Source organism: Drosophila novamexicana, unplaced genomic scaffold (genome assembly GCF_003285875.2).
Source record: "Drosophila novamexicana strain 15010-1031.04,08,12 unplaced genomic scaffold, DnovRS2.1 tig00001209-arrow-arrow-pilon, whole genome shotgun sequence".
Classification (NCBI taxonomy): Eukaryota; Metazoa; Arthropoda; class Insecta; order Diptera; family Drosophilidae; genus Drosophila; species Drosophila novamexicana.
Window position 1 is genome coordinate 671,414 of NW_020824843.1, and position 277,558 is coordinate 948,971.

The following is a 277,558-nucleotide window of genomic DNA, read 5'->3' on the forward strand; positions in this document are numbered from 1 at the left end:
TAGCGGCAACTAGTTCATTGCTCAACACTGCTTAATTGTTTTCTCTTTAGGTCCACTTTCTCATAGTCGACATCTACTTGTAGTTCACACAAGGCACATCCTTGAACATCAATCAATCTAATGATCTTTGTATGATCTTAACGTTTTGAGGCGTTTTGATTGTGTACTTTTGTTTATGCCGCTTCATAATCAATATCGAATTTGTTGGGTAATCGCTAAAGGGTGGGAGGGTTTCTCTTTGTGCTGTTGTTGTTGCATATGTTGTTAGCCCTTTTGATCCTGCGCTGTCATGTTGAAAGGATCGCAGCTGCCTAATGATTGCGCATCTTTAGCGTGTTAGAAATCACACTCTTATAGCTGTTGCTCGTGTTGCCCCTCATATCATTAATCAATGTAAGGCCTACAAATTGTTTACAAAAGTGGCTACATTGTTCGGCTGTCCAAAAGATCACCATATAGCAATAGTTATATAGCCCAAGTCTGGGCGCTGCTCCTTTTGTGACGTCTTTGGAGCCGCCACATAAAATCAATCAAATTAACTATAAATTTTAAGTTGGCTTTCGCATTTTGTGTTCGATATGAAGAGTATGCGAAATAATTTATGTTTAAGATGCCATAAATATTCATTAGGCCAACCCGCTCCCAACACTAAAAATTGCGTACATAGTTTTATGACCCACCCAGCTGGCTGTGTTAATGAGTCGCGGCTGCTCTTCAACTTCAGGTTCAGTGCAGCTAGCTGTGCTGAGCTAACGCTGGGCTCTTCAACTACCACATTCTATCTTTATCATTTAGCTCTGGGTCTTAAGTCTTGGTTCTGGTACACGGTAGCGTAGAAACATGTCTGTAAAATCGCCAATAATGACAAACATAAAACAAGTTAATACATTGAAACTTCCGATTCTTATGCAAATGCTTGGCTCGATCGTTTTGTAACAGGTTTTCACCTTTTTTTTTGTTTTGTTTTTGCTTTTCGTATTCATATGGCTTATAATTAAGAATTTGAGTATATGCTACGCCAACAAAAGGGCTATGCCTTCAAACTTATAAGTTATCTGATTTGGGCATATATCATTATTAGCTGCACAGCAGCCGCAACACATTTCCATGACAATGCGCCACAAAGTATCCCATGTTCCGCGCTGAGAACAAGCAACTAAATATCATTGTTTTTTCCATTCTCGCCAGTTTCCTTTCGCCTTTGTTTTTTATTAAATATTTATAAATGGGCTTTACGCCTTTGAAAAAAATTGTTATTTAATTGGTTGTCAATTCAGCTGGGAGGTAACTCGAAATGATGTGCAGAGTTCATGCTGAGATTTTCTAAACAAGTAACAGCTTGTCTATTAGAAGATTGCCTTTAAGATATACACACACATTAAGAGGTAGCACTTTAGCAATCATTTGTTTCATTTTTTATGTTGACAAATCTTGAAAAGAATTTTTGTTTTATTTGATATTTAAATGCGCGATTTGGTAATAAATTATGTTCAGCCTTAGGTTAAATAGAATCGTATAAGCACACATACAAGAGTTCAAAATACCGTTTATTCGAATTTTATTATATTTTGTAATGTTTTTTTCTAAATTCTTTTTTAAATTTTTTTTTAATGCTGATAGTTTTGTACTCTTTGAATTATATAATTATCTTTTATATTCATAAATTTTGTTTATTTGTGTGTTAATTCTTTATAAAAACAAAAATCAATACTATGATGGGTTTTATAGCAATTATTTTTGGCAAACTACCACAAGCTTTGACCCGAGCAAAATTTACATAAGTTGCCAATATGTTTATTTCCATAAACGAAATACAACTCCAAGAATTCCCCAAGGCAAATATATATTGGATATAGTTTCTTATTTTTTTGCCAGCTGCAGGCGACAAACAAGTAGCCAAAGCAGCCAAAAAAAAATCTTTTATATACATAGATATATGTATGAATATGTGTGTAAGTATGCCGCGTACGTTGTATAAAGATGGTAAAGTCATAAAACTGTTGAATTGCACGTAAATCTCCAGGGCTTTTGGATACTACTACAGTGGCCATAGGCAGTGCGGCACTCGAGCCCCGGAGCAAGAGCCTGGGACATGTTGTGGCACGTCGTCGCCGTTGCCGTCGTCATCGCCCGTCGTTGTTCAGCATTTCTATTCTGTGTGTGGAGATTTATTTTTATGCAACGCGTCTGCAGTTGCCTCGCTCAGCATTGCGCAAGTGGCAGCAAAAGCGAAAAACAAAAAACGAGCTAAACAAAAACTGAAGCCAACTTCGTGTAAAGAGCAGAAAAATCATATAATCGTCAAAAGTCACAGGAAACATATGCAAATGCTGGAAGCTCACTGGACGCGCCACAGCCAGTGGATATATATCTGACGGGTCCAGGGACTGTTACCCCGGTCCGGCTTGGACTGGGGTCTGCTCTGGTCTTTTGTTATGAGCTGCTTTCGTTCTCGGCATGCAACAATAGCCACACGTTTGTGCAAAGGTAACAGAGGTAGCGATTTATACGTACTATATAGATGCTCTTTCAAAAGGGGCATAACGAGTGGCTTATGAAGCTGGTCACCTAGTTTGATATGGCACAAATTTTGCGAGATTTTGCGCAGAAAATGTTTTACAGAATGGTTATATGTTAAACTTGATATGCTTGCCAAATTTAGCTATCAATTCTGATTAGGTTTATATCATATTTTTTAAGCAATTTGACTTGTGTTGAAATGAAAGCTGGTTTGTTTAAATTTATTATAGACACAGTTTGTCTTATTAAAAATTAAAAGAGTATTCTCTCTTCATTGGGTTTCTATCACATAATTCATATAATTAAACACCTAATCGCTATGCACACACAAAAGCTTTCAAATAAAATATAAGATAATCATCTCAGTTAGATCAAATTTATGTGAGCTACAATTGAAATCCGAATTCAAAAATTGCCAACTGCTGCAACAAAGTGTTGCAAATGCATAAATTGCCTTGCAACACTGCATACTTAATGCGTATGTGGTAACAAAACTGGCAGATACTTAAGTTTGATAGAGTATAAAATCTGCGGCAAGCTGGCTGAGTCTCATGTTGTTGTTGTTCCTGTTGTTGTTGCTGCATTCATTCATATTCGTACAAATTTTGCGAGCTTGACAAAGCTGAACAATGATGTACTTCATGTAAATTTCACTCGCCGGCTGACTGAATCTCTATACCCGACCGCGCTTCCTCCCGCACTCGGCTGACGAGCTGGGGTCGTTGATATGAAAAACCTAAAAGGTTGCATATGTAAAATGGATTGGCAGCGTGTGTATTGGTGTGTGTTTACATAACTTTATTGATGGCAACAATAAATGCTGCCAGCGGCGTTGCCGCAAGTGTGGGGCAACAGGGCTGCAGCAACAGCAACAGCAGCAGCAGATGAACTTAGCTCCGTAAAACATGGATTGCATATTTGTATAAATTTAAGTTTTAGATACGCGACTGGCGGCGACGACGGCGGCAACAGCAGATGTTGCATAATACAATTGAATTTGTTAAAAACAAAAGAGGCAGCAAGCAAAAACATCAAGCTGTGGGAAATATGCGCACGCGAGCACCAGCAACAACAGCAACAAAACAACAAATTGCATTTCAGAATTTTTCATTATCAGTTTTTGTTTTTTTAAAAAACGGCCGCCATTTTCCCAGGCAAAAAAATCGGTGCTGCCTTTAAAGTTTGTTTCAATATAAGAAAACGTTAAAATAGCATTTTAACGAGGTCTTCAGATTGGTCTAGAGCCCACGGATTGCACTCGGACGGTAAAAGGGAAAAAAGGGTAGGTAAAAGTTCAGACTTAAGGGGACATAACAATGTGTCTGATTGAATATAATATACATATAAACCTGCCGAGTTGTTGAAGTTTTAAAAATAAATAAAAATATTAAAATTGACTAGTTTGACTAGCAAGCGAGAGGTCGCCGGCTCAACTCTTCTAGTAAAAAAAGTTCCCACTTTAAATCGGTTAGATTACATTCCATATAGAATCTAATTTAAAAAGAATAAAAAAAAAAAAATACTACAAACAATCTCAAGATAAAGACTTTTTCAACATCTCTTTCATTGCAGTCCCTTAAGACTCCACCAATACTCATGACTGCAACATATTTTCATATTTGTCGATTAACCCGCGCTGTCAGCCTGGTCAGTGGTCAATTTCAATATATGCATATGTTAATAGCCAGAACCATGGATTGCGGCTACAACAACTTCCCTTTGAGCTATGTGCAGCAGTGCGCCCAGAGCTGCTGTCGCAGCTCCCACAGCAACTTACACATGACCGACCTAAAACGAGTGACCAACGAGCCAGGCAAACAACAACAGCAACAGCCAATACGAACACCAGCGGCCTTTTGTTGTTCTTCTTGTTGTTGATTTTTGTGCGCCCCGTTTAGAATGTCACTTGATTTTTGATTGATTGTTGTGGGAAAAATTGCAAAAATATTTTTGCATAAATTCACAGTGTAGCACAGCAAATATCTGCAGATAGTTGTTGCATGTTGCACGGGGCATGGCTGCCGCTGTTGTATGTGTGCTAACATTGTTTATGTTTTTATTAAAACATGAGCGCCGTCGAGGCGGAAACATTTCATATGCCATTTGTGGCATACGGTAAGCCGAAAAAAAATTAGTTTGCCTCTCGCCGCCGAATATTAAAATGTGCATTATTTAGTGGCCAGCAATGGGCAGCAGCAACATTGTAAACAGCAGCAGCAATTCGACAAAAAAAATTATATAGACATCGTAAAACTTGGCCATGGCTAAAAGAAAGCATAACTCTCCAGACGCCCAGACTAGCCAAGAGAGAGACAGCGTCGCTTAACGAGCCAAGAAACTTGCACTCGCTGAGCATTAAAAAATCAAATTATAATAAAATTGCAGATTAACTGTTGACTGTTGGCCAGCAGACGAAGAAACACGAGGAGGCGGACGGAAGGAGTTGGAGTAGCGGCAGATCTGCACACTCGTTAAGCAGCCAACGCAGAGACCGTCCCTACCTTACCCTTCGTTTCTTACCAAGACGAACGAATCAGCTACTAACAACTGCAACTGGAGATGCTCAGCAGCAGCAGCTGCTGCTGATGCTGATGCTAGTTGTTGCTGCTGCTGCTGCTGCTGTGCCGCCTGCCAAGATTAAGTCATCATCAACATTTTGCAGTTGTCAACTGCGCTGTGAGGCGGCTACTTAAACAGCACTTTGTGTGCGGCCTTCTGTTCGAAGCTGCAGAACACAACAAGGACTTAGGGTTGCACTAAACGTTGACTCTTAACTCAATCTCAAAGATCATGATGTTGCTGCGTTTATTTTTTTCCCCCTAATAAATTGAACCTAATATGAGTGTTTCTTAACGCAAGCCAGTGCTTGAGCAGCTTTCGAGTGCAACCCAGTTACAGTTAAGGAATGTTAGGGATTGCGACAGTTGTAGTTATGGCATTTACAAATTTTACAAAAATCTATGAACAAATAATAAATATAAAAAATGTAAAACGATATCATGATATTGTAGGAAAATTGAAAACAAATACTGAGAAACAGCTGACGTAGGAACATTGTTTTTTTTTTTAAGGATAACTCTCGTGGAGAATTTTCAATAACAATTGAGATAAAAAAAAAATTTCATAAATTGTGTTTTGATTAAAGCACAAAAATCCAGAACTTTCACCCGATTATAAAATTGAAAAATATTTTAAAAATAAATAATGCGTTACAAAAATCCCATCAACTATAAGAAACTAATTTTTAAACTGCAGAAAGGTATTTTTTGTCGAAAAAAAAATAATATATATATATATATGCCTTATTATAGATAGATAAATATTAAAAAATTCTTCTAAATTGTGGTAGTTCATGTTTTAAATTCAAAAGATATATTATTAAATAAATTAAATAAATAAATAAATATATTTGTTCGGATTTTCTTCCGCTCTATAGCAGATCAAATCACAGTTTATTTCTATAAGTTCCTCAGGCATCCCTCGCCTGACGCCTCATAGAGACATTCCCTGGTGTGAGGGCCATTAACGAATCCAACTAAAATTTATATGTCTGCGACATTGTAAGGCGCTTATAAGTAGTATGCATACTTAGTTGACAATTTGTGGAGTCAGGTCTAGAGAACAGCTAACACTGAGCTGTCCCGAATGGAAAGCTGACTAGCTGACTAGCTGGCTAGCTGACTGGACCAGCTTGAGGCTTATCTAAGTGCCCAAGGCACGACAAAAGAAGACATCGTTGGTGCTGCTGCTGCTGTTGATGATGACACATGCAACATGTCACACACTCTCTCACCCCCCTCTCTCTCGCATATCTGTGACTCTCATTTCAACTCGCAGTTCCAAGTGTTTATTGCATTGACACTCGAGGGAATGGCAACGGGCATCTCGGGTCTTTGGCTACGGCACACTTTCAAATCATAAATTTTAAGTTTGTCACTTGTGTGCTGATAGCAGAGGCTGTAAAACAAAGCGAGTTGTGCGATCTGCAGCCCTCGTCATACCAATACCATCTCCTGAGCCATCTGTAACCCTTTTGTGAACTAAAATGCAAATGAATGATGCGCCATGAAAATTATAATTGGAGCAGCAGCGGCAGCATCAGCAGCTCCAAAGGCCGGCAACGAAAATATACAAAATATATTTTTTAATTTTTAATGGTGTCAACGCTTATCATCAACCAAAACGAAACCAAAAAAAAAAAAAAATAAAATAAATCCAGCAACAAAAAGCAACTCCAGCAATGCAAATGCCGCTAAGTGCCGAACAAAACGCTTTTTTATTTATTTTGTATTTTTGGGAGATGAAGTCATTAAGCAGGCGAACTTGGAACGGAAATCGTTATCAGCACTTTGCCTTCGATTTCGATTTCGTACATTTTTTATAAATTTTTATATTTTTGTATACACAAAAAGTTTCGATTTTATTTTCCTCCCCCTCCCCCCTAATATTTGTTGCTGCAACACTTGCCACTGCGTTGCAGTAATTACAGCATCAGCGCCTCTAAAAAAACTTGACATTTTGAACTAGACGCCGCTTGCGCAACTCAAGAGCCAAGAAAAAGCAGCTACTCAATAAAAATGTTTCTTATCTCTCGTAAAAGCAAAAGAAAACAACATCATTCCTGTAGCAGTTGTCGGCGGGAAACACATTGCCTATAAAATTTTTTTGGTTACAATTCTTTAGAGACTTGTGCTACATATATTTTCCCCAATTCAATTTGAAGTCTGAGATTTTTCTGTCTTGTCTTTTTTCTGTTTTTTTTTTTTTTTTTATTACAATTTGCCATTTGTTAATGTCGTAAGCAGTTGCAATAATTATTTTTGGCTTTTATTTTCTTGCCTATAGATTTATAGCTTTAAATCGTTTCGCTTTTTATTGTGGTCAAATTTTTTAACACCGCGCCTAATGATTTCTGCGGTTTTATAAATTGGAACTCTAAAGAGAAAATACTTTTTTTTTGTGAACTAACATACTTGGAACAAAAACAGAAATTTGTTCATATTAATGTGGATTATTGCGGTTGAGGCTAATGAAAAGAAGTCGCTATTAATGTATTTGCCATTAGATTAAATGAGAAGTGCCCCAAAAGTCCGTCGAGTCAAGAAAGGTTTTGAAAATATAAAAAAATATATATAAATCTAATATGTAGTTGTATATAGTAGTGGCACATAATTGACTAAAAAAATATATAAAATATTAGTTTTGCTTAGTTTTGCCAGAAAATAGGCATTATAAGTTGTTTTCAAACAAGAACCGCTCCTAAAACTGATTCCGGATAAGCAGCGCCTTTCAACTTAAAAGCCAACTATCAACCATCAATAATAATCACATTTGTTAGGATTTTAACCAAATTTGGCTAAATGCGCATTTGGCCGAAGCATTTAACAACACATCAAACAAATTTGAACTTTATTACAAGTTATTATTATATTCGTTTTTAAGTTTTCTTTTGGCAACGAACAAAGCCGCAAATCCGCCGCTCCGGCCACATTAAGATGGGACACACCCATATATAACAATCGACTGCTATTTGATTTGGCTACCGAGAGGCAAATAACATAATTTTTAATAAAGCTTTGATTTTAACCGACTCAAGGCAAAAAAAAAGTAGAAAGAGAAAAAACTTAAATAAAACTTTCTAAAGCCTAGTTAGAAATGAAAGGTTACAAGATTTAAGGGTTTTCACGAAGACAGCATGCAAAAAAAAGGTAGGGAAGAGGGAAGAAAACTGTAGCTAAACACTTGTCGCCAGCTGGGAAAATTAGAAAACTTTAACAAGTTTTTCGTTTTTTCATGTTGTCAGAAAGTTGTCGTTGCCATCGTTGTCGTTGTATCTGTGTAGCTCTTTTCTTTTGTGATATTTTTGTGAGCAGCTTAAAGGCAAATTTTAATTAAACTATTCATGCGTCTGCTTTTTTGGGAGGCGCGGCGAGGGCGTGGTTTTCTGGCGAGGATGGAGCCAAGAACGAAGCCTGGTAGCTGCTACGAAGGCAGCAGGCACCAGGCAGCAGTTGCTAGACATAAACACAGACACTTTTCAAGTGCGTACTTTCTAATTTTCACTTGCAGCACGCAGCTCAGCAAACAAACAAACAAACAACAAAATGCCTTTCTTGCGGCCCCAGACAATAACAAAAAAAGCAAAAAACAACAGCAACAATAACAATGACTGACTTTTGCCAGTCTGTTGCACCGTGTCTCCTGCCTGTCTGTCTAACTGTTTCGAGTGGTGGGTGTCTTGACTACAACGGTTGTGTGTCTGAGCTGCTGCTTAGCGCTCGTAAATGTCGACAAGGCTGTTGTTGCTGTTGTTGTTTTTGTCATTGCTCTTGATTGTTGTTGTTGGCGGTTGCTTGTTGTCTGCTGATTTTAATGCCAAGGCTTAGGTTGAGAGCTTGTGGAGAGAAGGTTGTTGTCAGCCACTTGCTCAGATATGAATTACATATGGCCAAGAGCAAAAGTTTGAAGAGGTTTTGTCTTAAATAGGTCTGTTGCATAGACTAGACGAAAGCCAACTGCTAGTAAGGGTTATTATTTCGGTATATTAGAATAATCAGTGCAATATTAGACTAGAAGAAATTTTGCTGGATATGAGCCAGCGATCTAGTGCACACAGGCCCATGCATTCACGTTTGCCAAGCAAATCTATATAGTATAACAATATATTTATATGATCTAAGTCAAATAATTTCTGACTTTGTCTCTATGTTAATAGCTCCATTAAAAAACTCCCAAAATTACACAACATTCCAGCCCGTCAACACATGGCATTCCATTAAATTACTTAACATTCCGTAGCACTAACCAAAAGCAACAGGTTCACAAAAAAACAAGGGAGGACCCGACAAAAACTCTAAAAAAAAAGCATAAAGAAAAAAGGCGGAAAACTAAAGTAAAAATCCCGACAAATGTGTACAAAAATTATGTGACTGCAGACAAAAGTTCAAAGACTGAAGAAAAGCAAGAGCATGCGAAATTGGAGCATTGTCTGGGTAATACGCAAAAAAGGGGGTGACTGTTGTTTTTGTTGTTGTAGTTTTTATGGCAATCTGCGAGCTTTAGTTCAACGTGCGGTTATGTGCCATGGCAATTAAAAGTCACAAAGCAGTCATAAACATGCCGATGCCCCCCCTAACGCCACGCTAACCCAAGAAACATGCTTAGTTACGAGCTGTTGATAATAAAGGGCGGCAACAAAGGCAGGCAGGGGAATGAAGGTAGCCGGTGTAGCAAAGTTATTTGTTTGTTTGCGGCAGCCTCTGTTTTATGACTTAATTAGGAAGAACAACAGCAAAGTTTGCGCCGCTCTTGTCCAAATCAGCGTGAACCATAACGGTATAGACTTGTGGGGGGATGTGGAGGATCGACTGACTGCAGATAACCTGGCAAACACCTTTTGCGTCCGATCGGCTGGTAATTATGCACGCGACACATATTGCAAGCACACTTGGCCGACAGAGATGCCGACAGAGTGGCTAGGTGTAAAGCAGCCATCTGCAGAGTGGGGCCCTGCCCTGGCGGGCGGTATAGGCTCGACTCGACTTGTCTCATTATCATTACAATAATCACTTGGCGGCAACGCGGCGGCGTCTCTTGATTGCGATCGGCGCAACGCACACAGCAACAATAACAGACAGCTGAACAACATCATTATCAGCAACGATAAGCATCATCAGCGTCATCAACGTCATCCTCATCATCATCATCATCATTGTCATCATCGTCATCGTGTGCAAAAATATGAGCCTCTTCCCTGCTTGTGGCCACGCCCTTTGACGCATGCGCAATGGCCAAGCCAAGCCCCAGTGTGTGTGAGTGTGTGTGCTATGGTGTGGTGTTGTAATTGATCGTGTAGTTCAGATTGTAAATCTAAAGTGTGTGCGTGTGTGTGGACGGTGTGGATGTGTGTGCCTGAAGAATGCGCCCGCCCAATAAGGAATATGCTAATTTTACAGTTTTAGAGCTTAATGTGAGCAGAAAGGGCGGTGAGAAATAATATGAACTATGAGTACTACTACTATAGTAGTACGACTCACAAGTCGTATTTTCTTTGTAAACTCTATTATAGACAGATTCTATAAGGTTTACAAATGCGGCTTAGCAAATATATGTGCATTATCAAAAAAGAATATAAAATATAGCAAATTTCGACTACCGATTTCTTATAATTCTGAACTGACTTTCAAGTATTGCTTATGCTAAGGCTTTAAAAGTATGGCCATAGATGTACTCACCCAGGCATAATATTTGCTGCCATAGAAGCAACTTCTCTGCGATTCTCAAAAGATTATTCAATAACTTATTTTTAAGTTATTTTTATAATCCTGTATCACTGAGCTTGCTTTCATTTATGCAAAGTCCCTCAATGTGTAAGCTTTAGTGTATTGCATTCCGGAGGGAAATATTACAAAAAGGCGACGTTATGACGAAGAAATGCACACTACATTCAATACACTCACGATTTAAGAACGCGGAAACTGTTGCGGCATTACTATCACGATCACTTCACTTCACTTCACTTTAAAAAAAATATATAAAAAAAATGCAAAAAAAAAAAAAACAAATTAAAAAACAAATTACTTGCACCAAATCTAAAAAGAAAGAAATATAAATTACAAATATTGATCATAATGTGAGAATATAAATACTTGAACATATATTAATCAAACTCATATGAATACTATAGTAAATTTAGAATTTCCATAAAAAAAAGGGCTGTAAAACTCTGGGTGGTTGTGGGTTCAATCACTTGATGAATAAATATATGGCATTGGTGCTAAAATTTTAAATTGATTATGGTGTGGAGGATCTGAGCACTAAGCAGTGAGTGCATATCATAAAATATATAAAAAAGTAATAGTTGCTAGACAGAATCACACACACTCACATACAACACTTGATGTGAAAGCTTAACGACAAGTCATTAGGCAGGCTACCCAATACACATGTTCCTGTCCATGTTGAGGCCATATTCTTCTATATAGATATCCAATGTAGTTGACTCTAGAACACAACCAGGTCCAAGAACCGGCGCAATGCCAATGACTTCTTGCCCACAGATTGTGTAAGTGGACGGTGGCGGGGGATTGCGGGTCGTGGCACTGCAGGAAACAGGAGACAGGGGAGTCACAAAAAGCACGTTGAATGCAATAAAACTTTCATAACTCTGCAGCTAATGGAGTTCGAAATGCTGCCTCATAAAATATTTGTTGTTGCTGCTGCTGCTGCTCCTGCTGTTGTTGTTGTAGTTGTTGTACTGGTATAATTGCTAGGACTGGGTTACGTTTTGGGTTTGGTACCGGCAGCCAGCCAAAGGCATTGGCAACGGAAGCGCCAACTTGGACCGCAGCCTCGGACCGGGCCTACGCCGTTAAAATGAAGAAATTGTCATAAAAAAAACATAACTGCATAGTTGTTGTTTCTACTCATCTTATGCTTGTTGCAGACGCTTTCTATACCCTGTAGTAATTAAAATGTGTACATGAAAGAAGGGTATCTTATAGTTAAGGTATACTACAGCTGAATAAGGAAGCCATGACTTTATCCAATCTTTAATGCACAATCAGATAGAATAGCTTTATTGATCCATGCGCCCGAGATATTACTTCGATTTCTATTGTCTTTATATATAATTATATGTCTTTATCGATATCTATTTCTATATGTATATACATCAGCGTGTAAATTTAAGATATAAAATTGATGTTTTTTCTAGCCTATTAATTCATTATATAAGCTATTTTTTCAATACCAATGTCTAAAGGAGCTGCAGTCTAGGGTATCTGCCTTATCTACTAGAGCATTTTAGCTTGTTTAATGTCATTTTGCACAGTTAAAAGTGCATCAAGGCCAGGTAGTGTATCTGCTATAGTGTATATAACTGCTGTTGCCTGAGCTGCGGGCTTGGCAATTTGTACGGTTTTTATGCGCATTTGTTGGGCCATTTTAATTGAAATCACAGACAGAGCAACGCGAGAGCAAGAGTTATAAATAACGAAGCGAACAATTTTCAGCGGTAATTATTTTTTTCGGGTGCATCTTTTGGCCAAGTTATTGAACAGGCTGCCAATACGTTGGCCAACTTAATCACCGCCCGGTACTTCAACAAATACCAAAAAGAAAAACAAAAGAAAAAAGCGTAACAACTACTTAGGAATATGCCCCAGCTGGCAGCGACTTAAGAGACTTGGCTTGGTTTTTGTTTTTGTTGCCGCTACCTTTTTCTGTTCCTGTTGCTTTAGTTGTTGCTGTTGACGTTGTTTTTGTAGGCGTCAACCTGCTCTTTAAGCCGCATTATTTATGCGGCTGTGCAGCGATAACGCGCTTGCAAGAAAAACGCCACGACTTCGCAACTCCAAAGAACTGGCAGCAACCTGTGGACGGTCATCCACAGACTTGAGACTGCAACCTGCACTACTTTTAAGGGCTCACTTGCTGCAAGTCCAAGTCCAAGGCAGCATCGGCAGCAGCCAAGGCGAAACAAAAATATGAGATATTTCTTATCAGCTGGTATGCATCTGTGCACCTCAAGCGATTCTCCCTGCTGCAGCTCCTGCTCATCCTACTCCTACTCCAACTTCGGCTCCTGCCTCCATATTCAACTCCTTCTGCTGCTGCTGCCGCCTGCATTCGCTTTCAAAACATTTTCATTTGTTGCTGAAAAGAAGCTGCTGCAGATTTATTGTCTTTGTTTTTTAGTCCGTTGCACATTCTCGTCCTTCTGCTGCAACAAACCCTTCTATGCCCCTGCACCCTCTCTAGACTATAATAATAATCATAATATCAGTCGTAAGTACATTTGTTGCCGCCGCAGTTGCTGCATACTGCTGCCTGCTGCACTAAATACCAGGGAATTGGCTTATTGTAGTGGCCATAGTTGCTTGGACCTGCTTCTCGTGCCCGCAACCCGGGACTGTATTCGCATATGGCCGCAAGCGACTTTTAGTTGTTTTCCATCGCTGCACTGATTTTTCTTTATATATATTTATTTTTTATTTTTGCCCGGTTTCGATTTCTTTACTTAGAAGTGGGCAATGAATGTCTGTCCGTTTGTCTATCTCAATATGTTGCCTGCTTGCATAGAATATGACAGCACAGTGAGGCAAGTAATAGCTTACTGTATGAAAATATTAAAAAATCTATTTTTGGATCTTAGAGTTTCCCAAAATCAAGGTTTTTTTTTTGTATAAATTGATGGGGGGCAGGTAAAAAAGTATTATTTATAAATTTAATTTAATTTATATTATAAAAATATTTACGGTAAAAGAGCACAGGTTTAAAATTTAAAAAAACAGTGTTTTATTTATTGTATACTATATTACAATAATAATAAAAAATTATTTATTTGAAAGCATTTATATTTCTTTTCCGTTCTGAACTTTTTACGAAACACATTTTTTCTTAACACAATAAATCGAATGTTTATATAATGTGAAGAAGTTTTACAAATTTAGTTCTCTGAGAAAAGAAATTCCCATCCGAAGACCATTTGTAAACAATTTTTCTTATTTATAAGACCTCATTAAGATAATTGAGGGAGTATAGGTACAACAATCACAAGCTCTTGCCCCACTGTGCCATGTTTGTGTCTCGTATAGCTGCTGAATTTTTATATGCTTCCAAGGTTACATCCCAGTTACACAAATCCATAACAAAACTAGTGCAATATTTGTATAATACGCACACGTATTTGTACATAGTACAAGATTACGAGAGCGACACACAGAAGACTAGGCAGTAGTCACGAGTCCCCCAAGTCCAGCCCTCTCGGTTTCTCGGCTCACCGAGTCACCGAATCCAAAACTGCAACAGAGCCTCATTTAAATGCTTATCACTGAAATCTGGATGAACAAAAGCGGCTGCTGCTGCCGCTGCGGTTGCTGCTAACCAAACTACTCACTCAACTGTGAGGATGCTCCAACTGCTGAGCCATTCCGCAAATATGCTGCAAACATAGAGACGTAGAGAAGTTGGTTCCAAAAGAGCGGGGTGGCAACACAGTTTGGATAGAAGAAAAATGAGAAACCACTGAGATAAAGTGGCAGAGATTTGCAACATTCAAAAGCTGCTGCTGCTGCTGCTGTTGCTGCTGCCTAGAAATGCCAGCAATGCAACTGGCTCGCTTGTATTTGCAAATTTTGGATTATTCATAGTTGTGATGAAGAACAAGAGCAAGAACAAGAACAAGACAACAACTATTGCAACGTATTTGCTTACCATAAGTAGAGTGTGCTAGCTGCCGCTGCTGTTGCCACATTTCTTACGCAGTTGTTGTTGTTGTTGTTATTGCTGCTGCTGCTGCTGCTATGGCCCTTATGCAGGCAGCAAGCAGTTTCCTTGAAATTGGCAAAACTAACTATGAAATGGTCTACCATCTTTCTCCATTCTTCTGGCCATCTTCTTATCTAACATCTGCGCTTACATTGGGGCCCACAGTGCGCATATATTTAACTCGCGCTGCGTGTGTTTTAATACCCCCTCCCTACTTGGGGTAACCCTTCTCACCATATCATATTGCCTGCCCACTGATTGGTGTGTGTCCGTCTGTCTATCTGTCTGTTTGTCTGTCTGTGTGTTTGTGTGTTTTTGTGTGTGATGCATCATTTTGGCCTAATCAGGCCGCAAATCGTTGGCATTAAAGCCTGGCCGTGAGCTATGTTAGCTTTTGTAATGCTGGCTGCCCACTTGTGGCCAATTCCATGATATTTACTTGTGCATATTTGCATTGGTTTTCATTTGCTCGCACAGTGCACTATTTCAAAATCGCTCCCGGGGGCATTACACAGATGATGTACACAATATATATACATACTTAAATATACATTTACATATACATGCATTATATATATGCAAACACTTATGTGCGCTTATCACTAATTCGATTACTTGAATTTAAACGGCTCTTTGTCTACTTAACTTTGTATGTAACTAATTAAGTGCAGTTGTGAATATTTTAATATACAAATTTCACATGAATACTGTTATTTGCTAGGCTTTAAACATCCCTAACTATTGTCAAAGCTATGCATATTTAATGCAATTTTTTTTTTCATTTTTTATTTAACTTTTTTTTTTTAATTGATAAGGACGAAGTTCTTTTGCTAACACAAATGTCATTAGTTGCCCTTAGGTAAGGCACGGGGGGAATAGAATTTGCCTTGCGCTTACAATTCGCAACAGAATTTTGCTACGAAAGAGAAACAAGTCTTTGGAAACCCAAGACTCGATAGCAAAGGCTGCTGATCAACTTTGTACATAAGTTGAATATAACATTTTGCTCATTGTTAAATAAAACTTTCGTTAAAAAATTAAATTTTTAACGAAATTTGTTTTATTATAAAAACTGACTGTTGAACTTTCACTTGTTTCTTATTCATTATTCATGCCACAGCGAAAGTCCAAGAATATTCCAATACACAATGTTTCACTTGTCAAAAAAATGCTTTATAAATAGACGACAACAAATACAAGGTTGGTAGCTGAACTAATCAAACAGAAAGGCAACAGATGCCCAAACAACACTCGAGTCGAGACGAGACGACTTGACTAGACTTTACTTAGCGTCAAGTATTAATACGCTTTCATTAAAAAATTGAATGCTCGATTAGTCAGACAGTGAGGCCCAAGTCAAAATGCGCACCTTTGACACGTGTGACCCACACAAAGAGAACGAAAAGAAAAAAACACAAGCGGACGTGTGCCGTCAAGTGTGGAAAATTCGCCTTTTGACAAATGTGGGCTTTAGAAAAATAAATAAAAAGAAGAAAACAAGCCTCCAGTTACAAATGAACATTTGTAAGATTTCTGTTTGCTCAATGGACAATTCAATCCACGATGCGTAAAAGCCAAAAGATGAAAATATATATATATAAATAAATAGAGATATGTTTATAAAAGCGGGAAAGAAAGTCTGTTGTGCCTTTGAGCTATATATATATATGTGAATATGTGTGTGTTTGTATTTGTAGTTCTTGTTGTTGTATCGATGCATGTTAGAAATTTATAACCGCAAGCGTTGCTCTTTAATTATAAATGACATAGAATTCATTTCGAGTGTCTCAATTTTGACATTATTAATGTTTGCCATGCCACCCAATATGCAAGGCAGCATGCAGAGTGTTGTGGATGGGGAGTGGGAGGGGAAGATGGAGGCACTTGCAGGGTTTATATACGGCTTTCGGCTTGAAGCCGGTTTTGCCTGCCACACGCTCTGCCCATACAAATCACAGTTTTGGCCATATGCAACGCGCCTGATGTACGATTTTGGCTTAATCTTTGTGGAGCATGTGCGTCGCAAGTGTGTGTAAATGTGTGTGTGTGCGTATGTGTGTGTGTGTGTGTGTGTGTGCGTATGTGTGTGTGTGGCACGTTCAAGATTTGCAGTTAAAGATACGAGTGCGCCACGCACCGCACAAGTGCACAAGGGAGTCGCGCAGCTTGCCACAAAAAATGCAAAATGAAAAAAGTCACTACAAAAAATCAAATCAAGTTTAGCCTAGTCAGGGTACGAGAAGCCCCGTCCGGCGCGTTACTAAAAACCATAAACCGTTTCAATATTGAACAAGCAGCGGGACAGCAACAGCCAAAAGATACATCGAATCGCTTCGCATCGTGGAGAATCGCATCGCATTTCATAGCACCGTGCAAAGCCGCATGGCCAACTAACTGGAACACAGCAGGATGACAATTCCATTGAGCCGCAGCCACAAACGACACAGAGCACAGCACAGTGGAGTAGGAGTCAGTGGCAGAGGCTGCAAGGGAGGTGAGCTAGCGCAGTGTGGGGTAAGGGGTGTGCTGGAGCAAGCAGCACTCTGTATCGACGGCGACATTGAGTTAACGTCAACAGTGTAACAAAGGCAAAAAAGAAATATAAAAACCCGAACCACTTTCGAGATTGAGAAACGTTTAAATGGTTACGAGTTGAGGATACCCAGTGCTAAAAGGCTAAGCCACATTCTACATTTTAAAAAGAATACAAATTGTATTTGTTTTAATTAAAAAAAACTATCTACACACTCTTTTGTGTATAACGCGCAGACTCTTGCGCCCTGTGGGCTACTTTGGCAAACTTTAGGGCGCCTAAATAACAATCCATAGTTCAATCCATCCAAATCCCAAAAATACTGAATAAATTGTTATTAAACTACATTTTTAAGGATAATCAACTTGTATAGTCCCCATTGGTACTAGTCTTAAATAGAGTATAGGCACATACAAAAAATCCCTGCGCTCGTTGGGAGTCTGAAAAAAAAAAAACAAATATACAGCTTGCCCTGCTTGGGTTAAAAATCGCTTTACAGTGCCTTTACTCTTTGCATATTTATGTGCCTGCAGTCGTAGCTAAATTTATGTCTTAGAAGTGCAAAATATATAACACAAAACACGCGGCTTAAAGGCCAGCAAGAAAAAAAAGGTCCCCTCAAATAAAAAAAAAAAATACAAAAAAGTAAACTTGGCTATGAATGGAGCATTTAGTCGCAACGACAAATGGCCAAGTTTGCATAGAAGGAAATTAAGACTTCCCCCGAATGAAGCAGAACACACGCACACACGTTCGCAAGTCGTAGTCTTTAGGCACCTATACAATATGTGTGTGCTGTGCGTGTGTGCGTGCTGTGGGCCGCAAAACCGTTTGATCATAGCCGGCGACCCAACGCCACACACACTCGCGGCTATTCTCAGTGCACGGAGAGTACCCGAAAGCAGTTGGACAAGTAATTTTTCTCAAGTAATTGATACTCTGCCGCGTCGAGAGACGCGTCGCATCCCATCGACTTGCTCTAGCTGTCCAGTCAGTCAGTCAGTCAGTCAGCGAGTGAGTCAGTAACAGCCAGCTGTCTGTTTGTCTGTCTTTGCGTCCGGAGTGTCCGTTACCGCCTGACAGTCTGCTGTTGCATATTAATGACTTTCTTTAATGCCTTTTCCTCATTTATTTTACACACGGACACTTTTTCAACGCCTGCCTGTGGGCATAACTACTAGACTGTGAACTTCGGAACTTACCTGGGGATATTAGGGACAGATCTAGGAATAAAGTATTTTTGGAATGTGAAAAAAGTATAGATAAGTGGTTGTCCCTCGGAACTTATCGCTATTTTATAAGAATATATCAAAGAATATTTGAAATACCTTTTTTTTTAAACTCTTTCATAAAATATCTAGAAATTTTTCACAGATTAAGTTCTGTTCAAAATAATTTTTACATTGTTAATAATAATGATAATAATAACACATAGGTCTTAATTAATCTCATATTGATCCAAAAGAACTACTTAAAAAATTATGAAAGTTAAATATGCTGAACTCAAAATGGATTAAAGATAGTGTACAAAGTATTCGTTGTCTTTTTAGTGCTCATGCTTATACATGATTTTGTTGTTTTACTTATTTTTAAGCAATGCCGTGTCGGCAATTTGCCGTTTGGCTTTTGAAATGGTTGTACCACGGGCCGGCCACCCAGGCCCGAACCCAGATCCACTCTACCCTGTCACAATTCTCTGCCCCAGAGAATCTTCTCAGATTCTCGAATGCAGGCAATTGCACTTAAACTTTACGCAACCGCCGCACGGTTACAGCAAATTGAGTTAGTATAATTAAATATGACATTGGCAAGCGTATATCCGGCAGTGTGTGGGTTGCCGGTTGCAAGTTGCCGGTCTCCTGCTCTGACAATTGAAATGAAGTGTTGACGCCCTCCGTAAGTGTGTGTGCGTGTGCTTGTGTGTGGAGTCGAGACAGTCTCGCGCACTGAGGCGACAAATGCTCTCGAATCATATGCATATCATGTCAGTGCTCCGCACGTAATGAGCGGGTGCCCAGTTCCAGATCCATCACATATACCGCTCATAAACGCTTGACTACCGACACAGCCAGTTTTCAATTAATGCATCCATCCAGTCAGTCACTCAGTTAGTCAACCAGCCAGCCTCTCAGTCAGCCGCTGCTGCAGCTGCAGCTGCATAGTATATGCAAATCAAAAGTGTGGCATATTCAACATCTACAACCATATAGGCTTGCTGCATTGTGGGATTCCAAATTCATGCGTAACTAAATCAAAATTCAACAATAATACCAACACCAAGAGCAGCAAGCGCTGGCAAATGCATGAGGCAATGCTTATGAAATTGGCGTACAATTTGCGTGTGGCATATACGGCAAGGCTCATTATAGAGAAAAACATAAGGGTCACTCAATAAGCATGATTATAAAATATTAAGAAAACTAGTTATAAAAAAATTTATAATATTTGGATTGAATTAAACTTACAATTAATTGTGACGGCTTTGAAAATAATTATTTGTCGCATGAATCTCGAAATTGTCACACATTTTTCACAGCTTTGTGTAATTTAGGCATACGGAAACCAATGATAAAAAATCAGCTTCTTAACTCGAAGTATTTTTGAATTCAATTTAATAAATTTACTAGCAATTAAAGCATTACAAGCACAATGATAATTAAATCAATTGTATATACAATTTCCAATCCAGCAGTCACAAGCTGCCCGAAGCAAAGCTCAACAAGCTGCGCCACGATAAGCAATAATTCTACTGAATACCCCTATGCCCCGTGGCAAGGCGCCCAATTGCACGCACAGCAATGGCAACAACAAAAACAACGGCAGGAGGAACGACAACGACAACAAGCGAGCAAGAGCAGCAGCACAGCAGCAGCATCATCATGAGTAAAAGCAATACCCTTACAATTTGCACGCATTTTTCAGGGAGAATTTCGCCGCAGTTGCCGCTAATGCAGCGCCTTGCATATGCTTCATCGCAGCAAAGCGCCAAAAAGGGAGTGTCAACGCCATAGCAACATCAGCAGCAGCAGCACCGACGATGGAGTGCATCGAGAAAAGAGAATGAAGAATGGAAAACAGAGAATGGAGCGATGCGAGGATGCTGAGTGGTGCTGTGGATAGTATGGAACATAGGGGCAACAACGATGATGACGCCGGCGGCGGCTGTGAAAAGTTTTGCTCGCCGGGGCGACAGCTGTGAAATATGCCGTCAGGCATTTGAATTTCGCATAATGCACGCCTCCCGCCTGCCAAGTGGCCAGTGCACAGTGGTTCAAAATGTCTTTAACATTGTAAGCGATGCAATCGGGCAAAAATAAAGAATTTTTAAGTCATATTTTAGTTCAAGCAATTTTCTACTGTCGGGAATTAATAGAAAATAAGCCTATGAAAAAGATAAATTAAATGGAAAAATATATAGGAGTATATAGTGGATAATATCGGGAGCATAGAAGAGTTAAGCTGTATGTTTAAATATTTTCAAAAAGAAAAAGGAATTTGTTAATCGGACCGCAGTTAACAATTGGCGTGAGTGACTTATGAGGTAACCTATAACATTGGAAACGAAATCTTAGAGATCTCTTCAAACTCATTGATATGTTTACAGAATCGTTTGAACTCGAATCATTCTTCACATCAATCAAGTTTTTTTTTAGAAACATGTTATATTAATTACATCATAAACAACTCAATTGGCTAAAGTTTTTCTATCAGCTTTTGACCACTGTGCAGGGCTGTTGTCGCCGCCAACGACGCTGTTGCCTGATTTGTATGCAATCATATTTTTTGGCTGCCAAGAGTCTGGGCTATGGCCTGACGCTGTGCCGCTCGACTTGATGATACTGTTGGATTACATTTAGGATTGTTTATGTTGTCATCTCCTCCGCAATTGTTGGGGCTGCGCGAACATGCGCGCTACAATTGTGCATGATATACGATGGCGACAACGGCAAACGGCGACAATGATAATGATGATGATGATAATGCTGTTGTTGTTGCTCTTGCTGTTGCTGTTGTTGTTTAGGCTGTTGCAGTTACTGCCCACATGCAGCACGGGGCAATAGGAAGCCGCTGCATTTGGAAAATGGACCAATTTGCTGGCAACTGTGCAACTGGCTACCGTCTCCAGCAGCCACATTCACGTAGGCGCTATTGCTACTGCTGCTGCTGCAGTTCCAGTTGCAGTTGATCATCAGAGTTGCAATTGCAGTGGCTGCTGTTGCCAATTGTTATTCATAAATGCAATTCAATTTGAAAATTGCTTAAATTTAACTCAGTTTTCGTCACCTTCGCACAGCGTCAACTTCATAAAGTTGCAAAAGTATCTCAACGCAGCGGCCCACAATTAACATTTTCCACGTCACTTTGGCTGCGCTTTCAATTTCCATTCACAATATGCCGCGCAGTAGGTCCTTACACACACGCTGCAAATAGCTGCAGGCCGGAAGCAAAAACAAAAAAAATGTCATTCATATTTTATATTGGATTTTTTTCTGGTTCGACAAATCCAATAAAAATTTGAATAGCAGCTGGTTGCAAGCGAAATTAACTAGTTTATGTTATTATGAACCTATGATACCCTATAATTGGCAGATGCTATAAAGAAGCAATTGTTAAGAAACAATAAGTTTATACTTAAAATAGATGAAAGTTTCTTTCCTTTTATTAAGAGTTCTATGTAAACAAGGAATAGGAGAACACATCTATGCTAACAAATATGCTAACGAAAATCATGAGACCCTTTCTCAAACAAAAAAAAAAAAAAAAACAATTTAATGGAAGTAGCAGTAGGGCAGGAACAATTTGCAAATTTTCTTTTGAAGCGTAAAAATAACAGTTTGCATTTTTATTTAAATTTAATGCGTTAGTTTTTGTGTTCAAATTAACGGAAACAGTTGCCCAGCCATTGGTCAATGCCCAACAGCAGCAGCAGCCATTTTCAGCATCTTTTTTTTGTTTTTGCATACAATTTATTTAAACGTATTCGCAACTCTATTTGTAGCCTTATCTGTAAATGTATCTGCAACTGCAACTGTATCTGTATCTGGCCAATTACAGCTCAGCGCATTTGGACAATCTGCATAAACGCACAAAACGACAACAGCAAAAAAAAAAAAAAGGAAAAATGTAAAGGAAAAAATTATTTTTCAATTTCACGCTTCAAATCATTTACTAATTAGATTTGCATATAATTTTTTGGCAAGCCCGTATGTAAGCGAAAGAGAGACTCGCACCCGCACCGAGAAAAAGTTTCAAACTACACGCACTCGCTGACTTGGCAAAAATGTATATGTTGACCAGGCCAAGTTGCAGTACGTAGTCAAATTATGTTGAAAGTTTTAACAAAAATGAAATGTTTGCAATATTCCAGTGCCGTTAGTTGGCCTTTTCCTATATGAAGACTTGAAGGCACAATCCAAACACAACATTTAACCGTAGTAATTATTCAACAATTTAGCAGAGCTCATCATAATTTACATTCGGATTTGACCAAAGTTAAAAGCCAAACAATAGCTAACCAGGGATGAAAAACTTGAAATATGCAACTTAAAGAAATAAGCTGATTATGAGATGGTAAAATAAATTAGATAAAAAGATAAAAATGCCTTTGTAGATGTAAAATATGTTGAACCTGTACAAGAAAATATAAATATTGAATACGTATTACCCAGCCACATTTATAAAGGCGTCTTGCTAAACTCCTATTCAGCCCTGGCCTAATGAGGGCTTGTGGTCTGAATATTAGGAACAGCAGTCTTCCTTTGATTAAGTTCCAAAGCAAATGCATTAGGGGCACTCCTAATTAATATACGATTTAGCTATAGAAAGCTAAAAGAGTTCACTATACCCCTTTCAAATTAAACATTTACAAAAAAAACCTAACCAATCTGCCATATCATGCCCAAGACCAAATGTCTTCATTTGCAGGCTCGAACCCTTAACTATGTTCTCAACATGTCGACTACTCAATCAACAATTAAAATTACATTTACCAATAAAATATATATGTATATATAGCTATGTCTCTCCAACCCTGGCCTTTAAACTGACTAACCAACATTTTGAGCCAATTTAATCAAAACCAAATGACAGACGGCGCAAGAAAGAAAGGCAGGAAAAAACAGATAAAGCGACCGCAAAGCAAAGTGACGAAGAGCACAGTTGGAGGGTAGGATTGGGGTATATATATATATATATATATATATATAAATCCTGTCCCATTGGAGACCCAGGACTGAAGACAAGTCAGTTGGCAATTCCACTGGTCACATTTGCATATTGAAGAATCTTGACAAGCTACGTACTGCTGCTCCTTTTGGGCAACTGGCAAGACAATGATGCGGCTGTGACTCTGATATCAACCAGGTTGCCAACTGGCAAACAGGCAACTGGCAACCAGGCAACTGGCAGCGACTGAAAGAAATTCATTTGGCTTTTTGTCTAAGCAATCGATCTTTCAATCAATGCCGAGAGCTAAAAGCGTGCAATCCAAACTGCAGGCATCGATGCTGACTGGTTCGCATGCAAATTGCCGCCAGCCGCCTGTTGAATGCATCAAAATGCAATCAAAATTAAAGAAAAAAGAAACCCCCAAAGTTGCATGATTCATGGCGGTTGGCTGTGGGTCGTTGCATGTGTGTACGTGTGTGTGGGCTGCCCGTCATTATTTTAATTAATATGACAAAAGAAAATCCAACAAATGCAAATGTGAACTCAATTAGTTTTGGGCAGTTGGCTGAAAGAAATGTCAGTCTGGAAAAGCGACAGAAAGCTGACATTTAAGCAATTTCAAACGTTTTGCAGCTAACAAATTGAACAACGGCAGCGACTGAAATCACAACAAAAATATCAGCATTGACCTTTTGACATATGACTCGCCAGCGAGCGAGTGCGCTGCCTCCCTTTAACCATTTTTCGCTGACTTCTTAACTTTGTCGTCGTCGTCGTCGTGCCTGGCACTCTCATATAGGACACAGTCAAGAGTCACAGACACAAACACACACCCACAGCGAGAGACATTTTACAAATGTTTTCAATTGAATTGCTCTGATTTTGGCCAAGTTGCAGCAGCAGCTTTGGGCCGCTGGCAGCGCCGTTAAAGCCAACGCCGCCAGCGGCAGCCGAAAATGTCGTGATGATGGCAAATTGTAAATAGCTTAAATGGTCTAAATGGTTTAAATGATTTCAATAGCTCTACTCGCTAGTGGAGGCGGCTCGTTTGCTACGGCTACGGCTACGGCTACGAATGCTGCTGTTGCTGTTGCTATTGCTGCATCTCCTTGCTCCCAGTGGCAGGCAACGTGGCCAACAGCAACAACAGCAACAACAGCAACAGCAACAACGTCGACAACAACGAGAAGCTGCTCTGTTGGCTCGTTTTCAATGGTAACAGTTATCACACAAACTAATGACATGAAATTAGGTATTGGCTTTGGCTCTGACTGTCTGCCTGCCAGGCCAGCTTCATGGAGCGCCTTTTGGCTGACTCTGCTCTGCCAGTTGAAACAAAGCACAAAAGGTAACACAGCAAACAACAATAACAACAACCAAGCAAAATAGCTATGATATTTGTTGCTGTGATATTTGCCATGGCTACCTTTGAAGTTAAAGTTGAATTTGGGAAATACACTTGAAAAAAAGACATTTACTTGGTCATATTAAATAATTTAAATTGTTTTACAAAAGAAAACAACAAATTTAACATTTAACAATTAGTTTCAATTTCGTTAAACTTGAAATCCATTTAAAATAATTTTAAGCTGTAGCTAAGTCTCTAATAATTTGGATTTTCTATCAGATTTAAGTGCTTAGTTCAAATATTTATTCAGTAAATAATTGCATAATGAATATATTAATTATTTATTGAATTCCTCATTAAACTTTCGAGCACTGTATTTTTGTCCAATATTCATAAGGCCCACAACACCATCCTGCCACAATCCCCGCCTAGCCCAACCCCAAAACAATTGCTACAAAAAACCTTTAAAAACCGTTACAATATAAACAACAACAACAACAAACTGTGGCTACCAAAACGTTTTTTTGTGTTACAACTATTGCAATAATAATTTCTCTTTGCGGCCACATTAAAATATTCCTCTTGCTTTATTGATTTGAGCTACCAAAATTATCAGCAAACAAAAGGCAAAAAGTAAGTGTGGTCCAATTGGAAGTGCTCGACTAGAAGATACCCTGTACACAGCGAGGATTCGATTATTCAAACTATATATATATACATATGGAAAATTCATTAATAATTAATACATGTATACATGTATATATACCGAAGACCAAAACAAAGACCTTTATTTAACAATTTAGGGTGGAACTGGGAGAAGGTATCTAAGATTTAAATTTTCTAAATCTGTGGAAATTAGAAATCACATACCAAAATTTGGTGTCACATCTTATAAGCTAAGAGATGAGCTTAATAACATTATTTCGATATAGATTTGTGTCGAATTAATGACAATGGAACATGTTTTCTATAATATCTGATCTAGAATAGATGTACTTTTGATATATAATATACTTAACACATTGGCATTCAAATATATTCCCTTTTTAATCATTTACACTAGGTCCAGGGTATTAAAAACGAAAAAAAAAGGCGAGCGCAGGCCGAGTTCATGATCTTCGACAAATAAAACAAATAAAACTAATAAAAAAAAAAAAAGAATAATAAAAAAAATCTCAGACTTTGTGTGCGCCATTGTTCAAAGATTTTCCGGAGAAATTTTTATAGCACAAACAAATTTTCACAATTTCCACGGCAGGCAGTCGGACGAGCGGGCGGGCGGGCGTGCGGCAATTCAAATTTGGACTGGCATTGAATTATAGCGGCTCATTAGGGCCCTCTTACTTCAATCACGTCGAGAAACAGTGAGCAGCAACAACCAGCTTAAAAACATTTAACAATTGGCCATAAAAGGCCAGCAAGAGAACCTGAGCGAGAACCGCAACGAAATAATTTAGATCACGAATTTGTTGTCGTATGCAAATTTATCAAATGTCTTTGGGTAATTCAATAATGTCAAAACAAGGCAACGAAATCAATTATTTAATCGGCATTCTAATGGTTTTAGCTTGATAACTAAAACTTTATCTGCATTAATTACAAAAAAAAAAAAAAGAATAATATCAATAATGTTAGATAAGCATTTACGAGGAAAATACAAAAATCCGAAATGCACTCGGGGTGGTCGTTAAATATATATATATACATAGGAGAATTGGAGACAGCATTTAGCTGTCTGCGCTTTTGGTAATCCAAGACGGCATTTAACCAATTTAATATTATTATCTATGATCTTGTAAAGCAACAGCGTGTCAGCCGCAAAAGCCCCGAACCCCCATCACACTGCCACAACCCCTGTTCCTGGATCTGTCTCTGTTGTCTCTCTGTTTAAGTCCACAGTCTGATTCTCAATGTTGCTGACTGTAATCAGAGAACACAGCTCGAACCAGCTAACAGGGAACTGGGAACAGGGCCCAAACAACTGCAGCCAGTTGAACAGAAATGAAAATGAGTGAAATATTTTTGTGCTTTGGCTTTGTGCAGTGTGTTCTAATTGGCGCTTGTAGCTGCTTGTTGCCTGAGCTAAAAATCTGTGCTTTAAATCTACAGCGTTCTTATCTTACCAGAAATGAGCATTGGACATTGAGCAAAGAGCATTCCATGGCTGTCAGCACAATGCCGACGACATTGATGCATGTTTATGTAACAGCAAATTGATTTTTAGCTCGACACACAACAACAACTGCGAAGAACAGTTATTTGCTGTTATTGTCTGTTGAAGTTCAAATACCCTAACAAAATATTCATCATATGCTAGATGCATGTTTTGGGTAAAAAATTGTTCATGTTTTCCAATAGTTCTTATGGCAGATATAAAGGAGGCAACAAGTCGGATTTGTACATAGTGCTGTTTTTATCCCAGATAGTTTTTGGGATTAACGATAAGTTTTACAAATAATATGATTTGAAAACTAACTGTTACTGTTATTATTGAAGCGAAGTTTATGCACTAAGCTACTCGATGGATCAGGCCCATTTTTCACTGATTTGATTTGCCAAATGTTCCCTTTATTAATTACACTGTATTGTGGTTTATCTAGAAAATCTGACCAATATGTTGTGCATGTACATGCTGTTATGCGTTTGCGTATTTACTTTATGGTTAAATTGCTTTCTGGCCGCCTGCTGGTGGTTTCTACTTTTAAATTGGGTCAACTTCGTAGTACGTGTACTGTTATCAATTCGTCGGAAAATTAAATCAGAAAATCGTTCCTTTTTTTTAATGCTTGGTATGCTGTGCATGTGCGTTTTGCTTTGCGGTTTTTGCGTTTGTGTTTTCATCTAAAACTTTAATTGATTTTTAACCCGACCTTGCCCACAGAGTTGCTGCTCTCTGTGGACGCTGTATGTTGGATGCACTGGCATTTGCCAAAATGCAGCCACATGCAATCAGCATTCAAGCCCTGGCCGCAATGCTGAATTATTCATTATAAATTGTTGATGTTGGTAATTTATAATATTTGCAAAAGTATTTTTTGATTTTAAGTTAACAATTTTTGCGTGCGAACGAATAACGGTGATTTTTCGTTATATATTTATATAAATATATTGGGGAATTTAGAAACAAAATATTTTTAGGTAAATAAAAAATAAACAATTTTGGCAATTGTGTCGACTGATGTAAAAAATATTATAGCATCACATATATTTTTAACAGCCCAGCGAGATATTTATAACATGCTGAAGATAAAATACTCTATGAAGTTGTAATTTATTTTATATAAAAACTATTTCAAAATATAAAAAATAGACACAATTCTGTCGTAAACGAAATGCAATTTAGCAAAAATCCCAATTAAACTACACTTATCGCTGTCATCTTTGAGAATTGCATAGAGAGGCGGCACAGTTTGAGCTCTTGCCAGAAAAGCCTAAGCCAAGCCCCAAATTCGTGACACTCAATCAGCCCCAAAAGTGGAGGCCCTTAGCTAAACAGACGGCTCCAAACTTTTGAGGTGCACCACAGCACTTACGTCACTGACCACACACAGAGACACACAGATGCACACACTCATGCACCCATTACCTGTGCCCACCCATTTGCATTTCGAGGCACTTGCAAATATGTCTAACAGGGAATTTAAATTGAAGCAAAAATGAGTGCAAATATTTAAACATGTAATCGACCCCCTTCCTACCCAAAATGCCCACAAAACTAAGTTGAGTTCAATTAAAAGGATTTTCGATTTTACAAAGTGCGTTTTGTCAGGTAACAGCGGGTGATCTGAGGAAGCTGAAGTGAACTGCAGCCTGGGTAAATAGCTGTAGTAGGCATGTTAAATGTTTTTTGTACATGACAACTGACAAAAGTAGAAAAGATGCAATTTCGTACAGGCCAGCAGCCAGCAGCTGTGTATAAGAGCAGGTATTTTCAAATATAGCAAAAAAAAAGTTGATGAGCAAAAACAAAAATGAAGAAAAACCACAATAAAGCCGACAAAAACAACAACAACAGCAAGAAGACACTTAAATATTGTGTTGTCCAAAAACTGAAAAGTTGCATTGCGAAAAATTTACAATTTTCAAAAATTGATTAGAAGCTTAAGCAACACACAACGCATTCAATTGTATGGGTGTAGGGTGTCTAAATTGTAGGGTCCTTCAGAGGGTCCATTTTTGGTGGTAAGCTGCAGTCAGCTATTGGCAGCTGACAGTAGCCGGAAGGCTGGCTTTACAACAATGACGAAAGAGAGGGAGACGAAGAGAAGAAGAGCAAGAGATGTGAAGATGTCGATGGGTAAGTCGAGTCGAATCGAGTACATGTTGATGCTCTCAAGGATATGCGGGAACGATGGCTGTCGGCATCATGTCCTGTATGTTCTCTGCTGTGTAAACGTGTTGCGGACAGGCTCTGGCTTAAGTTTGCAAGGATATTTCTGTTTGTATGGCAAGTTTTCTGGTTCTCTGTGCGTATGTGTGTGTGCGTTTGTGTGTTGTTTGTACCGCAGCTTTGTTGCTCAATATCGACTCAGCGCACACAGCACACATTCGCAAACTGGGTCAACTATAGTTTTGTTTTTTCTTTAAACAGCCCCCACTCCTGCGGCAGGTAGCAGCACACGTAGTGCCAACTATCTGAGAATGACGCCAAATTACCAATGCAAAATATCCTGGTAGCATTTACCGAGCGCAAATAAAAAAATAAATAGTAAAAACAAAAGCAACAAAACACAGAAAGAAAATGAAAATTTAAACAACACTGTAAAAGAAAATTTGCTGCCATTGGGAATTTTCTATTTAGGCAGGCAACAGATGCTGTTACTGCTGTGTTGCCAACATATCTTAAAACTTGGCTCACATTGTCACACAGTAGAGTAAGCAGTTGGTCAGGTCATCACTACACAGTTGCACAGGTGTTGGCGGCTTTGAGTATGATGAAGTGGATTGCAATGGCTCAGCAGAGAGCTCTGGGCACAGCATGTTAAATAAAAGAAAAAGAAAAAGGCCAAAGCTAAGCTGGGCTGATATGAGTAGCAGCAACGAGTCTCTTTAACTGTGTGATGTGTAGGCCATATAAATACAAACAAATATAAATTTAGATTGTACCAAAAACAGGGAAATATAAAAGAAGATTAGGTTGATATTTCATCATCTGGGATGGGAAGTCGCCAGTTCAGATTCAATTTTTATACTTACTTGATCAGCATAAAAGCTCACCAATTTTTACTAGAGCGCACACAAAAGTTGAGTTCCCCCCACAGAATGTTAATTTATATTTATTCACTTGTTTAATTTAAATTTGAAGAATTTTTAGTTTTATTTTGCGCATGCACATTCTCAGCTTAATTAGACCAAATTAAAAGTGTACAATGCAACAGCAATGACAATGAGCTCAAACAAGTACCCACAAAAACTAAAAAACTAAAACAGAAAAAAAAATAAATAATAGCTAAAGGGAAGACAACCGAATGACTTAATCGAATTTGCGAGACTTTGTTGCACTCGCTCCAGACGTTTGCCATAAAAATGCAAATGAAACATTGAAGCAGCGCCAGCCAAGAGCATTAAGAACTCGGGACCGAACCAACTCCCAGACAGTCCAGCGAGGTGATGAAGTGCAAGAGTTACGCCATATCACGATGTTGGCTGTTTGGTTAATGCCATGGCTAATCCGCGCCCGTTACGTTAATTCCCAACAATTTTGTTAACAAACGAACATCAAAGGAAATAAAATGTGCAATAAATTTAATTTGCACGGCGTTTCGAGCCAAATAAAAATCACACCTTCTGAAGGGTATGAATGAGTTTTTAGCTCCGCAAAAAGGGAATACAGCAGCAACAGACGCCAACCCCGTGCTCAATAAGTGGAATGAAAAGGAAAAACTCAACTGGTTACTTTTTTATCGTTCGCTTTTATCGCCAAAAGTTGCCAAACAGACAAAACTAAAAAAAAATTGGTATACAAAGTAGTTTCAGTTTTTAAAACGACAGGCAAATACTCTAGGCTTTTTTAGTAAAGAAAATATAAATTCAATTTCATATTAGATTTTGTCATATTCAAGAAACGTAGTCCATAAGCAATGGAGGCCAAACAGGGACCTTATCATGAAGCCTGATTACGGACCTGACCTGTGACTGTGACTTAGCAGGGACCTGACTATGGAGCCAGTGCAGGGATTAAGTATCGCAGTGTCATCTTTGAAATCTACACATTTACGGGAGCTCTTGAGTCTGAGAAATACTTCTGATTAACAGGGTATACAGAGAAGAGATAAAAAAAACTTAATGTCAGTAACAAGCAAGTGGAGTTCGCTGTGTGTGGTTTAACCTGGAGTAAGAGAGCGAAAAGACCACGTGAACTTGCGAGTGACTGCAAAGCGAACTCAACACTTGATCAAAATGCCACAAAGCGATTTGCATATTTTAATTAAATTCGCGCTTTGGCCGGAACCCGGGCAACACAGGAGAAAAGCGCAACAAAGAGCGTCAGCATGAGAGAGAGAAACCGACACCAGTTAGTCAGAGGGGTCGGTTGCAAGGAGGAAGGGAACGCAAAAAGCCGTCTGTTGCTGTCTTTGCTATTTTTTAAAATATGTAAAAAAGCGCGCAACACATGTGACCACAAGCGTATTAAATTTTGTGCGCACTTCAAACAAACGAAAAAGGCAAAAACAAAAACAAAAAAAAAACACAAAATGAAAAGAGTAAAAGTAGAAAAGTTCGAGAGGAAAACTTGGCTGGCTAAGTGGGCTGGCTTAAAAAGAGAGCGCAGAGCAGGGAGCGGCGCTAACCCGGGATTTGTGTCGGCCAAAGGTAGCCCAACTAACGAGTCGCAAAATGACTGTGACTGAAAAGGTCGTCCCGCCACCACTGCACTGAGCGAAATTGTGTCAAGGGCCAAAAGGGATTCGAGAGCGAAACTGAGACTAAGACTGAGTGTGAAATAGAGAAACGAAAACCTGATGAGCGTTGTGGGAATATGTGGCGTATACGCAATACGCTATTGAATATTTAGCAGCTGAAGCGAAAAAGAGGAAGCGAACAGGGAAAGAATAATTGAGCGCACAAGTTAAAGATTGATATTACGCTTGACAATAACTTTCAACTTTAATATTTATGTAATAGCTGTTCATTCTAGAGACAAATATTAAATTTTGTAATCGACCCTGATATTTAGATTTTGGCTTAACTTTTTGCAGTGTAGCGCATCGCTGGCCAAGCATAACGTTCATATTGCTGGCTAGCTGGGACCTGCCTTGACTGAGGTTGCCGCCTGCAACATGGCCAAAGCGCAGTGCAGCATAAAGTGTTAAATTGGATTAATCCACAAGATTTACGCTGCGGGTGATATCAACATGGTAACATGGCAACCGGCTACCACAGCAGCGTAGGAAGTTTAACGTGAGCTGCAACATGTTGCTGTTGTTGCAACGGCAGCAACACTTGAGCAGCAGCAGCAGCAATTTTATTAAAACCGGACGCATAGCGCAGCAACACCGGAAATACGGCCACACAAATACACATACACACAGAATGAGTAAGTGTGTCAAGCTGTGCTGTTGTTGTAAGTCTTATTGTTGTTGTTGCTGTTGCTGCTGCTGCTGCTGCTGCACGTCAACGACCATGCAAATTTCAATGCGAATTTGGGATTAACGACGGCCGCAACTCAACAGCCTGGACCAGCCGCACTGTGAGCTAGTTGTAGAACAACAGCAACAACAACTGCAATTACAACAACAAGGCGGCGGTAATAATGCCTTGACAGGCAGCAGCGGCAGCAGCAGCAGCAACAACAGCAACAACGACAACAACAACTCGGCAAACGCGTTGATTATCCCAATCAGCAACACTTTACCAGCGTAAATCTATTTAATTTGCCATTGGGCTCCATTTCAATGCTCGCTCTAACCATGCCCCTGCCCCTGTATGTGCCACTCTTGCCCGTACTTGCAACTACAAATCAGCTGTTTGCAGCTCTTGTTAAATGTAATTGAACCTGTTCTTTGAGTTTTGTTTTGTAATTTATTATTGGCGCATGAGTTCTGGAACCGAAAGAAAAATAGCTACGGCTACAGATCGTAGCTCATGATGTGAGCTGGCCTGGCCATGATGGCATGCGAGGATCGCGTCAAGATCGTGCCTGACGCGTAATTGATTATTACGAACAACAACTGCAGCGCAGTTACAGCAACTGCAACAGCAACAGCAACAACAACAGCCTGCAACATGCCAGCATAATGATGTATTAGTTAAAGTTGGCCAACCGGTTCGCATTTCGGCCATGAAAAACGGTTTAGAATTAGGCGGTTGTGATTACATGGCCAAGTGCGTTGAAATTGAAAAGAAGTGAGCAACTTGTGCGCCGCTCCGCTTGATGCGATACCAAAAACTGAACTGGTCGGCACTTTGTGGCAAACGTGCGGTGGAATGTGGCAAGCTGTGTCCCGTGAAATGGGCTCTAAACGGAAATCAGTGCAACCAACATTGGAATGCGACGTAAGTATGCGCATATAGTATTAAAATAGTGTTGGATAATTGAATGAACTTTAATAATTTGAAAATAATAGAGCATGTTTAAGGGAATTCAACAGCGAAAATGTATTAAATTATAGAAATAAATAATTCTCAAGTTGAAAGGAATTCGAAAACGTTTAAGCTTTGTCCGTTGGGAATGCATTCATTTAAATGTGGACAAATATGGAGTTAAATCAATGAAATAAGTGCAATGTAGTTAAGTTAAGTGCAATTGATCTGAATTGAAGTTCTCAGGAAATAAATAATTAATTAGGAGGAAACTTCTGAGTAGAAGTGCTAGTCTGCCCAGCTCAAATCAGGGCTTAATCAGCAAGCTTACAGCTCTTACTGCTCCCAAATACAAAGCTTGTAAGACTCTCTTAAAACTACTATTATTAAAATAAAATATCGAAATCAAACAATTTTATTATAATCAATTCAACCAAGTAAAGACCTGTGTCTCGCAAAGAATCCTTTTATGGATTTAAAGTATTTAAAAATATGAAAATACATAGCCAGATAAAAACACAACAATATCATGTGACACATCTAGGTGTTGTCAATTGAACGGAACCTAATCAAAATTTCGTTATTATTCATTTTTCAATGCCTTTGCATAACAATTGTGTTGATATTTTTCGACATATTTCACACACATCGCCTGGCAATTGCAATGACAACAATTGACTGCAGCTGAGGCACTTTTTACTAACACCCAACCCAACCCCATTGAACCTCACGGCTATGCAGGGCGCTGTCAGCGCGGCCCATAACTCATAAAAAAAAGAAGGCAACAAATATCGCAACAACCAGAGAAAACTCCAATTTTAATTGCCCGACATTAAACGATCGACGTCGACGGCGGCGGCGGCGTTGAGCAAAGTCAGAAATCGTATAGATACGTGTATGGCTAGAAATCCAATAGCTACAGATACAGCAACAGCAACAGTTCTAGCCATAGCAATAGCAATAGCAATAGCAATAGGAATAGGAATACCATTACCATTACCATTACCAATACCAATACAAATGGGATTCGCAGCGCCATAAAATATGCGCACGTTTTGGTTTTGTTAGCCGTTTGTTTGCATATGCGAAACCAATGGAACGAACAGACGAATGGGGCATATGGTCTGGTCTGGTATGGATCGGGTTCTGTTCTGTTCTGTTCTGGTCCGTGCTTTGCTGTGCTCTGTCCTGTCCTGGTCTGGCCAGACAGCATTTAGCGTACGATTTGGCGGCGCGAAAAAGATAAACTCATAAATTATGGCATTGAATGTCACTTCGACGACGGCAACGTCTGCGACGGCGGCAGCAGCAGTTGCCACCGACAATGGGCAAAGGCAGGCGACGGCGGTGATTGCAACTGCGACAGCGACTGCGACTGCAACTGCAAACTGCAAACTGCGGCACCGGCATTGGCGATAATGAAGCCCATTTTAAAGTCACTACCATTGAATGCGATTTGATTTACAATCCCATTTCGATTATAATCGATGATGATGTGTGTGCGCGCTTCGGCCATGCCATGAACTTGCATATAAATACCAATCTGTGTCCCCGACGACGTCTTGGCCCAGGCAAATGCTAAGCAGTCGCAGAGCCGGGCCAAAGTCTCTAGCGGTTTTCCAAGGAAATCGAAACGCTGCCAAAGCCAAAACTGTAGCTCAAGCTCTGCCCACAGGCCATTCAGCGAGTGCCGCGCGCGTTTTACCTGTTGCTGCAATTGAACTTGAATACGAGTCCGGCTTTTTGGGTTTAGTTAAACCGACAACTTGTCAGACAAAACGATACGAAACGTAACGAAACGAATCGCCGATTCCAACTCCTTGAACAGCATCGATGGTGGCAATTGTTTTGATGTCTGTTGATAACTGCAACAGCGGGGGCATATATATACACCGATTTCACCAGGGATTGAAGCTGAGACCAGACCCAAAATTAAAAAAAATCAATAAAAATAACAATGGCCTTTATATATACTTTAGACTTTGTCACGTGTTATGGCCGCGCAGCTTGAAACAATTTTTATCGCTTTTTAATTGTAGCTGAAAACCACATAAAGAAAAAATAAAATAAAAAACCAACCCAACTCTTCAGTCGAGTTCAAGTTCAGCCCACGCAGCGCTTAAATTTATTACAACTTAATTGTTAATGTTTTTCTTCTTGTTCTGTTTCTTAACGCCTTGCGTAGAATTGTATGCGATATGTCTTAATTTAAGCGCAACGCCCCACAAATAAAGCTGAAACAAAGCCAACGAATAGTCTCAATCTGGCAACAAGCGCCTCCCAACCGGATGTGCTTGAATTTTAGATCATCTTGTAGAGATAGCAAAGATAAATTTTCTGCAGTTTTAAGGCTACATGAATGCTTAAATAATTCATATTCATTTTCGGTCCAAGAATCAGTTATTTTACAATAAACAACTACTATCTATCACAACAAGGAAGTTGAGAGTTCTCGACTAAAAGATACCCTAAATCCAGCGCCGAACTACTGTCACACTACAGTCGTTCTTTATTTGACCAGATTATTAAAGCTACGTTGATTTATATGGCTTCTGATTTTCATGTATTATCTATTTTACGCCCGCAAAACAGAAAGCTTTACCAAACGGGCTGTCAGACAGAGAGTCGAGTGAAATTGAGTCGAGGCCATTGAAATGTGGACCACCGAAAATGTTTGGTGCGCATTTCCCATGTTGTCAACTTAGCATGTGCATGTTCATGTATTTGGAAAGGCAGAGCTGCTCACATATATAAAGATATGTATTGCACCTACAGTAGAAGCTCGCTTGCAAGGACAACCCAGTTCAGGTTAAATAGTTACACCCAAAAAAATGTCGCAAGTGTAAGCAAATAATTTGGCAACTGAAAACAATGTATTGACTAAAACAGTTGTTCATTCAATAAAGTTGTCCCTAAGAAGAGTCTTCACTGTATTCAAAATTTGTGGCGTCGTCGCCCACTTGGCTGAGCGCAGTTAAGAGCCCAGCCATAAATGGCCTAAAATATGGCACATTGCACTCGCATCCATAATTTCATGAACGATTTTTGGATACGCAACCAACTGGCTAACGAGCAGCGCTGCCAAGGCCAGAGCCAGAGACTCACCCGATTCTCTCCCTCCCTCCCCCTCACAGTCACTGCAGCAGGACAAAGTGCAGTGATAAATCAAATTGTCACTTTTGTATATTTTGCAGCAGCTGAAGACAGCTACCACCAAGTGGGGAGCCCGTGCAATTCGTGCAACCCAACGCATGCAAAGAGACAGGCTTTTAATATTTCGGTATGCCAGTTGCAAGCTGCCATATTGCAGGCTGCCACAATCTGTAACGGTGAATGTATGACGCTTGTGGTGCAGCAGCAGGCTCCATAATTATTATAATTTTGATTATTGCATGTGGAAGATGACATTATTAACAGCATTAATGCAGTGCAACAGGCAAAACAGCGGACAGCCGCAGAAAGGCCGGGGCAGGTAAAAAAAAGGTGGGCACACATAACAAAACAAGGCTGCAGTCGAAAGGTCTCGGCTGTGCGGTGCTCTGTTCCCAGCTTAAAAACAGCTAGGAGCAGTTGGAGCTTCTGCTGCTGGAGTTGGAAAAAAAAGTAAAGCGATGCTGTTCCCAGTTGAACACAGCAAAAAACAGTTCGAATCGGACTGCCTATAGTGTGAACGTGTAATAGTGAAGAGACTCTGTGCTCAGTGTACTTATCATAGCTGTATAGGGATAGTTAAACGGACAAAGCACAAAACCAATATAGTCTGATTTTCATTGGGAAGAGTGTTACAATTATTGTAAACAAAAATTGCAGCAAACACCCAAAATTGACAAAGAGCCAACTGGGGTGAAGTTCCAATAAGAAAATTAGCAGCAGGTTGTCATGCGTGCACTGCAAGAAAGTGAGGTAATGTTGATGGCAATCAATTCCAATTGTGGAATATATACATATGCATGCTCTATAATTTCGAATTGTACATACATACATATGTACCCACGACTACGTACACAATCGTTAGTTTACCACAAATGCAAAAGACATTAAACACGCCGTTTGTGTTATGGCGTCTGTCTGGGCCGCCAATAGGGCTTCGGGCAAACCAACAACAACAACATGTTGAATGCTTGTATTTAATGTAAAACAATAATTGATTAATACAGAACTTTTACAGAACTAAACATTATTCTTAAATATATTTAACGCCAAAATGTTGCTTTAACAATGCATGTATGCAAATATTCACACACACGCATATAGACATACATACATACATACCCAATTGGAAATGCTGGCTTTGGCGCTAACCGCACACGTAATTTAGCACACACACCCTAAAATACACATATTATATAATTACACACACACTAAACGTTCTTTGATTAGCTAATTACACACTTTATATTGTCCACTAATTACCACTTACGTTATTAAACATTTATTAATTTTTATAGCACAGCGAAAACCCGACGCGCAAATTCGTGAGCTGCATTTCACTACGTAGTTGCTGCTGTAGTATCGCTGTTAGGTGCAATGTTAGTGGGGGTATTGGTATCGATTGCGAAAAACATAAATCGATAACTTCATAAGAAAAAAGTGCTGATCGTTGTTTTTCAAAATTTCTTATTGTAAGCACACAAGTTTTCGGATCAAGACCTTATTCCAAATATACATAACATAATTAACACACTTTGTATGTATTGTAGAACGGTGTGTAGCGTGCGTTTCTCGACTAGAGCATTCTTTTTGCATTGCCATTAGGTGCACACGAATTGCTTTAAGAATGCCAAAATGTTCTAGTCGAGAGCTTACTCCGCTAATTCAGACTGCTGCCAGCAGCATTGACCACTTGCGCCTCTTCGTCCTCAAGCAATTGTCGGGCAGAATCCATACGAGCCACACACACTGAACGCTTTGGGGTCTTTGGGGCCGATAGCTCGTACCAGCTGCGACTCTTGAGGCGTTCCATCATGGTCTGATGCTTTTCCGGGCAATAGCGCTCGAAGATTATGTAGTGTGGATCCTTGATGGGCGGCTCATCAAACATATGCTGGCAGCTCCAAAGAATACTAACTTTGGCACGGAGCGCAAAGTCTACGCGATTGTTAGCTAACAAACGCATGGCCTCCATGTTGTTAACCTCAGTTAGTGGAATGGGGTCGCCGTTTTGGGTACTGCAGACACTGCCTTCGGGATCGGCAAATATCGCCTGAATGTATTTGAGTATATGCCAGATATGATGCTGATCTTTTTTCCACTCTTTCAAGAGGGGCGCCAGATCAAGACTGTGCGACACCGGGCAAATGTGTGGATGGAAGATGTCCTTCTGAAAGATGACCGTGGGCAAACTGGATTCCTCGGGAAACTGATCTGGCAGCAATATGGAAAAGCGGAACACGCTCTCCGCATACAAGCCGCTGTGTATGAAGATCACACCGAACCAAAGCAAGCCGCTGGAATAGCTGGGTATCGCATAGATGCCCTTTAACTGCTTCTGCTCGATCATTTGGTACTCGGCTAGCACCTTGTAGCCTTGGTTGATCAGAGCCAGCGTCTTGTTATTGGTCGGTATGGTCTCCAGACACATGGCAACTAAAAGAATACCCTTTCAATATATTATAATTTAATAGTTGCATTGAACTCACCAAAGCTTGGCGCAATTTTGAACAAATTTGGTGGAATTTTGACGGAGTGTGCTGGTGTGTTGTGTTGTGTTGTGTTGTGTTGCTTGTGTTTGTGTGTATTGATTTGAAAGTTTAAAAAACTTGTGTGACAAGTATTTCATAAATAGTATTTCCATTTGCAGACAAGCCGAAGCAACAGTTGAAAAATAAACATTTTGGCAAGTATCGAATAAGTTAACGAAGAAGTATCGCTAGTAATTGATTCCACATAAGTATCGAACGGATCAGTGACAGGCGACAAGATACTCAATGGCTATTGTGTGGCTGGATATCTAAAGATACTATTTTATAAAATTGCTCATGAAATATTAAACAAATTTATGCATTAAAAATGCTTCAGCAATTTAAAGTTCCTTTCTTCTCTTAACCAAGTTTGCTTGCAGCTTCGTTAAGTCAACCAGCCGTTATCGATACCTACGGCCACCTTTGCCAATTGGAACGACGGTCTGATTTGCTGTTTATTAAATTTCTCTTTTAAAGCATTTTAATTGAATATTATGTACAGTGTACTGTGTACTAAACAACATTGTAGCCACTTACATTTATGCGCCATGTCAACTTAGTACATACAAGCAGAGAAACGGGAATTGCCCACTGGGACAGCGCAAAAACTATGTTCAGCCGCAGCCACAGAGCAGCAGCAGCATTCGTAAAGAGTCGCGCGGACACTTGGAGGGCACGGGCGATGTGAGTGGACCAATGTCCAGCAGCGCTCGCGACTGGTACCTCTTGTGCATGTTAGTATGTATATCGTTATGTAGGTATGTACTCTCATACTCAGCGGTATATTCAATCATGTCAAGTGTAATAATTTTGCGAATACTCGCAGCAGATACAAACAAGCAACACACACGCAGGCAGCGCAGCGCAGCGCAGAGCATAGACAACGTCGCATGTGTTTGTGGATTTTGATTTATGGATGTTATGCTCTGATGTACGGTTCTTTCACGCACTGGCAACATAATGTGGCATTATAATGTCGCATGTCACACACACACACGCGAGAAGATAGTGTGTATGCGTGTTTGATTAAATCCTCTACCCATCGAACATGGTAAGAACAAGGGTATATTGTAGAAGCCATCCACGATTTACGGTTTATATATATTCCTGATCAGCAGCAACAGCTGAGCCAATCTAGACATGCTGCTCTGTAGGATTGGATCAATCCCAGCGAGCTACATTTTGAATGTGGGATCTACAAGTTTATTTCAAACAGCTCCCTGAATGTTTCTTCGCAATCGATAAATATCGATCATTCAACTATGCCTTTGAGTTTATTAGAGCGAGAGACATTAAATTTTGGTATGTAGTTTATTGGCATAAAGTTCCACAATATTTGATGAATATTTTCGAAATTTTCACTATATCATTTTACTATAATTTTAAGCATAAATTTAAATACCATCTTGAAGCCATGAAAGTAAACAGTAAACAATAGCAGGAGGGTATTTGCTAGTCGGTGCCACTCGCCTAGAGAACTCTACTGGCTTGTTATGAATTTATTGTGTGACGGAAGTTGGGGACCCACTTGAAGTCGCTCTTCAACTTTATAAATATTTGCATGCCAATGGCCCCAGCAGATACTGCTAATTGGCAGCGCGAAACCTACAGACGGCATTTCATATCTTTTGGCACTTTCAACTTAAGGGCAAACATATCATAAACACTCTGACAGGCACGCTGAGGCTCGCTTTGATAAGTAGCCAACCTGTGGTGAATGTGCCGCAGATAAGAGAAGCAAAAGATGATGAACGGAAATGCAATATTGGATATCGGGTTGGCATGAAATTCGGAGGAAAAACAAAAAAAAAAAAAAAACTGCAACTCATTAAAAACGTATGTATGATATGATATGATACGTTATGATTTTTGACTGTAGCTCAGACTTTCTTTCCAGCTTTGTTAACGCCAGTTGTCAGAGGCATGACATGGGTGCAACACCCAGGCGCAGAAAGGGTCATGGCGATTGGCAATCCGCTGGGATTTGTGGGGCTACACCTCATTTTCACCTACCCACATTTTTTGTTGGGCGATGCTGCCACTAACCCATGTCAAAATGTTTGGCTTGTTTTATAGCGCTAAGGGCAATTGCTAATATGGTTGGCACACACAAACGCACGGACACACGCACACACACATACTACACCGTTAACTGCTGGCCAGCACCTGTAGGGAATTGCTTGTCACCTGGAACACCGCCACGCCAAACGAATCGCAACATTCAATTTCTGTTTTATTTTATTATTACTTTCTGGCTGCTCTGTGGCTGTTCGTCTTCCTTTAAGCGAAGTCTTTTATGCGGGCAGCAATTTTCGTGCAGCCTTTTTAGCTGCCTTATTATAGCCTTGCAAAAGGTATTATAACTGTGTTATCAAATGTGTAACGCATTGAAACAGACATCTCCGACCCCGGTGTACATGTCCATGTTCGTCGGTCTGTTTATATTCAAAGGCGTCTCATCGTTAATATTGGACCGCTATAAAAATAGCTGCCATAAGAACGATTGGTCGAACATTAATATCTTAGATGACAAATTTGTTTGTTTTTAAAGTATTAGTTATTTTCTATATGCTACTAAATCTAAGTTAACTCTTATCAATATAGGAAAGATAGGTCGAGAAATAGGTTTTTATACGGACAATTTTGTTGTTGTCCAAGATATCTTTAGTAATTAAAAGTATCACAAAATTTTCTCACACAAGGCACAAGGGTATTAAATATTCGGATAGCTATAGAGAGCCGCCCTTTTTGCCTTTTTTTTTTTGTATGTTACTTTTTCTTATCAGCTTTCTTCATTTATGCTACGTTGCATTTTGGGTCGTTCTGAGCGCGACTTGGGTTCTTTCTGTTCGGTACGGTTCGACAGTTGTAATACGGTGGCATATAACACTTAAGTGCTTGTTGTTGTTTTATAAGATAAACTTTTGCGAGGCCCACATGCCTGTCCAACAGCAACAACAAAATAAGCAACAAAGAAGCAGAAGAATAATAACGTGATGCCAATTTAATTTACTGCCACTTTCATTAACCAAAAAGACGGCAGAGAGAAACAGAAAAATGCCACAACTGTGGCATGTTTTTTTTTATCTGCCCTCAGAAAGTTTTCAAGTTGAACTTAGGGCTTGGAGTTTGACGTGTTATAAGTTGAATGTGTGTGTGGGTTTTCAGCTCAAGCGTGGAATTGGCAAATACAGATGGATGTGTGAAAAAATGAAATGAAATTAAAAATAATTAAAAGTAAATGTAAGAGGTTTAAATTGAACTTCAGGTATTTGGAATTCCGTTAAAAGTTCTATGTAATTATAAACACCATTTAATTTTCTCTATTAAAGCCGACCACTAGAAGAATTTATTACCATTTCGAATCCTTGACAAGGCAGGAGAATAAGTATATTTTGTTTTGTAAGCAAAGTGATAGCGATTTTTCATACATTTTTTTCCCCTACTTCAGAGTCTTAATTTGAATTAGAAAAAGGGCTAAAATGTTCAAGGACTTGATGAAAATCTGAAGCAACAATTAATTCGTCTTATGTTGCAAGTGTATCTAGTACAACACTTAAGTATATCAAATATATATACCTTTTAGATTTATTTCTAACTTGTGCCATTTTCTATTTCAGATTCAGTTACTTAAGGAATTTGTTTTTAAGCACGTCCAATTAAACTTTCAAGTATATCCCACAAACGAGAACTAGGCAAAAATGATAAATATGCTTGAATGCAGAATCCAGCATTTCAATTAATAAACTTTAAATATTATATAAAATGCCATTGCTGAGTATCGCTTTAGTTATATACATTTGCACACATTATTTATGTAAATTCAAGTCCACATCTTTTGCATTTTGTCCGAAATATTTGCCACATACTTTCAGGCAGTCAACAAAAATGCCAGCGACAATTACTAAAGATTAAGAACCAGAAAAATGTAATTTTGTCGTTTATTGATTTATGTGAAATTTGTGTAAAGGATTCGCATTGTGTGTGGCATATTCAAATTCGATGATATGCAAACGTGGCAAACGGACTCTTTCACTTGCTTGAACGGCAAGTACGGGTATTATTATTATGCCGAGTTATTTGGTTAGGAGTGGAGTAGGACAACAGCAACAACAAATACTAATATTTGCATAATCGCTGGTAGAGAAACGGCAAAGCAATTATTTCTTTAAAAATAAATTGCATGCACAATTGGTAGCAATAGCAAAAAGCCATGGCCAGGAGTGGACCACCAAAGCAAATGCTCAGGCTTTCTGGCTTTGGCTTTGGCTTTGGCTCAAACAGCATCAGGCAGTTATAATAGTAGCCACAGTTGCCGTCTTCTCAGGTACACAGAGCCAGCGACGAATTTGGTCAAAACGGCTTTCGAGTGCCATGGAGGGAGCAGGGTTTGAAGGGGGCGTGGCATCTCCTCAACAGCGGCTCAGCTCAGTTCAGCTCGTTTTGCGATTTGTGTGTACGCCTCATTCGTTTATTTGCATATCGATTTGGAGTTTTTAGACTGGCAGAACGCGCTTGGTGGTGGTGCCTTGGTTTGGTTTTTGGATATTTGCAGCAGCTACTGGCTCTGCTGTCTTCCTGCTGGCCAAAAGTATTTGCATCCAACGGATACACTTGGCTTCATTTTATTTGCAGCACAAACAATTGCATAATTGCTATGCGGCCCATAGAATTTGAATTTATTGGTCAAGCATTTAGCCTATGGCCAGCAAAGCAAAGCAAACAGTTAACAAAACGCAAATATAAAACTCATAAATTTCAATTTGCAACAATTTCACACCAACATTTGTTCTCTTTCTTTCTTTTGTTTTTGCTGCTATCTGCAAGTTTTGTTGCGATAAAATTCAATTATTATTATTTTTCCTTATTTTTTTGATTTTCCACATTTTTTCGTAGCACACTTATCGTCGCCTCATCGGGGATGAAAAACCCACTCAATGGTGACAAAATGCTTGAGCTGCTGAACTGATATGCTCGATAAGCACGTGCCATTAGCTTATGATGTTCTAAGGAGCTAAACGTGGGCCGGCGGCAGCTTGTGAGGCACCACTTTGAACAATTTTAATTTGCCGCTCGAACAAGACTTGGCCCAAAGTTTTTATTTCAGCCCAGTCACGTAACCATAACTCGCCAGTTGCTTCAACTGACCCGTTTGTTGTTGCAAGCAAATTGAAAAGTTTATGTGGCCAAGTGTCTAGAACAGTTTCTTCGGCCAAAAAAAGGGTCGGATCCGGCAATGCGAATAGTCTGGGCTTTATTTATAAAATATGATATATATATAGATATAATTAAAGCGAAGGTTATTTGTTAAATACTTTGTGAATATTCTACTTAAAATTTGTTATTAAATTTTCATTAAAATCATTCATAATTAAAATAACCTGTTTTAAAAATCAAAGCTATTAGAAAAGGATTCTGTGATTTCAAACCTTTGAAATTTGTATTGAATTAATTTAAGAACATTTTAATATAATGTTAATTGAATGGTTTTATTTAAAATTTTTGTAATTATATTACTATAAACTACTTTTTTCTCGAAAATATGAAGAATAATTGCTATAATTCGTTACTAAAATTCACTGAAAATCTTTAATTAATTAAAAAATATATCTTTTTGAAATTAAAGTTGCATTTGTCATTATTGTCCGATCTATGACATTTATGTATACAAATTTTTCTTTATTACCCATCTTACAGGGTATTAAATAGCACACATATTGTCAGCTTTAAAATCGTTTTCAAAGAGCCTCGGGAAATAATTAAAATTTTGCAAAATGCTCTTGGTTTTCCATTAGGCTTTTCATGGCTGTTTCTTTTTTTTTTGAACTACTTTAAAATGCTCGCCGCTCATACGTTGCCCTGACGTCTGGCGAGTCCTATAAGTCACTCATTATGTCCGCTTTGGGTCTCGGTTTATCATGTTCGTGGTTGACATTCGGCGCGGACGTAAATGAAGCAATTTTCTTGACATGCAAAACGTGCAACAGTTGCACAGAGTAGACTGCAACGAATTGGAGCAACACTGCAGCACAGCAACTGTTGCTGCAGTTAATTTTCGTATATATTTAATTCAACTTAAATTATTGTTAAACGAACTGCCATGACGGCGGCCCGAGCCCAGTTAAAACCTTGCCGCGCTTTGATGTGCACTCCATTAGCCGGGCCTCGAGTCAAGTCGAGAGCTGAGCCCAGCTCAGCGACGTCAAAGGTAAAGTCAGAGGCATCATGGAACTGTTTTTATTTTTCCCCCTGTTTTTTTTTCCATCCATTTGCAAGGCAAATCAAAGGCTTAATGAATTCATTTCAATTAAATAAAAAAAAAGAAGCAAAGCCAAATCAAATCCCCAACAACAGCAGCAGCCGTGATAGACGAATGCCAAAGACCCGCCAGACAGTTAGCCTTTAGCATTAATAAATAGCTTACTGCCGTTTAGATTAGCTCGGCTTGCCAACTCGCTGGGGGAGCTCATATGAGCCGAAGACTTGGCATTTGAATTGAAGAAATAAGCCAGCAGCTTCTACTAATTGATAGTGATCTAGAACAGATACCGAATGCAATACGAGCTGACAACTGAGAATGAGAAACAGAATCCAAATGAGACTTTTGGTATGCAAGAACTATTTCGAAGTTGTTGTTGTTGTGTTGTTGATGTTCTTTAGTTTTTGCCTGACAAAATCATGATAAAAGCTTTTAAAATTCTACATTTTTGTAATTTTCTCAGGCCTAGAATGAAAAGTCAGGTAACTCCATACACTTTTGCCTCTCTTATAATACAATTTTCTTACGGTTTATATATGTACACCCAGTAAAAGAAATAATCTTTTAAGTTTTGGCACATCTGACAGCTCTATGACAGTTTTTGAAAATTCGAGTAGCTATTAGGCAGCATTGTTCTATGCTGCCTTCAGTGCTGCCAATTGCAGCTTAATCCTATCTAAAAAAGCTGAATAGCTCTCTAAGCACAAATTGGCAGCACTTTTTATTAAGATGCAAAAATTTAGATAAATCTGTGAAAACTTCACTTTTTCTAGCTTATAAACTCTAAAAATATATAAGTTTAACTAGAAAATAGCTTAAATATTATAGCCTCTGTCCACGGAACACATTTCACACACATTTCAGAAAATGTCTCATTTTTGACCTGTGCATTTCACCATAAGAAAACATATTTCACACATCTTTCAAAAAATGAACATTTTTCAGAAATGTGTAAATTCGCCCCGAACATTTCATGTTTTTTGCGATGATTAATCGAGATTTCTATCGATGTTGTGAAAAATGGTAAATTATCGTAAACATAAACAGCTGATATATCAACGAAGGCAAGCGGCAACTTTAAATAAGAAATTAAAAATTATAAAATTCCCACAGTTTTTTAAAATTTAAACATAGCGAAATCTCGAAAAGAGTACCTAAAATGGAGCCCTTACTTCGAGAAAAACCTTACCTTAATATATTGATGGGACGGACACCTTGAAGAATGCTTGCTAGCTTTTTGGCGCGTGTGGTTCGCCTGTTGTTTTATAGGGCGCAATGGGTCCTGATTTGCTCTGAATTAGCAGAACTAATTAGAGTTGGTTTCGAAAGTACTTCAATGTTTTGTAGCGAAAAAATCTCACCTTTATTAGAACCAATTTCTTGATATTTAAATTGCAGTATTTGTATATATTGTATATTTGATTTGCTTTCAAGTTTATCAGAAGTTGACGCCCTTAAAGTCAAGAGGTGAAACAGAGGCTACATTATTTAGTGCTATATAAATTGAATTCAGCCCTTTTAGAGCGTCATAATTTTTAGCAGTAATCATGCTGCTCCCAGTGAATTTCTTAGCGTAGCTACTTTATGCCTTCCGTTGGGTCAATCACCCCACTTTTTGGGCACCAACTTATATATTGCTCCCCTTTATTTTTGAAGCAGACAGCCGGATAGCCGATAAGCCTTAAGCTGCTTAATCGATGACCAAAGAGTTGTCAAAAAATAATTCACAAGGCGGCTTCAAAGGTAAATACGAAGACAGCTTGGCGTATACGTAATGTTATCAGCTGTGCAAATCTACCCTGTGGGATTTCTTTTTTTTTTTGTTGTTTATTCTCCTTTTTTTTACAATTTTAAATGCATCAACGGAACCGGCGTCGACCTGTGCCAGCACACAGCGCAAAATCAGCGTCGGGCCCTTTACACGAGAAATATTTTAGCGGTCGATGCAAAAATGGTAGCAACTCGCAGCGTTCCCTTATCAGAGGCTGACGTATGCAGTCCAAAAAAAAAAAAAAAGGGGGTACTAAAGTAAAATAAAGAAAGAACACAGTCAGTGGAGATAACGCCACAATGAAGACAGCAGAACGCGCCGCAGTTGAAAAATCGCAGTGGATGCCACAGCAACGCGAAGACGCATCAAGATAAATGACCGTGCGCCCTGCTTTAGTTATTGTTGTTGTTTTTCTTGCTGTATTTCTTATTGACTGCTTGATGCGGCTGCTTGTTCGGCAACCAAAATCAAAGTTATAATAATGCATAAGTAATTGGCAGCAGCGGCAATCGAACAAAGCCATCCGCAGCAGCAGCTGAAGAGGCAGCAGCAGCTCGTGCCATGGGGCCAGGCTGTGGCCAGCTTTTGACAACAGTTAATCAAAGCCAAAAACGATTGACCACGTAAACCATCCCAGCATCATCTCTCCATGAAGCTATCGCCTCTCTTTAGGCAGTTATTTATTAACTGAAAATCATATTATCGGCATATCGCTTACGGCTTTGACTGGTTGCTGCAGCTTTTTAAGCTCCCTAAACTTCAAAGAGTGTGCAGTAGCGCGTTTTAAGTTTAATTGTGCTTCAAGAATACCCTACACTTGAGCCAACTAGCTCAGTCAAACTGAAACACGTTGGACAATAATTGTTATATGTGTTAAAAAAGATTCTTTTTAAAGACGCTTCCCTTTGGGTTAAGGGCTCAGCACGCAGCGAGTATGAAGAGCGATCGATGGATCGAAACTTCTGAAAACGAAATACTAAATAGTTTTTTTATCTTTTGTTTATTTTTTGCTAATTGTTGCTATTGTTATTGCTATATAAGAAAATTCATATTTGAAACAAGAGCAAAAGAGCACACATTTAATTGCTGTACTCAAACAAAAACATGCTGGATAATTCCTTCTAAAATCTGTATATTTATATTATAATGCTAATGATATTTTTGTACTTTGCTAGTCCAATGCCAAAGCGTATCAAATGAACCCAACTAGCCGCACCTACTATGTCAACTTTGGCGTCCTTCCGCCAGCATTTACTGACTCTTTTTAAGTTCAGCAGTAAAAACGGCAGCACAATGGCCTGGACTGGCCTGGCCTGGCCTGGCCTGCCCTGGCCGAGACCGAAACCTTAAGATGCAGCATAGGGCTGGATAAACAATGCCGCGGCATGTTAAGACAAATGCCTGAGCTGAACAGGCGGCCAGTGCCAGTGCCCGGTTCCATTGTGAACTAGATTTTCCAAAGCAAGCAAAAAAACAACAACAGAAACAACAACAACAACAAAATCACAAAAAATTGAAATCAGGAAGTGTATTATATAATTTTATAGATACTAAACTCAACTTTGACACAAATCGACTGAGTGCGGTCTGTAAACATGACATTTGCTGTACACGAGCATCTCGAGCCAAGCACCAGATGGAGCTGCAACACGGCTGTGCCACTATGTGGCCAAGAGTCGCCTCGTTTAGGCCAACAGCAGCCGGCAGCGGCAGCAGCAGCAGCAGCAGCAGCTTCTTTAGACGCTCTGCACTGGCGATGCTTATCGCAAAACGTTCAATTATTTTATTTGGTGCAGATGTGGCCGGCGATAAAAGTGCCTGATAGCAAACGGCAAAGCGGCTGCAGCAACAATGCAACGGGCCAAGTTAATGCTGTGCTTGGGAGCACAATACAAATACGGCCAAGAGTGCCAGCAGTGTTTGCCCTACTCGCTGAGCCGCTGCTGCTGCTGCTGCTGCTGCAACTCTGGCTTCTACTTTGTATATGAGATTCAATTAAAATCAGCAACAACAACAACAACAAAAACGGGTACAGCGCCTGACGATGGGGGCAAACAAAAACAAAAAAAAAAACACAGAACCAAATAATTGACACAAGAAAGCCAAGCCGCAAATTTGCCGGTCAGCAGCCTCCCAACAAGAGTGGCAACAAAATAAACAAAAAACAAAGCCCGAACAGCAGCAACAACAAAAAAATTAAAATTAATGTCATGCTATAAATGTTTAGTGCTGATGACCAGGCTCATAAAGTACCAAACGCGGCTTTGTGCAGCGGGACGTGCGATTAACTAAAAAAAAAAAGAAGCTCTAAAATAATGCCGTTAAGTACGACTGTAGTACACATAATATATATTGTAACTATGGCTTACAGTGGGTGGAGCATGGCAGAGCATAGGAACGAGAAAAAATCAAATGATTACCCGGCGTTGTTCGCGCTAAATGCAGAATATTGTAAACACAGTGCGATCAAAATTTATATGTATGAGCGCGTCGATCACGTTATTTAGAAGAGCTTGAGAGATTTTAAAAATAGGTCTATATAGTGCCCCCGCATTACGAGTTTGACCCGTGTCCAGTCAATCGATTAAAATCAATGCCGAAATCCTGTTTTTTTTAACAAATCTTTTAGGTTTTAATGGTTGGAGTCACCAAATTTGACATATAGCTTCTTAAAGCTTATATACTGATCAAATCCTTCCCCCCTTCTACCACGAGTTGGATTTGATGTTGTCTGAAGAATATTCAGGGCGTCGCCCAGTCGGGCACTCCCGACTATAACAAATAAAATAAAAAAATATTAAAATTATAAATTGATGCTGCAGTTGAACCATGCCGCAACCAACAAGTGAATTATAATTTAAATTACATTATTTTAATAAAATAAAAAATAAGGTAAATAAGAGTTTATTAACAACTTCAAATTTTAAAATACCTCAAATGGAAATCAATTGTCACACTGTAATTCAAACCGCAGAACGTACAAGCTACATATACATACGGCACAGTGGGCACTAAAAGTTACTGTAGGACAATTAAAGCAAGCCAATGGCCAAAACCAAAATTCAACTGGCAGCGGAAATTGTGGGCAATGCACGCCCTACCTCTGCACACCACCCCCCACCCTCGCGAAATTTGTTTGATATTGTGTGTTGTTTTTGCAATTAAAATTATTGTATTTTTCTGAGTGCGGCAGGGACGGGGGAAGAGTGGCCTATTGATCGAGCGGCCGGCCGACTGAAAGTTCGCAGCGCCATTTTGTTTGGGCAAACGGAAACGGAAAGTGTGCCATTATGCGAGTGAGCAAGCGGATGTGGAGTCAATGCAGCTGCAGCCGGAGCCGGAGCAGCAAATGCATCTGCTGTTTGATTTAGTTATCTGCCATTGGCACTGCTGCTCGACCGCACTTTGTGGCAAGAACTTTCTAGAGAGTGCGTTGTCGAGCTGAAAGTTGATGTCTTTTCTGGTTGCTGCCACAATAAAACAGTCTAATGCCAAAGACCACAGAAAGTTATAAGCTACAATGCTTTTTCGACTATATTATACATATTTTTTATTTTTGCAAATTTTCTTCTTTTTTTTTTTGTCAAAAGTTGGAAAGCGTAACGCCCGCAACGTTTCGGCAAATCAAATCAAAATCGCAATCAAATGCAAATTGGTATTAGATTAGTTTGTTTGTCGACGCTCAAAAGGTGCAGCACTGTCAGGTGGCATCCACTTCAAATTAGACAGCGAGACGACCAGGCGCAAAAGGGAGACAGTCAGCCAGAGATTTATTTCGCTCCCGGGCTTTACGCATCTGTTGTGAAAGCTGTGACAGATTTTTACCCCAAACTGAAACTGAATTATATTTGCGCTCGTCTTGCAGCGGTTAAAATGAAGATGAAAAGCATTTTGCACTAAATCGAAATGCTAATGCCCTGCAGGGAAAAACTGCTAAGCTTAAATAAAATGTATATAAAGTTGCCTTTTGAATGTTAAATTTAATTTATATAAAGTTGCCTTTAGAACTGTTGGCAAATTTATTTAAATATATTTGTGTTAATATTAACGAAGAGCCGACTCAGCTATTTTCTAGCTAAATTTGGCCATTTTCAGGGGTCTTCTGCAGGAAACATTTGAAATTCTATGCTGATAAAGCTACTTTTTTGGAATTTTAATGAAAAGTGCTGCCAATTTGTGCGTAGAAAGCTAATTCAGCTATTTTATAATATTTTGGATTTTTGAATTCAACTAGTTTTTGTAGCATTGACACTTGGCAACACGAACTAAGAGATAAATAAAAATTTATATTATATTTAATCCCTGAATAGAATATAATTCTAAATAAAAAAAAAACTTTTATACACACAATTTCGATTTTCCTGAATTCACTGAAGACATAAAGCGCTTCTTTATCTCAGATTCAAAAACTGCCTGACAAAAAATTTGACAGCTAAATGCATGAGCAAATACGTACAATTCTATGGCTTCCCTTAATCTCTCAGATTGTATGACAAATTAATAATATCCAGATGTTAGGGTATTAAATGGAGCACTGCTGTTCATAATAAAGTGAGGGAATACGCGACAGCAGCTGTCGCGCTTTTCAAATAGCTAACAAATGCCAAAAGGTACGACCGAGCCAACAACCATGTCACTGGCAAGTCTCGCAAGTCCAGGCAGCCCGTCAGTCAGTCAGTAAGTTAGTCAGCCAGCCAGTAAGTGATTTGCTCTGCCAGTCGCTGGAGTCATTCACTGCCAGAGCACACATAAATTGAATTTGATGAAATTAGTTTGTATGCGGCGAAGTGGTGAGCACTGAGCGATGTTTTATGTTGTCTTAAATTGTTTAGTGAATGGAAACGCTATGCTGTGGTAAGGTATGTGGCATCGGTGCGGCGCATGCTCAATTGAAAAACACTCACATTGTTGACAATGCAATCAATTTATTGACTCAAATGTATCACTCAAATGGTCATCAATGTATAATAACTATGCTTTAATGTTATAGCCCATAAGACCTCTTAGCTGAACCCCATAAGAAAAGCGTTCTCGATTAACTGTGTTTAGCCCCTGATCTTCATGATCATCAATAATATATACGTTATCTCTTAGCTGAACCCCATAAGAAATGCATTGTTCATTGGTTAATAATAAATTAATTCATTAAATAAATAATAATAATAATTATAATAATAATAATAATAATAATAATAATAATAATAATAATAATAATAATAATAATAATAGTAATAATAATTATTATTATAATTAAAATAATAATAACAATAATAATTATATGATTAACAAAAACATATATTTAACAAGTAAGAGGTTCTAGTCGGGAGCTCCCGACTAGGGGATACCCAGAACCCTCTTATTCCAACACCAAATAAATTAATAAAAAAAAGTTTCCTTGGCAGGGCTCGAATTTGCAACTGACCGCATTACTTACTGTCGACTCTACTCAACAGCCACACCAGCAAAAAAAAAATAATAATACTTTCCCCGGTAGGGCTCGAACTCGCTACAGACAGCACCACTTGCTATGCCTCTACTCAGCAGCCACACCAACAATACCGTACTTATGATAAAAAAGGAAAAAAATGATGAAATTACCATGGTATTAGAATGCGAAGCAGACGCGCATGAATGTGTGTGTGTACATGTATACAGAAATTCTTAAAGCTGTTGCCCCATTCAATTGCGCAGTTGCATATAACTTTGGTTTTTCTTAACCGATCTTTATGAAATTTTCTACAGTATATCTTATTGTACCATAGAATATTTGTGTATTCTGAAAAAATCAATTGCATTTAAATTGTGGTTTAAATTGGTTGGCAATAAAAGTTGGGTTATTAACTTGATTTATAGCTCTGGGGTGTTAGCGGGGAGGTGGCGATAGGTATGAAATGAAAGATACTTGAAATACCTATAATATTCTAGAAGCAACATATCATGTTTGGTGGCTCAAGCTCTTATTATTTACCCAATTTGCTAAAAAAAACAGGATGTCGATATCCATTTTTATCGATTGCTTGGAAACGGAGTAAGTTAACGATTATCGGAAACAAACTCTGCGCGGGAACTAGGAACATCTACATCTAAAATTTCAAGTCTCTAGCTCTTATAGGTTCTGAGATCCTTTGGCTCATACATACGGACGGACGGACGGACAGACAGACGGACATGGCTAGATCGACTCGGCTATTGATGCTGATCAAGAATATATATATTTTATGGGGTCGGAGATGCTTCCTTCTGCCTGTTACATACATTTGGATTTTGCACAAATACAATATACCCGTATACCCATTTTTAGTGGGTTCAGGGTATAAAAATATATTGATTTTAAAGAGCTTTACAATTCATACTTATTGTTCGATGCTTCGAAATTCAAAGCTTTGCTTTTGTGGCCACAGAGTTGACTCCTTTTAGGCACGCCCCTAGTTCTTGGCTTGCACATTTTAGCCACATTTGTGCAAAGTGTGCAGCCTGCCAGTCGCCAGTTGCCAGATGCCAACTTTGCCTGTGCTTTGCTTTTTACTTGGCTGCACAAAAAAAGTCTATGCTCTGCTCTCTACTGTCATTGACAAAATCAAAACAATATGTTTGTTATTTTTGAGCAGAGCCAACGAACCGTATGCGAATCTATTCCCCTCCCTACCCCACTCCCACCCCTGTCACATCCTAGTCTCGTTATGCAATATGCTTAAACACTCTTCTGTGTTTGCCTTTGCCAAGCACAATTCCAGCTTTGGATCGACAACTTTTAAACAATTCAGTTCTTTTTTCTTGGTTTATTTTATGTTTTTGCTACCATTGTGTTTTGGTTTGACATGAACTTAATTGATTTCAGAGAAGTACAATTTTGGGGCACATAATTTAACTATTTTTATATAGAGAATTGTTTGCCAAACAGGCACTAATTGTTGCACGTTCTGTGGCCATGTCAGTGTCATAAAAATTCAACACATAAACAACAACAAATGCTACTCAAATTTATTGCTAAACCTTGACAATTTTTTGTATTTTTTTTTTTTTGCTAACATTTGCACATTTGACAGGCGGTCATCAGGTTAAGAGTTTTTGCATTTCTGCATAGTTTTTGCTTATTGTGACGTTCAACCTACAACTTTTGGTAAAACATTTTGACATATCCACACTGCCAGTTGGCTTAAACAAAGTTAAATAATTGTTTAAGCTGCACCAGAGCATTGTTTACAAGCTTCTGAAATGTTAAACAACACGAGCTTAGTTAATGTAGACAAAGAAATGTACCCAAAATAGTTTTGAGTTGCAGGTAAATAAAAGATATTGATGGTCTAGAGCATGGAAGTATTATTGTATGAATTAAATATTTGGTATCTTCTTTATTTAAATAATTGATAAAAACGAGAATGTAGGGATATCTTCGGCACGCCAAAGATTTAATTCCCTTCAAGAAATTTCCTTTTTGCAGATATGAAAGAATAGTGCAGCTCGAAAATGCTAAATTTGTTGATAATATCTTTGAAAACAGAATATTCTGCCTAATAAGATCCTACTATTTCATCCCTGCTTCCTATGGCAGCTATATGATATAATAGTCCAATGTTGCTAAGATTTTGCATATATATGAGGATCATAATGTAACTAATAAATCCCGAATTTGGTTAAATTATCTTAATATAACAAAAGGTTTTCATATCAGAACCTACTTTCGACAAATTGTTCCTATGGCAGCTATATAATATAGTTGTACGATCAAGCCGGTCTATGCAAAGTTTCAAGACAATAGCCTTTAAGCTGAAAGACTAGTTCGCATAGAATAAAAAAAATATGTAGTTGTATATATTGTGAAAATTGGAATAATATTCATTATACCTAATCAAGAAATAAGCATATTTACAAAAGAAATTTTAAAATAATTGATAATTATATTAGTAATAATAATAGAAAAAGAACAGATTTATACATTAAAAAAGCAGGCTATAATAAATGGATTAATGGACAAATATGCATATTTTCAATATAATCAATTAATTACATTTATTCAAAATAATTTTGACTACACGGTAGAAATAGTTGCTCCACAAGTATTTACCAGCTAATTGATGCAGCAAATATAACCATATCCTATATATATATATATATAATCTGATATCGAAAATTATTTACAAACATAGTTTAGTACAGCCTGCAGCTACTTCTTACCTTATTTACTGTGAGTGCTGCTGACCCACTCTACTCACATAACTATTTGACCTCAACCTGGTCGTGTAAATTGCTTCTCTACATGTTCTTCCTTCCATTTTTTTTTTTTTTTTTGATTTGACAACTACGATGCTTTTATTGGGCAGCACACACAAAATTAATGCAGCCTGATGTGCGCTGGCAAATTATGTACACTTCATTTCAAGCAGGATGCGAAGCTAGCAAAAAAAAAACACATATATTTCACACGCCAAGCGTAGAAAACGGCAAAAGGAAAAAGCAGTTCGTTCTTGTAGTTCTTATACGGGGCGCGACTGGGGTCAGTTTATTGTTTACCTAAAGCTGTGGACGTGCAAATAGCTGCTGGGTCTGAGTGAGTGTTTTTGTGTGGGGGGAGTGGTTGGTTTGGTGACTAGTAAACTCGACAAATTCGACACAAATGCGAAAATGCGACAAGATTTATGCTAAAGTAATAAATATAAATGTGGTTTTGAGTAGAAAATAGAATTATAGCAATATATGTCGAAATACACACACAAAGGTGCGTATACGTAATGTGGCATAGTGTGAGGCTGTGGCTACTGCTCCTGTTACTGCTGCTGCAGTAAATCATTGTGGCTGGCCTGGCAATTTATTGTAACGCTTCGCATTTGGCCCCGCCCACCATTTTGGCCATATGTTACAGGAGCGTAAATATTAAAATAACTTAAAGAACTGGCAAATACTTTGGCCGGACCTTGCGACTAGCCACGTGGACATTGAGGCGCCGCAATAAATCAAATACACAGACTCACACGCACGCACACAACGAGAGCAACAGAGCGTATACGTAATCTATTTTAAAAATCGGCAAAATTGAACAACAGCTAACAGCATGCAAAATATATGCTTTATATATACATAGACGGTAAGATATTTTCTTTTTTTCAATATATTTCAATCCAAGTGAGTGCGAAAGAGAGAGAGTGGGTAGCCCGCCCACTTCATTTGGACAATCGAGCGGGCAAACGACTGACTGCCCAAAAATATGCAAAATTTGCAGCTTTTACCCGAATTTATGGTTATTTGTGTTGCACTCTTAATGCTATTGAACTTGCACTTAACAAATGGCATCGAGTCTAGCTCAGCTGCCGCACACCAAACCCCCCGCCCCCACTCACACACACACCGCCCTTTTTCGCTCTATGCGAACTCCATTTAGTCGATGAAATAAACGTTTGGCGTTTCCTTTCACCTCCAGCCCTGGCACTCCAGCAATCCCTTTTCTATTTTTGCTTTTTTTCTATATTTCGTTTTTTTTTTTTTCTTGGCTATCTTTCAAAACATTTTGGAGTTACATTTTGTGTACTGCATTTCAATATGCGTTTTTGATATGCGTTCTCAAATTGAAAATACCAAAGCCAACAATGCAGCAAAGTGAAGCGAGCTGCATTTACAGTTCATGCTGCAGTAACATCTTGAAGTTTAGGGATCTACAAAGGAAAGATACTTAAATGTAGCTTTTAATGCTGATATGTTGATAAGGCAAGGCAGCAGCTAAAACTTGAATCGATTAGTGGGAAAAAAGACTCAACACAGACAAGAGTTCAGTAATATGTTTGTAATCAGATTAAGTTGACTTACTTTAATGCAAGGTAAAGATACAAAGCATTTTCATTTTATTATTCTAATCAATTGTTGACTATCATATCATATAATCAATATGAGGTATAGCCCTGTTCCTTGGTATGTACACACATTTATAAGTCCTCAAAATGTCATATAGATCGGACTATATACACCGAAGTTAATAGGGATATACATGGTGTAAAGCAATAGAAAGAACAAGTGCAACCAAAACATAAAGTTTGCGCGTGTGTGTGTGCCTATGTGTGCTGCGTTTAGAGTATCAACTAGTCGGGCACTAACAACTAGAGTTTCATGTTTATTTACATTTCTCAACTTTGTTTATTCTGCTGTTTTTTAAGGCACAGTCAATTAGACAAAGTTTTTGTATTTGCTTAAAAGTCAATTAATTGCCCACACACAAACTCTTTAAAAATACAAAAGCTTCTATAATTTTAACGCCCCAATGATCAGGGCGGCTAATTAAAACTCATATGCACCAGCTAACTGACAATAATTAGCACACAAGCGCGTGCAAACAAACACACAATTAAAACTGCACAAATATGCAAAAATGTGCCTGTCAGCTCAACTTGAGGAAAGGTCTGACATTTAACTCGCTATCTGTCTACCTCTCTCTTTAACACGAGCTCTCTCTCTCTCTCTCTCTGTTTGTCTCTTTATCTTTCTCAAAATTCTCGACTGTGATATACCTTCACCAACAAAGTAGAAAGTGCTTGACCGGAAAACGTTCTCCCGGAAGCAAAATTTGTCTAATACTTATTTTATTTAATTTATTATTTTAACCCCCTTTAATACAAAAATTCTACTCTATCTCTGAAAACAACTTTAATTTTAGTTTCATAGTCTAAAAACCTACATGCCGAATTATATTCGACGGACATGTGTCTTTAATCTTTAAAAATCTTCGAGATAAGCCCAAAAAAAAACGAAACTGGAAATCATTTTTTATCGATTTGGTTAAAACAAAAAAATTAGTAAAGTATAGAATCGGCATAGGGTCTAATTGTTTCCTGTATATATGCTTCTAAACGTATAAACGTTGCTTTGGCAAAATTTAATTATTTTTTAATATTCCACGAACAGGAATTTTAAATACGATATGTAAAGCTTTTACTTACGTTTAAGCCAAAACAAAGTGCATTATGAAAATAAAGAATGTCTAACTCTTTGTAAACTCTCCTTTGAAAGCGGCTTTGGTAAGGGTATGCAAAACTAAAAACATTATAATGTCAGCGGGAGGGAGAGGCTGACTGCCACGCACGACTGTGGCATAGGCTAAACGCTAGTGTAAATACACACATACACACACAGATAAACACACAAGCATACCACCTACGCACAGCAAATAGAGTAAAACCATAATTGTTGTGCTTGTACCAACTCGACTTGCCTCATTTTTGTTGGACTGGGTCTCGTTTTGTGTTGCACTCAGCTGCCGTTGAGGGGGTTATAAAATATGAATAATGTCAGTCGAGTGGGGGTTGGGCTTCGGTGTGCTCGTAATTTGATGTGCGTATTTGCTAAGCCCATTTAATGTAGCTGCGCCCCACTACCCCCAACCTCTTTGCCTGTCACACAACTTGCACTAATTTCGTTTAATTCCCTGCCAGTGGGTGGCATTTGGTTTGCTTTTCCGGCATTTGTTGGGTTCATTCTGGTTGCTCATCAGCAGATTTTGTGGTAGTTTCGTAGTTGGTTCTTTGAACATGTCGGGGGGTATTATTTTTAATGAAATGATGCGCGGACTCGTAACTGCAAATTGGCCTCAGTGCCAGCGACAGTTGTCTATAAAGTGGAAATGTGACTCCGCTACTTTTCCACTCAATTATTAGACAAAGTTATTTGCATTTTAGCTAGCCTGTTGGCAGTCAAATGTTTCGTCAGGCCACGCGGGCGTAATTAAACACTAAAACGATGAATTTTAAGTATGAGTTTGCCTGTTTGTGGCTGATAAAAAGATTTGCCAAACGGGCGTAGCTCATCAAAATGTAATTGCACCTTTATAACCCAAGTAGACAGAATGTAAGGCTAAGTCACAGCCCATACTGTAATATCACCCTATAAACCACGGCTATATGGTGCCACACGTCAAGTGCCGGCTTATCTCACGGCATTTAAATAGAGTATTTTCATGTTTTTTTTTCAGCATTTTTAGGATACACACAAATGTAAACGTATGCCAAAATGACATTTTTAAATAAAGCTATCATTTGTAAATAAAATATAATTGAAAACAAACTCTTTTCACATGGAAAATTTGATGTGAACAAATTTTCGATTAACTATTGCCGCTTAATCTACCTATTATAGTTTCAACTATAATTGAATTAATTATTATTCGTGTGCATAAAAACCTTTGAATAAATATGAATTTAAGTAAACTCAATGGCATCGACCTACAATAAAAAAAACGTTGCATATAAACTGGCAAATTGTTCAACCTTAATTACTTAATGACTTAAAAATGAGCTTATTGAAGGTCCTGTCAGTTTAATTTGTATGAGTTCCGTTCTGCTTGAATAACCACATCCCATCTGCAGCCCATCTACATTCCCAGCTCCCGAACAGTGTCTCTTGCAAGTAAACGCACAGCAGCTGGCACAAGTGCATGTTCTGAACAGAATTTAATTTTTAATTTACATGCTCTTCGGCCCTCGTGTATATGGATTGAGAATAGCGCAATTAAATTTATACGACATGTGAATACCCTGGCAGTTAATATAAAATAAAGTTAAGCGATGTGAAAAAATTCCCTTAAGCAATTCATTTGTTTGCATTACATTTGCACAAATACTTGCATCTATTTATATTATTTTGGAATCCGTTTTGTGTATATTTACTTTTGTAATCTGAAAAATATATTATTTTTAAGTATTATATTTTTTCCTTATTTTGTTTTTTATTATGAAAAACATATATTGAAAAATAGGTCTTATTATGCATTTATTATTTGTTACTTATTTGTATCTTAATTATTTCATAATAAATTGTTTTTTTATGACTTATTTTTATAATTTTTTTCTATTATATAAAATGCTTTTTACTGAACAGATTTTATATCGGAGAACCTTTTTCATGCCGGTTTCCATTGCATACAAATAAATATGTACGATAACAACAAAAGGATTTAAATATGCGAGCCGAAATACTGTAGTATGCAATACATATACATGCATATAAATATATATACATACATAAATATATACGCATACGTATATGTGTATTGTAATGAAATCCCTTTAAATGTTTATGAAAAATTCATGACGCGTGCAAATGGCGCGAAAACAAGTTATCTGCATGTATGCGTGCCCTCGTCTGCGTGTGTGTGTGTGTGTGTTTATGTGGGCAACATTGGCCAGCCGCTAGCAGCTTATGCAACCGGCCGACGTTGCCACCCAGTTGGCTGGGTGCAAATGACGGCGCCAAGCTTGCCAGACACGCAGCATTGCATGCAAAATGTGTTATGAAAAGAATGCAGCCAATGTATTGTTCTGCTGTTGTTGTTGTTGTTGTTGTGTGTACACGTGCAACAGCGGGCTGTGCTGCATAAATGAGCAAGGAGCATGGAGCTTGCCACGCTTTACACGTGATCACAAAAATGAATCCATTTGTTTGTTTGTTAACTCATTTTCCTTCAATTATGCCACAAACAAAAAGCATCCAAATTTGCGAATAAAAACGTTTTGGCAGCCCTGTCCAAAATGGCGTAAAGTCAAAAACGTGTTGCACACTTAACTGAGAGAGCGTGCTAAAGCGGAATCTGAGAGCGGCCGTAAGTGAGGGAAAAGTGAGAAAGCGATAGAGGGACTGACAGAGAAAGGGGGAGCGCTTATAAAACTTTTGACCGCTTCAATACTAATGAGCCTGTCAAGTGTTTTGCATAAAAAAGCTTCAAAAGTGCCTTTTTGGGGAGCGCGCGAGCGTTTTTTATGTTAATGGACAAGGCGCACGCAAGCACAACACATGCACGCACACGCACACACACAGACGCACACACATGCAGAACACGCACACCAGTAAATGAAACTAGGCGGCGTTTGTAGTGCAAGTCAATTTTTCGATAATTTGAAAAGTTTATTTAATACAAAACGTGATTCAATTACAAAGCTGACCAAAAAATACACACGCACTGCGTGGCGGGGGTGTGTGAGTGTGCGTATGCGTGAGTGTGTGCGACAGAGGCCAGCCAGCTGGCTGCCCTTTTGACAGGGCTATGTAACATAATGACTGTTGTCCTCCTGCTTTGTTGTTGTTGCTGTTCACTATCAAAAACCCAGAAACTAGTTTTTTGCTTGTAAAGCGCAGCGTGTGCGCCAATTTCGTAGTTATTCTTGTTGTCGTCGTTGTTGTTGCTTTTGTTTGTTAGTGTTGTTCGTGCCGCTCAATGGCGCTTTGTTAATGTAACGGAAATGTAACAGCAGCAGCAGCAGCAGAGACAGAAGTGTGTGAGAGAGAGAGAGTGTGTGTGTGTGTGTGTGTGTGTGTGTGTGTGTGTGTGTGTGTGTGGGGCAGCAGCAATCAACGGATGTGGTGCACACTCTGATTGTGGTCATCGCCATCTTCTATTGACAGCTCACTTTTTTTCGGGCTAACCAACCACAACACTAGGCCAAAATAGAATAAAATAAAAAAAACTTGTTACACGCTTTGTTAGTGGACCTTTTTGTTATTGTGTTATTGAAAAGTAATGTTTAAATTTAATTATTTTAAGAGAGAATTATTCCATCAAGTGAGAATGCACAAAAAAGGGAAAAGTTATATTTTTAAATTTCAAGTAGGAACAACGCTATTTAATGCGTTTTTTTTTTCATTTTTATTTTTTCATGTTTCATTAAATATTTTTAGCTTTATCTAAGCCTCACTCAAAAGCACGTTAAGAATATATTTAAAAAATGTTTATTCTACAATTGGAAACGGGAGGAAACACTTCAAGTGGTTGCAATAACATTTATTCCTTTTTTTATCCAGCTTTTTAGTTTTCTTGAACATTTTCAGAGCACATATACACGGACTGGAACTAACTTAATTTTATGGGAGATATATTCAAAGTTTGATTTATTTACTCCACATGGTTGGGTTTTTCATTTAATAAGTTAGAAATAATTGAATAGATTTTACATTTAAAACAATAAATAAAACTGGGAATAAAATGATGTTAATAAAAATCTTCGATTTACTAGAGTTGCAAAGAAAGCTATTATAGTAAGCACTCGCTTGGGGAGTGAAATCCTTTGTATGTGTCTTAACAGTTAATTCAGGTGTTGACTAACTTGAGATTCGTGTGGCAGCCTGTTGGCTGCTGAGTTTTGTCAACTTGCCGCATAACCAATGAATTTTTATGCAAATTGCAATCGCCTTGCAGCTGACAACGTGCCACTTTCAACTTTTTGCGGCATCTTTCACCAGAAGAAAAGGCAAGGACCAGCCCCAAAGGCGTTGGCCATAAATCTTTGAGCAGCATTCGCAGCTAGCTCCACTTGCTAGAGTGTGCGAGAGGCAGGGGCCCAGAGTTGAGAGTTGTTTACCTTGTTAGCTTTTTGAGTGCTGCGGGGAGCACTCGTTCAGGGGGTGGTTTGGTTTGTTGAAAAATACTTGGCAATCAGTCGGCATTTGCATAATTTGACAATTGTTTTCAAATTGCAATAACAATTTTAGCTTAATTGTTTTGCACACTCCAGCAAATATTCGCACTGCTTTAATTTCCATTCATTTTATTAGTGCGCCAAAGTTGCTCCTTTTGTTTTTTATTTCTGTTCTTTTTTTTTTTTTTGGTTCGGGGGATGTGCCACACACAGAAAACTTTTTCAATTCAATTGTAATATAAATATTTTACAAATAATTGCTGTCATTTCCACAAATAAAAAAGCGAAAAAATAAAAATCCGGTAAAAAGTTTCTATTTTATATGGCTTTTTTTTAATGGCCACAATTTGCTGCGTTTAGTGGGCGTTTAAGGGGGCGTGGGGAGGCGCTAGATGAACCGCAGCTGCTGCTCAATTAAAATGCATGACTATTGTCAAGGCAAATTACTAAGGGTAGTGGCGACCCAAGTGTTATGGGGGGCAGAGGGGGCAGGCCACTAAAGTGACAACGTCAGAACAATTGAAACTCAGTTTGGGGTTGCTGCTGCACTGTGGTGTGGGTTGTGGGTTGTGGGGTGTGGGGGATGTGCTGCTGTGATTGAGATTGAGCCCTATATGTAAGTTTATACAAAACTTCGGGGCTTTAAGTTATCCACTCAGCAAAAGAACTTTGCATAAGCAACAGCTGCGCATCCAAATTCATAGCGAGGCAGTTGCAACTGTCAGAAAGTTTTTTGGGGTAAGCCACGCAACGAGAGCTGAGGGTTGGGCTATACTAAAATAATATGGCATACATATATATATATAGCATATACATATGGGGCACATATATATGGAAGGCAGTTGGCAAATCAAAGCCAAATCAGGGGCTTACTCTTAGGGAAATAATATGAATATATTATGTGTACAATTTTTAATATAATTTTACATAGAAACATATCGAGGACTCTCTTTTGTTAATGTAAATTCGTATTAAAACTCAAGAATTTGAATTTTTATTCAATTAACTTTTCTCAATTCTGTTTTATTGAATAAAACAATTTGTAGAGCTCAATAGAATAAAAGATAAGGCTCAAGCTCATTAAAGACATATGTAATAGGGACTTTCAATTGGAACTCTAGAGCTGAATTCCTTTTGTATATTTGCATCAGCAGCAGTGCTGCCCTAGCAGATTTGTTCTGGCTATATTTGGCCATTTTTAGCTGTCATCAGCTATTTTTTGGCATTTCAAAAACAGCAGCACTGTTCAAAGGTATCTGATGCTCTCCCGCAACTGCAAGAGCCGCTTGGCAGCTCCTATCGAGTGCGCCCAAAGTTATGCTACAGCAAGCTGCAGCAAGCAAGAACAACAAACTTCAATGACTTGGCAAAATAATTTGCAATTAAAATGTAAGCACAAATGCAGTTTGCATATGAACAAAAATCAAAGTCATGCGACGTTTTTGGCCATTGCCATAAGCCGTCAATTTGCATAACCACATGGCAGAGTTAACTGGCGCCGTAGGGCGTAATGGCAGGCGGCAAGTTGGACGAGGGGCTGCCGGAGACGACTGCAAGTAATTAAAATGCTGCAAAATTATGCATTAAATGCACAAAACTTGGCAACATCCGATGGCTAAACAATGGCCCAAAACAGCTGCCAACGCGATGCACCTGAGCAAGGCCAACGGCAATTGCAGCAGCAACAACAACAACAACAATCGACTGCCAGGAAGACAGCGTCGAGTGCTTGGCCGGGCTTGGCTAACCAAGCCAACGAGCAACTTCCTGTTTTACAGTTTTAAGCTGCCGGTACACACACAAACACACACACACATACACACACGCTCACTCATGTGTTCGCATATGCATGCTTATGCATATGCATGTCAGAGATGAACCTCATGAAGTATCGTGACAGCTGCAAAAGGAAAGTCATGCATAATCTAGACATATTTGTTGCAATATTTCTCATACACTTTCTCATAAATACATCACATACACAAAATAAAGTAATTACCCAGATCATTTTAAAAATTTGTAACAAAATCTGTAGATTTGCGAAAATGAAAATCGCATAGAAGGGCTAAGAGAGGGCGAGTTAATTTTTTTAAAGTGTATATAAAATATTATTTTAGTTCTATTTAAAGTCTAATATCTTATTTAAGCTTTTTAAGCATTAAGCATTTAGTACTTGCGTTTAATTCCCAAAATATAGATTGTGTAGCGCAGAGTACACGAAGTTTACTCAAATATTTTATATTATATTATATTTAAGCTTTCTATAGATTAGGTAATGACTGGCAAGTACCAACAAGTTTCACGTATAGCGCCGACGGCCCACTAAAAACGAAATTTACAGATCAAGCCACCGTGAAGATAAGCCATACATTTGAAATTTTAATTATGTGTTTAATTTAGATAAAATTAAACAGTATTTTCGCGTAAGCGCGTGTTGGTAGTTTGACAAAATCACGCACACATCTCTGGTAAGTAGGCGCACACACACACACTCGCACACACACACACGTAGATTGCATAAATTTTGCGCAATGCGCTTCGTGCTGCCAACTCGGAACTGTAAAGCATTTTGGTAAATGTTACGAAAATTGTTGCCAGGAGCCAGCAAAATGGGCAAACGATGCCACAAAATAAGGTTTTTGGGTTAAACGGCAAGTTTTTGTTGACATTCAAATTTGCATAGTCAAATTTTGGGCCAGTGCGAACGCCTGCTGTCATATTTGATGTGTTCATACCGAATGCGGAAGTGCTTGCCGGTTAACACACACACACAGACCCACACACACAGACCCACACGTATGTGACTGCCTGGGTGTGTGTGTGTTAACTGCTTTTAAATTTGTTTTAATTACAGCGCAATTGCACATTGTTGCAGCTCGGAACGTTGGCGCTCGCGCGACTTATAAAATATTCAGCATATTTTTAAGTACTCGGGCGCGAAAAAGGCGCTGATCCTAAAAGTATGCAACGGATATTGTTGCACGCCAGCGAATGGCAAAAGAATAATAAAAATAAAAATATACACTAAAAAGGAACAACACAAAATGGCACAAAGTCGCTTTTGGTCACTTTGCACAAATATCCAAAGAAAATTGCAAAATGCCTTTGTACATTTTTAGCTTCACCACCCGCAGATTTCACCCGCCAAACCGCAACATAAACAGCTGTTTCCGCTAAGTGTACCTGCCGGAAATGACAATGGCCTGTGTGTAGTTGCTTCCTTTCGCAGCTCCTTGATGGCAATGGCATGCAGACAGCGCACAACTGGACTACAGTGTACACTGGACAACTTGAGCAGCAGTTTGGCGGCATCGTCAAGGCAACGACAACAACAACAACAACAATGCTGTCGAGTAGAAGGACATTGGCATTTCTTTTTTGCTGGCGCTGTGCAAAGTGGTGTCAAATGTCAAAGACAGGCGCCAGAATTGCCAAGCAGCTTTTCGCACAATTTTTAACTTAAAAATCAACATGCTGGCTACAAATTGTTAAATGCTTTAGTAATCCAGATATATATAAGGGTTTATACTAACTGATGCGTGCTCAATCAAAGGTCTAAGAAGGTAAAATATTTAACAATATTTGGATCGATTGTGATTACCGCTTACCACAATTGGAGATTGAATTGTTTTAAGGCTCGCATTCGATTCATTAAATTATTATATCATTAATATTAATATATATATAATATTAAGTGTTTTAGACCTTCTCTTAAAGGTGAGCAAAAGGTAATCAAAAGTTGTATGAAAAGCTCAAGAGCTGGCGTGGTTTAGGTGCCTGGTAGTTAAACTAGCAACAGTGAGGTCGCTGGTTCAAACGGCTCGTATGTGTTTTTTATGTGTTTATTCAAATTGTTATTATTCACAAACACACCCCACTTTAATAAGTTAAAAATTTAACAAAAATACACTTAAAAAAGTTATAATTTTGTTTTTGTTTTGATGTTTTTCTGCTAAATATTTTTAGCTAAATATAGTGGCAAAAAAAGCGACTTTGTATCTTTCAGAATGCGAATGCTACGAATTACACTTAAATTTTCGATAGCCCAGGAGTTTCCACAACGGGAAAGAAGTTAAGAAAAAATTGAAATAATTTATGTGTATACAAGATAGAAATAAGTCTATGATTAGGCATATGCACGAAGCACATATTACTTGCCCGTGCCTGGGGCAGCACCCGTTTATTTTACAATATTCCAAATCGCGAAGCTGGTATTGGATACCACATTAACCCATACGGTCAGCGGTCTATTATGACGAAGCCCAACCGGGCTATATAGTGCTTATCAATAGATTGATTATGGGTTCCAGTTGAGACTGAGACTCAACAAATTGCGGATCGCATTGCGTGCAGTGCTTAATGTGAGTCGAACGAAACGTTTATTTTTATAATTCACACCTCAACAAAACAACAGCGGCAACAAGTTGCCCCAGTTCCGTGCCACGCGGAGTGCGCCCTAAGAGCTTACCGCCCAAAAGCCGGGCCGGGTCTAATTATAACAACGACATAGAGCACAAATGTTTCGATATGTAAATAAACACGAAACAATATCGAAATCGTGTTGCCACAACAAACGATATTCAACAAAAAATAAATAACAAAATGATATTTAACGAAATTCACGCCTTTAACGGTTTCGAAACTTAACGAAAACTCGGGCAACAACAACTTTCGTTCTCATTTTCGAAAATAGCATTTGAATATTGAAGGAATTAGTTTGAAGACCGTGTCAGTCGTTGCCCAAACGCGACGCGATGCGACGCGCACCACACTAAATGCCGTCCGAGCGAACCGAACGATCCAAACTATATAAAAATAAATCGCATCTAAGAACAAAAACAAAACAACCGACAAAAAAAAACACACAAAACCCAAAAAAATTAAGCAGCAATCGGTGCCAAAAATTTCAAAATTAGAGTGGAATATCGTAAAGTGTGGTTGTGTACAGCTTGTTGTCGTGTAAATAACAGACAAATCTTTATGCAAATATAGAAAAGATATATGAAAAAATAAAATAGACCAAAAACCAAAACAAACATGTCCACAATCAGCGCTAGGCGCAAGAGTAGCGGCCAGTTAGAGGTTATGCAAAAAGCTGGCTGGAAGATCGATGAGAATGAGAAAGGTAAAGCGAAAGCATAAAATGTCAACAAACAATTCTCTCTCTCTTATTCTCTCTCGCATAGCCTGCTATATAGACATAGAGGAGGATGATGATGAGGCAAATGAAAAACTGGATGAATCGCAGCGCGTTTACTCCAGATGGTCCGAACTGCCCAATCTGGTGCTGGAGGATATTTTTGCCTATCTAACGCCCAAGGAACGCTACTATGCCAGTCTGGTAAGTAGGCTCCATTTCAGTCGAATAGCCAACTCAAGGTACGCTCTCCAGGTTTGCCGGCAATGGTATAGCGCCTTCTATTTGCCCACCGTTTGGAACAATTTTGTGGTCGATGATCGCACTTTGACGCGCCCCAAGTACAATTATTACTCCGGTTGGCAATATTGTTTGGATCATATGCGTACACAGAACTGCCTGGCGCGCATCGGTAGACACCTGAGAGGCATCGAGTTTCGACCCTGGCATAGCTTCAATAACATCTATCAGTTTATGACGATGTTATCTTGGAGCATGGATAAGGTAAACGAACAGGAATATATAAATGAATATGGAAATTTTAATCCCTGATCTTTGATAATACATGAATGATATATAGACGGATGAGGCTTGCTATAGTAAGCCTCATGTATCCGAGCATTATTCATGAATAATTTATACTTATACATATATAAAATGAAGTATTTTATACTTAAATTAAGAACAAACGACCTTAAAATTCATCCGGGTTGTACTTGCATTTCTGATAATTCCCAAAATACTTAACTTAAAATCATTTTGGAATATTTTTATACATTCGGCATTATGTTAGCGGCGTTTTTGGACATACTTATGCGTTTACCGTCTTTATATAATCCTTTACTTACTTATATAAAGAATGAGATGGACTTGAATAAAGTTTCTATAAGCTATAAATAACTGAAATTCTTTTAAAAAAAACGTCTCATTTAAACTTTTTATTTGTACAGGGTCAGGAACAGAATCCACAACCCGAATTGGTGGGCATGGGTCGTCGCATACGCTCCTTGGTCTATCATTTTCCCTGCAATATGTCGCAACCCAATGATCCCGAAGGCATCAAGCTCTTTGGCACCGGCGGCCAGCTGTTGAAGGGTCTTAAGGAGCTGCTGCTGCGTCTAACCGATCTGCACACGCTGAAGCTGGTTGATTTTGTGCTGGAACGCTTCGAGGCGAATCACTTGCTGGATGAAGTCGTTTGCAGTTGCTGCACAAAGATGCGCATCCTTAATCTGGTGAATGTGACCACAATGCATTGTCCCATTATGCATGTGGGTCTGTTTCTCAATTTGCGGGTGAGCTGTTGTCCATGGAAAACATAAACGCAACTAACCACAAGAGGTCAACAGGTGCTCACAATTTCGCCACAAAACATAGATGATGATGTGTTATCCCTATTGGCGGACACCAAGCTGCGTCATTTGCATTTGCTGCAAAACCGATATACGCCCAACCATCTGAGCATCAGCGCCTGCGGCGTCAAGGCCTGGCGCAGTCTGAAGGCCACCAATCCGCGGCTGAAAGTTCATCTGCGCGTTGAGAATCTGGTGGATGGGGATGTGGTGCTACAGCCGGAGGCACCAGTGCACAGCATCACCTATTGGGCACCACAGGCGCGCATACGAACCGATCTGCTGCTGCGCATGGTGGATCACTACAAGAACACATTGGCCGTCTACGGTCATGAGCTGTTGCCGCGATTCAGTAGCCCAAAACCATTTCACAATCGCATTGACAGTCTGTTGTTGCTGATGTGTCGTCAATGCATCTATCTGAACACGCTGGTATATATAACTCAATCATCCTATATATATATTATAATGGGGATTTCTAGTTCAATTTGCTGAATAAGTTCACTCGTTCATTTTCTGGCCGTGAACTAAATCGGTCATTAAGTTCACTCGTTCAGCTATTCAGTCGGTCATGAACGATGTTCTGCTCAGCTATTCAGTCGGTCATGAACTATTCGCTTAGTTCAGTTATGCAGTCAAATCAAAAATGAAATTAAAATCCCGCTATCTTTTATGTTTATTAAGAACTGAAAAAAAAAGTTGCATACAACGTTCATGATCGACTGAACGAGTAAAAGAATGTATCTTTCATGACCGACTGAACGAGTACAGAATACATCGTTCATGAACGACGAAATAGCTGAACGAGTGAACTAAATGACCGATTTAGTTCACTAACCACTGAATAAGTTCAGAAGTTCATATTAATGACCCGTTCAATCGAACTTGGTCTGACACAACTCTAATATACTTATATGCTATCTAGGCATTGCCCGGAATTGCCAGGTCAAAATTCAATTTTCCACCTATTGCCCGTCCGTGTGGATTTTGCGCATGGTCTGAAACCCGACTTAAATGAACTTTCAAAAAGATACTTTAAAACAAAAAGATCTTAAAACATAACCCATAAAATAATTGAAACACCTTACAAAATAAATTGTTCACAGGTATGTGTGAATGTGCTTCAATCTCTTGTAAAATCCAATACTGGATTGAAAATTTGACAGTTGCAGTTTCTACATACATTTTAGGGAAATTTTCAATGCCATCGGAATATCTAGTCCAAGTCTAGAGAATAGGCCAAAACTGATTTAAAACTTAATCAAAAATACTTTGGCATAGCCAGGTAATAACTGCTAGAAATTGTTTATAACTTATCAACTATTACTCTCTAGGTCATACGCGAAAAAGTGTCCACTTCAACTTTGCTCCTGCTGGCACGTACCGCAAAGAATCTACAGCAGCTGCACGTGCGACGCTTTGCTGTCATCTTGAGATGCGACTGGCCCCGTCATCCGGAGTGGAGCGATGAGTTTCATTTGTGGCTGAAGCGCAACTCGCGCTCCTATGAGGCGGTCGAACGTGAAATCTCCCAGATATTGGGCTATAACTGGAATTTACTCAGCGATCGCGAATTCAAGCAGCTGACGCTGAATGTTAAGGCGGGCGCGTAAAAACACGCCCACTTTATATTAAAAAAAAAAAACGAAAGAAAAAACTGCGACTTGTGATAAAAGGTGTAGAGCTTTATTAGTTGATGAAAAAAATAAACCAAATATTTATTGAAGAAATTATTTCGGTTTTTTTCTTGTGGGGAAAAACATTCTTTAGATTAGTCGCTAATTTTTGGAGAAATTTTTAACTCACATTTTTATTTGCCAACCAGTTCAGATGGGTATAAAAGCGTGATTTTAACTATGAGCGCTGCTCAGTTTGTATACATAACTCGACGGATTATGAAGGTCTTGGCTTTTTTTTTGGTGTTTTTGGGACTTCTTATGACTGCACTGGAGACTGCGCCGGCGCCACATTTCAGCGTGGGTCTGCCCCTGCCCATAGCTGTGTCTACGCCGTATTATGGATATTCGTCGCCGTATTACTATCCTCATCATCATCATCATCATCACCATCATGAATACTATTCGTCGCCCTACAGCAGCTATCATCATTATTCGCCCTATGTTGATGCATACCCTGAAGTCTATTGGTAAATCGCTTCAGTTTAGAAAATACTGTCAAACTAGTCAAAATAAAATTGAAAAGCGGTTTTAATTTATTTTAAGAAAAGACATAATTTGCGTTTTATTTGCGTCGACCGGTGGCTGTCTATTTGTGTGAGTGATTGTTTAAAGAATTAGGAAACGTTCAAAGCGTGCATACTGCAGTAAAATAAATAAAAGATATTCAATTTATGTTCCATAAAATATAACATAACAAATCCAACAAATTTGTAGTAATTTAGCTTCAATTTATCTGCCATTTTTAAATAAAACACAGGCAGATCAAATTTCCCCGATGCAGATGCATGCACTCTAAAAGCTCGTGAAGCCACAAGACTCAGAAGGTTTTTCAAAATACGCTAATAAAACTTTATCTCAGCCTAAGCTAAATGTGCTTAGTAACTTGGCTGAGCTTTAGGCAGGCTAAGCTTTAGACAGTCACAGCTTTTTTACAATCTTTAGTACAGCAGTTACCAGAAATGCAAAAAAGCTCACTTTAGCAAAAGCTCACGCCTATTTTTGACGCAACGACCTTGAAGAGGCGGCAACAACTAAAACAACAAGAACAACAAGCGGCAAATCAATGCAGCCGCTTGCAGTGCATCCACGCAATACTCAATGTCAATGTCGCAAAAGCTTTTAGCGCGGCAGTTGCATACTTTCAGGCGGCATATTACGTATACGCCACCAAGCCAATAACTAAATAGATATTTAAAAATAAATTAAATTAAAAATATATATTTATATATATATATCTTTATACATTCGCAAGCAATAAGCGATCTGAGCAATTGTTTTGTGTGCTCGCGAGCATTTTGTTAAACAAAAATAAAAAGAACCTTTTGGGCGACCAGAGCAAACTGTTGCTGTTTGTTTGCTGACGGGGGCCCAGTTTTATGGTTGACAGTGAAGGCGCCGCATGCCAAATTTTGATCATGACCGCGTAAAAAAGAAATACTGCTGTATATCTCTACATATATATACTATATATATATGAGGTGCCAATAAAAAAAAAAAACAAAAAACCAAACAAACAATCAAAATACGTCTGCTTTAATTAATTGAAAGAAAATATTGTGTAACTCGCCCGCCTTGAAATGAATAAAACCATACTGCACTGGAGCTATTTAAATTTCAAAGATGTGCCCATGGACTTGTTTCTGTATGAGGATCTCGAAGAGGTCTATTTAAAAGAGAACTACATATCCGTAATACCCAAATGGCTGCTCAATATTACCACACTCAAGTTTATACACCTAGCTGGCAATAATCTCAGTGAGTTGCCAGCGGATATTTATATGCTGGAGAATCTCGAGTTTTTGGATGTGTCCAACAATGAGCTCACAGAGCTGCCCAAGACATTGGGTCTGCTGCTGCGCCTACAGCAGCTGAATGTGAGTGGCAATCAGCTGACCGAGCTACCTGTGGGTAAGAAGCCGCCCACTCAGCTTCCACATTGCCATTGTACTCATTTCTATGTACTCTTCCTGCAGAGCTGAATACCTTGCGCAATTTGGAGCATCTGAATATTGCCAAAAATCAATTTCGCCGCCTGCCCCTGCAGCTCAGCGAATGCGTGCGCCTCAACGAGCTGAACGTGAGCGACAACGAGGCGCTGCTGCATCTGCCCGAGCGAATTGCCAATCTACCCATGCTGCAGTCGCTAGCTGCCGATCGTGAGTGTTTCCCAAAAAAAAACAAAAAAAAACAGTCTCTTTGGACTCTTCTCTCACTCTTGCAGGCTGCGCTCTTGTTTATCTGCCGGCTGCGCTCTCCAAGTTCATGAACCAGGTGCGCATCTTTCACAACACCTGCGTCAACTATATACCCATGATCTATGAACGTTTCTATCAGAATTTCTTTGATAATAGACAAAAAGTGACGCCCATGTGAGTAGAGAAAATGAACGAGAAAACGGACTATCATAATCGTGGCAAGTATTTCTTCTGCAGTTCCATCTCCAAGAAGGGTCTCTTCTGGGTGCGTGAACTGGAGTCCCAGAAGCGCCTGCTGCTGCCCGTGGGCACACGCAATGTCTTTCGCGTGCCCTCGCCCGAGAATCGGGTCACGCTCTACGATGATTGTTTGCATGCGCTGCAAACGCTGAATCGCCACCTGCCCGTCTATGAAAATGCTGCACTGCATCGCCTCCTGCCCGAGCCCTATATGAGTGCACACATCAACACTGGACCCATTGCTCGCTGCACGACTACCAACTGCTCGAGATGCCTCTATACAACCTACTACTTTATGGTCGTCAAGCGGTAAGTCTATGGGGCAGCCATTGTTTTTGCGCTTTGCTAAAAGAAACCGGTTTGGTTTTTAGAGATGTCGCGACTACGACCCAATAGAATTGCAAGAACTACAGTAACACCCGCTTAGATTAAATTTAATATCGAGTTGTGTTGCTTATGTGAGCTTAAGAGTGAGCGCTCAAAATCATTAATATTCCTTTCTATTGCTACACTTTTTATTTCCATTACAACCTCAATTTTCTTACATTTTCCGTCTTCTTATTATTTTTCGTCTGACATACTTTTATTCATATATATATTCATAGTAGGATCATAGGATCTTCTAATGAGAACATGCATGTGCATAATACGATCCACATATTATTTTTATTCCCATTAGATAATTTTTACATATTATAATTAGATCTGTTTGTTCTGACTGACTGACTGACTGACTGAAATTGACTAACTGACTGACTGTCTGATTGGCCCAAAACGTAAGAGCTAGGAAGCTGAAATTTTCACTGTGGTCACATTATGTGATGAAGGTGTACGTTAAGACGGGGTTTCGAGAAATTCCACCCGCAAGTATGGAAAAATCGCAAAAAACGTTTGTATGGAACTTTTTTGTTTACCATCCGATCGGCCTCAAACTTAACTACAAAGATTTTGTTAAAATTCAATTCCAAAGTTCTAGATAAAAAATCATTTGAGACGTGTTTCAGATTTTTCGGGGGAAAGTGCATTTTAACACGATCTACATAATACGATCTAAATATTAATGTAAGATAATTTTTATAGCAATATTAGATCATTGTTATATTATTTCTATCCAAAACTATTATATTAAGAAAACTTGTGGATATTGTAAACCCAATATTATTTATATCCAAAACTATTATATTAAGAAAACTTGTGGATATATTCCTAGTCATGACTTGAACGAACATGTTGTAAGGAGAACAGTATGCCCAATGAATTATCACTTACCCGCCGATCCCTTTGCTTTGTCTTCAAACAGATTTCTTCTTTATATTTGCAGACGCGGCAGTGCCTCCAAGCAGCTTTTCACTTGTAACTTCTGTACACATAACTGCGCATTACAATGGCTTTCCAGCAATGCGAAAAAATATTATCAGCTAGACTGGAAAGTTTCCGATGATGACGACGATGATGATGATGTTGTTGGTAATCATGATGATAATAATGGTGATACTGATTAGGATGTAGAGTTAACTTGTGCCGCGATGTTTGTACAAAAAATTAGCATTGATTAATTAGACGTTAGTTTTATAATTGTTATTTAAATGCTTAAGCTTGTTAAAGCGGTCATTTAAGTGTCCCAATAACCAACGGCAGCCGGCGCCTTGATATATGGTAGGGTATACAAAAATATAATTATTAAATCCACAGGCTCAGCTTAGACAAAGCTTTGCGTCAGGCCACGTTCATGGACATGCACATAATCATCCAGCAGACAGTGAGCAGCTGTGGGATATGCTTGGCGGCAATCAACGCCATGTTTTCCCATTCTATAAGCATCCAGATAGGGCGTAGCCAGAGATCTATGGGGTCTAAGCAGGGTATAGTGTAGCAATTAGTTACTAGTCGTAGTGTAACCCTTCTGTTCAATGACTCACCGTAACAGTCTGTGCAGCAGCTGAGCGTAGAGTCCATTGTGCTCATGCACCTGACCATTCTCGCATATCGCACGCTTCAGGCAGGCTTTGCCATCTTGGCCACGTTGATTCATGTACTCCTCCGCAAACTCATACAGCAACTGCTGCGGCTCATCCACTTGCTGCTGCTGCTCCATATTAGCTTGTGCCTGCTCTTGTTGATCGTTCGATAGTTTTAGTGGTCCTTTAAGATCACGTCCATTCCACAGGTTCCACCAATATATGGGCTTAGTTGGCTCCGAGAATTGATAGTGGTAATTCATTAGCCAGACCAGCTGGCGCCAGGCATTCTTCTCCTGGAAGTCCACAGGAAATGCGGTGCCAGTTACCATCTGTAAGGTTTTCAGATCAAGGTCAAAAAGGGTTTTTTTTGGGAATGCAGCCTTACCTTGATAACGCCACCATCCTGATAGATCAGAAAACGCTTCTGTCTGCGGTGTTGACGCCAGGCAGTCAGATTTGCGCCCATTGCATGCACTGCTTCCAGCGCCAGAAACAGCAATGTGATCAGCGTACTGTAAAGGAAGTAAAACACATATTAGGTACATATTATTACAGTGGTCACTCGCAAAAACGAACGTTCTTTTATTCGCTTTAAGTTCTAAGCACTTGTTAAAATTCGTAAACTCTAAAGTCTTTTTAAATAAGACAAATAAAATTTTGAATTATTTTAAAATAAGGCTGCCTTTTCAAATTTTTAGCAACTAATGTTTTTTTTTTATTATCCTATAGCTTTATTCAACGCACATTGACTTCATTTTATCCGCTTGTTGTCTTCGTCGCTCGAGCGTTAAATCGTTTATGTTTTATCTGTAGCTCGGAACGCTTTCGATTGCATCGGCTTGAAGACCCGTTCTAATGACAATCCCGTGTGTGTGGTGTGAGAAAAGTTCACGTGCTTTCCTACTTTTACATATGCCGCTTCAATTAACACGTCTGCATTGACTGTTTCCACTTTGTTTGCCTACATGGAAATGTATTGAATGTTTTCGATAAGCCAAATAGGCGCACCTGCACGTCACTAATTAACTCAATGGTGTAGAATGCCCTTCAATCTATTCCAAATGACTTTTGATACCCAGAACCTTTTTGATAAAGGGTAAAGAGGATTTAATATTGTGCAAATGCAAAATTCTATGTTACAGACTGACCCTACATATGCTCAATAAAGATCACGAGCTAAGTCGATTTAAGTTTGAGCTTTTAAATGTAATAGATTATAATTGCAAATCTGAATTTTTTAAATATTAGAGCTCGCCCTGAAATAAACTAAGAGTTCATTTAGTTTTATTCCACAACATTCCGCACGTTCAGCCGGCCTCATGCAACTTACGACGTATAGCCAAAGTAGGGCAAGTGGCCGGGAAGGGGAACCACAAATGGGAATCCTTGACTACCAGCCCGTTGGGGCAACCAGTTGCTGCTGGCGCTGCTGCTGCCATGGCAAGCATCGGCATTGCCATAGAGCTGTTTGTTCCATTTATCGAACTGCAAAAAAAAATGTCGAAACAGTTCCGTAGCTCAAAATCGACTGCCACAAATTTTTAATTTTGCAACAAATTCGGCTAGCAAAATTTGGCAAAACAAATTCTAAATTTAGGTGTTAAAATTTAAGATAAACATAAATTTACCGTTAAAATGCTGCGATTGCCGGGAATGCCGCTGCTGCCAGGTGCGCAGTTCTATGACGTGAGTAGTCCAAAACAGGTTTACCAATGTTTGTTCCCTGCTGAGCTCCCGCATCTACCTCTTCCCATAGTACAGCAAGCGGCGTCATCCGCGGCGTCAAACATTAATGCACTATCAGGGCATACATATGCTCTCGGATCACCGTGAGCCGGAGCTGGTCGAGCCCAACGGACCGCTGGTGGATCTCAATTGTCCGCCAGGGCATGCCGAGCTGAATGCACCGTGGGCGCCCAAGATGACGACCAAGCTGCCACCTTGGCTGGCCTACGACAAGCAGGTGCTCTGCTTCAATGCGTACTTTAAGGAGCCGTTGACCGAGGTATATCATGCGCCCTATCAGGTGCGTAAGGTGAAAATCTACTTCTATCTGGAGGATGGCACCATGCAAATCACGGAACCCAAAGTGGAGAATTCGGGCATACCGCAAGGCTGTCTTGTGCATCGACAGCGCATACCCAAAGCGCCACCCAACGAACGCGAGTTTCTATCCATTTTCGATCTCAATGTGGACACCAATGTACAGATCTTTGATCGGAACTATCACATCAGTGGCTGCGACATTTTCACCAGGCAGTTTCTCAGTCGCGCCGGCATAGCGGTGCCCATGGCGCTAATGGAGCCCAAGTAACTATCGAATTTGTTAAATCCTTGCAGAGGGGGTTTCCCATTGTTATACCTATGAACCTATTGAGTCGAGTTGATTTTGTCCTGTCCGTCTGTTCAAATTCAACCGTATCGGAGCTGCCATAGGAATGATTGCTCAACAATGTATCAAGATTTCTATGATCCCTATATAAAAACCAAATCTTACCTACATCAGACCACTATATCACATAGCTCTCTAGGGAGAATCGATGGAAAAACGAGTTTTTGTGTGCCGAAATATGCTGTTTTTCAGTAAATCCGCCAAACTCAGCAATAACGAGCCTTACAATTTTCCCCACACAACTGCAAAGCTGGTTTCCCATGTCTACAAGGGTATTTAATCCTCGGCGTGCCGAAGCTTTTTTTCCATTATTTAATGTTAAGCAGAGGTCAACTTAGCTGTCTGGTTCTGCCTTTTCAGTGATCCCACTACAGAGCTGCGCAAACGTTCCGCCGTGAAGCCAACGCCTCGACCGGAGACGAGCGCCTTGCCCAAACGGCATGCATTTGCACAATTTCTGGAGTTTGATCGGCACGTGCTCAAATTTCAGGGCTACTGGAACGATCGTTCAGATTTTGGTGATGTACGTCGGCTGGACATATGTTATTATCTGGCCGATGATACCATGGATATTAAGGAGAAGTTTCCACGCAATTCGGGCCGCGAGGGAACCAGCACATTTCTCAAACGCGCCAAGCTCCCGAAGGATTTCACGGGTCTGGCGCTGCCGGGTCAGCAAACCGCTGTCACCTTGTTGAATGTGCTAGGCACCAATATGCGTGATGTACGCTACGTGACAGATCCCTTAAATACTGGCCAGAAGCAGATTGCATATTACACAGACGAGGACTTGAAAATTGGCGCCGTGTTGAAGGTCTTTGGACGCCATGTGGTGCTGACCAGCTGTGATCAGTTCACGCAGCACTATTACAGAGAAAAGGTGTGTGTGAAGATTAGGGAACTCAATTTTATTTATAGTTTTTACATGTTTACCATTTATTTTCTGTCACCAGTATGGGATTCAGGACTTTACACCACAACCCGTGCCGGATCGCAGCGATGAGCGCGCCTCTAATCCATCTCAGGCACGCCGTTTGCCGCCCTACAATGGCTGGGGCAGCTATGAGGACTCGGAGGGCAATTGCATTACAGTGGAGCCCAAGGCACCGCAGGCGGATTTCAAGAAGCTCATGAAATATGATGGCTGCATTCTGCGCTTTGGTGCCAAGCTGATGTCCAGCATACGGGAGAACTGCGAGCGCAGCTTTGTGATAAGTTATTATCTAGCGGATGATACCATCCAAATCTATGAGATACCACGACGCAATTCGGGCTTTATGGGCGGCGAGTTCCTGAAGCGTGCACGCGTGCCGCTGCCTGGCCAGGAGAAGTTCAGCTCAGCCAGACCGGAATACTATCGCGCCAACGACTTCTACATAGGGGCCAGATTGAGCTTCAAGGATCACAACTTTCACATCATTTCAGCCGATGAGTTTACGCTGCTCTACATGGAACAGCATGCCAGTGAGGTGGGTTGAAGATGTTCTTCTGCTTTGCCTTCAGCTGTACAGCCAGTCTTTCTCTTTGCAGTTTCCTGTGGCGGACATACGCTCAATTATGCAGAAGATTCGAGAGGCAGTTCGTCCGCAGTACAAACAGTTTGTACTGCGCTGCCAGCCGAATGCAGATCTGCGCGATGGCACCACCATTAGCTTTGAAACGTTGAAATCCACGCTACTCGCTTTTCTCTCAAAGGAAGCACTGCTCAACCATGAGATTGTCACGGTTTGTCGGTTTTTCTCCGCAGAGCAAATGCCGCCACCCAGCTGCGATAGGAATCATGTGCGCGCCGCCGCACAGCTCGAGCTGAAGCGCGCGCTGTGGAACAATGTGGATGAAATTGTTGAGCATTTTAGTCACATCAATCCAACAGGCAAGCCGTTCATTACAGAGGCACAAGTTAGATCCACGCTGCGCGGCTGTCGGTTGCCTTTTAGTCTGGAGCTGGTGGAGGATATACTGCAGGTACTGAAGCACAATGAACAGGGCGAAATTGAGATGCGCGATGTGCTAGGCTTCTTCGATATGAGCGGCGATCAGGTGCCCGACATAGCACCAATTAACATTGCCTTCGAGTTGTGTCCAAAACTGCCCTTTCTTCACAAGGGTCGCCTGTTGGACTTTAATTGGTTTCTGCATTATCTGGGACTGGAGGAAGAGCTGGTGCGTGACAATCATTGATATTCCAAGTCGGTTTAAATTCGACGGTTTTAGTGCAAGAAACTTCAACAAACCGCAAAATTATAATCATTCTGTCATTTCTAGGTTTGTTGTAGAATGTTGCACTAAATTCTATCTTATAATAAACAAAAAGTTAAAAGTCTTCGGAGTGTCGAATATAAATTACCCTTGCATGCATGTAATAGTTGTGCGTTATAATTCTTATACAAAAACTCTACATTTGTTTGTATTAAAAAAGTTAGACAGACAGACGGACTGGCAAAGCTATATCAACTCCTGATTTATTAATTTATATATTTACTTTATGCGATAGTCTTTTCATGATAAAAATTATTATTACTTGCTGCAAAGGTACAAAAAGTTAAAACATAAATTTTGTCCTATTTAACTAGGTGTCTATATAGAACTAAATTCAGGCACAAAATCCGCTTAGATGCGCGTACAATTAAAACTTTGTGTCTGAAATTCTACTATCGTTGGTTTTATAAAAATTTCCATGTTGTGTATATACAAAGAAAATATCGTGACAAATGCATTTTGAAAATCTTTTAGGAATGCGCGAAACTGTGTGCTTATAAACTAAGTTGTAAACGTTGTTGCTTATAAAAACACAAACACAACACATATATACGACTGTGTTTGTTGTTTTACAGTTTGGACTCTGTGAGCCAATTGAACGATTGTGGCTTTCGATCTGAAGAGGGACTGATTGCCACGTTTATAATAGTGGGCCTATCCGTTAACTGATTGGCCGCCTTCACTGCCGCCTGCAACTGTTTGATCTCGGTGCAGAAATGGCCCTGCATGCCAAACATTTTCATCATCTCCTCGTAGCGCACCTGAACGCCCAATGCTGACGGCGGTGTGCTATAAGTAAAGAAGCAAAGAGCACGATAAGATTAGCTACTAGTTATAGGCCGAGATAAGATGCGAATCTTACATTTGTGTTAAATCGCCCTCGCTGCGTATGGCGTCGAAGGTGTCCTTATCAAAACCGCCGTAGATGCCATTGTTGTTCACAATAACAATGGTAATGGGCAGCTTATAGCGCACCATTGTCTCGATTTCCATGCCCGAGAAGCCAAAGGCGCTGTCACCCTCCACGCAGAGCACACGCTTGCCGGGCGCAAAGTCACGGCAGTAAAGAGCAGCTGCCACGGCAAAGCCGGGACCGACGCCCATGGTTCCAAAGGTGCCGGCATCAAGACGATGACGCGGCTGCTCATTGAGCAGCATGGAACGACCAATGTCCATCGTATTGGCGCCCTCACTAACAATAATAGTATCACGTGGCAGTAATTCACGCAGATGATGGAAGACTGTATAATAGTTCAGCGGCGTCGCTGTATTCAATGACATCTGCTGCACTGTATCACGGTTCTGTTTGCATTTGACCACCAGCTGTTTCCACCAGTCTTGCTCGTAGCCAAAGCGAAAGTTTACGGCGTTCATTTGCTCAAACAACTGCTCCGCAAAGGGGCGTATGTCCGACTGTATGGCCACTGATGCGACAACCGAATTATGTAGCTCCTCGGGACAAATGTCCACCTGTATAAATTTCACATCCTTATCGTAACGAGGCGGGCGTCCAAAATGTAATATCCAGTTGAGGCGAGCTCCCAACAACAGCACGACGTCAGCTTTTTGCAGGGCCAGTGTACGTGCCGAGGAAACGCACTGAGCAGCCGTATCAGAGACGACACCCTTGCCCATGGGCGTGGGCAGGAACGGCAGATTTGTGTTTTCAATAAAATGACGCAGTGTATTCTCCGCATGAGCATATGCTGCGCCCTTGCCAATAATCACGAGCGGACGCTTGGCCTGGCGCAGCAACTGAGCAGCCCGAATAACATCATCATGGGGCGGATAGGCTAATGGAGCAATGGGGTGAGGCACAGATTTGTAAATGCTCGACTCTATCGCCTTCGATTGCAGAATATTGCCAGGGAAATCCAGATAGGCCACACCAGGACGTCCATAGGTGGTATAGCGCACAGCCTTCTCAACATGCAGCGGAATCAGTGCAGCAGTTGGTGGACGTGCTGCATATTTGCAGTAAGGACGCGACAGTTCTACCTGTGGACACTCTTGGAAGCCGCCAATGCCCTCATGATCCTGATTCGTGGCACCACCAATCACAATCAGTGGCCAACAGTTGACTTGAGCATTAGCCATGCCACCTGAAAGTAGCAAAACAATTTAATACATAGCAAAACTGGAAGGTATTTCTCTTAAATTACCCGTCACGTGCAGCAAACCGGGTCCAGACACAACCAGACAGACGCCAGGCTTCCCCGTCAGATAGCCAATGGCTTGAGCTGCATAGCAGGCGGCCTGCTCATTGCGCATACCAATGTACTTCAAGCCAGCGGCCTGAAAGGCCATCGATAGCTCAATAACTGGTATTCCAATAATGCCGAACACATATTCCACGCCCTGCAAATTAAGACAAACATATTTGCAATGTTAATTAGTAAAACCTATAAAAGTATACCAGACTATTTAAAACAGAGTAATGCTATTTTCGTCCGATGTTAATAAGATTTGACTCATGTGTGTGTTATAAGATAACTTGGAAGGAAACAAAGTTTTTCATACATGATCTTTTGTTTAAACAGATCGTTCTAACACTACCTTATGAAATAATGGACCGATGTTAATAAGGAGCAAAGTGAAACTTATAATTGTCGAGTTTGATCAAGATATCTTGGAAAACACAAAAGTTTTTCCAACAAGAAATGACCTTTCAACCGATTTATAGGAACAAACATGGCAATATCTACTCGGCCCATTAAAAATATATGTGCTTTTTGGTGTCGCAGATGGTTCTTGCGACGTGATACACGTTGTTCAAGAATTTTGTAATACTCTCTGCAAAGGGTTTAAAGTTCAATTGAAAAAATTATAATGTTAAAATTTCCTTAAGACTTTATTCAAGTTCTTATTGATTTAATCAGCTGTTAAACTCGTGTGATTTACTGCTTTAATGCGATGGGGACATGTGTTAAACCTTTGGAATATTGGGGGGCTGTCGCTCGTATCTAGATCCGCTCGTATCTATATCGCCATATAGAGCCACCGGCTAGCAACAACAACACGCACACTACACACAAAATCATACACAAAAGCAGGCAATAACATTGCTTGGCCACTTTTTGAGTGCTTTTTGAACTTTGCACAACAGAAAGTTGGAAAGATAAGCAGTGCGGCCCTGGTGCCGTTAAATCTACAGTTGAACGTACGTCGCATTCTTTTCCCCTCACGGCTAGTATGCAAAAAGTGCATATCATAAGAGACAATAGGAAAAGATGGTGGGGCAGACAATGGCCACCGATTAGCTTACCTGTTGCTTCAAAGATTCCGCAATTATTTGCACAGCTTCGACTTCGGCCATTTTGACGTTGTGTATAGTACTAAATGTATAAAGTAATGTGCGCTGTCGCGTTTATACTGCGCTTATAAATAAATAAAGTTAACTTACTAAAGCAGAGTTGCCTTGCGCGTTTGCACACACATATGCACTAACAGAAGCGTGAATGTAGTGACAAGCACTTAACAGTTTGCTGAACTGTTAAGAACAGCTGCTAGACATCTTATAAAATAAATGTTATACTCAAAATTGATCTGTAACGAAGCAAGGGTGAATCGGTTTGATAGTGGGCACATTATAAATCGATAGGTGCGCGGCGATAATTTTTTTTAAATGCAAGTAAATGATAAAAAAAATAAGTAATGGGTAGAGCTATACCGATATTAAGGTAGATATAAAATAACAACTATTCATATTGTAAGACAACATGATTGGCAGTAAGAAATATTAAACAAAATGTTCAACATATCACTCCTAATTATGATCGATCATATTACTTAAAAAACTGGTGTAATTTGTGCACATTTTGAGTAGCAATTAATTTATATTTTAGTAGTTGCGGTTGCAATTTCGAGAAGCCTCTCAATATTTGTAAACAATTTTTGCGTAACGTTTTTGAGATTATATATTTTTAGAAAGCTTTGTTGACATGGTTGCTTCATAGGCTCACGGCCGTGAAGTTAATTTATTAAAACTGAATTATAAACAAAAACAACAACAAAAAACGAGGTTTGCAGTTCTGCATTTTGATTAACATTTAACTAATTGTTGTGTCAACTTGGGGTTTTTTGCTTGAATGCGCAAAAATTAACGTTTGCAGAGACCGCAAGCAGTTCGAGTGCTTCCCCCCAAAAGAAAACAAAAACTAAGGCCGTTGACAAATTTGACTTCTTATGTCTATGTAAAAAGACAGGTTTTGAATAGACAACAAGGTTTTTAACTGAAGCGGGAAGAAAGATCTTGAACAGTAGAGGAAACTCTAGAAGAAACCAATAGACGTTTGGAATTTAAATACTTATTATCATAGTACGGAGCTAAGTCCCTTACATTTATTCAAATCGTAATCGAGTAAAATAGGGCACATAATAAAAACAATATCTTTTACAAAAATAAATACACAGCATTAACTTTAATAGGACTCGTTATTAATGTACCCTCTATATAGGTACATTAACATATATACAAACGTACGTACGTCATAATTATATGGCATTAGTACTACAACATCACAGCCAATTGCCAAGGCACAAACTACAACTTTGTATTGACAACATCCTCATTTGGCTCGGTGGTCTGCACCTCATTCCATTTTTGTATCTTCCCCGACCCGAAGATCCAGAAAAATATGGCAGGCAAAATGTAGGCCGCTGCGCCAATCACAAATACCCAGAACCACTCATCGATTGTGTTCTATAGAAGAAGAAGAAATAAAAACGCAGTTCATTAGAAAACAATTGAGTGGGAGTAGCTGCTTTGGACGCACCTTTTCATGGGTAAATGCGGCCACAATCAATGGCGAGAAGATGCCTGGTGTAGTGCCCAGGCAATTGATGATGCCGTACATGGTTCCCGCAAAGTTTGGTGCCAAATCCTGTGAGTTGGCCAAGTTTGTGGAAGTCGCAGCACCATTGAAGCCCAGCGATATGGTCATTATAGCCACACAGACGTAAGGATCGCGTCCGCAGAAGGCCAAAACTATGAGCATAACGCCTGGCAAGATGTGTGCTGTAAACAAATAAAAACAAATAATTTAGTTATTTAAGCAAAGAAAAATAATACTTTTGAGCGAATACTTACAGGGTATGCAGAAAAACTTGCGGGTGAACGTAATAGTCCACCAGCCCTTGCGTCGAATCCAATCCGCAACGGAACCAAAGCCAAAGGCAGCCAATAGACGTGCAATGTGTGGCAAACTGGACAGGAAACCCGCAGAGGACAGATTGAACCCGAGCACTTCGCTTAAGAACTTGGGCGTGGCCGTAATCAGGAAGAACAGACCCCACATGCTGCCGTAATGCAACAGAGTCAGCGCCCAGAATGGCATGGAGAATATCAGCTGTTTGTATGGCGGCCATTTCTGAAAGAGGGATAATAAATAAATATTCTATGTATTCCCATAAATACACTTGAAACTTACCGCCTTTTTGGCTAGTGTGCCGCCCAGACTGTTTTCAATGTATTCCCGCTCCTTGATGCTGATGGTGCTATGCTGCGCCGGCGTATCGCTGACCAGATAGAACCACAGGCCCACTACAATAACCACAAAGATGGCAACTGCATAGAAGGCCCAGACCCAGCCTAGACTCTCAATGATGAGGCCGCACAGTGGCCAAGTGATGACGGTACCGAATGTGCCACCCATCAGCGAGGCGACAAACTTGCCCTTCTCGTCCGGCGGCGACCATTTTGACACCAAATTGTGACAGCAGGGATAGACGACACCAGAAACGAGTCCAATTAGGAAACGTACTGCAAATACGGCATATTTATCCCAGGCAGCGGCCACCGGTGTCAATGCAGTCAGTAGAGCGCCCAAAAGACAACTATAGCCGGCCACATTGCGGCCACCGAGCATCTCGGCGAGCGTGCCACCTGGCAGTGAGGTGATCATATAACCATAGAAATAGCCGCCCAACAGCAAGGCCTGATCCTGTTGCGACCAATCGTATCGGTGGCCATACTGTGATTCAAAAGGATAATTAGTTCGGTTATATATAAACGCATGGCACAGGCTGTGTCCCGTACTCACATCTGGCTGTTCCACAAGTGTGCCATTCTCATCTCGGTCCTGTACCATAGCAATTATATTGATGGACAGATTGACGCGCATCATATAATTGATGAGGCACATCATGAACAACATTATGGCCACATTCACGCGCTTCGGCACATAAACTGCAAGCGACGAACAAAATATTGTTTATTAATTGAGAGTAATTGTTTATTTGCTATTTCTTTTTGTTTTCTATTTATTTATAAACTTCTAGTTCGGCTAGCGTTTGCCTTGCACATTAGAGCAATTAGCGTTAAATCTTAGATATGTCAACTTGAGCTTCATTTGAAGCCGGGGCCCGTCAGGTGTCTAATTAACGGCGCATGCGTAACTCGCAATATTTAACCTTTCAATTTTTCGGGGATTTCAGATTTTTGGCTGACGAACAGCATAACGTGAAATTTATTTATGTGCCATTTTGGCATCATTATTCGTTCCGTTTTATTTTCTTTATTATTATATTTTATTTGTTGCTGAAATGCTGAAATGTAAACAGTGTGTGTGTGTGTGTGTGTGTGTGTGTACTTACAGCAGGGCATAACAGCCATTTTGGCAGGTTGTTGTTGTTGTTGTTGTGCCACACGTCAATGTCAACTGAAAGACGATAACAGGAAACAGTTAAAGACTTTATTATGCATTACGCCTGGGGAATTTGCACTCAAGTTGTTTTAAGTTTGAATAAGTGCATAAATCAAAATTAAGCAAGAATGCGGAGGTGATTTTTTCCTTCATTTTTTTGGCAACGCTTTTTGTGTCATCTCAGCTCGCGTATCGCATATTCAGGTTTTAAAACTGGGAAATCTTCAATTGCTCAACTGAACAATTTGAATAAACTTAATTTCTTGGTATTGGCTTGTTAATTTATAATGAAAATAATGGCATGTATTTATAGCCAAATATTTCTTACTCAACGAGCAGTAAGGAAAATTTCCCTATACTATTATTATTAGTTATTTTATATTAAAATAGTTTTACACAATTTAGAACAATTTTGAATTAAAATAATTACATTTATAGGGTATTCACACTAGCTTTGCTTAGGTCACAAAGCGCCGGTTGATAAGTTTAACGAGTTCAGGAACGTGAATGCTCAACTTGAGTGGCAATAGGCTAATTTATATTAATAACTCTAGCTTTAACTATTTAAATAAGTGCTTCACGATTGAATGATCGACGAAGCGCGTCTGTTGCAAAACCCAGATATCATAATTTAAAATTATAATCAGTTTGATTGCGAACATAAGGAATAATATTTCCCTGCTTTTATGAGATAAAGGGAAATAACTTGTCGGTCGAGAACAATGTTATATGTTTGTCTAGTACTTTGGGTTTTAGTGCTCCATTTGGCAAACACGTGTCATTTAAATGCAATAATCATATTTATTTCCGACAATAAAGAGAGATATATGACTGTTATTATTTGACAAACAGTTTAAGCACGTCTCAGTTACCAATTTGACCACGCACGTGAGCAGCATTTAAGCCAAATTGAGTTATGAACATGACAAATAGCAATACGAATAACTAGTCATGCACTTTTTTATTTAAAGTGTTTTTGATTTAATTCTTGATTTTAAAAATAGCCGCCTATCATTGCCTGCCATTGTGGTCAGCCTTTTGATAAGGTAATTGTTCCCCAACACGCCACGCAAATTTTCAAATTGTTTAGATCAGCCAGTATTGTGCATTTGTGCAACAACAGCTTCAACTAAAAGTTACAAAAAAAAATCTGTTTTGGAGGAATTGAATTTGTAACTGCAACACTTGACGAGTGTGTTATATATATATATATACATATAATATTGCCCTTGGCACGTCGAATTCGTATATTGGATTCGATTTGGACAGCTGTTTGAAAGCCATTCACAATATTGCACATGCAGTTTTGCCAATGGCATGTAGCCTCGTCTAAATTGCGTCTACATATTAACGCGACAGGGTTAAGTAAGGCAGTTAGCCAGATACTTCTAGTACTAACACACACACATACTAGTAAAGTGAGCATGTGTTGGTAAGCGGGGATATTTTTGAATAGCAACTGTTCAAAATTTCACACATTTCGGCTGTTGTGTGACTAAGGGAAAATGTACCAAAAATGTTTACAAGCTAAACTTTTTCCTATCTTCTTTCTGTTGTTATATTTGGCACACTCCACTAGAAGTTTAAGAATCGAAGACAAAATTCTGCTGAACTAAACGCAACTTAATGTGCAGTCACATCAAAAACACATTACTGCTCAAGTGGCTAGGACTTTAAATAAATAAATATTTGAAATCTCAGCTAACCAAAAGAAAATTTACAAGTAACTGAATTGGTAATCGTCTGTAGATTGCAGCTGGCCATTAAATCATTTAAATTGTATTATAAAAGCCTTGTGGAAATAGCATATCATATTGGCTATTGCCACAGCTCAAGTTCCAAGAACAATACACATATGCATGGGCCTCTAAGTAGGCCCATAAATAAGTCTTTGTGTTTGCTGTGATAAGCAATCGTCTTGGTTTTGCCAAAGTTCTCAATGAACGGAAGAAATCCAAAACAAATAGAATAAAACTACAATATAAAAATACAACAAATACAACAGTTTTGTAGCCGAATAAAACAACAACAACAAAAATCGAAAGTTTGAGCAACCAGGCGCATAAAATATATAGCTCTATAATACTGGGTTATCATGTTATTGCAGTACGCAAACAAAAAACGAATAGCTCATTAAAATTATTGCGTGTAGCCACTAGGCTCTATGTCATTTTCTAGGTGTACGAATTCGACCGGTAGTTAAATATATGCATTTGAGGCGTATCTAAGTACATTTTACATATATAACTTCTCCATAGACACTCAAAAGACGTGATGTGCATTAGCATATGGCGTAATTTTATGCAAAAAATTAAAAATAAAATAAAAACCGAACCAAGAGGTCTAAGACCAAAAATAGATATCGCATTCAAAATACGCCATTTAAGATATCCCATGGGCCAGCGAAGTCGGATGACGGGTTCATATTAATTGGATTAAAGAATGCAAATAAACACAGTCAGTAAATAAACTTCGAGTCTGAAATTTATTGTATAACAACTGAAGAGCTTTAACAAAGTGCACATAAATTATATGTATAATAAATAAGCTTAAGCACGATTGCCTAATTAGCCCACTTAAGGCCTGGCTCCGTCTTGATTATCTTGTTGATACCCTAAAAGCTTATTTTAAAGGAAGATACAATTTTGAGCACTGCGAATAATATTATTGTATTATTATCTTTGAATATATTTGTTTATTTTTTGCACATCTATGTTCAAGTTTATCGAGAAAGTTGTTGCAAGGAACTTATTCGAAGGAAGTATATGTAAGGTTTTTCTTTTCAATATCAGCCAGTCATGGCACAATAAGAGACCTTCGTATGATTAAAAATACCCAAACTAATTTCCTTTCTCTTCACGCCAATTGTAAAATAACTTGTAGTAATTCACAGCTGGAACAAGTCAATTAACTTTTGATTAAAAGTCTGTTGCACGGTTCTCTGACTCAGATTTACAAATATCTTATCTGCAATCCATAAGCTACTTTAGCAACTTGGCGAATTTCTCACAACTGCGGGTAGAACCCGTCGTTACAGCCATATGTGCGATATCTAAATATAATGCACAGATTCAAAAAATGTACGGAAATAACCATGTAGCAAAGCAAAGATGCAAATAGACTGCGACTGCATAGTATCTTTGGCTTGAGAGTGCTGCTAATTAATTTGCCGTGTGCGGCTCTAATCAGGAGCGTGGCGCTTTATCAGCGCCAGGCTCTAAAAAATCAACTCAACAATTTATGACGTTATATGGCGAGGGCAAGGAAAAAATCGTAATTGTAAAATATACGATAAGACCTGGTCGTTTGATAAAGTAAGTGCCACTCATTATAGTTAGGTTAATCGTTAATTAGTTGTTAAATAAACACAACAACAAAAATGAATTTTTTAGACTTATTGTTGGACTCTGTCTGCAATCCTTGCTATTTATGAGGCTATACTGATTTGATTTATTGTTCGAGAAAAAGCTTATGGGGGGCTGCGATATCACGATATCGGTGTATGATCTAGGCCATAAAGCCCATCCATAGTGCACAATTAAACCGTTAGCTGTCGACACCCATGCACATAACGAATTATACATAAGCATAAGCGTATTATATACCCTATATTACATATTATATACCCATAGCACGCGTGCTTGAAGCATTTACATAAGACATGAGCACACAATTGACATGGTTTGGTAGTTTGTATCTCTCTCGATGTATTTGTTGTTATTGTTGTTGATTTGGCTTTTGAAAAACGTTTAAACAGTTCGGCTTTTTGTCAGTTTGCATGGCAATCGGACTGTTTTGTTTGTTTTGTATTCCTTTTTATTTATTTATTTTTTTTTTTTTAATTCTGCAAACTAATTCAATGGCAATGAACCGTGTCTCACATAAAATTGAAATATGTAATGCGCTTTACCAGTTGGCATTAGTAATTCTTGTTGTATTTTTTGTATTTTGCATTTTTTAGTTTTATTTGGATGTTACGTATTGTTGCTTGGTTCTCAGTAACCGAAACGAAATCAACCTGGGCATTGCACTAATTCCCATGGAATCACATTTTTGCACGTTATAATTAACTTTCGAATATAAGTCGAGAAAAAAATAACAACAACTTATTTGCACAAGCCACAATTACATGGTATACAAAAAAATGCGAAATATACTATAAACTAAGTAGTCAAAATAATTATTCATATAATTAGCAGCTTGATTTATGAAAAATCAATGCGAAAATTAGCAAGTTACATAGTAATTCAATAGATTAACACAAGCAAATCAAAAGACCTCAAAAAATTGATGGAAAAAACATCTAGAAATATCGTTAAACTTTGAATATTGCATAACATTTAAGTCGAAAATTTTGTTAGAAAGTCCGATTGAAAATCCCATAGAAGATCGATTGCGGGTCATCAGATTTTATACGAATTATTAATACGAATATTAAGAAACAGCTTCCGAAAGTCAGCATTTAAATAAACTAGCTTTCAGAATTCAATTTTAATTAAATGAATTATTTAAAATAATATCAGGCATTTTTTGAGACTCATTAAAAAAAGCGTGCCCAGAGACTAAACCAGTTGCCATATCAAATGCGAATTCATAACTGAAATGCATATTTTAACCCAAATAAAAATAAAATGATAGCGCCACACGCAGCTTGTAAACAAGAGAAATACATATATCAAATCGGCACGTGTTGGCCTCAGCTGATTTTGATGGAGGATGCTAAACTCCAAAAATTTGATATCTTTGATAACTTGCACTTGTCCCTTTGCATTTCACAATTGATCAGGCACTTCGTTCCGATACACCGCATAATTATATACACTTTATAACGTTTCGCTTGGCACACTTTGCCATATAAATTATTCGCATGCAAGAAATTTTTCCATGACAGTTCGAGGAGACTGCGATAAAGTTTGTTTATTTATTTTTATGTATTTTTATTGTTTATTCGGAGCCTTGCTCTTTGCTTGTCAATTTATAAGTTAACCATTACGAAATGGTTAAGACTTATAATGCAATAGCATAATAAGCACACGCACTTGTACACTCACATTTGGGTACGCGGTGAGCGCCCGATGTGCCACTGGCTATGTGGGGGGAGTGGAAGTTGGCGGGATTGGGCACTGTTGCTACAGCTGAGAACGCCGCGGAACGAATGAAGCTAAATCGCCAGCTGCCAATGGCATATATACTTTAGTTAAGTTATGTACCGTCAGACGCGCGGCGACGACGTTTTTAAGCAAAACCTCGGCCGGCGACAGCGAAGCGCAAAAACAAACGGTTAAAAATTGTTTAAATTGTTGTTGACTGTTGGCGGTTTCGAGATTGACGCTTCGCTCGCAGCTTTTTTCTCTCGCTCTTTCTCTCTCTCTCTCTCTCTCTCTCACTCACTCTCTCTTGTTTTGATAGCGCGCCACAAAAGAAATCGCATGCGATTATTACACTAGGAGAAATTCTTGAATCAAAACAAAAATGTTCAAATTCGTGCCAATCACGGGCTAAAATAAATATTTAAAAAATTATTCCATTCTTGCCAGTCCTTGTCAATGATTAACCAGCACGAGCACACGTGCTTGAATTATTTATTATTATATATTATGTTATATATATTAAATTATGCTTATAAAACGCGATAAAACGGGAATACCTAAAAAATAAGCAGAGAGTAGCAGCTTTACTAGCATATACATATACAGTATCAAGTAGAATATTTTAAGCTGTGTATAATGTCAAAAATATTCAAATATTCAAGCATGGCACATAGTATTTTTATTAATTAGATAATCTCTAAATTGATTGTAGCTGCAGCTTATTATATGGTCCTTATCTCTATTTTAACTCGTTTCGTTCAGCAACAAATTTATAACCTTTTTAAACATTTTTTATATACACACTATAAAAAGCTCCGTTTATAAGTAAAAAAATTTTGTTAATTAACATTCTCGATAAAATGGCAGGCAAGTGTTAAATGCTATATTAACTTGCTTACATTATATACATGTTTGTTGCTTTCTTTTATATTTACAATATCTTGAAATTTTGGTTACTCATCCGCTGATCTTCTCTTTTAATATAAGTCCATAAATTTACATAAAAAGGGATTACATTTATATTTATTTTTATGGATTTACAAAATGGCTTTCGAGTCGATTACTCCCCGTTACACTGAGCGAAAAATTGAGAGAATCAAATATTCGGTCCCTTGATATTGCAGATTTACAAAAAGGCATCGTCATGCAAGTGCCCACTTGCCTAAACTTCAAGTACTCGCACATGTCGGCTTCCTTACTAACACTTTGCTTGCCCATACCTTGCCATTTAACATGTAATCATGCTGTGAATAAAATGCCGAGATGCACAATAAATGCTCGTGACTCCCACTAAGTGGCAGCTTCTCTGAGAGCGCGAATTTGTTGTTAGATAATTAGTTTTATTGATGCATTTAGCTGCCTGTTGATAAGCTGTGATGATTAGTGATAACAGTTGTTAATTTGCTAAGCATTCGAGCTATCATTGTTATCTGAAATGTTGTGGGTAACAAACATATGTTTTTTTCTGTTATTATTTTGTCACCCTACTCATCTCGCATAATTGATTAAAACAAATTATATATTGTAGTTTGTTGCTCAACATTTTCTTGTTTTATTTGTTATATGATATAACTGAATTTTAAGAACGTAGTCGCACATATTAACAAAGATTTAACAGTTTACATTTGAATGAAATAATTTTGCACTACTTAGCTAAGGCGTTTAACTTAATTGCGTGGTATATAATGAATAAAGGTGCATTTATGAAATTATTTGTAATTCATCATCAATATGCCATTCAAGACATGTTCACAAAAAGCATGCGCTGTGCACACACTCTACCCACGAGTTTGCTGTACTCGATAATCACATCGCGATCGCCAACAACGCCAGTAAGCTGTCAAAAAAGAAAGAAGTCAATAAATTTCAAGTATTTGTAATAAGCCACATATATTTACTTGTACGAAACTATTGTAACTGACGCAGGTTTTGGCGTCAAGGAGCAGCATTACGTCATTTAAATGCTGATTCAAAAACTCATTCACATCCTTTGCTGTGGCATCCGGATTCAGGCGCTGATACTTTTCCACATCTAGTTTGGAGCGTACGGCTGTGGCATAATATTACGATAACAATAATTATGTACAAAAAGTTATGAAGTGTTTGTAAGCTACCATCGGTTAGGGGCACCCAAACATAAGTCTCAGGGCACAATAAATAAGACGCAGACAATTTTCCCTTATAGCGCATTTTAGGACAAGAGTGTATGTAAAATCCCATATAGTAATACTTCAAAGCGGGTACACGCTCGGCAATTGTCTGCACCAAATCAATTTCCCTAAAAGCAAGCAAAAATGTTAACAACAAATACCTATACAGTGCACTCAAATCGAACCTTAAAGAACCATATGTGCCCAGCGATAAAAAGCTATAGTCAGGATCGTAAAAAAAGTATACTGAACTAACTGAACCAGGTAGTATATCAATGACGCCTACAGCAATCAATTTGCCATCCAGCCAGTATTGATGATGAAATGAGCCATATCCCATGTCCGGAGCATCTTCGGTTGTTTGGTGCTGAAAGCAATGGTAGCAATAAGATTAGAATTCCCTTATATAATCTTTAAAAAATTGTGTTTTTTTATTATTCAACATTTATGTTTGTTCAATTAGCAACCTTCATCGGTGACTGTTGCAGATGATCCTTGTATGCTATCAGATTTTTGGGCGGATCATGGTGTATGACAATCTGATACTTCTTATACAGCTCAAAGCTTTGCGGTAATGTACGCCTGAATTCATCGCTATTGACGTTCACCAAACGCAGCTATAATAAGATTTATAGAAAAAGAAAGAAAATCATTTATAATTACCTTTAGGGGTGATTTAACCAAAAACCGCTGCATACTAGCTAATGTTAGGCGTGCGGGGTTATCATTGTGTATGACTAATTGATATTTGCGATACAATGCGTGTACTGCATCAGTACAAGTGCGCTGTGTATCTGAGGCAGCGACCAAAACGATCTGCAACAAATAGCACAAATACGATGTGTGTACATAAAGGGACTCAAGGGCACACGCCAAAGGTAACACAAAACAATCTACATATTATATACATTTTAAAAGGTTAAACACTAGCTACGTGCTGCAAACGGTTTCAAATTTTTTTTTTGGACATAAAAACACGTGCTTCAAGTCAATACAGACAGCATGACAAGGTAGTATGCAGCTCAAGATAAGCTAAGCTTTAGATTTAGTAAAAACATCTTTTAGCAACATTTAGAAGTCTTCATAGTGCGTCCGCCGAAAACTGTTGAAATTTTAAACGGATTTGACCATTTCAAAAAGCTAATTCAGGTATTTTCAGTTCTTATTAGATTCAGCTACTTTTTTGAGTTGGCAACTGACCACATTACAAACAGTTAGTGTACATTTTATTTACAATCACTTATCTCGAGCTGTTTACGAACTTTGAATTAAAAAAATGGTCTCGGTGCACATTTAGCAATTATTTGTATAGACCTAAAAACACACCTTTAAATGATGTTTGTCAGTTTCACAGGGTGCTGCCAGAAAATCTTTCAAGCTCTTCTCCTGTTTCAACGTTTTGGTGTGTGGTGGCTGTTCAAGCGGGGCGCCCAGTTTGGCTTGCCTGCGCTCCAGGCGCATTTGCTTAGCCTTCTTACGTGGCGGATTCAAGTTGGAGGTTAGTGCTATGAAATTAAATAAATTAATAGGTAATGCAAGGCTTAATAAAAAAAGATCAATGGACTCACTTTTACATTTGTTGGATACCAACAGCGACGCTGCTGGATCTCCTTTGCCTGCCGTTACGTCCAGCCCTGGAGCAGGGCACGCGCTTTTCATTTCTGCTGCTAAGTTCTCAACTTGTTCTACATTAATTACAGAGGGCTTCTTATCAGGCAGCTGTGGCTGAGGGTCGCTTGCATTGACCCCAACGCCGACGTCAGCGTCATCGGCGGTTTTTGATTCACCCGCTGTCGGTTGCTGCTGCTCGCTTGGCTCACGTTTGCCATCGCGTAAAAATTTATTCATACGCCGCAAAATGCGTTTATTGGACTTGGTTAGTTTAAACTCCAGAGCGTCGCACTTAATCGTATAGCATGGGCAGCATGTAATGTCGTTTTGCGGCTTATAGCAGTAATTACCGCAGCGCCGCCAGCCTCTATCGATCAGCTCTTGGTAATCGTCGCAGGTCAAGCGATATGCATGCATACCTGTATGACACACACACACATACATGCAAGTAAATATGCGAGTGGTGAATACATTGTACTTTAGTTCTGCTTAGGGATGTTGTAAATGGTGTTCTTACCGTGCGATTTGCTACAGTCCGTGCCCGTGCAGTATCCACATTTGCTCGTCTGTTCCCCATAGTACTGCACAATGCTGACACTCATAATTGCGTTAACTATTCTGCTTACACACACGCACTCCTTATGCACATTATTTTTATTTGAGTACTAGAACCTTAACATTTACTTAAATGTGTGAACAAACTGCAGCACTGCAATTCAGCTATCCGATTATTCTGTTGTGAAATATTCCTTCTATAGAAATGTTATGTAGCATGCTATCGATATATCGATGTTATGAATTAGTGCTGGAAAGTGCAAATCCATTAAGGTTCAACGGTTAGTGATCAGCTGAGACTGAGCTGGTTCTGAATTGTTTGGGCTCAGTTGTTATTATGTTACTTAACTAATTTTGCTTATATACTAGAGAAAATAAATTGCTAAAAATATTCCTACTGAAATGTGACACTCACCTACGTAAAATTTAAACAATTGAGCAATGAGCTCATTTAGAAAAAAAGAACAAATGAGCTTGTTCCAACGGAAAATCCACTTAGTCAACACTATTACTAAATCATTACACACAGTATCATATTTCGACTGCCGAATTTGAGTATTGTTTAATTACAATATTTAAAGTAAAATGCATTAGTAAGCTATGAGATAAATCTGCTGCAAGGTGTATAAAAGCTGTAAGTTAAAAACTTCTCTTCACAAGTTATAGTGTAACAGCTAAAGAGATATATCAAGTGCAGTAATTCAAAACTTCTATTGCGTAGTTGTCAAGTGAAAGTTGTTATACGCTTAGTTTCAAAGGTTTAAACTCTGCCAAACATAGAAATTAGAAAAGCACTCATTAGCAAAAAGAAACCTTTGTATGATTTTAGGTCTGATTGTAAAAATTAAATAATTTGATGTGAATTGCCAATATTATTTATTATCATTCTCATCATAAGTAGAGTATTTGCACTATTAATGCCATTTGTAACTTTTTAGCAGCGCAATGATTGGAGCCGCAACATCTGAGCTTGATAGTCGCTCCCCCAAGCCGAATGCCAACTTTGAGCACAACCTCAAGCTGGCCCAGGCCGGCTCAAAAGATGAGCTCAATGGAAAAGTAACAACAGCACAAGCAACCGAAACCACGACCGCACCTATTCCCGCCGACTTGCAGCCCGCCTATCACAAATTGTACGCCGATTGCCAGGAACATGCCGCCTACTTTGCCAAGGATCATACCGAATATGGTCAACGCTTGCATGCCGCACAAATTGCCTGGCAGGATTTTATAGTGCTGGCCAATCGGCTGGTGCTGCAAATCGAAGCTTTTGCCCACGAATATGACTTTGACGAATGCACACCGGGCAACGGGTATCGCAGTTTTATTTACGTGACCAATGCGTGCATCACACATGGACGCAGCATTTGCCAGCAGCTGCTGGCCACACGCGCCACGCTCTTCTTTCGCAAGAAGTTCTACATGAAGGAGGTAGAGGCATGCTCTCAGTTGCTCTGCTCACTGTGCACCTGTCTGCAGTACCTTTTAATACTGCGGCAGTGGTCGGTGAATACGGGCGATCTACTTGCTAGTGGGCAGCATACGGCCGAACAGCTCTTCGAACTGGGCGACACCATTAATCAGTATTGTTTCTATGGACGCTGCTTGGGCTTTCAGTATGGTGACTCAATACGCGGTGTACTACGATTTCTTGGAATTGGCATGGCCAGTTACTCCGAAACGTATTACTCGCAAACGGACAATGGCAGCAGCACCTTGCTAAAGACCACACGCAGCCTCTGGTCTAGCGGCAAATATCTTATGAATCCGGAGCTGCGCGCGAGACGTATTGTAAACATTTCGCAAAATGCAAAAATCGATTTCTGCAAGTCATTCTGGTTTTTAGCCGAATCGGAGCTAATGCACAAGCTACCCAGCATTGTGGGTACTTCCATCAAAGTAAATCGCATAATTGAGCTGCCCGCCGAGCCAATGCGCTTACCGGCACGTACGACACAAACAAAAAACGTAGCAAACGAAACAGAGTTGCAGTTTGTAGATATACCTGTGCCCAGTGCACATCTTGGACCCGGGCTGCCAGTTTCAGTGCGCTTGCTCAGCGCTAAGCGACGTGCTGGTATGATCGGTGAGGGACGCTATCGAGGCTGGCGGCGACCAGCAGCAGCTTCTAAATCGATACTATTTCACTGCCATGGTGGCGGCTTTGTGGCGCAATCATCAAAGTCACACGAGCTATACCTACGCGATTGGGCCGTGGCACTGGATGTGCCTATACTTTCGGTGGACTACAGCCTGGCACCGGAGGCACCATTTCCGCGTGCACTGCAGGAAGTCTACTATGCTTACTGCTGGCTGTTGAACAACGCACAGCTCTTGGGCACTACCGCAGAGCGTGTAATATGCGCTGGTGATTCCGCGGGCGCGAATCTCTCCATTGGATTGGCACTCAAGTGCATTGAGCAGAACGTTCGGGTGCCAGATGGACTGTTTCTGGCCTATTGCCCAACATTGGTTAGTTTTGTGCCTAGTCCAGCGCGGCTTCTGTGCCTAATGGATCCACTGCTGCCCTTTGGTTTTATGATGCGCTGCCTGCGCGCCTACGCAGCGCCTTCCAATGAAATGTTGGAGGAGAATGCCAAGCATGTGGAACAGCTTGAGCAGATACGAAACGCACAGGCTCCTATTGCGGAGGCGGAGAAGCTAACCCATAGCATCAGCTCCAGTCGACGTACCTCGACGGCCAAGAGCCCGCTAACACCGCTGGAGCCGCTCAATCGTTCGGATGAAGATGAGGAGACCAGCGATACTTTTGCCAGCGCTTCGTATCACAGTCAAACGGTGGAACGTACTGACTTACCCAGCAGTGATAACAGCGACAATAGCTCCTGCGTGTCATTCGAGGACGACTCGCAGCCCATTGAACATTATCCGATTGAGATATCTGCGGAGATACCCAAAGACGCCGAATCAGCCGCCTACATTGATAGTTTTCTGGATAAATATCTTATTGATACCGCCACGATGGAAGCCACGGAGGAGAACACAAATACCGCTGTACAATTACCACTAACGAATGGACACGCCAAAAGCAGCTCTGAGGAAAACATTCTTGTTGAGGCGGGTCGTGAGATAATTGTGGATACTCTGCCTGGTCGCTTGCAAGAGGCTGTCAATAATATAATAAATCGATGCACGCAATCCTATGAGATACACGGCACAGGCACAGCTGGTCAGCAAGATGTGCGCAACTTGGATGCTTTAATTGCGCGAAGCCCCAGCGAAGAGTTTGCTTTCGATGTCCCCAAAGATCCTTTTCTATCGCCCTACTGGGCCAGCGATGAGTGGCTTTCGCAATTACCAGAGACCAGAATACTTGTAAGTTGGACATTCAACCATAGATTAAATAATATTAACTTGTTTTACGTCCTGTAGACGCTGAACATGGACCCTTGCCTAGATGACTGTGTTATGCTTGCCAAAAAGCTGAAGCGACTGGGTCGCCAAGTACACTTGCAGATACTTGAGGGTTTGCCACATGGTTTTTTAAATTTTACGATGGTACGCAAAAAACTACTTTAATGTGATCAAGCAAGCTAATTAGTTGATTACTTTTTAGTTGTCCAATGAGGCAATGGAAGGATCAAAACAGTGTATCAAATCGCTACAGGCATTGCTTCAGGCAAGTATAGATAACAACGACAATGGCACCGCATACAATGAGACCACCAGTCCCAGTGCATGCTCTGTTTCATCGGCAGCGCCTTAATAACAATATATACTTATCCTTATATACATATACTATATATTTATATTCCATATATTAATATTTATACACGGTTTGTTATATGCAACATAGACATGTTGTTTGTGTGGCACAATTCTTGCTTTTTTGTTCTCAAATGTTTTTATACACTTTTATATTATGAATACGAACACATTTAGATTAGCTTTATATGTTTTGTAATGGCAGCTATACAAAAAGAATATATAGGATAAAGCTTCTACATTAACTCAGCCAATTGTTCAAGTATTGAGAGCGTGTAAGCACGCTCTAAAATATTTATAAAGTAAGATACATCACAAAATGTACTCCCAAAACTCATGCAAAGTCTCGAATATGTGCCTGTTATTAACGAGTACTTATATGTAATTTATAGCGATATTTATCTATGTATTTAACTTGACCTTTCGATATTATGGAGGCTTAAAAAGTTCTATTGAAGCTAATTTAATTTGCGAATAATCGGCATTTGACAAACCAGATTAAAACGTGCAACCTTTGATTTGTATGACCGAACACAGCAGGTCGATTGCTTTAGTTTTAACCATAGGCCAACTCTCTCTTTATATTAACTATACCCAGTGTTATGTTATTAAATGGTTTTTGCCATTAAACGAGAAACAAGTTTTTCATTTTGTATTACTTTATTGGCCAAAGAAATGCTGCACTGTAAAATCTTAACAATTAGTATGTCGTATGTAAGGGAATTATGCGGTATATGTGAAGTATGAATATGTTTTAGGTACGTCGCGAAATGATTTTATGTTTCGTTATCTTCGATCTTTGGCGCCAGATAGTAGCGTATGTGACCCAGATCCTTGATGGCATATTCAACCACAAGCGGCACATCAGCGCACATGGACAGCTGCACCTGGGTAGACAGCGGCGTAGCCTTGGTAAATGCGTTCAAGTATCGACAGGCGAAAGTGAGCGTGACCGGCTCTTGCATATCAATAGTGACAGCCTCCTCCTCTTTGTCGACCGAGCCAGTTTGTGCCAACTTAATGTTCGCAGTGCCCACATCACCACTGGCAGAGAATTTTACACCTTCTTTCGTGCAGCAAATGACAACGGATTCACTGAACTGGGCTAAATCACGGCAGATGCGTGCAAATTCCATAGCCGGCATGCGTACCACACACGAATATTCCGTTTCCGGAATGCCCAAGTGCTCCTGATCGAGATTCATCAGTTTCATCTCGTAGTCGGAGACCTTTTCCTGATTGGCCGACTCGAACATGATTGTGACTGTGTCCGCATTATCCTGAGCCTTCATAGTCACATTATCTTCGTTGTTGGCGCACTTCAATATCTTTGCCATGCTGCCCAGATTCATGCCCATGGACAGATTACGATCACAGCGGAACTTATCAAAACCATCAGATCTCAGCGTCAGTGAAACCAGCGATACATGGGAGTTGTCCATTGCCTGAAGCTGAAAATACAAAATACAATCGTTTAGAAATATTAAAAACTTGAGCTAAGCTTCCTTTTCCTTACCTGTATGCCCGAATCACTGCAGTCGAAGGTGCCTTCATTAAGCAAATCCTTGATGGCGTCAAGGATTTTCTTCAGTGTTGTTGCTTGTCCCAAACGTGCCTCAAACATGATTGCTGTTTAATTTAAATTGTTCTTGTGCAATGCAATTCTCGTAAATTTGATCAGCGCGTTAGTGCGTTGGTGACTGTAATGAATTCCTAGCCGCGGCAAAACTAGCGTTTTGGCGCGAATAACAGCTGTCAATTAGCCTAGTCATGGCGTTGCCCAACTGCATAAATGTGTATTGAATAAAAGTTGCGATTGCAGCCCTGTGGCGTATTAAAATTTAATTTTTTCCAATACAAAAATGGTTTACAAATAGGTATTTTGACATCAATTTATTTAATTATATTAATAAATATTGGCTTCGATTGTTTCGTCTTTAGTTTTGATTTTACCATATGCCGCAAGCTATTTATTCCAAGGCCTATAAATACACGTTTATTAAAAATTATAATATAATTATTATGTAGGTATGTTATTATGTTTATTACCATGCACGGTCTGCAACGCTGGTGTTCCCATTGGGTCTAAGCGCATAAAATAGTCCTCTAGAGCCTTATGCTGACGCATTGCAGCCACACAAGCGGCAGGTGTGAGCGAAGAAAGATTAAAGTCCTGGTATGGACGGCGGCGCAGCAATTCGACCACTAACTGCAAATGACCAGCATAGGTAGCCAGTGTTAAGGCGTTCTGCCCAAAATAATTGATGGCGTAAATATTAGCTCCAATGTCTAGCAACACCCGTGCACACTCAAACTTGCCAAGATAGCAGGCTTTGAGTAGCGCCGTATTACCGTATTTGTCCAGCTCTTCTATGTTGTATTTATGATTACGTGCCAGCGTGCATATAATGCGTAATGACATAACGTCATCCTCGCCAACACAATCAAGTGCTGAAACAGATAACAATATTTAAAAAAATATATATTCAAAATATAAATGACATTTACCATTCATTCGCCCAATTACATTCATTGTTTCAAACCGAAAATTATTTACAATAACGGCACTTTTTCAGGGCCTGCACTTTTATAGGCAGCCCTGCACTTTTGCATATATCGATACTACGCACGTTGCTCAGCACTGTTTTTCGAAATGTCAATGTCATAAGTGGAAAGAAGCAGCACATCCGCTTTCTTTTTCGACTGAATAGTTGTCGCTTAAACAGGGCAAAATGGTGCGTCTATATATAAATCGTGAAATATCCAGTTAATCAAACGCTAAAAGTAGCGAATTAACGCTAAAAACCCAAATGCATGCCATACTGTGCGTTGTGAAAACAAAATAGTGCATATTTGTGATATATATATGGCTAAATTATTTTGCAATTTTGAGCGGAAATGCAATTTCGGCTTTTGTTGTTTACGCCTTCGTATTCCGGTGCCAATGATTTGACTTATAATAAATCATTTTTTTTTGCAGTCGCTCGTCATCCCAGAGAAGTTCCAACACATTCTTCGTATCATGAATACGAACATCGATGGCAAGCGCAAAGTTGGCATTGCCATGACTGCCATCAAGGGTGTGGGTCGTCGCTATTCCAACATTGTGCTGAAGAAGGCCGATGTGGATCTGACCAAGCGTGCTGGTGAATGCACCGAGGAGGAGGTAAATACATATTATATACATACTGTTTTTTTACGCGATTAATCTAATTTTTTGCATTTGTTGAATTGGACAGGTTGATAAGGTTGTCACCATCATCTCAAACCCGCTGCAGTACAAAGTGCCCAACTGGTTCCTTAACAGACAGAAGGATATCATCGATGGCAAATACTCGCAGCTGACATCATCCAATTTGGATTCAAAGCTCCGTGACGATTTGGAGCGCTTGAAGAAGATCCGCTCCCACCGTGGTCTGCGTCACTACTGGGGTCTCCGTGTCCGTGGCCAGCACACCAAAACTACAGGTCGCCGTGGTCGTACCGTCGGTGTGTCCAAGAAGAAGTAAGCCTAGCGGCTGCTACAACGCGTTTCCTGTATTCAGGATGAAGCTGTTATTGCTTACGATACTTCTTTAACAACCCAAAAAAGAAAAAACAAAGGAAATAGAAAACAACATAAAAATTCGTATGCAAACATGTTTGAGTGTATGGTGAATTTGTGATAGGCTAACCTGAACAGCTTAACTGGTTAAAAAGTGTATTCCGTACGTTGTAGAGTTCGAAAAACCATAAACCTATACGGCTGCGAAACTAGTTTTATATTGGTGAGATGTTAATAAGGACAACGCCTACAAACGCTGTTCCTACACTTAGCATTATAATTCAAAAGAGTTAAGTAAATTTTTAACAAAATTAAAATGTCAACGTCGACGGTTACAGGACAGTCTCAAACGAGCCAAGGAACATGCATGAAGCTGCGGCTACTGATTCGCAAGAACATAAGTGTTTTATTGGCTCATCCACTAGGAACTGCTATTGCCATTTTAGCTCCTATATTGCTGTTTTTGTATACACAGTTTGATCAAATATTTCATAGCAAGAGTGCAACTCAAGTTCACGCAATCAGACATCCGGCTATCGATATATATGTACCAAATGTAACGTATGTATTTAAGCATAATAATTGTCTCGGTCGTCCTTGATTCTTTCTTAGTTCCATTTTTTATTCACCGATCAACGAGATTCTTGGGAGGGTTGTAGGCGATGTGGCCACGAATTTGGGAACGAAAAATGTGCAGGCATTCTTAGACGCATCTGAATTGGAAGCAGCGCTCATAAAGCAAAATGGCTTTGTGGGCATTGAATTCGACGATTATTTTAGCACCATAATGGAAATACCATCTACGGTCAAAGTTGCAATACGGTTTCCATGGCATTTGCGCACAAGGATTGGATGGAAATGGCCTAAGCGTCAGTACAGGCCACTAATTGAAAGGATGAGCAAAAGCTTATATGATTTGGAAGGTTTTTTGATTATCCAATCGAAGCTAAGCGATGCATTAATTAAGAACAGAAACCGAAGCGCTCATGTTCCTCAAGTCCATATGCAGCCGTTTCCCGATAGGATGCACAAGAATTTCGAATATTTGCTTGACCCTTATTCTACTCTCGTAATGACCTTTGCGTTCTTATTTATGGCACCCTCCCTGATTATTGGGCATGTAAGTAACAAAACAAAAGTATAAGCTGCAAAGCTTATACAATTGTTAATAGGAACTATAACTATGGAACAGTATTTACTGTGGCCTTAGATGGCACCAACAGATTGATGCACTTCGTGTTAACGATCATAACGCACAAAGTCCTTTGAAAATCTGCAAGGATATGTCCGAGTTATTACTGTTTTTCTATTATATTATTCGTATTACAAAATCGGCCATAACTTGGCTATTTCAAGGATTATCGAGATATCCCTTGGCCAACAGATAGTCATTGTCTAGCTCATTCAGAACTGAAGGCATTCAAATTGTGTTTGCTGTTTCTGAGATACCCAGGTTTTTGTATTCTTGATTTTTAGAGGACCGCATTACATGTAGACCACGGTCCATGCAGGGATATCCTGAATTAAAGTTTTCACCAGCCCTAGCGTATGCAGTAGAAATAAATAAGAGCTAATTATGTGCACAGCACAAAAGTAAACAGTATATTTTATTGAACTAGTTTATAAATTTAGGAATATGCCCTTAATTAGAATTTCTGAATTTCTTTTGCTCACCGAGCCGCGTACTAAAGGTACAATCGTCATTGTGTTCATCCGTTTGAGCCAAAAATCATATATATTCATATATATAGATATATGGCTTTATTCTAGCCTATTTTACAGCAAATCGTTTCGGAGAAACAGAGACATTTGAGGGAGATAATGCGATTGATGGGGCTCACCGTTGGCTTAAATTGGCTGTCGTGGTTTATAGTCGCCTGTTTATTTATAAGCATACCGCTGATGGTTTTCCTGATACTGATGAACTGGTGTTTGTGTCCCGGATCCAACTTTATGGTGCTGCTGACTATATTTTTTATTTATCTACTGACATTAGTCTGTTTTATCTTCGTAATCACCGCCTTTGTGACCAGCACCGTATTGACCATGAGCTCCATATGTGTTTTGCACTGTGTTAGTTTCATGCCATATTTAATGTTGGGTAGTCAGCCGCGACAGGCACAGGCTATATTTATCTGCTTGTTTATGAACAGCGCAATGCCTTTAATATTAGTGCAGATCCTTGGCTATGAAATTCGTGGCTTGGGTGTCCAATGGAACAATTTATTCACAACCAGTCATCCCGATGATATAATGAGCATTGGATACATATTGCTGATAATGTTGGGCACCAACATATTGCGTATCATTTTCTGCTTGTATGTGGATCAGCTAAATCCGGGTGAATACGGTGTGGCCAAGAAATGGTATTTTCCATTTAAGCGCAAGTTTTGGTGTCCTTGGGAGCGACCGGGGAGAGCATTTGTGGATGAAGAGCGAGCAATTAGCCATGTGAAACGACAAGAAACCGATGCATTTGAGGAGATTTATCACAATAGGCCGGTTATTATGGAGGCACAGCATTTATGTAAGTCCTACGGCGACATTGAGGCAGTGCGCGATGTAAGTCTTAAATTCCATGAGGATGAGATAACCGTGCTGCTCGGACACAATGGCGCCGGCAAAACTACAACATTTATGATGCTTGCGGGTATTACACTCCCGACCTCTGGCAGAGTTCTTGTTAATGGTAACAACATGGCCACGGCCACCCAAAAAGCTCGCCAGTCCTTAAGCTTTTGTCCGCAATACAATATACTATTCGATGAGCTGAGCGCATACTGGCACATTGTATTCTATAGCCGACTAAAGGGGTTCGAGCGTTCGGAAGCCGAAGCGGAGGCGGAAAGATATCTGGAAATAATGGATCTAATGGACAAATCGACAATAAAAGTAGAATACCTTAGTACTGGCATGAGACGCAAATTGTCGGTGTGCTGTGCCCTCTGCGCCAACACTAAGGTTAGTGTAACCTGTCTTCGGCACGCCGAATGGCTTACGGTTATGCAGGTATGCGAGGATAACAACAACAAAAATGTTGTATAGAAGAACATAATATTCGACCGATCCTTCCTACGATCTTGGTAATACTGACTCGGCTGCTTATACTTATCAGGCATATGTTAGAGATTTCTCCTTCTTCACATTTTATGACATTTCGAGCTTCAATTACCTGATCCACAATCTGATTTTGCTTTTAGGTGGTACTTTGCGATGAACCAACCGCTTGCCTGGATCCATCCGCGCGTCGTGAAGTTTGGAATCTGTTGCGTATGGAGAAAACTGGACGCTGCATAGTTATGAATACGCATTTTATGGAAGCCGCGGAAGTATTGGGTGATCGTATAGCGATCATGTGTGACGGCGAGTTGTACGGTTACGGGACAGCGGAATTTATTGTAAATAATCTTGGCCCAGGATATCGTCTAGTAAGATTCATATATTCAATGCAACTATCTCAATACACCTCATGTACATACATATAGGTCTGTGTGACTCTAGAGGACTGCGATGAGCCCGAGGTCACAAATTTTCTTCGGAATCATATCAATGCTGTGGAGCTGGAGAGTGTTACTGACACAGAACTAACCTACCGTCTGCCCGTTGAAAGTGTACATAAATTTACTAACCTCTTTAGGGCAATGGAGAGTAAGCTGGCAAAATTGAAAATTTCCAGTTTTGGAGTCAGTGCACCAACACTGGGTGAGACTTTTATGAAGATTGGCAATGCAAAAATTGGAAGTGCGCGAACGTTGGAGTCCATGAAATTGACAAACGGTAAGCGAAATTTAAATTAAATAGTATGGTAACGATGGTTAGATGTAAACAAAATGTTATATCTCTGGTACTGTTAATGTGGCACTGTTAGAGTTAATGCGCCTTCCTTACTGTTAACGTGCATCTGCTACCGTTCATGTCCATCTATTACTCTTTATGTACTCCTGGAATAAATTATTAATCTAAATATTGTTGTTTTTTATAGGAATTTAGAGTACCAATATTTTGTTTATTTATTTACTATTTAAAATATTTTAATACAATTTATCTGAGATAGGAATTTAATAGATTTACTACATATTTTCCTTCATACACTTAATCGCAATATAGCTTGGGTGTCACACCCCATCGAGAACCAGGAGTTAAGTGCATCGAAGAGACGGTTAAACGACTGGCATGGTATGATGATAAAGAAGGTTCTATTCACATGGAATCATCCGCTGCTGTTTTCCTTTATTATATTGCTGCCGTTGTTTGGATTACTGATGCTCGCTCTGTTTGATATAATTTACAGTACAGATATCCCACATGTGGTTAATCCTACTAAATTATCGGCGTATCCGGACCCATTGGTCGTACACGAATGGCTAGTCACCGGCATCCAAGATGGATCTGAAATATTTTATGATAACAGCAAAATGATCGCAGATGAATATGAGAGAATAGCCATGGAAGCAGGTGCCACAGTACATTCACTAACGCAAATTAGCGTTGGCAACTACTTATTGAACCATCTTGATTTGAACAAGGAAGGGTTCACGGAAACCTATGTGGCAGCCACCACATATCGCGATGGCTCTGTTACGGCCTGGTTTAATCGGCGCTTAGAGCACGGAGCGCCACTCTCACTCGGTCTAATCTACAATGCGATCGCACGTGTCCTGGGTAAACTGGACATAGTTATAACCAATAAGCCACGTCCCGACTCGAAATCAAACGTCTATAAGCCCGACAAGGAGCTCAGTTCAAGGAGGCGTACTACTTTTATGCTAATGTATCTGAGTTTTGTCCTTTCAACGTTTATCCTGTTGCCCGTCTTAGAGAAAGCGACACAGATGAAAGAGCAACAGTTCATTAACGGCATCGGCTTTTGGACTTATTGGCTGTCCCATCTGATTTGGGACTTTTTATTATTTATATTGATAATAATTTCCATACTATTGTCACTTTATAGACTACCAGGTCAAGTGCTGTACATGCTGGCGATCCTTCTATTTTTCTTTGGCCTGTCCGCACTGACATTCACCTATCTGTTTACATATTTTTTCAATGAAGCCGGCAGCGGAATGTCCTATATGCTGATCATTAACTGCTGTATCGGTAATAAAAACAACAAGCTATATACCAAATACCTATAAGAACATATGTTACTAATTTTATTTTTCAAAATAATTTGTATAGATAAAAAGTTAAGTAGTAAATAGTCTACTCGGGCGTTTCCGACTATGAAACACGCGAAGTCTAGCTTACCTTAAAACGCTTCCCATTGCGTAAATGTATTCTTGAATATCTTCGGTATTTACTGTCCGATTAAACAACATTTTTGGATCACATTTCTGTGAATTCCAAAGGCTTGGCTCTAGTTGAGTTTTATTTTTTTGCATTTTTAGAAAGTTGATAACCTTTATACAAAGTTTGGTGTACATCTTATTTTAGAATTATACACATTATAAAATACAGATTGGTTAAGAGTTGCTTAAATACACAAATATGAGCTAGGTTAATTTTTGGTTAACTTTTCTTAATTTTAGTTTTTTTGGCTGTCTTTACAAACTCGCACCAGCATAAGGAGAGCTTGGTATATTTACATTATGTACTTATGGTCCTGCCTTTATATGTCATGTACACTGCCACCCTAAAGGTACTCAGACGCGGCAGATCGGAAAATTGCGAATTAATGGAAGTGGGTTATGTTTGTAACTTAAACCACACTTGCTGCGGTAAAATCATTTAATTTCTTAGATACTTATAAGAAGTACTATTATTGCAATCTTGATATTTTCAGAAGAGAAAAAGGTCGTGATTTACCCTTACATCATTGTATTGATAGTTACTGCAATATTATTTTTTATGCTCCTCCTGCTGGCATCCAAAATTCGTCCTTTGAGATATGCGATCAAGTTTGGTTTGGATGCGATTCACTCGAGTTATTAACTATTTAACATATTTTACTCTGTTTCGCAGGCGACATCCCAAGGGTTGTACGACACGGGACGATGCTGATGATGTAAAAAATGCGAGCAATGAAGTCGATGACGTTCTTAACGATAAAAATAAACTAAAGGCTCACAGTTTAGTGTGTAGCCGTGCCACAAAAAAATATCGTCGCCTGGTGGCAGTCAATTGCGTGTCCCTTAAGATCAGTCCGTCAGTTTGTGTTTTGAATCTATGCTGAGAAGTTATATTGATTGGTTTCCCGCAGATATGAATGCTTCGGTTTGCTGGGACTGAACGGTGCAGGCAAGACGAGCACCATAGACATGATTGTGGGAAATCATATGATATCCCAGGGCGAAATCTACGTTAAGGAATTCAGTGTTAAGAGTCAGATAAAACAATGTTTCCAGCATATCGGCTTCTGTCCGCAAAACAATACGATGCTCAGCTATATGACCGGTCGACAGATGTTGCGATTTACCTGCCTGACCAGTGGCATGAAGAAAAAGTTTATTAAAGTGACCATCGGCCATCTGGCCGCGAGTTTTGTGCTGAGTAAACATCTCGATCAAAAGACCAAGCACTACAGCGCCGGTACCAAAAGGAAGCTCAACATCGCCATGGCCGTGCTGGCCCGCACCCTTGTTTGCCTGGATGAGCCGACCACGGGCGTGGATATTATCGCCAAGCAGGAAATCTGGCTGGTACTGAGTGATATGCGCGAATTGGGCAGATCTCTGTTTCTTACCTCACACAACATGCAGGAATGCGAGGCGCTCTGCTCCTGCCTTGCCATCCTGGTCAATGGCACCCTGCGCTGCTATGGTTCGGTGCAGCAACTGAAGAATCGCTATAACAAGGGCGTCTCAATCAAAATCCAATTGGCCACCAACGAGGAACTGGCACAACGCAGGTAAGCCGCCTGTTGAATAATAATCAATAATAACATACACTACCAATCCAATTACGTGTTTAGTTTTATATCCGATTGGACAGACAGTGGCAGTCAACGGATTCAGAGATCATCGGTGACTAAAGAATTTGGTAGGTTGCTTCTATGTTGCAGGCACTCATCTCTAAACTATATAAATAAACAAATAAACATCCGCATTATTTCAGAAACCGATGTGGACCGATTACCAACGCCGGCTGAAGAATCTGGTAAGTTAAAGATTTGCTTATATATCTACTTACAATATGATATGCAATTAATATAAAGAGGTAAAAAATAAGTGCGTCCTAGACTGGCACAAAGGTGCTTGACTAGGTGATAGTTTTAAGCCCGGATGCCTTAAAGTATTTATGTTCGACCTGAGTCAATCCAGCACTGTCCGCCTGTCCGAGAGGAAGCTAGGGACATGATATTTTAAATATATATTTCTTTTTAGCATCATTTTTTTTTATTTCTTTTCAAAGAATCGATAAGAATGTATTTTAAAATTTGGTTTCTTAAGCATAAAAACGGAATGCCCCAAATTTAGTATGTAGGCTTTTGAATATTATACATAGTTTCACTTTAATGGATACAAACAAATTTTTGGAAAGTGGATGAAAACTATTAAAAAATAAAGATTTTATCCTTGGAATAAATATACATTTTATATTTAAACTTGTCTCTGAGACGCGCAAACTTGGCAGACTCCAATAAAATACTTATTTATTTCAAATGCTTCATTTAGAGTCAAATTCGAGAGGCCCATCTATGTCGGTCAGCATAAGTGATGAGGATCCCAATACCAAAGGTACACAGGCTAAATTAAAAAAAAGGAAAAGAATAGAAACCAAGATAATATCGCCGCCAAAAGAAGCGAATTCGCCCAGTCACGAATCGCCAAAAAGGACGACAACCATTCCACGAGTAACAATTACGTCGGCATCAGGAAAATCGTCCACGTCGTCTAGGCGAATAGAATCATGGAGATTGGGCTCACAGGTCTATAATTATAGCGATGCCGAAGAATATTATGGATTAATCAAAAATGTGGAGGAAAAGTTTAAAGAGGATTTTCCCGACAGCTATGTATTGTAGGTATTTTTGTATGTGTTTGTATAGCATAAAAGAAAAATTGTATCCCTCGGCAACTACAGAGAAAAATACGTTTATCGTGGCATGGTGACTATTGTAATACCCGACAACGAACTGAAATATTCCAATATATTTACGTATATGGAACAGCACCGAGTCTTACTGCAAATAAAACACTTTGCAATCAGCCAGACCTCGCTTGAGGATATTTTTATGGAGTTTGCGCATCAAGAGGAAGCTGAATAATACATATATTTGTATGTACAGATCGATGGTGCAAGACAAAACTAAATTATCCAATGATCCGCATTGTGCATTTGTAAGAACAAAAAATAATATTGTTTAACTCGTTGCCCGCTTCACACGTACATGAGCGCAAGTTCTCAGAAGATTGCCAAACTTACATTCATGTACGTTTGATGGTGAATAATGATAAACAATCAGTGACAAAAATAAAAAAAAGAAAAAACAAAAAAAAAAAACGCAAAAAATTCAGAGAGTTAAAAACCCAAGTCACTTATTACCAAATGACTGTGAGCTATCTAAGTTGGTTGACTTGCTATTGGACATGGATTTCTATAGGCATTAATAGAGTAGACGTGTAAAAAAATGACTTGGACTTTGGCCTCTGATTTCGTGTTCTTGTGGTTTCTTCTTTCACTTAATAAATATGTATGTCAACAGAGTTTTTCGGCACTTTGAACTTGTGGTACGAAAAAACTTTCCACACACATATTCACACTACCTCTGCATGTTTGTATGTAAATCGAGGCAAGCTCAATTAGAAGTCAATTGATAGATATTTTGTTGTTGTTTATAGACAAAACAATTCATTTGTTAACCTTTGCGCGCTGCAATTTCGAACAATTTGTGCTTGGAGACGGAACTTTGCACCCGATATGACGTTAGAACTCGTCAGATATACAAAGCAAATCAAATAAATGGAATCCATGTGTCCATTCATTTTTTTTTTCAGACAAATCATAGAGAAAAACCTCGCGCAACCTTGCTGATTGCGTAAAATTAGCTTATCAGCTTTTAGTATAGGTATATATATGAATATTGTACATAGTGATACTTGATTTTGTATTAGTTTTAAACACTTGACCGGTTTCCAATAGTTAAATTTACTTTCAAAATGCAACAATTATTTAATGGTCAGCAAATGTTGCTATACATATAAGTACAATACAATAAAAATACAGTATTTCTCTTGAGTACTTAAATTAAATATTGTTCATTGATTTGCTACGTTTCAGCATGCACATACACGGGACAATTGTATATATGTACATATGCATTCAGGTTTGTGTATCAATATTTTGCCAGCAATGCGCAATTTGGCAAACTTTGCTGTAATATTACCATAAATTTGTAACGTTATATAATACAATTTGAATTTGATGAAAACAACACATTGCTCTTATATGACTTATATAAAACTAAAACAGACTAACTAAATTGTTGATGATCCCTTACATTAGAGACTCTTGGCTGTCAGTCTCTAATGCAATACCATATAGTTATTGTCTAATCCATGAGTCTATTATAATTTATGGCATTTGTAAAGCGATTAACTTCACTGAATATCAGCTAGGTATGCCGACGAGGTATATAGACATATATTTAACACATCCTAGTTAACAATTATTATATAGTTTTAAGCACTTGCAAAATGGAAGACGTTGTGTGGGCGCCTTTAGCAGTTGTTATAGTTAGAGTTATAGTTGTATGCAGGTATACAAATAGGTCACATTGTTATATGCACGTTTTAGGTACGACAACTGCGAAAACAGCTGCATGGTTTAAAGATTTTTGGTAAGTAAAGCCCACAGTTAATGATATTTTACACTATGTCATTTAACAATATAAATAAATTAGATTTCACCTATTATATAGCTACAGCTGCCTGCGTTAATTTCGTTAGCGATTCATCTTGGTCCGCCTGCATCTGTTTCTCTAACTGTTGTCGTCTCCAGCGTCGGGAGAGCACCGGCGCGAATAAATCATAATCCAACTGCTTGTGATACTTATCTAAATATATCTGAGAGTTGTTCGCAAAGTTGAAGTGCGCCAGTGTCAGACTGGCACAGTAGCCGACGCCTAACGTAATCAAGAAGCCGAGCACACAGTACCACAGGTAGGATAAACGATATAGCCAAAAGTAATCCGCCTGCTGCACCAGCGCCTGCGCCACATGAGTAACATTCGCCGACTCACAGCCGGTGGTATTGAGAGGTAGCGGTGTTGTTGCCGGCTTTGGACCGCCAAAGCCAATCCAGAAGGAAAAGATCAGGCCAAGCGTAAAGCCCAACAGGACCCCGCGCTGATTAGAGCGCATAGTGCAAACCCCAAGCGTAAAGATGCCCAGCAACGGGCCACCTACAACGCCAAAGATAGTCAAAGAGGCCTGCAGCACGCCGCCCAGTGAGCCAGCGACGAAAGCCAACAGTATACAGAATAATCCATAAATGCAGGCAACAATTTTGGTGGGTAGCGTTGACTTGGAGTCTAATAACGTGCGCTTGAAAATCGCCTTGTACAATGGCTTGAGGTAGTCCTCCAGTGTAACAGCCGAGAGCGATGTGACTGCCGAGGATATGGTCGATAGACTAGCGGAGAAAAGGCCCGAAACAAACAGACCACACAGTCCCGGATACTGGCCTGCAGCAAGAGCAATATATTATAATTGTTTCATGGTTAAACAAATTAGATTTCCTTACCCATGGTATCCACAGCAAATAGTGGCATTAGCTGATCTGGTGCTTTTATTCGTCCACTGAGCTTGGGATCGCAATCACGATAATAATAAAATATGGCCAAGCCGCTGAAGATAGTGCTAAAGCTAAGCATGCCCAGGATGGGCAGATTCCACCAAAGTGCTGATTGTGCGCTCCTTAAATTGTGCACGCTTAGCAGACGCTGCACCTGTGTCTGATTAACGCCATACAGCGACAGATATGTGACCATTCCGCCAATTAACAATGACCACCAGGTGTGACGCACGGTAGGATCTGCCGAAAATTCAAAAAACTGCACACGTCCACGCTCCTTCGCCACATCCCAGATGGCACCTAGGCCACCAGCCTTGCTGGCTGAAACTCCAATGACAGCAAAAATGGCGGCAAACATGAGAAACGACTGAAAGACATCCGTGATGAGCACAGCCTTGAGGCCACCCAGTGTTGAGTAAAAGGTGCAGACGAGACCTAGGACAAGTATAGCGGTAACTCTCGGTATGCCGGCGACAGCCTCCAGCGCCAAGGCGGGCGCATAGAGCGCAATGCCCATGTAGAGCACCATTTGCAGGGTGAAGGCAATCGAGGCAGCCAGGCGTGTCGCATGACCAAATCGACGCTCCAGATACTCATAGACGCTGGTTATGCGCATTCGATAAAAAACCGGGAGAAAAATGTAAGCGGCGATCGGTGTGCTCAATATATATGATATGTTTATAGCTCCGAATAGTGTTCCAAATTGATACGATTCACTGGAGACGCCCATCAGTGTAATGGCTGACATAAAACTAGCCATCAGGCTGAAGGACACCGGAAATGTAGTCATGCTCTGATCGGCCATCAGATACTCCTGTGTGGTCTTCTGTTTGCCGCCAGTATACCGATAGTATATACCAATCAGTGCCGAGATTGTCAAAATGACCCCCAACACCAGTGTATCCCACTGATCAAAAGTTCCAAGTGCCATTTTGTTGGTGTTATTCAATTATTTCAATTTAATTGATTTTTCACAGTGAGTACACTTCTCACTTTTTTTTTGTAACAGCGTATTGACCTTTTTACTGTCAATGGCTCTTGCAAATAAAATATGTAAAATTCACAAACATATGTACATACACATATGCATAACAAAAATAACACGCGATTATAAACAAATAACCAAACGCAACGCGGACCATCCGCAGTTACAACCGCAAAGCTCAGCCGTTGAATAACAACTAATTCACTATAACTTGACAGCGTTGCCACCTGTTGGCACAGTTGACAGCTTGTATGCTTAGGCAAGGTATGCTGGTCATATCTATTCCTAGCAAAATGGCAAACTTTTGTTAAATAAATAAAAAATTTCACAAGTTTGATATTTTATATTTTTACTTATATACAATTAATACTGTTATGAGGCATATGAAAAATTATGTTTTCACTGCCGTGAGCAACAAACAAGCAATATGCCTCCTTAAATTTTAAGAAAAAATTAAAAGAAGCTCAATCACTTCCATGAAATAACCGTGGCCGACTGATAGTTAAAGCAATTTGTTGCTACTTTTACATAATAGAACATGTAAACTTTTTAAAATCCCAAAACAGCAAATCTTATTCAGATGTGTGATAGGACTACAAATATAAGCAAATAGTTCTATTATTTTTTTCACAATTGTCTTATTACTACATATATCTTTACATATGTTATATGCACTTCTATTTGTTGACCAGAAATTAAGCCAATTTCAGTTAAGAATTAGGATTTTAATTGGTGGCCGCAAGTGCCCTGGTGACGCCGTTTGTCGCGACGTTTGCATTCATCGCTGCAGTATGAGGCGTTGAAGCAGCAATCAAATTCGGCTTCCTCTAGGCAATGTTGACACCATCTCTTGCGTTTCACTGCTTTCAACTCCTCCTTCATAATCTCGAGCTCAGCCTTGTTTCTTGTCAGTTCTTCATTCAAAAACAAAACTTCTTGCACCAATTCACGATATCCGGCAAAAGGTCCTGCCGTGTCCACGTGCGCTGTAATCTGTTGCAATAGCTCTGGTCTAGAAGTCATGGAGCATCGACGAGACGGTTGCAAGCGCTTAGGAGTTGCTGACGTTGCAGTGGCCGCAATTTTGCGCTTCTTAGCGGATGCTGGTGTGGTAGCACGTGGTCGTTTAACGGAGGCGTTTACTTCAGCCGCCTCCATGCAATGGGGTAGCGCACGGTTTATGAGATCTTCAGCATCACGAGGATCAGCATAAAAGTTAAACAAATACATTGGCTGATGTAGTAACATCATATGACACCTGAGTTCACGTAGTGCAGCGTTGAAGGTCCGCGAATTTTTCCCCTTGGTGCTAAGTTGCGAAATGTCCGTATCTATAGGTAGAATATCACGCGCCGAGACGAGTGCACGAGAGTGCGATCCACCGAAAAAGCGCACATCGTATATGTTGCTTTTTCTAGTCATCACGCGTATAACCTGGTCAGAAATTAGACGTACAAATTAAACATATAATTGGTTTTTAGCTATTCGTGCTCACCTTGGCCGGCCAGTGAGGAGAGCCATATTGTTTGGCATAAACCAGCTCGTGCCGCTGTGTACAGGGCTTGGCAAACCAAAATGTGCAGCTATTTGCCTCGTTGGAATGCCGATAGCAATCCGAGCACCGACGGATTTCACGAATATCGTGCGTGATGTCACGCAGCAGCCACTTGGTGGCATTGTATTCCTCGCACTTGGTGCCAAAAAATATGCCAATATTGTGCTGCAAGTCAAGCAGGTCGATGAGGAATTCGGACAAGTGCTTGTACTTCTTAATCTCAATGCTGTGGGAAATGTCAGAGATGCCAAGTGTGTCGTTTTTAAAAAGAGCGCTCCTGACAAGTGCCGAATCGCGTTCGGTCCAATGCTTGGCCATGTACTTGCGTACATCCTTTTTTAACCAGCTGTGATACGTTTGCCACGAGTAGTCTAGCAGACAGTTCAGTTCCTCGATGGATACGTGCGGTGGATTTAATAGATCGGAAAGCTTAAGCAGGCGGCAGGGTGTACACAGTTCCAGTTCGTTGTTGGCCTCGGGCGCCTCCTCGCTTTTGATAAGTGTGTTGCGACGCTTGCGCTGACGCGCTGGCTGCTCACTAACAAAGAAGACATCATCAGAACTGTCTTCATGTTTGAGCGGATCTTTGTTGCTGATGTTGCTGTTGTAATCAAGTTCATACGATGCATCCGGTGCCACTGGTATAGTCGATGCCGGCGTCGCTGTGCCCTGCTGGGCTTCATCTTCCTCATCGCACGATTCCTCCATATCTGATTCGTTGAGCGGAAAACGATATGCTTGACCCTTGTCCGAGGGCACCGAATAGTTTGGCCGATGCGGATTTTTACGCTGGCAGGTCGCATGAAAGCTTCGCACACAGGAGAGACATTTCTTGAGCGGCTCCGTGCCCGGCAAGTGACACTCGAAGCAATAAGGATCAGTTTTTAGAGAATTTTGTAGCTCGCCTATTTTCTGAGCGAAACACAGCGAGATTCGTTTGCCCTTGGCACGCGCAGCTTTACCCTTTGGCACTAAAATACCCATCCTGATGGCATCTTCCACCGCTTGAGAGGCCTCATCTAATTACGTAGTTTCCGCATAAAACATAAACAATGAAACACAAACACAAGCGTATTTCAAAATACAAGCACTTTGTACGTACCGTCAGACATGAACGATAGCAAACATCGTTCCAAAATTTTATTGGACATGTATGCACCATTTTTAAGTTTGTGCATCCAATTTGGCAGAACACCGGGTGGAATACTGCTAACCATCTTCTTGACTTTGTCAATAAAGTTATTGTTTGCAAGAAATATGGCCTAGTAATTGTTTTTACCAAATAAAGTGTACAGCGCTGCCAGATAGTCGCAAATTAGATGCAATCTGGCAACACTGATAATATGGCCACACTGCTGGCAACATTTGTTACTGTCATGTTATACTTTACCAATAGATAACAAATGAAATTCAATTGAGTCATTTGGTTTTCCATTTGTTTAAAAATGTATGGTACGTTACAACGTCAAAATTGGTTGTAAAACTTTAAAATGTAAAAAGTAAAAGTCTGGCAGCACTGCGTGTCAACTGACCAGATGCGTTAGTGTGGGTAAGTTTAACAATAACAGCACCTGCAACGGCAACGGAAGCAATAAAAGCCCATGGCTATTGTCGAAACGTCTAAAAATAATAGCATTAATCTTATTTCGCTAATTAAATAAGAACTCACTGGTAAGCACTTAGAATTGCATATTCCGCCTTTGTCTCCTTTGGATGCACTGCCGCGGAATATGGCTACCACTGGATATGGTGAACTCATCATCGTCACCAGCGCTAGCTTACCCTGACTCTGACGTACTTAGTTGTCTAACCAGTGTTATTCATTGCTAATTAGTGAGAGCAGCGCAAAATGACTGCGTCGACATCATTGATTGCCGATCTGTGCATATATCTATTAACCTGGAATGTTGGTACGCACTCGCCCAGAGACCTGCCGCTGGCATCGCTTTTGGCGCTGAACGGCACCACCAACTGTCCGGACAATCAGCTACCCGACATTTATGTGATTGGCATGCAGGAGGTGAGCACAAAACAGGTGCTCAACATCTTTCAGGACGATCCCTGGATATTAAAATTTGCCAGCGCACTTAGCGCACACGAATATGTGAAGGTGCACTCAAAGCAGCTGCAGGGCATACTCATTACAATGTTTGCACAGCACAAGCACATTCCGCACATGAAGGACATTGAGACGGAAGAGACGCGGACTGGCCTGGGTGGCCTGTGGGGGAATAAGGGCGCCGTCAGCATACGACTAAGTCTATACGGCACGGGCGCAGTTTTCGTTTGCTCGCACTTGGCGGCACACGACAAAAAACTAAATGAGCGTATCGAGGATTATCACCAAATAGTGGACAATCACAAGTACCACGTGAGCGGCTATCGACGCATCTTTGATCATGATTTTGTATTCTGGCTTGGCGATCTGAACTTCCGATTGGCAGGCGAAATGTCTGCCTGGGATGTTCGCAGTGCCGTGGAGCATGGACGCTACGAAGAGCTGCTGAAGTTAGACGAGCTGGTCTTGATGCGCGAGACGGGCAATGCTTTCAGTTTGTTGGAGGAGCAACTGCCCACATTTGCACCCACCTTCAAGTTCATCGAGGGCAGCAACGAGTACGACATCAAGCGGCGCCCGGCTTGGTGTGACCGTATACTGCATCGCGTGCAGGCAAACAGTTATCCAGCCATTACGCTGAGTGCCCAACAATTGTCTTATCAGTCCAACATGGAATATACGCTCTCTGACCACAAGCCCGTTTCGGCGACCTTTAGCTATAAAATCGAGGCAAACAATTTGACCTACACCGACGAGGAGCTGCACGAGATGACGCATGGCGCAGCCAGCACAGTATCAAATGTTAGTGTGCTTGGTTTTATCACTATTATAGTCTTTAATGCTGTGCTTCAATTTTGATTTGCTTCTTTTCGCTTCTTTTGTAGCCATTTAATGCCGAACTAGAAAGTTTCCAGTGATAAATGAAACCAAGTGTTCCCGTCAAAAGCAAGCAAACCATCTCATTTCATACATATCTGACTCAGACTTCAAATTGAAAACTTATGTAAGCAAATACTCGAAATATAACACAGGAATATGAGTACAATTAATTAATACTTAAACATATTTTATAAAAGAGTCTCAGATAGCAAGTGTTACGCTAACCACTCAATGAATAACTCCATAGTGTAATTATATACATACATCAATTTATACAATCATTGTATTTCAATATATGTAAACATACATATTATAGCGACTGCTTAATGTGTCACATATCACATTTAAGTTGAATCAATAGAGACTTCCTTTTAAGCTGAGCAAAGACATCGAGCGTGAAGGATAAATTGTTAAAGTTCAAAAGTTGTTTATTAAATAAAGCAGTATCTATTTTTCTATAAAATTTAACAAATTGTAATCAATCTCTTAGCATAAAAACTTTCAGGAATGTTAATGAATACTATCCATAAATATTTAGTAGCTATCAGTAACGTGCGAAACGAAAGCCCATTGCATTAAAGTGCAAATGTTTGCATGATCTAATATCCTATAGTTAATGAATATAATTTTTTTAAATTAAAAATAAACGGGGGTAATATGAGGTCATATACTTGATATTGAATAATGTATATATATATATATATATATATATAATATATTATCTGTGTATGTAAAACAACTCTCCCGATATTATAAGTTGCCGGTTCACTTCAGGGCAAAGCCAGCAGGGGCTTATCACTTATAATTTTAAATTGATTTATTAAAATAATTAAACATTGTATTAATAAAGAGCATTTTAACAAGACAGAGACTATATTACAGTATCTAGGGATCTACTCTTAACGCCCCAACAGCAACCCAGCTATCTTCAAAAAACAAGTCCGTTATTTTACTTCACATTTACTAATTAACGTTTTTTAGATAGATTGTAAATAAAAAATAACAAAAAAATTCTCGAATAGTATACAGTATATGATTTTATAACATGAGTAAAACGCGCAGCTATACTATGAGCCATTTCTATTGTGGATTCCAAAATTTCGCACGCACCTTATCGGTTATCTTAGCAACAAGTGTTTAAGGTGGCTTTGAGCGATGCGTCGGCACATATCAGTTATGACTATCGACTGTTGAAAGCAAACAGCAGACAAGGGGCAATATTTGATAGAAGGCTGATGAAACCAGTTGCTTTTGGTGATTTTTTTAAAATATTTTTGTTGTTGCTTTTTTTTTGCTTTGCAAGTTTAAACAAAAAGCTGGTGTCAATTGGTGGGCGCCTGGTAGCGATGTTCTCGTAACAGAAAGCGGTAGAAATTTAATGGCTTTACAGTTGCCGCCGATTAACTGTTTGGGGGGGTTTTTCGTTCTTTCATTTCACTGATTGTATTAGATAGTTATTTGCTGTGGAACTTTGGAATATGAAGGATAGTTTAACGAGTTGGCATATCTGATTTGTATTGAACACGTGCCGTACCAACACAATTATGGCTAATACTTGTTTAGAAAATTGTGCAATTAGTTGTTTTAACATCTAGTATAAGCGCAATAATTTGATATTTTAGTTTAGTTTTTGTCGATAACAGCACAAGGTAAAAAGCCCCCTCGCCGTAAATTGATGAACTAATATATAAATCATTTAATAATAGTAATACAAAGATAACAAATTGTCAACAGCAAGTGCTATTTAAAAAGGGGTCCGTTAGATGCAGAAAACACTCGCTGAGTTAAAAAGGGAACAGCTTTTGAATTGTACGTTTCCATAAATCATTCAATTCGCAATGTTTACACATCAGCGGGAATCCATATCCATGGTAGCGTTAGACCGATCGGTGATTTACCCGAACTGGTATACACGCCAAAAAAGTATTTACATAAAATATTGTTTACCTTACGTATTATACGAAGGCAAAATTTGGATCATGCGCAACCCACGAGACTAGCACGCATAAACGTGAGAACTTATCTCGGAGTTTTCGCCATATCGCGAGAAGAGTCGCGAACAGAAATCGAAAGCTCTCCAGCAATGAGATTGTGAGGTCGTGTGTGTGTGTGTGGGATATGTGCAAATATTGTTGTTTATAAACAAACTGGTTTATTCGAGGAGGAAATCATTGCCAGCTGTTTGTGAAAATACGTACGCCTGGCAACCAATGAAAGGCAATATGTTTAAAGTTAAAAAGTTGAAACAACAAAATTGCTGAATTGCAAAGACTCTCTCTGCGCACAAATCCACATAAGAATATTAAACTTTTACGATGTCGATCGAACTATATAGCATGTATTTGTATATAGAGTATAGGTTAGATGTTTGTAATCGCGTTGTTATAATTTATGAGCGTCGCTGAAATTTAACGGTCAATATCAATGATTGCTTAACACCGATAAGAATATATTTAAAAAAAACCCATATACATTTAAAAATACCCAAAAAAAAGTTAAGTTTTTCACCCGAACCGAGCCGGTTCAAGTCCGCAATGGCAATTTAGTTTTTAATATGAACTTGGCCTTTTTTCCCATAAATTGATTTGCTTAAATTTGAGAATCATTTGTGGGATACTCAGCCCAAAAGTATAAATAACTCTTTTTAACACTCATATTTAAAGAAAACTCTGACCGACTTCTCTGGGCCAACAGCTGATGGCACTATACATGGCCCTCTGCTTATCAGAGCCAAACGCGATTGCGAATCGAGTGAATCGCGGCAGAGAATTAGGATTGTCACCCCAATTAGCTGGCATCTGGCTATCGCACTCCGAAATAGCAAAAATAAAAAGCCCCGCCGTCGCAGCCGGACGTCTGGGCTCGTATAAAAGCCGACTCCCAGGGGCGATAACGTTCACAGCACAGCCAACGAGCGGCCAGACAACAGCACATCCGAGCGCAAAGCAGCGTCGGGCAAAAAAAAAAAAAAACTAAACAAAAAGCACCGCGACTAAGGCACGCGTCTGAGGGAGTCCCCCCAGAGAGTCGATACGTCAGACGTTAAAAATTTGGCAGCAACAACAATTGGATACACACACACACACGCACACACACAGGGGCATAGACAACTAGATGAAGCAACAAGCAGTCAAATCTATTAAGAGCCCATCAACCAAGATATACGGCATAGTGACTAAATCGTAACAAAAACTCGTCGATCGGTGGTTTTTTTTGTATCGCGATTTTGACAGTGGAAAGATTCTGATTCACACACACACAAAAGCACACCATGGGCGTGAGAGTAATTGAGGCAGATTCGGCGAGCGATTCGTTTGACGATGAGGAATGCTCGGCATGTCAAACAAGCCACAAAAACAAAACAAGTAATGCGAAGCGCAGCACAACGGAGCCAAGCAATGTGCATTATGGCAGCAAGGATCTGGTTGGCAATTGCAAGGAGTATCGCATCGAGAATAATTCTCGCGATCTGCGCATCATTGGTAATGGGAATCGTGTGCGCATCGTCAACAACACGGGTAGTCTGCAGATCATTGGCAACTCGACCAGGCTAAAGATACAGCAGAACAGCGGCCACATCAAGTACACGGGCAACGATGGGCGAATTTATCTGGGCTGCGACTCCAAGCAGCAGAATGTCGACTATATCGGCTGCAATGGACTGCTCAAGGTGGTCAAATCGCTGCAGCTGCAGGGCAGCAAGCGTAGCCGGGCACAGCAGCTGCCAAAGGGTCCAGCTGCGACAAACAAGGCTAATTCTTGTCCAGGCATCGAAATTGACAACAATCTGACCATTGTCAATGGCATTGCCGGCAATATTGTGATTAAGAATGCGATAAATGTGAGCATATGAGCTCTTTTTCTTAGCTCTTTATCTCGAGTCCAAAGTTTAAGTTATTAACTTGCTTGCTAGACTTACATATGGCCAGTTTTGAATGGTTCCTATTGTTATATATATATATAAGATAGTCATTAGCATTAGCTAAACTTTCTGACTGCTCAACATGATTGTCATCCAGGCACTGAAAAGTATTAACCATCAACTAATAATCACAATATCGTCCATCATATATATTCTAATTATGTATTTATAATAGAATTTTACATGTATATATAGTAAGAAATCCGCAATTAACAAAATGTGGATTCGAAAGCTGATCATTCCGTGAATGAACTCTGCATTTGAATATTAAAAATTGCATCATTTTAAACATACCCTTTGAAAATATTGATTTGTGACTTATCAGAGGTTAAAAAACCCCCGTCTAGTATGAAAAAAAAACACAGGGCTACCAATCGTCCGGGTAAATAACCACATGTTGCTTTCGCATTACATATAAGTAGAAATCACAATGACCCAACTCTTGTGGGTTTACACTCAATTTTCTTAGAACTGAAGCCTTATTCACGTTCATAAGAGTTGCACAATGTCAGATTGTTGTTGGCCACTGACATGACCCATTTTTGTTAGTATATTCAAAATAAAAGTACCCCGTATACAATAAGTTTCGACCGATGTGCCTGCCTGCCTGCTGATTAAACAAGCCATAACGTTCGTTTTTCACTAATTGCGCCCTTGTACGTTTGTTTAAAGTTTCAAAAAACGTTCAAGAGTCGCATTTAAATTTTTCGGGGGTTTTATATTACTGTGCAGGTACATAAATAAAACAACAACAACAGATGATATATTGCTCGACACTTTTGTGTTATAATCAATTGACTGATAAGAATAATGTTCAGTGTTTGTGGCTTGAAATCTGATACAGCCTGCAAGCACATCAAATTTAATTAAATGAAAGTACATATATAAGTCAAGAAAGAACAGTTTTCAATTTTCGGCTGATTGTTTCTGTAGGAACTAGCCATTAAACTCCGTTCCTGATAAGATTTTGCTCATATGTTGGGAGCATAATGGCGGGGGACACTGTGAAACAAATCCGCTTCAGATCAAAGCTTTTTCGGTAAAAATGCTTCTCTCCGTCATCAGACTGATCGAACAAGGAGGTCGAGGAAGCCCCAGTCACAATAGAGTGTTGCGGGCGCATTGCCGCCCACTTTTTTTGTAAGACTCCCTGTACATTATAATAATACTAGTGAAGCGCGTATTAGATGAATTGGATAAGATAAGAGCCCAAAAACAACTTATGGGCTGGTTTGCATAGAAACAGATAGACCTAAATACATATGAAAATGTCTAGGCTATTGTTGCCGATAAAAAACCTTCATATATGTATGTATATATTCCATGTGGTAAAATATGTCTCATTGTGTAGTATGCATGTATATACTTATAAACTGAACATACATATAAATTATGGTGCAAAAACAAATTTGCCTATTTGTGTATAATTATGTGTGACCACGTGCACTTACCTTATTATGTTTTACTTATTGTCCCATTAAAGTCAAACTTATAACAAGTATATAAGGTTGGGCAAAAGTCATTAAATTCGGATTACTAAAGCACACTTTATTCGCAAAACCACAGTTTACCGGTTCTATTAACATTCCTTTTTCGTCAACATTGTTTACATTTAGCACTGTGAATTGCAAAATTTGCGTGGTGGAGCGGAAACTATCGTTGTCGTTACGTTTGTGTTTGATGTACTCTTTTATGCGTTTCGTTGCTCATTTTGCGCTATGCTATGCGCTCTGTTAATTGTAAGTGTGTCATGTTATGCTTACGTTCGGCAAGTACGTTTGACGCTTAGCTCGCTAAAATACAAACATTTTGCGACATTTAAAAAACAAAGTCATGTTTGGGCCCGCACAAACGACAACAAATCGTATGAACGATTTTGAGGTGGCATCGCCGCCCGATGACTCCGTCTCCGCGCTCGAGTTCAGTCCAAGCACATTGCAAGTGCAAAAAAATTTCCTCATTGCCGGCAGCTGGGACAACAGCGTGCGCTGTTGGGAGGTGGAACAAAATGGAGCCACAGTGCCAAAATCTATGAAAACAATGGGTGGACCAGTGCTCGATGTGTGCTGGTCCGATGACGGAACCAAAGTGTTTATGGCTTCCTGTGACAAACAGGTCAAGCTTTGGGATCTCGCCTCCGATCAGGTAATGCAAGTTGCTGCCCACGACGGACCAGTCAAGACTTGCCACATGGTAAAAGGACCAAATTATACGTGCCTAATGACCGGCTCCTGGGACAAAACGCTCAAGGTATATACCAAATATGTGGACATATAATACATATTTATAAAAATTGCTTGATATTCATAGTTTTGGGACACGCGCACACCCAATCCCATGATGGCCATTAATCTGCCTGAACGCTGCTATTGTGCAGATGTTGACTATCCCATGGCCGTGGTGGGCACTGCGGGTCGTGGCCTGATCATTTACTCGCTGGAAAACAGTCCCACCGAGTACAAGCGACAGGAGAGTCCGCTCAAATACCAGCATCGCACGATATCTATATTTAAGGACAAGAAGAAGACGCCCACAGGCTATGCGCTGGGCAGCATAGAGGGACGCGTGGCCATACAGTACGTGAACCCAGTAAATCCCAAGGATAACTTTACATTCAAATGCCACCGCTCGACGGGTACCTCGGGCTTCCAAGATATCTACGCTGTAAACGACATTGCATTCCATCCCGTGCATGGAACTTTGGTCACAGTGGGATCGGATGGCACATTCAGTTTCTGGGACAAAGATGCACGAACCAAGCTCAAATCCAGTGAAGCCATGGATCAATCTATTACGAAATGTGGCTTCAATGCCAATGGGCAAATATTCGCATACGCTGTCGGGTACGACTGGTCCAAGGGACATGAATACTTTAATCCGGCCAAAAAACCACAGATTTTCCTGCGCTCCTGCTATGACGAACTAAAGCCGCGCGTCAACTGATCGGAAACGTGCTTTAGTTTTAGTCACGACATGTTCTGCGAGTAATATCAATCATTAATTTGTAGCGTATCATTAAATATCGAAGCGCATTCGCATTTGCATTTTTATTGTACTAAAACACTTAATTTAATGATGCTTCTTATCCTCGTGACCGTGTTCGCTGTCATGACCGTGTCCATGTCCACCCTGGCCCTTGCCAATACCGAGCGCATACTCCACCGCGATGGTGGCCAGAAATGCACAAAATCCGACGCCGAGGCCACGGAACATAAATGTGGTCAGGCGAGAGCGGTGAGTGCCGAATGCCTTCTTTTCATAGCGCCAGGCCTCGTTCCTACATCAGCCAAAGTTTCCATTGTTTTAATAGGAAGAGGTAAAAAATTTAAGCTCGACCACTTACCTCAGCCATGGATCATTCAAGCCTTGTCGGGCAAGCGCCTCTTTCACTTGAAGCAGTTGCGGTACATTCTCCACCTTATAAATTGATGGATGCGGCACCGTATAGGGTTCTCCGTGATGTCCACCCATTATTTATTTTCTGAAATGTGTGTGTAAAGTGGTTTTAATAATGCGAATTGGCGATTTAACAGATGTTAACCTAACGCTGAAAATTACATAAGTGAGTTTGCGTTTTGAACGCTTTATGCCAGCTTAGATTGGGCAAATACAAAAGAATATACTTAATAAGCACTAGTTGTTTAAATTAATTAAAAGCTTCACGCAAATAATCAAAAAAGAGCAAGGAATTAACTAATTTGTTGAAATACACACTTTTGTTGCCACAATAACAGCAAAATGAACACAATGTGAGAAATATGTTAAATGTTATCGATAATAATGACTTAAAATACACTAAAAATGACAAATGCATATCAGTTTGCTTACTTGTAAAACGTGGCAACGCCTTACATTCAATCTTTCGCGCCTAACAAAAATCAGATCAAGCTAACAATGGATTTATCCATGCAGTACACAAAAAACCAGACCACCCACTTTTATTTTTGACATATTTATTGATACTTTAAGTTTATTTTGCAATCAGTAGAACATTTGTAATTTTTAAACGTGCTTAAGTGAAAATATACATATTTTATATCTTTTTTTTTAACTTTTTTTTTTCCATTTAATTCTCTAGTTATACAATAAGTAATAGTAATATACATGTATATGTTTTAGGATTTATGTTAATAGCGTTTTTCTTGCTCCTCACACTTTTACAGATTAACTGTGATTGCTACAATTAGAAAGGAAACGATTTAAAGCAAAAGATGAAAAATATTATAACAAAATACTGTTCTTACGCTTTGTCATTTGCATTGTATGTATTGTAATAGCTAGGTATAAAAACGCATGACGTGCATGCTAATTAATTATTTAAAATACAATACATATATATTCATATAGTTGTTTCGCATATTCATAAACATTTCTCACAAACCTAAAACAGCAAAGTCATTATTTTGCTAATAGAACAAAATTCGTTTCCATTGTGTTTTATAGTATTTTTTCAGCGCTTGGAAATGCATAAGCTTGAACAATATATTAATATTTCAATTAATTAATCATTAAACTTGTATCTACGTTTGGAAGAAACATTTTCAAACACATTTCACAATTTCGATTTTCACATTGAGAAGGCTCTAAACAGCACTTATCGTATGGTGTTTAAAAAAGTTGGCATTATATATCCATAATATTTTGTTTTTCTTTTTTTTTTGTTTTATCTGGTTAATTTTGTTAGTTTTTACTTTTGTATTATTTTTCTTTTTGTTAAGCTGAATCACATTTCGAATTTCTAAATATTAGTTTCATAATTTAACACATGTTGCTACAACAATTTAGGTATTTTTTGAAATCAAATTGTACTTTTAACTTATTCTCCGTTCCCGACCGCGCACTGTGCGTGAGCTTCTTCGCTGGTAGATTTAAATGGGGCAACAGCTGCAGCAGTTGCAGCCAAAGCAGCTAGCTAGATGCTCTCTTCGCCCAATATCTCGTTGAGCAGGCGATTGAGACTGTCCAGGCCAGTGAGAAAGCCACCGTCGGGTCCATGGTGCACGGGCGCGGCGGCTGAAGGTGTTGGCAGCATGCTGCCATTGCGTGGCACAAACGCTGTGTGGGCAAAATCAATGAGACGCACATCTACAAAGCAGGCCGAATCGTCTGTGGGCGGTGCCGACATGTCCAGTGACTTGGAGCCATGCATTAGCGCAGAATTGCGAGTTGCAGCTGTGTTCGCCTTTGGCTCGCTGCTGGTATTGTTATCGCTGCCCTCAGCACTGGCCCGGCGCTCCAGGGAATCAAGCAGAATTCCGCCGAGCAGTGAGTTGGATATATTCTCACAACTGCACTGCACCCGCGACTTTGAAGGTGAGGAAACAGCAGAAACGGGCGTGGATGTTATGGTTGACTTTTTGGCCTCCCTGGGATCATCGTGAGCCGCATAGTGCTCGTCGTCGTCCTTGCAGCGCAGACGCTTGACGGCGCCCTTTACCGACTTCAGCGACGAGGCGCTGGAGGAGTTTGGTGATACCAGGGACTTGATGGTGGCGTTTGAGTTGCTAGCTGTGTGGGGCGGCGAGGTGGGCTCCATGCTGCCAGCTGCAGCGGACGCATCGAAGGACTGCTGTGACTTGTAGCGCTTGAACATTGCCTCTGTGGGTCCAATAATGCTGCTCTCGTAGTCCGAGCTGCCATCATCGGAGCTGTTGTTACCTGTGGATGAGTAAGATTAAATGGATGAGATTTCATGGATTCACACTAGAGGACTTACAAGTCTGGCGGCCGCTGGCTACAGCCTTGATTTGCTCTGATAGGCCCGAGAAGTCGTCGCTGCTATTGCTGCTGTAGTTCATCCAGGAGTCACCGGAATGTGGCGATGAGGTTGTCACACTGGGCAGCGCTGGCTCAGGATCCAGGAATACTGTCTCTTCGGAAATTGGAATGAATGCAGGTGTGGCGTTGCCATTGGCACTGCCCTTCCCACCAGTCGCTGTTTTGGCGGGCAGCACACCGCAGGTGCGCGGTGGCGGCATGGCGGACAAATGCTTATGCTGTGCCTTGTTATTTACGTTATCCTCCTCCTCATCTTCCTCCTCGTCAGTGGTGGTCGTGGAGCTTGTGGCAGTCTGCTTGACGCCACGAGCCGCCGCCTCCGCAAAGCCACGTTTGTGCAGATGACGACGCGTGGCCAGATTCAGGCGCGAGTTAGAGTCATTGGAGGCATCCGCATCATAATTGCAGCCATCGGCGCCTGTGCTGCTATTGGTGGCCGAAGCGTTGCCGCTATCAACAGCTGCCACCAATTGCAAATCCTCGTCAGTATCGTGCGGCTCCAGCTCGTCGCCCGCCTCGTGACCTGCCTCATCGTCCTCGATGTCATCTTCGTCTATGCTGTTTTCTGGATGATAATCAAAGGCGCCTGACGGCTGCAGGGTGGCTGACTTGGGAGCCTCCAGCCAATCATCTAAATCCATGGAGGGCGGATGGGCCATAGGATTTTCCTCATAGCCCTCGTACACGATCAGCAGGGAGCTGTCAAAGGAATAAACAATGTTAAGAAATTTCTCTCAATTAAAGACAATATCATGTGCTTACCAGGAATAGAATCTATAACTGGACTGCTTCTCGATGACGCGACGCAGCTGCATCAGTCGCTGCAGTATCTTGCGTATGACGCGAATGCGCAGACGATAGCCATTGTAGAAGAAGTCATGCAAGGCGGTCTTGAAGCCCGCCTCGTTAAGCTCACGTCCCCAGTATTTGTCCCGTTTGGCGTACTGTTCCAGATCGGCCTGGTAGGTCTGCATGCCACACAGCCGCACGCCAAGCGAACCTGAAGTGCTGGCCGCACACTTGGCCATCTGTTTGGAGCGCTTCTCTGCGGAAGCATCGTCGCCATGCTGCCGGGTGCCCATCTTTAGATCCAGAATGCAGGGATTGCGAAACTGCGATGTGATATTCTCGAGCATCAAAAAATCTGTGAATCGAAATCGAAGCCAGAAGATTAGGTAAAATGTTGCAAAACCTATAAGATCAATATATATGTATATATGTCTTGATTGGGTTTTCTGTCCAGGTCCCGAGCCAGGGCACAGGATACTAACATTGCTTATTGGAGTTGTCAAGTTGCGAAATGCTCTTGATAACATCGGCCGCATTTCCGTTCTTATGCACCTTCATTCTGCAAATAATCCAGGCGAGATGTGTGGGATTAATATGGTATCAAGCGAGACAAGTGTACAATGCTGCGACCCCATTTAGATGGCACAAATGAGTGACCTAAAACAAAATAAGCTGGAAGTTTTCGTTTTCTTTTGTTTCTTTTTTTCGTTTTGTTTTTTATACAGCATGTTTTGTTCCATTGAAAACGCAAGAGCGTCATCTAGCGCAGAGTAGGCAGACTGAAGAACTAACCAGAGCTTAGTTCCACGATTTTTGAATACATCACAGGCTGTTTTTTGCTCAAATCAATTTATCAGTTGCAAACACATGTATCCCGTTTTCAATGAAACCAAACGTTGCGCAGTTTCCAATTGGATAGTCAAAAAAAAAAGAACAAAATTCGCATACACATACTATGGTTGTAAGATTTGCATACCCAATACCCGTAACAATGTCTGACAGGGGCGAGTGCGTGTTTGTTTTTTGTATGCATTGCACAATCTAAAACAAAAATAAAATTCATTTCCATTTGCTTGGCTGAATAACGCTTCAGTCATGTGTTATATTTATATATATATATATATATGTATATATATACATATATAACTATACATATATACTATATACATATATAACATATTTAACTATGTATATATATAAAGGTATATATGTATATATATATGTAAGTCAGTTGAGGCAGTATAGGTGTAAGGTGCAGGCTGTGGGGCTGTCCTATGACGGACATGAGTTTCGGAATGGTTCTACATACCTGAGTACTTCGTCGCGCTTGCGCTTCGAGGCGCTCATCTTGCGTACGGGCACCGCGGCGGCATCGTCCCGGAAGCTGGGCGAATAGCGCTTGTCCAGCTTAACGCCGCCCATGGTAGTCGCTTGCATAACGCCTGGAAATAGAATGGGACCGGCATACGATAAGTCTAAGTTTTTGTGCCTGTTTCGATGTGCGTTTTAACTCTATAAATGTTTTTTATGTATGTATGTAATTTTGTATCGTAACGATACAACAACAAACTTGGGGTTAAGTTCTTGTGGTTAGGATTACGCAATGGGTAAATGGGACCTGACTTATAACAAATAAGTTAGGCATTGGACACATATATAAGTGATACATCATGATTGATACGCAGCACAGACAAATGATTCTATGAATAGACCCCCGAGAGATCAATTGAAAAAGAAAATACAGATGATACATCTTAAACACTTTTGAAAAAATGTATATGTACTCCTTATAGACCGACTCATCCCCAATTAACTGCATGCATAGGCAAATTCGGATGGACTTGGAACAGTTAACATAAAGCGGCATGATAAACATTGAGATTTATGGCTTATGATTATAAGACCTAAACTAGTTGTGAGCAGGGTGCAATTTTCAGACTTAGTCAATCGATAGAAAAACATGTGCATAAATCCGAAAAACACTAGAAAGTTTCAAATGTTTTTTATGTCTTTTTTTAAAATCTTTTTTGTTACTAGTGTCCTACGCTTAGCTTAAAACCATAAAAGTATACAACTACTTATATAAGGAACTGAATATCTTAGATTTAGTTTGGGGAAATTAAGTATCGCAATTGTATTTGCATAAAATATGTGATAAAATATAGTATAGTATAGTATAGTAAAGTATAGTATGTGTGTTTATTCATACAAACCCGTAGATTTGCCATTGTCATAATTGGCTTGCTTGCATTTCTAATCGGCTTTCGTACTGTGAGAGTCTCGGAGACGTTCAGTTCCAGAGACAGACAGAGCAGAGCAGAGCTGAGCTGAGCTGAGAGAAGAGCAGAGCAGAGCGGATTTGATCCGATCCGATCCGATCAGATCCGATTAGATCGGCAAAGGCCTAGGGACGACGACGACGATGACACATGACTTTAGCACAACAACAACAACGTTCTCGTCGTACTCGTTTTGAGGAGGGGGCAGCACGATGTGCGTTCTGAACAAACACATAGAATAAAACACGATTTTTCGTTTTTGCGAGAAATTGGATAAAAAATTGCATTGATTTTTGTTTTTTTTTTTTACTGTTTTTTTTTTGTTTTGTTTTGTTAAGATTTTTAGTTTACGCTTTCATTCTCGAGTTTTGTTTTCGGTTTCGTTTCGAGGCTGCTCTCCGCATTGGTTCATTGATTGGTTCAGCGGCAGATCACGATCACGAGGTCTGTCAGTCGGCACTTCGAACCTTTGGATAATACGAGCATAGAGCGTAGATATGTAGTGGCAACGGGCACGCCCCTAGCTCCAGGCTATACCACCTGGTGCAAGGACGTGCATTATTTAAAGTTTTTTTTTTTGGTTTTTGTTTTTTTTTTTTTTAATTTAATTAATTTAGTTTATTCTTTATTTTTGTTTCTTATAAGTTGTATAATTTTTGCAGGTTTCAACAAAAATTGTACAACCTTTATAGTTGGGTGCATTGTCAAAGGTTTTCAGATTTGTACTTTGCATAATACATATACAAAAATATATGTATATATACTGGTAAAAATCTGTTTGCTACAGGTTTTTGTTTTGTTTTTATTTTTTTTGTGTATTTGCGACTTACCCTTTGCTGTCACATGGCTACTAACTAAAAGTTCTTATGTGATAAAATGGTACTGTGTGTGCGGGTTGGCCAGGCGCTTGGACTACTTCCAGGCGTCGAGTCAGACAATAATTGGGCATGGCAGCTATAATATTTTTATTTCGCTTTTCGTATTACAAATATTTAAAGCTATAATTTACCTATAGATTACGTTATGGTTCAGTCAATTTGTTGTTTAATTTTTTTCGTCACTTTTTTCTTTTCTTTTATTTTTTTTTTTAGTTTTTCTTTTTTTGTGCTCTGTTTTTATTTGTTTTCATTCAATTTCAATACTTACAATCTACGGATATCACATATAAGAATACTTAAAATAAAAATGATATTCAAATGCGGTTTTGACTTTAACTAAGGACAATACAGAAGAGCGCATAAAATTTTGTTGTTTGAACAAATGCGAGTTAGTACAAAACAAAAGTTGAATACAGCATCGGCGATTTGGAAACTCAAGACATATATGGCAATATCATATCATTTTTTTTATTCTTCTTTTTTTATTTTTATTGAATTTTGTTTTTTTTTTTTTAATGTATGATAGAACGAGCAGTTAATTCGAAATGAAATATATATAGCTTATGAAGCGCTTCGATAGAATCGATAATCGTTGTGGGTGGTTAATAAGAGGAATATAGTCGGTATCTTACCTTTGTACTTGGGCACAAACTTCTGTACGTCCTGCGGAATGTTCTGATAGAAGTCCAATTCGCGCAAATTCAGCGGCTTGATCACCGTCGATTGGTTGAGCAACAACAGGCGCGTGTGTCCTCCCACCTGTAATTATAAATGATACGGCATGTATAGTAATGTTGCATTGCCAACACATAAGAGCCACATCTAAACTATTGATTGACTTATTACCGCAAGCTAGTAGGCTAGACGGCTCCGCTAGAAAGCTACATATTCTCAAAACTCTACACGAAACTAGTTAAAGTGCTCTAGTCGACCATGAGATACCCTGTACTTTTTGAACACACACACGAAGCTTGTGTACTTGTGCTTCTTCTTTCCTTAGTCACACACTTAAAGAAAAGTTCTGTCAGTTCAGTCTGATCTATATAGCATATAAAAGTGTTTGTCCACCAAAACGCAAGGCTCTAGATTTGATAATCTTCGAGCTGTGTTCTTTATATCGATTTTTATTGGTATGAAAACGAACTTGTTCTTCGTATGTTATAGCAGAGAATATATATATTTCACGTTTGGAGTCTCTGCCTTTTGTTTTTCCAAAAATTTCAAGAGAACATCTTAGGACAAGTTAGTCGCGTGGTCAATTCCACCATATCTTATCAGCCGCCCTACGTCATGCGACGATTTGATAAGCAACAGTTGTTTTGTATTCGACAATTGTTTTGTAATCGCACCTAGATTGTTGTCCTTAATCTTTACGAACTTGGATTTGTCAGCACAGCAGCACTAGGCTCAGTGAAAGTAGCAAGCATATCGGATGGGATATCAGCTTATCAAATGGACGGCAGGTTCAAGTAAACACCAGCTGATAAGTATGCCTAAGAGGCACAGATAAATTGATGGGATGTGGAAAGTGGTACCAAATGTGTTTCAAAGAAACCTACTTATTGTTCGAATGAGCACTCTGTGCTTAACATATTTTGAGTAGTATTCAAAAATCGGATTATACTAGTTACAAGATGACATAAATTTAAAAGTTAAGGCTGAAATAAAATATTGCAATTATTGTTTTATATTTTACTAGCACCAATGGCAATTGATTGAATGTTTTATTCGATATCAGCGCTCCCAGAGAATCAGTTGGTTCGGTGTCATCAATGCGATGCAATCAATTCATTACAAATTGAAGAATGGATTGGGAAAAACGACAAAGTATCCAGAGGCTTTTGTCGTTAGACATTCGGCGGCCATAAGAATTGTTTTCAGTAAGAAGGCGAAGAAATCAGTTGATTCCCAAACTGATAATATCCGATTCGGTCCAAATGTTGCCCGGGGTTCTGTAGCTTCTAACGCATCGCAAGGCAACAAACACAAAAAGAAACGAACATCTAAGAAAAGACGTTCCAAGAGTATTAGGGGCCAATCGACAACCACCCCCCATGCCCACGGGTCTGTGAAAGCTGGGTCGCCTAGGAGTTCGAATGTGCATAATAGGAAAAGCAGAGCTAAGTCCATCCATCGCAAAGTTGAAATGAAGACTACTCGCAATGGTTATATAACAAAAATGAAGCCTGAATTATCGAGTGGAACAAACAAAATCTGTGATTCGCCACACGATGGTCGACTCATAATCAAAGAGAATCTACGCTTACAAGTGGATGTTCTCTTCAATTTGTTATTTTCGAGCACATCTAAATTCCTAACCGATTTCCATGCCAAGCGCAACTCTACGGATCTCAACATGGGCCCCTGGAAGACCAACAAGGACGGATTGCAGATGCGTACTGTTAATGTGACCGTTGCGTTGCAGGCGAGCGTTGGACCCAAGACGTCAAAAGTCACCGAAAGCCAAACCATACGCTCGTGCAGCGCTCCCGGCGAACTGTATTCTATAGACATTGAGACTGTCAACGAGGGCATACCCTACGCCGACGTCTTCAATATTGTCACACACTATTGTCTGATACGGTCGAAAAACAACAGCACCGACATGCTGGTCTTCGCCAATGTCAATTTCATCAAATCCACCTGGGCGGTGATAAAGGCCTTCATTGTAAAGCACTCATATGAGGGCTTGTCAGACTTCTTTCAACATTTGCACGAGGAGTTGCTATTAGAAGCGGCCAAGCGGGAAAAGAAATGATTTACTGTATATGTTACATAGTCAGGTAACTTGCTGGCATTACAGTATGATTATTTCCGAATATGCTGTCCCCGAGCTAGTATTTGACTTATATTCTTCATGTATACTAGACTTGACTCATGCTGATTCCAAGGAGCTCTCAATTTGTAATTAAATAGATTTATAAAGCAATTTGTAATCAAATTGATTTAAAAAATCGATGTTTTTTATTCGAACTACTAACCTGATTGGAAAGCGGATGAAGTGCCACCTCATCCTCGTTGTCCACGAGATCCTTGCTTAGCTGTGTGGACTTTGGCTTGCCGACGCAACTATCGGCCGTTGATTGCGAGGTGTTTGGCTCAGAGCATTGCCGTAACCAAGACGAATGTACCTTAAGCGCAGCACCAGTGCCTGGATGAGAATCAGTCTGCTGCAGCTGCTGCTGTTGCTGCTGCTGCTGTTGTGATTTGGAGGGCGTGTTGCAGGTGCTGTTGTTGTTATTGCCGCCGCTGCTTACCGATAGTTGCTGTAGGTTAGCGGTTACCAGGCTGCTGCTGCTGCTTCTGGGCCCAGCCACATGTTGTTGCTGCTGCTGCTGCTGCTGTAGGAAGCTGGAGCCGCTGGCGAATTGCAGCTGCGATTGCAGTAGGCTTAGGCTAGTTGAGATTTGTGCAACCAGCTGATGTTGTTGTTGTTGTTGCTGCTGCTGCTGCTGGTGCTGCTGCTGTTGCTGTTGTTGTTGCTGCTGGTGTCCATGGATGCGTTGGTGCTGCTGCTGTTGTTGTTGTTGTATATTTGGAACATGCTGCTGATATGACGACAAGTCAGAATCTCCCATGCCCCAATCCCCCAAGAAATATACCATTCCCTGCCGCGCGAAACAGTTTAACGAGTTGCAGTTTTTGTTGCTGCTGCTTTTCTATTTTCCGCAACTTGCTGTTGCTGCTGCTGCTATTGTTTTTGTTTTGTTGTTGTTGTTGTTGTTGTATCTGTAACGAGAAACAAGAATTGCATTACAATTGGGTTAAGCATGTGAAAAACCCCAAGCGTTAAACGATCGATATACTCGCGACCGGACCGGACCCGACCCGACCGGAACCGGTTCGCAAATGCACGCAACACACACTGCACGCGATTCTTGAAGTGCATTTTACACAGATGTCGACCGGGTTCAATGTCACTTCCTCAACGGAACACGGAATACTAGCAATATATACGTATATATTCCGGTTTCAATGTGTGCCTTAACAATTATTACATAAATTGATGATCATGCTAAGCATTTAATCAGCGATCTTCAAGGCATAGATAATAATCTACAGAGGTCAGAGTTTAAGACTCGGCCTATACTAAATTCCTTAGCTTAATGATTAATCTAAAGGGATCTTTAAAGGGCAACTAAAAATAGCAAGCATTCTAAAAATAGGTGCAATATATTGTTGCTGTTCTCAGAGTGTCGCAGAAGAGTAAGTAAGCAGGTTACCGGTTCGAATCCTATTCAAGAGTATGACATCGACTAATATCTTAACCGACTCAGAGCACAACTATGTCCCAGGCACAATCCTATATACATGCACGATTCAAGAAATGCACAGCTGATTCCCAACGCAATAGACCTGTGCTATAAGCCTGCACATCAGTCGCGCTATGCGATCAGGCGATTAACTTTGTCTGTTCAGCTGCCTAGCGTAACAGAATAGTCAGTGTTGCATATGGAAAACTCATCTGAAGCGTAGTCCCACTTTCTACATAGATGATCCACTCGGCTGACAATCTGCGCCACAATCAAATCGAACTGTGAACCATAGAACGACTTAATGAAGCGTATGGTTAATTGAATTCAATTGAGAAGAGCGAGACGCGAATTGTGGGCTGTGATTGCTGTTGTGGTCAATCAGGCGTGTGCCACGTGAGTGTGTGAATTAAATGCGAGGATCGGCTGAGTCGATCCGATCGGTCATTGATACTGTTAGCTGGGCACACGGGGCAGCAGCTATCAATTGGGCAATTGTTAATTGAGTTATCGTTTGTGCAAATTGCAATCAACTTGCGAAAATCGCACCATCTAAAAATTGCGCATTCGTCTGGGCAGCAGACGACAACACACCCCCTCATTGACCCGCCCCTCATTAAGCTACGAGTTAACACAAAACTGTAGACGTCATAAAAAGATAGCATATTGGCATTCTGGTTAATGCATATTTGCCTGCTATAACTACACTTAAGCTTCTGTATCTGTATCTGTATGTGCATCTGTAACTGTATCTTTTGCTAAGCTTGTATCTAGCAAATATGTGCATATGGCTAATTGCGTTAGACGGCGGCAACTAAATGCCAGGCGGCGCGACTTTTAATCTGCTTTATCTGGAACTGGAAAAACTATAGTTTGCCAGCATTTGTTTGTATTTGTTTTAAGACATCAAATAAGGAAGCCATTTGGCCTAACTGAATAACTGAATGTCATATGAAACTTGTTCCATATGTGATTCATTCTATAAAATTATTGAATATATGTTTCGACGCTGTCTGTATTGCAAAATTGAAGTCTAAGCAAACATTTCGAATATAGGGGAATTCACCTGAGCGTCAAGGGCACAAGTGTATAATGAACAATGGCTGCTGTTCAGGGGGGGATTTTCGTCTCGCTCAGTACGTAATCGCCGTGTCATTAACTTGGAAGCAGTCAACGATCGGTCAATGTTCGCGTATCTGGCAACTGATCCAAAAAGACGTTTTCAGCTGAATGCGACGCATCGCATTGCTTATCTTTTTCAGTGGCCAAATCAGTATGATATGCGTAGTATACTCATTTGTTTTTAAAAATACGGCTATTATAAATAGCGTAGTGAATGCGTCAATTCAAACTGTCAATTGCCGAGCGAATGCGGCAGGCAAAACAATTGATGGAACACGGAACACATTCGAGGCTAATCGATACAAGGGGCGAGTGTAGAGGCCTATTAAAGCATTTGATCAGTGTATTCATTTAATCGAATAATTAAAAGACAGAGAGAAAGTGCCAATTGCGACGCAGACTAAGCAAGACGGAGAGAGATAGCGCGCCAGCTGAGTCAGCCAATAGTCTACACTCAAACGCGGGGCTATCCTTATCAAAAACAGAACGGAACAGAACTGAGCGAACCACTCGCCTGTTTGCTCCACTCACCAAAACTGGGCCACAAGCAAATTTGGATTCACACAACTCTTGATGGCAACCAAAATGAAAGTAAACAAAAGCCCCAAATTTCCCATGCTCCACATGGGTCTGTGTGAGTGTGTGTGTATGTGTGTATATATATGCATTGTATGTACGTATCTGTATATTTATACGTGTAGATGGCCCAAAAGTGGGTCAAAGCTTGCCAGATATCAGGGCAGTAGCAACTGAAACAGCTGTCAATAGCTGGGCCTATGAATTGTTAGACATTACAAAGTGAACATTAAAACAAAACATTGCCATCAAAATATTGTTAATAATAATAAACTCGTATTATTAAAACAAAACACAAAAGCAAAAGACGTAAAACGCACAATCACACAATCAGCTTGGAAACAATTGATATATGCATATATATAGCAGCTATATATAAAATATATGTACATATATATTACAGTGAAATCGGTTCCAGCATTTTTATTTGCGAAATGTCCGCCTTAAAAATGTATGTTTAACAAAAACAAGAATATATGTGTGTATGTTAATTATTAGTTCTCATGAAACCGGATATTTGAACATCTATTTGAACATCGTTGCCTGAGCATCGCACTAACAACCGGCAGGTCGCCGGTTCAAATACAGTATTTTACACGAAGAGGCGAATATTTAAGCTGAGGTTGACGAGAATAACATTAACAATTTCGGAACCAGTTGCGTTTTCAACATTATTTAATTGAACCGGGTGACGACGGGTAATTTCTTCTAGACGGCGATTAAAGAGTTAAGATTCTATATTTTCCATAGTTTTAAAGCGTGTTGCTTTCATGCACAGACACGTATTTCTGTAGCTTAAGAATGCTCGCTTATCTTTATAGTGTTTTGTATTAATGAAGGTGCAAATTTCATACAAATTGAAAACACCTTGTCGCATATATAAATATTTCCTATAAACTACACTTCTGTGGCAGACTTAAAGCATTTTTTGACATTTAGGCCGTTCAATTTCGGTGACGAAAACAACAATAAAAATACAAAATGCGCAAATATTTATTGAATTTATTTAGCACTTCACGAAATTCAAATCAAAGGCCAAAGTTTGCTCTCAAAAATGCGAATCATCGAAGAGTTCATTTATTGTTAATGCCCAGAAGTGAATATGTAAAATGTAAAATGTATATGTATATGTGTGTGTACCTATATGCATGCACATGCATGTAAATCAACGCCTAATTTGTTTGCTTTGCAAGCCCAAAGTGCATATAAATAGGAAAATTTTGAAATTGGAACGCGTGTAAAATCAAAGCAGCGAAAAAAGGCCTGCCGTAGCCCGCAACAGCGCGAGTGTGTGTGAGAGAGAGTGTCTTAGCGCACGAGTGTGTGTGTGAAGCTGCTGATAACAAAAGGTGTCAGGCGAGAGGGAATATTGAGACGCAGCAAATGTGAATCGGCAATTAAGAAAGAGCGCTTAGAAACAACAAGGCACAGAAAGTGGGAGGTAGTAAAATGCCCAAGGCAAACGGTACAGACAAAAGGAAGAATACAAGAAATACATTTGGAGAGCATACAAAGTAACTTCCCAGTGGGAGATCCCCCATGGCTGACTGTATGTTTTCCAGATGTTCTGATGAATTGCCATATCTTATCATATAATTAAATTTGAAGCAGAAAAACAGCAAATAACTCTCACTGCAAATTACGTTTGCTGTTGGGCGCATGTCTTTAAATACTTAACTGTATAGGGTATAAATTAGTACCCACATATGTATGTATGTATTATGTATATGTGTTGCGCTTATTGTTGGGCCTATATTACTGTGTCTGAATACTTAACTGTATATGGTATATACATATGTACATATTTTAACATATGTGACTATTTGCGGCGCATTTAAATGTAGGAAAAGAAAGCCATATCTGGCAATGGAGCGAATGCGATAAAACAATGAGTGCAATACAATGAGTGCACATACAAGAAACTGTAATAAGTATGCGGATTAAAAAATTAAATAGCGATCATTAGTCATGCATTTGGGTGTCTGGCCAGATCAAAAACGGATTTGTCTGATGATCGCATAATCACATTTTTATTTGTTTTTGAAGTGGGAATTCGCTGATATTCGCATAATTAACATGGATTGTTATTTTTTTGGCAGCTGCAGCCGCAAGCGACATAAAACTGAAACGAGTTTTAGCTCGACAAAATGTGTTAATAATTTATGCACACCAACACACTCAAACACAAGGCAGACACACGCTCGCTTGATTATAGATTTCTCATATCAAAACAAAAAGCAGCTGTGGGACAGCAAGTATACGTGGAACTGGCCACAGAAAACAAAAATAATAAAGCAACAACAGTCGATGCCGATGACGATGTCGATGACTATGACGACAAAAGCAGCAGTTGAAGAGCAGATAAAAACACGTACTCATAGCAACAACAATACAAAAAAAAAATAACCCTATTCAAAACAAAAGATCAAGACAAATAGCGAAGCAGCAGCAGCATAAGCAACAACGGCGACCATAAAAAGAAACAAATAAGAAAAAAACGCCTCTTGAACTGACTGCTTCGCGTCGCTGCTGCTCTCACACTCTTTCTCTCTATCTCTCTCGCTCCGTCTCCCACACTCACTCTCTTCTGTCAACTCGTCACTCTTTTGGCTGCTCTTGCATTGCGTGGCCGTTGCTGCCCATTTTTTTCCATCACCACCGCCTGCTCTTTACTTGGCTATTTTTACAGCACACATCAAAAAATTAAATAAAGTTTACTAATACCACTGCATGCAATCGCACACAGCCAAACGCACACAAATACACTTGCAAAGGGCACGCAACCGAAAAAATTTCTAAACGTTTCTGCTGTAGTAAAACAGAATAATTTACCTTTTGGATACACTATGCTTGCAGCTGCCGTTTTTCAAATATGTGCAATTAATTTTTGATTCAGTTTTTATTCATTTGCACGGGCACACAAAATTTCCTGATTCAATTTTCCACATCGAATTTATATGTGAAAATTTCTGTGTTGTACAAAGCACACATACACACACACACACATACGTGCATATATAAATATACTCGCTCAGGCACAGAGACTGGGTGGGGGAGACCAGCACAGTTACACTTTGGCTTCTGCTTTGCACTTATGTTTGCATGTACATATACACATATGTATATATGTAGTACATATACAATTTTAGCTTCTCAATTAAATTTGATTTTCTCACACGCGCTATTTAGGCTTATTTTGCGCGACTTGCACTTTATCACAATTTACCAGTTCCAAGCGTTGGACACGTCCGTTCCGAGCGAGTTGAGAGACTTAACTGAATGCAAAATATATTTCAGATGCCTTAGCAAGCAGCTAGTGCTAGCAGCGTCGCTCCGACTAAAGCCAACGACCCAACCATTACACGAGAGTGCGAGTGTGACAACCATACAACACCGCAACACTTGTTCGTTCGCCTCGGTCACAGCTGTGCGAGCGAGCAGCAGCACATATAGCGTGGCCTGCGCTCTCAGATACTTTTTTGACAGCTGCGCGCTCAGTTCCCAGATACTTTTTCTGCAACGCTCTTTGCCTGTTTTAAGAGCGTTAGCCAATGCAAATGCAGTCCTTGCCTGATGATTGGGACTGGTAGGTACCATATATGTATCCGTGTTTTAGCCATTTTTAACTAAATCTGTGTAGCTGTGTATCTTTTTTACAGACAATTACCCCAAAGCACCCATTTTCTCGACGCAAAAGTAACTGCAGTTTAAGATTTACTAACTGAAGCAAATTGAACTGTTATCAAAAGAGAAAAACTTCAGTCTAGTCAATAAAACAAGTTAATAGCACTTCTTGAAACCTTATCAGAAGTCATATATTGGGTCAAGTACTATTGTTTCAACAACTGCAGCAAATAGAATATAACTTTCCGAATAGAAATTCCATACACAACACTTAATTATATCAATTCTTGGAAATTCCCTAGGGCTTACGAATATATTTGCTGTAAAAATCTTTTGCAAATTGTTTTTTCCTCTTCAATTGTTTGTCGCATAAAAAATTCAATAACAAATATTTGCTTACGGAAGCGTACGGAGCCACCAGCCACCTCCACCTCCACCTCTACACGCCTCTGACGCTTCCGCGTCGAATATCTCAATGGTATTGCACGTAACTAATTAAATTCGCGATCAAAACAAGATCGTAGACAATATGGAAAATACAAAACAGCTGTTTGTTAAGTGGCCTGCCGCCTCTTATCGTTCACATCTTATCAGCTCCGTACGTTCCACACAAACCCTATCCGCGAGTTGGACAAATGTCTTATCAGTTATTCCATAACTGTTTTCACTTTGACGAACAGCTAATACCTAAATATAGCTCCAGAATTAATGGGCTATCTTACGGCCGACGTTGAGTGATTTACGATATTATCGATAGCCCATCCACAGAAAGCTTTTCATCATTGCCAGTGAAAATCTCCATCAAATTAAGCTAAAATTACGTGTGGACCGCTTTCAACCTATAAAGTGAAGCTCGTTCGTAAATGTCATTCCCTAAAAGACAGCCCCATTAAAATTCTCTCGTCTTTTTATAGGCATCGTGAATAGGCTTTCTATCTGAATTGCTTTGTACTAAACTAGAGTTACAAATGCCGTACTTGTAGATACAATTGCAATGGCACGGAAAGTGTTCGACCTGGCCGGTGATATCGCCAGAAAATAATAACAAAATAACGTGAGCAGCCGTCGGGCAACTGAAGCACATTCTCTGACATCTACAAAACGTTTTTTACACGATATACATATATTTTGGCACGTTCCGGATATATAATTAAAAGGGGCAAACAATTTTATCCTGTCGTTAAATGTCAACGGCTATGAAAAAATGCTTAAATAGTGACGCAACAATCTGATATATTTACATCAGACAGAAATAGGCGGGATATACGGACTCGAGACAATGGAGCGTGGGCCGCTGATAAAGTGCGAGAGTCGATATGACGCATACGCTTAAATAGAGCAGGCAGACCTTTAACACTCGAAACAGGAGCGCTGATAAGGGCGTGTAGCAAATATAACCATGCATAACAGGTCTGCAATTCATATCTTCGATGCAATACATGATATATGGTATACCTATCTATATATCTATGCGGCCGACTGATTGATAATTACTTTGGGAATTTCCAGCCTCAAGCGTGGAAAAACGCTGGCACGCAACTTTTCTGCTTGCCTTCCGATAATTTCCAAAGAACTTTGTGAAAATTCGTTTGAAAAATGTTTCCCTGTATCAAAGATTATGTGGGCAAAGTTTAGGGCTTAAATTCATTTGTAGGGGCTCACATAGCGTAAGTTTCCACTGCACATTTAACATTAAAGCTGGGTCACACAAGGCACCATTGTGTCTGTGTGTGCCCCACTGCACCATAATTTATTTTAGCTGGCGTTGCTTTTGACCCTGGACAACAGGCACTAGGCAGCCAAGTGGGCGCCGCTTGAATGGCTCGGTTCCATTGTTGCCTGAATTTGCATCCTTGACATTGACTTTGACTTTCAATGGAGGCTGTTGTCGCTGCAAGTGCCGTAAAATAAAAGAGCCTTTCACGAGCAACATGAGGCTGCAAATTGAGCACACAAAAGCGTCCTTAGTGATGGCAAGCAGTCGTGTCCTGTTTGTCCTGTTTACCAGCATATCGGAACGCAAGACAATTGTTAATAGACAGATAGTTAATATTCCTCATATGATAATTATAAATAATAACAGTTTTCTTGGCGTGTTGGGCATCATCGCAAATGTTAATGAATTAAACTGGGTTTCTGCTATATATAAAATCACATACCAATTGTTAATTAAGCCTTTAGGCCTTACAGTCTATGAGTTTTACAAGTATACTTTCACGTGAGTCACTTGTGCTAATAAAATTGTAGCGCATGTTTTTACAACGCTTGTTGATTAGTTTACCTATTCTACACAGTATTTATTTGTGTTTATTCGCAAACTGTTTTGAGTTTGTCAGTCAAAAGTTGTGTACATTCATATAGATACGTATATATATAGAATTTTCACTTATAACAGCATGTTCATTTTTACAGTGGCCGCTCGCTAATTAGGACTTCCAGTAATTTAGAACGTTCAGAAATAAAAATCGTTTGTAAAATGCATTGGACTACTCCTTGCTGACCACAACATTAAACTTTTCACTCATTTAGGTATATTTACGCATGTACACCTATGTTTATCTTCTTTTCGATATCTCTGCTCATATATATCTAATATCGATAAATATCCATTTTTATATACGCTTTTTTAGGCATAGAATTTAAGGGCAAGCTATGCCAAAGCTTGTGTGTAGGTGTTTGTACAGTTTACACAGATTAATCATATAATTACTTTTTAAATATTCACACACAAATTAAAAACAAAACAAATTTCAGGAAAATCGGACTGTAAAAACCAAAACTACATTGATATACCAGACTGCATTTTCCATCAGCCACTCGCGGCAAAAGCTCTCGAAGATCATACAGAATTGATCATTTTTCATATGTGGACACTTCCTTCATAGTGGCCGACAACTGTATTTAGTATTTCCCAATGTGTACGGCAGTTTCGCTGTCGCAGCCGACGCTTATTCGTCATCGTCGATCTTCAGCGGGCCAATTTTGATGACAGCCGACAAAAAAGTTAAGGCAAAACTGTCACTCAAATTGGTGGCAAGGGATAAATGGGGCTGGGGGGACGTGTCAATCAATTAAATGACTTGATTTGAGCAATTTTCAAAACAGATTATATAGCCCAACGGCGACAAACTTATGCAAATATTGACAGCCATAAGGGCTGCTCCTAATAAATATCAATGGCTGGGCGTTGGTTAATGAAACCTGAGAAACCGCATGGGCAACACGTGATGGATGAAGGGGTTGGCCATCAGAAGTACAACCGCACCCACCTCCATTCTATAGCTCTCGTGTGCATCTCAATGCCATGTGGCAAGGACATGGTCGAGCAGGCTCGCAAGGCTATGCAGCAGGACTAGCTACGTTCGTTCTCTCTCTTCCCTCTTTGTCCCTCCTTCTCTATCTATCTGTGGCATTGAGTTGACATTAGCAAATTGAAGCCCCATTATTGTTGCACAAATCATATGCGTGCTGAAGAGCAATTGTTTTGTTTGCCACAGCTGATGATTTTAATTTATATATGTACTCGAATTTTAATTTCCATTTCCACTTGACAGTCAGTTCCACATAGTGGCTATCTGTCTGTTTGTCCCTCGGTCTGTTTGGGAATTCGGCGTAAGACATTTCATTGAAAACACGCGCTCGCCGCCCGCTTAATTGAAAACAGCCGCCGAAACCGACAGGCAACAGTCGATAGTCGACAGTCGACAGACGGCAATTGAAATTTGCAATAACAATAAAGACTTACCTATTCGTTTAGCCCATAGTGTGACTCACAATGCCCGTAAATTGAGTGAATAACATTCATCAGCTGCTTTCATTTGGCTCACTTATTGTGATAAATCAAAGCAACTGATTTCTTATGATCGGCGAGACGGATTTAATAACACTGCTTCTAAGTAGCTTAGCTGCCTGAAACTGGGACACTTTGAAGCTATACTAGAGAGCTTTTTATACACAATAAGTTTCTCGATAATTCTCTCAAATTTGATGAACGAATGTGGGATCCCTTATAATAAACATTTTGTATTTATTATATATATTATATATATAATAAGCTGAGGCTTGAAATTTTGAACGTAGAACCTCCTAATACCCGTGCAGTGCGAGGTTGTTGCCGATAATTAACAGCTTGACCTGTTTCCAAGCAATAGAAACACATCAATAGCTGATCTTTTTTCTAAAACAGTATATACAGATCTTTCTTTTTATTTATTTTGTTGATTGGTATATTATAAATTATATATTACATATTATATGTAACAGGCTGATGCGTGCTAATGCCTTTGTTCCTTACCTCATGATTGCTCAACTTTGAGCACTGACGAATCTCAAGAAATTCCTTGGCAGCGGTTTTCATAAATAATTGAAATGATATACTTTTGATTAAAAGCAGCATTTTATATACTGCATTGGGTAAAAAGCCGTTGACAACTAAACATACAAAGACTCATGATGTGGTATAGTATTCGCCCAGACGATTCTTACAAATGTTACGTTTTCTCGAAACAATTCTCTGCCGCAAGACAACAGTGTCCCTGACATTGAATGTTTCAAAAAGGTGGTCAAGAAAAAGAAAAAACGAAAAACAAATAAATAAATAAACGAAACGAAAAGCATTTTCAATAGCATTTTCTGATTGAGAATTGCAAAAATCTTTGCAATTTTCTTTGGGCTTATGCGGAGCATTTACCTCGCAGCTAAGCTAGCTGCACTAACACTATTATCTCGGCGGGACGTCACTTCTTGGCCGGAACAATGGCCACGAGCTGAATCCGTGTACAGCCATGCCAGCACTTGGATGCCGGCGTATTCGCTTCCGCCTTGGGATTGGGTATCGGGCATTCACAAGCGCCGGCACGAGGCACCTCACAATGAAATTTTTTTTGAGGGAATGTGTTTAATGAAAATGAAAAAAAAAAAAAAAATAACAAAAATAAATAACAACATTGCCAATGGCCGGCAAACCCCCCCTCAACAGATTTCGATTTGAATTCGGCGAACCCATAAAAGAGCTCAGCCAGCGAGCACTGACCATGCCAAACGACCCAACTTTATTAGCAGCTGTTGCCAACTAAGTTGCCACAAATCTGTGGGCGGACTCTGGCAAAAATGTTGGAGTTATGCCAACAATTTTCATGCCGTACATGCGCTCGGCAAGGGCAATACTTGAGCGAATATGATGAATGCGAAACAGGCCCCTCAAAAACTGTTTAGAATTGACCCGAGCCAATTATGGAGTGATCTGTAATTGTTTGCTTTTCCTGTATCTAAGGCGACTCCAGCCTAAATTTCGCGGCAGCCAGGCCCATAAAAGTAGGCAATAGCAAATTATATTTCAGTTTACGAGTTGAATCTGGGACTACGCGATTATATTACACCAAAATAGTCACACTTGACATCATTCCTTAATTATTTTTAGTACGGCCTTGACCAGTGCTGGCTGTACCGACTCATCGGTATTGAGGAATGCCATGTATATTAAATAATAAAAGCAAGCAAGTGGGATTACGTTCCCAAATCCTGCAGATGTGGAGATCAGCGTGTGCAGAGTGCAGGGCATTCACACAGAACAGATTGTGAAGCTTTTGGATGCCCTTCACAGAAACTGAAACTTATTTTTATGTTCAATATCTGAAGGTAATTTCGAAGTGTGCAAGGACCTCTGTGATAGCCTGTTGGGATGCGCATGTCATCCTTTTGATTAATGGCTAAATAAAAATAGCTAATGTCAATAGCAGATGCACGGCTTGCGGTAGACAATTTCTTTTTTATCCATTTATTTTATGTAATTCCTTTTTTTGTAATTTATTTGACAATCGGAAGCGAAATTGCGACGCAATAGTATGTATGTACTCATGTATATTTTCATTTGCAAAACCTGTGCGACGCGACGCATCTAAAAATAATACCTGCAAATCGGCAGCCAGACTATAATTATAAGAATTATATAAATATTTGAATACCGTTTGTAAATTTGTGTGTACTTAACTATACATACATACTTATGTGCTCGGGCATATGTAGATCAAGTTTAAATTAATGCCAACGATAAGAAAAATAAATAAATACAAGACACCGAAGGCAAGGCTGCAGACGCGCCAGTTCGACTGCAAAATGCGCTACACCGAAACTAAGCTTTATAAGTGAATAAACCAAATAAACATATATTTGAGAATTCAATTTCCAACTAAATAATTGCTTTCAACTTGACAGAGCATCGTTAGCCAAGCAGACTTAATAACTCATATCCCCACCTTCCGTAGGGCATACAAAGCACGTATAGTCCCACAAAAGCAAAAGCAATGTGCGAATCATAGTGTGAATTGCAAATTCGTGATGTTGCATATAAGCTAAAAGGAAAATTTGTTGACGTGTCTGCAAAAACTAATACATGAAACAATAGTGCTCGACTAGCAGATACCCTGAACCCAGCTGAGCTGCCTTTACAAACATTCTAGCTTCCTTCTATATACACATTCATAAAAATGCGCACATGGGAAATGCGTTCTACTTAGTATATTGTAGCTTGTGTATATTTTACGAGATCTAACTTTAATATATTCAAAATTTAAAATCCTTAGCTCTTATAGTTTCCATGATCGAAGCCACCTAGTGCCTGCACAAAACAATCATAGCCTTTAAGCCAATGGATGCAGGGTATAAAAAAAAAATAAATTTGACTAATACAACTGCTTACAGATAAGTACTCGCATTATCGTTTACGTTTCTTTTCTATAGCGAGACTGCCGACTGCAAAACATTGTATATTGTATTTTGTTTTTCTTTTCAATTACGTCAATGGCAACAACGTAGAAAGCTTTTCAGAGAAAGGCATGACAACAAAATGTAGACCAGAACCTACATCAAAAGATCCCAGACTATACGCACCATACGTAATCGGCAACATCGCGAGCATCATCAGCAAAATGATCTATTGCAAACCGTTCCTAACTGAACTGAACTGAACTGATCTGAACTGTGAAGAGCGGCGCATCATTCGCTTTCGGTTTCTTCCGGCAGGGCAAGAGGCGAACGTTTGCCTCTGCTTCTTCGGTCGGTTTAATGGCATAAACAAAAAGCTGCTTAGTCAGCTGCAATGAGAACTTGTTATTTGTTTTTACAAAAATTTTAAACATATACGCAACCAAAAATATAAGCAAATGATGAATGTAAATGGACCCATCATAGGCAGACTAATGTTAGCAGGGTTTTTTTTTTTTTTGATAAACAATGCTTAAATATTGCTTTAATTAAATTAAAGCACAAATGATATGCCGTAAAATGTTCTTCGAAAACATCTCGATTATCTCGTAATGTGCACCCTCAATAAATGAGCAAAATTTTCCCCTTAAATAAATGCAGTAACTTCCACGCGCGACAGCTTACAGCTGTTATCATATATCATTTAATAATTTTCCTGAAAATTTTAAGAATTTAATACCGATAAAGCAGCAAGGCAATTCGGATGATTATTCATGCTTGGAACATGCACACAATTGGCACGAATATAGATATAGGTATATATAAAATATTTAAATTGCTCAAATGTGCATATAATTTAAATGCACATTTTTAGCATTTAATTATTATAATTAAGCTGCTCATATCAAAGGAATTTCCAAATGAAATCATGTAGAAATATGCATACATATTTCTCTAAATATATGTTTGCGATTATATACACACATTTGTTCTGGCCTGTCAAATCAATTAAAGGTGATATAATTTGGCAAGTGCGGCAAAACTTAAAATTACCGCGACTCATTATTTATTCAATTAGATTTCGAGCACATTTGCTAGCTTATTTATAAGCATTTCAAATATATTGTATATGAATTATATCGAATCATTCGCACAATTTTTGGCACCCAGGTCTCTTATAAAGTTCAAGGACGCCCGAAAATTCCATTATGTGTATTCATTCAAGGAAATGATTTTATTAACATCTTATAAGCCGCCTGGCTGCAAGAGATTGGAACGAAAAAGATACTATAAACCAAAATTAACGCAGTTTACAAACTCTTTGCCATACCATCCCAATCCCAACACACCCTAATAGAACTGCCTAGATAACTAACTATGCAAATGATGTCATGCGAAGTTCTAGTCAGGCATTTCCTAAACTTTTGCATTATTGATTTTTGACGGCACTTGACATGAGAATTATATACATATGCTGTAATTATAATATAATTAATTCAATAAACCGGCCGTTCTTTTGGCTAATAGTCCTTAACTACGCACGCTTAGCTTAAGTAAATCCCAGTCACGCACCCAAATCCCAGATTGTCTGCCTATTCAACTCATGGATACGAAATAAAGACAAGTCAGTCGATGGCGAAAAAAATGTCGTCATAAATAATATGAAATTGATGGGATTTACGGTTGTCGGCATTTCACAGACCATGTTATGGATTCGCAAAAACTTTGTTGGCAATTAATAATAATTTTCAAATTGAACAATAATATTGACACAAGTAAGCCGGCATATATGCACTTGACTTTAACGTCCGATAATTATTTATAGACCCCAACTAATTAAGAAACGTGTGTCCGACTTACGTAGCTCGTTGATATCCCTCAAATCGCACCTGGAAGCAAACAGAGTAAATATTATTTAGTTTTTAGGCCAAATTTCGAGCAGCTCATTAGAAATTACACGAAATTAACGAATTGCGTTGTAAACTATGCTGCAATGTTGCTGGGTAAATGTGCTCGACCACAAACCGCTGCGCATTAAGTGACGCACTGTATCCCCAAATGGCTACACCTAACAAAAAAAAAGAAGAAGAAAAGTAAGAAAAACAAGACCGACAGGGAGATATTCTGTAGCCATACACAAACAGTCCGAAAGCATAAGTACCACACCAAGAAAATTATAGTCTCTGATAACTTCGGCGCTGATCGTCAGATAGTTATCAATTTTTCAGGTCTTTAAAAAAGCATTCAAATATATGTATGTACCAAAAACTGGGACTATCCTGCAATGCCTTTTCATACAGACAAACAGAGAGTTGCGTCGCCGGTTACATTCACTTGCACAGCTTCAAACTACTCATTTTGCCCCGGTCTATGTGTACGGGGTATAAAATACACCAAAGTCAACAAAAACAACAATGTATACTCTAGTCGACCCACAAATGCTCAATTTGGAGCATTTGTACTGCGTCTTTACTTTTTGCTTTCCCAGCAAACTACGAGCAACAGCCCATTGAAAGGGATCACATTACGAACTGGCAAACGCAGTTAATTTGAAAGTTTGAATATGACAGCAGACACTTGAAGTAAAACTTGAGATATATGAATAATAGAGCAATACAAGAAACAAGAAACTCAACTCCAATATTAACCCATATCATTATATCATATCATATATTTTTTTAGCAGATAGATTATATTGCCAGACCGACCAGTGCGATTCCTCATAATTGCCATGGACAGTTGGATAGCTCAACTGTCGAATTGTAATACCCCGAATAAACATAGAAATGTCTAATTGTAATACCCAGAATATTATGAGCTTTAACGCTAACCGGTTGGACACGTGTGTCTGGGGAATCGATGAACGATGGGACCGGACCTTGACTTCACTAGTGCTTCTCCCCCCGGATGATTTATGTTTAGTCAGGTATTTTCCCGACTGCTTTTGTTTTTTCTTATGTTGTAATAATTTGCAATAACAGAGAAAATAATAGAAAAGCGGCTTAGATGGTTACGTAAATATGTATTAAAAAGACACTAAGGTAAACAACAGTTTGGCTACAATGTAGTTATTTAATTTTATTTGCAATTAAAACAATTCTTTTAATTTTTATTTATTTTCTTTCCTTTTTTTTTTTTTGTTTAGTAATAGTCAATGCCCAACAATGAAAACCAAGCCGAAAATTGTAGTCTAAATAAATTCCAGTTTGATATTCGAAACGCCACTGGTTTATATTAGTCGCAATGAATACATCAGAGACACACATATGTACATGCAGACAGATGTACGGGTATGCCATAGCCATTCATTTATGTAATATAATTATTTAAAGCATCGTGGCTGTCTGCTCGGTTTGTTTACTGTTGCCTAAACCTAAGAACTTATGCATAAAACCGGCCATTTTTATTTATTATTATACAATTGAACGCCGTGTACGAAATTCGAATACTACGAACAAAGCTACGATGACAGACAACTAGGATTGCAATGGGTGTGTGTGTATCTGTAAGTGTGTGTGTGTGTGGTTGTATGCTAAGTATAATTTATATATACGAATACATATGCTATGGTGAAGTATAAAAATATATATATATATATATTTGTATATCAAGATGTTTGTATAGTTCTGTAAATCTATATGCCTGTTTAGGATTTACATGCCGAGCAGGCACTCGGAATTGCCGGTTATGTCGGCAAACTGCGCTGGCTACGCCTGCGTCACAAAGTACATCTCGCCCGAGGAGCCAACGACCACAGCATGCGTATCACCCGGCCCAGCTGTGCCGCTAAGCGCATTGGGGGCAGCCGCTATCATGCTGGACATGTCAGTGCCATTGCTGACAATGCTGACGGCGCCGCTGAATGCGGCATTTGAGCTGGTGACAATTGTTTGTGTTTCACTGCCATTGCTGCTGGCATGGTCCGTGTTCTCTACATGCTGCTGCAGATTGTCGATGTTATCGTAAAGTGTGGAGCATTCGCCGCACTTGTACAACGGGTCAACGCATTCCGGGTGCTTACGCTCCACGTGCCAGCGCAGATTGGCCGCATTGGAGAAGTTCTTGCGGCAATTGGACACACCACAACAATAGGCGCGCTGCTGATGCGTCTGCCTGTGCCTATAGAGTATCGCTTTCGATTTGAATGTGCGATTGCATATGTTGCACAATGGGGTACTCGTTTCAGCATCGTGCGTCTTCATGTGCATGCGCAGCATGCCCGGCCCCTTGAAACTCTTCAGGCAGATCTCGCACTGCGGCTGCTTCTTGCAATTGGCCCTTATCCAGTTGGTGTGCGAATGCATGTGATTCTGCAAGCCCTTGAACTGCCGAAACTCGGTACTGCACAGATGGCAAATGTAACGCCCAGAGCCCAGCGGCGATGTGTGTTGCCTGATAAATTCCGTGACCAGATTGGCATCTATCTCGTAATTATCATCGGCGCCCGCTGCTGCAATCACCGAGGCGGTCTGCACCAACTGTCGCGAATTGGATGCGGCTAGTTTGCTGCTTATAGTGGGTGGACTGTGCTGGTGGTTGCAGGGTGTCTCCACCAGTTGATTGCTATGCGTTTGCGCGTTGCCACGACGTGCGCGCTTCGCTGAACTGGGCGTGGGACTGGGCGTATTGCTGACGTGCAACGTGGGCGCGACCAAAGTATCCTGGCCAAACTCCACCACAGCATTTTCAAGTGATATGCTATGAATGTCCACGGACTGCTGTTGTTGTTGCTGGTGTTGCTCCTGCAACTCTTGCTGCTGCTGTGCCTCGACATCGATAAAGGCCTGATCAATATCGCTGGCACTGACATCGCCATCGGTCGGCTCCATAATGGCATAGTGCAGCTCATCATCCACATCACCGCCAAGGCCGTGATCCTGATCATCGGTTATGTACTCGCAATCATCGACATGCGTCATGGCATCCCCATCTACATCTCCTTCCCCATCGTCAAGCATATCTTCATCTAGTTGTATTTCCTCAATGATGAAATTGTCATCGTCGTCATCCTCGTGCTTGACGCCATCCTCGTGATGCAGCAGCTGCTCGTCAAAGTATTCGTCGGTCTCCTGCTCTTGTGTGTCGCTGTGCGTGAGCTCCTCGTCAAGTAGAACTTGATGCTGTTGTTCCTTTAGAAAATCCTGCTGCTGGTCATCGTCCAGCACAATCGTCTCGAACGTGTGATCCTTGCCATCCAATTGCTCATAGACCTCTTCTAGCTCCTCATCATCCATTTCGGCATCGTCCAAAAGCTGCACATCTGCATCTGTTAGGGAAGCCCCACTACTTGTTGTGCACATGTCCGTTGTGGTCGTCGTTGTGATCGCCGGCGCCATGCTACGCTGCGGCACCAACTGCACCAGTTGGAGGGTCTGTGTGCCGTTCGGCTGCTGGACAATTTGCAGCGTTTGGCCATTGGGCGCCTGCAGCAACTGTGGCAGGAATTGTGCCTGTGCTGAGGCCGTGGCGTTCGTTGTCGTCGTTTGCGCGCCGATAATCTGCGCCAGCTGCGGCGTCACAATTTGCGTCGTTATGAACTGGCCGTTCGGCAAGAGGATTTGCTGTGCCGTCGTTGTTGGCATAAGTTGCGCAGGCGCCGGCTGCAGCGTGGGTAACTGAATCTGTTGTATCTGCTGTTGTTGCTGCTGGGTAACTAATTGTGGAGGCGGCGGCGGTGGCGCAGGCTCAGGCAACAACTGTACCACATCTTGCTGTTTCTTCGACTGCCGTGAAGTTCCTTTTCGCAGCAGCGGCTTCAATTTGTTTTTGGGCTATTTGATAATTACAAAAAAGTCGATAAATGTAAATTGGCTAAGGAATTGCGCGGGGATTTGTACCTTCTGTTGTTGTTGTTGTTGTTGTTGTTGTTGTTGTTGATGCTGCTGCTGTGGTTGCTGCACCAGGAATATAGACGACTGTTGCTGTTGTTGCTGCTGCTGTTGTTGTTGCTGTTGCAGCTGCTGCTGCTGCTGCAAAATTTGTTGTTCAAGTTTCTGTTGCTGCTCCTCAAGCTGCTGCTGCTGCTTGAGCTGCTTTTGTAACAGCTTTTGCTGTTTACGCTCTTGCGGCGTCAGCGACTCATCCATCACCATGCGTACCGTCAGGCTTTTAATATATTCACGTAGTTCCTTGTCGCTGCGCTCGACGAGCGACTTAAATGCATGATTTCGACTGACCGCATGGACACATTGCACGCAGATTTTATCTGGCCAGCCCTCGGTAGGCTCGACGCGCACGCTGGTGCAATCCATAAGCATTTCGGGTACTTTTTCGCTAAAAAGTGGACGCATTTCCTTGCGCTCCGAAATGCATAAGCGACAGATTTTGTCCAATTCAAGCACCTTCTTGCGGTCCATCATGACGTTAGCTTGACAGTACACTTTAAGTGCAGTTTTCTTCTACAACACATTGAGATATGTTAAACTTGTTGCTTGCTTCTATGATAATCCTAGCCAAAGGCAAAAATGTATGAGAACTTTTTGATAAGCGTTATTTGAAATTTGGCGCTTAAGAAACTCTGGCAGCGCTGGAGCTTGGTCAACGCTCTGGCAACTCACCGCTAGCGGTGCAAGCAGGATGGCTATACAGCCGACACGACACGACGACGACGACAACTAGTTATACACAATTTAGCATCCTGGTATTGGTGCGAGCGAAAAATCATATTTTAACTACTTTCGCAGCTAGCGACACAAATGTTTTTTATATTTGTAAACTTTATATTTACACCAATTATTCGATTAGTTTCTCATACTTTTTGCACTTTGGGTCAAGATTTTTAAGAGCACAATCCAGCGTTTGACTTACCCAAGCAGTATTTATGTAATTTAAGTGGCCTCCCTTCGTCTTTGCACTGCATTCGATATTAATTATTTTTAAATATGGCCGCGTCACACAATTCCCGAGCGAAAAACCCAATTATTTCACATTTTAAGCACTGAGCGCGAGTTTGTTTTGAAATGATGCGAAACAAAAACAAATGCGGCACCAGTTGGTTATTCTGGCAAGTAAATGAAATAACTAGACTTCTACCAGTGCCAAATTAATAAAAATTCAATGAATGAAATTTCCGTGCAAACGCAATGGTGCTGTTTCTGCTTTTGTCTTCTTCTGTCGACTGCAGAATGCGCGAGGCAGCTGAAACGACGTGAAACGACGATTACCCACACATTCGTGTCACACATATATAGCTCTCTTTTTTTGTTTCGCCCCGTCGTCTGCTTGTGTGAGTGAGATATGCGTATGTGGCGTGGCCATGGCCCGGGGCTGCCAACTCGACCAGACAAAAATACACCAAAATTCGGGCAGAAAACAAACAACAAATACTTATACACATGCAAACGCTTTGTGTTAGCAGAATAAAACGTTTTGTGCGATTAAGATAATTTGCTAACAGATTGACAATAACAATTTGTTATTATTTGAAGAACTTAATTACTTACCTAAATGTGTTTAAATAGTGGCAGCCCGCGGATTTCACATTTCACAACACGCACGAAAACTTTCAAAACTGCGCTGTGCCTTGCGCTTTTTGCGACTTTTTGTCGTCCGGACTTGCTTTTTTTTTTATAGCTTGGCACATTTAAAAATATGCAAATAATTTTCACCAAACACTAACTTGATTTTACACACCCACGTAACAGCTGCGCCGGGTACGAATACTTTAAGGACTGTCATGCCATGATGGAAGCTTTTGGTAAGGTGCTGTTAAAACGGGCGTCATTTCAGCTGTGCGAAAAGGTGACGTCACAAGTGCAGTGTTTTAACATTTAGCATAATCGATAAGAGTATGTTAATAACAGGGTAGCTGTTTATTAATCAGCTGTTAGATAGCGGTTAACGAAAATCTTGCAAAACAAGGAAATATAAAAAGTATTGTTTAAATTCAGAGAACTGTTACTTTAATTCTTGAAATTTCATGTTGGGAACAAATGTAAAAGTTGCTTACTTCTAGGCGGAGCTTGCGAGCTTGTTGCTAGTGTTGGCAAGCTCGTATTTTTGCCTCTCCTTGGTCTTTTTGTTGTAGACGCGGACAATGCCATACACTAGGGTAACTAGGAGTATACCAAACAACAGGCAACTGATCACAAACCAGGGATAGAAAGAGGAGCTGCCCCCCTGCTGCTCTTCCGCCTCCCATTCCCTAAACTCCATGGAGCCATTTGCACTCATTCTGGCTGGCGCAGCAGCCATGTCCTGGAACAGTGACGCCTTGGCCAGATTATCGGATTCGGGCGCCTCAAATGCCGGCTCGGTGCTGTCGATACGAACAAACGTTAACCGGACTCCCGCAATTGGTTGCTTATAGCGCATCAGGCCATGGCCATAGTATTCGTAGATATCGGCATTAAGCTCACGATGCTGATCAACCCACTGGCCAATTATATCCACCTTCACCTCGCTGCGGGCATCCATTGTGCGTCCGTAGTAGGACTGCTCCTGCACATCCAGGCCGCCCACACCGTTTGCATCCAGCTCCAGTACAGAACCGCGATGCTCCATCAGCAGCGGCAGCTGCTCGAGTTTCTCGTGCTCATAAATACTGCTTGTGTTGACCCGAATCTTCTCCACAAACGCATAGCTAAGGCTGCCATAGATGGGTTTACGCTGTGCACTGGGATTCTTAAGCATTCCGCTGCCCAAACGCATTTTATAGCTGTTGGTCACATTGCGCCATGGCAGATACGTGATGTTGCGCAGCTGGTACATCAAAGGCTGCAGCTCCACCAGCACATTTATGTTATCCTCAATGCCATACTGCAATATGAGCAAAAGTTAAATAAGGCAGAATTCTGTGTATAGTGTTGCCAATTCAGCTATTTGCTAGCTACATTTGGCTATTTTCAGAAGTCGTTGAAATTGTTTAAATCTTTAACTGATTTAGCTATTTTTCAACTCTCTTTAGCTATTTTTAACATTGACTTTACCGACTATTTGGGATCGGCAATTGGCAACATTGGTGCTCTAGTCGGAAATGCCCGACTAGCAGATACCCAGTTGGAAGCTGTATGCGCAGCTACTTACAAAGTTGTCCTCGAATATCATGACGACGCATGTAAAGAGGTTGTCCATCACATTGTTGACCAGATCCGTGTGCCTGAAGTGACACAGCTCAGTCTTTTCCCGCTCCACATTGGTCGCCTTGGCTATGTAGCTGAGGCGCTCCTTGGGATTCAGTTCAGCTGCATAATTCTGCAGCATGATCTTGTATGGTACCCAGGCTAGCATTGTGCTGGCATTTCCATTGCATATGTCACGCTGGGCACCACGTCCATTCAGCTCACCGTTGTGCAGTTTGAAGAAGTGATGATTGCTGCGTTTTATTGTTGTCGAGCCGTGATCCGCGCACATGGTGTCAACGAGGCTTTCCTACGGATTAATCAAAACGCAAAATACTTGATTTGCCACTCACATAAATAATTTTCTTATCTGTGCTGTGCACATTATCTTGCCATAGACACTTTTCCCGTTTCCTCGCTTTCTTTATCTCACCTAATTGAATTAGGAATATAAAGGAATATAATTGAATTAGGAACATAATCTATAATGCCCATATATATACAAATTGTCTATGAATCAAGGGCCTTGAAATAGTCATTTAAGGATTTTTGCGACAGTCAACACGTTTTCATTGATTGTCCAAACGAAATCGACTTAAGCTCAGCTGATTGATGGAATGTCATATAAGGCAGCGAACTTTAAAGACCATGTGGATAGCTTAAAATGGGAAAATTTTTAAATATGTTGTAAATGTATCTTTAGTTGATTGACATTGCTTTGAATATGAATGTTCTCAGACCGAAATGTTATCGTGGTGGTATTTGAAACACCCGAAAAAAACACAAAAGCTAGAAAAGAACTTAGCAAAGAACTACAATTCCTATTTGAACCTACCTTCTCCTTGAGCGTCAACGTTGTGGCTGTTATATGACAATTGGTATCCTTGTCGCTATCAATGACCACATGACGACCTATGTCAGTCAAGAGCAACGGTTCCGTTTCTATGCAGAAATCCGCACGTTCCTGAAACGCCCGGCAATATGTGGAAAGGAGCAAGATCCACGTTACAAGCGCTACAAATGTGAGCATGTGCATGGTTTAACTTTGAGTGGACGAATTCTTAAGTATTCCGCCGTTGATACGCGCGTCGTCGATGACAAATCGTAACTGAAATTCGCAATTGCAAGTAGTAAGTTATTTTGGTGATCGCCGTCGTTCAATCAGAAGCATTCAACTTGACCGCGAAAACCCGATAAATACCGAACACAGCCATATAACCATATTTATCTGTGGCTGAAGGATAAACTTGAGCGATTCAATTGTGGACATACGAGCAAATCTCATAGCCAAACAGGTGAATTGATTAACATTGACCAAAAGCGCCTGGCCTGCGCGTCATTTCACAATTCGAATCCGAGATAAGATAAAAACTAAGCACCAAAAAGCTACTCAACCACCTCGTTCTGATTAGCGGACGCCTATATCGTTATGTTTCCAAACATTTTGTTTACAACAATAAATAAGTACAGTTCATTTTAGGGAACGGGCACAGATACATTGTATGTTTATGTGAATGTTACAATAGACAAAGGCATAACATTTTTAAGTGCGATATATGTAAAAAACAAATCAATTGGGAATTAAAAATTGTCCTGTATTATTGGTTAGTATCTAAAAGCCATCAGATGACCGAAATCTACAATTCATATTGGAGTGAAATATTGTTTTTTGAATTTGTTTTAGGCACTTGCGTCAGCATTTTCGAAAAATAAATGTGTAAATCAAAATCATCAATTCTCAAGTACAGCATATAACAATGTGTTCTTATGTGAACGAACTTATGCTACTAGCACTTGTTACATTATATTAATTATTTATTTATAGAAAAGTATATAATTTTAATAAACTCTGTACACTTAGAAATTGTTGAACAATTTTCTTGTTTCATTTTTTTCTTACATTTGCTTATTGCTCTTCAACAGATATTTTTTTTTTGTGTTTTGGGGCTTTTTTAACATTGTAATTATTTGTACAAACTTTAACATAAAATAAAATTTAATAAACAGCTAACGAAACTAAGCGATTGTATAGCTTATGCTGAATAAGGGGGACAAATCCGATCTCGACATGCTGAAAATAAGTAGTTCATTTGTGAGAATATAAAGAAACGTGCTAAGAATTCGAGCCAAGGCAGCGAAAAATAGTTGGTTCTAGTCGACTGGGCTTTTCTGGACTGTTCTGTACGGGGCGTTTTATTCTGGGGATAAAGATAAGACAATTTAAATGCATGCTGGGTTAAAGGAATGTGAATAACATTTACCATCGCTACTGGCATCGCCTTCGAAGTCGATTTCATCGACATTGGATATAATTTCAAGATCGTCGTCATCGTCATCATCACCGTCATCCATATCGCTATCATTATCATCATCACTGGAGGAATCAAGATCGATAAAGTTGCGATTGCGGTGGCTGCGTAACGGGAAACCCAGAAAATTTGGACCTATGGCAAATACTATGGCAAGTAGAGCATAAATTTGATGATAGAAGATCTACGCCTGGGCACTTACCGTTATCAGAACCGGTATCCGAACCCGTCTCGGAGCCCTCCTCATTGGATTCGGGCAATTCCTCATCATCTTCCTGCAAGCATAGACATAATATTAAATTCAATATCATCCATCTGCCGCATGAGCGTTCTGAGATCGATTGGCGCACCGCCGGCACCGCCCAGTGTACGTGCTCGCCGTCGCACACCAACAATTGAGCTGTTGGGCGCATGCTGGCGAGCCAGATTTGAATTGGCATGTGACGGTAGCCTTAGCCGGCTTGGACGACGAGCGCGTGCCTCGTCGTCGTCGGCACCACCAACACCAATGCCAACTGCGTCAGCGTCAGCATCAAGCAAAGCTAAGTTTGGCGCTGGCGTATGGGGGCGTGCCACCGCCTCTTCGACGATGCGAATCAGCGCAGAGTCACCGTTTGGTGCATTGGCGGGCGGTGGCGGTTCCTCGGACGCGGACGCGCCGCCTCTAACGACACCCTCATCGACGGCCAGGTCCTTAACCGCACGCACCTCTTCCGACCGCTCGCTCTTTTTAACGCCCACGGCATAGATCTTCACATAAGTCTCCTGCTTCGAATCATAGCCGCTGTGATCCTCCACAACAGCAATTAAGCTGCCATTTGCACTAACGCTCAGATCGTTAATGTTACGCTTCACATCGATGGTCGCAATGCTAGAATAGTCGTACGCATCCAGAACATTAAAGCTAGTATCATAGGTGGTTGTCTCCATGTCATGGTCTCTATCAGCGCCTAAACTAGCGCCATATATAACATGCATTGGTGAGAACGTGCAATTGCGCTGATCCAGCACCGGCACCGTCTGTAGCAGATGAAACGTGCGCAGATCCCACACCTCCGTGTTGGCTATAATCTGCAAAATAAGACGATTTAAGAACTGAGAAAGTTATAGGTAGAAGGCAACGCTTACCTCTAAGCAATTGGGGTGAAACACGCCCGAAATGCATTGATTAAACTTGTCGAACTTGTGAATTTCCTTGCCGGAGCGCACATCCCAGAGCACGCCATCTGCAAGCATTGAAATAGAAGAGACTGTATACTACTTCGGCTGCTGGACTCACCTGAGAGTAGCAACTCGTCGGTGCGGCAGAGGGTAGCGCGATTCTTAGTGTACTGATTTGGTATGGTGGGCGTAAACGTGGATACCTTGGAGCCCGTATTGATGTCATACAGCACCGCGCACTGTAGAGGCGAAATAAAATTGGTTAGCATTTAATTAGATTAGCAGCAACAACTAATTCAAACGAACATCGGTGTGTGTGCCCAGTAAACGATCCTGCGTGGTTTGGCTAAATTCACAGTAGCCGACCTCAGGTAGACGCAGTTTGGAGCGGAACTCGTTGTCGGTGATGGACCACAAAATGGTGGTGCGTAGGCGCCAGAGACTAGTGGTCAGCACCAGACCACCGGCGCGATTCGCCTGAATCGCATCCACGCCGTAAGTGTGGCATATGGAGGAGAATTGCTCGACGCCATCATTCATGTTGAACACCTTGCTCTCGCCTTGGTGCGTGCCAACGATCAGGTAATTTCCCACAACGTCACAGCATGTGAACTCCAGATCATCATAGTCGGCGGAGCGCATGGTGCGCCAGGGCGCAAAATGTGTGTGCACGTGACGGCGATCGAAGCGTGCGGTATTAAAGCCAGCTTGGGTGCGAAAATGCCTGGAGGTAAGATTATAATTGGAACTGACCAGACGACTGGGCCGTGGATCGGGGCATTTGTGCGGCTCGTATAGATCAAACTGCGGACAGGTGGTAACCGGATTGTTGCACAGCGAATGCTGATTGGTTAGATACTCTGTTACAATGCTGTTGAGTGTTACGCGTTTTGGATGCAGCGCTGGCGAGATAGTGAGTTCATCTGGCAGGCCCACAGCGGTCGACTCTACGTTGGCCAAACTTATCTGCTTTTGCAGCGAGCGTGTGACCGAGGATGTGGCACGCTCCGTCTTGCGTAGCTTAATGGGTGTCTGTGCACTGAGGTAGCTAAAGTTGGGCACGCCCATGGTAGTAGACGCTGCGCCCGCCATTGATGAGGAGGTGCCAATGCTGGAGCTGCAGTGTGGTGACATATCCTCCGAAAGACTGCGATTCTGGTCGCCACTGGACATAATAGCCGCATGGACATCCTGCATGCGACTACGCAAACGACTGCGTGAAATTGAACTCAAGCCGGCGAGACCTTTGTAGTCGAAGGGCGACTGATGGAAACTGCGGGTCGTTGTCGTCTGCAGGGGCAGACCAACCTCACGCTGTAACATCTGAGCCGTTTGGCTCAGACCCTTGCTCTCCAGATGCTCAAAGATGAGCTGATACAGCTGCTGTTCGTTGTATTGAATTCGCGTCTGGGCAATAACGTTCGCCTTGTGCATGTTAGTCAGCGATGGATCTAGCGGATTGTTGAGCGGCTTTGTCTTGCCCGAGATGCGCTCGAGCAGTTCCAGTGCATACTTTTGGAAAATCACATGTTCGGCTCGCTTCTCTTGCAGTATGGGATCACGCATCAACGCCTGCAACTGTCCGCTGGCAAATAGCGGAAGTTTGCCCACAATTTGACGAACACGATCGGAGCGTGCCAGGCCAGCCAAGGCGCGGCAGGCCATTCCGCGTATGCAGTCGGCATCCGTGATGGGTCCCTTCGTTTGCATAAGCGACAACAACACCACAATACCATTGTTCGAGCACACGGACTCCCACACCTTCTCGATCAGTTCCTCGGCATATTTCTGGTTCGCCTTGTTTTTTCGTGACGAGTTGGCAAACTTCATCAGACTGCTGCTCCCGCTATCCTTGCGTATTATGGGCGAGCACACACAGTGGCAGAGCACGGCCAGCGCGGATTTTAAGACCTCAGCGTCGGCTGTGATCTCGCCGGCCGCTGCGCCTAGCACCGAACAGAACCCGGACGTTGTCGTCTTATCTGGCATTTGAAGGCGTTCGCAGAGCACCAAATATACGCGTGGTATCACACAGCATACGCTTAGTACGTCCAGGGCCGAGCGCACCGTCTCCGAACGGCCACTGTTCACCCAGTCGTAGCTAAAGGCAATGATGCGCAACAGCAAAGTAATGCCGCCCAGCTTCATTAGCTGATCCACGGGCTCCCAATGGCCACGCACCGATGTGTGCTCCTGCAGCGTACGCAACTGTTCGTGCAGCTGATCGAATGTCAGTTTGGCGGCCACTGTTGGCTGCTGACTGAAGTAGTGGGTCGAGGAGGACGATGATGTTGCATAGTGCTGGCAGAGAAAATTGTTGTACTTGTAGAAGAAATGCGCCTCCATATAGCGTTTCATTGCTATGCAAACATGTCGCACCATCTGACGCGAAGCGCACTCCACATCCTCGTTAATATCCGAGCCGTTATCGCTGTCATTGTGACTGGGATCCAAAATTTTCAACACCGATATCTGTTGAAAACCAAAAACAAATTATTATCTTTAAACTTTGGCAGCCAAAAAAACGGTTTACTTACAACATTGTAGAGCTTGCGCAGGCCATCCTGCGAGTCAAACTCATCCAGTATGGCCTTAAACTGAAAGCTTAGGCTGAAGAACATGGTGGCATGGCATTTGGAGGAATCATGACAGCGCCCGAGTATCCACAGTGCATAGCGCACCAGATTTGATATCAATGGACGCGGCATGCTGCATATCCGCTCCATGGCATCCTCACAGTAAGCCAAATAGTAGATGGCTATGGAGACGCCTGTTGTGGCCAGACTGGGCCGTGGCACATTCAACAGCAGCTGCAAAAATAAACAAATTGAAAAGTGCAACTATTAAGATATTCAATTTGGCTTACCTCCAGGCCGCCGCGCGATATGAACTCCAATGCGAACTTCTTGTGGCAGAGAAGCGAGGCTAGATATTTGAGGACCTCGTACGCCAAGCAAGTGTCGCGCCTGTCTAGCTCTTCGAGATGACCAAAGATCAGTGCCATAACATTATTACCAAATGCCATGGCCAGAAACTCTTGGTACTCGCCGAGACTGGTTAGAAAGCGCAAAATCAGCATCTGACTGGTGTCCGCTGTTGGCGGATGCAGTGGTATATACATGCGCTTGTAATACCGCGACAGTGGAAACGCATCGCGGCTATTCTCAAACAAAATAGACATATTGGAGGCACTCCCGCTGGCGCCGTTATGCTGCGGCGACTGCGGCGCTGAGGCAGCGCCACAGGCCATCCAGCTAAGCATGCCTGGCGAGAAACTGCTGTCCGCCGAGTTATTGAGTGAGGAGCTTGGCTCTGTTATTGTTGTGTTTTTACTCATGCGACTGCAGGCAAGCAACAGGTGCAGGCGGTTAATCATCTTGGGCACCAAGCGCATATTCTGTTCCCGGCAAGTTATCGCAATATCGCTCACCTCCATCGCAGCGGCCAGCAGCCCGGTGGCATAGCTTTGCAGCGGCTCAATGCTGTCCTCCGCCCAGTTGTAGAGACGATTAATGATACCATCCTCCTCAGCTGTCTGAAAAACTGCCGTCGTCTCAAGACCTGGCATTACCACTAATATTAAACGGCAGGCAATTATATTCAACTCCAGTGAGCTGCGACTTATGTTCTGGCGACTAAAATAGTTATCCCGCAGATAATCGTTGAGCAGCTGAAAATATGATAAGTAAATTTTAGATGCACCGAAACCAATTGCTTATAATTACTAGAATGTAGTTTATATATAAAAACAATCTTGTCCAGACTGGCTGGTGGCCAACGGACAGCTTACACCATAAGAATTACTGAAACTTTTTTTTTGGGTACAGGGTGAGCAGTAATGCGGGGTTTTGGTAATTACAACAGCCTCGTTGCTGTCATATGAACGATGTTTTCGGTACGAATCTCCGTAATGACAAAATATATGTTTCTGCCCCGGGCGACGCCGGGCAATTTTTTCAAGTAATTCATAAAGTTTACATAGTTTTCTGTGTGCCATACCTTGCCCATGAACTGATCCTTGCGAAAGAGCAACTTCAGCAGTAGACCATATTGGCAACTGGGATCGGTGCGATAGGGATGTCTTAAGTCCAAAGGATCTGGATCCTTGCGCATATATGAATCCTTCTCACGCTCAAATATTTCAGCTAGACTGCAATTATCATATATATATAATTATATATACAAGTTTAGCTAAAAGTATAGCTTGGGCTCACCTTCTCAGTGTGGGCACTGGATCGTAGCCGTTTTGTGTTTGTTCTTGCTCCCATTTGTCAATTATTTGGGTAAGCTCTTTTTTTGTGGCCGACCGTCTGTCCGCGGCAGGATCATCGTCAGCATTAGCATTGCCAGCATCATCCGCAACGCTGTCATCTTCGGCGGCAGCCGCGCCCTCGCCCTCACCCTCACCATCAGGTTCAGGCTCAGCGTCAGCCTCAGCTTCAACTTCAACTTCTGCACCAGCCTCCAGTGAATTTCCCACGTTTTGTGCTTCAGCTTCCTCTTCCGCTTGTATAGCTTGATCCAATGCATCCACCGAACTCTCGTCACTTTGGTAGGCAGCCGCAAATACAACATTATCCAAGGCTGCATCATTTAATGCTGCACCACTGGGCATTTCAGCATCGTCTTCCTCCTGCGCCGCGGCATTCGCATTGTTATTCGGATTCGACATTCTTAGAGCGGCCCACGAGGCGAGCGTTCGACACTAGCTCGTTGCGGTGCGCGCCAATTTCTTGATTTCAGCTGATAACACACGTTGCAACTCCGATTACTGCTTATTTATATATATATATATATAAATATATATTTATTTAGTACGATTGAGTTTATTAATATGCAAATCCGCTGCCGCTTAACCACGCGCTTCTCTTTTTTGCCAATGAATTAGTGTGACCGTGTGCCTTAGAGAGGAGCGATATATGAGTCTTTTTACATGAATCGCAGAAAAATCGAAGTTGAGTCACATATGTGAAATGTTGCAGTCAGCTTCCACTGTCTTAAAATCTCGCCAATATATAATTAAACAAAAATAAATAGCATATGATAGCATATTGTTTGAAAGTAATTGCCATTGTATAAATTTAATTTTATGTCTTTGAAGAAGCCATTGGCACAAGTTAGGAACTACTTATTGAGCAAGTGAATTAAACCATCCCATTGACTGGGTGGCAACGCTGTCGGAAATCGCCGCTTATCGTTAACGTTATTGATGCGTCGCGTCATTGTTTTGTTTTGGCACCTCATCAACTCACCTTATTGATATTTAAAAAATTATGGGTTTTCTATTTATACTCAGTTGGATATCATTAGCTATACAGATCACCTTCATGACACTCTCTATAGGTATGTTATCAGAATCTGATTACGTGCACCCTAACACACGCCTATTTCCAGTCGCCGGACTTTACTATCTGGCTGAATTGGCGGAGGAGTACACAACGCCAGCACGACGTTTTATTCTATTTATGATAAGTTTCACAATTATCGTATATATAATGCTTATTTTCTTTGAGGACTTTTCGTGGACCATGATGTCGTGTGGTCTAGCGGCACAGGCTTTTCATTTCAGTATAATGACTAATTTCCCATTCATCCAATTGCTTTCGGTGTCTTTTATTGGCTCGTTGGCGATGCTGGTGATTAATCATGTGCTCGCATTTCAGTATTTTACCAGCGTCTATGTTCCTTTTACACAGGTAAGCGTCTAGAGATCTAGCAGCAACTTGTACTTTTAAGCAAACGACTATTTTTTTTTAAAGGTACTCGCCTATTTTACTGTCTGCTTGTGGATGGTTCCCTTTGCACTCTTCGTCTCACTCAGCGCCAACGACAATGTGCTGCCCACAACGATTAGCACCAATGAGCGACGTTTGGGCAGCAGTAATCCCGATGTGGTCAGCAACTACTTTTCGCGCAACAAGAAGCTTGGATTGCTCTCGTTTTTTAACTATATTAAGGAGACGTTGCTGCCGGGTCGCAGCAAGAAATCATTTTAGGCAGACACCAAAGATCTTGAGAATCGATTGGCATAGTTCCTTGTAAAGGAACTCAAGATCCTTTAGTTATTTATTTTGTAATATACCCCTTTAACAAAGTGTAGAAGTATTAATATGAACATGTGAATTGCATTATGCAAACTGCTATTCCAAATGAGATCTATCTGGTCTGCACCTTGACAGTGCCATCTGCCATGCCAAAGTAACATTTGTTTGCCATGTCCACAAACAGACCAGTCTCCAAGACACCTGGTATCATGGATATTGCCAGATTTACCTCGTGCCAATTGTATTCGCGTTTGGCAACAAATCTCCAGTCCAGCAGAAAGTTGCCATTGTCGGTGACAATTGGGCCGGCCTTTTTCAAGGCAATGCGCAGCTGCGCCTCGCCCCCGAAGAGCTCCTCGATTTTCAGCTTGATTGGGACATAGGCCATGGGGGCGACCTCAATAGGTATTCCTTTGCACCATTGCTCGCCTAGGCGCAGAGATTTCTTAGTGTAGTCCGCAATGATTATTACACTCTTCGCGCACGAGGCAACAATCTTTTCCTGCATGAGGCAACCTCCGCCGCCTTTAATAAGCACCATACCGCTGTCGACCTCGTCGGCGCCATCAATATATACGTCGATCCGGCAGTTGCGATCCAAATCGCCCAATGTTAGATTATGATCAAGTATCAGCTTACGCGCCTGAAACGATGATGGCACACAAATCATGTCGGAGAGGGCGCCCTCTTTCCACACGCGTTCCGCAATGCGATCCATGACAAATACTATGGTCGAACCGCTGCCAATGCCCACCACTTTGGTCTCTTCGGTCACCCACTGGTCAACGGCAGCGCGTGCCGCTAGCTTCTTGGCTGCATCCAGAGCAATATTAGAGTCCATATTGGAGCAGAATGTGCGTCGTAAGGCTGTTGCTTGCAAATCGATGCCCGATCTTTTTGCAATTGAGATGAAATGTGGTAAGTGCGGTTGCAGTAAACCTCGGCACAGTAACAAGGGCTTCAACATGTGCTTTAACAACTTCAATGTGACCCGGCTTCAGTTTGACAAGTAAGTTCTCACTGCAATGACACTAGCTGAAAATTATTTTTCAATACAAGTCTTTTGTTTTACAGTCTGCAGCAATTTGCCTTAATTCTGGCTACTTTCAGCAAATGTTTTTAGAGCATAATCTAAGTGCTGCTAAGCTTTTATCGATTATTTCTGAAGTAAAATATCGTATGAAATCATCGCGGCAACGCAGCATTGCCATTACTTTTCAATGGTTGATGCATTTTTTAAAGCAAGGGATAGGGGAAATTTTGATTTAATAAAATGCTAATTGTGTTGATTTGCATTTATTTATCAAATTATATGTGATCGATTAATACAATTAGGAAAAATAACATTTTCCGATTAAGTTTGTGGCTGCATGAGCTTCTGCAACAAATTGAATGTAACAATCTTCGGCGCAAAGAAGCCACCGAAACCTTTATTTCCCTTATGATAGATGCCAAGGCCAGCAATTGGCATTGCTGGATTGGTCACAACGTCCTGTATATCGATAAAGGGTACGGTGCTCTGTGCGGCATCCATGTCCATGCTGCTGCTTATAAATTCCATAAATTGATTATTTTTCGATAATGGTACAGATTTAACTGTTGTTTTGGTCGGCTTATTAGGGTTCTTCAGTAGGAGCTTCTGGCGTGGTTTATCCGCATTGTTGCCCAGCCAAAAGCTGTTTACCTCCGGATTCAGTAGACGTCCTGTGGTAAAGTTGAAAAGGCTAAAGCGCACCTCCAAATTGAGATGCTTGTCGATGACACGAAAACGGGCGCCCGTAACCACAAGGGAGTCATTTTTCGCGGTTATCTCATCCAAATCCAGCGAACGGCTCCCAAAGGTGAGCTCATGATAGTCAAAGCCGTTCCGTATGTCCACGTGGTTGACATCAAAAGACTCCAGTGGTATCCAATCCAGTAAGGACTGATTAATTAAACCACCTGGCAACAGTTCGCCTTGCTGCAACTGCAAATGGAAGATACGTTGATCCTTTATAAATCGCGCTCCAGTGACAATCTTATTCTGGTGAAAATCGGAGAGTGTATCGCGCAAGCTAAAGAAGCGATCGGACTGCGGTCCCGGCTCGTCACACAGACAGAAACAATAGTCACAACGCCAGACGAGATAAAACGGCCAGGACTTCACCCGATTAGAGCCGCGTGAGCACACCAAGTTCTGGATGCCGTCTTCATCAATGTTCAGCAAGCGACCATTGTCATAGTGTATAAACTCGTAGCGACGCGAACTGTTTTCGTAGGATTGGCAAACGTCACAGTCGGAGTCAATGAAGCGACAGCTGTGCACGCGTCCGGCACATTTTGGCTGATCATTACAGAATTTGTCTTTCTGGCAACCGGTGACGCGCACGTCCTGGTAATCCTCGCAGGATTGGAAGCAATTCGACTCAGTATTAAGGTTTATCTCATTCTCTACGTAGCCCTGCATTAAGCGTGTGATCTCGTCGTATGTCTTGCCTAGCACATGCTCTCGCGGCTTGGGATCACAGCGCCAATAGATGCGTCCAGTGTACGTCAACACCTGCCGTAGAACCTGCTGAGAGTGCTGCATGCGTTGCTGGTATTTGCTACGCATTAGCAACATCTCCTGGGTAAAATTACCCAATCCAAAGTCACTTAAGACCATCCATGAGAATTCCAGCATGATGTAGCCCTTAATCTCAATTAGCACTGCCTTCGTGTACATATCATATGCGAATTGCTGTGGTGATCGATTTGAGGCGCATAATTGCTCCACGTCTGATTCATAGCTGGACACCAGCTTAGCGAACAGCGATTGGGTGGCATTATTTTCGGCTTCACCGTAAATGTAAGTATGCAGCATCTCCAGTAAGTAGCCAATAGAGCTGGGTCCCGGTTCAACCGTCCACTCGGCAAAGTTACGCAATGTATAGGGATTCACATTCTCCTTGTATTTATCATAGTCAATCATATCCCGATAGCGTTGTAGAATGCTTCTGGTTATATCGCCCACATAGGTCATCTTGTGGGTTAGCTCAGACTCGGCGTGAAATTCACGTTTCAGCGTCTCAATTGTCATGGTAAAATATTCCGCCTGTTTTTCCTCGAAATTACTTATCTGATTGTTGACCTGTTCAATGGAGCTCATTATTTGACGTTGATTTTCATTCATTAGCGGTATATCATTGCTGCTGCCCAAGGGCAGATATTCTATAAGATCCCAGGCCTTAAGTAGGATGCTCGGCACCTCGTCGATTAGTTTGATTATGTCAATTACATTAGAGCTGGCCACTCTCTTGACAGACATCATCTCAAATAGTAAAATCAAAAACAGCATCCCTATGCTAAAATGGAGTCGCATTTCGATGTTGATTTCTAAGTGCTGAAAATTATATCATTAAAGTTTTCTGCCTAGTAAGCGCGCTTTGTTCTGTATGGACATACATACATGTCAGTGTATAAAATTACTTGAATTTCAGCCACTAAAAATATGTTTATTTTATTTTTGTTTATTCACAAAGTGCCGCCTCAACGCTTACGTCCGATCTGTTCGCTGGACTATCTGGCTTTGATACTGAGCAAATTGCAATGCAAACTTTAAATTATATGTATGTATATTGGAAATAGGCTTTTGTTCCTACTTATGTTTGGATGTGTTGTGTATAGAGAGAGATAGAGAGAGAGAGAGAGAGAGAGAGAGAGAGAGAGAGAGAGAGAGAGAGAGAGAGAGAGAGAGAGAGAGAGAGAGAGAGAGAGAGAGAGAGAGAGAGAGAGAGAGAGAGAGAGAGAGAGAGAGAGAGACTTACATGCACACAACACACACACACTCACACACACACACACACATATGTGTGTATATAGGTAGCGTCACAAATTAGAGCTGGTAATTCGAAAGAGGATCGTTGAGATGGGAACAGCCTTGTCGATGGTGTAGGTACAGTGAGTAAAGATTTTGGGAATGTTTAAAGTAACAATTTGCTCGACTTTAAGTTTTGAGGTCCGCTGTCGAATCTCAATAGTGGAAAAAACTATTTTACTAATATTATTATCGATAATAATAATAAAATAATCGATAATAACAATAAGTAATACATATTTATATACGTGCGTCAAATTAGCGGCGGTGACTTAGCGTCGAATTTTGGTACTTGTTATCGGAAAACTATCGGTCACTTTCAAATGCATTTATTTATGTTTTTAAGCACGAAACCAAATAAATTTAAATGCAGAATTGCAAAAAATTAAATTATTTACTATCTACATTCATTTATTTTTGAATTTTAATTTTTAATATGGGTAAACAAAGGGGTTGAAAAGTTAGGTTTTCGCCATTCTTTAAATATCTTACTTCAGGGATAATGGCCCCGAAAACCGCATATACACGATTGAAGTCTATAGTTTCAGCTATCCAATAGTGAAAAAATTATAAAAATCGATCAGCACGTTTTTAAGATATTTGTACTACAGTGCAGCAACCTCGTTGCTAGCCCCATACAAAATGACCGTAAAAAATCACCCTTGCACTTGAACCCTAATAACTTTTCTCAGGGATAATGGCCCTCAATGCACGTTATACCAACTTGAAGATACATGTTTAAGGAAGCTTTACGCATTAATTCTACGCAAATCGATCAGCCAGTTTTTTAGAAAAATGGCAAAATGTAAGCACACCTCATGTTGTTCATTCAAAATGCCTATCGAGCTACTAGCTCCAACGGGAACCGAACCACTGCTCGGAATCAGTGTTGAACAATGTTATAAAGTATTGGGCGGGAACAAATTAATTCAAAATACTTGTATATGACAGAGAAATGCAGTAATATATAAAATAATTGTCATTTTACAATAAAACATTATCTTTGGTAAAATAGACTGCTGCAAAAGACGACACCTATGCATTTAAGTATTAATGCACGTATAATAACGAAAAGGTGGCAATATTTCAACCTATATTATTCTATTTCTCCGATAATGGCCCCAAATGCACGGTAGTTTAACATATAGATCGCGAATTATCAATCATTTTGCTTTTTACATCAAGAAAATCGTCCAGCCAGTTTTAGAGAAATTCGCATTTTTCTAGTTTTTTCTAGCCAGCTAGTTTTTTTTGCATAACAGAGGGTATAATAAGAAAAATAGAAAAATGCGAATTTCTCTAAAACTGGCTGGACGATTTTCTTGATGTAAAAGGCAAAATGATTGATAATTCGCGATCTATATGTTAAACTACCGTGCATTTGGGGCCATTATCGGAGAAATAGAATAATATAGGTTGAAATATTGCCACCTTTTCGTTATTATACGTGCATTAATACTTAAATGCATAGGTGTCGTCTTTTGCAGCAGTCTATTTTACCAAAGATAATGTTTTATTGTAAAATGACAATTATTTTATATATTACTGCATTTCTCTGTCATATACAAGTATTTTGAATTAATTTGTTCCCGCCCAATACTTTATAACATTGTTCAACACTGATTCCGAGCAGTGGTTCGGTTCCCGTTGGAGCTAGTAGCTCGATAGGCATTTTGAATGAACAACATGAGGTGTGCTTACATTTTGCCATTTTTCTAAAAAACTGGCTGATCGATTTGCGTAGAATTAATGCGTAAAGCTTCCTTAAACATGTATCTTCAAGTTGGTATAACGTGCATTGAGGGCCATTATCCCTGAGAAAAGTTATTAGGGTTCAAGTGCAAGGGTGATTTTTTACGGTCATTTTGTATGGGGCTAGCAACGAGGTTGCTGCACTGTAGTACAAATATCTTAAAAACGTGCTGATCGATTTTTATAATTTTTTCACTATTGGATAGCTGAAACTATAGACTTCAATCGTGTATATGCGGTTTTCGGGGCCATTATCCCTGAAGTAAGATATTTAAAGAATGGCGAAAACCTAACTTTTCAACCCCTTTGTTTACCCATATTAAAAATTAAAATTCAAAAATAAATGAATGTAGATAGTAAATAATTTAATTTTTGGCAATTCTGCATTTAAATTTATTTGGTTTCGTGCTTAAAAACATAAATAAATGCATTTGAAAGTGACCGATAGTTTTCCGATAACAAGTACCAAAATTCGACGCTAAGTCACCGCCGCTAATTTGACGCACGTTATTTATATTTATAATGCCAATGTGTTTGTTGCGGGGTTCTCTGTCGTTCCTACAAGGCAGCGCGCAAAAACAACAACAACACTATGTAGATTGTTGCAAAAAAAAGTACAAAGTTACGTACACGACGCGTTAGCATCAAAAACTATGGCGTCATATTTCATAGGATTTTATTTCTTGTGATGTTTAGAATATATTACTATCTTTATTAGATTTAGATAATTTATTAATAGAGTCTTTTAAAATAATGAATTTATTTAAATAGGTATAAATTTACTGTACGCAACGATCGCACACAAAAAGCCTTAGTATGTGACGTCCCATGCGCAACATAATGTTGCAATATTTTTATACCCTGAACCCATTAAAAATGGGTATAAGGGTATATTGTATTTGTGCAAAATCCAAATGTATGTTACAGGTAGAAGGAAGCATCTCCGACCCCATAAAGTATATATATTCTTGACCAATAGTCGAGTCGATCTAGCCATGTCCGTCTGTCTGTCCGTCCGTCCGTCAGTATGTATGAACGCAAGGATCTCTGAACCTATAAGAGCTAGAGACTTGAAATTTTAGATGTAGATGCTCCTAGTTCCCGCGCAGATCGAGTTTGTTTTCCGATAATCGATAACTTACTCCGTTTCCAAGCAATCGATGAAAATCGATATCGATATACTGTTTTTTGGGCAATTTTGGTAAATAATAGGAGCTAGAGTCACCAAACTTGACATATAGCTTCTAAAATATAATATATATATGCATTTGATGTTGGAAGAAGAGGGTTCAGGGCATCCCCTAGTCAGGAGCTCCCGACTAGAACCGCTTACTTGTTTCATTGTCGAGTCGTTTGTTTTGGTTATGGTTGTTGTTGGTTCTTATGGAAAATATTCAGAAGTTGTCTTTGATTTTTTGGGCAACGGCAGTAGTAGCTGCTGGATGTTGTGCTTGAGTGAAGTATTTTGAAAAAGAGCTTTTGATCCAAAACCTTCAATGTCTGATTATTACTCAATGGAAAAAGGCTTATGTTCATACCATTATTATATATTTATTAATCAATGAATTTAAGTCTTGAGGTATGCTGTAGAATTTCAATAGTGGAAAAAAACTCAAAACAACAAAAATAATAATCGATAATAATTTTATATACGAATATATATATTTATATATATTTATATATACGCTTAAATAAGCTCACTAAATCAACAAATGGGAGTTGTCGAAAATGCGCCAAAGTACACAAAGGTACAAAATAATAGTTCTGGATGCAATCGGAACAATGGAGCGCATACACTTTGCACAACAACAATAACAACAACATGAATACACAATACAAAAGTCGTTCAAAGTTAAACGTTCGCCTTGATAATGATAAGAAATGGTTGCAAAACCATTAAAAGCATTCCCATTTTGGCTTAGATGAGTGCGAGAGGGCGAAGCTTCAGCGCTGACCAATGAAATAAAATGAGGGGAATCCCTCTTGAATGGCCGACCGCATCTGGCTGCAGCTGTTGGAATATTCCGTCTTAGACGTAACTGCTTGGATTATTTCAGTATAGCATTTGAAGAAATTTAATACTTTTAGTGCACAAAGCGAAAACTGTTGAATGGAATTGCGATAAAGCTGAAAAGCAAAGCACAATCACAAAGGTGATTGCAGTTTTTCCCTTTCAAAATGGAACACAAACTGAATGCCATGCCAAATGCAAAGAGACTAGCAAAAAACAGAATCGTAAGAGGTAAGCCAAATGCCAAAAGATTTCTGTTAATGGATTTCACATTTAAAGAAATGAATTCCAAATGCAGTACAGAATTAAAAAATTGTTGTATTTCGCATGCTTGTATAACAATTATGAACATACGACAGACTGTGTATCATTACAAAATTAGGGAAAACCAAAAAAATATTCATTATATGATTATCACGTGCAGGTTTTTAAGGTGTCGAACATATGTACACGACTGTCGTTTACCAGAAGCAATTGTAAATTTAAGATGTAGTTAAGTTATGTTCGAAAAAAATTGATTCCTAAAACTGGCTGTAGACGAAATAAGTCTGAGAACGTCTGGACTAGTGCATAAAACGGTAAGTTATCTTAATTTTGGCATATTAATGTAACATTTAATAGAAAACACTTCGTTTGTGACTTGCCCTAAGCATAAATACGTTTACTTAGCGTAGCTAAATGGTATCGTATAAATGGTCACCTAATGAGTCTGTTATGACGGCTTGACGAATCTTGTGTTTAAGGTTATGGTATCCTTTTGCAAGGGTATAACAACAGTGCCAATGCAAACGTCAATTAACTGAAACAAAAGTCCTGTACACACACACACACACACACACATGCACGCAGACGTGCACACATACGTGGGCAGCATAAAAACCGGCAAATGTAAATTGTTAATTAAAGGAATGCATTGTTTAATGTGCCCCTTGTGGGCCACACTCCAACACCTGCATCCGTATGCTCTTTCACCCGCCACCCAGCAACCAGCTCCAGTTCCCAACGCCCGCTCAATTACACGCACAAACTTTGCACAAAAACTTGCAAAGGGCAGCAATTGCAAATGGAGCCGCGACCCAGTTGTGTTGCCATCCGTTGGCGTTTTCCCATTATAGCGCCTAAATAGGAAAGCGCCATTGGGTGAGAGGGAAAATATGATTGCAGGCACGGCTCGGTTTTCATTCTTTCTTCTTTTTTTTTTGTGCGCGCCATCGAATCAGAGTTATGATGGCATCTCCATGGTCCTGCTGATGATGACAATGTCAGCTTGGTGGCTTGGCTTGACTTGGGTTGGCTTGCCTCTGCAATGAACGACTTTTTCGATGGGAATAATTTATAATTTGATTAGCACATCGCTGACTGCACACGGCAAAGAGCAGAGCAGCCGAGCACCGGGGCGCAAATGGAGGCGTTCAAAAGTAAAACGGAAGTGCATCTGAGCGCATTGAGGCTACCAAACAGGCATCGTCCATTCTAAGCCTTATCACATCTACCTATTGAACATGCAAATGCTGGTAAGGGGAATCACACTCCGTTAACCTCCTGCCAACATAGACAATGACAAATGATGATGAAGTGGCGCCCAACCCGCTCTAAATAAAAGGTTTGAGACATGGACACTGTGTCTGGCACTCGCCTAAAGTTAAGCTTTAGCATTCAATTAATATTACAAGTGGCGTTTTTATTGGCACCACAAAAAACAAAGGCCTTTGTGCTGTAGGGCCATGATAATCAATTTGTATTTGTGTTGTTATCTCTGTGTGTGTGTCTGAGTGTGTGGGAGGATCAGAACAACAAACAAAGTGAATTTGCAAGATGCACGATGAAAATAAAAACATAAAACAAAAAAACTTGCCTATTTTCGGCCGGTCGAAGATAAAATACCCTTGTGAAATGGAAATGAAGAAGCTGGAAATTGCATCGATGAAGATATCTTCAAAAACAAACCGATTCTTCCTTTAATACATTATGATGTAGAAGTAGATCTTGTTAAGATTTTGTTTTTATGTGCAGTAGAGTTTAACTATGTTAGGTTTGTTTAAGATACCATAATAAACCAAAATGTTCTTCATACAAGAACATCATTCCTATGCCAGATACACGATATAGTGATCCGATCCAAATTGCAATCGGCAGGCACTTATGTAGAGTTTCATGATAAGCATGAATAAATATACCTAATGGAGTCGGAAATATTTCCTCCTATGCCATATTTCATGACCAATTCATAATATCCTCTACAAGGGTATAAAAAGAAAGGCAAACACAGCTAGAAAAGTAAGGCTCACACACTTAAAGGATTCGCCGCACAAGAAACGCCCCCATTGAAATTTCTCATTCATTCATTAAACAATAAACAGAAAACTCTGCTAAGGGCGTGGCATCTTTGGGGCTGAATAAAATAGATTAATGACCGTAAACAAAGCTGACAAAATCAATTTATTATACTGCAGACAGTTGACCGCATAAAATAAATATTTTGTGCAGACATTTGGAGGCATTCAAGCAATGCGAAAAGTTAATATTCAAATTACACTTATTCATGCATATTTCAGTTAATTTAACAGGCAGCATTTTGAAGTGAGTGCTTTTTCGCCCAACTAACACTTAAAAGTGCTGCCTGTTGCCTAACTGAAAAACAATTTGTTGCAACTATCTATGGTAAAATCAACATCATGCCCAGGGGCGTGCAGCGATATCGATAGGTTTTGGATTTCATATTCCGATTTAGCCGTTTCACCTCCAAGCGTTCCTGTACAAATTCCTGTGCATAAAGCTCACGCATGCGTTCCTGTCGCGTTTTAGTGATCAGCGCCTGAGCCGTCTTAAGCTCGAACCCGATGGGTTTCAGGAGGTTGTGGACAACGGAACTGCCGCTGGCGACCGTCGTAAAATCCCGCTTGGCAATCAATGTGAGGCTGTGTGGCATGATTCGGGCATATATATATGGCATGCTAATGGTATTTGATTATTGATTACTTACAAATTAGTTGCCATTTCTAGAAATCAAATATACCACAAGAAACACTAGAAAAGTGCACAAAAACGAATGCACAATAATTAACAAGGAAAGAAACAATAAAAAAAAATAAAGTTTAAGTAATTAGAAACTTAAAAATCTAAGTTACATTTTAAACTACATTTTCATTTACATTTTCAACTATTTTCTGGCTTTATTTGGCCATTTTCAACATGTAGTTAAAGTGCTCGTCTGTTTTATCATCTGATTTGTCGTTAATGTCAAGCCATGCCAATAATCATGACGTTAATTAACTGAATGAAATTGTCCTTTGATTGGGCAACGAGATGGCTTGGGACGTGGAGAACGACACGAGTGTTTGAGGCCGGAAGGATGCCATTGAACATGTGAGTAGAATAAGCACTTAGCCGTGTTTGTTAGCTCCATTGAAGTTCAGCAAAATGTGGCAGTAGGCAAATGAACCACAAGCAAACAGACAGATGAGGATTGGCCTATATCCGATCCGGTTACAAACGCTTCATTTCAATCAATTACGGGTGCGATTTTTAAGCACAAGCACACAAATCCCAATAAAGTTTATTAGATACGTAGTTCAATTCGAGTGGGTAAACGTCGAATGATGACAGCCACTTGTAATTATCCAATGCCCTTAAGAAACAATTCGGACTTTTCATTAGTCTATTAGAGCATAGATATGTAACTAAGGGACTCGCAATCGCAGCTCCCAGCTAAACAGCTTCTTTCAGCTTTTATTTTACCCTGAACACAGTGAAAATGGCTAAATAGGGTATAACATTTTTTGCGAATGTGTGTAACAGACAGACAAAGTATCTCTGGCCACATAAAATGTATTTATTCTCGATCAGGACGACGATTGAGTAAATCTAGCCAGATTTTTGTGAACGCGTAAAATTTGAAATTTATGCCCCATACCATTAGCCGGATTTTATTATTATTTTTTTCAATATTTCTGCTCGTTTTCATTATATGGATAAATATTGAATTTGACATATGGTTTTTTCGGCATAGCTCGATAAATAGAGGAGTTAGATATACCAAATTTGGCATGTAAGTACTCGTATATGTCGTATATCTAGAGATTAAAATATTTCATATTTTTGCGTTTTAGATTATACAAACTATTGTGATCCAAAAAAATTACATGAAGGGCTTAGAGTATGTGCTAGTCGGGCACTGCAGACTAAAGCAAGGCTTCTTGTTTCTTGGGCAGCGTTGAAGTCAACTTAAAATTGGCAAACAACGAAAAGCCAACACAAATCGTTGTTCAGCAATTGCAGCACACAAGAGCTCAGGTGCGTCGAAAGGAGCGAGCGAAGGGGGCGACACTCAGGTGTGTAATTGCAATTCGAATTGGTCAAGTGTAACAATGTAAAGACGCCAATGCAGTGGAGACACTGACAGCACACACACATCCAATACACCCAACACACTCGCTTCGCTTGCCACCTACACACACGTACACACACACACACATATATATATATAAGCAGAGCGCCGACGATGTTGGAATCAATTGGATCCATGAACTTATGCAGCCAACAACTGGAACTTTGTTGCCGGCCGACCGGTCGACATGGCGGTGGAGGATGAAGAAAATCAAATTGCAAATTGCACTGAAGTGTCACGTGCATGGACACATTTTTGGGGCCGTTGCCAGGAACCGATGCCCCGCTGTGTAATGTCGTGACATTTGGGCGCGCTTTTGCCCTTTCACATGAAGTTGGGTTATTGCAATCGCCGCCAAGGCAATCAATGCCACAGACATGAACTCCCAAAGTGCATGTGTTATACTAGTGCAAAGCTCACTCACTTACACACACACATACACAGTAAGGACAAAACACATGCACCTGCGTCATGCTGCACTTTTCGCTGCTTCTTTCCGGACGGCTAACCATTCATTATGTTGACCACGCTGTCACATTTGCTACGTGACATTTTGCTAACTGCCCTAAAAAATGGGAGACAGAGTCAAAGCATTGTCAGCTAGAAAAGCAAGCCGAATTCCCACCCATTCCAGTCTCAGAGAGCACAAATAATATAACGTTGTGGTGCTTGCGGCACTCTAGAGTTTTAACTAAAAACGATCGCTGTATCAAGTCTTATATCTATTTCAACTATTAGGAAAGGTGGAATAAAACGCTGCTAAAATGGATTGGCAATGGTGAAATGAAAACCTTCAAGGTATATTACAAAAAAATCATTTGAAAAATGGTTTAAATCAAGAGAACTTTTACTTATTTTTATGATAATTATATTAAGAAGATTGGCATGAAACGCTTCGCTTAGATGCATTATTGAGAATAGTGAAATGAAAATCGGCATGTTTAAAAAATGCGTTGGAAGGAAAGCTTCAATTACAAAACGTGGAATAGAACTCATTACCAAGAGATATCTGCTTGGAACAGTGGAAATAGTTAAGTATTGAGTGTGGATTTCAGCATAGATATCGATTTATCAATAAATTATCCATAAGTGATGTTTTGCCGTTACTTATTACTCATCTTTAGATACTCCGTTTTATGGGTAATCACCGTCAATGTGCGTTTTGGAAACGTGAGCTTGACTCGAATTGGCTTTGCTTTTGGCATTGTCGGGCGCTAATCGTCATCAACCGATGGACCGACAGACTGCAGAGTTGTTGCAGTACTTGATTGGGAAATTAGTGAGTGGCAGCAGTTGGCTACCATTTGCTGGTGTGGGCGTCTCGGCATATCCATGTGATATATGTTAGTATTCTTGTGGCAGATTCGGTCAATCGCATTGCCATTACAATATACAAAGTTATGGCAATGATACTCTGGAGGAATTCCGAGCATTTTAACTGCATTGCAGTGCAGTTCAAGTTGCCTTTTGAGCTGTTGAGGATTTGTATCGAGATTGCTGCACAGTCAGCTTCAAATTACAAGCAAATAAAGGGCCCGGCTACATGGAGACCCAACCACCCACCACCTCCCGCAATGCCCGGCCAGAGTTGAGTTATGAACGTGCTGGGAACAGGAAGCGCAACGAATCAAAGCCAGAGGCAACAAACCCAACACCAGTGGCTAGCACACAGTACAGGGTAGAGAAGGTAAAGTAAATGTGCAAACATTTATTTATGTGGCAGCCATGGAGCACTTTAAGGCACTTCGATTGCCCCGATTTGCCCAGCTGCTAGGAGCAGCAGCAGTTGCAGCTGCGGGGATTCCCCCGTTTCGCAACCCAAACAAATGCTGTTCGAGTGGATGCTGGACAATGCTTACAAATGACACTAGGCTAGCGTCTAGTGCTGCTGCCAGTTTGAATATGCGTCTGTCTGCCTGTCTGTCCATCTGTTCTGTCAGGTAGTTTTGCCAATTCAAATTTCAAATTTGTCGGGAATTTGCAATTGCATTCTTGCCCATACTCTTAAGCCAACCCCTGGCTATAGCCAGCGTGTGGCCTATGTGGCGTATCCTGTGCGCACCTCATCTTCTCCTCCCTTTAGCGGTTTGCATTCCACAGCAATCGAAAATGGAATTAAATGTTTTGCAAACACTTGAACGCGTTTGCCTTGTCCGGGAGCTAACCCAACAACCAGCAGCAGCGTTTTCACAGGATATAAATTAAATTTTATTGCCAACTTTGGTCCGTTTGCGCTGTAAATTGTGATGGATTCCCTCCATTCGGCTTGTTCTGTATTTCCAACGCGGCACCATAAAGGCACATACATATTTATTAGTGTGCAAACTGATGAATAGCAATTACCTGTAAAGTGTGGGCAGTATTGTGCATCGCCGTACTGCAGTTGAATTTAATTGTAATGTGGGCAAGGCTACAAAATTAAGGAACAAATTAAAAATAAGTCACATTAACTGCGGCCGTAGATGTAATCTTCAATGTATTTTTCTATATTTATCTATTCATATATATTCTAGATCAATAAATAATTTTTAAATATTATTCTTTACTCCCAATAATCAAACACAAAAAAAGCAATTGCTGCTGGAGTTGAATCATCAACTTCTCGCTTGATAGTCCGACGCCCAGAAACCGAAGTCCCCAAGCTTATGACGTCACATTTGCAAAGTCCTCATATATATCAACAGAAGCACTTACCAGCGCAAATATCATGATTCTTGAAACATTGACTTCCAGTTTTAATGAGCTCTTGAGAGTTTTTCATTTCTCGCGTTGCTTTAATTAACAAAAAATGTTTCATTACCAAAAAAGAGAAGGGCACAAAATGAGAAACCTTCGTCCAAAGAAGACATATGAGCCAGAGACGTGGCACATTTGAACTGGCTGCTGTCTGCTGCCAAGGAACACAAGAGCAAATAAAAAGTCGCCACTAAGTAGTGTTTTCTTTTTGCAAATGTTGTCCATTTCTCCCTGTCTCGCGTCCGTTTTCTGGCACTGGCCCAGGCCCTGGCTATGGTGCTGGGGTGAAGGGTAAAGGGAAAGGAGTTGTTGCACTTGGCGTTAAAAAAGCGGAAAATCGCAGCACATTTTTGCCTTTTAATTAAGCCCTCCATTTTTTATGTGCCTTTCGAAAGCGACACGGCGTGATTTCATGCGAGAAGTGTGAGAATAGTTTATTTTTCACCAGAGCCCAAAGCATTGCCCAGATTGCAAAATGGCAAAATAACGTGCGTGCAAAGGCCAGAGTAATGCAACAGTTAATGCAGGTCCTGCTGGCCAAATGAGACTGTGAAGGGTATGCCGAAAGGTTTAAATGGAATGTAATGCTGAGCTAAGGGCATACTTGAAGGGCTGAGAGAACGCCATGACTACTAAATAGGTTTAATCACACATATATACAATTTACTTGTGATGAATTTTTTGTTTAAATTTCATCTCGAACTAAGAACTTTTTGTGTGTCTCTATCAAGACTGTGTTAATCTACATTTGAACCAATTAACTTCATTAAATTACATTTGCCCTAAATAAATTTATTACAAGAATATGTGCCCCTTAAGCAGATTCAATTAGAACATGCTTACATCCTTTATATTAATTTGTTAATCTTAAAAATTATGAAAAAATAAATATTTAAGCCTCTGTATATTATGGAAATTAATTTAAGACTCTCGATTTAATCGTTAGTAAAATATGAGAATTGAGAAGAGAAAAGAGACGATTGAAGTCAAATTATAAATTTAGTATAATAAGTATATACAATTACAAGAACCTTCTATTTGTATACATATCGTATATACTATACACTTATTGGGGGAAGGTTCAAGAACTATAAATAGAGCTGTTTGTGGTATGCTGCATTCAGTTAACATCGGTGTGCACAGGTGAACGGACGCGTGTGTATATTATAGAGATATCTGTTAGTTAATTTGGATGCTTGACACGATCATTAAGCGCGCACGTAGCGAGCTTGACAAATTGATAAACTGAGCGAACAGTTTGATAGTGGCTGCAGGTGAGCATTTATGGAATTCAATTTTTGGATTTGCTTTTAAACTGGTTTTAGGAACTCAATTACACGATACTGCAACGTTACGGGACTGTAGTTGACGAGCTTAAATCCATACACCTTATAAAAGTCGACCAACCAGCCCTGTAAATCTGCGTCAGATTTGGTTAGCTCCTTGCGCAGCGTCAATAGAAACTCACCCAACACAACGCGTCGATGTGTTGGTGCAATTTGCTCTGGTATCTGTGATTTCTGCAGTACCTCTTTAATTTGCTGCAACATCTGCTGCTGCTCACCATAGGTGGCAAAGTCACGCATATCACGCAATCCGATAAAAACAATGTCCGCATAGACATAGTTGCGTCCATCTTCGCACTGCCGCTGCACGGAAATGGGCGCTACTTGGCACAGATGATGGCTCTCAAACCGCACCAGATTCGTATATTGCATCTTCCGTTGGCTATGTGTAAGCCCGTAAATGGCGCAGGCGCCCTGATCTGTGCAACAGCTGCGTATGCGGCTCCAGTTCGCTTGATGCACCGCCTCGATCATTATGGTGGCCGCCTGTCTAGCGCCCACCAAAAATTCGTACTCATCAAACTCACGGCCGAGCAGACGCCGCAATTTCCACATGCAATAGCGCGAACGCAGACCGCTGAGCCAAAGCATCAGCGCCGTTTTCCAACCTTGTTGACGCTGACCCAGGTAACTTAGTGCTCGATTTTGGGGCAGTGAGCGTACCGAATATTTAATGTAAAAGCAACATTTTGTTCGATTTGGAAAGAAATAATGCGCCGAAAGGGAGCGCACTGGCTTAAACATTTTATTTACAGAAAAAATATTAAATAATTATAAAGGCCGAAATGTGACAGAAAACAAATAAAAAATTTGACTCACATCCCTCAATGTTACCTTGTTAAACCATGTTTATCCACACAGAGCGGAGAAAATAAAGAACTTCGTCCTTTCAGCGTCTAGAACCAGTCATAAAAGCACCTTAACACTGATAATACTTGAATCCAGTATTTCAAGTATGACTCTTTAAGTACGAATAACCTTGTATGCAGTTTTTTCTGTTCTGTTTTCAATCGAGCTCATTGTAGGAACGAAAGAGTTTAAATAATGACTTAAAAAGGAACAACGAGAAAAAAGGGTTATCTTCGGCACGATGAAGATTTAATACCTTTGCCAACCATTTCATAACGCTCAGAATGCTTTGCCCGTACTTAAGAACCTCATTTTCGACCGATCGTTTCTATGGCAGCTTTATGATATAGTGATCTGATTCAGCCGGTTCTGACATATGTACTGCGTGCAACAGAAATAGGGACTTCTGCAAAGTTTCATGACGATAGCTTAAAACTGAGAGACCAGTTCGCATAGAAACAGTCAGACGAACAGACACCCATGGTTATATCGACTCGGCTGTTAATACTGATCAAGAATATATATAATTTATGGGGTTACAGATGTTTCCTTCTATGCGTTCCACATTTCGAGGCAAAATTATAATACCCTCCGCAAGGATATAAAAATGATCACCAAAACTTTAATGATTATTATTTGCATCTGAAAATAAAACTAATTAGCCTTAAATTAAGCCCGATAAGTGCAATGAAAATAGTTACATATGTGGCCAAATCGTTTTTGTAATTAGAAACGAAAAGCTTAGGCTTAGTTGGCATATTAGCGATGATCTCCTTTCTGGCCTAATCTAGATCTCTCGGAGTTTTTAGGGTAAGGATCACAAAATGTGATGTGAAGATTGCTGAGGTTTTTCAAGAAGGAGTTAATCCAAAAATTTTTTCAATTTGTGAGACGAGTGCTAAGGTATTTCTTCCCTTCCAAAGTTAAAGGCTTAGGGGCTCCTCTTTTTTTCATTAACACAGCATGCGACGGTTGACATACTACTTGGTAAGCCTCTTGCTAGCCACTGGAGTGCTATCTAGCTATAATGCCTATCGATTACCCACGGCTCTCAAGCCCCAACACTATGATCTCCGTATACTGACCCATTTGACTGGGCCTGACGATCTGCGATTCGAGGGTCGCGTAAAATCGATTTTCAAATACTGCAAGAGACAAGGAATATTACGCTGCATGCCAAGAATTTGACTATAGATGCAGCAAACATTAGTTTGGCATCGCTAAACGGCAGCAATTACAGCATCTCAAACATTGAGGTAAATGAAAAGTGTGAATTTTACATAATGCATCTCGCTGAGAAACTACAGCTCAATGAGCACTACCGGCTGATCATGCCCTTCAAGAGTATGTTGAATGCAAATGATATGGGCTACTACTGGAGCTCCTTTAATGATTCAGTGACGAAGCAAACACAGTGAGTTTGCAGCTTTATAAACAAATGACTGGCGTCTAATGTTTTGCTTTTGCTTACAGTTACTTGGCAGCAACACAATTCTCACCAACTTATGCCCGGACTGCATTTCCGTGCTTCGATGAGTCGCATTTGAGGGCAACGTTCAGGGTTACACTGGGCTATCATAAAAATTACACAGGACTAAGCAATACACCAGTGAGCAAATGTGTAGTACAGTAAGTTTTTGTTATTAGTTGATTCCAGAAGGTGTTTGTTTAGGTAAACCACTTCTTATTCTAGTGACACGCTTAAAGACTATGTCTCGTGCGAACATGAACCTCTTTTAAGTACGTCCACCTACCTGGTGGCCTATGCCGTGCACAATTTAACTAGCGTACCAGCCCGGCCAAGTGACACTGCTCATAAAGTCACCTTTCGCAGCTGGATGCAACCGAAGGTCGTTGAGGAAAGCAGCTTCGGGGTGGAATTCGCACCAAAAGCGCTGAGTTATTTGGAGAGACTTTTGGAGTATACGTTTCCATTGCATAAGGTTGATCAGCTGGCAATGCCAACACACAAATTCAGTGCCATGGAGAACTGGGGTCTGATCACGTTCAAGCAGAGCCATTTTGTGCACAACGATGAGGTGGAAATGCAGCAGACAAAAGAGAATAAGGCAAGCACAATGGCACATGAATATGCACACCAATGGTTTGGTAATTTGGTAGCCATTAAATGGCGGAACGATCTTTGGCTTAAGGAGGGACCTTCCACATACCTCGGCTACTTGACTCTGAAAGCTCTGATGCCTGAATGGGGCAGTTTTGAGCGCAGAATTGCAAATGATTTGGCCCTATTCTTTTATCAGGACATGTTTAACGACACAATTGCAATTTCACGCATTGTGAACGATTCGAAAAGTATTTTGGAACAGTTCACTCCGTATGTTTACAAAAAAGGATCCCTGACGATGAGCATGCTGCACATGTTGCTAGGCAACGATGTTTTTTTTACAGGCATACGCAACTATGTGGTTCGGCATGCTTATGACAGTGTTGCTCAGTCTGATCTCTGGCAGGCGATGCAGGAGGCTGCGGCTGTCAAGGGCACCTCGGCTGCTGCCATATCTCTGTCCACTGTCATGGACTCTTGGACACTGCAAAAGGGTTATCCGCTTGTGAGCGTGATTAGGAACTATACAGCAGGTTTTGTCCGGGTTAATCAAACCCGATTTATGCTAGCAACTGTTGATGAAGATAAAAAAGACGAGAGTTGCTGGTGGATTCCGCTCACGTTTGTGAACCAACTGCATGGAGATTTTGAGCAAACACAACCACAGTTTTGGCTGGAATGTCCCGGTGCTGAGAAAACCGTACAGTTACAGTGTTGAATCCACAAGTGAACTCCATCTACCGTGTCAACTATGATGAGCGCAATTGGCGCATGATCATCGACACCCTAAATTCCTACGAACACTTTGGCGATATTCATGTACTTAATCGAGCACAGCTGGTGGATGATCTTTTGGCACTGGCGTCGACAAAGCGTCAGAGTTATGAGCTGGCATTCAGACTGCTGGAGTATCTGCCGCGGGAGCGCGAACTTTTGCCCTGGAACACAGCCTTTGAAGTGCTTAACAAGCTTGGTGCCCTGCTGCGCGACGAGATGGCGATCAAATTTAGGGTGAGCTATTTAAGGAATCATAAGGACTTAGAGTCCTGCACCGGATCAACTAAAACGCATTTTAAATAATCGAAGATAATCGTCGATTTACGGTTAACTTGATCGAGTATCCCACTTTGATGGAAATTAATTAACCGATGCAGGGCTCTAATTTAAATATATGAAATCTGGTTTTTACTAGCCTTTCCATTGCAGCTCTTCATGAGAAAGCTTGTTGCACCACTTTATGGCCGCTGTCCCCAAATAAACTCAGTGGAGCTAAGAACCAAGTCGAGTCCATCTATTGCTCTATATCGTTTGGCGTATAATCAGGCCTGCCGCTACGGCGTGGACGACTGCGTCAGTCAGGCCGTGCGATATACCGAAGGAACTGAGTACGGCACGGAGGTGCCTGTTAATTATAGAGATATTATGTATTGTACGAGCATTGAACAGGGCAACGAGATGCTGTTTCATTTTCTGAGGGAACGCTTTCAAAACTTGACTGCTGTTGCAACAAAGGACGCCTGGGCAACAGAACTTGGCTGCAGTCCTGATTTTAGCCAGTTGCAATCGTTTTTGGACTATTTACTGCGGGCAACGGATAAATCCACATATAGGTATTATATACAAGCCGTTACTTCAGCACTGCGCCGTCAACATGTGGCACCGGAGACCACAGACCATATTCTGAAGCATGCCAAAATACTCAAGTAGGTGCTTATTCAGCTTGATAAGGAACTAGTTTAATTTTTAACTCTATATTGCAGTAACAAATTCAGCAGCAAGGAAATTAAAATGTTGCTCTTAACAATAATTGGCAATTCGTACACCGAACTTGAGGAGCATCAGTTGAGGCAACAATTGAAGGGCCAAAGTAAATTCGAGGAGCATCTACAGGAAGCGTTCAATATGCGTGAAATAAATCGCAATTGGCTAACGCAACGTGCCGAATATTTTGTTAGAGCTTTAAGCAAATATATTTAAGACTCATACAATAGTAGCTGTGTGGCAGCTAATTGTAGCTGCTCTGATTCTGCGAACGATAAAACTAGCTTAACTCGAATTCTCAACAACTTTTTCTTATGTCAAATTCAAGTGTGCTGACACGCTGCTGCTCAACATCTAAACATCTTTGGTATTAATTAAGCCAACAGTGATGAAATCTTGGAATTGAAATTGAAAGGAATGAAGACGATGCAGGCATGCAGCGCCACCTTTTACTTGCCGCCAACGCCAACGATAACCGCCCAGCTTTACTGGCATTCGGGGCATCCTGCTGTTTGTCCTGTCAGAAACTTGCCTTGCCGTGTCTTTGACTTGTAAATTGCTTGACACGGGGTACGACACACGCACACACATCTACACACATACACCCACACACACGATTTGCTTTGTTTGGCATGCGACTTCGCTTGGCATTTGACGTTTACACGAAGATGACAAAATGTTTCGCTGTGTGCCCTGGGCATGACATAGGCAGATGATGTGGCCTGTCCTCTGCCTGCATGGGGCAGGCAGCAGGTTGAAACAGGCAACTGACAGCATATTAGTTGTCCCTGCCTTGTTTTGTAAATCCTCTTTTATATCCTTATATCCAGGCAATTAGTTGAATTAGTCGAAACGTATTCAATTGCTTAGATATATAAAAACATGGATAAGCAACTGAATGTAAGTATTTCGGGTGATATGCATATATCGAATATATTGTATATATATGAATGATATCCTAGCTGGGAATTATAACTGCTTGCGTTCAAATTTGAATTAAAATTTAAAATGGCTTACAACTTAATTTAGCATTTAATTTAAATTGCATTAACCAGTTACCATAAAAACTGTTGACCTTAGAAATTCGCCATTGATTATACGGCCAATTCTTTTAATCAGAAATATTATTCTTAATATAAGAAAATAATTGTCCCAACAAATTTGTTTTTAGGAACATGATATCAGTGACATCGGTAAAAGGGTTTTTCTAAAAGTTAGGATGTTTTGGCGTTCCAGACGTTATGTTACAGACGGTATTCCAGGTATATTTCAGCGAAGCAAGAACGTCTTCGTCACAAAGAAAACTATAACCTCATATATATTTTCACAAATATATCTTTTCAGTTATTCAAACGTTAAATATATTCATACAGTATATGCATATTGCCCGGTAGCCCTTTACAACGTACCCTTAAAACGGATCTATCACCATTTTTTTGCTTCATCAATTATAGTGTGCTAATGAAAAGTGGCCCAATCAGAAAATTAACGTTATTAATGTTATTAAAAAAAATGCATATTAAATTAATTAAATGTGTGATGTCAGGATGTATTCGTACTTGCGCGGATGTGTGTGTGCGAGAGTAAATGATTTTAACAAAAAGTGACAAGCGAAATTATGAATGCTTCATATTTTCCATCGCAACTTTTACTTATTTATTTATTATAAATTAATTGAACGACAACACGTGAATGTGACACTTTAATATTATTTGCGTGTCAAATTATCAGTTTGTAAACAGAAAGCCACCGACAGGTATTCCAATTTATATAAATATTGTACTCTCTGAATTCGCAATTTGAATCTGCGGTGGGCCGCAGCATACAAATTAATATAAATATGAACATACTGAGAATATTGTTATTGTACAAAATTATCGACAATTGAAAATGATTTAACATGAGATAATATTGTTGATAAGGGATTAATCTGTTGAATTATTCTTCAGAAACAGATGTGATGAATAATTAGTATTTATAGTATCAGAAGAAAAAGGCCGCTGTCGCCCACGACAAATGAATAATGATGAAATGGGGCCGAATAAAAGCAAAGCTAAAAACTGAATATTGATGCTAATTTTCCAAAGCCTCCTCTTGGTGCTCACTTTCTACTCAACAGGAGTTTCTGTACTCACTTCAGCTTCGTAGCTCTTTGGACTGTTTGTAGATCCCCAAACAGAACCTCAGGACAAATTTTTATAAATATATAAATATGTTCATATAAGTATATATTTTTGTATATGTAAAAATGTTATAGAGTACTTCTTTAGCATTTTTACCCATGTGCCTCAAATGGTTATTCATCAAGTGCATTAACATAAATCAATCTCAATTCAGATTCCCGAGGGTTGGCGCTTTTCCAGTTCCTGCTGCTGTTGCAGTTTCTGATTCAGTTTTGAATGATAATTAATATGCATAGAGTCTCGTCTGCCAAGATAAGGATCAAATTATGTAATAAGGCATTTAAATTGAATTTTATTGTGGGTCGACGGTCATTAGCATATTGCTTGCTGATTTGCTGGCCATTAGAAAATTGCCTCATTAGCTCTAATTGATTATGAAATGTTTGGCTCGTATCGCTCGATTATTTGTTGTAGTTCATTGTAATTCAATTGGGACGACCTGATGCATGAGTTGTCGCTTCACCTGCAAGCGCCCGCTTTGGCCAAAAAGCGCGTTCATTCCAATTATGGCCACACCTGGCGACGCAGCTCTGGAGCCAAAGCAGTGGATTTAACATTTGTTGTAAATTTTTCAGCATGTTTGCTGGCTGAGCGCCCATTTAGTTGCATGTTTATGTTTCTTATTCTTCTTCTACTACTGTGCCATTTGGTGTACGCCGTAAATTAAATGGGGCAAAGGAAAAACGAAACAAGAAAATGTTGCTTGTTTTAATAGCACCAAGAAAATAAATTCATTAAAAAAGTTTTTGCGAGCATTGCAACAATGCGAATATTAAATGCAAATATAAACACATCTATGTATATACAACTCATCTGTATACATATGCACACGTATATATGGAATATCGATTTATAGTTTCATTTATTTTGACTTCTCTTCTCATTTTATTTTTTTTTTCTGTGCCTTTATCAACGTCATTAGAAACAAAACTTTACTCTGCATTTATTGCTTCCTTCCCAGTTTTGTTTGAATTTTGCAGGACATGCAACTGTTACTGTGCTCCTTTGGTCCTTTGTGCTGCTGCCGCCAGGCAGACGTATTCACAGAAACTTGCCACAAAAGCTGCAGCAACAGCAACAGCAACGAATCCAAAAACTTGCATCTGGTCGGAGTTGCGACCAAGCAGCAAGAGTCCTAAAGGTAGATGCAGCAACTTCTTCTCTTTCTTCTTTTTCTTAGATGGTAAACTTGCAAATTTAGATTACAAGCACAATTGCCACACATGTTTGCACAAATGCTGGCAAGATTGTTTAATTTCGTTTAATTAAATTGCAAATATTTTACACTAGTTGCAGCATTTTCCTGGCGGCCCTTAAATTTTCGAGGCAGCAGCTGCTGACCAAAAGCCAGCTGTTGTTGTAATCTTTTTCATGAACGGCAACTCAGAAGTGCATAATTTGTCTCACAGCGGCTGCAACAGTGAATACGCCTGCTAAAAAGCGGTATAACTTAATTAACTTTAAATTGAAAAATTGCTGAGATATTCTTGAGATTCTGAATGGCTTGAGACTAGAAATAGATTTATTAAATAAAATATCGGACAGAAAGCTTAAACGAGAAAGAAGGGCTATCTTCGGCATGACGAAGATATAATACCATTCCAGACCCAACCTTTTCATAGTGGTCAGAATGCTTTGAACGTATCTGAGAAACACACGGAAAGGAGTTCTCTATATTTCTTGAAATCTCGAAGGAAATTTTGGAAGACGAATGCGATTATTATAGTGAAACTTATTGGCCAACCACATAATGTATCAAGTATATTTTAGCCTTTGCGGTGGTTGAATGCGTTGTACACTTTTGTATTTCATTCAAATGTAAATTCAATTTTAAATAGATTGGCAGGTCGACGGCTTTCGGTTGACCACTTCAAAGGCAGTTGAGGGGATGCACGCTCACTGAGCATAACCTTGAAACTATATGGAAAGCTAAAATAAATCCACATCCACAACCCCACCGCACCACCTTAGAAAACAACCTCAGACAAAAGTAGTGCCTGCCAGCATAGCAATAACATTGGCAACAAAAACACGCACAACGACCAACACCGTCGAGTTCAAAGCGCCAGTTTTTAAGTGCCTGTCATTGTTGTTCTTGGTGTTGTGGTTGTTGTTGTTTTTATTGGCCCTGTTGCTGCTGCTCCTGCTGCTGCTGCTGTTTACTCAGGTTTCTGCAGGTTTCGCGCAAGACCCGCTCGCTCTCAAACTGCCAAAAAGAAAAACACTTTTAGCACGCATCGAAGGGGAAAACCAATAGAGCAATGCTTGAACGGACGAGACCAGGCAACAACTCGGGACCATCTCGAAAACCGACTCGACAACCATTAGGACGAAAAACGTCATAAATAAAATGAGTGGATAGCACAGGACATCAGGTGCCTTGTTGTTGCTCTGAGGCTGACAACAATTAGCTACTTAAATAACTAGCGGGCTAGATAAGTGCTTTTATTTTGGTTCCAAATATTTTCCAAAAACATAAAAAAAAATTGAGGCACTTGCGTAACGATAATGTTTGCTATTTGAAAAAAGCTTGCACATTTTCACGGTTGGGAGATTTTCGGTATTTATGGGATACAATCAGGATACATATATATTATTGATCTATTTAAATTCTATAAATATTTCTCAGGCAATTAATATATAAATGTTATACCATTGCCTTATGTCTTATTGGGAATAGTTCTCATAATAACTTACCTTTGCAGAGCTGATCAGCTGTGTGAACTGTCAAGATTTGTTATACTATATAGTTGCAAGTTATGAAGCCTTTTTGCTTGCTTGAGTTTTAAGTTATGATGACGCGCAGTCTAAGATTCGTACCGAACACAGTTGCCTATCTGATTGGATATATGTATAATCCAAAAATCACAAAATATTCCTTTTAGATAGAATGCCTAAATTTATGCAACAAATTTTGAGGCTTAAATAGACACATTTTCAACGACAGCCCGAAAGCAGGTCACATATTTTTGAGTGAATCAATTTGGATGGTTCTCTAAAATTTTATTTGGAGTTAACTACAATTTACCCGTGCTAAAAACTGCGTTCAAATTAAGTTTTCTTTATCTTATTTGCGGTTCTGATAAATTAATGGCAAGCACTTTGGTAATAATGAAATCACTATGCATATGCATATTAAATAAAACGCTTTTATTTCCTGGCATACTGTGACATCACATTTGATTGTCCTGCATTCTGTCTAACGCTTTCCCTCTCTCTCAATCTCTCTCTCTCTCTCTGTGTAGAAGCATAAAATAACCATAGCCATCCACTTGCTGGGAGCAGTGTTGCCAACTGCCGCTTCAAAAAAGCAGCAAAAGTCATTGTGGAAAATAGCTAAAAATAGCTGAATTAGCTTTCTGAGCTCAAATTGGCAGCACTTGCCATTGAGTGGGCATAAATTGACTAAATCAGTTTACAATTTAACTTGTTTCATGCTGCCGACCTTTGGAAAGAACAAAATGTAGCTATAAAAAAGCTATATTTACAACACTGGCTGGCAGCAGCAGTCACACATATTCTATTCGGGAATGCATATGCATGAGATGGTATTATTTCGATGCTGCAAACAATGGCGCAAAGATTCAAATCTCTACTGTCCCCCAACCTCGCACAGGAAGAAACAATGCGTCATCCTGGCATTGTGTTTCGGTGGCGCATGACAGCAGCTAACGCAGCGGGTGGCCAGCCAAATGGAGACTGACGGTTGGCGGGTAGCGGTTGGTCTCTCCCAGCTGCTGCATTTGCCTAAGCGCCAAATATTAATGACACTGCGTTGGCTGGAATATCATCATCATTGTGTTGGTGTTGATTTTAATGAGACGCTGTGTCGGAGCGTTGGACACGAAACAACAGCGTATAGAAACAAATTTTCTTCCAACGCTTCTCAAAATTAGGGATGTTTATTATTTTTGATTGCTGGCACGCGCCAAAAAAGGAGTAGCTGGGCAAAGTCCCGGCGTGTAGACCTTGTCCCATTGTTGTCCAACAAATTGATAGCGCGTGTGCAAATTTTTTGCCTCCTTTTTTATACATACATTTTTTTTCCTGGTTCTCCCCTTTCGAGCAAGTGCTTTGTTTATTGCTTAATGACTCATTTCTGGAACGGCCCCGTGACAATTGGGCTGCTCCGACGGTCCTTTTGTCACAGCCCAAATGCCTCTCATCCCCAAAGCGAAAGCAGACGATGGAAGCTAAAAAGTTGGTGTGAAAAGCCAAACAAACACGCAGCAATTTTCGGTCCATGAAATATGAATGGGAATGGCTCTGGGTTTGGGTCCCGGTCTGGGTCTCAGTTGTCTGGACTATAGGAGCACACACTTCATTGTCTGGCCCATGTTTAACGGTCGCATCAGTATTGGGCATATAACACGTTCCATTTCTTCATACGCTTCCGTTCTGAGTCTGCTTGCCCTCAAGCATTTTCGAGGACCTTTCAGCCTCGCAATTAGCACAAATCACGTGTTTCCTAGAGTCGTCAATTAAATGCTTGACATGTAATTTAAAGTCAAATGCGTTTGGGGATTATGGTTCAAGCAAACAATTTGTGCAAGCGATATGAAATATATACTGTGACAGTATAGATTGAATACTGCTTGTTTCTAAAACATATTCCCCAAAAAAAATGCTTGAAAAAGCTTAAATCAATTAAGATGCGTAAAAAACTAAAATATTTAATAATCAAATTAATCTTGAAAAGCATTCACTATCAACTCACGTGAATTGAGCAAGTTTAGACCTTTATTATCTTAAGGCTTTAAAATATTTAAGAAATTTTTAAAGCAACGTTAAATGTTGCCCAGTGTCTGCTGTTTTTTAATTTAAATGTCCACAAAAGTCCAATTGTCCAAATGTGTCTTTTAATTCAATTTACGGTCAACAATTGCTGTTTTAAGCTTTATATAGCAGGAGATCTGTTATTCATCGTGCAAGTCTCATTAAGTGTAAATAGTTGACTTGTGAACCTTCCACATCAACAAAAGTCCTTGTCATTGCATATTTTGAGAGAACAGCGAAATTTTTAATGCATTTTCACTGTGAAGTATTGCAAGTTTTTTTCTTCTTCTTTTTACTTATTTTTTGTTTGTTTACTTCGCGTACTTCATCTACTTGGGCTGCTGTGCTCAGTGGTGGCAGCTGTTATTCTTGTTGTTGTTGTTGCTGTTACTGCTGTTAAGCATTCTTATCGCCGTTGGTAGCATTTCCGTTTTTCTTTTTCGTGCATTTTTCATTTCCGCCTCAGCGTCGCAGCATTTCCTTTCATTTTTCACACGTTCTTCCCCCAGTCCGAAACTCGAACCCACAACGAAAATCCCACAGCCCACGCGGCATGCCACATACTTATTTCCCATTTATATTATTTTGTAATGTATATTACATTCCTCGAACCCTTTCGGTCCCTACTCCGGCTGCTTTGACACATTTGGTAAGCCTTTAAGGAATTGATTTTCAAAGTGAAATTTATCAAGGCAACTCGCATCAACAGGCGAAACAACTTTAATATTAAAGTCCTAGTCAAGTCTCCATAAAATGCATCATCAAGGACCAGCCGAAGCTCGTCTGCCCACTCTTTGTCGCTCCACAACGCTTTTCGTATGCGATATATTGTCTGCTGGCCAATTTTAGGTACATGGCTGGCGCAAAAATGAATGGAAATGATGCCATTGTCATTAGCCAGGCCCAGTATGAAATCCTTAAATGTACTAGCCCCATTGTGAGCTTGAGTGGGCGGAGAGAAGTTGCCGGTTACTTGGACATTAGGCAATCCCAGAAATTGCTATTTGCATTATTTGCACGACAATGCGGCCAATTCATATCAAATAGAATAAAATGGCCTGCCATTGAATTGGCTAAAACTACACGCACAGGAAAGGGAAAGTCAAAGCCAACAAATGGGAATGGGCGCTAGCTACAAGTGACGGCGTCTGGGGAACCATGAAAATTGATTTTAATGCCAAAAATTATGTTATTGGCGCATGTGTATGGACAACAGAAAACCGAACACAGAAGATGCACCATAGAAAAATGGCCTCAACAATAAGAAAATTGTGCGCACTTACGGCAAATATCCAGGGGAAGGCGTGGTAAGTGGCTAGAAGAGAACTCAATTTACATAAGCCCATACACATGCTAACTGTAATCATAATCATACCCTTTAACCATTAAAAAGGGTATATAGGTTTCCTATTTTGAATATTGAACGCTTATTAGCTTTTAAATTCCACCACCAATCATGTGGTTTTCAAAAGCATTAAAGGTCTTCCCCAAAAAGTGCATATAAAACTGGGTATTTTCTAGTTTATCAATACAGATTTTACTTAAACACTTGTTATTTTTATGAACTGGAGGGAATTACAAACGATGTACGTGCAAATGGAGCTGGTTATCAGCATGTGCAGCGTGGAAGATCATGTTAAATAAGAAATAGAAATAAAAGCCTTATAAAGTGTTTTTCTTCAAATAAAAATGTAATTTGTCTTAATATACATATTATCTACGAGTACTGCTTGTTACTGCAAACTTTTTATCTGCATTAAGCAATTGCAATTAAACTAAATGCATACAAATTTCAGCGAACCAGTTGAAACAATTTTGTAGTCGACAATAAGATACCATGCATAGGTAAGTTTTACAAGGGACGTTAAAATTATAACATGAATCTAATTTAGTACCTCAGCACTTAAAGTTTTAAATTTGTTTTACGTGTTTGTAATTAGTTGTTCGTATTAGTAAAGTTAACATTAAAATATTAAATTAATATCTAAAAATTAACAAGGCACTTTAATATTAAAATTTACATTTGAATTATTTGCTGTAATGGTTATGTTAAGCTAAGATCTGCTTTGGCAGTTTTATATTTCACCCTCTCAGTTACGTGGTATAGAAAAAAAAGACAAACTTTTGCCGCATCTTAAAATGCGGCGCAATCTGTTTGAAGCTTGTTCATTTGGTCCAACAGTCCCTTCGATTCCGTTCGTGGACTCGTGGAAAACTTTTGGAGCTTTTGAAAAAAATATAAAATTGCATTGGACTGCGTTTAATTTGTGTGATTTATTTGGCCTTTTGCCTTGGCTTGGTTTATCTTCGCGAATGACACTGACTTTGATTTCTTGGCGCTAGGCGTTTCCATGATTCCGGGCCATAAATCAAAGTAAAACTTTGACACTTGCGCTGTCTGAGTTTTGCGTAGCGTGCAATGCGGCGCTCCCGGCTAATCGATTTTACGTTTATGATGTCGAAGGAATAACAATAAAAATTGACACCGCGTCGCCGGCATTGCTCATAAAATTGTATTACAGAATTTCGCGGTACATACGTAAACTGAATTCGGCGAATGTCAAATGCGAAATCAATGTCGCAGCTGTCTCAAAAGCTGGCTACAGCACTGACGCGGGCAAACAACTCCGGTGCGTTCCCCGGTTTCCCATATGACCCTCCGGGCTGCTCCATTTATTCTATTTGCATGCTGCCGTTTTGCATTTGCTGTTGTCGGTTGATGCCGCACATGATTTGCCTTTCAGGCAAGGCGCCACCGCATGAACTCAAACTGAAACTCAAACTCGAGCATGGCCTCCACTTGGCTCGCGGCACAGTGCTCCAAAAATGTCAAAGTGCCGCCGCTGACACCGCTGGGCCGTTGCGGCACAGCGTGGGCGTGGCAAGGGCGCTGTTTAACATGCTCTCGCCAGCCGCAGCGGCTCCAAGCTGTCTATGTGGCACATGCTGTATGCCATGTATGTTGTGTCTGTGTCACCCGCGAGAAATGCGCCACATTTTTTTCTTATTTTTGACCCACATTGCTTTGCTTTGCTGCTCTGCTCGGCTCTCGCCTGTCACTCGAGCGAGCGCTTAAATTGGGCTGCGTTTTTCATAAACATAATGCAAACCGAATTGAATTAACCATGCCAAAATTTGAAAAAGCCACAATTTTTGACAAAACCAAATTAAGTTGTTAAAACTGGCAAGTGGCAGGAAATTTTCAGACCAGGATACAGCCGCAACTCACTACTCCAAAACTCAGTGGCACTTATGGATGGCAGGAATGGCAGTGAGGGGAGGAGCATAAGCAGCAATAGACTCCGGCTGAAAGCCTCCACCTAAATGACATTATTATGCATGCATTCAGAGCGAGGCTCTCTACAGAGAGGCGCACACGCCTCAGTCCGACTAGACTAGTCGCGTGTGTGGCTCGTGGGTGTGTGTGTGTGTGTGCGAGGAGGGAGCTGCCCAGGCATTGTCAGCATGCTAGCAGGTTGGCAGCACGACAACGACTCAACTGGCGCAGCTACTTGGCCAAATTTGCATAATAGAAATTAAAATGGATTTTAATTTTTGTTTTTTTTTTTTTTTTTATTTTTGTTGAGTGGGGTGGGGGACAGCTCCTGCGGAGCCGCTTTGTTTACCTTGAAATCTTGACGCAAAGTTAAAAATAAAGTTGCCAGCCAGTTGGCGTGCTTAAAGATAGTCACCTGCTTCTGGTGGGGCTTTATGACATGCAGGAAATATGCCAAGTGAAAGTGTTTTAGGGAACAGGTGAATAAGGCATATTTACTACTATGCGCAGCTACTAAGAACTCAGTATTTTTCAAAGGAAATCATATCACAAAACTCAGATAAATTTTAATTTTATTTGAGATTTGTTTATTTTATTAAAGGAATTTTAACAACAGAATGAAAGTAAGACGAGAAAAAGGGAGAAGTTCGGTCTATTGGAGACCGAACCTTTTCATAATGCTAATAATGCTTTGCTCGTATCTAAAAAGCACAGCCTGGAATCCATTGTAAATGGGTGGGTATTTATCTGATGTTGCGTATCAGCAATATTAAGTATACAAATATGTTCACAAAACAATTAAAGAAAGTAACGAAAATCAGCTTAAAAATGTCGCAGTGGCCTGCTGCGAGATTTGCTGCAATTTCAATGCGGGCTTTTACCAAATGGTTAGGCAAAGTTTGCTTACAGCTGAGACGGCTATTTTGCACAGGGCCCAGAAATAAAATGGCATTAAAGCAACATTCAATGATTTAAAAGTGAAGAAAGTGTGCGCAGGACATGCTCACACACACACGCACGCACAAACACACACACTGGCACGTAAAGTTTGCCTAAATACTCGGCTCGCATGTGGCGCAAGTTAGCTGGAAAATCAGCTTGGCATAAAATTGCAGGCAATGTCGGTCAGTGCCTGGCTAAAAAGGATACTCAGGGACTACACAAACACACACACACACACACACACACACACAGAACAGAACAGTGTATATGTATTTGTTTAAACTTTAACATGTTGTCCTTTAGCATTTGCAATATTTGCTGCAGTTTTTGGCCTTGTAACATTTTGTTGCAAATATTTTCGTTGGATGCCAGCCAAAGAGTAAACCGAAAAAAACCAAAAAAAAAATAAATAAAAAAAATAAATAAGCTTCCCAAATTGTTTTGTCATACGTGCGGTCGGTCCGGCCAAGGGGAACTCTAGTGTATGCCATGCTTGGCATCTATTCTTCGATGTGTGTTTCTGTCTGTGTGTGTGTGTGTGTGTGTATGTGTGTTTGTGTGTCAGCAAGTTGCTCCATTTTTCTGGAGCAGCTTATACATGCTGCGTGAAATGGCTGGACATGTATTGTGCTTCCGTGTGGACTTAACCCATTCTCAAGTGATGCCCTGCAGCTTCTTCTCCCCTACATATATATCTATATATATTTATATGTATGTATGTGTGTATACATATAGTTTACGAGTGGACATCAGCTTAGCCATTTGCTTTGTTAGCCTTTATTGAATTGCCCGAGCTCTTTAAGTTGCTCTCTTGGGCAGCTTGTGAAGTACATTATTACGCCCGGTTGGGCGTTGTTGCGAGCTGGACTACGCTTTTTAGAGGCTCTTTAAAATCAAAATGCCGTCGAATTATGAGTGGCTCGCAAATGTTAGTGTTATATTTAACCTGGTCGATTGAGTAGCATAGTGGGGTAAGGGTCGGCGCAGTCAGCACGAAGCTTGGTGATCGAGCAGCCGTGACGGAAGACACGATACTTTTTATATTTAAGCTTTAACTATCCACTATTTAAAAGCTAGCTTAAATAGCGCGCTCTTGTGGCCAAAGTTCAGGCGAATTGTTGTTGCAGCACCTTTGTTTTTATTTTTATTTTTTGTTTGGGCATCCTACGGCGGCGTTTGCTCGCTTTTCACAGGCAATTTCGGAACCGTAAATTAGTTTTATGTTTCTCGATTTTGCTTTTATTAAATTACCTTTTTCATGATTACTTGCAAACTTCATTTGGAAAAATGCCTTCGAACGGAAATGGCGAACGCCGTCGCTGCCGTCGTCCTCGTGCCAAAGTCCTTCCCCTGCTGCCCTATAATTTGCGCCATTTTGTAATTTCACATCGCTAGTCGAAAGCGTCGGCTCGTCTCTCTTACAGAGAGCTTCAATGCGCCCATTTGCGCTTCCGCTCCAAGGGTCGCAGGCCTAATAAAGAGTCCTTGCCGCAGATACTACTATGTATATACATAGATACATGCTCGCTGCCTCTGTCGCAGTCGCCGTTGCCGATGCCGCCGTAAACAGTCTACAGGTTAATTATCTTTGGCGTAATTTAGTGGCCGCTGCGGCGGCGTCGGCAGCCGAAAAAGGCTTTTCATTTTAATTTATTTGACCAGTAAAAGGATTAGATTAGATGCCCTGATAAATGGCCGTCAGCATGCTAGTTAACTAGAAAACCGCCTCTCAGCCTTAATGCGCTAAATTCGTTAGCCCCCCCAAAAATTGTTGCAACTTTCGTTCAAGTTTATTTAGTCAACTTACCTCTGGTGTAGGTTTGAGTAGTTCAATTATAGGTAAGTTATACTCGTTTTACTGATTACAGTATATTCTATGCAAAAATATAATGCCAGTGTACATTATGCCCATTTTTCGGGTTAGTTAAATGGAACGCTGTATTTGTATTGGTGAGCTGTGAGATCTGCTTGTGTAAAAGCTTAATTACAAAAGTTTAACGTTATGGAGGAGTAAATACAATAACAACAAAGCCTATCAATTGGCTAAACCGCACTCTTTGAAATAAATTCGAAATTGTTTTTTTCTAGGCCCCATCCGTTAAAAAAATGTTTAAAAATCTTTAAGCTTTTATAAAGTACAAGTTGATGGTATCTCTGCTTGTCACATAGATCTGCAAGACTAGAAGCAGAATCCAGCCAGCAACAAATAACATTAGGAAAATTGAATTTGCAAAAAGATGCATAAGTAAATGTGAATTGCGGATGTATGAATATACTTGCTTACAGGCTATAAATCAAGTGAGTAGTGGAGAGTGAAGGACACCACACTCCCAAATGCGAGCGAGCGAATTGCGAATGTGAAATCCGACTGCTGACAAGTGTCACTGCGAGATGCTATGACAAAGTGTCAAAAGAATGTTTGACATGTGACTGTCTGTCTGTCCGCCTGTCTGTCGGTCTGTTGGTCTGTCCTGTACCGCTGTCTGTTGGCTGTCCCCCAGGCCCCCTTTTGGTGCCGCATCGCATATTTCTCAAGCTAGCACACGGGCGGATGCTGCTTTTTGTTCGGCTTTTATACAGCCGCTTTTTGTGCTTTAGTATTGCCTGATGTGTGTGTGTTTTTTTTTTCACTTACAAATATATTGGCTGTGCCAGAACCTCACATGTTTTTGTTTACCTTTCAATGGTCCTGAGTGGCTCGCTGGCAGGGACCGTATTTAACTCTGAGTCTCTTTATAGATTGTTCAGCCTTTTGTCACCAACCCGTAGCGAGGTGTAAAATTTCTTTTGCAACTGCCTTTGCAGACCAAGGGATTCAATTTAATTAAGATGAGAGAATTAAAAGGTTTACATCAATTTTATATTAAATACAATTTATAGAAATTAGTTGTAGCATTTAGAGGCAGCTTGTGCAAAGCAAAGAAATGCTGGCAGCAACAGAGAACTGGTTTATTTCCAAGCTCCCAGGCTCAGTGGCAACTGGGGAGTTGTCAATGAATCGGCAATATTAAAAGGAATATCATGTTAAAAGATGCAGATACGAGTAAAAAAAAATATAAAAATAAGAAACACTAGCAAAATCGATGAGGCGTACACAAAATAATATTCCAAGTCGTTGCGAATGCAGCCAGAGGGAGAGCCCAGCTTCAAGACTGCACACTTGCTTTGCTGCTCTTTGATTCCCAGTCCACTTAACCACATCGAGGCGGCCTAATTGTCGGTTAGGTTCCCAGTTGCCAGTGCATGCATAATTTCCAATAAGAAACGAGGCATGCAGCAGAAAAAATAAAAAAAAATTGTTACAAGTGGAAAGACGCTGGAGGAAGTGGAGAGGTCTACAACTGATTGTCAAAGTGCAAGTCAAAGGCGTACTTTGCATATCTCGTCGTAATATTAATTAACGATGCATTTAAATGCGTGTCAAAGGTCTCTCGAAGAGCAACGCAGAATGCCCTACTATGCCTAATTAAAGCCTCGTCTTTTAACTTTTGTGAACAATCGCAACGACTGTTCCTGTTTGTCATTAAATTCCCAACCTGCTGCCAACTTGCTCAAAGTCTCGCTGAGGACTGAAGCTAAGAAACTGTTGCCAATAAAACAGTGTCCAACGCTGAGGCTGCCACCCAGTTTAACAGCAGCAGCAGCACCATCAATAGTAACAGTTAGAGTAACAGCAGAGCGAGCTGTGGCACTTGAATTTACAGCAAAAGAGATAGAGAAAAAGAGAGAGTGTAATAGGCAGAGCGCCGCTCAGCACTGTTAACATGTGGATGTCAAGTTAACAGCGCACTTGGGGGATATTTTAACAGCACACATACTTGTTGACTGTGGCTTAAAATATTGCAGGGAAATTAATTACCATACACATGTACAGTGAAAACTTCATGGAGGGTCGCAAACAGAGACAGAGATCGAGTTAAAAAGAGTCTCTTATTTATAATACTTTATAACTAAACTAATTTTGTAAGCATTTATATATCTTTTTATTATTATTTTGATAATACTATTTTTGTTCGCAAGAATACAAATGGTTCAAAAGGTCCGACAAATCTTAAAAGTAATCAAAGACAGTGCCTGCAGTGCTTGAGGCAGCTGCCATTATGTTTTTTTTTAACTAGAGCGCCCAAGTGGCTTTAATTAAATAAAAACATTTAGACATATTGAAATCGATGCATATGACAATTGCTTTTGTGTGTTGACATCTTGGAAAATTTGAACCTTGACTTTTCACACACACACACACAGACAAGGGCTTGGGAGATGTTCAAAAGGAAACGTAGCCAAATAAGAAATAAAAAAGAAAAAACACAACACAACCAAAATATGCAAATGAAATATTTGCGCAACAAAATTTATGCAAACCGCTGGGCAGGATGACTCCTGAGTGGATGAGTGGCTGAATGGGTGAGTTGTATGGTTAGGCTAGTTTTGCTTGATTCTGTTTGTTTGCCCCCTTCAAACCCCACGGTCAGACCAGTTGACATTAGTTTTTTTTTTTGACATTAGAAGTTGGGTGCCTTTTGGCTGGTTTTTGCTGTCTTATTTCGATTTGGGTTGGTCGCATTAAACTATCCCCTGTAAGAAACTGGCCTGTTTACATTATACTTAAATTAGATTAACTAATTCAATCTGTGGGCAAGTCCTTTGCTGACCAACGTAAACTTGGTGACCAAAGTTTTAACTTAAACTTGCGCGAATTTGGTTTACAACTGTCCAGTTTCAGGTCCTTGGGCAAAATTTTTATTATTTCTTTATTATACCCTGAACCCATTAAAAATGGGTATAAGGGTATATTGTATTTGTGCAAAATCCAAATGTATGTAACAGGCAGAAGGAAGCATCTCCGACCCCATAAAGTATATATATTCTTGATCAGCACCAATAGCCGAGTCGACTGAAATTTTAGATGTATATGCTCCTAGTTCCCGCGCAGATCGAGTTTGCTTCCGATAATCGATAACTTGCTCCGTTTCCAAGCAATCGATAAAAATCGATATCGATATCCTGTTTTTTGGGGCAATTTTGGTAAATAATAAGAGCTAGAGTCACCAAACTTGACATATAGCTTTTAAAATATAATATATATATATGCATTTGATTTTGGGAGGAGAGGGTTCAGGGTATACCCTAATCGGGGCTCCCGACTAGAACCTCTTACTTGTTTTTTATTTGTTTTTTTTTTTCCTCGTTTATATTATTTTTTACGCTTGTGATGCTTGGCAATTAACATGTCTCTAATTATGAGTCACAATTAGTGCGGTTTTATGCTTGTTCATTATGGAAATATTTTTGTTTTCTTGCCTACCCATTCGAATAATTAACTATATGGAAAATATGTTTGCTAAATACAAACATATGTGAGTAGATGAGCAACACTATTGTTTAGAGCAAATGTATAATATCCCCGTGGCGGCATGTCCTTGCTCTCATGTCCTTATGTTGCTTTTGCGCAATTATAATGGGGTCTGAGTTCGCTAATTATATGAACTCGTGTGAGTTTGCTATTTAGTTCTCGAAAAATTATTATTTCAAGAGCTTTAAGAAATACTATTTTCCATAAAATCCGTAAGTATCATGTGTTTTGTAATCCTAATTCAGATTTTAGAACTTCTAGAAATTATAATTAATTTACAAATAAACAAATATTCATATTAACATATTTGGTTTAAAATGTAGTTTTTACACGCAATCATTTTTAGCATTGTAAATTAGTAACCTCTGAAATTTAGGCGACTAATTTGTCAGCGACCACTTTGTTAAAAATTTTGTACATGAAAGTTCCCATTTTTCGATTCTACTTGTCATCGTGTTATTTGATAATGTGATGAAATTATTGTCAAAAGTTTTTCTGTGCTATTCACTAGCTTTTAAGAATTTGCTCCCAAACTTTTTTCTAAATTCTTCGGCAGTACACAATGTGTCAATCCATGGGCCAAGCGATATGCGAGCTGAAGCATATGCCGCTCTCCGGCGACAAAGAGTTAGACGCCCAAATTAAAAAATGGGTCAAATGGGATCGTAACCAAGACACGTTGGCGCAAATAATGGAGGCGGTCAGGAATGAAGATTGGGATACGTAAATAATAACTTACATTCTTATATAACCTTCCATATTGCAATCAACCAATTTACAAACACAGCCTTCGATGCCGTCTCTGCAGACGTATATCTTTTGGCACAGAGGGATTACGTGCCGTAATGCGTGCTGGATTTGATTCTATGAACGAATTGGTCGTTATACAGTAAGAATATCCTTCAGCTCATAAAGCATGGGAAAAATATAAAATATTATATATCAACCATGCGTTACAGGACTGCTCAGGGGGTATGTGCGTACATAAAGGAACAATATCCGGATGAGGCATCGTGGGCCGAACAGGGCGTGGTAGTTGGCTATGATGGTCGTTACAATAGTCAACGCTTTGCGGAATTAACTGCAATTGTGTTCTTAAGTCAAAATTTTCGTGTATATCTTTTTAGGCGTATTGTTCCCACGCCCTTCGTGCCCTACACCGTACAAAGACTAAGCTGCCTAGGCGGTGTGATGGTCACAGCGTCTCACAATCCTAAACAGGATAATGGCTATAAGGTATGGCTCGCAAATGACTATATACAATATTTTTACAATAATGCCTACAGGTTTATTGGTCTAATGGCGCACAAGTCATACCACCGCATGATGAAGCTATTAGTAAGGCAATTTTGGATAATTTGCAACCACATCCCGATTCTTGGGATGAGACTCTGCTGTGCGCCAACGACTTGTTGAGCGATCCCTACAATAATGTTGTTACAGCTTATTACGATGCGCTTAAAAAGGAGATTTCTTGCCCACTAATGGAGGCCAATGGCAGATGTCCATTAACTTTTACATATACGGCCATGCATGGCGTTGGTTATCCATACATAAAGTTGGCATTTGGCAAAATTAACCTTAAGTCCGTTGTTCCCGTGTGTGAGCAGATAATGCCAGATCCAGAATTCTCAACGACGCCCATACCCAATCCAGAAGAGGGCAAAACATCATTGGATTTGGCCATAAAACGGGCAACTGCCAAAAAATGTCCCATTATCTTGGCCAACGATCCGGATGCCGATCGTTTGGCTGTTGCTGAACTTGACGACAGTAAGCAATACAAGATATTCAGTGGCAACGAACTGGGCGCCCTTTTAGGCTGGTGGGCATTACAGAATTATAAACTGAAGGACGAAAACGCAGATGTATCCAATTCTGTGATGGTATCCAGCACTGTCAGCTCTAAGATATTGAAATCTATGGCTGATGTCGAGGGATTCACCTACCATGAAACGCTGCCAGGCTTCAAATGGATCGGTAACAAGGTGATCGAGGAGCGCGATGCGGGCAAAAAGGTGCTCTTCGCGTTCGAGGAGGCAATTGGCTATATGGTTTCCACAAATGTTATTGACAAAGATGGTATTAGTGCTGCAGCTCACGTGGCTACAATGGCCTGCTATTTGCGCTGCAAGAAGTGTATGACAATGCAGGAGAAGCTGCGGGACTTATACGAGAACTACGGGTTCCATACCAGTGTCGTCTCTTATGTCACTTGTCGTGATAGAGGGCTTATTAAGAAGATCTTTGATCGCCTGCGAACCTTTGACGACGGCCAAGAGAACACCTATCCAACAAGCATAATGGACGGTGAATATGAGATTGAGAATGTACGTGACCTGACCACGGGCTATGATAGCAGCACCCCAGATAAAAAGGCCACGTTACCAGTTTGCGAAAGCACCCAGATGATTACGTTTACTTTTAAAAATGGTATGGTGGTCACATTACGTACTAGTGGTACTGAGCCAAAACTGAAGTATTATGCCGAGATGTGCGGCAGACCAGAAAACAAGCGCTGGGAAGAGTTATCAGAGACTCTTAATCGCATGGTCGATGCCATTGTTAATGAGTTTTACGAGCCCGAAAAGAACGGACTGGAGCGTAGACAGGAAGACTAGATTTGCAAGCGGAGTATAGATGGGTTTCGTATATGTAGATGCCCCAAATTTTCAGTTTTCTGCTAAATTAACGAGTACAATCGGATTTCGGATTACCAACGCTGCTGATGGCAACAGATATTTTTGATTATTAGAAACACCAAAAAAAATTAAATTCAATAAAGATTTTCTTGGGGTTGTAAGAAAGTAAACATCTACTGGTTTTTTGTAATGGTGAATAGGAAGGTTGGATATATCACTCACTAAAGTTATTGGAGAGATAAAATTCAGACATCTACTAAGAACCGGATCAAGTTTTTAAAGTAGGATGAAATATTTTGCTGCATTACAAATTTATTCATGCTTTTAAGTTGGTTAGAAAGTCAAAAATGTTTGACAGTTGGTTATTCGTGTTAGTGTTGATCAACATTTTACACAGTAAGGATAGGGTTTGGAAAGATTTTGGACAGTAGAAGCCATCAAAATTTTTATAGTTTTTGTAAGAATCTTTAATAAAAATAATTTACTTTTATCTTGTCAAGATGGTACTACTAATTCACACATTTGCCAAGAGAACTTTGTCAAATGTATCTGCCAATTGGTCGGGACTGTTGATAAATGTCCCTGTTAGTCCCAATAAACGCGAGCTGTACCATCAGCAAAGAAAGCTCTCTAATATAGGCCAGCTGGGCAACATATCCGTGCGATATTGGATGCTTCAGTGTCGGAACCAACAACTTCAGCGTATTGGTAAAGGAAGTTCTGGTACGGCAAATTTTCATTGTTATTCTGGTGATCGAGTGCTTGATAAACAAATAAAAAATTGGATCGATTGGGATCGGAATCCGCATACCAAAGCTCAAATCATTAATGCTATTAAGAAAGAAGACTGGAAAACGTATGTTATGGACTTACAACTTTAATTCCTTGTTTAACTATCCGGTATACAATTAGTCTTCAAGCTTGCCTCTGCAATCGTATTGCGTTCGGCACAGCGGGCTTACGTGCCGCAATGCGAGCTGGTTTCGATGCCATGAACGATCTGGTTGTTATACAGTAAGTTTTCTAAGAATTCATAGGAATATACAAACTATATATGTTTAACTAATGCCTGCACTTTTAAGAACCGCCCAAGGACTCTGCGCTTATTTGAAGAAACAGTATCCGGATGAGAGTACCTGGTCCGAGCAAGGCATTGTTATTGGGTATGATGCGCGTCACAACAGTGAACGTTTTGCGAAGTTGTCTTCGGTTGTGTTTTTGAACAATAATTTCCGTGTGTATCTTTTTAACCGTTATGTTGCCACGCCCTTCGTTCCATTTACAATTTTAAGACTAGGTTGTCTGGCCGGGGTAATGGTAACAGCGTCGCACAATCCCAAACAGGATAATGGCTATAAGGTATGTCATGTCATTTTATGTCCTGTAAGATATCTTCCAATATTATAATATTTGTTAACAGGTTTATTGGACAAACGGTGCACAAATCATACCACCACACGATACGGGAATTAGTCAGTCCATTCTGGATAATTTGGAACCCGAAGCAGATTCTTGGGATGAGAGTGTACTGTGTGACAACGAACTGTTGAGGAAACCGTACAAAAAGATGGTTGCCGCTTATTACGACTGTTTAAAGATGGAGCTAACGTGCCCGCTTCGGGAGCTCAATAAAAAATGCCCTTTAGAATTTACCTATACGGCCATGCATGGGGTTGGCTATCCGTACATACAGTTGGCTTTTAGCACGATTGATTTGAAGCCAGTGATACCTGTGATTAATCAGGTTGACCCCGATCCAGAGTTTCCAACTACACCTATCCCCAACCCAGAAGAGGGCAAAACATCAATGGATTTGGCCATAAAAAGAGCAACTGCTACAAAAAGTGCTATAATCTTGGCCAACGATCCGGATGCCGATCGTCTGGCTGTTGCTGAGGTGGTCAAGAGCAGATATAAACTATTTAACGGCAACGAGCTGGGCGCCCTCCTAGGCTGGTGGGCATTGGAGAACTATAAGATGCGCGAAGCAAATCCAGATGTATCCAATTGTGTTATGATTGCCAGCACAGTGAGCTCAAAGATATTGAAATCGATGGCAAAAGTCGAGGGATTTACCTTCCATGAAACGCTGACAGGCTTCAAATGGATCGGTAACAAGACAATCGAGGAGCGTGATGCGGGCAAAAATGTGCTCTTTGGGTTCGAGGAGGCCATTGGCTATATGATGACGCCAAATGTGATCGATAAAGATGGTATCACTGCTGCTGCGCACGTGGCCACAATGGCCTGCTATTTGCAGTACGAAAAGTGTATGAAATTGCAGGACAAATTACGTGAAATATACGAGACTTACGGATTTCACACAAATGTAGTCTCCTATCTAATTTGTCAGGATCAAAAGCTTATTAAGAAGATTTTTGATCGCCTGCGCAGCTTTGACAATGGTCAAAAGAATACCTATCCGAAGAGCATCTTAAACGGCGAATATGAGATTGAGAATGTACGTGACCTGACCACGGGATATGATAGCAGCACACCTGATAAAAAGGCTACGCTACCGGTTAGTGAAAGCACCCAGATGATTACGTTTACTTTTAAAAATGGTATGGTGGTCACATTGCGTACTAGCGGAACTGAGCCCAAGATAAAGTACTACGCTGAAATGTGTGGCCAACCGGAGAATAAGAATTGGGATGATCTGACAGCAACACTCAAACGAATGGTTGAAGCCATTGTAAATGAGTTCTACGAGCCTGAAAAGAACGGACTGACTCGCAAGCAGGAAGAGTAGACGGCGGGGCATTGTGAATGTGTATGTACAACAAATTTTAGTTTTCTTTTTATATTTTGTTAATACAGCGTAAATAATTATGTTAAGACTGGGTTAATTTCTCATTTAAAATTAATGACAGATGTGCTCTACTCTTTTATCCATTTAACATAGTAGGTCTGGCTTTTACTTTGACATTATAAAATTCGGTTATTAGACACAAATTGAAAGTCAAAATTACGGACAAAATGTGCACGAAATTGTTACGTAAATGGTCTGGAGTGGGGTGGAACGTTGCCGCTACACCGGAACAGCTTCATATTTACCAGCAACAGCGACATTTCATATTGCCCCCCAAGCCGAAGGCGACCAAAGTGAAGGTGATGAACAATGTGCTTGTGCCACAGCTCGTCTTCAAGTACAATCCGCTGAAGTACTACATGAGTAAATTGCGTATGTGGAAGCTGAGATGGACATGGGATCCCAATTTTAAAGAGAAGGACTTCGTGGATGAGACGAAAAAGGCAGCCGTTGCGTTAACAGATATTCTACGTTTACGCGACACGGAAAAGATTGATCACTTCTCCACATCAAATGTGTATTACCAAATGGCCAACGAGTCGATAAACTTTCCACACAAGTCTTTCGCGGAACTGTTGCGTTTTCGCAAACAGGATATACGACAAGCGGTGCCCATTAATGTGCATCTTCATACTATATTGGGCTTGAGGTATGCAGTCATTGATGTGGTCTTGGTGGGACTGCGTCATGTGGCCGACTGCGAAACAAGTTCGGATTTTGAGAAGATGAAAAGTGCACTGATCGAAATGGAGCCGGATCTTAAGTTGCAGCTAGAGGATCCCAGTTCACAGTTGCCGTATGTTTTCATAGAGCTTTTTATGCGTTTCAGGCGTAACTATTCCAATGCCGAGCAAATTTCTGGTGTAGAATTGGCGAACCATACAAATCGTTGGCTAGTATCTGTCTACAAAATATGCAGATTCAATATCTTCACTGTGCCACCGGCCATATAAGCGAATATATGTGGATAATTGACATTTTATACATACACTTATATACAAACAAACATGTATTTGCGACTTGAATTAAAACACGAAGCGCAGCTTTTAAATTGTTCATTTATTTTACAAGTTCGCTGAACTGAACTAGATCACGCACGCAAATCAACTCTGTGCGAGTTTCATTTCGAATACTCCAATTGTCAAAAAATATATATTCATTGCTTTCAACTAATAGCAATTAGATTACTGAATTTGAAAAGGTATTTATGAAAAACAAACAACCGAAACTCTCGGAGCTTTAATTTATACCTCATGCAGCATGATGTCATCAACTAAACGAGGTAAGCCAACGCCGGAGATTAGCGCCTGTAAGGCAATCATAAGAAATCTTTTCTCCAAGAAGTACAAAAGTTTGGCCTGGGTCTTTTACGAACCGTTAGACGCCGATTTACTGGGTCTTTATGATTATCATCTCATTGTGAAGGAACCCATGGATCTGTCGACAATCAAATATCGTCTCAATTCGAATTTTTATTTAAATGCCATTGATTTTGCACGAGATGTGCGCCTAATATTTTATAATACGTATATATATACAGGACCGGGGCATCTTTGTTATGAAATGGCAAAGAATTTGCAATTGGTATTTGAGGATATGTACGCGAAGGTGCCGCTGCACGATAACTCCAACGAGAGCTGCAATTGGTCAGATTCTTCCTCCTCAGATTTGGATATCAAGGAAGTTTATGGATGCAGCAGTTCACCAAGTCAATCCAAGGAGGGCAGCGTTACAGTTGTGCCCGATAACACACAAGCTCGCAACGAAGACTTGGCGTACAAGGAATGGAAGAAGGAGGATCACGAGTTACCAATGACCACAGAAGAGGATTTGGAGCTGCACATAAGGGTACAGCAATTGGATGGCGTCATGCTTCTAAACGTTATACACATGATAACCCAAATGGAAGGTATTAATTTTGGGTATGCCAACAAGGAGCTAGAGTTCGATGTCCGCAACCTTAAAACGCTCACAAAGCGCGCCATTTTAGCGTATATGGCCAGCAAGGGCATAACTGGCAAGCGGGTGTCTCGTTTAAAGAAGAGCTACCAATAATATTTATACTATAAATGCATTTCATTAAAGCAAATTGTCGTATATTCGCGAGGTAATATGTTTTTCTTTTGGTCACTCATAACTTGAATCAAGACTAAAAGAAACAAAAAATTGTAGAAAAACGGCAGCCATCATTTGCATAACTATTTCTTATGGGCTTCTTTGTAATTATCGCGAAATTGTCGTATATCTCTGTATTCGCCGTTCCACACCTTATTGCGCATAATGTCCCGGGTATTGGCCGACATATAGGCGTAGAATGTTTTTCTCGGTGGTCCGGCGCGACACATATAATTGCCCATGGCATACCAGCAGGCGATTGTGTGATTCATATAAATATCGTTCAGTTTTTTATAGTACTCCTGTCGCACCTTTGCGGCCTGCAGGCGAATAAGGATGTGAGCTAATTGTTGCCTTAAGCAGTCTTTCGACTGGCAATACTTACCAGGGCCTTGGCCTGATTGCAGTAGGCAAAATTCTCTTTGCTTTGCGGCAAGTGATCCATGCCCATCAAGTCAGCCGGTGGCGGCATACCTTGTAGCAAGGTGATCGTTTCAAATACTTTGATCGATTGTTGAATACTCTTTTGCGCTTCTTCTTCGGTATATTGTTTGCCATAGCGACGCCTTATCCATGCCTGGAGCACGGGCAGCTTGTAAGCGTTGGGCAGGGAGGCAAGCACGAATCGTTGATTTTTGCGCAACTGTGCGAGGCCATCCTGTAGCATGCGATTCATGAGCTGTGCATTATCCGGATCAAATTTTTCAATATCATATGTTAGTAATGATGATTGCAGTGGATTCTCTTTTTTCTTGGCTTCGGTTGCCTGTATTTCCATCTCGGCTCGTTTTGCATTGACACCCTTCATCCAGATTTCCTTAGCACAACGCACCACAGCGTCTACGATGTCCGCCCGGCGATCCTCATAGCTGCGTTTGCTGTGCTCGCTGGTATCATCCGTGGATGCACAGCTGTCTGTTAAACGAATGCCGCTGACTTCCATTTCCAGCTTTTCCACATCGTCTTCGGATGTGTTTTCGGCTGGTTTTTCGCACAAAGGAATAGGTGTTCCATCGCCTCTATCTAGTGCACTCACAAACGCCTTGGCAATCACCTTCTTGACATCACGTGGCTTCTCTTGACCGGACTTAAAGATGCGTTTGTACTTAAATTGATATGGCTTGTGATCGCTGGGCGCCGTAAAGAACGTCTTCTTTGTCTGTTTGCCCTGATAGCGCACTTCCACAGTTTGGTCTTTCCGATTCTTTCGAAGTTTCTTCAATTTGCTGTCATCCAGCAGAAAGGATATGCGTTGCTGGCTCTTACCTTTTGGTGTCACACATGACGACGCGTCAGACAGCATAGATGTGCCTGCGTTCGAGCTTCGACACGGTGGCAGCTCTACCTCAAAGTCGATTGGCTGACGACGCAGACCACCGCCACAGAGACGAGCACCAATACAGGTGTCAGTCGCTTGAGTATGAGCTAGATGTAGGCTGTCTCCGACTAAAGCTCGACCTTTTCTCTCCTGGGGCTTGGCCACGGGCAAATCAACGCGCTGCTCCTGGCACAGTACGCAATCGGACTTGGATATCGTGTGCACCGTTGTGCTTTCCATTTTCATGGAATATCGTTTAATGCAATCGTCAATATCACGCTGCAGCTGAGCTACAATACGCTTTTGTCGCAGCTTACGATAGGGCAGCGTCACATCCATTAATTCTATGCAACGATCGCGTGCCATCACAACCAGCTCGTCTTTGATCAGCTGCGCTTCTCCAATTGCGAATTTATGATAGGCGCACATAAGTGGCTCAGTGTCCTCGTCATCCATAGCTTTCTCTAATGCGGCGGCCGCTCTACGGCTAAACCTAGCTCGGGATTCTAGATATTTAATATGATTTAGATGATGGAAGTATTTGTCCACCGCTTCAGATACAGTACTTTTGACCAGGCGACCAACTGGATTTAAATTGTATTCGGCGAACCATGGTGGGTCGCTTTTAACTCCATAATTTGGAGGCTGATCCAATGGCCAGAATGGAAAGGTAGATATCACATTGGGTGGTTTACTCGTGTATTTAACCACAATTTCCTTGGGCCTGGGCTGACGTTGAAAGTATGGAAATTGTGTCGATATTTTGGGTTTTTTCTTCGTCAACTGCTGCTCTTGCGGGGATTTTGAATTCCGCTGTTGTTGACCATAGCTGCGCTGCTGACGCTTCAGATCCAATTCACTTAGCTGTGGTGGTGGCAGTATACGATCTAATTCCTGCAGTGTTGGCAATAAATCTATTTTTGCCATTGCTATCATCAGCAACTTTTCGTTGGTCGTGTATTCGCCATTCTTGCGACAGCTTATATAGTAGCCCTCGAGTATAAAGAAAATGAAAGCCAAATCGTTACCGCGACTCAGCTGTACCATAGTTCGAATCTTCTTCTTGCTAATCAGTGGGCTGAGGCCCAGGCGCGTTAAACTCTTTTCCACGCGAAAACTTGTGCCCTGCTCGAAGTCATCACGCAGATCGTTGCACAACTCCTTGATGGTATCCTCCTGGTAGTCCGATAAACCCAAATACCATTTGGGTACATCGACTGCATTTTGAAATTGATCTAATTTCTTTTGAAAATCACGCAGTCCCATTTCGTACAAAACTTATACATATAATTTGGCAAACGCACAATTTTCAACAATTTCTCTTCCAACAAATCATTTACAATATTACAATAACTAAACCGAACTGATCTAAACTGATGAACTGAAAACAAAAGCAAATGCTTCTTTTGAATATATCCTTATTATTCTCTGAGCCCATTGAAACTGAGCAAAAAAAATATAATTTATGGGACAGGCAGAATAAGGCATCTTGGATCAAATAAAGCATGTTGTGCATTGCTCTCAGTGTAAAATAAAAGCTAGTTACATGAATATAGCCCGCGCAAATGTTTTAAATCATCGATATCAAAATCCCTTTTTTGTATATGTATGTATATGTAAGGAAGCGAGAATGTTTGTAATGGCAGATCGTCGCTGCTTTTAGGGTGCCTCCTAGTCGGTTACTCCTGACTAGAGCACTCTTACTTGTTTGTGTTTTCTTAGATTTACATTTCATTCAATAAAATGTATTTCTGATAGGTTTACAAAATTGATATGTTTGTTGGGTACCAAATTTTATGTGTGAATTGTAGTGAAAAATGTTTGTTTGAGCCACCGAAATTGTTGTTTCATGTGTCCAGTGTAACATCAAAATGTCGCAACCAAGGGGAACATTAGAGGTTCGAAAGTGCGGACTCTGCAAACGCGGTGGGGGGTTTACTAAAGTATGTAACCCCTTGAGTTATAATACGAATGCACGGGTTAAGAAATTGACTGGATCCAATCCATTTATCAATACTGATGACGTGCAAAATAAATGCATAAGAGTGACCAGCCCCTGTGTAAAAAGAAAAAGAAAATGGCCAATGATGCGAGGAAATAGCAGTCAGACCAGCGATATAATATTCAAAGATAAGACGACACAATTTCCAGACGACCTAGTACATAATATTCAAAAGATCGAGGTGGTTGAATACGAGGTCACCAAGGAAACTGGTGAGAAAGAAGTGTTAGTTACAAAAACAGAATCGCTTACCAGATTTATAAGCTCTAAAAATAATAAAAGTAAAGACTTGCACAAAACTGAGTCAATTACCAAATTTGATGGTACTGGTAAAGAAATAAGTAAAGAACTGGTAACTCTTTATGAACCAAATCCGAGCTTCAACAATTCGGCAGGCAAAACGGAGTCGGCAAACCAGAATTATGCTTCATCAGAGAACGCGCAAGTAAGGGCAAAATATACTAAAGAAACTACTGCTGATAGCCAACTAAAGAAAACAGAATCTGAAACCACATTTAGAGAGCCTGGAAGGGAAGTTACTAGAAGAAATCGAAATGCTACGCTAACAACATATGGAGATACGGAAAGAAAACCAAAAGTTTCGCTGTCAGGTCCAGTTGTTCAAAAACGAGTTGAAAGACGAAAACTCGGCTCTAGCATAAGACCCGGGAAATCTATAGATAGTGTCAGATCTATAATACTTAGAAATCTCAATAAAAATATACCCAGAAGTGGAGGGGGAAAAATTGAGAGTTCTATCATTGTGGCTCAAAATAAGTTTTCAGTAAAAGCTAATATAATGCCGAAGTATAAATGTTGTCGAAGGCCTCCAACTAAACGTAAGAGCATACAGTCCAGTCAAGTAGAAGTACTCGAAACAATCACTCCATTGATACCGCCATCGTATGAATGTTTCACAAGTGATCAACAAAAAAGGGCTCACCGAAGAATATCAACAAATGTCAGAGCCGGCCTAGCTTGCAATGATCGTTCAACTATCGGCACTGCAAAGAGTAGAAATTCGGCAAGAGACACCGCCCAAATCAATTCCAGTAAAAACATAACTATCAAACAATTAGTGAGGAAGGCTCTACATCTAGAACCCGCTAAAGGTAACAATGATCCTTTGACTATTTATCGAAAAGAAAGAAAAACTTCAGGATATTCACCTCTAGATGACACTGACATTTCAGCTAGCAATCAGTCGAGGAAGAGGTCATCAGAAAGTACACCTACACCTATGGCGTCCGGTCGGACTTCCAATAACGATCCAGTAACTGAACAATCTAGGAGGGGGACTGCAGAAAATACAGCTGCAAATATGAAATCAAGTTACACTTCGTTAACCGAGGGAACAAAAAGGCGGTCGTCAGAAAGATCCCCTCCAAAAGTCGAGTCACATGTTGCTTCCGATGAGAATGCGAGAGCCAGTACGGAGAGCAGAAGAGCTTCAAAAAATTCACAACAGACCAATGTTGTTTCCAATGAGAATCCAAGAGCCAGTACCGAGAGCAGGAGAGCTTCAAAAAATTCACAACAGACCAATGTTGTTTCCAATGAGAATCCAAGAGCCAGTACCGAGAGCAGGAGAGCTTCAAAAAATTCACAACAGACCAATGTTGTTTCCAATGAGAATCCAAGAGCCAGTACGGAGAGCAGGAGAGTTTCAAATAATTCACAAACAAAAGCCGAGCTAAGTCAATCTCAAAGTGACAGTCCAAGAACTTCTGTATCTAAAAAGGGGACTACATCTAATATAGCTGAAAATACCGAGTCTAGAACCGATTACTTAATCGAGAAAGCCAAAAATACAGTAACAAAATCACCTCCGAAAATCGAATCCCAGGTTGTTTCTGATGAGAATTCAAAAATATACAAAGAGAGCAAGAGAACTTCAGTAAATTCACCTCGAAAAAGCGAGCCTACCGATATTCCCAATGACCTTGCTGCTGGGACTGCAAGCATTAACGTAGAAGACCAACAAAGAACTTCAAAAAGCAACAGCCAAAGAAACTCTAAAGATATGGCGGAACAGGAACAACCCTTTGCTGAAACTCAACAATCAAATCAATTGAATGACACAGCTGAACCTGCCCCAGCAGTAATAAAAATGCGTGTTTATACAGAAACTAAAGAGGTTACCAACGATGAGGCGGGGAATGTATTGCAAACGGTGTATAAAGTTGAATCTGAATCGAATACTGAGATCAACGAACCACCTATCTATAAAGAGGAGCCAGAAGAGGGACCAGAAGAGGAACCAGAAGAGGAACCAGAAGAGGAACCAGAAGAGGAACCAGAAGAGGAACCAGAAGAGAAACCAAAAGAAAAACCTAAAGTAATAAAACCAATCCCCAAAAAATGTAACAATTGCTGTAGGGGATCGCCGTGCTCGAATTCCTGTGGCTGTCGATGCCCCTGTTACTATCAAATGTGCTGTATGCATGCTTGCAATAACTGCATGACATATCCAGCAAGACCGAAATGCAATGGAGCCTGTTGTTCTCGCAACTGTGGTGCCTCTTCGAACTGCTGCCACTCTCGAAATCATTGAAAACTTCTCTGAATCCCAAGCATTAACTATAGTCCGTATTTGAATAGCAGCCTAAGCACACAAAAACTAATAAATATAATGCCCAACAACAATTGCCAATTGTGTGGCTGAGAGCCTTATTCTATTCAGGATTAATTGTTGAAATGCTAGCAAAGGAAATCTATTTGAGATAATTTGCGGGCAACCAGATAGTTAATATTCACTAGCGATTAGCATAGCCATAAACTTCGATGCACTTTCCAAATTAAATGCAATTCCAGCAGCATTTAAAAGTAATGTCGGGCCCCCAAAGTTTAACAGTGCCCGGTTTCGACCAAATCCTAGTGATTTGCTCTTTTGCTTTTGGCCAGGCAATAAAGATTACATGGATTTTGCAATGTTGTGCCAAGTAAGCTTTTTATTTGTTTACGCCAAGAAAATTTATTATCCCATGAAACGTTGTATTCGAATTGAAATAGTTTGTGTGGGAGCACGCCGAGAGGTAGCAGAAATAATTGCCTTCTGTCGCTTAATGGAGATATATGAAAATCATGAATACATATGTGTTCTTGATTAGGCCGACGAGCATGAAATTTACAGACTACTCTTAGTTTTTCTGAATCATTGCCTTGAACTGTATTTTATTTTATTTTAAGTGTAACTCATACTTTGGCACACCACTGATAAATATTTTCTTTCTGGATTTTTTTCGCCATTGAGAACAAAACCAATATCCATAGTTGCAATCTCCGCAAAAGCATTGGAAAAGAGGGCTATTTCTTGACTATACTAAGAGGTAGGCTGCTGTTAAGTGGCCGTTGTCAAATGATAAGCAATGGTTGTTTCTGTTTGCGGCCCTAAAATGCTGTTAACTGTATCTAGTTTTCATATCTTGTGGCAGGCACCAGGTACGCCTGTTGTCCGTTGCCTATTTCCTAGTTTTGTCATAGGGAAATTGAATATTTCATTTACGGATATTAAATGCCTTGCATCATGGCCATGCCCAGTTGGCAGCTGTCAGAGCAGCCCCGAGAGGATGCAAAGAATGTATGTATTCCAAATATGCAGGCTAAAGATATTTTGCAATTTAATTTGTTGTCTACTTCTATTGAACTCTTGGATTAATTTTGATATTTGATGCTGCAGAGCAACTAATCTAACGACCAACAATCCAAACGGAAGTTCATTTTTGGCCACTGAATAATTTTGCGCCTTCCAAATACTCCAGCTCGACTATTTTAGTAAGTCGGCAGCTGGCAGCCTCTGTTGTTGCCTTCTGATTTTATTTTGTTTCATGTTTTATTCACCACTTCCGCCGGAAATAGACATGCAAGCGTGTGCTCGCAGAGCATAGTAGTGAGCCGGTTAGGAACATATGCCTCGATTTTGGCAGCTGCTCGATGCGCCAGCGCCGGCGCCTACTGGCAAACATTTATTTTGCCCAACAAAGTAGAAACTGTTTTCGCAAACAAATCCCACATAAATGCTCAATTTATACCAAAACCGGAAGTTAAACTTAATCAAGCGTACTTTTTGGCTTATTGTTTACTCTCTCTCTAACTGCCTGTCTGGCGTCCGTCTGTCTCCTTCGCCCTCTTTATCCCCATCTGCTTTTCCGTATTTACTTAACATATTTTATTGCGATACTTTTGGCTGCTCTATGATGGCTGTCTCTCACTGAGGGAGATTACATGGGGATTTGTATGGCGCTGTGATTTCAGCAAAATATTTTTATTTTTTGGAGCATGAGCTGCATTGGATGCCTTCTCCTTATGCATTTATGTATGTGTATGTTTCTCTAAGTATATTTGGGCATAGTTTTATTGTTCGCAATTTATGTGATAAATTTTATTAGATTTAAACATGACAGTAAACATTTATGGCCAGTAAATCGCTATCAACAGAAAACTACACTGACGAAAACCCACAATGCAGGTTCAAGTTTCTTAAGTATATTACGAAATAGTGAATATATTTTCTAATCCAACAATTTTTAATTAAATACATATAAATATATGTTTAATTTGTAAATTCAAAATTTATAGTAAGGGCATGAACATTTGTAGGCCCTACATGAATACTTGAGAATCGCATAGGAGGGCGACACTTAAAAGTACGTTTTCTTGAAATTTTCAGTGCAGCGACAAGAAAACATGGTATGCATATTGACAAATGTTTTATGTTTCCCCATAGCAATTTGACTTCTATTGTGTATCCGTTATTCCGCTTTATTAACTTTGTTGGGAGCTACATCATCCAAAGACACATGTACAATTCATGTGCATCCTTGTGTTTATATAATCGTATATCTTCTGAGGACATTCCATAGAAAGTTGTGCAATAATTGAAATCGACATTAGGACAAAATTACTTAGCTCGAATGCAAATTTGAGGGCAATTGCGAAGCAATTAACCCAAATGAAATAAGTTTGTAAACATGTCTTCGGGCGGTGGCAAGTGGGCGTGTCTGCCTGTCTCTCGTTTGGCATTGTTTGTATTCAGTTAGCACAGCTCAAGTGAGCACACACGCACACACACACCCACACACCATACAAACAGGAGGAGCTGTGAAGGAGGATGGGCTGTGTTTATGTATCACATGAAATGCAACTATGAAAACAGGCGCAACTTAAATGGGGCGGTGGGCCAATGGGCGTAACAAATGTTTTCCATTTGCTAATGCATTCGATAATTGCACGTTGCCAGGCTGCATACGAATCAATGCTCACAAAAGTCCTTCGGGATCTCCCACGAGGCAGCATCAATCAGCCGGGCCACAGAGCAGGTGAATCGATTATATTCATGTTGCCACAATTAGAGCTCATTGTTGTTAAATCGTATGAATGCATGCGTGTACTCTAACAAAAGCCAATTCAACAAAGCACACAATACGAAAAGGCTTGAAAACGTGATTATGCATTTGCAGTGATTAAGTTTGGTTATTTGTAAGGTATCCAATAATAAGTATAATAACAAATGCAGATATATAAATGTACAATGAAACTATTGCTTAAGTCCTATTAAAGGACAGGAAAAAAATGAGTTAGCGTACAACCATTATTCGAATATGTCAATGGCTTTCAGAAAAGATTTCTCAGTCAGAATAACAGATTTGAACTAAACATTTCGGACATATTAGTATTTAAAAATTTTGACTAAAAATTAAATTATGGAAACATGTCGGTTAAGCCCCCACTGAAATTTGGCTGTGCCCGACTGACACTGGCTCACAAAACCTTTCAACTGCATGGAATATTGGCTAGAAGGGCCAATTCGCTGTCGAAACTGGGCATACTAGGAATAAAATCTCGCCAAGGGCGTCGTAAGGTTCCCGGCTCGTCTAGGAACACAGACCGTAATAGGGGCAAATGGAATTTTCATTTGAATGTAGAACGTTCTAAGGATGCGGTAAAAGATCGACAAATGTCGTTACCTCTGATGGTATATCTATACAGTCCCTGGAAAATGATGGGCACCAAGTTTAATTTATGGAAGCTGAAATTACTATGGGACTGGGATTTTAAAGAAGCATACTTTGTTGACAATGCCAAACAGGCGCTAGTGCTCGTTACCAGGTTCATAGTCGAGAAGCGCAATTCCTACATCAAACGTTGCTCCACGCCAATGGGATACAAGCAAATCAGCTATGATCTCCTCAGGCAAAAGAAACACCAGTCCGGAAACTTACCACACGAGCTGATGCGTTTTGAGAAACGTCATATTCGACGCGCTATCCCCCTAAGGGTACAGCGATTGGAGCACTATGATCATAAGTTTGCCTTTATAGATATGATATTCTTGGCGTGCCGACGCACCAATGACTTTACATCCAGAGTGGAAGTGGAACAGATGAATAAGCTGGTTGAGCAGTATGCAGACGCTAGTAAATTATTTGTCCGACATCCCATTGTATTTGCCGAGGTATTTGTACGCTTCCGAAGAGATTATTCGATACCAACTTCTGTGCGAGCCGGCCACTGGCTGATATCCACATATAAAGTAGTAAATTTGGATCTGCTCAATTTTCATCCTGACTTCCATGTTGGCAGTAGCGTCAGTGAGGTCTTTAAATCCGCTGCCTCAAAACACAACTCTTACATAAATTTAAACATGACGTGTGCCAACAAAAAAGAAACATACTAGTTCACCTTAGAGCCCCTCCGGTGTGTAAATTCTTATTGCCTGGAAGACGTTTATAATCTGCACGATAATGAGCATTGTGCCATGCTAAAAACGCCAGGTGGCGCCAGTCGAGTAAACAGCAAAGTCGTGTAAGAGGGAGAACTAAAGGAATGAAACTAAAGTGCAAGATGTGTTGCTTCACTTAGCCCAGGCATCCACCTCTGGCCAACTATATTGTCCTGTTGATGAGCAGACGACGTAGTTCATGAATTTCTAATGTTAAATGCACCAGGAGTAAGGGGCGATAGAGGGAGATTCCATGAACTTGAGTGATGGCCATGGACTACAAGAGTGGACAATTGCAAGTGGGCTTCTATTGACGCTAAGTACTATCTTGTGAAAATACGATGATTTTAAAATATCTACGGACTAAATTTTTGTTGTTTTGTCCACGAAAATATTTTTATAATTTTAAAGCTTGACCGCAAACCCAACAAAATTATGGTGTTTTATTTTCTTTTCGATTTGACACTGAATTTACCTCAAATATAAATAATAAATATAAATTCTGAGCTTTTGTAAGTAAAGTATATAGTTATAGTTATAAACTATCAAAACTACTTTACATAACGCACTGGTCAATGAAACCACCAGCCTCGAACCCTGAATCTCGTTACTCAGTTGCCTTAATGGTTCACCTAAGCAAATCAGCCACTCAGAACTGCAGATTTCATTTTATGAGTAATAAATTTTTGACAATTATATAAAAAGCTGAGATTTCACTACAAAAACTCATCTCGGCCTAAAGGCAATTCGTTTTCTTGACTATCAGGCGGCAATATATCTTGCCGTATCTTACATATCACCGGTGCAAGTTATTTCAGCTGCTGCAAGGAAATAGTAAAATAAAAATTGGATGGTGCCACAGCCCAGTCAAGTTGATGCTGTGGCGCTTATCGGAACACGTTGCACTGCCAGCCTGTCGATAAGTTGAATTTAGTATGCGTGGGGATTGCGGGAGGCGATGGAAGAGTGTGCAAGTTCGACCACTTCTCGATACCACGAGCTGCTTTGTTTGAACTTTGTGCGATATGCTTCCTTTCGACACTTTGTGGCTGCGGTTGATGTCGCTTTTGCTGATGCTGCTGCCACTGCTTCGCTGCATTTGAATTTAAAGCATGCAATTTTATGCTTTTAATTTTACGGTTAATAAATTTTGTGGCTTTGCACAGAGTAATTTACCCCAGCAGGCAGTTGGAAAGCAGTAGATGTCTCCTACACCCAAGTAATAATGAATTTAAGCAGCGTAGCAACTTTAATGAACACTGAAAAAACATTGAAAGGCTATAAGCTGGGTGTCCGTGCTTATTGGATGATAACCATCTAAATTATCCTGAGGGTAAAGTCAAACGCAGGTTAGCGTTGCATCAAAATAGCTCTTAAGAATCTATTGTGCGTAGTCAAAAATGTTTTAAATAGGTTTTTTTATGGTTTTCCTTTCGCACAAAAGCAACTCTCCAAGACATCTTAGCTAAACTGCAATCTACACGCTCTCATATCATACATCATTCGCTGTCAAGTTTTTAAACTGAAAAGCACTTGGCCACAAAAGAAGGACGACGCGGCGACAACAAGTTGGGCGTGTCGAAAAACTTGAAATTGTTTTCGAAATTGCAATGTCACACGCTACCCAGGACGCCCACAACAGCACAGCAACAACAATAAAGGACTCGCATCAGCTTGAAAGTTTCGTGGTGAAAAACAAAACTTGACATAACTGAAAAGATATCTATCGGTTTGACGAACTTTCTATATCCTATGGCAAATTTGAGTTGGGCCAAAGCTTAAACACGTTGAATATCTGAACAACTTTAGTGCTTAAGGTTAACTTCTGTCCGGAAACTTTCGAAACGCGCGTAAGAGACGATGAGACGCTTTAAAGAATCCAACCAACTTATTTATGAAAAAAACAGTTTTCAATATATAATTGATAAATAAATATAAAGACAGATATAAACAATATATATAAAAAATATATAACATTTTTTGATTAATATTCAAGTTATATATTGTTACACCACATAAGCAAATGTACAGCTCAAGATAAATTGCAATTTTTAGCAAGATAAGGCCTTGAAATGGGTATAAGGTGTTTGCAATAGTTGAGTCGATAATTAAATCTGTTGATGATTGAACAGTAAGTATCTTGATATAGCTGCAACCTGATAATTTTTTGATATTTATGCCATATTGTTTTTGACTTTGGGCCAACTAACTTAATGTCGTTATAAATATTTAGTTTTGTTTATTATTTCAGAGGGGAATACCTTCTTTTTTTTTAAATATCGTCAACGCGTTTGTAAAGTTGAAGTATCCCATGGTAGGTTGATGATACAGTAGCCGCGGCTTACTTGCCTTTCAATACGTAGTCCAAACAAACAATTTGATATGCGGGTTGCTGCAGTTGCGAGCGGCTGCGTTAACAGCGACAGTTGGTCATTTCCAGCAATGACAATTTCATTTTGCAACCAGTCTCCCGACTCGGACTCGGACTCGGACACTGACCGCTGTAATGGGCAACAAAACAAACGACGCCATTGACAGGACACACAGTTTGCTACTTAGTGCGGCATGCGCCTGCCTGATGACAATGACTTTTTAAATTGTTTCATGAAAGTGTCAGCTATGGTCAAAAAGTTTAGCAGCTGCGGGAAAATAAATGAGCGCTGGCAACTCCAAGCGAAGGCGACCGACCTGCTGTCCAATAGTTAGCAGCATCATGCTCATCATCATCATTATCGTTGCCATGCGACTCCTTGGTACGTGGTAATGAGCATGAGTGGGCGGGATCCGACTTTATGACTTCATTTTGCAAGCTGCAATGCTGCCAACGCCCGCACTCGTTGCGGTCCTCATGCAGCTTAAATTGCAGGTGTGGTCGCCACACCGCAGACAGCGCTGTCAGCTCTGGCTCCCACTGTGGTGGTGGAGGGTACGACCTGTAGCTTGGGACTGGGCCCAGTTATGCCCAGTTTGCAATTGATGCTGTCGAATCGACAATGGCAGACACTATTAAATAGACATTCGTTGCCTTTCATAGCGCTATTGAAACGCAAAGTGCTGGGTGTCCAGGCTGTCAGGCACAGGAATGTGTACGTGTTTGTCTCTGTGTTTGTGTGTCGCACAAGCTGGGGCTACTCATCATCAAGGTGTGCTAGCCAAAGAGCTTTCTGATTTTGCCCAAAATTTTTGACGTCTGAATTTTGAGCTTAACTTGAAATTGAGCCCGAACTCTCCTTTTCTAAGCACGATTAATAAATTAAATTGCATTTCTCGGGCTCATATCATAAAACTCAAATCCCAAAATTATGTTTTTACAATTGCTATTTGTTCGGCAAGAAAATCCCAACTGCAAAGAAGTAGAAACCGAAGCTGAAAAACATTCAAGAATTAAGCACAACTAAACCCAAAAGGAATTTGCTTTATTAAAGAGCTAGCAAAACAATATTGTATATGCACAAACATGGATGTATATGTGTGTAGCAGGTAGGATTAACAAGGCCGTCATGCACTTTATTGCCAACAATAGAATTTGCTTTTGTTGAAAATGGCAAAATTAATTTCCTAAGACTTAAAAGGCAAACAAGGCAAAAATGCACGAAATGCATGCAAATCAACTTAATTTGAATGAATACAAGCAATTTTGAATGTTAGAAACTAAAAAAAATTGCTATTCAAATTTAGAAAAAAATGCAATGCACGGTAAATTTGCCATGAGGAAGTTGACTTGGCGGAAGGTGTTACTGCATAAATCTGCATATAACTTATTTCGTGGCTTGGCAAGTCTCTCGTTGTCCATATGAAAGCATTTTCTTTGTAGATTAGTTTTGATATCGAGAAAATATAGAATTATTTTGAAAACTATTCAATTGTTTGACAATTAACGTATTCTTATGATCATATTTTCCAGTCTAAAAGCAAAGTTGCAGCAATCAAACTTTATAATTACTTGCCGCTTGCCGCACTGTTGTTGCCCCCACCTACACAGTGTGAGTCACTTGCATATGTATGAATCATACTTCAAGGAACTTACACTCCCTTCTACCTCCTCGAACAACATTATGCGTGTGCATAAAACTTTTGCAGCACATGGGGTAAGTATGGTAAATATTTAAAAGAAAAGTTTGACTTGAGCGAACAAAGAAGAAAAAAAAATAAACACTTAAGAGCAGCTGATGACGGGACCGAGGACTTAGCGGGACTTTGAAGAGTAATTGTTGAAACAAATAATTTACAATTTTTTTTACTGCACTTTAGCCAAACAAAAAAAAAATAATAATAAAAAAATATACACACCCGCACGCACACACGCATCACTATGCATTTCATATTTTAAAATGCAAAAAAATCGTTTAAGAATTATTTTTAATGAGCACTCGTCTGGTTAAGAATAATTTATACTTGCAGGAGCGTTTGCTTGATGAAAAATTACTTTCATTTTTAATTAGGAGCTGTGGCAAAGTGAAAGAGTGTGAAGCGGCCGAGGGGTGCAAAAGGACGAAAAATTAAATTAAAACACTTTCGTACATTTAAGCAAATAAAGAGCGACGGTCACGTGGGCGTCCTGGCGTGGCACACAAACACACACACGCGCATGCAGCCAGGCACACACACCTGGCTGCACTTTGAGGTTATGCAGCAAAATGCATGCGGTTTTAAGCACGTGACGCGCAACGGAGTTTTATTTTTTAATTAAGCTGTTTACATTAACTCGTAATGTCCTTGGTTTGTTTCCTTTTTGCAATGCCGCGTTGGCAGCTTGTTTGTTTTTGCAGCCGCTGCAAGAAAACGCTCGCTATTTTTTGTGTGTCGCAGTCGCAGTCTCGGCCCCAAACCTCGTCCTCGCCCGCCCGCTTTTGTGGGTCAAGTGAGCAGCAGGGCCTTTGCTCTTGCACCTGTCGCCAGTACAATTAAAAATGTGCAAAACAAGGATCTCACTTTGGCTGACACTTCTTCAAGCATTACACAAAGCGCAGCTTGCATACCCTGTGACCTTTCAGCAAACGCGGTGGGATCTGAGGTGCTACTGAGCTTGTACTTCAAATACATATGGCGAATTGTATGCAGCATGATAGTTATATTGAGTTATGCTCCTTTAAAATAATCGCCATCAATGCTTCTTCTTCACAAATAGTGTTTCCAAGCGACATACATACATATGTGCGCTGGCTCATTTGGCCTGACATTTGAACCAGTAAACTGATTATCCGCAAATAACAGCAATTAATAAACACTTCGAAGCAAGGTTGATGTTGGTTATTTTCACACAATTTGATTAATACGCTGACATCAGTTAAGAACGAAATACCTAATTTAGGCGCCGCTGCTGCTAAACGGTTTTACCTTACGCCCTTGTGCAAAAACATATAAAATTAATTAAATTGAGCGCCAAAGTCAATTAATTGCTACATTTTTGGTTAATTAAAGCCATGGAAATATTTATTCGTGTGGCCTAGACATGTAAATTGCGCTGTGCAGCGCCACACAATGCAATTAATTAAAATGTTTTTTTTTTTTTCATCGCACATGTTTAAAGTGTGCATGCATGTGTGTGTGTGTGTGTGTGTGTGTGTGCGTGTGTGTGTGTGCAGGTGCTTTGTCGCAGCAGGTCTCAGGTGAGGCAACATTAAAACTGAAACAAGTGCAGCGTAAAAACATGTTATTTAATTATCCAGCGATAAAATATCGTTATCATTTTTGTTCCACCTCAACAGTTTCGTTTGGCATTAAATCCAGCAATTGAATAGTCTAGTGTTGATTAAAGTGGAAATAAAATTTCTCAGCATTGCCATTTCCTTTCCATTAGCAACCTGCCGCTGGTAGAATAATGTCACGACCAATTGACTTTGATAATGCAATTTTCTGGCCATTTTCTATTGATTGACAATAACAATAAAAACAGGTTGCACATTGTTGGCGGTTTATTAGCTGCGCTTTGATGATCGTAGTGCCAGCTAATAGAACGAGTATTGGTTAGCTCTAGAGTTGGGAGGTTATAAGTGACAGTGACTTCAAAATACCTGTAACGGTTGGAATGAAGCAATCAAACTTAACGTGCTTTAAGTCCTTTCTTAACTTGTTGTGTGTTTTTATGTGAGCATTTAAATTCATATGTTCATGTTCCCAACATTTAAATTCATATGTTCACTTAAACATAGAAATAAAAGTATAAACTTATAAAAATTATTTACATATATTCTGATAGCCAAATATTCACAGTACCAAACGAAAGATAAAAGTGGACTATTTTTTTAAAGGTAATCAAGTTTTAGTTTTTAAGCTTTCAGACTAAGCAAAGACTTCGAATACGTCGAAAAAATTAAGGGTGGCAGTCATACTACTTTAATACATTATTTTTTATGGGTAATGCGTGGAATGGAAAAAAATTGAAAAGTCCAGAAATAGTGGAAGAATATTTTTTTTCACAGGTAACCAGATGATGCCAATTTCTAGTTTTCTACTAATTTTCTGCCAATCGTGCGTTCCATTGATTTTTATATCGCATTGCAACGTTGAACACTGGCTACTGAAGCTGTGTAATTGACGGCATGTACGAGCATGTGTGCAATGTGTGCATTGTGCGGCATAAAAAGTTGATTAGAGCTCGCAGGGAGCAGCAGCGGTAGCCGGGTCCAACAATTACTAACCCGATGCCAACATGGACAAAGGCACATGGTCGAACAAATTCTACGCTTTGTGGGCAAATTAGCTGCACGAGAAAACAAAGCATCGCATCGCAATGCGAATGCAAATGCAAATGCCAGGCTAGCGATAAACGTGGAGCTGAAGCAGACGTCACTGACAACATCAGAGAAATGGATGCCGCATCGGTGGCCTTCAACGGAAGCGAAGGCAGCCGCCACATTAGCAGCTCTTTTGGTCATTACCTCTTTTTGTTGTATGCCCTGTGCTGCCGCCACGCATTTGGACAACAAAAGATTGCCCGCTGGTTTTTCGATGCGCGCGTGCCTTGTGCGGCCTTTTGCCGCGTTTTGCCAAACAATGAAAACGCTTTTCAATTGTTGTTGCTGCAGCTTCTGCTGTTTGGCTAACAGGCGCTGCCAATGGCCCGTCACGTCTTGTCATATGCATTCGAGCTAACACAAAATTAGGACTTTCTATTCTGAGCCTATTTCAGAAATGTTGCACATAAAGGCATAAATAATAACAACGAATTTGGCGCTTTAGCTAGAGTTCTTTGTAGAAGCTTTAAATTAAATAAAACATTACAAAAATGGACTAAAGTGTACACGCTGTACTTTTTCGTCGCTCGCCGCTTGCAATTTTCAACAAGTCAAAGCTTCGACGGAGGCTTATTTATATATTTGAATTGTCTTTATTTCTCGGTTCTTATGCCTTATTTTATTAAGTATTTCAAAAATGTTCCGTTAAATCAAAAGAGTCTGCTAAGTATTTAAAAGTTTAAACCGGAAAATAACTCTGAGCTCAGTTTAAAAAGCTTTTGTGGTTTTACGATGGCTAATAATGTAAGTTTGCCATGAAATACAATTCGTTTCCGAAATAGCTATTGTACGACGTGTGAGCTATAAAGTGTAATTTGAGGCGGCTTATCTTTTGAGACTGACATTTTTTGGGGCTGGGCACTTCAAACTTTGCGCATCGATGCAAATCGATCATCAAAATTTACGAGACATTGCTCGGAAAATGCGTCATAAAATTGAGCCAGAAAACTAATTAAGTACATAAAATGCGAATTAATGGCTTTCAAAGTGCCGTAAAAATGCACAGCGCAACAATTAGCCAAAAGTCCTAAGGATGTGCGATGTGAAATGCAATGGAATGCGAATATGTTGTCAGCCGTAAAATCAAAACGAGACTTCAACTCGGCCTGACAATGTGGTATGGTGTACGGCCAATGCAAAAGCTGGAGCGGCCTTTTGGCAATGAAAACCAATGCAAAGTCGTTAAAAGCATCCAAAGTTGTTGCCGGAAAGAGCAGAATCGGGTATGCACACTATTTAACAGCTGAAAAGTCTGAATATACTTTTTTCTCTCTATCAGTTTAAGTTGTGCTCCAGAATTTGTATAAAAATTACAGATACATATAATTATACTGGAAAAAATTAACAGGCCTTTCTCTTGGGTCAAGTATAAAAAGCCGCTTTGCATTCCTTTTAAATTTTATTAAAATTAATACTTTCTTCTTTGAGAGTTAAAAATTCAAATATCATTAATAAAAAAAAAATGATATATTTTATACAGATATATATTTTACAAAATCCATGACAGGCCTATAGTCCTCAATTGTTAGGGCATTATTGATGTCAGGAATGGGGCATAGGCAAGCATACGAAAACTTTTTAATTTAATGCATCGTCGTAAAAATTGGATACTTTGTTAGTGAGTCGGCTGTAAAAATAGTTTCGCTTTGGTTCTTTGATTCCCTTTTGGTACACTCTGATTTGGACTTTGCCCCTCCCCCTGCCACCACTGTCTATCTTCTTTCTTTCTCTCTCTCTCTCTCTCTCTCTCTTTCTCTCTCTTTGTTTCTGTTGGTATATCTCCCCTCTGTTTGCGCCTGCATCACGATCTGTCAGCCAAAGTTGACCTAATAAGCGACTTGGCAAAAGTTTCCGTTTCAGTTTCAGTTGCAGCCTCAACTTTGAACTCTCTGGACTGCTGGACCAGCTAGAGGATTAGGCCAGCTAACCCGTTGCCTGACCGTTTCAATTAAAATAAATTAAATGCGGCGCGCGGTCGCAAATGTCAAAACTGTTTGCGGCTCAATTAGGCGCACTGTCAAAATTTACGTACAGCGGCGGCCGCTGCGAGAAGCCTCTGTGACAGGCACGGGACAGATGATGAACTGTAAATTGGATGCGGCTGTCTACTTGATAGTGGCTATGGAACGAGGGGCGGTGTGGTGGGGTGGGATGACAGAAAACCAACAGCGTCAAGTCACAACTTCTGTATATGATGAAAGCTGTCCCAAACATGCTTTGGATCCGCATCCACCAGCTGTCGCTCTGTCCTGAGCCTTAAGCAAGCTTAAAAGTTGCTCAAGGAAACTTTTACTGCCAATAAGCAGTAAAACAAAGGATTTGTCAGATTTTGCAACAATAATGCTAAGCAGCAGTGTAAATAATATAAAGTGAAAGGCAAAGTTAAATAAAATAAAATTAAAATAAATATAACATTTACAAACACACACTTTTACATTTGGATTATTATACCCTGTAAACGAAGTAAAAATCTGTTAACGAGTATAGTACAATTTGTGCAAATGACAGCGGAATAAATCTTCGATTCTATAAACTAAATCTCAGTTTGTGTTATCATCAACAGTTAAGGGGATTCAAACTCAAAATTACTTATAGCTCAAAAACTTCCACACTTTACAACTAAATCACATTTAAGAAGCTAGAGACTTAAATTATAGGTAGGTTTCGAATAGATTACATTGATCACAAATTGAATAACATTACTTGAATGCCATCGTAACCATTTTAAGATGATAGGCCTAGAAGTTAAAATTTATCAACGAATAAAAGGTGTATATATGATTTTTTTTGTGGAAATTCTGAGCTGTTTATGGGGTATACCCTAGACGAACACATTTACCCTTACATGTTATTGTTGCATTTTTTGCAAAAGAATGCGACAAATTTTTAGCCGAGTCTAGCAATATTAAAAAAAGTTTTTTATAAACAAGTCTGTTTGACAAAGCTACTTACGAGTGGAAGATTTGATGAATGAAAACTGAAGTATTTACCATAAGTTCTTTTTATTGTTTGCAACTGCTAGACTCTAGGTCATGTATACAAGATTAGCTCTAATTAGGCGTGCCATTAATGAGCAGCCAATCAACTCAATGCAGACGCAGTAGACACAGCTTCCATGACCAGACAACAACGCCCACCAAAGCTAGAGCAAGTGCAGCCAGTAGACTGCAGCGACTTTGGCGTCAACGTAAAGAAACATGACGTTTTAATTGAGAAGCCGGTGGAAACAACACCTGCAGACACAGAGAGAGAGGGAGTCAGAGAGCGAGGTAGTGGGAGCGAGGCTCCTAAATTAACTGAAAAGCAGAGCAAACGGTTTGGTTTCTAATTAAACGACAATTGCAAATGTTTGGTTGCATTTAGAAAGAGGTGCTAAAGAGAGAAAGAGAGAGTTGGAGCGGTTGACGCCTACAAAAAATTTCAGTTCTGCCTGCGGACGTCAATTGTCACTGATCTAAATTTATGCAAATTGGCAGCTGCAACCAGTGTCCATTGTACACTTAGAAAAATTATTTCCCTATTACGGTTGTTTTTAGAAATATCATTTCTCAAATATGAAAATGGCGTTCCCTACCTTTAATGAAATAAACTGTTTATTAAACTTGGCCCTAAGGATATTACCTTAGACAACATAACAAAAGTGAATTTGTGATAAAAAAAAATTGATATTTTTTTTTGAGTGTACACAGAGTATGGGCCTGCTCTTTGGCATGCGTGTTGCACACTGGCCACATTTCATTTTGCACGCGCCTCCAGTTCGCAGTTCGTTTGCCCTCTTAATGGCCATGCAACAGGGCCAAGCCATTCATTTGGCTGGAACAGGAGCAGCAGCAGCAGCAGAAGTTGACAGTTGTTGGTAGTTGGCAGTTTGGCTGATTATTAAATCACAGGGCAAACTGGAAGCTGGCAGCGGCCATCTGATATGCAAAATCTCAACTAGTTTAGCTGCGAGCTGCATTAAAGTCGCGACTTACAACAAGCGAAATGCAAAGCAAAGAATCCAGCTGCAGTTGGATGCCTTTTCTTCATCTTCTCTGGCCTGTGTTTTCTGTGTGCGTTAATTACAGCTCAGGCTAGGCGGGATCTCTGGCAAATGGCAACTTGTTAAAAATTTCCGCTGCCAGTTTATTAGAGGGCAGCAGCCACGGCAACATCTTCCCTATACACTCTCCTAGCCTGGTCCTTCTTGCGACTTGGCAATTAATTGGAGCTTAGTTGAACCTGTTTTAATAGGAGTGGGTCTTAGGCATGGCCAACAGAACGTCAAGTGAAGTGCGAGATTTTGGCTAAGACTGCAAATTAGCTGCTGCTGCTTCTAGCGCAAATCTCTAGATGCAGAAAATTTGTCTAAAGCATAGCGAATGGGGCCGACATTTAAAGTTTTAAAAAAATGGGTAGTAATGTGACTTGTGTGACAACTAAATTTATAACCTAATAAAAAGGGCAAAGTTACGAGTAAAATTTCAAACTATTAAAAATAATATGTACAAAGCAAAAGATAGATTAAATATGTAATTGTTTAATTAATGCCACTTCTTGAAATTCATGAACACATTCAAGGAAGACAGTTTAGATCCATCAGATTATGCCTGACAGCACAGATTCAGATTTCAATTGAATAATTTATTTTCGAAATTCTTAGCATATTTAGCACCCTGATCCTAAAAATTTATTTTAAATTAGTATTAACCATTAAAAATCATGGCCCTAGAAGCCATATCCGGTGTGAATAAGTTGCCCTTTATGAAGCGCTTCGATGAGCTCCAAAAAGAGTGGGACCTGCATCAGATTCAAATTGCAACCAGCAACTTTACCAATCCCTATTCATTAATGGCTCCACCCTTTGAAAATGTACGAATTAAATTAGTGCACCTACAATCCGAAAAATCATTCAAAATCTCGCTTGCAGCCGGCTGAGAATCTTCCCAAAATTCTCGATCACTGTAAGGTGCGTATGGAGTGTGATCATGGCACCACGACGTTAGGTTTCAAGTATCAGGGTGGCATTGTGCTTTGTGCCGATTCGCGAGCCACTTCCGGCGAATATATTGGTTCACAGACCATGAAAAAAATTGTGGAGCTCAATAGTTATATGCTTGGCACCTTGGCCGGTGGCGCTGCCGACTGCGTTTACTGGGATCGGGTGCTGGCACGTGAATGCCGGCTGCATGAGCTGCGCTACAAGCGCCGTATCACGGTGGATGCAGCGGCACGAATGATGTGCAACATATCCACGCAATACAAGGGCATGGGTCTGGTCATGGGCATGATGCTGGCTGGCTGCGATGATGAGGGTTGTAAACTCATATATGTGGATTCGGATGGCATGCGATCGCATGGCAGCGTCTTTTCGGTGGGCAGCGGTTCACCATACGCTCTGGGCGTGCTAGATACAGGCTATCGTTGGGATTTGACAACGGATGAGGCTTTCGATTTGGCACGTCGTGCCATTTATCATGCCACCAGCAAGGATGCCTATTCGGGTGGCATTGTGCGGCTTTATCACATAAATGACAAGGGCTGGAAAAACATTTGCAACACAGACTGTAACGATCTACACGATCAGTTTTGCAAGGAGTCGATGAAAAATGGGAGTAACCCGAATTTGCCGTGCACGAGCAGGACTTGGGTCGAGCAGAAACTGCAGCAGGATGAGGTGCAAGCTCAGGTGGCAGCTGTTACCACCGAAATATCTTAAGGTGTAAGGATTTCACTAAATTGCATGTTCACTTCGAATCAATAGAAAAGAAACGTATTTTGGTTGGGCTTCTAAACTATACTTGCTTATTGTACCCTAAAAAGGGTATTTAGAAAATATCTCCATAAGGACTATGGGCCTAATGGAAGAACCCCAGCTGCATTGTGATTTGTGCCCAGAGTTCAGGGTAACTGTTGGTCGGGCACTCTCGACTCTACTTCTTTGTTATCCTTAACTGTTTACTTTCAAAAAAGTAACTTATCCACTCTCATTTTTTACTGGGCTAAAATTGAGTTCGGCTAAGCCATAGTTACTATCTGCTGCTTTGCCCAAAATAGATAACCCTTTACGCCCATTAAGCTGGACCTCAAGCTTTAGGTTCACTTTTATAGTAAATACATACGTGCGCCTTCAGCTTAAGTAATTTTCTAATGAAACCACCGAGGAAAAATGAGTTTAACGTCAGGGGTCGTTTGTCGTTCGAGCAACGTTTGCGACTGTTCTGTTTTCTACATCGGGTTCTTTAGCGGTGTTCATTAGATTAAAAGCAATTTACAGTAAAACTTTTGCCCGCAAAATGCAAACATTCTCCTCGTCTCCTGACTGTGCCGCACACAAACACGAACACGTGCAGCAGCTGCTGTCTCACATGTTCCCCAAACGCCGTGCAAATGTCGCCACTGCCATTTGGCACATGGGCACTCTTCTGGCCTCCGACTCCCATAGTCATTTGCCTTTTTATTTTTTTGGAATTCAACAAATTTGCGGATTTGGTTTGTAATTTATTAAATTTATCGCATGCGCCGTAAGTAAATGCCGCTCCTCTGCACCTCCACATGCTCCATCTCCATCTTTTGTGGTTGCGACTTTCCGGCCAAGCTCCTCCTGCTTTCATCTATCTGCTCGGTCGCCGTGCTGCAACATTTGTTGATGACAGCCCCCCCCCAAAAAAAAGACACCAAATGCAGAAAATATCAGGGAACGTACGTTTCATTGCGTATACTGCTCGAAATGGAACGCCATTTAGAGAAGTCGTGTGTACCCCAGCTTAGAAGTTATTATTTTGATTTATAGAAAAAGTTCGTTAGCGAGCGAAAGTTGGTCGTATTTATTGTCAGTAGGATATGTTCGTCCTGCTGTTGTACCAAGCCCCATCGTTGCTAACCGGGCTGCTGTTATTGCAGTCATTTGGGCCCCAAAAGTTGATATTGCTTTATGCATTGATGTCGAAGCAACATGCTCGCCCAGTTGCTTCATTTAAATGGCTGTTGTAATTAAAGAAGCTACATAATTTGAACATTGTTTGTAATAAGCATGAAACATTCAACTGTTAACAAATTAACTTAAAAGAAATTAACTACTAACTGAAACATTTAAAGGATAACCAAACATTAAACAATAACCTTAATTTAAGAACCTAAATCCAAACTTTATACTTTTGGCGTCTCTGTAGACGACGACCCCTTGGCAGGCTCCACCAGTAGCCTTTGTAGCTGGTCAACTGATAGCATGTCGACACCCTTATGGACGAAGCAACTGCCTTGAGCCGCAGATTATTATCATTTGTCAGCAGCATCATATGCTGCAGCTCAGCTTTCAATTGCAGACAACAATTGATAATGTTATCATCCGCACTGTCTATATCGATTAGCTGCTGTGCATCTTCGAGTGCTGATTGTGCCTCGATTTTCTCTCTATCATCGAATTTATCATTCAGATATTCGATGGCCCGTCTGGCGGCAAAGCTTGTTGTCTGCCTGCATTTTAATACATCCAATTCTTTTATAACTATATAGGGCACATAGAGCATGCTGCCCGAGGTGCCAACAAGTCTTAAATTTGCCACATCCTCTAAAAGCTTCAAACTGTCCATAAGCACATTTGTATCCAGCACAAAGTACATATGATCTAGCTGATATTTTGATGTCTGCTGTTTGTTCTCCTTCTTTTCGGCGATTCTTGAGCTTGCTTCATTTATATCGCCATTGCTTGCTTCTGTGGCAGGTTTTTGTGGTTTCATCGAATTCACTTTTACAGTTAACGTACTATTTATTTTGTTCTCTTTGGGAAAATTAAATGTAAAATTTTTCAACTGTTCCTGCAAGTTTTTCGTCTCTTCCTTGTCGCATTGTTTTTCATTAGCTGGCACCACTAAACAGGATTTTAAACGGTCCTGTTGTACGTATTGATTGGCCGAACCATGTCCAAAAAGTTTCGTTGTTGACTTGTGGCTCTCCTGGTCGAGTTTCCGCCCACCTACACTGTTGTAGTCATTATTTAAGCGTTTAGAGCGTTCATCGACTGTAGATTTCTTTTTTGCGCACAATTGATGTGATTTAAGTAATAAAATTAGTTGATTTAGCTGCTCTTCAAAATTTTCAGAAGTTTGATTTAAGTGTTTGTTAGGCATTTTGCTATTGTAAATGAATACAAAAATGTTTGAGTTTAAAAACTAAATAAATATTATAGACAAGCCGTTAACTTTTTATAAAAGTCAAACTTTTTTCACACTTTTGGGTCGAGTTTCCCAATACACCGCTCACATCCACCACAAAAGCTAACTACAGTAAGCTTATCAGTTTACTAGCCCTTAGGGTTTGATCCGTGCGCTACTCTCGAGTCTGTCATTGAGGCACAGACAAACAGTTTTATATTTATAAAGATTTGCAAAGGTCTCTCATGAAATTTCAATTCGATTTCCCATTGCAAATTTACAACATGTGTCAGGTCTCGTTCATGACCAGCCACATTGTCAATTACTGATGACACCACTTATGCATATATAGAAAGAACAGAACGACAAATTGCAATCACTCCATGCCTCACCCCAATTTCGCTGCTGCCACATTCGTCTACTCCAATTTTCAACATGCTACAAATTTGCATAAAATAATAATGCACAACTATAACGACGATGACGGCATATTAATTGCAGCTATCATTTTCCACAAAATTAGCTGCTTCCACAGAAAAATATTCCTCATGCCACATGCCGCATGCCACATGAACCCATGCTCCAATCCTAACCAACTAACATTTTGCTCTCGCATTTTCTCCCACTGTTCCTCGGCTAATATGCGCTTAAAAAGCAGGCGACGATAACAAAAACTATAATTTAAATTAATTTTCAAAAGCAACAACAATGACGACAACAAAACTGCAACAACACCTGCAACGTTGCAACTGTTGTTGCTGGTGTTGTTGTTGCCATTCCACTTTTGTCAACGAGCTCAAATTCAATGAAATTTCACACTTTGTCGTTAAAAGCGGCGCCGCTTGCAAGCAAATGGGGGAAACAGGAAAAAGTGGTAGGTGTAGGGTGTAGAGGGGTTGGGGGCGGTTGTGCAGCTGGTTGGGGCAGGTTAACTGGCAGGCATAAGGATACAAATATGCAAATGCATTTTGCCAAGCGAACAGTGTGGCAGCATGCAATGGGACCTGCGGGGTATTGGGTTGGTGCTAGGGGGGGGGGGGGGGGGCGAAGGGGGTCGCGAGTGTTTCACAAGCAAGCGTGACTGTTGAGCTGGGAGTTGTCGGCTTGGATGATGTGCAGCTGGAAGGCGGCATCTTCATTTAGACCAGCGCCAACACGATAGAGCTGCCAGCGATACTACATGTGTGCTGCAATAGTTATAATACCCTGTAGTAAATTAATTACTCGAGAGGGAAACAGTATCATAAGCACTGTGACAGCGAGCATGAAAAGCAGTTTACGACAGCCAAAAGCTGGCGAGGCGCATTTCATCACAAATGAAACACACGGGCAAGAGATTTTGATTTTCTATTAACAAAATGGAGGTGCCTAACTAATATTTTAATAAATCATGAATTAAATGCTATTAGACACGAAGCTCGTATAAAGAACACCAAAGAGCTTCTTCGATCGAATTTACAGGGCATTTGACAATCGCACAGCTCTTCGTTGACATTTTCGGTCATTGTTGCTGATGGTGTTGCCGCTGTCAAGGAACACGTTCGGCTGCGCGTGTACGAGCAGCAAAAACAGCTGACGAGGGAAACAAACGGTTAGCGGCGGTAAATGACTATGGAAACTGCGGACGATGCCTCGTTTGGCGTTTTCATTAACAGAGCCGCCAGAGTCGAGACGACGATGAGGACAAATGCAAATGCAGCGCCGCCAGTGCAGTCGGGGCAAGACAAGACACGCGCCTTACTGACAGCAACGGCAACAACAGCCACATTAGCAACTGCAGCAACAACGCCGGCAATATTACAGGCAACAGCAACAAGAAGAGGCAACATCTGCAGCTACAACTGCTTCGGCGTCAAATGCACTTCCAATTTATCAGCTCCTGGCCTCAGACACTTTGCCTTCTCACAAGCCGCTGGCCGTTGGTTCCATTTGCAACGTGTGGTAACTTCAAAGCGCTGTGTATATTCCATTTATTGCCACTTCGAAGGCGGCAACTGCATATTAGTTGCATATCTGTTTAAATTCACGGCAATTAGTTGCTGTTGGTGTTCTTCTTGCCTGTTGCTGCGAAGTAACTAAAACTGCATCTTAGTGGATTGACTAGCAACTACTTCCAGTACACGGCGAGAAAAACGACAGGCGAAATGATAATTTCCACACTTTACTCAGTAATTGTTAAGGTTAAGTCCATACTGAGATTGTATTGAAACAATATAAAAAGTAAGCTATGGGCGCTCTTCAGTTGAAGTTAGTTCGATCTTTTAATGGTCTCAATTTGACTGAAGAGCCTTATTTAAGCTTTTTCCTTCTTTAAAAGCCATACTTTTTATACCCTGAACCCATTAAAAATGGGTATAAGGGTATATTGTATTTGTGCAAAATCCAAATGTATGTAAGAGGCAGAAGGAAGCATCTCCGACCCCATAAAGTTTATATATTCTTGATCAGCACCAATAGCCGAGTCGATCTAGCCATGTCCGTCTGTCTGTCCGTCCGTCCGTCCGTCCGTATGTATGAACGAAAGGATCTCACAACCTTTAAGAGCTAGAGACTTGAAATTTTAGATGTAGGTGCTCCTAGTTCCCGTGCAGATCGAGTTTGTTTCCGATAATCGATAACTTACTCCGTTTCCAAGCCATCGATAAAAATCGATATCGATATCCTGCTGTTTGGGCAATTTTGGTAAATAATATGAGCTAGAGTCACCAAACTTGACATATAGCTTATAGCTTATATAATAATTATATGTGCATTTGATGTTGGAACGGTTCAGGGTATCCCCTAGTCGGGAGCTCCCGACTAGAACCTCTTACTTGTTTACTTTTAAGTCTAGCTTGGCGTAATTCAAGTACTAAATTCCTGACTTGAGTTGACGTCTTGTTTCCCTCTGTGTATGATAATTTTTGCAATTCTCCATAAGTAAATTGAAATTAAAGTGGCTTTTATCATTATCATAATATTTGCAAGCATTTAAATAACGTTCTGTATTTTTTGTTTTTTTCCTTTGTGTCAAGACGGTCATCAATTTTAATAAACCGAAATTGTCGGCTACCGCCTTTGTTGTAGCCGTTTATTTTGCAGCTTATCGTTCACCATTTCATCGTTTGTCATATCCTGGATTTTTTTTTGGCAATGCCAAATTGTGTCACAACTATTTCATTATCCGCTTATTCCGTTCGAGACAAAGCGGCGACATCCTACCCGCCTCTCTTACTCCATCATATGCCCAAAAGGGCTCATTGCAGCACATTTTTGTGCAAATCCTTGTGATTGCAATGAATAATATTTTTAATGCAAATAACTAGCGGAACGGCAGGAAGGACAGACGTTAGCTGTTGGCAGGGACGACAACTTGACAGCCGCGTTGACAGCGAGCGCGACAACGAGAATGACGATGAGGAGATTCCAGCCCCAGCAATGCCAAGTAAGAGGGCGAGAATGGCAACCCGAAGGCTCCGCACATTTCATTCGTTTTCTTTTCCATTTCAATTGTCGTCAAGATTGCAGCAGGCTCCCTTCACGCCCCTCTATATAAGGCCTCCAGAACCATCCAATGGTGCAATGAATCGTCCATGGTCCGGTAATGAAATTTTGCTCATTGTTTCAGTTCGTTCGAGGCAATTTTTAACTTAATGACAAAGTTCCCAGACACCATTTCTGATAGATTTCGCTTAAAAATCACCAAAGTTTATGTAGCATAATATTTGGTCATGCCTTAAATTTATTTCCGAGTGTTTTTTTATCTGAAAATTTATGGTATATTTTATAGCGAACGTTTCCTTATAATTTCCTTATTTATAAAGATTACATATTTGCATTTATAGTATTCAATTGGAGTGAATTGTTGTTGAATTGGTGTTGATTTTGAAAGGTGAAACAGTTTTGGAAATAGATTTCAGAATTGATTCACATATTTACTTATGTTTGGTTATGTTCGGTTCTCTGCGCATCTTTTATGCTCATCGGCTTGTCAACATTGTCATCGTTGTCGTCATTGTCATCTGAAATTCATTACGTTCCTCGTGCCTGGATGTTGATGGGGCGTGTCCATGGACACTAGTTACTGGCACTTTATTATTATTCATAGCAAGTAATTTGTTATCTGTGTCTGCTTTCATTGTTTTTGCCTTATACTATTTAATTTGTTTGTTGTAAAATGAAATTGCACTTTTGCATGTGTCGTCGTTTGCTCTAGAAATTTAGGTCAGATCCCTTTATAATAAGCGAATGTGTTTAGGCACACACACTCATAACACATACTTAGTTGCGCTTGTATGTGTGTATGTACTTAGTATCCAGCCCATTTTGGTTTATTTATTTTATTTTCCACAACATTGACGAAGTAACCTAATTTGTTGATTCCCCAGCTCCAGCCCACAGTCCGTCTCTGTCTGTTACTAATTTATGCAAAAATCGACCCCAACAAGCCAACTGACCATATTTTAGCAATTCAACACACACACAAAACAACTAAGAATGCTCTAATCGGGATTGCCGAATTATCAGATACCCTGAAAACATTCTAGCTTCAATCTTTGTGATTACTGCAGGGCTTAAATATGACATACAAAAGTGTATAATTTCTTTTAAAGTGCGTCATTTACAAGTTTGGGTGAATTTGGAAAGAGGAATTCAAAAACTGAAATATAGTTTTTTTTTTTTTTTATATACTATACAAGAATTTATATAACAAGTCTATCTTATAACTCGCGAGATCAACGTGTTCGCACATACACAGAGACAGAGGCTCAGCTTGATCTCTTTATAATAATATATATTCTTTATGGGGTCGGATAAGCTTTCTCAGCCTGTCACATACATTTGCTCAAAAATCTTGTACTCAGTTTAACTATTTTCAATGGGTTCAGGCTATAAAAACACAAACTATGCAAATTTTTTGTATTAGAACACAGGTTTATATGTCGAACATGACCAATTTCACATCAGCAGGCAGCCTAAACATAACTGACATAACTGACATATTGTATGCGAATGAATGCCATAATGAATGTAAATGTATGTCAGTGTGTGTCTTGCATGAAAAGCTATATATGTATGTGTTTATACTAGAATATAACATACGGTTATACAATTTGGACAAAGAGATTAATTTGATGTTAGTAATTTAGAGAAATTGCACAATTTAAAAGGTATACAAAAGATTTCTGCATTGATTCTCGTTAATAATAAGCCTTCTATTACATTAAATCTCCTGTATATGTATTTAGCTTTGGTAAAATTATTTTAAATAAGTATATGTGCACTAAAAATTCATTTTAAAATTTAAGGTGTGAATATGATAAAACAGAGTTTAAATTGAAATTAAAGTTTAGTTTGTGTTGTGTTGTGGCTGCTGGGGTATATTCTCTCATGATTTTTACATTTTGTTGTCGCTGGATTTAGTAAAAAATGCAATTATTTGGCAACGGAGTGTGAAGGCGTTTATTTAAGATATAATGTTTTTGGTATCTATCTAAACGAAACGAGCCCAACGACAGCGAACGGGTTCGAACGGTTCATCAAATCATTAACAATTTCTTTTGAGTTTGCAGCCCTGATCCCAACTATACACAGTATCCAATCATTAGGTTATGAAACCGACTGAACCGTACTGTGTCCATTGTCTTCTCCCCAGTGAAATGTGTTTATGTATATAGTTTTATTCACACACACAAATCGAACGGGAAATGAATGTTGCGCACTTCAATAAAATTTATGCAACACAAAACCAGGATATATTGTAACTACACACAGGGACAAAAAACACACACACACACACGAGGGCAGACATGCAAAGCATGTGGGAAATATAATAAAGAACTATTTTTAATATAAACCCAACTCACACACACAGTTCACACACACATACGCACACGCACACTTACACATTTAACACACACTCAAACTGTATGCTCATTTGCCGGGCTGTGCGATATGAGCACGCGTCGTTGGGCCCAAGAGACGACGCTTCAAGAGTTGGTGAGTGTGTTTGTGTTAGAGTGTCTGTGTCAGAGTGTGGGTGTAAAAGTGTGTGTGTCTGTGTGTGATGACTCTTTGGGTGAGTTGTGTGCAGGTAAACTGCAACAAATTTCATACTATTGAGTGGTTTCTGAGTGCATTTGAAATAAATGTTATCAATGAAGTTGCATACTTTATGGCGCAACGTCGATCGGGCGGTATTCCCCCCAGGAGCCCAGCGGCGAGTAAAACCATATAAAATGAAACGTTTTTAAGTTAAGTGCAGTCGTAGCCGAGCTGCCAAAGCCAAGCAGTGCACACAGGAAGCACTGAGCGTTTCAATTTGTTTGATGGAAAACCAATTGTTGCCACCCCGGCTTACATTTGTCCCACTGTCCAAAATAAAAATAAACAAAAAAGATATAAAAATCACGAATTCATTTAAGCCTCCTGCTGGACGCCAACATCTCCAGGGCCATTAAAGTGCAGCATGCATTTGTCAATTTCCGATTAAAGTACACTTTTAATTAAAACAAAAATTGCTGCAAAAAACCCAATTCAAGCTGTTGTTGTAATAGTTTTTCTGAGTAGCAAATAAATCACAAAGAGCGTAAATGCTGCGGAAAAAATGTGTGAGTGGGCAAAAGCTGGGCACAATCGTTCGCAATTTACATTCAATACTTTTGTGCTGGGTGTTCTTGGTGCATTGATTGAAATGCTCTCGCATTTTTGATCTACCCAGATTTTTGCTCTGCTGTGGGCTCGCGCCTTGTTTATAAATAAATATTTCAATTAAAAAAAAAAAAAAAATACAAAAAAAGACAAGGAAAAACACCAAAATTGGTGCCCTATAGCTGCAAATTCCATTAAATGAAACTGAAAAATGACAGACGAGCAGCTTCTCAACAAAAGCAAAAGCGTCACATTCCCCAATATTCAAATGCCTCAAACCAAACGAGAATTTATTCAGCCCCCCAGCGGCAATCTGGTCACTGGTTTTTGGCTTCTCCCGTTTGATTTCATTAAATGAAAATATTCGATTGAAATAATTGATGACGATTTGGCAGTCAATCGAATTTCGGATTAGTTGTAGAAGATTAAAGAGAACTGGGAAATCAAGAACGATTGGTCGCTAATTGACGAGATTGCAAGAGAAAAGGGGCCTAAGAGACAGGAGGCTCAAATAAGGACAGAGACAAAAATAGAGTACACCTAAAAAGTTGTTAGCGTTAGTTAAATTCATGAACATCGCATAGAGAGGCGAAGTTTATAAATGAAAGAGTAAGACAGAGATATAAAGAACGAAAAGGGAAAGATCCAGAAAACAGCTCATAATGTTTGCACTTGGATGTTGATTTATATGCATGGTAAATACTAATGCTTGATAGCTGTTAGATTTCCTTAAGGCTTCAATAAATGTAAGTTATGACAAGACATGAATTTGATTGACAGCCTGTTAAATTAACCATTAAATTAAAGCCCAATTTAAACTAGTTGTTATACCGAATACTTGTCTGATTTGCCATTGGGCACAGTTGACAGCTTAAGCAGTCAATTATGTACAATTTCCTACGGCTTTAATTTAAGCTTTTGCAAATACATTTCATAAAACTAGAGCCAGCTCAATTAAGTAGATATTCAGTAACAGCCCCAGCTTCGATTGAGCACTCAAGGTGTGCAGTTGCCGCTTTTTGCGGCATTCACCCTCAGTTGCCACTTAATTGATGGCAATTATGCGCTTATCACTTTTTGTGCGGCTGGCTCTGCCTCCCATTCGTCTGTTGATATCACTCGCTGTGGCAGTGGCTCTGGCAATAATTAAAATGTTTTGTTGCAGCAAGAAAGTGGACAACTACAGCGCATGAATAAACACCGCCAAAGTGAGGCCAATTAAGAGAGTCTGCGACTCCACCTGTGGATGGGGCACAAAAAAGCATTAAATCAATTCCACTGTCAGCCAACTGACAAGTAACGCGAAGCGAACCCACCGACTGGCCAGCGAATGGCCACTAGCCACTGAAATGCTCAAAAGTCACCGCCAGCAACAGCGGCAGTAGCTAGCAGAGGCACGTAGGGGCGACCAGATGGATGGCCTAACCAAACGAGTGGCATGCATCGCTGCCTGCCTTGCTTCGACAAGGCAATGAAGTTCTTCCAAGGGAGCAAATGGCAGCAAAAGGGATAAGGTTGGCACTGCATGCGGAGCAATGCCAGCAATTTAACACAACGAAAACGCCAAGAAATTTCAGCAATTCGCAACGACAATGAGAAATGCGTCGAGGTTACGCTCAATCAATCTCAACCATTGGACAACTGTCTGTGGGCGAGACGTTGGCCACCACAGTGGACAACTGGGAGCAGTCTGGTCACAATATGGCTGTCTGCAAGCGTTGCAAAGGTGTCGCATAGCTGATGACTTCATTGAGCTTGCATAATTTATGCAAGTACAATTACCTTATTTAATTTTAATTAATTATTGGGTGGCTCAAAAACTAATTTTCAATATTTTGGCAGCTTAAAGCTACGAACATTTGGAATCAAACTCATGTAAATTATCATCCATTTATACTTAAACATGGCTTCTCATAAACTTGTATTAATAAGAATGCATACTAAAATGACTTTATCAGCCACTTAAAGCTGCCTGTCAGCTTTATCTTTATACCCCCGACAATTTGAGTTAATAAGCTTGAAGAAATCAGACCAAAGCAATTCAGTTAATGAAATTCTGCTTCTACTCTTTGCAGCTTTAGATGATTACGTGCCAATTTCTTTATAGTTCTTTAATCGCCATACCAAAGGCTTTAGCACATCCCTCTCGTTATGTGGCCGTTGTCCGTTCTCCCCAGTCTAATTCTCTCACACTCTGTTCCATGCTCATCTTTATTTCCTCGTTATTTCCGCGCTGCTAATTCGCAAAGAAAGTAATTAAGCGAACTTCTTTTGCTGCAATTCCGATTTGATTTTGATGCGCTTTTAGCTTGGGGTTTGGGAACTAACCATACATCATTTACACTTTTTCGCCAAATCATGAGCGTTAAAGTCCTTGCCAGCCACATCTAATTAGTATGCCATTTCTGCTATGCTCATGATTTGAAATTACCTTGGAATTGCCAACCCGGCTCTATTCAGTCTATGTTGCCATTGTTTCATTTCGCCAACTTCGACTTGGGCTGGTCTGCAGCTTTCGCTGTCTAATTAAAACTCGTTTAACAACGTTTTCAATTGGTTCAAGAACCTGTTGCCCAGCGTCCCTTACCACCTACTGTGTAATCATTTCGCTTTTTGTTTTCCCATGCAGCGTAACAAGGTTTCCATTTCTGCCTCAACTGCCTCAACTGCTACTGCTACCGCTGTTGGTGCTTCTGCTTTTTGCTGATTGTGTAATTTTAATGTAATTCGCTTTTATTGTTTTTTATTCCTCTCCGTCGCTGTCCACGTTCACATCCACGTCTACGTCCTTGCTGTCGTTTGTGTGTCTGACATTAATTGCAACTGAAAGGGGCGAAATATAATAATTTATTTTCGCCAACTTTTTATGCATGCTTTATTGATTCAATTTTGCCACTATAAGTGAGCATTATATATACATATATATCGTATTGTGGGTGGTGCAGAATTCCCTGCTCGAACAAAGCGCTTATAAATGCTAGCCCCATAAATCAAACAAATCGGTTTTCGGGCAGCCGGCCCGGAAGCCTCCTGCCCACAACTACCCGAAGAGCAATTAAAGTTTTTCAAGGGCCTTGCTGCAATTATGGACATTACAAGAGCAGTCGAAACACAAAGCAAGACGCTAATTGGGTTGGAGGGGGCTGTGGCTGTGGTATATTCGAGTATCTGGCAGGTGCCGGCCGCTGCTGGCAGCAATACTTGCACAAATCTACATTACAATGATAATTTATTACCCCATAGACGAGCAGGACGTCTGAGTATTAAGCAGCGAGGGGATGCAAAGGTATCGATTGGAACAATGATTATCTATTTATAAAACAGAGACTGTAATGGCTAGGAACAGACTGCGTTTCGAATAATTTACATTATATTAGTGTGTTTTTCTGATGTTATAAACAAAACCGGCAAGTTGCTGGTAAAAATCCAGCAACAATTTTTAATCACAAAAACGAAAACAAAAAAAAACAAAAACACAAAAACAACGTTTTCATTTCTACTTTATTCAGTTGATCCTGACGTCGTCAGGTAATTCAATATTCTTTATCATGGCAAGAGCTTATTGAAAACTTTCTTGGAAAAGTGAACATTTTTAAAGGGCTGGAGTATCTTGAAATGATTCCCAATTGCGGCGCCTCTGCCTAAGGTAAAATGAACACGTGTGCAAATATCAATGAGAGAAATATATGTCTTGCTGTACAATGAACTAATCAAAGGCGGCTTTGCAGACGCTGTCGAAGTACATAGTACAATATATTTAGGAATTGCATTGAGCCAAGGTGCCATGAGGTACGAGTTATGAAGGATCGGCAAGGGGAAGGAGGGGGCATCAAAAAATTGCAGACAAACACGAAAATGTTGAGTTCATCAAAAGGGGATTTCCAAATACAAACGAATTTTCGGCTGGCAGACAGACGTCCCAGAGAGATACAGTGCTCCGAAGAGCTGCTCAAATAAGCACCCACAAGGCCGGAGACAAAGCAGAAGGAGGCTTTCTGTGGCCGGACTGGATTGCAACGTGTACTGGTGTACTTGCAATCAGTCTGCAAAACCTAAACACTTGCTAGTCACCCAGTCAGCCCGGTCGGTCCCTCTTAGGTGTTGGCTCTAAAAACACAGCAAAGCAAAAAAGGCTTTTGCTTACCCTGCGAGAAATGCCAATCAACCCTTTCTTTGCCTTGGTATGTGGAATATGCACGAGCGAATGCCAGGCGCTGGTCTAGGCGGAGGATTGGCAATTTTATCCAACTGGTGTGGGAGGATTGAGTCTGGAGGTCGTATAACGTCAACGTCAGCCCCGACTCATTTGTATTTCCTTGTGTCTGTCGTCGTTTTCGGCTGGTTGTTGTAATTTTCCAAATCATTTCAGCGATTCAGACGGCAAACTTTTCAAACGTTTAACTAGCCGACATTCCGGGACGTTCAGGATGTGGCTGCTAAAAGTGTAGCATACCAAAAGGCGACCAGGCTCGGCAAGCGCAAAATGAGCGAATGCGAAAGTAAAAGGCAGCGACGCGGATTTAAAAGTTTAAATAACTTTTACGTATCTCATTACTCAGAGCGACAACATCACCAGCTCCCCACAAAACACCCTTTAGGTACCCCCCCCAGCTGTCTGTTTGTGCAGCTCTGAGCTCTAAAATAATCACAATAAAATCGCATAATTCAATTACAAGCCTCGTTAAGCCGGCTCAAGTGATTTTGTCACACTATGCCCTGCACTTTTGTCGCCTTCAGCAAAGAAAAATAGAAAAAAATACGCACAGCAACAACAGAAAACTAAATAAATCGCGTTAGTGTTTGTATAGAAGAGCTAGTGATTTATGTAGGATTTAGAGCTGACGATTATCGGTTATATCGCCAGATAGACAAGCAAGCGTATGCCGAATCCAACAGCAAAGGCTGAAAAGGGCTTTAAGCCAGGGCAAAGTTAAAAAATTAAAAGCTTTGTGACAGCGAAAAGAATTGTAAAGCTCTAGAGTTTCTTTGGGAAACATGAGAATAATATAAATCAAAGGAAATGTACGAGATATCTGTTTGATTTGTGAGAAAGTTTAAATCTCATGAAAATTAAGAGCTGTAAATGAACTAAATGAATGAAAATAATTTATATTCAATTTCAATCAAGACCAATTTTTTGTAATTTTTGAAAATTCTATAAATTTTCAAAGAATTTTATTAAAGAATTGTATTTTCATAATTTTTGCAAGTACCTGTTCTATTTCCTAGACGTTCTGAGCAACCTATTTTGTATTCCTCTTAATTCAGATATTTACTAAGCGAAATTAAATCACATTTAATAATAGAAGTGCACTTTTATCAATCCTGCTGCCTGGTAACAACTTTTAATGTTCTTATATTTCATTCCCTTTGCAAGTGGTTCGCTTCAAGACTTTGACTTAATTGAGGTGCAAGTTTTTGACCAAATAGACAGACCTCTACTGCTGTACACTCCCCCACAATTTCGCACATCAACAATTAAACAGGATTGTAAGGCTTTTACCTAGTTCACTTTTCAGCTGCTCTAATTGTGGAGCATGCTTTTTGCACTCAGACTTGTGCCCAGAACCGCAACCAGCACTTGCAGCCTCATTGGACAGGCAACCCCAAGCGTTCCACCGTACTGGCCAGCTGTAGCGGTAGGATACTAGTAAAAGGAAGAATTCGCCAACCTGTTTTATCTTTTGTTATTGTTGTTCTCTGTTTTTTTTTGTTGGGTTTGCACCTTGGTATTTCATGACTGGTTACCATTACGGGCAGTCGGGTGAGTTCGTTTGCATTTTTAGTTTCTTTTAAGTGAAATCTAAATGCTTCTACTGCCACTGGCTTTTCAGTTGTTTGTGTTTCCTAACTCCAACCCTCTTACCCAGTTCTGGTCATTATCACTGCAAGCATTTAACTTGTCTATCGGAATTCGTTTTGTTGTTGCCCTCTTATTTCCTCCCATTCATTTGGATGCTGTTACTGGCGTGTGGAGACAGGGCGAGGTGGTCGATTTTTTGTTGAGTGTAAACAGCATTTGCTGCTCGGTTACCCTCTGTCTATCTTTTTCTCTTTTTCTTTATCTCAACTTGTTTTTTAGCTCAAAGTGATAAAAACATTTTGCGTTTCATTTCGTTTGTTTTCATTACATATTCCTCATTTATTGCGAGCTGGTGCTGGTCCAGTGCCACGCTGACCCTGTGGCCAAGTTAACGAAGGGTCCGTCCCAAATTCCCTGGACACTTGTAATGTTAACCAACAAGGCGAGGCAACGCGACATCATCAAGTCATGAACGGGCCACATTCATTATGCCTGCCGACTGCCGGCTCCAGCCGAGCTATGGCAAGACGATCCGTTTCATAAAGCATTCGTACAAAAAGCAAGAAAGCTCTGTTCGCGAGTGATCGACTAGGAGATACCCTGAATCCGGCGACAAGTAGGCATTACAAACATTCTAGGTTCCACTTATACAAAGAGATGTTGAGCTTTTTCCCAATGTATTCAAAATGCATTCTTGGTCGACTTCTGCTTAAATATGTATATATTATGAAATCGGAATCGGATATATTGAAAAAATAATTAAAGCTTGTACATATATTTTCACCAAAACATTATAGCCTTTTTACTGATTTTCAAAGAATTCGATTCGTCGCGTCCAAAAAAACACTGCGCATAAAATTGTATCTGTGCTATTTTTAAATAAAATGCACAACGAATTGCTTTCGTTTTCATTTCTTTGCCTTTCGCTTTCGTTTTAAGTAGTTTGATTCCTTTGACAATTTCCGGTTTGTTGACTCCTTTCCTCTGTGTTGCTTGTGCTCGCCAGGACCGGCTTTTATGGCTTGTTATTTAAAAGCCATAAAATTCAGCACATGTCTTCAATTTGTGCGTCCCCGAGCCGCTTGTCAAATTGGGCAGTTCCGCTGGGAGCTGCCAAGCTGCGTGAAATTTTGTGGGCCGTAAAACCAAGTGCTGAAAATGAAGGCATCCACCAAATTGTTGGATTGGCTAAATAAACAAAAACTGACAGGCTAGTTGAGATACTGCCAGTCCCTTAAGGACGGCCCAAAACATAGAAAGAAACTAGTTAAGGGTGATTTTTTAATAATGGCTTGTTTAATAAAAATCAATATTTCCAATTCAAGCTGTTGCTGTTCTGCTTAACCTGATTGAAACTTTGTTGTAGCTTGATTGATTTAATAAATAAGCAATACAGAAATTGATTTGCCTTTTTCTTTTGTACAGCGAAAAGTTTCAATTTCTCACGTTTTGCTTTGTGTCGGCAATGTTCTTTGAATTTCTGACGTTAATTTAAAAAAAATTTCAATAGCTATTTTTTGCCATTTACAGCACACAGTACTCCACTTAAATACATATGCGAGAGTGCATACACACACACACACACACACACACGATCACACACACATGAATACAAATATTCACTATTATTGCACTTTAAATTGCAGTTTGCCGTCAGTGCTCCAGATCTTGAACAAAAGCATTTTAACAAGTGAAATAAATGGCGATTAAATTTCCACATGCCGCATTTCAGTAAAAACCCAACACACACATACACACATATGGCATATATAAAGCAACAAATGTGCTGCGAAAATTCACAGTTGAATGCACTTTGAATGGGCGCCGCCACGCCCACAAAAATCAAAATCGAGTTTCAACTTTGCCCTCAACACTTGAGCATGTTGATATGCAAATTTTTCATTAGTTAGTTGATTTAGCCAGCCTGTCTTGAGGGCCTTCAGCCACGCCCCCAGCACAACCTGCTCCTCCAACCGCTCGTCCTCTTAGTGTGCGATGATTGTGCGATTTTTTAATCAAATCGGCTCACGATTATGGGGGCAAGTTGAGTTGCTGGAATGTTGAAACTATAATTCGCGCATAATATGGCAAAGAGTGTTCGTTGGCGGGGTATGTAAGGTCAGCAATTTGTTCGCTAAAACAAACTTGCGCTAAAAAAGAGCTCAATTTAACACATTTCATATGTAAATACCGCAAGTACAACATCACGCATGGCACCCAAACAGACCCTAGAGGGTAGCCTGGCAGCCCGGCAGCCTGGCAGCATGGTCCCCAGCTCAGCGCTCACAGGTCCCAGGTCTACTTGCAGTTCGCGGGCAAACTTGTTTCCCCACAAAAGGCCAGTAAATTACTACAACACGCAACTTCAGACTGGAAGCTTCGAACCAGGCCATAATAATCGCCTTTAATAAATTATCGGCTTGCGCGGCGCGAAAACGCAAGGCAGCCGTCCCAAACAAGGGGGCTGGACAGGACTCGCAATCGGTCGGTGGGGTCAGACGATTGGGCGGGCTGTCGTTTGGTCTGGGCATACTTGCTGCATCACTCAGTGGTCAACAATGCAAACGGGAGCATGTCCGCGCCCAGATGCAGACCGGACCCAGGCGCTGGCCGACATTTAAATTGCACTATAGCAAGCCCCGCCAAGCCCGACCGCAGCCCGTCGCTTGACGCTGCACCCACTGCGTTTAACTTGCGTGAAATTTCAATTCGCGGCGTTCAGTACGCTGGCAGCGGGAGCAGGCAGCGAGTTCCGATGGGGCAATTGCAATAATGAAGTGCTTGAATGCCAATCAGCAGCAGCGTCGTCGAAAGACGCCTCGCTTATGCGAGGTTAGCTCATACAGTTTCTTACAAATGGAAAACTATTGTGGCCAAAATATTTGGCAATTTTTTTGGTTAGCCTCGCGCACACATAGAGGTTAACCTTAACCCGTCAACAGACTGCCAACCAGTTCTGGATGTGTGGCATTGGCAAGTAATTTTGTCATAATTTTGATAACTTGTTAACAAAAAGGCTGCCAAATTGTTAAGTAAATAGATTGTGATTTTATTTTCAGTCACGTCAGCAACAACAGCACGGACATGTTCCTGTTTTCACTACCCAAAAACCCTCCCCTGCCCCGCACCTACTCCCATGCCATGCACCGGTTACCATATTGCAATTACTTTTTCCCGCGCATGAAAATAATTGTTGTGTTCACGTTGTTGTAAATTTATGAGGTGATTTTTCATAAACGTTAAACGTTCACTCCAACATTTTTACATATTTCTTATAAAGTATTTTTTTCTCTTCTTTGAAGCGTATTTTTTATATGCGCCAACATGTTGAAATTAATTTATGAATTATTTTGTTTAAAATACCAAGAATAAACAACATGAAGCGTGCAATTAACGGGGTGTTTTTTCTTTTTTTTCTTTTTTTAAGTTTAAGTTAGGAGTTTTTGTTCGGAGGGAGGTAAAAATCGCCGCCTAAAGCAAAAGTCAACAACGTACAAGTTTTTAATAGGCAAGTGTTGAAAATTGTCGGCCTGGGTATTGACTAATTTATATACATATTTTATCAGGGTAACGAATTGGCCAGCGGTTATATGCGACAATTTAAAAGGCGATAGTTAAGGACAGTTTATAACATGACTAAAAATATAATTCATTCTATATTGCTGTAAACATATATACCCTCTTAATTTGCAAATATATGTAAAAGCAAAAAGGAGAAGAGGAATGAACGTGATATAATTTTGGGTTTTGCAGCTATTGCAGAATATCCGCTAGTCGGTCATTCCCTACTGGAGCACTCTCACTATTTTTTAAGTACGTTTCGTTCTTAAATGTTCCTAAGTTAATCATTTTGGAGCTAAATCGATCAATTTTGTCACAAAAAAAAAGTTAAAAATAAAAAATATAAAACTTGATTCTTAAGCTAGAATTTGTTGAGTCCACGAGGTTTGCACTTAACTTGAGAACGAAATGAATAGAAACCTTATATCGTCATTTAAGCCCAATCAATTCTGCTTAAGCGCAGCTGCAAAAGTTGGGTATACATAAACAAATTGCCGATCGGTTTCACTTCATTGACGCATCAAATTGTAGCGCAACTCATTTTCTACATGTAATCAATGTGCAAATTACATTTTGGCCAACAGCTTGACGCACAGATGTGGCTAAAAGCTGGGCAAACGGCAAACCAAAGGGCACTTTAATGTACCACGTCAATCAGAGAACTCGGCTTGACCTCCATTTAAATCATTGACGAAGCCGCCGACAAGTGACAACGCTTGGCAACAGAACGGAAGAGCCGACCAGCACACGGACAAGATGGAGGCTCCGAGGCTGCAGAGGAAACGCATTGCAAACGTAATCAAGTAATCAAAAGTCCAAATCATGCCACTGACAGACCCAAACTAAGGCTGTGGAAGCAGCGGGCTGTGGCAAGAGTGGTGCATTGCGTGCTCCAGCCGATTGACAGCTCGACACGACAGACCGGCCGAGGGGGGTTGACAGACGCAACATGCAAAGATGGCACTTAACGAAAGCAGTCGACCGACAACTGATTGGAGTGAAACAAACCAATGAACAGACACTCAGGTCATCTCTTGGTGTTTGGATCAAAGAGGGTGGAGAGGGGCCCAACTTTAGAGCAAGTGCAACAGTAAGAAGAAGAAGAACAATGCTCGACCAAATAGACATCCAGGCAATACACTTGGACACGTAGTCTTAATACAAGTCATGACATTAGCAGAAATCAAAAAAACAAATTACGAACTTTGACTTTTGCCATTTGCCTTCAAAAGAAAAAAAGAACGAAGCAAATACAAATATCATTGCTCAATCGACTACAGCATTTGGCATTAAAGTTGGCATTGCTAACGAATTCGCAAATCCTTTCAACTGTTGTATCTATCACATGTGGCAGAGGAAATGACTAACGATGGGCATTTAAAGATTTGTTCGTATTGGGAAACGGAGACAAGCGAAAACATGAAGCAAATGCTTTGGAAGCAGGAGAAATGTCAGACAAGGTACTATATAAATTGGTGATTTTGGGGATTAAGTTGAAAGTATGATTTTAAAAGCATCTTTTTGGTCAAACGGGGTAAATTGCTCTACATAGATAAATATTTATCTGCATACATCAAGTTTGCAAATTCAGGCTATAAGCTTGGAAAAGGAGTAGAAAACTCTTGAATCAAATTTGTTTGGGTTTCATCCGATTGAATACTTCATTTGCACAGATATATTTCAGAGATTGTTTAAAAGTTTGAGAAAAACATTTGACTCGTGTAAAGCCGGGTAATGCCAGTAAGTATACTATATAAAGTATATGTACTCTATTGATTAGCACTTGTTCCTCACATTTTGAGTTTTTCATGCATGGTGTCAGCTGTATTTCAGGCACATGTGAAATGCAAACAAGCTGCTATTGATGCCGGGCCGAACAATTGGCCATCCATCCATCCGTCCGACAACCCGCACAATCCGACCCCCATGACCTTGCCCACCCATCGATTGCTTTGAACTTGTAACTAAAGCTGGCACGTAGTTGAACCTAAGCTCACAACACAGACGCAGCACATACCGGCTGGCGTCTAAGAGAGAGACAGTCACACACTGAAAAAGGGAGAGAGGAGAAAGCTACTGCAGCAGCTAGAGATGAGCCGTATGTTTCTTCGTAGGAAACCTGATTAAAGCGATTAGCAAAATCTTTTATGTCCAGGCTACAATAAAAAAGTTTTGCCGAACATAATTGTCGACTTAAACCAATTCTTTTAGCTAAAAATCTTAAACAAGACTTTAGTAGTAAGTATATCCTGACCTAAATCACATCGAAATTTGAAAGATTTAGTTTCATGTTTGTGTTGGGTCGTCCCTTTAAAACCCGGCCCACGCCCATCTCTAGCAGGAACTACAGCAGCAAGTTGTGTAGTCAGCAAAACTATTCGTCAACTCGTGCGAAGCGTTTATTATTGTTGTATTTGCTACGTGACGTTGAATTCGAAGACGACTTAAAGGTGACATTGCCAGGACCCATGCCGGGGCAGACGTCATAAAAATATCGCAGGATTTGCTGTCAGCGCTCATTCGGCTGCAAATGTCTGACCAGCTGTATTCAAGTCGGCATTTGCTGTACACCGCGCCAGCTCTTCTTCCAATTGTGCGGCATCTCTGGGTATCCTGCTGCGGTCCTGGCCACCAGCTGCCAACGCCGTTTAGCTGTTTAGCGGCGCAAAATCACTGCAAATCCTTGTGAGGAGGAGCCCCACTGCAGTTGCCACTTGCCAATCCCAGTAGTTGATCTAATTGCGAATGCAGCCGTTTGGAGACTGCAGCTGAACGTGCCGCGAATTGAGGCAACGATTTAAGCAGCCCAATTGGATGCACGTAGCTGGAATCGGTAGCAGGTTGATCTACCCTATGTGTACAAAGCGTTTTCATGGCACAAAGCAGTATGCAAATAAAACGCACACAAATCTAAAGAAAGGTCAAAGTTCAATGCCGAATTTGATTATTAAAGAGCTGAGCACGGGTTCAGTGCCCCTTTTTTATGGCATTTACGGCTGGACCGCAGCCCACTTCATTCGCACTTTCCTTATACTAATTTTAATGCATGCCTTCGGGCATGCCCAAGCCGAAAATGCCAAAAAAAAGTAAAAGAAAAAATGTAAAATAAAAGAGCGAAAGCCGCGAGACGTGGGCGTCCCTCAGGGGCGTATCTTCATTTAAAATTTAATTTGAGACCTATTGACATTAGACTCCGCCCTTTGTCTCGTTTTTTCTTACGTTTCGATTTTTTATTTACAGCATATTAAATATCATTTTTTTGGTGTTGGGCATTTCTTAGCAAGCCCGCTGGTGCTAAAGACAACGCCACTTTCCAGAATTGGAACAGGTCATGAATTATGAATAGGATGCAGTCCGTATTATTATGTGTGGAAGTGTATATTTTACAGAATTTGATTCATTTGCTGTGGGCTATGCAAAACGGGTTACGGAATATTTTATGATTTACATTTTGGTTCTTATTATGGTTGTATTGATGTTTTTCAATGCTCCGTCCTCTCTACTCAAACAGTTTTTTCCTTAAACAGCATCCATCTCATATATTCAATTCAATATTCAATTTATTGATAGTAGAAGTAATGATGTTTTAAATGCAGGTAGTACAAATAAAACCCCTGTTATCCGTCATTCAGAGAATTTGTTTTTCAAAGTTTCGATGTTCTGCTAATTAGTAAACTTCAGTAATTATTTCAGCTTCCTAGCTCTTACGGTTCGAGCTGTGCGTTGATTACTCAATCAGTGAGTCAGTCAACAAGAACTATTGTAAATATATATATATATATATATATGTACAGACAATACTCATGAAACTATTGGCTTAACCCATAAGCTAATTGACAGTTAATTAATAATTCTGTTTTCTCATCCTTAAATATTCATTCGATTTCCAATTGCTTTCTACATAACTAGATATCTCCATTGGTCATCCAATGCCAACCTGAACTCTACTGACGTAACTTCTGTGGATTACGGGCAAACTGTCAATCGTATGGCAACAGCCATGACGATGCAAATCTTTTATTAATTGAATAAGGAAAAATGCATTTACAAGAACTTAAATCGAATAGTCAAATATGGTGATGGATACTCGGGATGTGTGTGGCTTACGTTGATAGCGTTGTGCGCCGTAAACCAATTTCAATGGAATTAAAATTCTAAATAAAATAAACAAAGTTAGCGAACGAAAAAGAACGCAGGACATGAATGTGAACGTGGACATGGGTTGTGGACATGGACATGGATGGGGCTTGGGAAGCCGCCTTCGGCTTCCGCTGCTTATGGCCAAGTAAATGGCGCAACATTCGAGTAGTTTTAGTTTTACTAGTACTTTTAGTGCAGCAAATCCCAATGCCAGACCCAATCCCAATGCCAAAGCCGCCTGCAGTCAAACTTGCCGGCATCGGCGTCGGCGACGTAGTCGCCTGCAGAGATGCTAAAGCTGATCCTGAGATTGTGTTGTAACAAGTTAATTGAATTTGCACTCAACCAAGCGTCATGCATCGGCATCACGAGCTGAATGCAGACGTAGCGATATGCTGGCGAGAGAGACCGAGAGAAAGAGAGTGATGGGAGGGAGGAAACTGGGAGTGGGGGAACTCACCCCACTGAAAGGGCAGAGAAAAGTGGTAGATATACCGATACAACTTACTTAGTTTATGGCAACACCAACAAACCAATGTGGGTCCCGCTCTCTCTCTCTCTCTCTCTCTCTCTCTCTCTCTCTCTCTCTTTCTCTCTCTCTCTCTCTCTCTCTCTGTCTTCTCTTTTGTGTCCGGATTCGATTTCAGCTTCCACTTCCTCTTGACTACACACACTCATACAGACTCCCGATTTCAGGCCCCAATTTTCACTGCCTTCATTTTTGGCCCCAGCAAAATTTTGTGATTTGCACAGATTTTTGCTTGTCGTTCTCAAGTTCGCCTTACTTTTTGTTGCCTCTTTGCCTCATTTCTGTTCCGTGTCCTGTTTTATTCTGCTCTGTTCAGCTCAGTTCAGTTCTCTTGTCGAATCCGGCGCATTTTATGCTGTGCAACATTGTTGTAGCTGCTAGCATCAGCTTTGAAGTTCATTAAGCGCATGTGAGTCGGTGCCAAACAATGTCACACACCCTCCTCCAACTCTACACCTAGCAACACACTCGCCTCATACTAGCGTGTGTTGATCCTTGCAGACAAATGGGCCTTCTGCTGGAGAGCGAGTGCACAAGCTTTTAGCAGATTAGTTTTCATCATCTTAACATTCCTAATTAATGACGCCTTTGTTCAGCTCCATTTAGGTGTTAAATCAAAGACTTGTCGGGCATGCATGCGTAATGACTAATGAGTTGCAAGAGATGAGTTCAGATGAGTTTGGATATGTTTAGATAAGATGAGCTGCGATGAGAGACCTCTAATTTTGAGCTGCACTCTTTGATAATTGCCATTTTGCCTGCAGCAGCAGCCACCAAAGGTGGATATAGCTCATTAGTTGTGCTCATTGTAAGCTGCTTGTAAAATTCCAAAGCACAATAGGGAAACCCTTCACTAAATGCGCTTCCCTGCTGCTGCATGCATGTGTTTGATATCTAACTAAGATAATTATCGTATATGCATGCCAACTGCAGCAAAAATAACTTTTTGTACCCTTGTTGAGGGCATTCAAATTTTCTCATGAAAACCCAGAAAAAGACATATTCGACCCGAAAAGTATACTCAATTAATATCAGCAGCCGCGTCGATGAATCCATGTTCGTTATTCCACACATGTAATTGCTCTTCGGCTTGTTATATATTTTCATATAATTTATACCCATTGTAAATAAACATTGAATTTCGTACATCTCTTTCCATTGTCATCTACTAATTAAATCCAATTCATTTAATTCATTTGTGAGTATCTCATTAACCCACATGCTCGTCATGTCAACTTTAGGCAAACAAAGGCTTTCAAATATCCCAAAATATTTTATTCTCATTGTTTTTTGAAATGCCAGTTTTTGAATATTAAATAATCTATCTCGGCTTATTCCCTTGGCATATTCAAATTAAATAAAATTTTGCATATTCATTTCAAAATGGTGTCAAACAGTACGTGACATTTTTGTGCAACTAGTCAGCCCACGAGTTAGTTAAATTATTTATAGCGTTTACAATTTTAATGCCATTATTTGACTCCACACATTAATTAACATTGCACTTAATTAGGCGTGTGGCCATATTTGTTTTAATCAGTATGAATGAGACTTCATGTCAATTTGCCAGCGCAATGCAAACCAACGGTGCGTTTTCAGGAATACAATTTCCTTGTTCACATTCTGTTAGGGCCAATCATAATATATTATTATTATATTGAAAATCAAATACCGCCTAAAGTTATAGTTACAAAAGAGCGCCCAATACCCAAAATGTTTGTAAAACTAATTTCCTGGTGGGAAATGTCAAAAATGCTTTTGACAAGTCCAATTTTGGAAAATTTGAAATTTTAGCTGTAATTAACTTTGGGCTAAGGCAATTAGCGCCGCACAGAAACTAATTTATTTTATGTGCGTATTTGTGTGTTGCCCTAGTTGTGAGATGTCTGTGTGTGTGTGCGTGTGCGTGTTTAGCTGGTGTACTCACCCACTGTCCAGGACACTCTTACCCATGTACAGCATTATGTCAACATTATAAATAAAAGTTGTACAACAACTGCATATTCTGCATAATAATTACACTGGGAATATATTTAAAACAGGAGCGGATTCAGGGTAAAGTTCAAATAATTTTAATATAAAATAATCAGCTTAGGATGAGCTAGAAAATTCAAAGTCGAAGTTTGCAAGAAAAACATCAAGAATAGAGCGTATATGTACTTGTCTTCTGCACACGTGACGTTATGAGCCTGTAGCTTAAGTCACTGAGCTTCGCACTAGAAAGCGATCAATTCAAAATCCAGGTAAAATACAAACAAGTTTGATACCATTTTAACTTTCAACATTCATTTAAGGCGGTTCCAAGCAAAGAGAGTATATTTTGGGTCCACTTTTTAACTAATAGCGCTCCTGTCCCTGTCTATGGTAAATAAATTGCAAATAACGAAATGAGCCGAGTGTCGTTTAGTCGCCATCAGAAAGAGAGTGACTGAGTAAGTGAGTGAATGAATAAATGACAACAGCAGAAGCAACAGTATGGCGTTGGCTGACATTACACTTGTCAACGGGTAGTAATTGCTTTGACGATACCATGCGACGAGCGGAACTGACTTTGACTGCGGCTTGCCAGCCACACAAGAGCTCATCACAAAACACAATAATTGCCAAGTGACGGTGCAAAGGGGATGAGCATGGCGATGGCGATGGCGATAGCGTTGGCGTTGGCCATGGTGTTAGAGAGTGGTGTGTGCATCAATAACGCGCCGCGGCGCCTTGCTAACTTGGCCAAGTAGCCCCAAGTTGGCAGCAAGTCAACAGGCAATGCTGTGCAAAAATCACTCCCATTTATCAGTGGCAACGAAGGCAGCAGCAACAACAGCAACAACAACAGCAATATCAACAGCGACAGCGACAGCTAATTGCAGCTCATGCGAAAAACATCGTTAATCAACTCATTGACAGTTTGTTATTTGTTAAACAAAGCTAATGACTTAATGGCATAAATGGTGTGGCAACGGCAACTATATACATACATATATATGTAGACAAGCAGGGATATCCGACAGCAGAACGACCAGCAGGTCCATCCGATAGCTGCTCAGCGGCATGACACACCAGGCCACGGCTGACTGGGTGAATGTGAGGCGGACGCGTCTCGTGTTCGTATTTATGTAGATAAACAATAAAATGACAAGCGAAGGTAAAATTAATTGTGCTGGTCAGCTAAGAGCTGGGCATTAGAGCGCAGGAGCTTAGGACCAGGCTGACTCGGCGGGTCGGCCATTGTGCATCACGTTATGCCCAAGAGAGAGAGAGAGAGAGAGAGAGAGAGAGAGAGAAAGAAAGAACAAGAAAAAGAGGGCAAATACAATATTGTACACCTAGGCATCAAATTGATCAAGAGTGCTTTAGACGAAAGGGCCCGACAGTACAGGCTGTGTTTCTTCTACCCTTGATAACTGTGGTGTTCATGTCCGATCTTCATGAAATTTTAATGGCATAAAATTGGCATATATATAAAAATTAAAATAAAAATGAGAGTAGGCATCGAAAAGGTGAAAAATGGATTTTATACTTCGAACCTTTTGTTATTTTGCATAAAATAATTAAACCCCAATTAAAGCTCCCCAGGATTCGAAATCTCTATATATTAAACTGTTTGTCCCGACTGACTGTCGGGAGCAACAGAGCTAGGAAGCTGAAATGTTCACTGTAGTTATCTAAATTGATAAAGGTGCATGTTAAGACGGGGTTTGGGGAAACTTAACCCGCATATGGAAAAAATCTAGGCAAACGTTTGTATGAAACTTTTTCACATCCGCCCATATTCATTTCCAAGGATCCATATGAAAAATAATTTGAGACGTGTTTTACATTTTTCGCAAAATCAAAGCTTCCTCGGTGGAAAACTGTTGTATGAAAGTTTTTTGTTTACCGTCCGATCGGTTTCAAACTCATTTTCAAAGATCTTTGAAAGAAATTATTTTATACGTGCCACGGGCAAGGCCGGGGTATACCCGCTCAATAGTTTCAAGTTCGGTACCCATTTTCTAAGTTCTAGGCAGGCTTGGACTATTCAATCCTATTTTGACAGACCTTTTCTGAATTCTGGCCTCACAAAAGCGTTTTAGTTAGTTGGCTCTCAACTTTCAGATCGAAAAAATAAAAAACTTTTAATTTTTATAAAATTAAGCCTAAATTCAAAGTAATTTTCAAGTAGATATTTTTTTTGAAAGAATCCCTGGCATTGGACAATCAAAATGAACATGAATTACAACAATATACCCTATGAAGCAAACTACACTGATGATGTCAGTGTGACGCAAAAACGATCGGTTTATAGAATAATATTTAATTATTAGCGATCTTTTTACAGATGGTGGGCATGCATCAGATGAGTATGCCGGCCGGATCCATGCCGATGACCATGCCGATGGGCATGCCAATGAACATGCCGGTGGCGGGCATGAACCAGATGCAATTACCTATGGGCAACATGCCTCCGATATCTATGCCCATGACTACTGCCGGTCCAATGTCTTATCCGATGCAACGCGCTATGATGCAATCACAGCCAATGAACATGCTGCAACAGGCACAGGCCAATCAGTTGGCCATGTCGATGTCGCAGCTACCGCCTGGAGCTGTGACGCCCTTGAACAGTGTTTCAGTGATGCCAGTGATGGGTGGCGGGGGCGGTATAGATGGAGGTGGCATGAATGTTGTTGTGCCCGATCTACAACCCTTGTCAGCCATGTCTCAACTGAGTCCAAATACTCAAATGCCGCATATGCATCAGGGCCGAATGACTGGCGGTTCATCTGCGGGAAATACGAATTGGATGCAGGGTGGTAACGCAACCCAAATGATGCCGAACAACATGTGGAACTATGGTCAAAGCTATCAGAACATGCAGCAGCAGCATCAGCAAGCACAACAGCAGCAGCAGCAGCAACAACAACAGCAGCTACAGCAGCAACAGCTACAGCAGCAACAGCTCCAGCAGCAGCATCAGCAACATCATCAACAGCAACAAGAACAGCATCAACAACACAATCACCAGCAGCGTATGAAAAGCCACTATGATTATTCCAATGCCAACAACTACAGGGAGACTCGCAATGGATTGAAGTAAATAAGTTATAAAATTTACTACAATTTTCTCGACTACGACTACAACTGCGTGTTTGCTTTCAGCTCGCCATCAATGCATGATGCATTGAGGTTAAGGGGTAGCAGTGGATGCATATCTGGTAAGCCGTTAATGTAAATTTTCATAGGGCTGTAACCTAACAAAAAGTCACTGATTCGATTCACGGCTCAAACCAACTCCTTGCCTTAAGGTTCTGTTAGTGAACCTGGTCCCTTAGGTTGTGGTTCGGGAATTCGATTTCAAGCCGTTTGGCAGCCTTGAATTTTTATGCATCATCCACTTATAATGTTTCATTGCCTTTTTACAGGAAAAAAGGTTCCGCAATGGCGTTAATCTACAAAGCTCGTCCGATTTTACGTTCATATTCTATACCATCAATTTGCAACAGTTTCGGTTTGTGAGAAAATTGTTGTGTTCTTCACATGTACACATCATACACATACAGTATAATTTTCTAGATACCATAATTTTCCTCGAGATAATAATGGACGATATATAGCGATATATAGCTGTGTGGACTTGGGTCTTCAACCAACCAATACGTGTTGCAAAGTTGGTAAATTGTGTAATGAATTATTAAAAAGTATCTTTGGTGTTCTGAATTGTAATAAAAATTCTTAATATTAGTACATTCAGCTTAATTTAAATTCAAGATGGCTACTCTCGAGAAAATCCAGCGTGAATATTCTCATTTCCCGCCTACTCTTCTGATCGGGGCGTGGCCGCAATTTAAAAGTAGCTCTGCGAATGCTTTGTATAATTCTATAGTCAACCACAGCCACAAACACCGCAACGACTACAACAAAAAAAGTTATGCGAAGCGGGGAGAGGGGCACGTAAAAGTTTTCACAATTTTCGCTGGCGGGCACAAATGCATTTGGCGTCGGGTTTTCACTTTGGCTGCGGATTTGGCTTTAAACGCTTTGATTTATGGCATTCAGACATCAAAATTGGCAACATGTTGCAGACTGGCCCGAGTCCCGATATCAAGACATTTGGCTAAAAAATGAGCCAAGCAGCGCAAAACCAAAACCAAAACCGTACGCGGTGCGATGAAAAATTTATGCTGACCGCATGATGAACGCATAAAAAATGCTGCCAACTTATGGCTAAAATGCAATCCAACTCGTTCCAGCGTATATAAACAATGGCTTTATCGAGTCAACGGCATCAGCTGGCGTTACGAGGCCACTCTGGGGATACTGTGGCCACGGATACCGTATAATGTACAGTGGGACGTAACGCATATACATTTGTATACACAAGCACACGCACATAAATATGCTAGTCCGTGACAGGGACCAAAACTAAGTCATTTTGTTTGGACGTTAGATTCTGGCAGCGAAGGTGTGAATATTTTATGTGACACTATTTTGATATCATAAATCTTTTAGTTGTTTATTCAACCGCAGTGGCCTTAGGAGCCACCAAATTTTCAGTGGCTTTGCTCTTTGAAGAACGTGGCGCCAATCGTGGACTGACAGCGGCTTAGCCACTTGGGTCAAGTAGTTCCTTTTTAGCCTAGACTATGAGCTGCTCTATATTCTGACTGATTGGCTGACTAATTGGCCGACAAATGTTTATAAAAGCTCTGAGCTTAGTGAAGCTGATAAAACCCAAGTCTATTCAAGATACATATATTGAAGTGCAAAGAACATTTTACATTCGATCGGTTTTAAGCTCGTTGATAAATATTTTTGTGCAGATTGGCTTCAAGATAGTTTGAATTTTAATTTGAATTTTGAATAAATAGAAAAAAGTCTACATATTCATTAGCCTTAATCTTGGCCTTTCTGCATTGTGTGTCTTTATAGAGCTCTATTACCTCTAAGCAGAGCAAAATATATTTTTCATTTGTTTAATTTACGAAACGAGTTGCTTGTGTTGGCAAAATTTCAACTATGCCAAAACTAAAATAATCTCATTTAAACTGCCATCCAGATGCAGCCATTGCCACAGATACATACGCATAAGCACATGCACACAGAAATACTTCTCATAGAGCTCCAACTGAACCGGGTCCTGAGTCCCGATGTGCACATAAAATGCACATGCCCAAAATTGTTTTGGTTGGGAATTTCTGCAGAAGCAGCTCCCACAAGTATTTTACATTTTTTGCAAGGGTGGGCGGGTGGCAGCCTTAGCATCATTAAAATTAAAAAAGCCACAAAAACAGACAGCTGAATGGAAGTTGAATACTCCACGAATGGACATTTGAAAACTTTCAAGGAAACTGACGCACACGACAATGTGAGCTCCAGCCCTACAGTGGGGCTTCTTTTAAGGGGAGTTGAAGCATTGCTTGTCCAAAAGTTGAGAGTCCTATGCTGATGGTTATGCGTTGCGTTAGCTGCACGAAAATATTATTCATGACGGAAGCAATACTCAAAATTTTGTCTATTAATATCTAGGCAATTCTAGGGATGAGATCAGAGTGGTTGGTCGGCATGGGTTGGCTAGAACATGGTAGTGCTGGATACTGTGGGTTGGCGGCGCATGGTTCGCTTGCTGCGTCTGCATATGTCCAACTGCCAGACCAACTGCCTGTTTGTCTAACTGACATACACATACTACACTGTAAATGCGGTTGCTTGGATACGGAGGCGACTACCGGGACCGAACAGCCGATCTGCCTGGGCGCACATTGCCAACATAACCTCAAATTGCATTCCTAATTCCTTTTATACTTCGCATGCAGTACGCACACACACACATACACACACACACACACAGAAACCCCTTTCTGCAAAATGTGCAATTTCCGCTTGAAGGCAGAGCGAGAAATAGGAGAGAGGGCGCATTGGAATATTTCGTAACACAAAATTTATTAGAATCATTTTATTATTTTGCGGGCAACTTCATGTTAGCATCAACATACGTCAAATTTTCCATAGAAGCATCAGCTCCAGGAGCACAAGAAGCTGCAGCAGCTGGGCAGGCACAGCAGGCAGGACAGGTGCTCGGCTCTAAACACTAGGAGAATGTAATTTTGCAATTGGTATTCTGGGCTTGAGTGAAATGGTTGTGGGCATAGAGCTACAATCAAATGTGGGCATTCCATTTAATACATTACAATACTTGGCAATTCAAAATGCTGCATTAAAGTATGTAACATTAATAAAAATAAGCCGCTTAAAAAACATAAAAATGTATACATATTTGTCCCTTAACAAATAAAAGCAAATTCCCAAATGTAAGCAGATCTATATTGAAAACTATTAAAACCCAAGGTACACTCAGGTTGAGAGTGGTCAATTAGAAGATACCCTGTAATCAAAACAAACCGAGGTAATTATCTGTGGTCGCTCAGGTCAACTAAACAATACGCTAACTTTGGGCAGATATTGCTAACACACCTCTAAACGATCGCAGCTGGATTTGACACATTCCCAGATCCCTGCTAAGTGCTTACCATCAACCCGAATGACATACTTAGAAAAAATTTCATTTTCCAGCTTCTAGACTTTGGCTATGCGTTGATCACCAGTTAGTTAGACACTCTGACATAAATTTTGCATAGTATATCACTTGCTGTGAGGTTTATAGTTAAAGCCATTGGCTAGTAATATTTCTTGATTTTCCACAACAAAAATTCTTTTCAAAATCATTTGACATTTTTGATAAGAATTTCACTAAAAGAATTCTTAAACATTTATGTTAGGCTATAGCAAATTGTGACTGTCAAAACAGCAGCTGTACAAATTAGCCATAATTGCTGCTTAAAATCAAGTTGGCAGCTACTTCATTTTGCTACATTTTGGGAATGCCTTTCCTTAGGTTGTGGTAGGCCGCCAACTGCATTGAGATAAGTGCTTCAGCAGCAAAAATGAAAATCTCATTTTCATATCTGTTGGCAACATGAATGTCAACATGTATTGGACTTGTCGTTTGTTGCTGCACAAAACATTTACAGCTTTGACATCGCTTTTATTTGCAGAGAGGGAGAGAGAGAGAGAGAGAGAGAGAGAGAGAGAGAGAGAGAGAGAGCAAAATATACCGGGGACCAAGGCTAACACGCAGTGCGGACAAATCAGCTTTTTTCTAGCTACATTTGGTCTCTTTCAATTGTCGTCAGCCTAAAACAGTTATAATCTTAACCTTATTTGGGTACTTTTTGGCATCTCAATAAGTGCTGTCAATTTGAGCTTTACGAGCTAATGCCGATATTTTCTCAGCTAGTTTTTAGAGCGACAGTTGACAGCACTGCTCACAGGACTGCTGCACCGGTTTCTGTTGCAGTGTAAACGTTGTGCCTTATTTAGAATTTGCAGTGTGCCTTTTTGATTGTTGCTTTTCGTTTTTGCATTTCTCTTTTCCTCTCTCTAGCTCACTATTTTTTAACTTTATGGTTTTTTGAAACTGTGCCAACATTTTGCTTGTTTTTGCTGATAACTTCATCATCGTCCTTGCCATGCTTGAATATTTGCACCGAAAAAACACAAAAAAAAAAGGAAAAACTTGTTGGCCAAATGTTTTGTCATGATTTGTGTGCATGCGCTTGGTTGTGAGTGTCTGTCTGTGTGTGTATATTTTGTGCTTCCTTTACGAACTGCTGTCAATGAAAACTTTGTGTATGTGTGTGTGCACATCACTTGGCCCAGATTATCGAATGTCTGGCATGGAATAAATGCGGAAGGGGTTTAAAGGGGTTTTGTTTTGCTCATTTCTGGTGCTTTGAGTAATTAAATTTATGGCCAGGCGGCACATGTATAAACTGGCAACCTGTTCGCTTCGATCTCAATATTCACCAGCCGCAGATGCTATTCAAATGTTTGACTTTTTGGCCCGTGTCCATAACTATCCATGTTCCAGGCCTGGTATTTCCTAGTTGTTGTTTTTATTGTCGTGCCCGACTGGCCGGCTATTAATTTCGAATGGGCAGAGGGGAGGGGCCTCGGACCAGAGGCCCATGTGTACACATGTTTGGGCTTGTAAAAATGTCATGTTAATTTGTGGATTGTGCGACCAGCACCGGACACTGGAGCATGCAAATAAATGTCTCGCTCGTGCTCACCAGCCACCCACGCCTCAGGCGATGCCCAGGGCTTTTTCTGCAGATTTATGAGCAAATCTGATAAGTGCTGCCAATAAATTTCGGATACAACATTTGTATTGCATGTTGTTCGTCTCGGTGGAAAATAAAGACTTGCTAGTTTTTGTTTTTTTTTGGAACCAGTTAAGTATTTTGGCTATTTTATAGCCACAAAAGCAATTGAAGATTTGTGGATTACTATAACGATCCGCTAGTGGTCTAGTATTCAGTGGCAGTTTAAACGGCTTTGTAAGCGTATTAGGCTTGTGTATGAGCGGAATTATCAACAGGATAAAAATGTTAATATATATAATGCTGATAATTCTATATATTAACCATTTTAAAATTGCTGAATAATATTAACCTTCTTTATTAACATTGTACTTCAAGTTCGATTGAAATAAAAGTACCTAAATCGATGTATGTATATTTTAATACAAAAAATTATGTCGGTAAATATGCATTTTGTTTTATGTTGAGCACACTAAAGTTTCCTCAATGTTTGCTAAAAAGCAGTGCCATTTAATTATTTCATTTCCCCATATTTCCACATAGGAATAAACACAATTCTCTCGTCCATTTTTGTCAGTACACAAAAAGAACATTGCTCATACGCATCATGCGCCCAGATTTCAAACCAAACGTAATCACAGAGTCACACACAAAAATACAACAAAAGCCACAAGAAATCAGTGAATTATACAACATTTAAACAAACACAAAACTCATACCCATACACATACATGCAGAGAGAAATGCATAGAAATCCACAAAATTAAGTTAGGGCGCTCACACAATGACGAGCACAAAGTTGGCCAAAAACTTTCCAGAGAGCGAGAGAATGAGGCAAGTTACTGAGAATGGCAAAAAACTATCGCAGCAGAAGTGAAGCAAGTTGAATGTAAGCAAACAAGTTGAACCAACAAACCGAGTCTCTAATTGTATTTGTGCATGTGTGCATGCGAGGGCGCAGTCGGAGTTGCAGGCGTCTGCTGTCGGCTATATGGACTGTGGGTCCACTGTTTTTTGTGGCAGACCGGAACACGCCACTTTGGCTTGGCCCTGAAGAACTACAACAATAGAGCAGCAAGAAAATATAAAGAAGCATAGCGAATGTTAGAGTCAGAGCCAGCAATACGTGAAATGTAACATTTTCGGTATGACGCTCGAGTACAAAAGCTCGTCCACATGGTGTACAAAGTCCAAACAAATATACAAAAGTCAGCGAAAAATTCTAGAACTAATCATTAAACAGACAGGCAATTCAATGCGTGCATAAAATAAATATTTAGCATAAAAACCTTTTGCTTATGCCAACCACAGTTTTTCATTACATATTTATAGATAATGAGAATCATAACTACAGTTTTGTGTTTGTACGTTAATTTGTGTATACAAATTTAAATCTTATACCATATCTAGCTTTTAACATTTTAAAGATGCATTTCTGTAGTGATGTCAGAGATGTTTCATGTACAAGATTATTAAAACAAAGATTTGCAAAAAATATAATTCTTAGAGCATATATGGCTTTTAAAACTATAAGGTTACATTTTGGCCGTAGAAGTACCACTTAAAAATCTAATATATTTTTTGTGTATTTCTTCTTTTGTTTTGTATTCACTTGGCATTTTGTTTTCGGTTCTAAAGTTATACGTTTTACCCAATTATTTAAAAGTTATTTTTTCAAATACATTTTATTTTACCCTTGCAAGCTGGTTTTATTGTCAATCATCTTGCCCAAAACGTTTTGATGCAACTCGCACTTGTTGATGATGTATTGAAAATCTTTACTTGCTCCTAAACTAACCGGATTGCCAATCATTATTAATAATGACATGGCTCGCGAGAGTATAACATTCAGTAGTCGAGGATTAGTTACGAAGCTTGCGCAGGTATATGAAGAAACCAAGGAGACAACAATAATGGGCTTCTCACGTCCCTGGTAGCGATGAACGGTGCCTACGTCTACATCGAACAGACCCCGTTCTTTAAATATCTGCTTGATCAGCTCACACTGTGCCAAGTATGGTGTAATAACGCCAATGTCCTGCTGCTTCACTCGCAAGCCACCGCCGATGCCTCTTCCTAGCAAAATTCTGACATACCAGCTAAGCACCTGGGCCTCTTGCTGATTGTACCTGCTCTTCGAGTTCACCTTGTAACATGTTTTTCCGTATATGTTGTGGAATAATATGGGAAACGTGGCATTGGCCAGCTTTTTCCATTTGGCGGCCATGTTAACCTTCATTGGTGGCGCCAACGCCATGAGCTCATCGTTGTAATAGAGCTTATTAAAGAGCCCCACGATCTCCGGATGGGATCTATAGTTGCGACGCAAGCGCGTTTGTAGGGTCCGGTCATAGTTGCCACTGGCATCCAACTGGTACCATTTGCTAAGCATCAGACGCTCCAAAAGAGATTGACCGAAGCCCAAGCTGGATGCACGCTGGCTACCAATGAAAGGGCCCAATTGTTTGTGATCACCAGAGAGTATAATATGGCATGCGGCATTCTTAATGCCCACGATGCCAAGCAGCGTCTCTGGTTCAGTAGATGCTGCCGCCTCATCAATGAAAACATGCGTAAATTGTACATTTGTATCCTTTAGTGCCAACAGGCCCACTAGGCACAAAGTGGTCACAATGATCCTATATCTTTTTAAATTTAAATTTTTGAACGCCCTGAAAAAATTTACACAATTGGAGTATTTCACCACTAGGGGATCCACATTATCCAGCCCTTGCTCATATCTTTGTCTCGAGAAAACACGCAGGACCACTTTAGTTTTTTGATCGGCAAATCTAACATTATTCTCAATTAATTCACATATCTTCAAAGCTACCGTATCGCAGGCCGAATTAGAGCCCGCCGTGACAATTATGTGACTCTCCGGACGTAAAAGGCACAATTGAAGAATGGCCTCCACAATAGTTGTAGTCTTTCCGGTTCCTGCAATCGATCGGTAATAAGTCCGTGTCCAGGGCTAGCTGAGTTTTTACTTTCTTTACTCACCTGGTGGTCCGAATACAATGTATGGCGCTAGAGAGTTAGGTCCATTAACTATTTGCTTTACTGCCTGAAGCTGTTCACTATTTGTGGCGATTTGTGTGTTGATCAGAGAAAATTCTTCAAAACAGTCGGACTTATGAAGCCGATTAGTTAAATTAGGAATAGCAAACAAATAATTGCGCTCTGTGCGACACACCATAAGCAGGTCCAGTGCGTGGTACATTAGGCGAAACGGAATGCGCGGGGATCTAAAGATAATGTTCCATTTTTTGTGTAAATTCATCAAATCTATGTTTGAGTATTCAAAAATAACACTTGAGTTTTCTACTTTTACGATGCTGCCTACATGACGGCACTTATTATCTCTTGGATCGAGAGACTCGTGTATATGCGGCATCTGTGCCAAGATCAGCGGATTGGGCAAGGGCATTTCCAACAGACTTGCATTTGGCACAAGTACTAGCTCGTCCATGTCGGGCTTTAAGACATCTTCGGCATTAATTTCAGTTTGGCTTAGATTAATTTCATAACGTACACTGTCTACTCTCATTACGCTTACATTCGTCTGCATGAGTTGAGTGTAGACTTCCATTTTGCTCAAATCCTCAATGGTGAGCAGCTTTTTAAGAACAGAGCAGATATTGTCAAAGCTCAATTGGCGTGTTTCCAGATATTCCCCGAAGCAAGTATCATTTTCTCTTAAACTTTGGTCATTGAAATTTACCATGTAAGCTCGCAGCATGTTAGTGCTAGGATTGTAAAACTTTAAATTAGCCATATTTGCAGCAAAAGCAATTCACGGGTATTTAATAATTTGTATTTGTTTTGCAAAATTGAATTCTTTTTCGCCGGTCCACGACCACACACACAGAAAGAGCGCAGAGCAACTAATGTTGAGTGGGGTAACGGAGTGCGTGGCTGCTGATCTTGCAAAAATATCACATCGACGATATATCGATACTTTGCCTATTGTGCACTCGCAGACCTAAGCGAATTGGTTTGTTCCAGAAATTAAAAACATAAAACTCAAGAGAAATAAACAAAACTCTCTCCATTTTAATCGGTACAGGGTATTAGAGTCAATTAAATGTGTATGCCTTTTTGGTGCTTATAAATAAGAACATCGTTTTAAAAAATTCCAATGTTTTATTTTTAATATATGAAACGTGTTTAACATATGGATTTGAATAAATGTTAGACACAATGTCTAAACTCAATCAAATGTCTATTATGTTCAAATAAAGAGTGTCATTTTGAATTTATATAAACACTTCATCATCAAAAAAAGTATTTTCACTCTAAGTTTAAGAAGTAAAATAAGCAACTTAAAACTCCCGCTTGGTTACAGCTTCCAGAAACGAAGTATATAGTTGAGCTTGCATAAACAAATTTCCCAATTAATACTATGGTCCAGCTATCACAGACGCAAGCTCATCGCTATACGAGTTAGCTTTATATATCGGCTAGCCTCTGACCGACTCGTTTGATGCATCACATACAAACCCAGAAATGAGAAAAAAAAAACTAAATGTTTTTGTGTAGGGTATACCTGAGAATTCAATTCGAGGCAAAGCACAAGAGGCACAATACAAAAAGCAGGAAATATGGCAACGGCTGCCATTGTTGAATGGCGAAAGATTGAAAATACTGGTAATATGCTGCTGGAAAGGGGATGGGTTGGAGAGGGGAAGTTAGCTCAGCATCCGAAAACCGGGAAGTACATTTGTTTATGCGGCCTGGCAAGAAATGCGACGGAAGCTGTCTGCTGCCTGCTGCCTGCTGGCTTTTGCCTGCTGCTGGGAGCGTTGAAATGGAACAAATGAACTTAGTCGAGAATTGCCAACTGCACACTCGAAGCAAACACACCCACATGCATAAAAGGAGCAGTCGGCCTGTGTGTGTGTGTGTGTCTGTAAGCAAGCCAAACAAATGATTTTGCTCGTTACAAGAAAAGTTAAACTTGTAAATTCAAATTTCACATTTGTCTGAAATTCGCAATTACATTTTCGGCAACAACAATGAAAAATGAGCACCTGAGTGTCGGATAGAACCAAAGCCAAAATACGCCCACCCACTTCATGGCTCATTGTTCCGGGCAAAGACGCCGCAAATGGAGCATGAGAAAAACAGAGAAACCCAGAAAGCGAGAGAAAGAGAGTGAGAGAGCAAGCCACGGCAAGAGCCAAACATTTCTCAGCTAAACTCCTAAAGCATATTGTAATAATCCAAATGAAATTAAATGTACCGTAAACATTTCGAATTACGGGCAATGGGCGCCCAAAGCTTACCACATGCGCCACCACGAAGGACCACATCAGGTGCAAGCGGCACACACAACATGGAGACTATAAAAATGCCCGTAATTGCAGATGCGAGTTGAGCAGACCATTGCTAGGCCCGGCTTAAAGCGAACCGTTTACCTATGCATTTCTAGATCAGACCTAGCTAGAAAAAAGCACAGCACATATTTGCAGTTTCGCCCGGAATAAATGCGAAATTAAGCTGGAGGCTTTGCTAGCGTCCAGATATCATTTGGGGACTTTGCATTTGGCTAAACTTCTAGAAATTGTTGTTCAAAATGTTGATTGCGAGTGGTGTAAAAATGTGAGTCAAGACTGCTCGACTCGGAGATACCCTCAATTATAAAAAAAAAAATTAGTTGCCGGATCGGTTGCGATTCCTCCCCATATTGAATTGAATCAAAGTCTTAATACATGAGTGCCCCTTTTTATGCTTCAACGCCGACCACGTATTTATTCGCTACAGGGTATGAAAATGTATCTTTTCACAGTTTATCTTCAGCACCTATTTAATTGAAACCCCATCTGAAATCCATAAGAAACGTCAAATTACCTGCCCGCATGCTATAAATCAACACAAGAATATTGCAATCAATTTAGTCGTCGATTCGACTTGCAGTTATATTCAATTTGGTTGCTTCATGGTATAGCACCATTAAATTAGTGCGGAAAATGATCGGCCTAAGTAAAAGCCATGCCAATGAAATTGCACATTTTACAATTTAACGGCCACTAAGCGACGATGGAATCCTCCAGCCGGCAAACGAGGATCTACAGCTCGCCTGGTGTGCCTTGGGGATAATTTATTTCTAAAACAACTCTATCGCGATCGAACGGACCGATGCCACACAGTGGTCCTCCATTAAAGAGCTCGATTTATTGTGCCGGTTGGCAACAATTTGACAAGCAAATTGCTATAATTTCTTTTGCTCAATGATCGAAAACTATGCGAGCCATCGAACCGCGGGGGCGGGGCTAACGAATGTGTGTGTATGTGTGTTTGTCCTTGTGTGGACATGTAGCCAGTCATGAGCAACATTTTCGCGCTTTTATCTGAAAATTTATGTTAGCGATAAAATCTCAACGACTACCGGACCAGAGCAGAGCTCAACTCCAATGCAGAGCTGCCCCGAGGCAGCGTTGCCAACTAATTGCAATGTGAGACCAGGTCTGGATCGCGATCCTCCGTTAAATTGCCATAATTTCTTTTGCATTACGAGCTAGCGAATCGACCCAAGCGACTAGTTGGCTTATTAGGTGGTCACAGCTCTATTGCAACTGTCCGCGCAGTTTAGCTGTTGAATATTTTAAAATGGCCCAATCGATTGAGCAGCAGCTGCAAAGGAGTAAGGCCTAAGTGTTTTTGTGAGTTGCAAAAGAAAAATTAAGGCAAATATTTTACGACAGCCACATTTCTGGACATGTGTGTGTGAGGCTTATTGAATTAATGGTGTTATGGTTATGAAGAAACCAATTGCAGTTATTTAAGCTACTTGCAGCCGCTGGCATTGGCTACAAACGAAGCACTTGTATTTAAAAGTTGCTTGTGTGGTCACAATATATGAAACTAGACTCACTTTTAATTTTATTTATATGTATATATTTTATGGCATGGGGCAGCGTTTAAAGCCTGATGATCAGTCAAAAGACACAGTCTAAGACCTTGAAACACATCTGGCCAAGAGAGAGGTTATAAATCAAGAAACACGCATTGCGCCCAAAACGCAATCATCATTAATATTTCAAAAGCGCCCAAAACGCAGTAAAATTAAATGTTTGTTTGCATTAAAAGCTCACTTAAGCGATCGTCGGGCAATTCCTTAACCTTTAGTAATAAGTTATGCATTAATAATAATACATATGTATAAATTTTTTTATGCAGTTTGGGCACAAAAATATTTGAGAGATTTCACTGTTTTTATATGTAAATATATATATATAAATTCTTTAGTTACAATAGAACAGCATCCGTTTTTCGCAAAGATGTGGAGCTGCCGGTCATAGTAAATAAAACTCTTTGGTAATGTGCAAAGAGCGGCCTCATAAAAAATTTGACAAGAAATCACAATTTTGTTTTATTTGTTTAAATACTTATTACTTTGCTGGCATTTTTACGAGGCGGCGTTCTCACTGGTTACTCCGGTAAATTAGAAAGTTCGCCAAGCGCATGAACATATTTTTGGGTATAAAAAATGTCATTTTATAGCGATTTTAATATGCCACATTGGACTAATTGTTGGCCAGAGCAAACACTCCGGGGACTTTGATGGCACTTAGAAAGCCGTTAATCCTAATTTTATGTACATACTATGTTGGCTTTTTCAATTTAATGGCTCACTTCATGTGGTTAGCGCAGCTTAAAATGTTAATTCCTTTTTGATTTAGCAAATTTTGCAAGGCATGAGAGCTGGACAAAATCATTTTTGGGATGTTCAGGCACAAGTCTCATGGGTTCAGTTAGTTTAATACAAATCTGGTATTCGAGGACAATAGGATTTTAATTCAACGCTTGCACATTTTTTCGGTGTCGGCTGCAATTATAAGCTGAAACTCTATTAGCCAGCCTAAGTTTGTGGCTTTTATTATACTTAAACAATGAACAACAAGTTGATTAATTTAATATACTTTACTTAGTAAGTGATCGACAACTCAAGCAAATGCAGTTAAGAGCTAGGATTATCGATAACAGCAACGCGTTGAGCTTCACACGTTTATCAACACTTATTCTTTCAGTGCTCGCTACATGTGCCTTAAAGTTCGAGAAAAGCCAAAAAGTTTTGTAAAGAAAACTGTGAACGATGGCTGAACACATCGAATCTAATTTGTTGCAAATTTTGTCGGTAAGTTTTTGAATTTAAGTGTAATAAATATTTATCTCCTATATCCACACACACACACACACACGCTGCAGTTGACCATTGAAGATTGTCTGGGTTGCGAGAAGGAGTATTTAAAATTTTCCCAGGTGGACAATGTGCATCTATTGCTATACAATCTGGACAAGCCAAACGGAACAATGCCATCATCGCCACTCATAGTTACGCCCGTTGGCCATGCGCTTCAGCTGATGTGTGGCATGGAGTATGCCAACGCTGAGAGCTTGCGTCGCCTGCCACAGCTGGAAATTGGCAAGGGTAGCGTCGGGATGACTTTCAAGCTGGAACGCTTGGGCGGCATTAGTGTTCAGTATGATCCTGACCCAGACAGCGACTTGGACATGGAGCCAAGCACTTCGAAGCAGGCCAGAGAGCGCCAAGACCGTCGCAATCAGCAAAAACAGCAAATGCGCGCACGTCGCCAAATGATTTACGAGGTAAACGTGCACCGTCGCTTTGATGATGTGCATCGCCTGGATTCCATTAAGTTTCAGATCAACTTGGGTGATTGGCGTGAGGTGTCCGTCGCCGAGTTCCATAACATATTCTTTGTACAGCCGCCGCACACATCTGACCTGGTGCGCAGTGTGCATCAGGATTGTGCAATTAACTGGCTGAAAATCATCCAGGCTGATGCAAGCAGCTACAGCAACTTCAGGTGGGTGACATTTCACAAATTGCAAACATATAAGATATTTACAAATTAATTTCAGAGATGGCAATCCGTTTGATACCTTTGCCAAGCTTCTGGAGCGTCCGGACGATGACCAGCAGAAGCTTTTGAAAAGGCTGGCGAACAACTTTCTGGTGGCCAATGAAACAACTCGTCTCACCGAGCGCCGCTTTTTGCTGCACATTTTTGACCAAGTGCGTTGCATTTTCGAGTACATCACCATTAATGAGTACACCGTGTGGTTCTTTGTGCCACGCCTCAATCGCTATACAGCTTTGGATCAGGTGGTAAGTTATATGTGTCATATAGTTGCAATAGAAGTGACCGACCAACGGCGTTACGAACAGTATTATAATAAACGTAAATCATAAGCTAAATCCAAATCGGGCCAGGTCAAATAACCGCCTTATGGTATATCGTCTAAGTGCCTGGTTTTTTAGCTTAAATTACATTTTC

General features: G+C 40.2%; 40 protein-coding genes and 1 long non-coding RNA gene across 62 annotated transcripts in view; 21 read left to right on the top strand and 20 right to left on the bottom strand.

Annotated features, from left to right (window-relative positions):
• Window positions 1-37,962: 37,962 nt before the first annotated feature.
• LOC115766614 (protein crossbronx-like) lies at window positions 37,963-39,116 on the bottom strand. The gene is made up of 2 exons (XM_030710605.1): window positions 39,002-39,116; window positions 37,963-38,948 (listed from the first exon to the last, which is right to left on the bottom strand). The coding sequence occupies exon 2, from the start codon at window positions 38,941-38,943 to the stop codon at window positions 38,173-38,175; it is 771 nt and encodes a 256-aa protein (XP_030566465.1). The 5' UTR covers window positions 38,944-38,948; window positions 39,002-39,116; the 3' UTR covers window positions 37,963-38,172.
• An 800-nt stretch (window positions 39,117-39,916) lies between these two features.
• LOC115766585 lies at window positions 39,917-40,833 on the top strand. Its single transcript, XR_004018224.1, has 3 exons — window positions 39,917-40,094; window positions 40,162-40,345; window positions 40,431-40,833. It is a non-coding gene; the product is annotated as an uncharacterized LOC115766585 (long non-coding RNA).
• Window positions 40,834-67,496: 26,663 nt separating this feature from the next.
• On the top strand, window positions 67,497-70,649 carry LOC115766546. Its single transcript, XM_030710518.1, has 6 exons — window positions 67,497-67,584; window positions 67,646-67,800; window positions 67,852-68,100; window positions 68,547-68,891; window positions 68,946-69,380; window positions 70,283-70,649. Exons 1-6 carry the CDS (start codon window positions 67,497-67,499, stop codon window positions 70,559-70,561), a joined length of 1,551 nt encoding a protein of 516 aa, XP_030566378.1. The 3' UTR covers window positions 70,562-70,649.
• Window positions 70,650-71,807: 1,158 nt separating this feature from the next.
• LOC115766605 (leucine-rich repeat protein soc-2 homolog) lies at window positions 71,808-75,829 on the top strand. 2 transcript variants are annotated; one of them, XM_030710592.1, is made up of 6 exons: window positions 71,808-72,535; window positions 72,601-72,783; window positions 72,849-72,996; window positions 73,060-73,371; window positions 74,384-74,529; window positions 75,753-75,829. In XM_030710592.1, the coding sequence occupies exons 1-6, from the start codon at window positions 72,205-72,207 to the stop codon at window positions 75,770-75,772; spliced, it is 1,140 nt and encodes a 379-aa protein (XP_030566452.1). In that variant the 5' UTR covers window positions 71,808-72,204; the 3' UTR covers window positions 75,773-75,829. The 2 variants fall into 2 exon arrangements, with proteins under 2 accessions (XP_030566452.1, XP_030566451.1); XM_030710591.1 differs by lacking the exon at window positions 75,753-75,829 and having other exon boundaries at window positions 71,810-72,535; window positions 74,384-74,573.
• LOC115766606 lies at window positions 74,743-75,793 on the bottom strand. Its single transcript, XM_030710593.1, has 4 exons — window positions 75,768-75,793; window positions 75,409-75,535; window positions 74,982-75,352; window positions 74,743-74,915 (listed from the first exon to the last, which is right to left on the bottom strand). The coding sequence occupies exons 1-4, from the start codon at window positions 75,776-75,778 to the stop codon at window positions 74,762-74,764; spliced, it is 663 nt and encodes a 220-aa protein (XP_030566453.1). The 5' UTR covers window positions 75,779-75,793; the 3' UTR covers window positions 74,743-74,761.
• Window positions 75,830-76,529: 700 nt separating the features above from the next.
• On the top strand, window positions 76,530-79,740 carry LOC115766554 (EF-hand domain-containing family member C2). Its single transcript, XM_030710532.1, has 5 exons — window positions 76,530-76,709; window positions 76,780-77,333; window positions 77,776-78,295; window positions 78,369-78,884; window positions 78,946-79,740. Exons 1-5 carry the CDS (start codon window positions 76,659-76,661, stop codon window positions 79,594-79,596), a joined length of 2,292 nt encoding a protein of 763 aa, XP_030566392.1. The 5' UTR covers window positions 76,530-76,658; the 3' UTR covers window positions 79,597-79,740.
• A 145-nt stretch (window positions 79,741-79,885) lies between these two features.
• Window positions 79,886-83,096, bottom strand: LOC115766555 (2-hydroxyacyl-CoA lyase 1). Of its 2 annotated transcripts, XM_030710533.1 has the most exons (5): window positions 83,078-83,096; window positions 82,940-83,009; window positions 81,837-82,032; window positions 80,537-81,776; window positions 79,886-80,463 (listed from the first exon to the last, which is right to left on the bottom strand). In XM_030710533.1, exons 2-5 carry the CDS (start codon window positions 82,988-82,990, stop codon window positions 80,244-80,246), a joined length of 1,707 nt encoding a protein of 568 aa, XP_030566393.1. In that variant the 5' UTR covers window positions 82,991-83,009; window positions 83,078-83,096; the 3' UTR covers window positions 79,886-80,243. The 2 variants fall into 2 exon arrangements, with proteins under 2 accessions (XP_030566393.1, XP_030566394.1); XM_030710534.1 differs by lacking the exon at window positions 83,078-83,096 and having other exon boundaries at window positions 82,940-83,059.
• A 969-nt stretch (window positions 83,097-84,065) lies between these two features.
• On the bottom strand, window positions 84,066-91,494 carry LOC115766575 (sialin). Its single transcript, XM_030710560.1, has 7 exons — window positions 91,370-91,494; window positions 86,269-86,333; window positions 85,716-85,861; window positions 85,104-85,646; window positions 84,764-85,043; window positions 84,450-84,691; window positions 84,066-84,376 (listed from the first exon to the last, which is right to left on the bottom strand). Exons 2-7 carry the CDS (start codon window positions 86,285-86,287, stop codon window positions 84,218-84,220), a joined length of 1,389 nt encoding a protein of 462 aa, XP_030566420.1. The 5' UTR covers window positions 86,288-86,333; window positions 91,370-91,494; the 3' UTR covers window positions 84,066-84,217.
• A 1,452-nt stretch (window positions 91,495-92,946) lies between these two features.
• LOC115766510 (arginyl-tRNA--protein transferase 1) lies at window positions 92,947-96,033 on the bottom strand. Of its 3 annotated transcripts, XM_030710471.1 has the most exons (8): window positions 95,687-96,033; window positions 95,127-95,588; window positions 94,885-95,063; window positions 94,222-94,374; window positions 93,744-93,925; window positions 93,523-93,686; window positions 93,307-93,458; window positions 92,947-93,245 (listed from the first exon to the last, which is right to left on the bottom strand). In XM_030710471.1, exons 1-8 carry the CDS (start codon window positions 95,769-95,771, stop codon window positions 93,147-93,149), a joined length of 1,476 nt encoding a protein of 491 aa, XP_030566331.1. In that variant the 5' UTR covers window positions 95,772-96,033; the 3' UTR covers window positions 92,947-93,146. The 3 variants fall into 3 exon arrangements, with proteins under 3 accessions (XP_030566331.1, XP_030566329.1, XP_030566328.1); XM_030710469.1 differs by lacking the exon at window positions 94,222-94,374 and adding an exon at window positions 94,026-94,175 and having other exon boundaries at window positions 94,885-95,588; XM_030710468.1 differs by having other exon boundaries at window positions 94,885-95,588.
• A 168-nt stretch (window positions 96,034-96,201) lies between these two features.
• On the top strand, window positions 96,202-100,070 carry LOC115766508 (hormone-sensitive lipase). Of its 3 annotated transcripts, none has more exons than XM_030710465.1 (4): window positions 96,202-96,358; window positions 96,663-99,060; window positions 99,118-99,243; window positions 99,302-100,070. In XM_030710465.1, the coding sequence occupies exons 2-4, from the start codon at window positions 96,670-96,672 to the stop codon at window positions 99,449-99,451; spliced, it is 2,667 nt and encodes an 888-aa protein (XP_030566325.1). In that variant the 5' UTR covers window positions 96,202-96,358; window positions 96,663-96,669; the 3' UTR covers window positions 99,452-100,070. The 3 variants fall into 3 exon arrangements, with proteins under 3 accessions (XP_030566325.1, XP_030566326.1, XP_030566327.1); XM_030710466.1 differs by having other exon boundaries at window positions 96,666-99,060; XM_030710467.1 differs by lacking the exon at window positions 96,202-96,358 and adding an exon at window positions 96,515-96,553.
• Window positions 100,071-100,123: 53 nt separating this feature from the next.
• LOC115766568 (proliferating cell nuclear antigen) lies at window positions 100,124-101,152 on the bottom strand. The gene is made up of 2 exons (XM_030710550.1): window positions 100,967-101,152; window positions 100,124-100,901 (listed from the first exon to the last, which is right to left on the bottom strand). Exons 1-2 carry the CDS (start codon window positions 101,072-101,074, stop codon window positions 100,227-100,229), a joined length of 783 nt encoding a protein of 260 aa, XP_030566410.1. The 5' UTR covers window positions 101,075-101,152; the 3' UTR covers window positions 100,124-100,226.
• Window positions 101,153-101,308: 156 nt separating this feature from the next.
• On the bottom strand, window positions 101,309-102,040 carry LOC115766539 (DNA replication inhibitor plutonium). The gene is made up of 3 exons (XM_030710507.1): window positions 101,959-102,040; window positions 101,500-101,901; window positions 101,309-101,432 (listed from the first exon to the last, which is right to left on the bottom strand). Exons 1-3 carry the CDS (start codon window positions 101,981-101,983, stop codon window positions 101,344-101,346), a joined length of 516 nt encoding a protein of 171 aa, XP_030566367.1. The 5' UTR covers window positions 101,984-102,040; the 3' UTR covers window positions 101,309-101,343.
• Window positions 102,041-102,103: 63 nt separating this feature from the next.
• Window positions 102,104-103,081, top strand: LOC115766540 (40S ribosomal protein S18). Its single transcript, XM_030710509.1, has 3 exons — window positions 102,104-102,185; window positions 102,431-102,616; window positions 102,690-103,081. The coding sequence occupies exons 1-3, from the start codon at window positions 102,183-102,185 to the stop codon at window positions 102,957-102,959; spliced, it is 459 nt and encodes a 152-aa protein (XP_030566369.1). The 5' UTR covers window positions 102,104-102,182; the 3' UTR covers window positions 102,960-103,081.
• Window positions 103,082-103,178: 97 nt separating this feature from the next.
• LOC115766532 (ATP-binding cassette sub-family A member 2) lies at window positions 103,179-111,392 on the top strand. 2 transcript variants are annotated; one of them, XM_030710498.1, is made up of 14 exons: window positions 103,179-103,555; window positions 103,607-104,114; window positions 104,777-105,955; window positions 106,195-106,422; window positions 106,480-106,771; window positions 107,102-108,091; window positions 108,523-108,711; window positions 108,777-108,891; window positions 108,956-109,138; window positions 109,194-109,841; window positions 109,905-109,972; window positions 110,048-110,089; window positions 110,608-110,953; window positions 111,017-111,392. In XM_030710498.1, the coding sequence occupies exons 1-14, from the start codon at window positions 103,311-103,313 to the stop codon at window positions 111,198-111,200; spliced, it is 5,217 nt and encodes a 1,738-aa protein (XP_030566358.1). In that variant the 5' UTR covers window positions 103,179-103,310; the 3' UTR covers window positions 111,201-111,392. The 2 variants fall into 2 exon arrangements, with proteins under 2 accessions (XP_030566358.1, XP_030566359.1); XM_030710499.1 differs by lacking the exons at window positions 109,194-109,841; window positions 109,905-109,972; window positions 110,048-110,089; window positions 110,608-110,953; window positions 111,017-111,392 and having other exon boundaries at window positions 108,777-108,896; window positions 108,956-109,077.
• Window positions 111,393-112,532: 1,140 nt separating this feature from the next.
• Window positions 112,533-114,900, bottom strand: LOC115766534 (putative sodium-dependent multivitamin transporter). The gene is made up of 2 exons (XM_030710501.1): window positions 113,678-114,900; window positions 112,533-113,618 (listed from the first exon to the last, which is right to left on the bottom strand). Exons 1-2 carry the CDS (start codon window positions 114,657-114,659, stop codon window positions 112,846-112,848), a joined length of 1,755 nt encoding a protein of 584 aa, XP_030566361.1. The 5' UTR covers window positions 114,660-114,900; the 3' UTR covers window positions 112,533-112,845.
• A 422-nt stretch (window positions 114,901-115,322) lies between these two features.
• On the bottom strand, window positions 115,323-117,625 carry LOC115766533 (zinc finger MYND domain-containing protein 11). Its single transcript, XM_030710500.1, has 3 exons — window positions 117,371-117,625; window positions 116,209-117,287; window positions 115,323-116,147 (listed from the first exon to the last, which is right to left on the bottom strand). The coding sequence occupies exons 1-3, from the start codon at window positions 117,483-117,485 to the stop codon at window positions 115,431-115,433; spliced, it is 1,911 nt and encodes a 636-aa protein (XP_030566360.1). The 5' UTR covers window positions 117,486-117,625; the 3' UTR covers window positions 115,323-115,430.
• Window positions 117,626-117,738: 113 nt separating this feature from the next.
• Window positions 117,739-119,683, top strand: LOC115766535 (phosphatidylinositol 4,5-bisphosphate 5-phosphatase A). Of its 3 annotated transcripts, XM_030710504.1 has the most exons (3): window positions 117,768-117,939; window positions 118,103-119,128; window positions 119,212-119,663. In XM_030710504.1, the coding sequence occupies exons 2-3, from the start codon at window positions 118,118-118,120 to the stop codon at window positions 119,242-119,244; spliced, it is 1,044 nt and encodes a 347-aa protein (XP_030566364.1). In that variant the 5' UTR covers window positions 117,768-117,939; window positions 118,103-118,117; the 3' UTR covers window positions 119,245-119,663. The 3 variants fall into 3 exon arrangements, with proteins under 3 accessions (XP_030566363.1, XP_030566362.1, XP_030566364.1); XM_030710503.1 differs by having other exon boundaries at window positions 117,739-117,817; window positions 118,103-119,683; XM_030710502.1 differs by having other exon boundaries at window positions 117,763-117,939; window positions 118,103-119,680.
• A 2,446-nt stretch (window positions 119,684-122,129) lies between these two features.
• Window positions 122,130-123,402, top strand: LOC115766538. Its single transcript, XM_030710506.1, has one exon. The coding sequence runs from the start codon at window positions 122,478-122,480 to the stop codon at window positions 123,057-123,059; it is 582 nt and encodes a 193-aa protein (XP_030566366.1). The 5' UTR covers window positions 122,130-122,477; the 3' UTR covers window positions 123,060-123,402.
• A 1,559-nt stretch (window positions 123,403-124,961) lies between these two features.
• On the top strand, window positions 124,962-126,122 carry LOC115766537 (mRNA export factor). Its single transcript, XM_030710505.1, has 2 exons — window positions 124,962-125,378; window positions 125,439-126,122. The coding sequence occupies exons 1-2, from the start codon at window positions 124,962-124,964 to the stop codon at window positions 126,069-126,071; spliced, it is 1,050 nt and encodes a 349-aa protein (XP_030566365.1). The 3' UTR covers window positions 126,072-126,122.
• An 11-nt stretch (window positions 126,123-126,133) lies between these two features.
• LOC115766541 (NADH dehydrogenase [ubiquinone] 1 beta subcomplex subunit 3) lies at window positions 126,134-126,878 on the bottom strand. Its single transcript, XM_030710510.1, has 3 exons — window positions 126,843-126,878; window positions 126,472-126,609; window positions 126,134-126,405 (listed from the first exon to the last, which is right to left on the bottom strand). Exons 2-3 carry the CDS (start codon window positions 126,597-126,599, stop codon window positions 126,198-126,200), a joined length of 336 nt encoding a protein of 111 aa, XP_030566370.1. The 5' UTR covers window positions 126,600-126,609; window positions 126,843-126,878; the 3' UTR covers window positions 126,134-126,197.
• A 274-nt stretch (window positions 126,879-127,152) lies between these two features.
• On the bottom strand, window positions 127,153-136,553 carry LOC115766516. 3 transcript variants are annotated; one of them, XM_030710481.1, is made up of 8 exons: window positions 136,110-136,553; window positions 135,834-136,049; window positions 133,485-133,611; window positions 131,005-131,137; window positions 130,178-130,254; window positions 129,669-130,050; window positions 128,845-129,605; window positions 127,153-128,786 (listed from the first exon to the last, which is right to left on the bottom strand). In XM_030710481.1, the coding sequence occupies exons 1-8, from the start codon at window positions 136,455-136,457 to the stop codon at window positions 128,041-128,043; spliced, it is 2,790 nt and encodes a 929-aa protein (XP_030566341.1). In that variant the 5' UTR covers window positions 136,458-136,553; the 3' UTR covers window positions 127,153-128,040. The 3 variants fall into 3 exon arrangements, with proteins under 3 accessions (XP_030566341.1, XP_030566340.1, XP_030566342.1); XM_030710480.1 differs by having other exon boundaries at window positions 135,834-136,553; XM_030710482.1 differs by lacking the exons at window positions 133,485-133,611; window positions 135,834-136,049; window positions 136,110-136,553 and adding an exon at window positions 131,909-132,270 and having other exon boundaries at window positions 127,155-128,786.
• Window positions 136,554-152,274: 15,721 nt separating this feature from the next.
• LOC115766518 (zinc finger protein 853) lies at window positions 152,275-156,248 on the bottom strand. Its single transcript, XM_030710484.1, has 4 exons — window positions 155,937-156,248; window positions 155,120-155,527; window positions 154,967-154,996; window positions 152,275-154,900 (listed from the first exon to the last, which is right to left on the bottom strand). Exons 2-4 carry the CDS (start codon window positions 155,486-155,488, stop codon window positions 152,837-152,839), a joined length of 2,463 nt encoding a protein of 820 aa, XP_030566344.1. The 5' UTR covers window positions 155,489-155,527; window positions 155,937-156,248; the 3' UTR covers window positions 152,275-152,836.
• Window positions 156,249-156,483: 235 nt separating this feature from the next.
• On the bottom strand, window positions 156,484-159,232 carry LOC115766517. The gene is made up of 3 exons (XM_030710483.1): window positions 159,024-159,232; window positions 158,154-158,498; window positions 156,484-157,886 (listed from the first exon to the last, which is right to left on the bottom strand). Exons 1-3 carry the CDS (start codon window positions 159,222-159,224, stop codon window positions 157,080-157,082), a joined length of 1,353 nt encoding a protein of 450 aa, XP_030566343.1. The 5' UTR covers window positions 159,225-159,232; the 3' UTR covers window positions 156,484-157,079.
• A 1,071-nt stretch (window positions 159,233-160,303) lies between these two features.
• On the bottom strand, window positions 160,304-166,487 carry LOC115766515 (protein mahjong). Of its 4 annotated transcripts, none has more exons than XM_030710478.1 (11): window positions 165,873-166,485; window positions 165,658-165,808; window positions 164,525-165,328; window positions 164,196-164,468; window positions 161,965-164,130; window positions 161,777-161,897; window positions 161,626-161,723; window positions 161,206-161,568; window positions 160,700-160,772; window positions 160,450-160,644; window positions 160,304-160,386 (listed from the first exon to the last, which is right to left on the bottom strand). In XM_030710478.1, the coding sequence occupies exons 1-11, from the start codon at window positions 166,328-166,330 to the stop codon at window positions 160,382-160,384; spliced, it is 4,707 nt and encodes a 1,568-aa protein (XP_030566338.1). In that variant the 5' UTR covers window positions 166,331-166,485; the 3' UTR covers window positions 160,304-160,381. The 4 variants fall into 4 exon arrangements, 2 of the variants coding, with proteins under 2 accessions (XP_030566338.1, XP_030566339.1); XM_030710479.1 differs by having other exon boundaries at window positions 160,450-160,632; window positions 165,873-166,484; XR_004018217.1 differs by lacking the exon at window positions 160,304-160,386 and having other exon boundaries at window positions 160,616-160,632; window positions 160,700-161,568; window positions 165,873-166,487.
• A 382-nt stretch (window positions 166,488-166,869) lies between these two features.
• On the top strand, window positions 166,870-167,736 carry LOC115766577 (protein TEX261). Its single transcript, XM_030710562.1, has 3 exons — window positions 166,870-167,001; window positions 167,053-167,354; window positions 167,418-167,736. Exons 1-3 carry the CDS (start codon window positions 166,932-166,934, stop codon window positions 167,652-167,654), a joined length of 609 nt encoding a protein of 202 aa, XP_030566422.1. The 5' UTR covers window positions 166,870-166,931; the 3' UTR covers window positions 167,655-167,736.
• Window positions 167,724-168,754, bottom strand: LOC115766576 (ribose-5-phosphate isomerase). The gene has a single exon (XM_030710561.1). It carries the CDS (start codon window positions 168,667-168,669, stop codon window positions 167,815-167,817), a length of 855 nt encoding a protein of 284 aa, XP_030566421.1. The 5' UTR covers window positions 168,670-168,754; the 3' UTR covers window positions 167,724-167,814.
• A 247-nt stretch (window positions 168,755-169,001) lies between these two features.
• On the bottom strand, window positions 169,002-171,239 carry LOC115766612. Of its 2 annotated transcripts, none has more exons than XM_030710603.1 (2): window positions 171,130-171,239; window positions 169,002-171,056 (listed from the first exon to the last, which is right to left on the bottom strand). In XM_030710603.1, exon 2 carries the CDS (start codon window positions 171,040-171,042, stop codon window positions 169,057-169,059), a length of 1,986 nt encoding a protein of 661 aa, XP_030566463.1. In that variant the 5' UTR covers window positions 171,043-171,056; window positions 171,130-171,239; the 3' UTR covers window positions 169,002-169,056. The 2 variants fall into 2 exon arrangements, with proteins under 2 accessions (XP_030566463.1, XP_030566462.1); XM_030710602.1 differs by having other exon boundaries at window positions 169,002-171,063.
• Window positions 171,240-183,351: 12,112 nt separating this feature from the next.
• Window positions 183,352-184,554, bottom strand: LOC115766615. Its single transcript, XM_030710606.1, has 2 exons — window positions 183,892-184,554; window positions 183,352-183,835 (listed from the first exon to the last, which is right to left on the bottom strand). Exons 1-2 carry the CDS (start codon window positions 184,511-184,513, stop codon window positions 183,813-183,815), a joined length of 645 nt encoding a protein of 214 aa, XP_030566466.1. The 5' UTR covers window positions 184,514-184,554; the 3' UTR covers window positions 183,352-183,812.
• A 1,315-nt stretch (window positions 184,555-185,869) lies between these two features.
• Window positions 185,870-188,660, top strand: LOC115766519 (aminopeptidase Ey). The gene is made up of 6 exons (XM_030710485.1): window positions 185,870-186,032; window positions 186,092-186,247; window positions 186,312-187,282; window positions 187,378-187,694; window positions 187,890-188,386; window positions 188,444-188,660. Exons 1-6 carry the CDS (start codon window positions 185,902-185,904, stop codon window positions 188,658-188,660), a joined length of 2,289 nt encoding a protein of 762 aa, XP_030566345.1. The 5' UTR covers window positions 185,870-185,901.
• A 16,801-nt stretch (window positions 188,661-205,461) lies between these two features.
• Window positions 205,462-207,776, top strand: LOC115766579 (glucose 1,6-bisphosphate synthase-like). Its single transcript, XM_030710564.1, has 4 exons — window positions 205,462-205,698; window positions 205,763-205,864; window positions 205,935-206,211; window positions 206,262-207,776. Exons 1-4 carry the CDS (start codon window positions 205,538-205,540, stop codon window positions 207,594-207,596), a joined length of 1,875 nt encoding a protein of 624 aa, XP_030566424.1. The 5' UTR covers window positions 205,462-205,537; the 3' UTR covers window positions 207,597-207,776.
• Window positions 207,777-207,984: 208 nt separating this feature from the next.
• On the top strand, window positions 207,985-210,608 carry LOC115766506 (phosphoglucomutase-2-like). Of its 4 annotated transcripts, XM_030710463.1 has the most exons (6): window positions 207,985-208,473; window positions 208,530-208,631; window positions 208,700-208,851; window positions 208,915-208,976; window positions 209,038-210,390; window positions 210,491-210,573. In XM_030710463.1, the coding sequence occupies exons 1-5, from the start codon at window positions 208,118-208,120 to the stop codon at window positions 210,367-210,369; spliced, it is 2,004 nt and encodes a 667-aa protein (XP_030566323.1). In that variant the 5' UTR covers window positions 207,985-208,117; the 3' UTR covers window positions 210,370-210,390; window positions 210,491-210,573. The 4 variants fall into 4 exon arrangements, with proteins under 4 accessions (XP_030566323.1, XP_030566322.1, XP_030566321.1 ...); XM_030710462.1 differs by having other exon boundaries at window positions 207,986-208,473; window positions 208,700-208,976; window positions 210,523-210,604; XM_030710461.1 differs by having other exon boundaries at window positions 207,987-208,473; window positions 208,700-208,976; window positions 210,526-210,608.
• On the top strand, window positions 210,597-211,382 carry LOC115766520. Its single transcript, XM_030710487.1, has one exon. The coding sequence runs from the start codon at window positions 210,597-210,599 to the stop codon at window positions 211,380-211,382; it is 786 nt and encodes a 261-aa protein (XP_030566347.1).
• Window positions 211,383-211,553: 171 nt separating this feature from the next.
• LOC115766507 (bromodomain-containing protein 2) lies at window positions 211,554-212,502 on the top strand. The gene is made up of 2 exons (XM_030710464.1): window positions 211,554-211,630; window positions 211,689-212,502. Exon 2 carries the CDS (start codon window positions 211,690-211,692, stop codon window positions 212,482-212,484), a length of 795 nt encoding a protein of 264 aa, XP_030566324.1. The 5' UTR covers window positions 211,554-211,630; window position 211,689; the 3' UTR covers window positions 212,485-212,502.
• Window positions 212,503-212,508: 6 nt separating this feature from the next.
• Window positions 212,509-215,250, bottom strand: LOC115766505. The gene is made up of 2 exons (XM_030710458.1): window positions 212,930-215,250; window positions 212,509-212,864 (listed from the first exon to the last, which is right to left on the bottom strand). Exons 1-2 carry the CDS (start codon window positions 215,126-215,128, stop codon window positions 212,628-212,630), a joined length of 2,436 nt encoding a protein of 811 aa, XP_030566318.1. The 5' UTR covers window positions 215,129-215,250; the 3' UTR covers window positions 212,509-212,627.
• Window positions 215,251-215,601: 351 nt separating this feature from the next.
• On the top strand, window positions 215,602-218,517 carry LOC115766574 (protein split ends-like). Of its 2 annotated transcripts, none has more exons than XM_030710557.1 (2): window positions 215,602-216,976; window positions 217,040-218,517. In XM_030710557.1, exons 1-2 carry the CDS (start codon window positions 215,734-215,736, stop codon window positions 218,416-218,418), a joined length of 2,622 nt encoding a protein of 873 aa, XP_030566417.1. In that variant the 5' UTR covers window positions 215,602-215,733; the 3' UTR covers window positions 218,419-218,517. The 2 variants fall into 2 exon arrangements, with proteins under 2 accessions (XP_030566417.1, XP_030566418.1); XM_030710558.1 differs by having other exon boundaries at window positions 217,058-218,517.
• A 2,984-nt stretch (window positions 218,518-221,501) lies between these two features.
• LOC115766598 lies at window positions 221,502-223,054 on the top strand. Its single transcript, XM_030710585.1, has one exon. The coding sequence runs from the start codon at window positions 221,575-221,577 to the stop codon at window positions 222,538-222,540; it is 966 nt and encodes a 321-aa protein (XP_030566445.1). The 5' UTR covers window positions 221,502-221,574; the 3' UTR covers window positions 222,541-223,054.
• Window positions 223,055-233,942: 10,888 nt separating this feature from the next.
• On the top strand, window positions 233,943-235,078 carry LOC115766547 (proteasome subunit beta type-5). Its single transcript, XM_030710519.1, has 2 exons — window positions 233,943-234,173; window positions 234,232-235,078. Exons 1-2 carry the CDS (start codon window positions 234,024-234,026, stop codon window positions 235,018-235,020), a joined length of 939 nt encoding a protein of 312 aa, XP_030566379.1. The 5' UTR covers window positions 233,943-234,023; the 3' UTR covers window positions 235,021-235,078.
• A 1,359-nt stretch (window positions 235,079-236,437) lies between these two features.
• Window positions 236,438-237,040, bottom strand: LOC115766521 (transcriptional protein SWT1-like). The gene has a single exon (XM_030710488.1). It carries the CDS (start codon window positions 237,038-237,040, stop codon window positions 236,438-236,440), a length of 603 nt encoding a protein of 200 aa, XP_030566348.1.
• A 25,155-nt stretch (window positions 237,041-262,195) lies between these two features.
• On the top strand, window positions 262,196-263,816 carry LOC115766591 (transcription activator MSS11). The gene is made up of 4 exons (XM_030710577.1): window positions 262,196-262,367; window positions 262,433-263,187; window positions 263,254-263,309; window positions 263,517-263,816. The coding sequence occupies exons 1-4, from the start codon at window positions 262,317-262,319 to the stop codon at window positions 263,540-263,542; spliced, it is 888 nt and encodes a 295-aa protein (XP_030566437.1). The 5' UTR covers window positions 262,196-262,316; the 3' UTR covers window positions 263,543-263,816.
• A 5,810-nt stretch (window positions 263,817-269,626) lies between these two features.
• On the bottom strand, window positions 269,627-272,096 carry LOC115766563 (putative helicase MOV-10). The gene is made up of 2 exons (XM_030710542.1): window positions 271,257-272,096; window positions 269,627-271,193 (listed from the first exon to the last, which is right to left on the bottom strand). The coding sequence occupies exons 1-2, from the start codon at window positions 272,029-272,031 to the stop codon at window positions 269,944-269,946; spliced, it is 2,025 nt and encodes a 674-aa protein (XP_030566402.1). The 5' UTR covers window positions 272,032-272,096; the 3' UTR covers window positions 269,627-269,943.
• Window positions 272,097-276,283: 4,187 nt separating this feature from the next.
• The window catches only part of LOC115766553 (protein ORD), a 2,069-nt gene continuing 794 nt past the window's right edge, over window positions 276,284-277,558 (top strand). For 2 of the 3 annotated variants that reach the window (XM_030710529.1, XM_030710531.1), the window contains exons 1-3: window positions 276,284-276,393; window positions 276,465-277,087; window positions 277,143-277,389. In XM_030710529.1, the coding sequence (XP_030566389.1) occupies window positions 276,352-276,393; window positions 276,465-277,087; window positions 277,143-277,389 (912 nt within the window). In that variant the 5' untranslated portion in view covers window positions 276,284-276,351. The remainder of the gene's footprint in view (window positions 276,394-276,464; window positions 277,088-277,142; window positions 277,390-277,558) is intronic. The other variant, XM_030710530.1, reaches the window with a different exon arrangement.

Excerpts from the sequence above, each read along its gene's own strand:
- LOC115766614 (XM_030710605.1), bottom strand. The coding sequence starts at position 38,943 with ATGTGTCTGGAGACCATACCGACCAATAACAAGACGCTGGCTCTGATC.
- LOC115766546 (XM_030710518.1), top strand. The coding sequence starts at position 67,497 with ATGTCCACAATCAGCGCTAGGCGCAAGAGTAGCGGCCAGTTAGAGGTT. Across the intron at positions 67,585-67,645 it reads GATCGATGAGAATGAGAAAG|CCTGCTATATAGACATAGAG; the intron begins GTAAAGCGAAAG and ends TCTCTCGCATAG. Across the intron at positions 67,801-67,851 it reads AACGCTACTATGCCAGTCTG|GTTTGCCGGCAATGGTATAG; the intron begins GTAAGTAGGCTC and ends TACGCTCTCCAG.
- LOC115766605 (XM_030710591.1), top strand. The coding sequence starts at position 72,205 with ATGAATAAAACCATACTGCACTGGAGCTATTTAAATTTCAAAGATGTG. Across the intron at positions 72,997-73,059 it reads AGACAAAAAGTGACGCCCAT|TTCCATCTCCAAGAAGGGTC; the intron begins GTGAGTAGAGAA and ends TTTCTTCTGCAG. Across the intron at positions 73,372-74,383 it reads TACTTTATGGTCGTCAAGCG|ACGCGGCAGTGCCTCCAAGC; the intron begins GTAAGTCTATGG and ends TTATATTTGCAG.
- LOC115766606 (XM_030710593.1), bottom strand. Across the intron at positions 75,353-75,408 it reads AGGATGGTGGCGTTATCAAG|ATGGTAACTGGCACCGCATT; the intron begins GTAAGGCTGCAT and ends AAAACCTTACAG. Across the intron at positions 74,916-74,981 it reads CTGCTGCACAGACTGTTACG|ACCCCATAGATCTCTGGCTA; the intron begins GTGAGTCATTGA and ends TACCCTGCTTAG.
- LOC115766554 (XM_030710532.1), top strand. The coding sequence starts at position 76,659 with ATGCTGCGATTGCCGGGAATGCCGCTGCTGCCAGGTGCGCAGTTCTAT. Across the intron at positions 76,710-76,779 it reads CAGGTGCGCAGTTCTATGAC|TACAGCAAGCGGCGTCATCC; the intron begins GTGAGTAGTCCA and ends CTCTTCCCATAG. Across the intron at positions 78,296-78,368 it reads AGCACTATTACAGAGAAAAG|TATGGGATTCAGGACTTTAC; the intron begins GTGTGTGTGAAG and ends TTCTGTCACCAG.
- LOC115766555 (XM_030710533.1), bottom strand. The coding sequence starts at position 82,990 with ATGGCCGAAGTCGAAGCTGTGCAAATAATTGCGGAATCTTTGAAGCAA. Across the intron at positions 82,033-82,939 it reads CGGAATCTTTGAAGCAACAG|GGCGTGGAATATGTGTTCGG; the intron begins GTAAGCTAATCG and ends CTTAATTTGCAG. Across the intron at positions 80,464-80,536 it reads GAGGGCGATTTAACACAAAT|CACACCGCCGTCAGCATTGG; the intron begins GTAAGATTCGCA and ends CTTTACTTATAG.
- LOC115766575 (XM_030710560.1), bottom strand. Across the intron at positions 84,692-84,763 it reads CAAGTTTTTCTGCATACCCT|CACACATCTTGCCAGGCGTT; the intron begins GTAAGTATTCGC and ends ATTTGTTTACAG. Across the intron at positions 84,377-84,449 it reads CCGCATTTACCCATGAAAAG|AACACAATCGATGAGTGGTT; the intron begins GTGCGTCCAAAG and ends CTTCTTCTATAG.
- LOC115766510 (XM_030710468.1), bottom strand. The coding sequence starts at position 95,771 with ATGAGTGTCAGCATTGTGCAGTACTATGGGGAACAGACGAGCAAATGT. Across the intron at positions 95,589-95,686 it reads GGACTGTAGCAAATCGCACG|GTATGCATGCATATCGCTTG; the intron begins GTAAGAACACCA and ends TGTGTCATACAG. Across the intron at positions 93,926-94,221 it reads TGGTTAAATCACCCCTAAAG|CACCAAACAACCGAAGATGC; the intron begins GTAATTATAAAT and ends CATTGCTTTCAG.
- LOC115766508 (XM_030710465.1), top strand. The coding sequence starts at position 96,670 with ATGATTGGAGCCGCAACATCTGAGCTTGATAGTCGCTCCCCCAAGCCG. Across the intron at positions 99,061-99,117 it reads TACCAGAGACCAGAATACTT|ACGCTGAACATGGACCCTTG; the intron begins GTAAGTTGGACA and ends TACGTCCTGTAG. Across the intron at positions 99,244-99,301 it reads GTTTTTTAAATTTTACGATG|TTGTCCAATGAGGCAATGGA; the intron begins GTACGCAAAAAA and ends ATTACTTTTTAG.
- LOC115766568 (XM_030710550.1), bottom strand. The coding sequence starts at position 101,074 with ATGTTTGAGGCACGTTTGGGACAAGCAACAACACTGAAGAAAATCCTT. Across the intron at positions 100,902-100,966 it reads GCAGTGATTCGGGCATACAG|CTTCAGGCAATGGACAACTC; the intron begins GTAAGGAAAAGG and ends TTGTATTTTCAG.
- LOC115766539 (XM_030710507.1), bottom strand. The coding sequence starts at position 101,983 with ATGAATGTAATTGGGCGAATGAATG. Across the intron at positions 101,902-101,958 it reads TGTAATTGGGCGAATGAATG|CACTTGATTGTGTTGGCGAG; the intron begins GTAAATGTCATT and ends TATCTGTTTCAG. Across the intron at positions 101,433-101,499 it reads AGCGTTGCAGACCGTGCATG|GCCTTGGAATAAATAGCTTG; the intron begins GTAATAAACATA and ends GTGTATTTATAG.
- LOC115766540 (XM_030710509.1), top strand. Across the intron at positions 102,617-102,689 it reads GTGAATGCACCGAGGAGGAG|GTTGATAAGGTTGTCACCAT; the intron begins GTAAATACATAT and ends TGAATTGGACAG.
- LOC115766532 (XM_030710498.1), top strand. The coding sequence starts at position 103,311 with ATGTCAACGTCGACGGTTACAGGACAGTCTCAAACGAGCCAAGGAACA. Across the intron at positions 104,115-104,776 it reads CCTCCCTGATTATTGGGCAT|CAAATCGTTTCGGAGAAACA; the intron begins GTAAGTAACAAA and ends CCTATTTTACAG. Across the intron at positions 106,423-106,479 it reads TTGGCCCAGGATATCGTCTA|GTCTGTGTGACTCTAGAGGA; the intron begins GTAAGATTCATA and ends ACATACATATAG.
- LOC115766534 (XM_030710501.1), bottom strand. The coding sequence starts at position 114,659 with ATGGCACTTGGAACTTTTGATCAGTGGGATACACTGGTGTTGGGGGTC. Across the intron at positions 113,619-113,677 it reads ATTTGCTGTGGATACCATGG|GCCAGTATCCGGGACTGTGT; the intron begins GTAAGGAAATCT and ends CTCTTGCTGCAG.
- LOC115766533 (XM_030710500.1), bottom strand. The coding sequence starts at position 117,485 with ATGGTTAGCAGTATTCCACCCGGTGTTCTGCCAAATTGGATGCACAAA. Across the intron at positions 117,288-117,370 it reads GCTATCGTTCATGTCTGACG|ATGAGGCCTCTCAAGCGGTG; the intron begins GTACGTACAAAG and ends CTACGTAATTAG. Across the intron at positions 116,148-116,208 it reads CTCCTCACTGGCCGGCCAAG|GTTATACGCGTGATGACTAG; the intron begins GTGAGCACGAAT and ends ATTTCTGACCAG.
- LOC115766535 (XM_030710503.1), top strand. The coding sequence starts at position 118,118 with ATGACTGCGTCGACATCATTGATTGCCGATCTGTGCATATATCTATTA.
- LOC115766538 (XM_030710506.1), top strand. The coding sequence starts at position 122,478 with ATGGGCGTGAGAGTAATTGAGGCAGATTCGGCGAGCGATTCGTTTGAC.
- LOC115766537 (XM_030710505.1), top strand. The coding sequence starts at position 124,962 with ATGTTTGGGCCCGCACAAACGACAACAAATCGTATGAACGATTTTGAG. Across the intron at positions 125,379-125,438 it reads CCTGGGACAAAACGCTCAAG|TTTTGGGACACGCGCACACC; the intron begins GTATATACCAAA and ends TGATATTCATAG.
- LOC115766541 (XM_030710510.1), bottom strand. The coding sequence starts at position 126,599 with ATGGGTGGACATCACGGAGAACCCTATACGGTGCCGCATCCATCAATT. Across the intron at positions 126,406-126,471 it reads TTGAATGATCCATGGCTGAG|GAACGAGGCCTGGCGCTATG; the intron begins GTAAGTGGTCGA and ends TGGCTGATGTAG.
- LOC115766516 (XM_030710480.1), bottom strand. The coding sequence starts at position 136,457 with ATGGTATATTTCTTGGGGGATTGGGGCATGGGAGATTCTGACTTGTCG. Across the intron at positions 131,138-133,484 it reads GTTTGTGCCCAAGTACAAAG|GCGTTATGCAAGCGACTACC; the intron begins GTAAGATACCGA and ends TTCTATTTCCAG. Across the intron at positions 130,255-131,004 it reads AAGCGCGACGAAGTACTCAG|AATGAAGGTGCATAAGAACG; the intron begins GTATGTAGAACC and ends GATTATTTGCAG.
- LOC115766518 (XM_030710484.1), bottom strand. The coding sequence starts at position 155,488 with ATGATGGACCGCAAGAAGGTGCTTGAATTGGACAAAATCTGTCGCTTA. Across the intron at positions 154,997-155,119 it reads TTGAGGAGCAGCAACAGAAA|CAACAACAACAACAACAACA; the intron begins CTTGAACAACAA and ends CATCAACAACAA. Across the intron at positions 154,901-154,966 it reads AACAACAACAACAACAGAAG|CCCAAAAACAAATTGAAGCC; the intron begins GTACAAATCCCC and ends ATTATCAAATAG.
- LOC115766517 (XM_030710483.1), bottom strand. The coding sequence starts at position 159,224 with ATGCACATGCTCACATTTGTAGCGCTTGTAACGTGGATCTTGCTCCTT. Across the intron at positions 158,499-159,023 it reads CGTTGACGCTCAAGGAGAAG|GAAAGCCTCGTTGACACCAT; the intron begins GTAGGTTCAAAT and ends ATTAATCCGTAG. Across the intron at positions 157,887-158,153 it reads TGATATTCGAGGACAACTTT|TATGGCATTGAGGATAACAT; the intron begins GTAAGTAGCTGC and ends CTCATATTGCAG.
- LOC115766515 (XM_030710478.1), bottom strand. The coding sequence starts at position 166,330 with ATGTCGAATCCGAATAACAATGCGAATGCCGCGGCGCAGGAGGAAGAC. Across the intron at positions 160,773-161,205 it reads AGAGCGAGCGGTCGGAAGAG|GAAGATGATGAGGAATTGCC; the intron begins GTGCGTGCGGTT and ends CTATGCTTGCAG. Across the intron at positions 160,645-160,699 it reads GGATACCGGTTCTGATAACG|TATTTGCCATAGGTCCAAAT; the intron begins GTAAGTGCCCAG and ends TACTTGCCATAG.
- LOC115766577 (XM_030710562.1), top strand. The coding sequence starts at position 166,932 with ATGGGTTTTCTATTTATACTCAGTTGGATATCATTAGCTATACAGATC. Across the intron at positions 167,002-167,052 it reads CTTCATGACACTCTCTATAG|TCGCCGGACTTTACTATCTG; the intron begins GTATGTTATCAG and ends GCCTATTTCCAG. Across the intron at positions 167,355-167,417 it reads TCTATGTTCCTTTTACACAG|GTACTCGCCTATTTTACTGT; the intron begins GTAAGCGTCTAG and ends TTTTTTTTAAAG.
- LOC115766576 (XM_030710561.1), bottom strand. The coding sequence starts at position 168,669 with ATGTTGAAGCCCTTGTTACTGTGCCGAGGTTTACTGCAACCGCACTTA.
- LOC115766612 (XM_030710603.1), bottom strand. The coding sequence starts at position 171,042 with ATGCGACTCCATTTTAGCATAGGGATGCTGTTTTTGATTTTACTATTT.
- LOC115766615 (XM_030710606.1), bottom strand. The coding sequence starts at position 184,513 with ATGTTTAAGCCAGTGCGCTCCCTTTCGGCGCATTATTTCTTTCCAAAT. Across the intron at positions 183,836-183,891 it reads ACATCGACGCGTTGTGTTGG|GGCTGGTTGGTCGACTTTTA; the intron begins GTGAGTTTCTAT and ends GCAGATTTACAG.
- LOC115766519 (XM_030710485.1), top strand. The coding sequence starts at position 185,902 with ATGCATCTCGCTGAGAAACTACAGCTCAATGAGCACTACCGGCTGATC. Across the intron at positions 186,033-186,091 it reads TCAGTGACGAAGCAAACACA|TTACTTGGCAGCAACACAAT; the intron begins GTGAGTTTGCAG and ends TTTTGCTTACAG. Across the intron at positions 186,248-186,311 it reads GTGAGCAAATGTGTAGTACA|TGACACGCTTAAAGACTATG; the intron begins GTAAGTTTTTGT and ends TTCTTATTCTAG.
- LOC115766579 (XM_030710564.1), top strand. The coding sequence starts at position 205,538 with ATGTGTCAATCCATGGGCCAAGCGATATGCGAGCTGAAGCATATGCCG. Across the intron at positions 205,699-205,762 it reads AGGAATGAAGATTGGGATAC|CCTTCGATGCCGTCTCTGCA; the intron begins GTAAATAATAAC and ends TTACAAACACAG. Across the intron at positions 206,212-206,261 it reads AACAGGATAATGGCTATAAG|GTTTATTGGTCTAATGGCGC; the intron begins GTATGGCTCGCA and ends TAATGCCTACAG.
- LOC115766506 (XM_030710462.1), top strand. The coding sequence starts at position 208,118 with ATGGTACTACTAATTCACACATTTGCCAAGAGAACTTTGTCAAATGTA. Across the intron at positions 208,474-208,529 it reads AAGAAAGAAGACTGGAAAAC|TCTTCAAGCTTGCCTCTGCA; the intron begins GTATGTTATGGA and ends GTATACAATTAG. Across the intron at positions 208,632-208,699 it reads AACGATCTGGTTGTTATACA|AACCGCCCAAGGACTCTGCG; the intron begins GTAAGTTTTCTA and ends TGCACTTTTAAG.
- LOC115766520 (XM_030710487.1), top strand. The coding sequence starts at position 210,597 with ATGTGCACGAAATTGTTACGTAAATGGTCTGGAGTGGGGTGGAACGTT.
- LOC115766507 (XM_030710464.1), top strand. The coding sequence starts at position 211,690 with ATGATGTCATCAACTAAACGAGGTAAGCCAACGCCGGAGATTAGCGCC.
- LOC115766505 (XM_030710458.1), bottom strand. The coding sequence starts at position 215,128 with ATGGGACTGCGTGATTTTCAAAAGAAATTAGATCAATTTCAAAATGCA. Across the intron at positions 212,865-212,929 it reads GCAATCAGGCCAAGGCCCTG|GCCGCAAAGGTGCGACAGGA; the intron begins GTAAGTATTGCC and ends ATTCGCCTGCAG.
- LOC115766574 (XM_030710557.1), top strand. The coding sequence starts at position 215,734 with ATGTCGCAACCAAGGGGAACATTAGAGGTTCGAAAGTGCGGACTCTGC. Across the intron at positions 216,977-217,039 it reads ACATCTAGAACCCGCTAAAG|ATGACACTGACATTTCAGCT; the intron begins GTAACAATGATC and ends ATTCACCTCTAG.
- LOC115766598 (XM_030710585.1), top strand. The coding sequence starts at position 221,575 with ATGTCGGTTAAGCCCCCACTGAAATTTGGCTGTGCCCGACTGACACTG.
- LOC115766547 (XM_030710519.1), top strand. The coding sequence starts at position 234,024 with ATGGCCCTAGAAGCCATATCCGGTGTGAATAAGTTGCCCTTTATGAAG. Across the intron at positions 234,174-234,231 it reads TGGCTCCACCCTTTGAAAAT|CCGGCTGAGAATCTTCCCAA; the intron begins GTACGAATTAAA and ends TCTCGCTTGCAG.
- LOC115766521 (XM_030710488.1), bottom strand. The coding sequence starts at position 237,040 with ATGAAACCACAAAAACCTGCCACAGAAGCAAGCAATGGCGATATAAAT.
- LOC115766591 (XM_030710577.1), top strand. The coding sequence starts at position 262,317 with ATGAACATGAATTACAACAATATACCCTATGAAGCAAACTACACTGAT. Across the intron at positions 262,368-262,432 it reads AAGCAAACTACACTGATGAT|ATGGTGGGCATGCATCAGAT; the intron begins GTCAGTGTGACG and ends ATCTTTTTACAG. Across the intron at positions 263,188-263,253 it reads GAGACTCGCAATGGATTGAA|CTCGCCATCAATGCATGATG; the intron begins GTAAATAAGTTA and ends GTTTGCTTTCAG.
- LOC115766563 (XM_030710542.1), bottom strand. The coding sequence starts at position 272,031 with ATGGCTAATTTAAAGTTTTACAATCCTAGCACTAACATGCTGCGAGCT. Across the intron at positions 271,194-271,256 it reads CATTGTATTCGGACCACCAG|GAACCGGAAAGACTACAACT; the intron begins GTGAGTAAAGAA and ends GATCGATTGCAG.